Raw genomic sequence first — 288,358 nt, forward strand, 5'->3', positions numbered from 1 at the left:
CGTCCATATGGACCATGCGGCATTACAATATGCCTTATGGGTAGAGCAGCCTTCGGGGCAATTGTCCCGATGGCTCGAGGTCCTTCAGGACTATGATTTCACAACCACATATCGGAAGAGTGCTCGACACACTAATGCGGATGCGCTGTCTCGCCTGCCACCCGCCTAGGATTGCGCTTGTCTCAGGGGATCAGGGCGTTGTAAGCCGCCAGATGATAGCCCCCCCTTAAGCATTCCGATTCTTGCTGCTGCCACCGAGGACCCCTTGTCTGCGGGTCCTATTGAGCAGGGGGGAGCGGACTCCTTGCTGGGATTGTCTGTTGCGGAATGGGGGCGCCTCCAGATGGAGGACGCGTCCCTCCTCGCGTTGCGTCGTTGCGCAGGGGGTTCCATGAGGGGGGTGATGGGGGTTGATTCATTCGGGCTGCACCAGGAGCTCCTTATGCATTGGGATTGGTGGGCCCGCCGTCACAGGCTGGTGGTGCCTTCTGCTCTGCGGGGTAAGGCCGTGTGGGCTGCTCACGAGCGACTTTTGCGCCTAGGGAACCACAAGACCCTTGCCATGCTCAAGCTGGATTTCTTCTGGCCGGGCATGACAAGGGATGTGGATGACCTCCTGGGTGCCTGTTGTTGTATATGAGCCTTTTCCTAAATTGATATTAACAGTAATATTTGCGTTATATATTTTTTTTTAACAAACAAAAAAATAATCAATAAAACCCGTAAGCCAGGCACACGAAAAACGAGATGTCGATCATAAACAGACCATTAAAAAAATAAAGAAATAATAAAACTCTCGAGGCGAGGATGTTAGCAGCTATCTGTGAAGATCTCCAGATGAACAAGAGTTTGATGTGCCCTAAGGGAGGTCACGCAGAGGGAAGCCCTCCGCAAGCCAGAAACGAGGACGCCCACGGGTTAAACCATATATATTTTTTTCCTTGTCATTAAAACAACGGTTCAAATTTAAAATGCAATAACAAGAATAAGCTAAAGTTAGCGGTCCTCGCGCTCACTCCAATCAAGACCAGGCCACCAGATACATCAGTGAATTATTATCCAATAATTAATTCGTTATCAAATGATTTTCACTTTTAATACTTTTACTGTTAAAACAAAGCTTGGAGACAAAATACCGAGTCACATCAAAGGTTATCGAGAAGGAATGAGGTGAACGGGCAAACTTACGAAAGAGTTTAAACAATATCCCAAGCAACCCCGACCACCTTTGTCTCTCTCACAGCGCGGAGAAGCAGGAATTACACCTTATCACAAGGGGCCATCTGGAAAAGCCAGCCGGGTTTGATGAGGAGACACACCCCACCCCACACATGGCAACCAGGCAAACAAAGTTTTAAAGAAAATTGCAATATAACATTAATAATAACGTGTTAACCTTAAACGATATTCCATTATAGAACCTTACAGAACCAAGGGATATGGATTCCAACAATCTGGAAACAGACCTCTTAAACTCAGGATGAAAATTATTTTTCTTTCTAATAACTCCATCATATCAAAGCGAACCTCGGTAACCCGAGAGGGGTGTCAGGAGGACGTAGTTACAAACACGAGTCTTGGCGAACATGGGACCAAATGGTATTTGAGAAATATAAAGTCGAAAGTATAAAGAGATAGGTACTCCCGACCACCTTTGTCTCTCCCGAAGAGCGCGAGAGAGGAATTTCACGCCAGGGCAAACAGATCGTTATCGCAAGAGCCATCTGTACACACACACGAACTCACACACACAGACCCCGCCCCCCCCCCCCCTTTCCACTGCGCAGAGAGAATTGTCTTTGAATATAACGGTCAGTCGCATTTTCAAAAAAAGAGTGAAGTTAAGTGAAGAGTCAAGACAGATCTGCACTTCAACAGAGAGAGCACGTGCGACTCAACTCACTCAACTGAAGAAAAAGCTTGGCCAGCCGCCAACAAAGTATCAGCGAATCAGCGCTGAGAGCGCTCGAGCATCTCCACAAAGAAAGCACGTGCAACGTGGCTCAACCAGCAGCGGAAAAGCACGAGCAGCCGCCAACAACTTCAGCAAACCAGTGACCAAGCGCGTGCGACTTGAGTCATACAGCAGTGGAGGAAACCTGCTGTCAGAGAGCCGCCAACAACCTCAACAAAGAGAGCGCGTGCGACTCGGCTCACTCAGCTGAAGAAAAACTTGACCTGCCGCCCGCGAGCGCAGCGTCAGATACTACAGCAGCGGAAAGAGCGCGCACCCGCGCAGCTCATCCAGCAGTGGAGGAAACTGCTGTCAGCGAATCAGCACGGGCGCGTTCGCGCATCTTCAAGGAGAAAGAGCGTGGCCAGCAATGCCAAGCAAGAGCGTGCAACAGCTCAGACAGCAGTGGAGAGAAACTGCTATCAGCGAACCAGCACGGGCGCGTTCCCGCATCTTCAAGGAGAGGGAGCGCGCGCCACCAGCGTGCCATCAGCACCAGCATCAGCACCAGCGCGTGCCAACAGCGCGCCACCAGCGTGCCACCAGCACCAGCACCAGCGCGTGCCAACAGCGTGCCACCAGCGTGCTACAGCGCGCAACTTCGCATCACCAGGGCTGAGAGGGAAGCGGCCCCGCACTCAACACCCATCAGCGCGACGACGGCAAGCGTCGTGCTGACTCATCCAGCCAGCGGTGGACAGAAACTGGCAATCGTTCGTATGCCCCTCCCCCACACTCCCTTCTCACTCCCCCACCGCTACACAACGAACAAACATTTTTTTTTGACAAGGAAATCAACCTAGGCGTTTGCTCAACGCAAGAAATCAACAACCCTCCCATTAAACATACAAGACTCATGATAACTGCGTCAACTATTAGCTGATAACGAAAAACATCGCCACCCATTGAGTTACGTTGATGAGGCAATCAGAATTATTTCAGTCGAACGCTTTAATTGCATAATCGTTGATGAATCAATGAACGAACATCGCCGTGGTACTGTGCTGACGATTTCAAGCATAATAATTTCGCATATCAGAATGTGTTAAGGATTGGATACGAATCAAAGACCGAGTGCCGTGTTGTGTAATCATTCAAGAATACGAGTTTGCATATTATAAGGTTAAGGTTTTGATAGAATAGTTCGCTTGTTTTAAATCTCTCTCTCTCAACAACCGATCGATTGCGTTACGCGTCGGGAATTAACCACAGGTGCCGCTATCGAGGTGAAACAACGCAATCGTGATGGTATCATGTTAACGCTGTGTTGAAATTCCAACATCCCGAGATTGAGTTTTCATATTATCCAAAAATTAAAGTTAGCTAGAAAATAAAATTGATCAAAGCAGAAGGTTTGTGTGTGATTCTTCCTGAAATTCTGCGTAATATTGTTCTGCGTATGAGATCTGAATCCTGGGGACCTATCATAAGCACACTATCACCACACATAATCCATAACACACATAATTCATAATGTTCAATCGAGAGTAATCGTATCCTTATCGATAATACGGAATTAAAGAGCAGAGTCGAATCGACTCTCTCTCATTCACGCTCACAACGCCTGCGTCACTGCATATGATTAATTGCGTTATTCCAATTCATAACACAATCCTCGTCACCGAGGCTCGACCTTATAATCCATAACGACCTGCATTATCATAACCACGCCCACTCGCATAAATTAATACGATTATCTCTCGAAACAGCATAATTTATGCGCATAATTACACTGATTAACATAATTTCGGATAAATTATGCAAATATCAAATTTCATTTAATTTTCATTATTTTCATCAATTTTCATAACACCTATATATACAACACTGTACTCATTGCGCCCAACGGAAGCCACCAGCAAAGGGTGCCTGTCCGCTGATACAGTCTATCATGGTTTCTCAGGTTAATGAACTCGTCGCACTCGATATATTGGGGCCCTTCCCTGCGACCCCTCGTGGTAACAAGTACCTGCTGGTTGGCGTAGAATACTTCACTCGATGGCCTATGGCATGGCCCCTCGCCAATCAGTCAGCAGCAGCCATTGCCGAGGCCTTTGTCCAGGACTATGTCCTCGACAAGGGTGCTCCCGAACGGCTGCTGACTGACCAAGGGAAGAACTTCTCTGGCGTCCTTCTGCACGAGATGTGTGCGCTTCTTGGTACAAAAAAATCGTACTACCCCCTATCACCCGCAAATGGATTGCATGGTGGAACGCCTGCATAGGACCCTCACATCTATGTTGTGTCACCAGGTGTGTGACTCCCAGACCGATTGGGACCTTCAGATCCCCGGTATTTTAGCTGCCTATAGAATGGCTCCTCATTCGGCAACCGGCTTCTCGCCGTTCTTTCTGATGTACGGTCGCGATGTTGATCCACCTATTGCGACTCAGCTGCGAGTCTCGGAACCCAACGGGAAATGGAAATTGGCTGACCATGTTAAATTTAATATCCTAAGGTTGACCGAGGCGCGAGAAGCAGCCGCCCAAAACTCTAACTCTCGACAGAAGGCTAACGAGAGGTTGCGATCGCGCCAGTCACGTACACATGCGTGGAGACCAGGTGACAAAGCCTGGCTGCACTGCCCTCAAGTACCGTTGGCAACCTCGGCGAAATTGTTGCGGCCATGGAGGGGCCCTGTGGTGATTGTGCAGGTCATGCGGCCACAGTGTATTCGTGTCCAGTGGGGGAAACGTCGCTGGTATGTACACCCCTCGCGTCTGAAGCCGTTTGTGGTGCCGCGCGTCCCTCCACCACATTACACAGGCCGAGCATGTGATGTGTCCGCTGACTCCCGGATGGCGTCTTCGCTGCCTGCCCCTGTTACGCCACTAACTGTTCCGCCTTCAGGTGCCTCGAGAATGTCGGAGGGTTGTGCACCCGCAAGGGCGGCGCCCACCGCCGGGCCGACAGGGCCCCCCCCCCCTACGATGGACCCGCAAAACGGACTCGCGCCAAAACACGCCGGTTGTTGTGGCATTGCTTTCTTGTTGCACTTGTCTGTTCACATTGTTCTACTGACCTGTTAAGTCTTCTTGCTGCGCTGACGGGGGGAACCCAACCCACCTATACCTTTGTATAGGTGGGTTGGGTTATTTATTGAGACGTTGATTGTTATGAGGCACTCACGGTTGGGGTTTTGTTGCATTTTAATTGTTCAGTATTGTTGCAGCCGGGACGGCTGCGGGCTGCACAGGAGGGGGTGATGTAGGGGTGTTATGGGAAAGAAACACACGGTGTGGGAAGGTGAGGCACAACCACACCTTGATGGCTACAACCACGTCCGCTATGGCTCTACCCTCAGTGGGGTATTGGGTATTAAGGGCGGGGAGCCAGAGAGCTCAGGGCAGTGTGTTGGGGCCAAAAATGAAGAGCCAGGGAAGAAGGAAGGCCAGCTAGGATAGACCCTGGGACTCCTGTGACCGCTGTCCTTTTCAGGGCCGGCACGGCAAGCCAGTGGTGCGGCCCCAGAGCCCCAGAGCCGAAGTATTTTTAAGGGCCGGTCTGGTTGGTGGGGTGCCGAAATCTGTGTCTGACCAGGGCCAGATCAGATAGCCTCCTCTAGCGCCTATAGCTGGAGGAATCAGGAGCCTAGGGCTTAGGCTTGATAGCCTGGGGTTATCCCTGAATGTATATGGGTGAAGGGGCCGCTACCCCTTCCAGTGTGACCCCTTGTTCAATAAATAGTGCTGCCTCTACTCTGCCGTCTCCGTGTCCTGGGAACCCACTACAGATGCAACCTTGAAATTACTTAATATTTGGCGGGTATAAATCTCCACATGATAAGCTATCTCATTAAGCTGTCATTTGTCGCCAAGTCGTTTCTGAAATAGAGCGATATAGCTCAGTGGGCCTTACCTTGTAAAAAATGTTAAATACCTCTTATTGCGCTGCAACTTATAATTCTGTTTAATTAAAACGCTCTTTGTCCTGGGGGAAAATCCCTGCGCGATTTTCCTGCATTATTAAAAATTCCTGTGCTAGAATGCACAGAGCACAATGCTCCCTACTCTTTGGTTCTTTCGATATAGTTACGTAGGTATAAAACACAATAAATTAAATCACGACGTTTTGGGTGCAACGTAAGCATCGGTCATCAGGTGGGACAACCACAGCAAGAAACAATTGCTGAATTGGGCAAAAGGGGCTGCTGCAACAAGATGCCATATAGGCAAGATAAGGGGGGGAGGAGCCAGAGTGGAGAGACAGGGAGGGTGGAGATGCACGTAGAAAAAAATAATAATTAAAGAATAGCATACAACGTTTCCATTACAATACAAGCAAGCATCATCAGGTACAAATGAAAGAGAAAACAAACCTAGTAAACCTAGATATATACTGCAATACAACACAGAGAGTCGGCTAACATAACAGTTAACACCCTACCTGGTTGATTACGTTCTTCCAAAGATTGCTAAATTTGAGAGAGAGAAGCAAAACAAAGACACGGAGACACATAGACAGACACATATGCAGAGAGAGCTAACGCAGACACACACATAGAGAGACACAGAGTTAAGTGTGAAAAACGTAATCAACTAGGCTATGCGTTAATTGTGTGTTGTCCGACTCTCTGTGTTGCATTGCATTACATTTCCAAATTTTACTAAGTTTGTTTTTATTCATAAGGCAACAAAGATTCGTTCACGAAGCCATCCAAATATATAGACACAGACACAATTTCAACCAAGACAATGGTTTTAAACTCAGCAATCATTGGAAATATGTCATCAACCACTTTGGGTGATGACTTTATTCGTGTTTTCTTTTCCACCTCCACCATCAGCAGTGTGGGTGTGTTTAACGAGGTGCAGTGCTTTGAATGGTATAGACCTACTGCCGGTGTAGGAGACATATCCTAAATTAACATTAGCTGCCCCGACCAATCTCTAAACTTCGATTTAAAGCTTTCGTGACTGCAAGGATTCATTATTACATTAACATTAGCTGCCCCTGTCTGGAGGACAGCGCTGTCCTCCAGACAGTCTCGTCCCTTCACCTGATGAAGGCTGCTTGTGTTGTGGCCGAAACGTCGTGAGAATATTATTGTGTTATTTTATTTTATCAATTTATTATTTTATTCTCATTCTACGTGACTTTACCGAAAGAACTAAAGAAGAACAATCTCTGAACCTTTATAAACAGCTCCCTGATTGGTGTAGACCTTCTGCCGGTGTCAGAGACCTCTCCTACATTAACGTTAGCTGCCCCGCCCATCTCTAAACCTTTATAAACAGCTCTCTGATTGGTGTAGACCTACTGCCGGTGTCGGAGACCTCTCGTACATTAACATTAGCTGCCCCGCCCATCTCTAAACCTTCATAAACAGCTCTCTGATTGGTGTAGACCTACTGCCAGTGTTGGAGACCTCTCCTACATTAACGTTAGCTGCCCCGCCCATCTCTAAACCTTTATAAACAGCTCTTTGATTGGTGTAGACCTACTGCCGGTGTCGGACCCCTCTCCCACATTAACATTAGGTGCCCCGCCCATCTCTAAACCTTCATAAACAACTCTTTGATTGGTGTAGACCTACTGCTGGTGTCGGAGCCCTCTCCTACATTAACGTTAGCTGCCCCGCCCATCTCTAAACCTTTATAAACAGCTCTTTGATTGGTGTAGACCTACTGCCGGTGTCGGAGCCCTCTCCTACATTAACATTAGGTGCCCCGCCCATCTCTAAACCTTAAGAAACAACTCTTTGATTGGTGTAGACCTACTGCTGGTGTCGGAGCCCTCTCCTACATTAACGTTAGCTGCCCCGCCCATCTCTAAAACTTTATAAACTCTTTGATTGGTGTAGACCTACTGCCGGTGTCACAGACCTCTCCTACATTAACGTTAGCTGCCCCGCCCATCTCTAAACCTTTAGAAACAACTCTTTGATTGGTGTAGACCTACTGCTGGTGTTGGAGACCTCTCCTACTTTTACATTCGTTGCCTTGCCCATATCTAAACCTTTATAAACAGCTATCTGATTGGTGTAGACCTACTACCAGTGTCGGTGCTTTCTCCTACATTATAATTAGCTGCCCCGCCCATCTCTAAATCTTTATAAACAACTCTTTGATTGGTGAAGACCTACTGCTGGTGTCGGCGACCTCTCCTACATTAACATTTTAGCTGCCCCGCCCATCTCTAAACCTTTATAAACAGCTCTCTGATTGGTGTAGACCTACTGCCAGTGTCGGAGACATCTCCTACATTGACATTGGCTGCCCCGCCCATCTCTAAACCTTTATAAACTACTTGCCCTCAGAGGCTAACCTCCCTGTTCCTGATAATGACCACTTGTGTTGCGATCAAATCGTCGTGATATTTGTATTCTTTTCTAGTCACTTTCTTTTCATTTTCATTTTTATTATTTAAATGTTATTATTTTTTCTATCTGCGTGACTTTAACGAAAGAACCATAGCATCTACCTCACCAAAGGAAATGCCAAGAACAGGCCCTGGATCCACAAGAAACAAACCTGATCACGTTTTTTTTTTTGTTTTCTGCCAAAGTGACCCATTTGCTGCCAACCTGCTCTATCATAAAGTTCGCTTCTACTATACATGGACTGCTAAATAAAAAATGGAGGCGACGTGCTGGTGATGGTGAATTTGAGATGCCTTAGGAAGAGTCTACACAGTTCATCCCAATAATCAGGAGTGCTACTTTTTGCGAATGCTTCTCCACGTTGTCAAAGGGCCAAAATCTTTCTAAGACCTCAAAACAGTGGAAGAAGTTGTCTGTGATACATACATGGAAGCTTGCAATCTTCGTGGAATTCTAAAGAATGATCGGCATCTTGATAAAGCTTTGACAAACTGTTAGTTAGTCCCCTTCTCAACTGAGATTGCTGTTATGCATAATTATTCAAGTTTCCAGCCTATCTAACCCCACGGAACTCTGGAAAAAATACGAAGAAGGCATGAGTGAGGACATCCTCCAGAGAGCACAACTAGAAAATCCCAACCTTGAGGTGAACTTTTCTGATGTCATTTTTAGCCAGGCCCTCATCCTCCTTGATGATAAACTTCACTCCATTGGTGGAAAAGACCTTAAGTCTATCGGACTACCAACATGCTCCAGGGACAACCTGCATGCCCTTGCCCAAGAGATTCAACGTGAAATACCCTATGATGGTTTAGAGCTGCTTAAATTTATTGAGGAAAATGAACCAAAGCTGATGGATGCACGAAGAGAAGCCTACACAGAAATCTTGGAAGACATTGAGTCTAAAAATGGAGGCATATTTTTACTGGGAAGACCTTTGTTCTCAACCTGCTCCTGGCTAAGGTTCGCCAGAGGGAGAAAATTGCCCTGGTTATGGCATCATCAGGGATTGCGGAAACTCTGCTTACTGGAGGAAAAACTGCGCATTCCACATTCAAGCTTCTATTGGATCTGTCCCGACAAGAAAATCCTATTTGCAATATTTAAAAGGGGACTGCCCTTGCACATGTCTTGATTAATTGTGAATTAATAGTGTGGGATGAATGCACCATGTCCCACAAGGGAGCATTTGAGGCTGTCGACACAACTTTGCAGGACCTCCACGATAATTGCAGCATTATGGGTGCTGTGACTTTTCTCATGGCTGGTGACTTCCGACAAACCTTACCTGTAGTACTTCGAGGAACCAAAGATGATGAGTTAAATGCCTGCATCAAGTAATCATTCCTCTGGAGGCACGTGATGAAACTAAACTATTGACAAACATGCGTATATATCTCCATGGAGATCAAGAGGCAGGGAACTTTGCTGAAGCTCTTCTTGATATTGTAAATGGCAGTATTCTTGCTGACGGCACAGATGGACTTATCACCATGTCTAAAGGCATCCTTTTCACTTCGGAAGAGGAACTGGAGGAAAAAGTGTACCCAAACAAGCAACAATAATTTCAAGATGTTATCTGGCTATGGGAGAGGGACATGTTGGCTCCAAAAAATGATGCTGTTCACAGAATAAATTCCATGTTGTTGCAGAAATTATCTGGAGAGAACAAGTCCTACAAATATATTTACTCAGTGTCGGACCTGATGACATTTTTCACATTCAGTTGGATTATTGAATTATCTGCAGCTCCCGGGTTTTCCACCACAACTTGCAATTATAAATTGAGATATTTGTCTTGCTATTCGAAAATAGGACCCACCTAGACTATGCAATGGTATAATCATTACAGGCAATTCTAAAGGTGAACAGGTCTTTCGTCCTCACATACCTATAATCCCAAATGACACCGTCTTTGAATTTAAGAGGCTTCAATTCCCCATCCAGCTCAGCTTTGTGATGTCCATTAACAAGGTGGAAAGACAATCTTTGAAAGTGGTGGGACTAATTTGGCAACTCCATGCTTTTCTAATGGCCAGGTTTATGTTGAATGCTCTCGTGTAGGCAATGAAAAACATTTACATTACTTTGCACCAGCAGGCAAGACCAGAAACATTGATTACAAAGAGGCTCTTTGATAAGGGTGGTGCGGGTCAGCAAAAGTGACAGTTTGATTATTTTGGAGAGGCCCAATTTCGTGTTTCATTACCTAGGAGAGGCTCTTGCTTTGGTTGGGGGCGCAAATCCCCACCCACGTGAGCTGCTTGACTCCACGCCTGCTGAGGGGCAGTTCGATTGTCAGCAAGTGCTTGTTGAGCCGCGCCCATACCTCGCTGCCATGTGCGGCCTGCACATTGCTTCCTTCCCGGGTCTCCTGCCTGCACCTGCGCCTGCTGGGCACCATTTCGGCGGCCTAGCTGACGGCGGCTGTTCGTGATGGCGCTCATTCAGCTTCCTTGCCGTCCCACATCATGGCCCTATCCCCAAGTCTCCTGCCTGCCTCCGTGCCTGCCAAGTGTCCTGTCGGCTATCTGGCTGCCAGCTGTTGTTTGCAGCACCGTCCACGCTCTATTGTTCTTTCGCCTCGGATTTTACCTTCCCTACCTACCTTCTCCCCATTTCCCCCATTTTCCTATTACAAATTATATACCGTCTGTGTTTTGTGAAGTGCCTTACTACAGTACAATTACATACTATAGTAATAAATACTACAGTACAAATGAATACGTGTTTTTCTACCATTAGCCATATACTTATGACTCATCGGATTCAATAAAGACAAATGCATATCATACAAGTAAAATATGACCTTGAGTTTTGATTATAGTGTGCTGATCTTTAAAAGTTCATTGACAAATTTTGATACACCTGCTGTTATGGAGTGACTCATGCTGCCAGCTATGGCTGCAAAGTTTGGTCGTACATGCTATGTACAGGGTGTTTAAAATTGATGGACCAAATATCAAAGCAGTATCTTTCACGATGGCAACATGTTACAATTACACAAAATGATACAAACGGTTTAATGAGTTATAAAGTTTTATTAACCATTTTAAAAATGCTCTATGTCCCCTCCACCACCGGTACGCACAACATCGAGATGATAGTTTGAATTCGTCCCAAACGCCTCTCTTCTCACGTTTTCCTCTGAGGTGCGTGGTCGCCCTGTGCTCTTCCCCTTACATAAACAGCCCGTTTCCTCAAATTGTCGGTACCAACGACAAATGCTCTTTGACATTGGTGGATCAATGCCAAAACGCCGTTGAAATGCATGCTGCACCGCAATTACGGATTCAGTCTTGCTGAACTGCAGAACGCCTTGTGTTTTGCGGGGTCACCATTTTGTGAATGACTGAGGCTAGGGGTTGTTTGTGCGCTGCGAGAAGCATCGAGCGGTAATGATTTGAAACTGTATGACCTGCCTTTTCAAGTGGTAAGAGTTTAATTCATGGGCCGTTCGTGGTTGCAGTGATATAGCGATTTCAAATCAGGTCGTAATTGTTAAACACCCTGTATATCTTGATTTAAAGCTTTCGTGACTGCAGGAATTCATATTCTTGGTTCTTTCGGTAAAGTCACGTAGAAGGGAATCAATAAAAAAAGAATATCGTTTATTGTATGGTTAAGCCATGTTTGTTTGTTGAAGTACAGAGTTAGCCTGATAACTTTAATCTAAATTGTCTCATGGTTGTAATTGTCTGACTTGCATCCCACTGGGATTTTTGCACACAGCGTTGATATACGTTGATTTTTTCTAGAAGATTTTGCTGTTTTTCCCTGGTTGTTTCTGTTGCACGTCGTCACTTTAAGATGTTGTTTGTTCATGTTTTTATTTGTTGCGTTTGCACCCGAGTCAAGAGCCGCATGCCTTACAGGTATATACCTAATAAATGAAACTGAAAACTGAAGAAAGGCACTAAATAATTGTTAACTACAATAAAATACATATTTATGTTTGTCTTCTTGCGTATGGCACTTTTGGGGAGCTAAATGTCAATGTTGAGGTCTGCTGGCAATGAAAGGGTTTCAGGAGAGAGCTCATGCAGTCCTGTTATTCCTCCATTGAAGAGACGGAGACCACACTTGCTTATTATGTGGTCCATCATTTGGGTTCACAGTTCCATTGCTCTTTATTATTAGAGTTCATATTCAATTATCCTAAAGACATAAAAATTAATTCACAATAATGTTTACAAATGTAGTGAGTTATTTATGGAGACGAAGATGTTGGTGTAGAGGCAACACGGTTCATTGTTAGCTAGTACACAACTCCCCTTAACGTCCACTATCTAGGGAGGTACAACCTCCGGGCTAACGTGACCTCACACTTCGCAACTCAGCTCTTAGCCCTCCGGGAATCGGTGGCCTAGGGGAGGCTACCTGACCTGACCCAGCCAATGTACGGGTCCCAACCACTGGTCTCAGCTCAACCCGGCCCTTAGAAGGACGTCGGACTCGAGGTCCCAGGGTCCTAGCTAGGGAGGCTATCCTGACCTAACCCAGCCAAGGAACGGGTCCGACCACTGGTCCAAGCTCGATCCGGCCCTTACAAGGGCAGCGGGCTCGAGGTCCCAGGGTTCTAGCCTAGCTGGTTTTCAGTCTTCGTCTTCGTAGCATTGCCCTGAGCTGTCCCAGAGGTGCCCTTTTTATACACCTCTCAGGGGCTCCCCGCCCCGGTATCGCCCCTTCTCTGGAACCTTCCAGGGCGCTCTGGAAGCACCTCCCAACCCCACACCTGGGGTCTGGGGGGGGGGGAAGAGCCCGGCCCCTCAATGGTCCAGCTCTCCCTAACCTTCCCCAGCTCAGGCTGGCTCCCCCTATGGGGAGTTAAAACCGTCGAAAGTTGTGTCCACACACACAGACAGAGAGGCAGACAAAAATTACGTATAGGTAAGATTGGCATGTGTGTGAGTCTGTATCTTGTGTGTATGTATGTGTGAGAGTCTGTGTATCTGTTTGAGTGAGAGTCTGTAAGTAACTGTGTGAGTCTGTGAGTATCTTGTAAATGAGTATTGAGCGAGAGTCTGTGAGTATCTGTGCGAGTCTGTGAGTAACAAGTGTGTGATTCTGAGAGTATCTTGAGTATGAGTGTGAGTTTGTGAGTATCTTGTGTGTGAGTATGAGTGAGAGTCTGAGTATGAGTGAGAGTCTGTGAGTATCTTGTGCTTGACTATGAGTGAGCGTTTGTGAGTATATTGTGTGTGAGTATGAGTAAGAGTCTGTGAGTCTAGTGTGTGAGTATAAGTGAGAGTCTGTCAGTATCTTGTCTGTGAGTATGAGTGTGAGTCTGAGTATATTGTGTGAGTATGAGTGAGAGTCTGTGAGTATGAGTGAGAGTCTGTGAGTATCTTGGGCTTGACTATGAGTGAGCGTTTGAGAGTATATTGTGTGTGAGTATGAGTAAGAGTCTGTGAGTCTAGTGTGTGAGTATAAGTGAGAGTTTGTCAGTATCTTGTCTGTGAGTATGAGTGTGAGTCTGAGTATATTGTGTGTGAGTGTGAGAGTCTGTGAGACACTCACCCGCACTGGCGAGCAGCAGCAGCAGAAGGCTGAGCTTGTTTTCCGTGCGAATCTTTCTCTTAGAAAGTCGCTGAAAAATTTCGCGTCTGTTAACTGCCGCACCTTTTAAACATCCTCATCCCCCTCCTCCACCAGCTCGCTCACTCAATCACTAACCCCCGGGTCGCAACTCGCTCACGATCGCCTTCCCCCATTGCAAGGTGTTTATACACTCACTTTGATTTCAATTCCGGATCTGGGCGCTTTTCTGCAGAGAGTTGTGTAAATGTTCTTCGCCCGATCCCGCATGGGATAACTAATATTCCCCCGTATAAACTTGAACAGACTGTTGTGGTAAGTGCTGTTAGCGAGTAGCACCTATGAAGGCCGACGCTGTGGCACACGAGGGGGGCGGGTGGTCAGCACCACGCCCGACCGCCTTTGTCTCCCTATTGGCGATGTTTATACACCACACTAGGTTATCACTTGAGGCTAAGTCGACCTAGGCGAGGCCCAGGACCGGTTAAGATAATCGTCACTAGTGTTAGTTGTGAGCGGGAATCGAACACGTGGCGTTGGATTCGCAGTGAAGCTTAACGCTAACCGCTACATTACCGCTCCCATTCAGCCAAATCAAAACCGCACCAACACAGAATGTAACTGATATATAGTTGGCCAAAATATCCCCAGTCCTCCGCACATTCTGGCTCAACGCAGAAGAGTTTTCTACACTTTCATGGACTCTCAAGGGACCCCCCCAAAAAACCCCATACACGTTTTAAGCCATCCCCCACCAAAGCAACTCGGACAAAAAACGTCACGAGAATTAAAAAGTACAACCTGGCCAATGCGCCACTAGTAACAGGTGTACGTACACACTAGGGCTGACGATTAATCGATTTCAAATCGAAATTTCAATTTGAAACAATGCGATTAACAAATCGCAAAGGCTGCGATTTTTTGCGATTTTAAAAGTCCCATTACTTTCCTCATCGAATTGTTTTATTATTTTTATTATAATAACTTTAGCTATTTAACTTAACAATTGTTATATGTTTGATTGTTCCATTTCAATTAAAATGAATATGTCAAATTCATATCTCATCAATATTTATTTGAAGCTTTCGTGACTGCAGGAATCCATACTCTTTGGTTCTTTCGGTAAAGTCACGTAGGTAGAAAAATAATAAAATCAAATTAAAACAAAAAGTAATATATAACGAAGTTTCGATCGCAACATACGCGGTCGTCGTCAGGCGGAAAAAATAATCCAGCAGTGCCACAAAATAATCCAGCAGTTCCACTGCAGTTCCACTGCTGGATTATTTTTTCCGCCTGAGGACGACACCTTGTGTTGCGATCGAAACGTTGATATATTATTATTTTTATTTAAAGCTTTCGTGACTGCAGTGATTCATATTCTTGGTTCTTTCGGTAAAGTCACGTTGAAGGGAAACAATAAAATAATAAAATATATAAAACAATAAAATTATCACGACGTTTCGACTGCAACACAAGCAGTCATCATCAGGTGTGATTTTATTTTATTGTTTCCCTTCAACGTGACTTTACCGAAAGAACCAAGAATATACATAATTTTTTGTTTCATTTGATTTTATTATTTTTCTACCTACGTGACGTTACCGAAAGAACCAAAGAGTGTCATATCTCATCCTTGCATTATAATATATAGAGCAGTTCATATTTTGATGGTATCATGTGGTAATGCTCAATCACATGTTTTAAATCAATCACAGTGAATATTGAACTAAAGCTTGACTTAAACAATTTTAATCGCAAATAAAATCGCAATCGCCCGATTCCGCATGGGTTAACAAAGATCAACCAGTATAACCTTACCAAACTGCAGTGGGAAGTGCTGTTAGCGAGTAGCACCTATGAAGGCCGACACTGTGGCACACGACGGGGGGCGGGTAGTCAGCACCACGCCCTAATACACACACACAAAGCTACCTCGGTGAGAGGAATGTATGGTCGAGGGATTTAGGAGGATCTCGTAACAATAACCCCACTTCCGTGACGAATACCAGTTCAGGAGTATGACTGAACAAAAGCCATGGTGCACTGTAGCCAGTCTCAACAAAGAAAATACCTCGCATGTGATGAATGGGAATTAATTCAAAGCCTTTCACAGACTATTCTTTGGGTTTTTCGGTAAAGTCACCTAGATAGCTTCAAAGAAGATAACAAAAAAACTACGAAGCTTCGATCGCAACACAAGCGGTTGTCATCAGGAAAAGAATGATGTTTTGTTATATTTTTTTAATTTTCTTTCAAACTATCTACGTGACTTTACGAAAACCCAAAAGAATGTGAATTCCTGCAGGCACAAAAGCTTTAAGTCAAGACTTTCACAGACTGTTGGGGCAAGTGCTGTTAGCGAGCACCAAGACAACGATTGTACGACAGCCAGAGACGGTGCACGCGACTAATAACAAAGCAAGAGGGTTTATATCGTGAACTGTATGTGATGAATGAATGAATGGATATTCATCTATATATAGTATATATAATGCACACTTTTTGGGGCAAAGGTGTTTTTTTCTGTTGCTGTAATTTGTGCTTCACGGCACTGCTGACAACAGCTTATCAGCAACTACTCCGTTAACACAAAGCACCCAGTAAGTACAGCGGCTAAATTCGAATTAATACTCAGGCATGGGTATTTCATGAATTGATATTTCACGAATGGATATTCATTTATATATGAATGATTCATGAATTATTATTCGTTGGTAAATTAATATTTCAGTGCTGTTAACAGCACATCTGTTAACATCACTTGCCCCAACCGACTGTTAAGGCTATATGGAGAATCGTTGTCTTGGTGCTCGCTAACAGTGCTGATAGGAATGCACCCGAGTTGTTTTGTTTGCTGCTGGAGTTTGCGCATCGAGAAGTGGCGAAGGTGTCCACACAAAAAATAATGGGATAATTTTCATAAATGTGTTATACAGGGTGTCCATGAACAAATCCAGTATACCAACAAGAATTTTGAATAGCTGTAATAGTATTATTCGAGATGCCGACATTAATGTAATGTGATGTAATGCATGTAATAGTTTTAGATTATTGATTTGTTATTTAAAATTCAAACCGGAAGGAACCGTTGAACAATCAACGGGAACCACGGGGCGAGAGAAACACCGCTAACTCCAAATATACAGCAGCAGGCGTCAGGGTCGGGATCGAACCTACGACCTCCTGTATACCAGGCGAGGTAGTTAACATCTCCTGGCCACCGAGGCGCGCGCCCACACTCAAGCAAGGGTCGGCAACTTGCGGCCCCGGAGCCGCATGCGATGGCTCGTTGGCTTCCCCCTTGTGGGTAGATGTTTTTTTACTTAAATCTTAAACGTAATTTTACGTCAGGATGATGTATTAAATATGACAGGGAACGGGGTCACCGTGGAATGTCTTGGTTACGACAAAATGTGCAAGTCACAAACTGTAGCGTTAAAAAATAACAAAAGGGGGACAAAAACAGTAAATAAACGACAGTTTATTCCATCACTAATTGTGTTTATTTGAGCCACTATGCGTTGTTGTTGTCGTCGTCCGCTCTATACCTGCGCTGCTGTGGCTGTGTTTGTGTACAAGTGGCTCTGCGCGCGTGATGCGGCTCTCTCGAACTATTTTGGTCAAAGACACAAATAAAATAGTCTCTTCTTATTTGCATGGCTCAGTTTCCGCAGTGGAAAAGAAAAAAAACCCAACCTGGCGCCTCCTGAAACACGCCGGGCTGGCTCGGCACAGCACTGGCACAGCTCGGCTGTGCTGTGGAAGAGAGGGAATGCAGACAGATGCAGCTCACCCACCTCGTCATCCAGATGCAGCTCGCCAGTTCCTGTGGCCCACTCCGGGCTCTCCTGTGGGCTAGGAAGGGAAGCGCCCATCGAGTCACCGTAGATGTCTCTCACGCTCATCGGAGCTCCGTCACTTCTCCTCCTCCATAGCCAGGCAATAAGAACCACAGCGATGAAGGCAATAATTCCAGCTATGCGGATGGCAAAGAGATACGAATTGTCGGATATTCTAGGGTTAGAGCTTTCCTCTTTTCTTCTTCTCTGAAAGGTTGCCCAAACCCTGCACAAAATAAATCTCCAGTATCTTAGTTTGTATCGTAATGTTTAACAGACAGAGACTTTATTGACACGGCTAAGGCCCATCGAGCTAACAGCGCTCATTCAAGGATCACCTATCCCATTAACATGGCAAACGTCTTTTACCAGCCATAGAGTGAATCTGTGTTTGTTTTATTCATCCTGGAGGGAATCCGACGAGCTATGACGATGTTTTTTGTACAGATGTCCAGTAGGGGACACTGGGTAAGTAAGTTTCGAGTTACAACAACCACACACAATGCGAAACACGATAGGAGTGCAAACATTAGGAAATGTGAGCAAGTGACTAAAAACATATACAGTAAATACTAAATACCTGCCGATAAAATAATGTTGGCCTGCAGATGAAGCGATGAGATCATCTCGTACATCCATTTTTCTTTTCATTATCCCAAGAACAAGAATCGCAATAGTTGACACGGCCTTTTCCGTTGCAGCACCACCTACGTTTTGGAACAACCTTGTTTCCTCCCTTAACATCATAAATCTTCCTTCAAAAAATGTATACGTATGGTTAACCTCTTTAGTACCGTTACGCATCCAACCGTGCTAATCGGAGGTGCGTGGGAAGGACAACAAACTAACATAAAAAGCAGTTCTAAATAAATGAGTTTTAAATCTGTACGATTTCAAAGTGCATAGCTCTAGTGGCTTCTTAATGTTGGAAGGAAAAGTGTTCCAGACTGCCAGAGAAGCATCGCATCTGAAAGCACGCGATACAGTGACCACCATATTTTTAAGTGAGCATAAAAAAACATAGACAAAGATCCCCCGTATAGCCTGAACATACTGTTGGGGAAAGTGCTGTTAGTGAGCACCTATGAAGGTCTGCACGGCACACGAGGGGGTGGGTGGCCAGTACCACCTTTGTCTCCCAGTGGCGATGTTTACTACACACCGCACCTGGTACTCATTTTATTCTGAGTCGACCTCGGGTAAGCCCACAGCCGGTTCAAATAATCCTCACTGTAGCTGCTCCAAAGTTTCGTCTTTTGCCATCTCTGTCCTCATTTAAAATTGCTATATTTTTTAAACCACTACAGATTTCGTGTGAACGAAATTTTACAACACAATTGCTGTTAAGCTTTTTTTAAATCTGTAATTGTGGAATGCTTTGAGTGGCACTTTAAAAAAAATGTCTTAGCCTTATGGGCTTTCTTCAGGAAATATAATTCGATTCTGGGAGTCGACAATTGCAGAACAACAGGAGACATTGCTTATCTATTCGTAAGGCCTTTTGGCGTCATCTGGTCCAACACCAGTGGATACGAGGCTCTAAGAAAAGCCGTCTCGGGTGTGGACCAATCAAATTCAAGGACAGTGCATATTATTATCAGAGTTGTCTCTTTTGTTTGCGTTTTGACTGCTTGTGTTGCGGTTATTGCAAACATGATGCCTTGAATAAAGGTGTCAGTTTTTGTGCCAGTTAAAAGGGTAAAACCTATTACTATTCGTAACATATTCAGCCCAGATATTCTTAATCAACTTTTCCTCAGCATCACTCTCAAAAAAATATAAAACGATAAAAATATATTTTAGCAGGTAAGGCTCACTTAACGATATATGTCTTTTCGGAAGCGACCTGGCCACAAATGAATGTTCAACGAAGTGGCTTTTCAATTGGACATCTACAGCAGCCAAATACTCGAAATACATTTTGATTCTAATTTTGGAGGGAAAAACTGGAGGACCCGGACAAAAATCCACGCGAGCACAGGGAAAACATGCAAAATATACAGGGATTGCCAAGATCGGGATCGAACTTACAACCTCCTGCAGACCAAGCGAGGGAGAATAACATCTCGCCACCGCAGCACTCCGATAAATAATAGAGTGACTAACAGCTTCAATAATTTAGAACAGGGGTTCTCAACTGGAGAACACCGACAACTGGGAATACTTGAGTTGATTAATAAATACGCGAAATTATATCATACATGGGTCATTGGTGAATGACGATGTTGTATGAATCTGCCAATATAAAATAACTACGATAAAATGTAAATCCATATGGTAACCTAGAACGATATAAATACCTTTCAAGACTCATTGATCGTGAACAATTTTGTTTCCAAAAGTAACCAGCAAGATCGAACACATTACGTCAGGTTTGCAGGGCATCCGGTAATATATTTTTTATCCATTATTTTTATTTTGGCTGGCTATCGAACAAAGACAGTCACTGCATCATGCGCTTTTGGATGCGTTTCTGCGGCCGTCTGGAACGCTCTTCCTTCCGATATTAGAAGCCACTGGCGTTATGCACTTTAAAGTCTCGATTGAAAACGAATTTCTTTAGAACTGCTTTTCGTGTTTAGATCGATCTCCTGCACCCACACCTCAGATGAGCATGGCTGGCTTTGTACGGTACGAAAGAAGTTCAAAATTCACGTTGAGCTTCTTTCGAATGGTACATAGACAACTGTGCTAATCAGAGGTGCGGGGGAAGGACAACAACCTAGGGGTCTCTGTGTGTGAGTCTAAGGGTCTCTGTGTGAGTCGTGTGTGTGTGTATGTTGAACTTCTTACGCACCACCGCAAGTAGCCAACCGTGCTAATCGGAGGTGCGAGGGAAGAACAACAAACTATACATTTCTATTTCTCAGAACCATGTTGGGTCAAGCATAGGAAGGGGTGGTTACTCGGTTGAAATTCAAGTCAGCAAGGGAGGTAGAGCAGTAGCCAGCAAAAGGTTGAGAATGACCACTGACCCAGAAGACAGTGAGGGCAGATGGGATGTGTAAACTGTTGGTGGGGAGCGGTGGTGCATCAGTTAGCGTGCTGCACTATTAGACCTGGCGACCTGGGTACACATGTAGCTTTTAGGAAACAAACAATAGGAAACATCTGGAAATCCGAATTACTTTTAATTTAAGGCCCACAAATCTCGATTTTAAGTGCCTCATAAACATGTATGTGCGCTTCATTCAGAAACCATTCAAAATATAAGATTGCGGTTTTTTTTTCGTTTGGTAGAGCGTTAAATAACAAATTCAATTAAAGCGAGAACTATTTTTCTATATTTTATTGTTTTTGAGATATTTCGGATTAAAGCAGGTTTGAACTAAAAAAATCTGCATATTATGATGTTAAAATCTGGATAATTCTAAAACGGTAAAGATAGGATCTTCCATTCATAATATTAAATTCATATATTTGTGTTCTTTCTCATAAAAAAGAACATAATCTTTCAATTGAGCGGTTTCCGATGGGTACGTCTTTAAATGGAAGAATTTGAATCATGCCGCCATCAATTTTATTTTGCAAAAAAGTACACTTTTTAGAGTAGTTAATGTCTGTTCGTAGGTTAAAATTGTTCATTTTTTCATACTTGTCAACCCCTTATCAGTGCCTAGATTATTTACAGACCAAGTCAAACCTTATTGGTTACTTCGTTTCCCTTATAAATGTCAACGCCCATCCTACAAAGTCCCATCACAAGGGAGAAACGAAAACAAATTGTTTTTTTTGCCCGTACTGAAATGGGTGTACACCGTATGGACCTGAAAACTCTATTTCTCCTGTACAAGAATACGGGCAAAACGTATGGGTTGACAGGTATGCTGCAGCATTGGAGTCTATGGGAGACTTTAACATTGGCGTGCATGGGAGACTTTAAGATTGGAGTCTATGGAGACTTTAACATTGGCGTCAAAGGGAGCCTTCGACATAACTGTCAATCCCGATCAGTGCCCAATTTATTACAATCCAATTCAGATCTTATTGGTTACCCCGTATCCCTTATAAATTGCAACATTCATCTTACAAAGTGACATCACAAAGGAAAAACACTAATACATATATTTGTTGCTGTATGCCGTATGGACCTGTCAACTCAATTACCACTGTACAACAATAAGGGTAACCCGTATGGGTTGACAGTTGTTATATTTATTGAAAACTTTACCTCTTGTGTGTGAGTATGAGGGAGAGTCTGTGAGTATCTTGTGTGTGAGTATGAGTGTGAGTCTGTGAGTATCTTGTGTGTGACTCTGAGTGAGTCTGTGAGCATATTGTGTGTGAGTGTGAGTCTGTGAGTATCTTGTGTGTGAGTATGAATGTGAGTCTGTGAGTATCTTGTGTGTGAGTATGAGTGAGAGTCTGTGAGTATCTTGTGTGTGAGTATGAGAGAGAGTCTGTGAGTATCTTGTGTGTGAATATGAGTGAGAGTCTGTCAGACACTCACTCGCACTGGCGAGCAGCAGGCTGAGCATGTTTATCATGCACATCTTTCTCTCCGAAAGTCGCTGGAAGATGTCGCGTCTGTTAACTGCCGCACCTTTTAAACATCCTCCTCCTCCTCCACCAGCTCGCTAACTCACCAACCCCCGGGTCGCAACTCGCTCACGACCCCCTTCCCCCATTGCAAGGTGTTAATTCACTCACTTTGCTTTCAATTCCGGATCTGGGAACTTTTCCGCAGAGTAAAGTAAATGTTCTTTGCCCGATCCCGCATGGGTTAACAAAGATTCTTGCGGATAACCTTAAACAGACTATTGTGGTAAGTGCTGTTAGCGAGTGGCACTTATGAAGGCCGACACTGTGGCACACGAGGAGGGCGGATGGTCAGCACTACTCCCTATTGGCGATGTTCACTCACCACACTAGGTAATCACTTGAGGCTGAGTCGACCTAGGCGATGCCCAGGACCGGTTCAGATAATCGTCACTAGTGTTAGTTGTGAGCGCGAATCGAACTTGGAATCGCAGTGAAGCTTAACGCTAACCGCTACATTACCGCTCCCATTCAGCCAAATCAAAACTGCACCAACACAGAATGTAACTGGTATATAGTTGGCCAAAATATCCCCAGTCCTCCGCACATTCTGGCTCAACGCAGAAGAGTTTTCAACGCTTTCATGGACTCTCAAGTGACTTCCCCCCCAAAAAAAACCCCATCCACGTTTTAAGCCATCCTCCACTCAAGCAACTCGGACAAAAAACGTCACGAGAATTAAAAAGTACAACCTGGCCAATGCCCCACTAGCAACAGGTGTACGAACACACTCGGCCTGAACGATTAATCAATTTCAAATCGAAATCGCAATATGAAACAATGCGATTAGCAAATCGCAAAGGCTGCTGATTTTTGCGAATTGAAAAGTCCTATTACGTATTTTCCTTTTGGAATTGTTTTATTTTGTATCATTATAACTGCATTTATTTAACTTAACAATTGTTCTATGTTTGATTGTTCTATTTCAATCAAAATTAATATCTCAAATTCATATCTCATCCTTGCATTAGAATATATAGAGCAGTTCATATTTTGATGATATAATGTGGTAATGCTCAATCACATGTTTTAAATATTGATCTAAAGCTTGACTTAAACAATTTTAATCGCAAATCCAATCGCAATATCTGTCAGAAAAATCACAAGGAGATATTCTCCCCAAACCGTTCAGCACTAGTACACACACAAAGCTACCACGGTGAGAGGAATGTATGGTCGAGTGAGTAAAGATGATCTCGCAACAATAACCCCACTTCCGTGACAAATACCAGTTTAGGAGCATAAGTGAACAAAAGCAATGGTGCACTGTAGCCAAAGTCTCAACAAAGAAATTACTTTGCGTGTGATGAATGGAAATTCATTCATAGCCTTTCACAGACTATTCTTTGGGTCTTTCGGTAAAGTCACGCAGATAGGTTCAAAGAAAATAACAAAAAATGCAAAAAAATAACAAAAAACTATAACGTTTCGATTGCAACACAAGCGGTCGTCATCAGTAAAAGGATGTTGTTTTGTTATTGTTATTTTTTTAGTTATTTTCGTTGAACCTATCTACGTGACTTTACCGAAAAACCCAAAGAATATAAATTCCTGCAGTCAGGAAAGCTTTAAGTCACGACTTTCACAGACTGTTGGGACAAGTGATCTTAGCGAGCACCAAGACAACGATTCTCCGTATAGCCTTAACAGACGGTTGGGGCAAGTGATGTTAACAGAAGTGCTGTTCACAGCACTGAAATATTAATTTATGAACGAATAATCATTCATTAAACATTCATGTTTAAATGAATATCCATTCGTGAAATATTAATTCGTGAAATAACCATGCCTGAATATTCATGCGAATTTAGCCGCTGTACTTACCGGGTGCGTTGTGTTAACGGAGTAGTTGTGTGGGGGCTACCGTCCCCCGCCATCGCTGAATTGTCGGGGCCGCTGCCCACCGACTCCCCCGTTCCACTCACACCGCTACCCCCCGGCTGCTCCGTCAGGTCCAGACTAACGACCCCTAACGTCTCGCCCCCCTGTACCTCTGCCTGGGATGTAGACCGCGTTTGCATAGTTTAATTAGCGGCTCGTACGCTCCGCGCTTGCGATGCGTTACACTGTGCAACGGCGGGGTGGGGCTGTAAGCGCGCTCGCAAGTAAATCTCCGTCCCACCGGTAAACAAACAGGCGCGGCGCGTGTTTCCCTCCCACCCGCGCTCCACGTGTGCCGACAATAACAAACACGCCCCTACCCTCTGCCCGTAAACAGACCAATCGCACACGAAGGGGTTGGAGCCGGGGGACGGGCGGGCGGGGTTTCTGCCGTGCGCGCGCCGCTGATTGGGGACGATCGCTTGGCTCTGAGTTAAAGGTCCCGCTCAAACAGTCGGGCGAATACGCGCGCGCTCGGCGCTCTAACTCGCTATCTCGCGACCAGACCCGTGTGCGGGTGCGTGACCGCGGCACCGCCACCCAGGTACGCGATCGCTAAGCACTATGGTGGGCAATCGTGCGGGCACGTAAACACCCTAAGCTTCGTCTCGAGGTGCACAGCCGCGCATACACGAAGACACCCAGCGCACACTGCCCTCCACTTCACACTCCCAAAAGACCACGCAACACAGTTTTTTCCCCCCACTAGCGAATTTTATTTACCTGTGATGGTATGGTCAGTGGACGCTAATCTATCCCTCGGAGGTCTACGAGTCGATTTCCCCTACCGCTCGCCCCGCTCTCTATCCTGGATGTAAAACGGCTGAACTTACGCCTCTCTCACTCGTACTTACTTCTCCCCGATGTACTGAGCGCTGTGAGGGAATGAGGCGACGAGCCTGCCGATGCTGGAGTACGTCTCACGGACGTCTCGGATGGCTGACTCTCCTGCTCCCGGGACCGCGATGATCTTGAACCAGAAGAACCCCCTTGCTACCCCAATCCCCCTCCTTTTTATCCTACCTACAACAAAGGAATTTTTGCTCTTTCCGACCCTTGGCCTCCCGTCCAATCAGGGGCTCGGATTCTCCCGCCCTTTCGATGTCCGGATCCCAGCTCAGATGACGTCGCCGCAGTGATCTCACCGACGTCCGCTCTCTGTTCTCCCGCTACCAGTCCACTGACCCGTGCATATGTGAGGCTCCACTCGCGGTGGTTCGATGGCCCTTGCCGCGACCATGCAACTTTAATATCAGGTTGCGGCGCCGCAGTGCATGTCAGCTACAGGGGGGAAGATCGTCCAATTTCCCGGCCGCAGGAAACCATGAAGTTCGATCCCAGCCGGGTGACCTCCCCTCCTGGCTCTACGTGGGGCGTGTGTACGTTCGTGTGGGGGGGGGGGGGGGGGGGGTTGGTGATGAGGGTGCGCAGCATCGGCGTCGACATCCCCCGGTGGTGGCTTTGCGGCGGTGGGCACGACCTCGGCAGAGTGGCCCTGCTGCAGCGGCCTCACGACTGTGCAGGGGCCAAAACGCAGACGTCTGAGAAGGCACCGGCCCCGGGAGAGTGGCGGGAAATCCGCGGCATAGGTGATGGCGCCGCGGTAGTGGGCGCGGTTCCGCTGGAGCGGCTCCGCTGCGGCGGCACCACACATCCCCCCGAGGTGCCAGTCCCCGTCCCGGGTTGACTGGAGCACCTCGCCTGGGTTGCCCCTACAAGGTAGCGCCGTGGGGTCCGCGGGACTCGCCCGGCTCTCGTGGCTGGTCTCGACGGTGGTGGCTCCGTCTCTTGGGGTTCCGGCGGCGGTCTCCTTCTCCACTCCAATGGTTCCCTCCGGCCCTGGGTACCTGCAGGCTTGGAGACAAACTCGGGGGCGGTAGGGTTCAGGGGGCGCCGTCCTCGTCCCTCCTGGCTTGGACCGGGACCCCCTGGGGCCCGGGACCCCGTGGGGCCCATATACTCTGCGAGGCCCCCGGGTATCGGGGGTGTGGGGACCCCGGAGTTTTGGGGTCTTTGAACGGCGGGGTTCTCCCTCGCTGGGGCCGCCCTCCACGGTTTTAGTCGCCGAACATTAACTACCATCTCCAGGCCCCTCTCCCCCCCCTGAATCAGTACCGTCCAGGGGAAAATCTGTCGCCCCACAGTCCAGGGTCCCCGCCAGTAAGTGGTTAGCTTCCCCACCTGCCCGGCCCCGACGCGAGGGGTGTGCAGCCATACCTTAGAGCCCGCCGAGTAGAAGGGGGGCTCCATCCGGGGTTGGGCGCCCCGCTCCTGCCGCCGGTCTGCGGTCTCGCCTTGCGGGTAGGCACGGACCCTAGCTTCTCGCAGGGTCCCCATCAGGTGCTCCACGGGGCGGCTCCCTTCCTCCCATTGCGGCGGAGGGACACTGAACAGCAGATCTGTAGGCAGGCGAGACTCGCGACCAAACATCATTAGGAACGGGGTCTGTCCCGTGGAGGTGTGTACTGTGGTGGCGTCGGCGAACAGCGCATAGGGGAGGTGTTCGTCCCAGTCCCGTTGATTCGCGGCCGCCATGCGTTTAAGCTTCCCCGCTAGGGTCTGGTTCATTCTCTCTACCATCCCATTTGCCTGGGGGTGATACGCCGTAGTTCGGTCCTTCTGGATCCCGAACTCCCGGCACAGTACCTGGAATAGTTCTGCCTCGAATTCACTACCCTGGTCAGTAATGACCCGTTCGGGGATCCCGTGCTTAAGTGCGTAGTGTTCCACGAACGCTCGGGCCACTACGAGGGCTGTCTTATCAGGGATGGCTACCGCTACGGGATAGCGTGTGAAGTATTCCACCGCTACAAGAATATATCGGTTGCCCCGGTGGGATCGCGGGAATGGCCCCTGCAGGTCGATCCCGACCAACTGGTTCGTCCGGCTAACGCGGAACGGCCTCAGGGGTACCTGGTATCGCGCCGGTTTCGGCCCGCATTGCTGACACGCGCGGCAGCCCTGCACCCAGGCGGCCACGTCTTGTGCCAACTTGGGCCAGAGATACTGGCGGCGCAGGGTTTCACGAGTGCGCCGTTCTCCGTCATGGCCCCCGAGCGGGTGGTCGTGCACTAATCTCAGCAGCTGGGGTCGCATCTGGGCGGGGACGCAGATGCACCCCGGCTGGCCGGCTTCGGTTAGCTCCCGTACCACCCCGTTCTGCACGCACAATCGGGCATACAAACCACTCCAGGGCCCTGGTAGGGTGTCCTCTTTCTCCTGTAGGGCCGCCTCTACCGCCGCTAGATCTGGATCCCGCAGCTGGATCCGCCTCAGCTGCTCGTCGTCCAGGCTCGGGAAAGCACAGCCGACGTCCTCCTGGATCCGATCGGGTGGGGTTGAGCGACCCGTCGGGCCCCCTGGTGAGGGCTCCGTGTCCGCCGAGTGGTCCTCCGGGCCCCTGGTTCCTCCTACCGGGGTCTCTGTGGCACATACTGCACTGTCTCTCACCGGGGGAGGGTTAGTCTCGGTGCGCCCCTGGGGGTCCACCACCTGCCGGCAACGGCCTCCCGTGAAGCACGGGCAAGCCTCCTCCGCCCTTGTCTCGGTGCCCACCGCGGGCCGCCTCGACAGGGCGTCCGCGTTTGCGTGCGTGTGCCCAGCTCGGTACTCTATTTGCAGGTTGTACTCCTGCAGCTGCGCCAACCACCGGGCCATCTGCCCCCGCGGTTCCTTGAATGTAAGGAGAAACTGCAGGGCATAATGGTCAGTGCGTACCCGACATTTCCTGCCGTGCAAATATGGTCGGAACTGTTTACACGCGAAGACCACGGCATACAGTTCTTGACGGGTCACGCAATAATTCAGCTCAGCCCCACTCAGGGTTCGACTGGCATATGCGATGACCCGCTCCGTCCCCCCCTGCACCTGTGACAGCACCGCGCCCAGCCCGCTACTGCAGGCATCGGTGTCTAAGATAAAATCCGTGGTGAAATCGGGGAAAGTGAGGGTAGGGGTGTGGGTGAGGTGGTCTTTGAGGGTGGTGAAGGCCGTTTGGCAGGCCTCCGTCCATCGATAGGGGTTCTTAGGGGAGGTGAGTTGGGTGAGGGGGCGTGCAATCTCGCTGAATCCCTTAACAAATCGACGATAATAGGTGGCGAGTCCCAAGAATGACCTGATCTCCGTTAGATTCCTGGGCCGTGGCCATTCCACTACGGTGCGCACGTTTTCCGGATCGGTGCGCACCCCCGCCTCGCTGACTCGGTGTCCGAGGTACCCTACCTCTCGCTGCGCAATGTTGCACTTACGCGGCTTGAGCTTGAGATGGGCGGCTCGTAGTCGCTGGAACACCTCTCGCAACCTGGACCAGTGCTCGGACAGAGATCTGCTGAACACTATCACGTCGTCCAGGTAAATCAGGCACTGTTCCCACTGTAAGCCCCGCATTACCAACTCCATCAACCGCTGGAACGTCGCGGGCGCGTTAGTGAGTCCGAATGGCAGCACTCGAAACTCGAACAGCCCCATCGGGGTGGTGAACGCGGTTTTCGGCCGATCCTCCTCCGCCATCTCCACCTGCCAGTACCCGGACGCCAGATCGAGGGTGGAAAAGTACCGTGCTCCTGCGAGGCTGTCAAAGGTGTCGTCGATGCGCGGTATGGGGAAGGCGTCGCCGAGGGTGACGGCGTTCAATTTTCGGTAATCAACGCAGAATCGGGTCGACCCGTCTTTTTTTGTCACTAGTACCACTGGGGCAGACCAGGGGCTCGTCGAGGGCTGAATTATGTTATCGTGTAGCATGTCCGCGACTGCCTCCTTGATCTGGGCCCGTTCGGGCGCGCCCACCCGGTATGCGGGGAGTTTGATCGGTCGGGCTGCACCTGTGTCAATTTGGTGCTTAACAAGGTCTGTTCGGCCTACATCTGAATCGTGCTCACTGAACACGTCGGCGTACTCCCGTAACAACCCGCGCAGCTGATCGGCCTCCCCCCTAGGTAAATCTGCCCAAGGCACATGTAACGCATCATGTAGGGGAGCGATCTCGGCCCGGGGGGTTGGGCCGACCCGCCAGGCCAGATCCTGTTTCTCCCCGGAGTGGCCAGGGTCTTCTGCCCAGAGTGCAAACACCAAGTCGTTAGAGTGGTGCGCATGCAGGGGGTGTATGGTGGCTACTGCGGTGCGTCGTCGTAGCATCGCCGGGGTACTGTGTGGGTTAAACACCCGCATGAACAGTCGGCCCCCATCTGCGTTTACCAGCGTGGCTGACCCTACGACTCCGTACCGCGCTGCCAACTCTGGGTGAGGAGTTAGCATTACCTCGCCCGATGGTCGGTGTGCGGGGTCGGCGGAGGGGGTTGCCACTGGCACCAGCATCTCGGCGAGTGGCCCAATGGTGACGGCCGATACCAGCGTAGCGGCCACGGGTGTGAAGCGAGGGCGATTCGGCTCGAGTCCCAGGAACGGGATCCTCTCCCCGCTGCCCTCCACGGTGGCGCATCGCTGGCGGGGCTGCACGTTGAGCCCCAGCTTTTCCAGGAGGTCCGTACCTGCAATACACTCGTGGCACAACACACTCGAGATGTAGAATATCTGGGTGCACACCTGGTTTCCGAGACGGACCTCGAGGGAGATCCTTCCCAGCAACCCCATCCCGGCTCCGCTCGCTGTGTGCAGCGCGCAATCCGGGGCCTGCAGGCGGCTCACGTCAACCCTGAGCACGCTGCAGTGCGCGGCGCTCACAAGTGAGGCTACGGCCCCCGTGTCCAGTAGGATCCGGGTGCGCTGCCCGTTCACCTGTCCTTCCACCAGTGACGTGGCCCCCGTGATTCCTGCCACCAGCTCCCGTAGCCAGTCGCCCGTCCTCACCGCGTCCTTGGGTGTTGTGGCCGGGACCTGTGTGGGTGTCACTTGCTTACCATTATTATTATCGTCGTTTTGTTTCGGGACCTCGTTGATTGCACCCCTAGGTGGTCCACTCTCTAGGGGGCATTGGCGTTTAACCCTGACGCCTTTCTAGCGCGGGCGATCTGGGGACAGTCCCTCACCAGGTGCCCTCGCTGGTCGCACAGGTAGCATGCTCGGGGAAGGGCGGCGGCCCCCTAGGAGCCTCCCCGTCCCGCTCCCTCTTTCCCCTCCCATACGCCGCTGCCCAGACTCCGCCTCTAGTCGGGCTACCCTCCCGGCCAGCCCTCCCAACTCGGTCTGAACCGTCTCTACCGTAGTCTGCAGCGTAGTCATATGTGCCCGTACTTGGGTTACCTTGTTGTCCACTTGGGTTACTCTCTCACCCACTTGGGTTACCTTGTTGTCGATCCCCCCGATGCCCGCCTGTATCCCCGCTACCCATCCCGGGGTGATCTCGCGGGATACCGGAGGCTCTCTTTCCCGACCCCTTACCGTCCTGGCGAGCTCCTGTTCCTCCTCTTCCTCCTCGGTGGACAGACTTGCGATGGTGCGCTCCCGTCCCAGTCCTCGGAGCTGTGCGCGTTCGCTAGAAATTCTTTCACATTTGCACGCGCACTCGACAAGGGCGTTAAAGGGGAGGCGCGTACAGTTCATGTCTGGCTGCCACCACGCCGTGCGCGTTAAGTATCGCTGGATTTTCTCTGCGGCTAGCTCCTCAATCGCTTCCGTTGTGTACCCCGGGCGTGCGATCCTTGTTAGCTCACGCACATCCTCGGCATAATCGCACAGGTCCTCGCCGGTTTGGCGACGGCGTGCCTCTAAGGCCGCTTTTGCCTCCTCCTCATCGCGCGTACCGAAACGCAGATCAAGTCGGCGCATCAGCTCCTCTAGCTGTGTCTGCGCGCTTGCGGGTAGGGCTTCCACAAAATCGGCTGCCCGCCCATCCAGATTCATATTAAGTTGAAGTAGCGTCTGCACGTCCGTCCACCCATTAATTTCCTTAGCCCCTAGGACGTTGCGGGCAAATGCTTTCCACGAAGGTGTACCCCGGCCAGTGAATATATGCCTTATTTTCGCGTGGGGTAATGCGGGGGTTCGTACCGCTTCTGACGCCAATCTGTGGGGGCTACCATCCCCCGCCTTCGCTGAATTGTCGGGGCCGCTGCCCACCGACTCTCCCGTTCCACTCACACCGCTACCCCCCGGCTGCTACGTCAGGTCCAGACTAACGACCCCTAACGTCTCGCCCCCCTGTACCTCTGCCTGGGATGTAGACCGCGTTTGCATAGTTTAATTAGCGGCTCGTACGCTCCGCGCTTGCGATGCGTTACACTGTGCAAAGGCGGGGTGGGGCTGTAAGCGCGCTCGCCAGTAAATCTCCGTCCCGCCCGTAAACAAACAGGCGCGGCGCGTGTTTCCCTCCCACCCGCGCTCCACGTGTGCCGACAATAACAAACACGCCCCTACCCTCTGCCCGTAAACAGACCAATCGCACACGAAGGGGTTGGAGCCGGGGGATGGGCGGGCGGGGTTTCTGCCGTGCGCGCGCCGCTGATTGGGGACGCTCGCTTGGCTCTGAGTTAAAGGTCCCGCTCAAACAGTCGCGCGAATACGCGCGCGCTCGGCGCTCTAACTCGCTATCTCGCGACCAGACCCGTGTGCGGGTGCGTGACCACGGCACCGCCACCCAGGTACGCGATCGCTAAGCACTATGGTGGGCAATCGTGCGGGCACGTAAACACCCCACGCTTCGTCTCGAGGTGCACAGCCGCGCATACACGTAGACACCCAGTGCACACTGCCCTCCACTTCACACTCCCAAAAGACCACGCAACACAGTTTTTTCCCCCCACTAGCGAATTTTATTTACCTGTGATGGTATGGTCAGTGGATGCTAATCTATCCCTCGGAGGTCTACGAGTCGATTTCCCCTACCGCTCGCCCCGCTCTCTATCCTGGATGTAAAACGGCTGAACTTACGCCTCTCTCACTCGTACTTACTTCTCCCCGATGTACTGACCGCTGTGAGGGAATGAGGCGACGAGCCTGCCGATGCTGGAGTACGTCTCACAGACGTCTCGGATGGCTGACTCTCCTGCTCCCGGGACCGCGATGATCTTGAACCAGAAGAACCCCCTTGCTACCCCAATCCCCCTCCTTTTTATCCTACCTACAACAAAGGAATTTTTGCTCTTTCCGACACTTGGCCTCCCATCCAATCAGGGGCTCGGATTCTCCCGCCCTTTCGATGTCCGGATCCTAGCTCAGATGACGTCGCCGCAGTGATCTCACCGACGTCCGCTCTCTGTTCTCCCGCTACCAGTCCACTGACCCGTGCATGTGTGAGGCTCCACTCGCGGTGGTTCGATGGCCCTTGCCGCGACCATGCAACTTTAATATCAGGTCGTGGCGCCGCAGTGCATGTCAGCTACAGGGGGGAAGATCGCCCAATTCCCCGGCCGCAGGAAACCATGAAGTTCGATCCCACTAGGGACTTCTGGACAAAAACCTATCAGCCGGGTGACCTCCCCTCCTGGCTCTACGTGGGGCGTGTGTACGTTCGTGTGTGGGGGGGGGGGGGGGGGTGATGAGGGTGCGCAGCGTCGGCTTCGACATCCCTCGGTGGCGGCTTTGCGGCGGTGGGCACGATCTCGGTAGAGTGGCCCTGCTGCAGCGGCCTCACGACTGTGCAGGGGCCAAAACGCGGACGTCTGAGAAGGCACCGGCCCCGGGAGAGTGGCGGGAAATCCGCGGCATAGGTGATGGCGCCGCGGTAGTGGGCGCGGTTCCGCTGGAGCGGCTCTGCTTCGGCGGCACCACATACCACCTCATCCGGTCACGTGCCCCCTCGTGTTTACTCAGCTTCTTCCCTGGTATGCTCACTCAGGTGCCAGGGAGAGGCTCCGCACATACAGTACCATTCGCACGGTATTGTCGCTATACTATATTGCCATCATGAATGACACTACTTATGCATGTGTAGGGGTGCTATGGGGAATAAACACATGGCACGGGAAGGTGTGGTTCACCCACACCTTGGTGGCTACAACAACGTCCGCTAAGGCTCCAGTGGGTATAAAGTGCGGGGAGCCAGGGAGCTCGGGGCAGAGTGTGGGGCCCGAGGCTGAAGCAACCAGTGAAGAAAGAAGGCCAGCTAGGTGAGACCCTGGAACTCCTGTGACCGCTGCCCTTTTCAGGGCCGGCACAGCAAGCCAGTGGTGCGGCCCCAGAGCCCCAGAGTCAGAGTCCTTCTAAGGGCCGGTCTGGTCGGCGGGGTGCCGAGATCTGTGCCTAACCAGGGCCGGATCTGATAGCCTCCCTTAGAGCCCTACCAGGAGGAACTGGGAGCCTAGAGCTTAGGCTAGAGAGCCTGGGGTGTGTTCCTGAGTTATACGGGTGGAGGGGCCGCTACCCCTTCTAGTGTAACCCTTGTTAAGGTTTAAATAAATAGTGCTGCTTCTATTCTGCCGTCTCCGTGTCCTGGAACCCACTACACATGTGCTGGCTTTTTGTCCAGCACTCCACGTGCATATCACTTCTCGCGTTTCATCACTTGGTGGCGCTGCTCCATTGGAGAATCTGCCCTTATTGTTATTATGTATAATGGGACATTTTAAAGCGCTATTTTTCAATAACTGTGCATGGGATGGATAATTGTATTTCTATTTGTCACAATTAGAGATCAGAAAACCTCCGATTCATATAAACCATGCATAGATAATGTGTGATTAAAGAAAAAAATGTAAGTAAATGTAAAATTCCGAAATTAATACTTAATTATGTTCCTACTGTAGAAACTAAAACGTAAATAGGTGCATGGTAGTGCAGTAGTTAGCGCTGTGCACTACGAACCAGGCCACTTTGACATTGCATTACCTTTCAGATTGCAAACCTTGTTTGCACGTTGCATGCATGTTGAATAAAACTCTTGTCTTTTATTGTGAACATACAGGAGAGAGGTTCACCCTCCCAGATTTACCGCATGGTCCGACAGAGCTAAACCAAGGAGTGGAGTCCATCCTTGACCCTGACTGTGTCAACACTGGTAACATATACACCTATCTGGATTACGGGTACGTGGATGGTCTTGGCTTCAAATTACATTTCAATATAATTAGCATTTAACTTTGCAAACATTGTAAATTATTGAAATCTTACACGAGTGATATCTTGCATATTGTAATCGTAAAAAATAGTTTTAAGCAATGCATAATTACATGACATGTAGGTTTTCACGATCAATATTGTTCATAATAAAGGTATTTGGGTAAGATCCGGTAAATATAAATGTGTCGTTAACCCGCCACCACGTGACACAGCTAATTCGTTACTATTTCAGCCCACTGGTGTGTTGGAGAGTAAATCCACAACATTTACAATTTGAGTACCGTGATGTTCCACTAGTATTTACATCCAGCATCATCGGGCGATTTTGCCAGAATTCTGGCATTTATGTATAAGAATGCCATGTAACATTTCACTTAACTTTTAAAGAAAACGATGCATATACATGTATCACGCAACACGGTCTAAGATGTCTTGATGCTTGGAACTATTTATAAAAAAAAATGCATAATACCTGCTGTGACATTGATCAGAAACGTGGAGGACTTTAATGAAGAAAATGAAAAGTTAAATAATGGAAAATGTTTAGACAGACATATAGAGAGAGGATGCACAACCAAACACAGAGACACATAGGTCACAGAATACAGAAGTTAGAAATAATAATAGTAAAAACAAGGTTTTACGTAGCACAATTCGTAACAAGGCCTCAAAGCGCTTCATATAAAGCGTAAGTTATGGAGAAAGCGTGCAGTGAAACCGGTGAGATTAAGACACATGCCAGTGTAATGGACTGAAGAAGGGAATTCTACAATAGCGGAGCCTGGACAAAAAACATCTCTGTCGCCTCCCATAGAACAAAGTCTGGTCTCTATGAAATCATAACTGAGTCGTAGACCAGAATCAGCAGGTCGATTGCACATTTAGGAGCCCACTCATTCAAGGCATTGAGCGTGACGAGAAGGATAATCCTGAAGTCTATTCTGTTATTTTAGAGGGAGCCAGTGCAAGGAGGAAAGAATCGGAGTCGTATGGTTCCACAACTTGGGAATTAATTCTAGATTTGATTCTAGATTTGAAGCTTTTGTGACTGATTTGGGAATTCTAAAACTTCAAAATTAAAATTTAGAGTTCAGAATTGCAATAACAATAACTAAGCCCTTTTTTAGGGCATGAAGGGAGCGTGTATACATTGGTTTAAGACGTTCTCTCGGCTTTGATTCAATGATTACCGTGACAAATTTTATCTCTCTAGCCCATCTAGATATCATCAGAATTTAAATTAATCAATAAAATCCACTTAAAACTATCTGTGTAAAAAGTAATTCAGCCAGCACAACAAACATGTTAAGTTTCAGAGTTTCATATCTCGTTGTGCATTGCATGCGTGTTGGATCAACATGATAATTTAGCGTTTCATATTCATTGCAGTTATACCCAGGAGAACGGTCTCACGGATTCATCACCGAACATGGGAGAAGACGCCACAACCATCGACATTCCTGATTACATCAATTCCATCCCCGACAATGTATACGCAGATGTGGATGGACCTACCAAGTCACCCATATTACACATTTCCCTTTCAAGGATCAACTCGTAATTTGTTCTTGTCTACTACGAGTTTAAATTGAGCCAGACCCTTCCTAATAAAGGTTTTTTTGGAGGGGTTATAATGAATGTGACATTAACCCGCCACCACCCGACACAGCCAATTAGTAAGGTTTGTCATGTAAACAAAACGTGCCAATTAGTTACTAGTTCAGCCCACCGGTGTGTTGGGAGAGTACATTCAAATTGATATAATTTGAGTACCGTGAAATTTCGCCGGTAATTACATCTAGTATCATTTTGCCTGAATTGACACATTTATGCTTACGCGATCTAACCAAAAACAAACTCTTGATTATGAATATTGGTCATGAAAGCCTACGTGTCAAACTGAACATTACTGCTGTACTGGGTAAATGCCAATGGTCTAAGTTACCTCGTTTACAAAGCCAATTCAGGAATATAGGCTACCGTTCATATATATTTAATGTCTAGTAATCTATGCGAAGCCCTGTATTTGTTATAAATTGTGCATTTATGGGGGTTAATGTGAGTACTCGTGCACGATATATTTTACCACTAGAGGGCAGACGCGTCGCGTCTATAAAGTCTCTTAAACCAGTGGCTCTCAACTGAGGTTACGTGGCAATGTCCCAGGGGGGTAACGTATGGAGGTCATTTATAAATGTTTGAAATTATATCATACATGAGAGACATTACGTGCATACTACATTATACACTAAACTATACTACCAAACACTACACTGTACGACACCATACATTACTCTACACTACACTATATACCATACACTCCATTTCTATATACTAGACGAGACACTACACGATAAACTACATCAATGCTCCAGGGGGTACATGAGGTGATTTATATATGAGTGAAATGAAATTATAATCATACGTGATTTGGTCAATAATCATGTACGAATCTGCCAATATAAAATAACAACGAAAAACATGTAAATCCATATGGTAACCTAGAACGATATAAAATACCTTTCTTACTCACTGATCGTAAACAAAGTGGTTTACAAGGGTAACCAGCAAAGACAAACACATTACGACACGCGTGCAGAGTGTACGTTAATTTGTTATACTCACTTGCAGTTACTTATCCAGTTAGGATATACCTCACAAAATGGACAATTGGTTCAAATCTTGATGTTCATTATTCATACCATTTATTTTTCAGAGCCATGTTGAGTCAGTGCTTTTAGTGGACAACTATGAAGGCCTGTACAGGACACGAGGGTGTAGGTGACCAGCACCATGCCCAGCCGCATTTGTCTCCCCAGTAACGTTGTGGAGTTTCGATTTAAAGCTTTCGTGACTGCAAGGATTCATCTTCTTTGGTTCTTTCGGTAAAGTCACGTAGAATGAGAATAAAATAAAACAATAAAATTCTCACGACGTTTCGGCCACAACACAAGTGGCCTTCAGGTGAAAGGAACAAACCTGTCAGGACGACAGAGCTTCAATGAACGCTGTTAAGATTCGCAGCGTCTTTTAAGCTGGTTGAGAGAAGTGAGGCACCTTGACAAAGGGGTTTACATATCAAACAGGAGTATTTAGCATTGAAATAGCTGAGGGATTAGCTTATTACTGATCGCAGAAATGGCTATGTTAAAGTCAAAGCCTACACGTCCACAGAAACACCTAGTACAAATCAAACAGGAGAATTTAGCATTGAAATAGCTGAGGAATTAGCTTGTGACTGGTCACAGAAATAGCTATGTTAGTCAAAGCCTACACATCCACAGAGGCACCTAGTAGAAATCAAACAGGAGAATTTAGCATTGAAATAGCTGAGGGATTAGCTTGTGACTGGTCACAGAAGTAGCTTGTTGTCGTGGCATCTTTTGAGGAAGGTCAGCGTCTCGATGAGCTTTGACTTCTTGTCCTCGTTGTCTGTTGAAAGCTCTAACAGATAGGTGAAAGCCCTCCCCGTAGAGGTTATCAATTCTAGATTTGAAGCTATCGTGACTGCAAGGATCCATACTCTTTGGTGCTATTTGGTAAAGTCACGTCGGTAAAAAAAATATAACAAAAAATCACGACGTTAAAGGACGCGACCTGGGCTTGCTCTCTTCACTCCAACGCTCTCCTCTGGACAGTCCAGTCCCTTCACCTGATGAAGGCCACTTGTTTTGTGGCCAAAACGTTATTTTTTGTTATTTTATTTTAACCTACGTTACTACCGAATAGAACCAAAGAGTATGGATCCTTGGAGTCACGAAAGCTTGAAATCTAGAATTGTACCAGGTGCCTCTGTGGATGTGTAGGCTTTGACTTTAACATAGCTATTTCTGTGACCAGTCACAAGCTAATCTCTCAGCTATTTCAATGAAAAATGATCCTGTTTGATTTCTAATAGGTGCCTCTGTGGATGTGTAGGCTTTGACTTTAACATAGCTATTTATGTGACCAGTCACAAGCTAATCCCTCAGCTATTTCAATGCTAAATTATCCTGTTTGATTTGTACTAGGTGCTTCTGTGAATGTGTAGGCTTTGACTTTAACATAGCTACTTCTGTGACCAGTCACAAGCTAATCCCTCAGCTATTTCAATGCTAAATTCTCCTGGTTGATTTGTACTAGGTACCTCTGTGGATGTGTAGGCTTTGACTTTAACATAGCTACTTCTGTGACCAGTCACAAGCTAATCCCTCAGCTATTTCAATGCTAAATTCTCCTGTTTGATTTGTACTAGGTGCATACTATTTGGTTCTATTCGGTAAAGTCACGTAGGTAAAAATAAAATAACAAAAAATCATGACGTTTCGGCCACAACACAAGTGGCCTTCACCAGGTGAAGGGACTGGACTGTCCAGAGGACAGCGTTGGAGTGAAGAGCAAGCCCAGGTCGCGTCCTTTAAGCTTGTTGTCGTGGCATCTTTTGAGGAAGGTCAGCGTCTCGATGAGCTTTGACTTCTTGTCCCGTTGTCTGTTGAAAGCTCTAACAGATAGGTGAAAGCCCTCCCCGTAGAGGTTATCAATTCTAGATTTGAAGCTATCGTGACTGCAAGGATCCATACTCTTTGGTGCTATTTGGTAAAGTCACGTCGGTAAAAATAAAATAACAAAAAATCACGACATTAAAGGACGCGACCTGAGCTTGCTCTCTTCACTCCAACGCTGTCCTCTGGACAGTCCAGTCCCTTCACCTGATGAAGGCCACTTGTTTTGTGGCCAAAACGTTATTTTTTGTTATTTTATTTTTACCTACGTTACTACCGAATAGAACCAAAGAGTATGGATCCTTGGAGTCACGAAAGCTTGAAATCTAGAATTGTACCAGGTGCCTCTGTGGATGTGTAGGCTTTGACTTTAACATAGCTATTTCTGTGACCAGTCACAAGCTAATCTCTCAGCTATTTCAATGCAAAATTATCCTGTTTGATTTCTAATAGGTGCCTCTGTGGATGTGTAGGCTTTGACTTTAACATAGCTATTTATGTGACCAGTCACAAGCTAATCCCTCAGCTATTTCAATGCTAAATTATCCTGTTTGATTTGTACTAGGTGCTTCTGTGAATGTGTAGGCTTTGACTTTAACATAGCTACTTCTGTGACCAGTCACAAGCTAATCCCTCAGCTATTTCAATGCTAAATTCTCCTGGTTGATTTGTACTAGGTACCTCTGTGGATGTGTAGGCTTTGACTTTAACATAGCTACTTCTGTGACCAGTCACAAGCTAATCCCTCAGCTATTTCAATGCTAAATTCTCCTGTTTGATTTGTACTAGGTGCATACTATTTGGTTCTATTCGGTAAAGTCACGTAGGTAAAAATAAAATAACAAAAAATCACGACGTTTCGGCCACAACACAAGTGGCCTTCACCAGGTGAAGGGACTGGACTGTCCAGAGGACAGCGTTGGAGTGAAGAGCAAGCCCAGGTCGCGTCCTTTAAGCTTGTTGTCGTGGCATCTTTTGAGGAAGGTCAGCGTCTCGATGAGCTTTGACTTCTTGTCCCGTTGTCTGTTGAAAGCTCTAACAGATAGGTGAAAGCCCTCCCCGTAGAGGTTATCAATTCTAGATTTGAAGCTATCGTGACTGCAAGGATCCATACTCTTTGGTGCTATTTGGTAAAGTCACGTCGGTAAAAATAAAATAACAAAAAATCACGACATTAAAGGACGCGACCTGAGCTTGCTCTCTTCACTCCAACGCTGTCCTCTGGACAGTCCAGTCCCTTCACCTGATGAAGGCCACTTGTTTTGTGGCCAAAACGTGATTTTTTGTTATTTTATTTTTACCTACGTTACTACCGAATAGAACCAAAGAGTATGGATCCTTGGAGTCACGAAAGCTTAAAATCTAGAATTGTACTAAGTGCCTCTGTGAATGTGTAGGCTTTGACTTTAACATAGCTATTTCTGTGACCAGTCACAAGCTAATCCCTCAGCTATTTCAATGCTAAATTCTCCTGTTTGATTTCTACTAGGTGCCTCTGTGGATGTGTAGGCTTTGACTTTAACATAGCTATTTATGTGACCAGTCACAAGCTAATCCTTCAGCTATTTCAATGCTAAATTACCTGTTTGATTTGTACTAGGTGCCTCTGTGGATGTGTAGGCTTTGACTTTAACATAGCTATTTCTGTAACCAGTCACAAGCTAAACCCTCAGCTATTTCAATGCTAAATTCTCCTGTTTGATTTGTGCTAGGTGCCTCTGTGGATGTGTAGTCTTTGACTTTAACATAGCTATTTATGTGACCAGTCACAAGCTAATCCCTCAGCTATTTCAATGCTAAATACTCCTGTTTGATTTGTACTAGGTGCCTCTGTGGGTGTGTAGGCTTTGACTTTAACATAGCTATTTATGTGACCAGTCACAATCAAATCCCTCAGCTTTTTCAGTGCTAAATTATCCTGTTTGATTTGTACTAGGTGCTTCTGTGGATGTCTAGGCTTTGACTTTAACATAGCAATTTCTGTGACCAGTCACAAGCTAATCCCTCAGCTATTTCAATGCTAAATTCTCCTGTTTGATTTGTACTAGGTGCCTCTGTGGATGCGTAGGCTTTGACTTTAAGATAGCTACTTCTGTGACCAGTCACAAGCTAATCCCTCAGCTATTGCAATGCTAAATTCTCCTGTTTGATTTGTACTAGGTGCCTCTGTGGATGTGTAGACTTTGACTTTAACATAGCTATTTCTGTGACCAGTCACAAGCTAATCCCTCAGCTATTTCAATGCTAAATTCTCCTGTTTGATTTGTACTAGGTGCATACTCTTTGGTTCTATTCGGTAAAATCACGTAGGTAAAAATAAAATAACAAAAAATCACGACGTATCGGCCACAACACAAGTGGCCTTCATCAGGTGAAGGGACTGGACTGTCCAGAGGACAGCGTTGGAGTGAAGAGCAAGCCCAGGTCGCGTCCTTTAAGCTTGTTGTCGTGGCATCTTTTGAGGAAGGTCAGCGTCTCGATGAGCTTTGACTTCCTGTCCCGTTGTCTGTTGAAAGCTCTAACAGATAGATGAAAGCCCTCCCCGTAGAGGTTATCAATTCTAGATTTGAAGCTATCGTGACTGCAAGGATCCATACTCTTTGGTGCTATTTGGTAAAGTCACGTCGGTAAAAATAAAATAACAAAAAATCATGACGTTAAAGGACGCGACCTGGGCTTGCTGTCTTCACTCCAACGCTGTCCTCTGGACAGTCCAGTCCCTTCACCTGATGAAGGCCACTTGTTTTGTGGCCAAAACGTGATTTTTTGTTATTTTATTTTTACCTACATTACTACCGAATAGAACCAAAGAGTATGGATCCTTGGAGTCACGAAAGCTTCAAATCTAGAATTGTACTAGGTGCCTCTGTGGATGTGTAGGCTTTGACTTTAACATAGCTATTTATGTGACCAGTCACAAGCTAATTCCTCAGCTATTTCAATGCTAAATTCTCCTGTTTGATTTGTACTAGGTGCTTCTGTGAATGTGTAGGCTTTGACTTTAACATAGCCATTTCTAGGAACAGTCACAAGCTAATCCCTCAGCTATTTCAATGCTAAATTCTTCTGTTCGATTTGTACTAGGTACCTCTGTGGATGTGTAGGCTTTGACTTTAACATAGCTACTTCTGTGACCAGTCACAAGCTAATCCCTCAGCTATTTCAATGCTAAATTCTCCTGTTTGATCTGTACTAGGTGCTTTTGTGGATGTGTAGGCTTTGACTTTAACATAGCCATTTCTGTGACCAGTCACAAGCTAATTCCTCAGCTATTTCAATGCTAAATTCTCCAGTTTGATATGTTAACCCCTTTGTCAAGGTGCCTCACTTCTCTCAACCAGCTTAAAAGACGCTGCGAATCTTAACAGCGTTCGTTGAAGCTCTGTCGTCCCGACAGGTTTGTTCCTTTCACCTGAAGAAGGCCACTTGTGTTGTGGCCGAAACGTCGTGAAAATTTTATCGTGTTATTTTATTATTTTATTCTCATTCTACGTGACTTTACCGAAAGAACCAAAGAAAACGTTGTGGAGTGACTCATGCAGCCAGCTATGGCTACAGGGTTTGGTGGTACATATTGTTTATGTCGTTTATTGTGAAATTTCGGTCACAGTTCCTATGATCACTGTTACATTGCTTTTATGGCTTTATTTTGGTGATTTCGAAAACGTTTTTTGGTTTGGACATGTTTGTTGTAGTACGGAGTTAAACTGATGGCTTTAATGGAAGTTGTCTTGTGGTTGTTGTTGTTTGACTTGCATCCCACTGGGATTTTTGCACACAGCGTTGGTGTGCTTTTCTGGAAGATTTTGCTGTTTTTTCCTGGATTTTTCTGTTTGCGCATAGTCACTTTAAGATGTTTTCTTGTTCATGTTTAGTTTTTTTGTTTGTTGTGGTTGCACCTGATTCAAGAGCCGAATGACTCACAGGGCTATACCAAATAAATGAAACTGAAATGAAATGAAAACTGATATGTCATCGTACCTTATAGTCGTTTGAGGCTGAGTCTACCTTGGAGAGACCCAGAAACGGTTGATATAATCGTCACCGATGTTAGCAGTGAGCGGGAATCGAAGTTGGGTCGCCGGGTTTACAGCATGTTAACCACGACACTACCGCTCCCCAAATGCCTCAAGAATGTAAATAAATATGTAGTAAAAAATATACTTACTCATGATTGTTATATATTTCATATAATATATATTATATTTAGCCTTTTTGTCCTGCATGTCTTGAGACAGAATAGGCCACGTGCTTCTGGTCACGTGGTACGCATTGCTCCATCGAGCCACGCGACAAAGAACCGCCACGTAGTTCCCGAGCCACAACTAAACATGTCACAAGTCTAACTCGGGTAATACAGCGAGACATTCAAAGTCAATTTTAGAAAGTAATTGTGTGTTGCCTCTTCGTGATGCTCGTACAAACATCGTGGGGGCAGCCAGGGAAGTGACGGTGAGCGATTAGCTTATGGCTGTAGTTTGTATAGTTCTCACCTCTCTCTCCTGCTCTAATGTTAATTTGTTTTTACAAATTGTATTTCTATTTTTGTTTTATACACTGTATTTTCACCGTTGACCACAAACAATGTACACTGTTGATCTAAATTATAGGAGAGAATTTGTACAAAATGACTAAACATGGAAACAAATTAAAATCTTCCTGTTCAAAATCGCTCTCCCGCTAGTTATGAAAATATAACTTAAACTTATAGTATGCTATTCACAAACCAATGTACTCAAGTATGATTTGTTTTAATCAGTGCATACTACCTGCTATGACATAAAGTTCAGAAACATCGACAACAACGAAACGAAAAGGAAACTTGGAGAGACGTACGCTTAGAATTTAAATGATAAACAGAAGGAAGAACACGTGGATTCACGTAAGCACCTGTCCGTTGATTGATGCATTATTACATTCGAACTAAAAGCAAAAGTCATAACTGGTCAGTGGTTATTTCAGGGGCTTGGCTTTGGTCACCTGCCCCTCTGGTAATCTCTAATCGTTATTACCCCGATCCATTAGTCACCACAATTATTACAATTGTCATCAATCAATCGCATTTACCACCATTAATTCATCAATCATGCATTCATCCATCAAATTTACCACTAATCATTAATAGATCATCCATTCATTGTCATCAAAACTGTTCATAATCAATCATTATAGTAATAAACTGAGAGCAATGGAAATGGTAATATAAATGGTGCTGCAGTGGCGAAATGTTATCTATCTCGCCTGGTATACAAGACGTCGTGGGGTGAACCGAGTTAAAATTTCCTGCCATTGAAACAAGGGGTGAGTGTTTTAAATCCGCATACTTCTGTCCAAGCAGCAGTATAAGAATGGGAACACCACAGTTAACTGGCAGGTCATTGTGGTGGGGTAAATTGCGCGCGAGAAGAGACCAAAATTACCATTTTTAGGGCTTCTCGAGAGATCTCTCTAGTAGAGGCCTATCCGCAGCAGTGGAATAAGTAATCGAATGCAGGTCTGTACCTTTTCCTAACTAAAATATATTAGTGTTCATGTAGAAAAAAATTGTTAATGAAATACGGTCATTTTTTTTTTACCAGAAGTATTTTATTGAAAAAAACCCACCAGGGTAAGCGTGCTGTCAGATGGGGTTGGATAGTGGAACGTAGGATATAAAGCGTACCAGAATAACAACCGGCGAGGTAGGGTCCCACACGGGGTGGACGTTATGAGCAGAAGCGACATCGTGAAGACGTGATGCGTTTATAAGTGTTGTGAGGGTGCGGTGTTTGTTGTGAAGGTTCATGACTCATTGAATGATAATCGGTTAGTGTAGGTGTGTTATGCCTAGCATACAAAGACAACCGCAAATAAAGCGCGTAGACGGCGCAGGTTACAGGGATTGAGACCACAATGGGAGAGCCCATGGTATATCCTGCTGTGGAGGGAGTAGTGGTAGCAAGCTAATGAAGGGTCATAGTACTTTGTGTGAGACAGATTGTTGGAGGGCTACAGCTCCAAAAATAATGACAAGGGAAAGGAGGGGGGAGTAAAACATGTTTTATTCCACTTCCATCACAAATTACAGTAAAATACTATCCCATTAATCCAAATACATGCACAACCATATTATAGTACTAAACATTATAACCATTATGCTTCGTATATTTCAACAACTACTATATAACAAGCCCTACCATAATCCTCACCACCACCCAAACTAACCCAACCCCATGTCTGAAGGAAGAGGCGGGCTGAAATATAAATGTACGACGACACAGGAAGGGGCAGCGCCTAGAGAGCAAGTAGGAAGTTCCCAAGTAGGAAGTGGCGGGGCTAATAGGAGGAGGGGGCGGGCGGGGGGCTAAACAGGGGCGTGGTCGGGGTTCTGTAACAGGTCTGAGTGCACTCTGTGCACCACCGTGGTGCATATGGTGCAACGATGGCGAGATGTTAATTACCTCGCCTGGTATACAGGAGGTGGGTTCGATCCCGACCCTGACGCCTGCTGTATGTTAGGAGTTTGCATGTTCTCCCTGTGGTCCGTGTGTAGTGTTCTCTGGGTACGCCAGTTTGCCCTCCATTTAGAATCAACATCACCCGTTTAGAATTTTTGGCTGCTATAAATTTCCACGTGATGACAAGCCACTTAATTTAACTATCATTTGTGATAGCCAGGTCGCTTCTGAATAAGAGCTGTATATCTCAGTGGGCCTTAACTGGTAAAAAAATAATAATTGATGTGCACAATTTAGTTTATTTGAGTCACAATGTGTTGATGTTATCTGCTGTATACCTGCTGTGGCTGTTTGTGTACAAGTGGCTCTGCGCGTGTGATGCGGCTCTCGAACAATTCTGGTGAAAGACAAAACTTTAAAAAAATCTCTTTTTTGAAAGGTTGCCGATCCCTGTGGTAGCTCAACGAAGTGGCTTATCACCATGTGGACATTTACAGGAGCCAAATACTCTAAACGCATGTTGCTAAATGTGGAAGGGAGAAAACTGGAGGGCCTGGAGAAAAATCCACACTACCACGGGGAGAACATGCAAGTTCCAAATATATAGGCGTCAGGGATGGAATGGAACCCATGACCTCCTGTGTACCAGGCGAGGCAGTTAACATCCCGGTGGGGACAGTAGATAGGGGTCGGGCGGCTTCACGACGACCAAAATTTATCTTAATACCACACAATGATAAATGTCAGCCATGATTCTGCACGACGACACACAATTAGGATTTAGCTTTTTACGTTGCTGTTGGTGCTAAATGGGCCCATTGTGAGCGTGGAGTGCTCTTGCTTATAACGTCTAGCAAGCACGTGTTTAGGTGATTTAGGTCTGCTCATATATATTACACATCCATGTTTACAGTTATGTTCACTGGGAGCCTCTCATATATCCAACCTCTTTTTTTTTCCGTTCTGCATCCAGACATGACAATTTAAGCAAAATGCGATATTTAGCTTCACGGTGAAAATGTGACCAGATGTTAATTATTTCAACAATCACCATGTTTGTCACACAACTCTAGCAATCACAAAAATACAATTTATAACTTATGGAAGCATAATGAAAATACAATTGAAGATCGTGAAATTAACCATATTGTGATAATATTAAAATTCATGTAGATTAATAGAATAAGTAATGTGAATATTCCATGATTTGACAATGCAGCACGTGACTAGCTACACTGCATATCACAAATGTTGATCACATACAAAGGATATAACAAACAATATTATTGAAGCCTTTCATTTCTGAAGGATGCCTTTTTAAAAATGTTAGCACTGCAAACTTAACGGCTCTTTGGGATTTTTTTTAATTGGCAGGGATTTTCGAAATATGGGCTTGCAATTAAATAAATGTTAAATTTCTGTATGAATTTCTGTTTTGTGCATATTGAATTTATATTGTCTGCACAATGTATGGCATCCAATGACACCCAACACACTTTACACAAAACTAACTAATGCATGTATTGTGAGTAAAAGTATGGACTTTAATGTTTGCTTTGTTATTGGCTTAATTATTTTATTTAATGCAAACAAAACCAATTATTTACCAATAACAATTGTCGATTATAGCCTGCCTGAGCTGCTGCTCCTTGGGTCTGCCTTAACTGCTGCTGCCTGGTTTGCTCAGAAACACTCTTCGTTAGCAATGAGCCGAAGCTTCTGCAGGAAGCCCTCGACCATCTTTACCCGCTCCTTGAGATTTTTACCCTTCACCTGCTTGTTCAGATTATTGCCCTGCTGCTCCCTGCGTCTGCCTGAGCTGCTGAATGACTAGTCAAATTCGTGACCTGGAGCTGGCTGCCACCACAAACTCAAGCACACAGGCGAGAAGCCGTACATGAGCTCGGCCTACCTGTGCTTTTTCACTTGTGTGTTTAATTGTTGTGGATCTTTGTTATTTTAAAGATGGCAGTTCTGCTGTGTATCCTACTGCTGTCCCTCCGGGCCATATCTAGTACCAAACGCAACTCCACCACTAGGAGCCCTCGTTATTTCTCGTTCGTACTTGATGCTCCATTTGCCACTTCACCTGCTAGTGAAACAGCTTAGAGCCACTTCGACCTTCCATCATTGTATCCTTTTAAACCCCATCTCTGTCCTATTAGGGGCCGTCCATAAATTACGTCAGGCAGGCTAGTAGCTGCTCAGGCAGGCCCAGGAAACAGCAGCTCAAGCAGGCCCAATGAGCAGCAGCTCAGGCAGCCGCACGGAGCAGCAGCTCAGGCAGGCAGACGCAGGGAGCAGCAGCTCAGGTAGACCCAGGGAGCAGCAGCTCAGGCAGACGCAGGGAGTAGCAGCTCAGGCAGACAGAGGGAACAGCAGCTCGGGTAGACCCAGGAAGCATTAGCTCAGGCAGGCCCAGGAAGCAGCAGTTCAGGCAGACCCGGGGAACAGTAGCTCAGGTAGACCCAGGGAGCATTAGCTCAGGTAGACCCAGGGAGCAGTAGCTCAGGTAGACCCAGGGAGCATTAGCTCAGGTAGACCCAGGGAGCAGTAGCTCAGGTAGACCCGGGGAGGAGCAGCTCGGGTAGACCCAGGAAGCAGCAGCTCAGACAGACCCAGGGAGCAGCAGCTCAGGCAGACCCGGGGAGCAGTAGATCAGGCAGACGTCGGGAGCAGTAGATCAGGCAGACGTCGGGAGCAGCAGCTCAGGCAGGCCCAGGAAGCAGCAGTTCAGGCAGACCCGGGGAGCAGTAGATCAGGCAGACGTCGGGAGCATTAGCTCAGGTAGACCCAGGGAGCAGTAGCTCAGGTAGACACAGGGAGCAGTAGCTCAGGCAGAACGCAGGGAGCAGCAGCTCAGGTAGACCCAGGGAGCAGCAGCTCAGGCAGACCCGGGGAGCAGTAGCTCAGGTAGGCCCAGGGAGCAGTAGCTCAGGCAGACTCAGGTAGCAGCAGCTCAGGTAGACCCAGGGAGCAGTAGCTCAGGTAGACCCAGGGAGCAGTAGCTCAGGCAGACCCAGGGAGCAGTAGCTCAGGTAGACCCAGGGAGCAGTAGCTCAGGCAGACCCGGGGAGCAGCAGCTCAGGCAGACCCAGGGAACAGTAGCTCAGGCAGACCCAGGGAGCAGTAGCTCAGGCAGACCCGGGGAGCAGCAGCTCAGGCAGACCCAGGGAACAGTAGCTCAGGCAGACCCAGGGAGCAGTAGCTCAGGCAGACCCAGGGAGCAGCAGCTCAGGTAGACCCAGGGAGCAGCAGCTCAGGCAGACCCGGGGAGCAGTAGCTCAGGTAGACCCAGGGAGCAGTAGCTCAGGCAGACTCAGGTAGCAGCAGCTCAGGTAGACCCAGGGAGCAGTAGCTCAGGTAGACCCAGGGAGCAGTAGCTCAGGTAGACCCAGGGAGCAGTAGCTCAGGCAGACCCAGGGAGCAGTAGCTCAGGTAGACCCAGGGAGCAGTAGCTCAGGTAGACCCAGGGAGCAGTAGCTCAGGCAGACCCAGGGAGCAGTAGCTCAGGCAGACCCAGGGAGCAGTAGCTCAGGTAGACCCAGGGAGCAGTAGCTCAGGTAGACCCAGGGAGCAGCAGCTCAGGCAGACCCAGGGAACAGTAGCTCAGGTAGACCCAGGGAGCAGCAGCTCAGGCAGACCCAGGGAGCAGCAGCTCAAGCAGGCCCAGGGAGCAGCAGCTCAGGCAGACCCAGAGAGCAGCAGCTCAGGCTGACCCAGGGAGCAGCAGCTCGGGTAGACCCATGAAGCATTAGCTCAGGTAGACCCAGGGAACAGCTCAGGCAGACGTAGGGAGCAGCAGCTCAGGCAGACGTAGGGAGCAGCAGCTCAGACATACACTGCGTTATGGGATTGCTATTTGCATGAATGAAGCTCTATAAAAAATACTGCATGTGATAGCCACAGATCTTATGAGCTGTTATTGGAAGGCCGAGAGCATAGTATGTGCTATACGCCAACACAGTAGTGATTTGAGGAAGATCTCATCAGGCTTTCGAGAGCTTCCTCTCGTGGCGGCATGAGCCGGCAGTTGCAGGACTGCGCCTTTACCTCTGCAACATTCATGAACAGCTAGAACCACGATAACATGACAGATAATTTATCAACATTTAACAAAATTACTTATAGATTAAGGGGTGACTTATAATCTGCAATTTATGGATATCGGTAAAAATGGTTAAGTTATTAAACACCTATGAGTAAATACATTTAAAGTTTATACATTTAGGCCTACTAAGCTGGTACTAGGCGAAGCCTGCGGCAAGATAATTGATCCTCAATTTAGTTTAAAAAATATTTCTAGATTCAGAGGTGACTGATAATTTCCCATCGAAGGACCTCTGAAAATGTTTTAAGTTATTAAATACCTTAGATGGGGAACCAAATTAAAGTTTAAACCGTTATGCCTAAGGCTTGAGGTTTACTAACCTGTTTCTATGCGAATCAATTATGTTTAATTTAGTTATCGATTAAGAATGTTCCATGAGAACATTTATTGATTACTGGTGTATTAAAATTTCGATTTAAAGCTTTCGTGACTGCAAGGATTCATCTTCTTTGGTTCTTTCGGTAAAGTCACGTAGAATGAGAATAAAATAATAAATTGATAAAATAAAATAACACAATAATATTCTCACGACGTTTCGGCCACAACACAAGCGGCCTTCATGAGGTGAAGGGACGAGACTGTCTTCACCTGATGAAGGCCGCTTGTGTTGTGGCCGAAACGTCGTGAAAATATTATTGTGTTATTTTATTTTATCAATTTATTATTTTACTGGTGTGTTGATGATGGGTGATGGTGTTGGTGATGAATGGTAATCATGATGGGAGTACGCAAACCTGCCTGTTCAGACTATGTGGAAGTACCTTTCTTGGTTTCAACCAAGAAAGTACCTTTCTTGGTTGAAATAAAAAAAACAAGTGTCTCTCTGTGACTTTGAGTGCAGCGTAATGGGGATGCGCGGATCCGTTAGGCAATATCCCCTGTGTTTAGAGATCGAAATCTTTACGTAGACTGGAGGAGGAATCCGATGAGCTATGAAGCTCTTTCACAGATGCCCAGTAGGGGCACGGGGTCATCATCATCATCATCACGATCCATGGGCAGATAGCCGTGGAGTAGATGGTGATGTCCACTTGCAACATTATCATTTGTTTCCACTTTCCTCTCTGTCTTGTAGTGCCAATATACTCAAGTAGTGCCACATCATGGGAGTGTATAGTATATCGTATAGTATTGGAGTGTATCGTGCATAGTAATGTAGTGTGTAGTAGTGTATTGTAAAGCAGTGTATAGTATAGTGTCTAGTAGTGTACCTATAGTGTCATGTATCGTGTAGTGTACAGCGTAGTGTATAGCGGTGTAGTGTATAGTGTAGTGTATCGTAGTGTATAGTGTAGTGCATCATCATCACGATCCATGGGCAGATAGCCCCATTGTAGGTGTCCACTGCACATTATCGTCATGTGCTTCCACTTTCCTCTCTGTCTTGTAGTGCCAATATGCTCAAGCAGTGCCACATCTTTATGGCACCAATACCTTATGATGTCGTCGATTAACGACGAGTTACAACGACAAAATAAAAATACACGATAGGAGTGCAAAATAGAGAAAGGTGAGCAAGTCGCTATGAATACATAATGTGTATATAAATACAAATTAAAATAATGTTATTTTTGTAGGTTAGTCAGCTTAACACGTAGGCTTTCGCGACCAATATCCATAATAGAGGTTTTTGGGTTAGATCACGTAAATATATAAATGTGTCGTTTAAAAAAGGGCTCGCAAAATGCACATGCATAATGTGCGTTGCCTCAGTAATCCCCCCCCTCCCATCATTGTGCAAGAGCGCAGAAGGGTGGTCAACACATCTACGCCTCTATATAAGGAACGAAACAGTAAGACTTCTCCACAAATCTGATTAAGCTAGTTGTAATTACTGGTGAAACGTCGTACTCAGTTTGTAAATGTTGTGGCTTGACTCTCCAACATCAGTGTGCTGTGCTAGTGACGAATTGTCATGTTCTGTTTACGTGACAACCCTTACTAGTTGGCTGTGTTGGGTGGTGGCGGGTTTAAACGACACATTTATATCTTTACGCGATCTAACCCAAAAAACCTCAATTATTAATGTTATTTTTACCAGCCAAGACCCGCTGAAATATAAAGCTCTTTTTTATAAGCGACCTGGCCATCACAAATGATAGCCCAACGAAGTGGCGTATAATCGTGTGAACATTTACAACAACAGCCAAATAATCTAAACGCGTGTTTCTAAATTTCGGAGGGAAAAGCCGGATAACAAATCCACGGGGAGGGAGGGAAACGCAAACTCCAAATATTACAGTAGGTGCCAGTGTCGGGATCGAACCCACAGCCTCCTGCATACCAGGCGAGGGAGATGACATCTAGCCACCGAGGCTGCCAGGCATCACACAACACCTCTCACAGGTGCAGCCTGAATGCTGTAGCATGCAGCGGTGGCGTTGTGCTCTCCCTTCATGGATGCGTCAGACTATTGTCAAGAACTATTTTAGATTTAAAGCTTTCGTGACTGCAAGGATCCATACTCTTTGGTTCTATTCGGTAAAGTCACGTAGGTAAAAATTAAAACAACAAAAATCACGACGTTTCGGCCACAACACAAGCGGCCTTCATCAGGTGAAGGGATCAGGCTGTCTCGAGGACAGCGCTGGAGTGAAACACAGCCACGCTCAGACCGCAACCTTTAAGCTGTGTGCGAGGTAACAAGGTGCCTTGACAAAGGAATTAGCATAAAAATTAGCATTTGATTGGCCGACTTAGCATGATGAACGGTGTAGAGGTGGTGTACATGTGGGTGCACATGCCGGTTGGCGCGGGGGGGGGAGGGGGAGTTTACCTATTGATGGTGTGAAAAGGGAATTTAAGAGCTGCGAATGTTTGGGGTACCACTACTTGAAAAATATGCTGTACCATTGAAAATTAGTCTAATGTTTGGTTCGATTTAGAACATCTTTCCAATGGTTGCTTAATTTGAAACCATCTTCTCGGTTGAAATTGTGTCTGTCTTTGTAGATCTGAATTGCCTCGTGAACAAATTTCTGATAAAAACCCGTGGGTTTGCAAAGAACCTTGGTATCGGAGAAAATTATATCGTGTCACCCACAGCGTTGTAATAATGATCAGCTACGGCAAAAGAATTCGTTTTGCCGTGTTTCAAATCTGATTTGTGCCATTTCTGTGACCAGTCACAAGCTAATCACTCAGCTATTTCAATGCTAAATTCTATGCTAATTCCTTTGTCAAGGGGTGCCTCTGTGGATGTGTATGCTTTGACTTTAACATAGCCATTTCTGTGACCAGTCACAAGCTAATCACTCAGATATTTCAATGCTAAATTCTATGCTAATTCCTTTGTCAAGGCGCTTTGTTTCTTCTCACACAGCTTAAAGGTCGCGATCTGAGCGTGGCTTTGTTCGCTCCAGCGCTGTCCTCCAGACAGTCTCGTCCCTTCACCTGATGAAAGCCGCTTGTGTTGTGGTCGAAACGTCGTGAAAATTTTATTGTATCAATTTATTATTTTATTCTCATTCTACGTGACTTTACGGAAATAACCAAAGAAGATGAATCCTTGCAGTCACGAAAGCTTTAAATAGTAAATAACTATTTTTTCTTGGTATTTTGGTTACAATCTCTCGCTACGGTGGCTAGGTCTTAACTGGGTCCCTCCACACTTAGAATTATGTGTTTATAGTATTTGGTTGCTCTAAATTTCCACATTGTGATCAGCAACTTCGTTGAGCTATCATTTGTGATAGCCAGGTCGCTTCTGAAAGAGCTACATAGCTCAATGAGCTACACCTGGTAAAATAAAACAAATGTTTAAATCATCTATATCGGCCTCTGCTATATACACCTATGACACAGGGCACGCGTGATGAAGCTATAAATTGATTTGCATTTCACTCATTAAAATGCAAATCAATTCATAAAATTTTGACATGCGTTTTTCTGGCTTTTGTTGTTATTCAGTCTCTCACTGTTCAAATAAACCTACCATTACAATTATAGACTGATCATTTCTTTGTCAGTGGGCAAACGTACAAAATCAGCAGGGGATCAAATACTTTTTTCCCTCACTGTATGCTATCAAAGTGTGTTTTTTGTTTGCATTCTGACCACAAGTATTGTGGTTAATGCACGCATGATTCCTTGTGTAATAAAGCACTTCCACGACGAATCTGGACTGGCGTCTTTTATTATTAACGACGACTGCACAGCTCTGCTCTCTCTCCGGATGGCTTTCCTCTCTCTCTGTTGCCGTAACGCGCGATCTCCCTCTTCCACCGTCTCAGCGTGTCTCTCCCTCTCTCCACGCTCGCCGCTGGCTGGCAGCACGCTGGAAGGAGAGAAGGCTTCGCTGGCAGAGCCCGCCACGTGGCCGGTGGCGAGTAGAGATAGGCGATGATGTAGTCCTGACTCCAGGCTCCCCACACCGACCAAGAGTCCTCTCACTGGCTCTAGCCACGCCCCTTGTGAAACCTTCCCGATGGTTCCCGTACATACCCACAAGCTCCGCCCGTTACCTTTGGCCCAGATGGAACCCTTCCTTCTCATTGGATATTAGTTACCCAGCAGTGACTATGCAAAATCCCTCGTCGTCCTTTAGATGGTGCTCTCTCATTACACGTGAAAATAGTTTCATTTTCGTGTTTTAACATCTTAACACCTATAAGAATAGGTTTTACCCTTTTAACTGGCACAAAAACTGCCACCTTTATTCAAGGCATCATGTTTGCAATAACCACAACACAAGCAGTCAAAATGCAAACAAAAAATACAACTCTGATAATAATATGCACTGTCATATTAGGCCGCCGAATCTTTGATGCACTGTTTGCGCATCAGGTGGCCGCATCGGCCACACGCCCCCCGGTCCTGATTCGGTTGATGGTCGACCATTGGCGTTGTGGAAGGTTGAAGCTGGGAGGTTAGAAGGTAGGGTCCCGTACGAGATGTTTTATTTTTGACATCGGCCACAGTCCAGACTTGCTTATATCTCTCGCCTTCTTTTGTATTTGTGGCTGCTGTGATCCAGAAGGGGTGGCATGATGTTAGGTGAATAGGCAGCACTGGGTTTATGTCCTGATGTATCGGAAGGGACAGGTTGATGATTATTTTTTGGTACTCCTGGACGGCCGCTGTTTCATGTCGCATGACATCTTAGCCACTGTCATGCGGCGTTAAGATCCTCACAGATTCAGTCAACCCCCACACCCCCAGCACTGGGTAAAGCGGATCAGTGAATGGTTGGTGAGTTTCGTAGAGCAGCTCCATAGTGTCCGTGCGGTAAAACTCCAGGAGGCCCCTGTCCCAGTGCAAGTGAACGCCGACTCTCTGGGGAGGCTCTGTCATCAGCAGCGAGGTCTCCACCCCACCGTGACTCACTGAAAAGTGGTGGCAGTGTTTCTCCAAGCACCAGGATGCATCGCCCATTCCCAAGAAGCATGCAGCATCTTTCCCTTTCCGTGGGATGGTGCCGTACGCGACTCCGACCCGACACCAGCGAGCACCCCCCACGTCCACCTCCCAGTAGTGCTCACCCACCGAGAAGCTCTGGCAGCACAGGGCTTGTGTGAAGTGATTAAAGCGGTTTGGGTGATCGAGGCGGCCCTGTGAGTCATGGGTCACCGTCATAGTCCTGGCATCCGAGGAAATCAGTAGACGGTCATGGGCTGAGTTCATATCCAGAGTTGGTCAGCATCCAACTGTGAAGATAACATCATGATCAAATTATTAGGCGTGTTTGTATCGTGTTGTCTAAATATAACTGTGTGTCTATCTTCCATAATCCAAGTTTTTCCGGTTAGAGCGCGTAAATATATCAATGTGTCGTGAATCTCGCCACCACCCAACACAGCCAATTAGTAAGGGTTGTCACGTGAACAGATAATGCCAATTAGTCACTAGTCCAGCACACCGGTGTGTTGGAGAGCCAAGCCACAACATTTACAAACTGAGTACGACGTTTCACCAGTAATTACAACTAGCTTCATCAGGCGACAGCCAGATTTGCGGAGAAGTCCACCTGTTTTGTTCCTTATATAGAGGCGTAGATGTATAACACTTGTGCGCTCTTCTTGCGCAAAGTGTGGGGGGATTAATGAGTCAACGTACATTATCCATGCGCATTATGCGAGCCCATTTATCTTGTACTTCCTGTTCATTGTGTGTACTAAAATTGCTGTACCACCGGTAATCCCTATTGAAGTATAGTGGCCTGTATAGGCATGTATTTAAACAATGTATTAGTTGATTATTCGCTTTCACGCAGCACTAAGTCGTTAGCTAACCGAACGGTTAAATTATTTTTATTTCTTTAAATTTCGATAGATTATCTCATTAGTCTTGGCCAGTAGTAACTAGTTTTGCACAGAACTTCAACATGATCAAAATCAATTGAGTATCCTTGTTGGCACGCGTGTTCTGCTACTGCTGACAGTTGTATTTGGGAGTATTTAATATTTCAATGATGTTATGTTAGTCTCGTGCTAATCATACGTCCTGTTTGCCCAAAATAGAATTAGCCACAAGTGCAATTAATCCGGTACACACATAACGTTGATAACTTCGGTAATACATCTTTTGTACCAGATACATTTCTGTATTTTACGCATCGTACCAAATCTGACTCAGATGTATTGTTTTTCCAAACATCTGGCTAGTTTATCAGTTTTAATTACTTGGGCAGTGTCAATGCTCGTGTTATTTGATTTGGCTTTGGTAATGCCCTTTTAATTTGTGCATCATTGTAACCGTTCAATTGCAGCGCTTCTTTAACATGTTTAATTTCACTACTCAGACTATCACTATCTGACACTTTCATAGCCCGATGAATGAGCATCGTGATGAGAGCAGATGTCTGTGCAGGGTGATGGTGTGACTCTGCATTCATATAGGCGTCAGTGTGTGTTTTCTTTCGGTAAACGCTGTGTTATTTTACCATTTCAACCCTGTCCGAGCACAATATCCAGAAATGGTAGGGTTCTGTCAGCTGCCATTTCCATGGTGTGCTGGATGGATGAGTTTTGCGAGTTGAGATGATTTAGAAATTCGTTAAGTGTATCTTTGCCGTGTGGCCAGACCACCAATCTGTCATCCACATATCTAAACCAAGCAGAGGGTTTTGGTGTGCTTGAAGCTATTGCTTTTGTTTTAAAATCTTCCATGTACAAATTCGCTATCACAGGAGACAAAGGAGAGCTCATTGCTTCTCCTTCCTTTTGTTTATAGAAGTCACCTTCACACGAGAAAGAGGTGTTCTTTAGACAGTGTTCAGCTCGTAGTGGGATATCATTGGCTAAACCTGTGTTCTTTCCCAGAGTGTTGAGTGATTTAATTGACTCGTTGGCCGGAATCCTCGTGAACAGAGGTCACATCAAAACTCACGAGAATAGCATTAGGGTTAAGCTTAATATATTTAATGATATTTAGAAGATGTTCAGAGTTTTTGATGAACGAAGAGGTCCTACCAATGTAGGGCTGTTTTTAATTCATAACATATTGTGCGAATTTGTATGTGGAAGAGCCTATTGTACTAACTATGGGTTTTAATGGGACATCAGGTTTGTGAATGTTTGGTAGCCCATAACGACTTGGTGGTTTTTATGCCCTTGGTTTGATCAGATATTGCTCTTCCTTGGGAATTGATGACTTGGCAATGATTGACATTGTTTTATGTTCCAAGGTAGGTACCTTCATCGAGTAAATCTTTTGATTTTATTATCGTAATCCTCACTCGGCATCACAACAGTTGATCGGCCCTCATCAGCAGCAAGAATTTGGAAATCTTTATTTGCTCTCAATTTTCTTAAGACTTTTGCTTCACTGAAGTTAATATTTGTTTTTGACAGTTTACTGTTCTCATTAATTTTAACAACTTCATGCCTAGTCATTTCAGCTTGATTATATGTGGGAGATGTCTAATTGCCGATTCCACTTCAGAAATTATCTCTTCGACAGGGATTTACGTGGGGCAACAGAAAAGTTAAGACCTTGAGACAGGACTGAAAGCACGAGACTGAAAGAACACCAAAGGAATATTAAATACTCACAAATACAACTGTCAGCAGTAGAAGAACACGCGTGCCAACAAGGACACTCCATTTATTTTGATAACTAGCTTTTTGCCCATCCAAGAACGGGTGTATTGCAGTAAATCTGAAACTTTCAAGCGAAAAGCAGACCGCGACGTGATATTCATTGCATCCATTCGTGTGCAATTTGTAAGGCCGCGGTGACACAGACTTATTTCATTTAAAGGTTATAATCCCTTGTTCATCATGACGTCCTTTTTACTTCTATGTCTCCTTAGTGTTACGGAAATCGCGTGACGTGAGGGTTCTGCCTTTGCAGTGTGTTATAAGTTGACGCTGAGAACGGGGGAGGAGGCGCATCGCCCCCCCCCCCCCCCCCCATGTGGAGTGATGTCACCCGCTAATTATTATTAATGGAGGGGGGATGTCCATTTGGAGGGTGTCACCTGTTCATTATTTCTAATGAGGGGCGGGTCCATGCGGGGGACGTAACCTGCATTTTCACATTCACACATCATTGGTCCAAGCAATTACATCTGCTGGACTAAATAGTTACGGAACAGTTAATAGGGGCCCATGTCCTTTTTACCAGGACATACCATGGAAGTGATCTTCCTACTAGCTATCCACTTGTCTCCTGTAAGATGCACCGACCATACTTTCATAGTGGTGGCAGCCATCCATCAAAGACCCCAACACAGCAAGCTGGCACAGTGAGAAGACAGGTAGTGCATCTGCCAACCATCTCAGTCGATCAACCGTTCGCACCTCGGTCTGTCCCATGACCTCATGCCAGTGAGCCTTCGACACTTCACGTGGCCTCAAGGTGATTGGTGCAAACTTCATGGTGATGCCACCACCACTTAGTGGTGGATGGCGGTTGTTGTTTATTAATGTCTGTGTTTGTTTGTGTCACGACACTTATTTAAGGTCCGAGACTGAAGGAATTGTTTTAATGTCTGCCTGATGATGCTCATTGTAATGATTGGAGAAGCTTTGGAAGACCCTTGTTGCCACCGGTACCAACAAATCATGAAAAAAATTATTAGACTTTAGCCTTTGCCTGTAATAATATAGGTGTTAAGATGATCAAAAATAAGAATAGGTTTTACCCTCTCCGGCAATAAAACAGGAGTTGTCTTTAGATGTTCAAACACCAATTAGATACATTTTGCAAGGCATAAAGCCTACATTAACCACATACTTGTGGCAAAACATGAAAAGAAACATGCTCTAATAATTGTGTAACTGTGTAACATTGTTTTTATTTTGTTCCTGGGTAGTAAGTGTTATTTCCTAATTGCTTCTGCCTAAAAGTACAGAAAATGGCTATTATTCCCCACAAACTTTGCTTTTGTGACCAGGACAGAGATATGTAGAAATTTACCTATTTTCCAGAACATTACAGATATATTCAGTGCTGAGTAAACTTGGAGTAACTTCTAGAAGATTTTAGAACTTTCCAGTAATATAAATAGGAGTATAAATACAGGGGCCTTAAGCCCACCAGTTCAGTTTAGTTCCAGCTGCCTAAATAGATACATACCTGAATTTTTCTGAGATGGCATCAAGAGGCTGCAAGCATCTGGCAGACGCATTTTGTTATGCCTGCGGCCAATTTATCAAGACAATAGCGAAAAAGTACTCTGTGGAAGCATCTGCTAAGATGTGTGAGGCCGACAGGGCATATTTCGGCATGCCTATCGGGGATCAAGACAAACCCTGGGCACCTCATTGCACCTACGAGCAATGCAAAAACAAAAACTCTGGAAGGTAAGATGGACAATTCTGGATCGGAATTTTATGTTATAAAATTTGATAAAATTTCTAAAATTGTAAAAGTTTTTAATTTTTAATGTTTTACAATTTTCAATGTTATTGAAAAAATATTTCGTTTCTTAAAAATGTTGCGAGAATCTCTTACACATTAGTCATGGGTGAAATAAATGTATTTTTGTAGGATGGTACAGAGGGGAAAAGAGAGCCATGAAGTTTGCTATCCCAAGAATTTAGCGGGAACCCATTGACCACTCAAGCAACTGCTACTTCTGCATGGTGGGCCCTCCAAACGTCAGAATGGAAAGAATTCACCTGCTATCACATATCCGGACCTTCCTTCATCCATCAACCCGGTACCACACTGCCATGAGCTCCCCGTACCCACTCCTCCGGAGAAAGAGCAACCGTCTTTAGAAGAGAGCAGCAAGTCAGAGAGCGAGGAAGACGTTGTAGATCCAGATGACAATGTCAAAGGTGGAGCTGAGGAGAGAAACCCATACTACCCCAACCAAAAAATACCTCAACGACTTGATCAGAGATCTTGGTTTCACCAAGTCCAATGCCGAACTTTTGACGTCTAGGCTCAACCAGTGGAACTTGTTGGATGAAAGTGTGCAAGTCGCAGATTAGAGGAAGCGTCGGAAGGTGCTGATGCCACCACTGCACATCAAATTGGGCCTTATGAAACAATTTGTCAGAGCTGTAATAAAGGAGTCGGCAGCCTTCATGTACCTTCAAGACTTCTTCCCTAAGCTGTCTGAGGCAAGGTCAAAGCTGGTGTCGTCGTTGGACCACAGATAAAGAAAATCCTGGAGTGCAATGAATTATCCAAGAAGCTCACTAGTGTAGTGACATAAATGGAGTCATCAAGGTGTTTAGCACCAGCTATCATCACAAGAGTGGAGCTGTGTATCTCGGGCCTCTCTCTGGCACCAGAGTGGGTATGCCATGGAAGCCGGCACGAGGGGGCATAGTCCTGGTGACAGTGAGAGAGAGGTCGGGTGAGGACGTGACAGTCTGGGTGACCCCGAGAGGGCACGTGACCGGACGAGGTAGCAAGGGGAGCCCAAAAGGAGGGGAGAGGGAAGTAGTGGCCAGAGTCTTCAGGAAGGATCTGGAAAAGAGCGTGGCCAAGGGCGGAGCCCGGCCATGCCGCAGCCCATAAAGGCCGAGTCCATTTTTATTACTTTAGTATAAATAGATGAACAAAAAGACACAAAATCGTCCGTTTTATCATTGAAAATAGGTAAATTAAATACTTTCAATATCCAGGTCACAAAAGCAAAGTTTGTGGGGAATAATAGCAATTTTCTATAATTTTTAGGAATAAGCAATTAGGAAATAACACTTACTACCCAGGAACAAAAATTGTGTTACATAGTGTAGTATGCATTGTCTTTGAAACTGATTGGCCTACACCAGAGACAGCCTTATTTCTGGCCTTGTCTCACCACGAGTCTTAGACAAGATATTGCCAAAAGGCGAACAGTACAAAGGCATCGCAAGTATCACATCACGTATAGCTTGGGTCGAGCACTTATATCCATGGGATACCTTTTGTGCCAGTATCCAAGATAAAGAAAAAAATATTAATAGGTTTTACCCTTTCTGGAAATAAAACAGGAGGTATTAAGATGTTCTAGCACCAAATAGACAATGAATATCTCAAGGTATCAAGTCTACATTAACCTACACACACTTGTGATAAAACATACAAACAAACATGCTGTGATAATGTACGCAGTCTCTGATTCCTTGCAACAAGTGTGTCTATTTGGTTTTTGAACATCTTAACACCTCCTGTATTATTGCCGGGAAATGATAAAGCCTATTATTTAGTACGATTATTTTTATAATTTTGATACCGATAACAAAGGTTTACGTAGGTTAAATAGCTCAACCTAAGCTATTAATGCTTTAATATTGGCATTGCCTTTGTGTTGTTTTGCCTTTTGGCATTGGTCTAACACCGGTGGTGAGACAAGGCCATAGAGGATGCTGCATACATTAGGGTAAAGCATACATTAGTGTTATCAGAGCAAGTTTTTTTGGAATGTTTTACCACAATCATGAAATATGGTGAATGCAAACTTGATGATTCCTTGCAATAGGTGTTTATTTGCTGTTTGAACATCTTAACACCTCCGTGGTGAGAGAGTAACTCTTTTGCCTGATATGGAGGAGATTGTAGGTTCGATTCTGACCCTAATGCATATATATTAAGAGTTTGTATGTCCCTCTCTCCCCGTGATTGGTGGATTTTCCTCCGGGTCCTCCGGGTTTTCCTCCACATTTAGAATCAACATTGCGCGTTTACAGTATTTGAATACTGCTATAAATGTCCACATGATTAGCCATTTCTCATTGGGCTATCATTTTTGATAACCAAGTTGCTTCTGAAAAAGAGCTTTATATAGCTCAGTGGGCCTTACCTGGTAAAATGACAAAGTTTAATAATAGTATTATTCCAGGAGAGCGTACCGCCTATTTATTTTCAAAATTACCAGCGAAACGTTGGACTGAATGGTGAGATGTTGTGGATTGCTCTCCTAGCAGTAATACATTACCAAGTATTATTTTCATCACGTGACAATTTTATAATTGGCTGTGTAGGGTGGAGACGGGTTAATGACAATGTATTTTACCTACGCTGTCTCACCCAAACACCAATGATACATCGTCACATTGGTCGTGAAAGCTTTTGACATGTTCACTTTAATTAAGGTTTGAATTCAGTCCAAGTTAAATACGCAGCTTTTACTGATTTCCAGTGCTGGTTTTCGACTCCTGGTTAAGTTGCAGTAACAATCTTCTTTTTGGAGTTAACGTTTTGGCCGTTCACTGGAGCCAAGCTAACAGCAACATTGTGTACGCAGCGTGACTAACTTGTCATGATGATGTCAGCTCTGCTAAGGCCGTGCAGAGAGGCTGTGGGTTGTGCAGACGCTCCAGCTGCTTGAACTTCATGTGGAGCTGCCCTCTCCCGCAAACTAACTGGAGGTGACCTCCGCTGCACTTCAGCTATATGCCCTTCAGAAGTCTTGGGATTGGGCTGGTCTGCTGATGTAGGGTCCTCGCCTCTGAAGGTTCTGAATGCGCTCAGGAGCTCGTTTATCCGCTCCTGCAGTGGAGTTGCCATCTCGAAGTCGAGCGAAGCCCGAGACGGTGTCTCCTTCATCGGCTCACTTGCCAGGTGCACGAAGCTGCAGTGAGATGATGAGCACCGAGTATGGTGGTGATGGTGAAGCAAAGAGGATGAGAACGAGAAATTTGTAAATCACGTGTAGGTCAATAACGAGTATCCATTGCATGGGTGAGAGATCCGAACGTGACTGAGGAGGTGGACTGACCTACCTTTCCCATTGGAGAGTGTAGCCCTGTGACACAGACACACAAAACGTAAAATAAAGAATTAAAACACAACACAAATCGTCAATGCAAGGGGTGTCGATACATGCCCCTTAAAGTCTAATTCAGTGCGTGTGTGAGAGTGGTGTACAGTAATAGCACTGGCTGCTGACGGAAAGTCCGAAAGTGGTACCTGCAGTGTATGGTAGCACACACGTCAGCAGGCGACAGTATATACGGGACAAGACAACTTAGGAAGAGTTCATAAAGGGGTCCATCTGGAAGCCCAGGAACCTGCTAGTAGGTTCCAGAAGGGGGGCGTGGCCAGTGCGGAGCAAGGTCATGCTGGGAGCATAAGAGGGAGCCCGGAGCGGGAGCTCAGAGCTGCTGCTGGAACTGGATCCCCTCGCCTTGCTGCTGTTTCGCCACCATCGTCGCCACCATCTTCACCGCCATCTTCACCATCACTGGGTGCCGCTAGCTAGACAGCCTGCCAACTGTTCTAGCTAGATAGTGCCGCCGGCAATAGACGATTGTGTGTACAATATATGTCTATATAGTGTGCACAACACGTAGGGTGCGTGTAGTCCCCATTGTATGCAAGAATAATAGGAAGGTGCCTCCGTTTACAACTGTCTCCGAACTGTGTCACTACACTGGTAAGAGGTAACTAACATCAAAAGGTGAACACAGTTCGAACATAGAGTACACATACAACACACTCAGCAGATAAAACAGACATGACAAACACGACATGCATGCATACACACACCTTCATCTTTTTAGCAAAATGTATTAAAAGTCGGAGTTTTAATTTTGAAACAAGATACACAGCAAACATGAGGTCACAGGGCAGACCCAGAGTGTTGATTTGACTGACTGAGGTGACTGGCCGTGGTGAATCCTGACCACTGCTAGCAGTCATCAGCGAATCCAATAAGCTCCCATCCCACATCAGCCTCCATGTTGGGGGTGGCGACATCGCCAGCTTTGTTGCAGAGGTTCATGGTTTTAAGGCAGTGGTCACTGATTATTACCATGGATTTAATAACTACAACGATATTCTATATCTGCTGCAGTGTGATATTAAATATCGCCGGGGTGTCATACGTAAGAGAACGTCATTGTGTTCCTGGCGTCGGGGCCCAGATGTACCGCATCTAAAAATCAACCCAAAAAATCACTCAATTGGGATTAACAGAGCAATCATCTCTACCCCTGCTGGCAGCAGACGAATGCACAGGGACAGCTGCCACTGCTGGTGCCCCTCGGCTAGACAACGCAAAGCAATAATCACCCCCCCTATTGTGAAAACAAATGCCCATTACGAGGCAGGTGTTGAGTCACCTCGTGCCCACAGAGACAGTGGGCACTGGGGGTGCCCCGTTGATGTGGACTGTGATGTACAGCCCTCTGAGACACCAAGGCACACATCAAACATGCATCGTTATCATTACCTCCTTTCTAGCCCATGTCATGCCCGTTTAGCCCCCTCTATCCAAGCCAAACAGAAGCTGCTTGGACATGTGGTGGCTGGGTAACTTATTTTTCTTCTTCAGATGTTCATCTCTGAACAATGATGACTGTGGAGAACAACTAAGCAGTAGGGTTTTCCTGCACGCTGGTGGGATGGGAATCCAGTCCTAGAGCGGAAGCATCGGCCACACTGTGGCCAAGAGTTGTTCGTCGACTTGATGGGATTTGTGTTGTGCCATTGCTGCTGGTGTTGATGGCGATAGCTTTTTTCCCCCCTGTTTTCTTCAAGCCTCTTGTCCGAGTTGGCTTACAGCCTTATCTTCCACTACTTAGCGCTGGCTGACATTTCCTCCCACGTGTCCCAACATTCATATTTGCCGTCTTGACGTGACTTTTAAGGACGTCTTTGTAGCGCACAGTTTTTTGGCCACCACAGGAACACACTTTAGCCATGTTCGAGTTTACCATAAGGAAGGAACTTAAGAACATGATCTGGCATATTCAAGTTCCATGCTCTGACCATCTCAACCGAGAGCACGTAACTTTTTGCCTATCTACACTGGCAATCTCAGTTCTTGCCAGCACCTCGGTGCTCAGAATTCAGGTCTTGCCACTCGTTCCTCACGATTTGTCTCAAATGTTTCAGCTGTAAGCTCATCAGTTTGTTCAGGTGTCTGTATAGTGGCAATGTTTCTGCAGAGTAAAGTACATTGAATGAATTACCAACTGCTCTGTTAGACCTTTACTTTGGTGGACAATTTGTTACCATGCTGGGACCAAAAGCGCTTATTAAGGCTACTGAATGCCTTAGATACAGCTTTAAGGCACCATAAGATCTCCGTGTCTACAGAGTTGTTATTAGACACGGTGCTTCCCAGGTAAGTGAACGAGTTCACACATCTCTGAGAGCTTCACCATTGACAAAGATTTCTGAGTCACCATTGGTTATATTTTGTCCATTTTATTGGTTGTAACAACATCTCAGTCTTACTTGTGTTGATCTTTGGCCCAAATTGGTTTGCTGATGCAGCAAAATGGTTGGCGGTTTCTTAAATGTCACTCCGGCTGTGAGCAACTAAGGCCGTGTCATCGGAGAAAAATAAGTTCTTGGACGCACACTGTTCTCTCAATTTTGTGTTAGCACGTAGCCAAGCCAGATTAAATGGCTTGCTGTCGCTCCAGGTTCGTATATAGATATCGGCGCTAAGATTTACACTCACGCTTGTGAGCACTGCTGCAAGGAACAGAGTAAAAAGGGTGAGGGCCACCACAGATTCCCGCTTCACGGCGTAGACGATAGCTTACGAATGGGACCTGAGAGTGCCCGCCTCTTCCTTCCGCTGAGTATACAGAATACATGGCCCAGCCAACGCTGCCTTGCCTGCTGGAGGAGCTCACTGATGGAACTATGACAGCACACATAGACCCAGGCAGAGTATATTGGAAACACAGACGCACGCACATATATCGAGCATACACACATACAACAACAAAGATATCCCATATTGCCTTTAACAGACTGTTAGGGCAAGTGCTGTTAGTGAGCACCTATGAAGGCAAGCACGGCAAACAAGGGAGGGTGGGTGACCAGCATCACGGCCTTTGTCTCCCGAGTGGTGATGTTTACATATCACACCAGGTACTCATTTGAGGCTGAGTGGACTTAGCGGAGGCCCAGGACCGGTTCACATAATCGTCACTGGTGTTGGTCGTGATTCTGAATAGAACTCTGCTCGCTGGGTTTGTAGCGCAGCGCGCTAACCGCTACACTACCGCTCCCACTATACAGGTAGTCCCCGACTCATGACGGAGATGCATTATGACGACCCCATCGTAAGTCGAAAATATCATAAGTCGAAAATGGCCTAGCCCACCCAGGAGTTTTAAAGAATGGTGATAATTTAGCAAAACAGAGCAATTTACAGTACCGTACTGTATAAACTATATACGAGGTAAATTCTTAGCCTACCTATATGAACTGCAATTTCATAGAAAGTTTTTTTCAGAAAAAAATCCTATCTGCTATAAAAACTTTTAACATGCATTGAACGTATGTATCGTATCGTGGTAACTCTAAAATTAAATCGCTAAAGCTACGTTTCATACATGCATTGAACGTATCTTAACGTATTATATTCTACTGTACTCACCAAGATTCTGTCCGTCGTCTGCATACTTGAACGATGTTAGGTTGTTGATGGCTACATTAACTTAGTTGTCGGAAGAGGAGGATGGCGATGATAAAGTTACAGTATCGTACCTCGTACGCTGCTGCGTTTGCCTGCCGCGCGAAATAAAAAATATCTTACAATTTTGTCATATCGCTATCGCCATCGTAAGATCGAAATATCATTACACACAGATACACAGCTAACGTGGCTGAATGATCCAGACGCAAGTTTGTCTGCAGCTCGCGCGCGTGGCAGCACCTCGAGAAACTCCACGGGGTCCTCGGTCTCCTCCAGGCTGCGGATTCTGCCGAGCGCTTCTGTCAGGCCGCCCAGAGTCGCCCGACTCTTCTCAATCTCCCGGCAGATCCCCGAGAGCTTGAGGTCGCGCTCCTCGTCCACGGCCCGCAGCGCCGACTCCTTGTCCTCGGAGATGAGGCGCAGGAGCTCGTCGTAGCTGCCGCTCAGCCTCTCCTTTGTCTGCTCTGCTGCTGCCTGCGGTAGTGGTGATGGTGGCAGAGTTGTGAGTATCACGGCGGCTGTAAAATCGTTGATTCCTGAAAACAATGGAGACTACGTGGGTTTAATTTAACACGTAGCAGACTTTCACCGGCAATGTTGTTCTTAATAAAGTTTTGGGGGTTTATTTGTGAGTTGCACGGTGACCTACGCACCTCCACTCTGCCGGTCGAGTCCTCGAGGCTGCTCACGAACGAGGTTGCTGTTCCCTCTCTCTCACTCAGTCGATCTTTAACTGAGCTCAGCTGCCCCTGCAATGGCACCAGATCAGCTCCCGCTCAAAATTCAACCGAACCTTTCTTGATTACTCAATTGTTTAAACATCACTGTCGTTCTCAAGGGCAGAGCAGGCAGAAAAAGATGTTAAGATCTCAACGGCTGTGAAGTCAGACGAAGTGTTGTATATATGCCCTTTTCCAAAAATGTATATTAAGAGTGATTCTGCCAATATTTTGTTGTTGTAATAATTGATTGGGGTGTAGTGCGGGGATGCGAAAAGGCATCCCCCCCCTTGCCTCCTGCCTTGCCACACAAAAGGCAGCTGGAGGAAGTAGTCATAAAATGTACTTATAAAAAAACCCGGTGCAAGGGGGGGGGGGGCTAATGAGATTCTGGGGAAACCCCAACGACTTCAACGGCCAGAGAGACAACAAGAAAATGTAACACCCCGAACCATGAGGGAAGAGGGGGGGGGGGAACACAGCCGGACAAAGGTCAAAAGGACCCCCCCCCTTTCAGATGAATAATTGTGGAAGGTCGTAAAACCAGTCACTCTACTCTGAGGGGCAACTGAACAGCTGTTCCCATAGGCTGAGGGCAAATATTGGGAATTGCGGTCCCTTGTGAGGAGACGAGCCGAGGTGGAAGATTTTCAAATATAACGACGAGCAGAAACCACGCACATCAGTCTTGCTGCGGCAAGCTCCGGGGATGGGCTCCGCAATCGACCATGGATGACGAGGCTCGCAGAGTAGCGATGTGTCACCGAGTGTGAGTTTGGCGCTGACAGACGAAGCATCGCTAAAAGTTGTATTCTACATTGAGTTCCAGCTCCCACCAGCGGGAATGGAGGAGGTCGTGGGTTCGATCACGGGACGGCTCCGTCATAGTCCGCATGTACTTTGATGAGTGGGGCAGAACTTTAATGATCGCAGATATCTCCCGCAACTGGCTTTAAATCACAATACCTGTTATTGGCTGATCACAGTTAACCCACCACCCCCTCTGGTCTACACACCTGATTTTCTGAGTGACGACATCACATTTACCCACCTCTATTTAACACCGAAACAAGAGGAGGATTTATCCACAACTCTGGCTGTCGCCTGATGAGGCCGAGTTGTAATTACTGGCGAAACGTCACACGGATACTGGATTGTAAATGTTGCAGTGGGTTTACTCTCCAACACACAACCTTACTGATTGGCTGTGTCGGGTGATCGTGGCGGATTTAACGACACATTTATATTTAACAAAACAAAATAATAATAAACCTCTATGGATAACATTGGTCGCGAAAGCCGCTACTGCTACGTGCTGAATCACCTTTCACACAATATGCCCCGCTGAGACTGTATGGCTGTTACTCTTACGGAAAATTCAAGTCACCTTTGCGCTGTTGTTTTTTTACACGTTTTATCAGGGTCCTCTGGGTTTTCCCCTCCACACTAGAAAAATGGGCTAAAGAATATTTGGCTGCTGCTATTACTTTTCCACATCGTGCTAAGCGACTTGGCCGAGCTATCCATTTGTAACGGCCAAGTCGCTTCTGAAAAAGAGCTATATAGTTCAGTAATATAAAGTTATAAAAGGGCGTATTTAAGAAAAAACTACGTACACCAGAAAGCAGCTAAAACGCATCCCGGAACCCGGCCCACAACACCCAGAGACCTCTACACACAGCAGCAGTAGCCCTGTCCGGGGGGGAGGAGCACGGGGGCCCCCTCTTAAATTCCTATAGATGTAGCCACCCAGTCTTCCTCATGACCCTATTAGCTGTGTGATGTATTCTATTTTTATGCATCTGCTATGTTGATCGGGCATGTTTGTCTCCCATTACTTACTCATAACTCCTCCACGACCACCGCCGCTTAATAAACTATACCCCCGTGCGTGTGGTGCAACACAGAACACAACTTACACACGTGGTGGCGCTTTCCTCACACAAATCTGCCACTCAAAGCGCCATTATCACATTTAATAACGTAAAAAATGCGGACATTCTAAACAACGAGATACCAAAAATATATGTATTTACATATACTGCCTACAGTTTAAAATCTTTAAAAAGTACACATGGTCTCTGCCACTAACCATCTGCCAGGGTCGTCTCGCGTTCCAGCTTCACCCTGAACATATCCGAATGATCAACTTCACAGAGCCACTGCGCCTACCCCCATCAATCCTCGTCCTCTACCTCCCCCGTGTAATTCCACCTCAACAGGTAAATGTTGGACCCAGAGTTGAGGGTGATTATGGCGCGTGCAAAAGAGACGCCCCCCCCGCCCAAACGTCTCCCACCAGCTCGCGTGAACCTCGAGTCGCTGCTCGATTGGACCAGCGGTGCTGCCACTCACCCCCTTGTGTGCGCGCTCCTTCCGCACGGAGACGAGGTCATATGCTTTTCGTGCGCGTCCGTGCACTCCACGCACATCAACCGCGCGTCGGTCCTGCAGTAGAGGTCGAGGCCGTGGCCATGCCGGTCGCACCTCCTGCCCACGTTCGCCTCCTTGAACTTGTGCACGACGCTGGCTATGAAGACGTTCTTGTTGAGCCTCGGCTTGCGGTAGAAAACCTCGCGGCACTCCGGGCAGGTGAAGCCAACCTCTTCCGATTGCGCCGCAAAGTGACGCTCCACGCACGCCTTGCAGAACGTGTGGCCGCAGGGTAAACCCACGGGCATGTTGAACAACTCGAGACAGATGGAGCACGACAGGTCCCTTTCTTCACTCGATGCAGCAGCCATCGCACACGAGATGGGGGGGGGGTAATCGCACAGCCACCAGCGCTGCCAGGTCGGACTGAGGAAGATGAGGAAGTGCCTCTTCCTCTCTTGCCTCTGTATCGAAAGAACTCCGAGGGTCCGCATCACATTTGGGATGAGGTTACACTGAATGGATGTTACTGTCCGTCTAAACTTCGCCTTTAAATACAGATCTTAGATCTCTTAGGGGACCTTTTTGTGTCATTTTCAAAAAAATATGAAAAATCAGAATAGCTTGATAATAGGTTTTTCCACCTTATTTTCTGGCAACAAAACAGCTGTGTTAAGATGTTAAAACACCAAACTGAAACCTTTTACAAGAAATCATGTCTGCATTAACCGCAATGCTTGTGGTCAGAATGCAAACCAAAAAAACATACTCTGGTAGTACTGTACATGCATTGTCCCTGAAAGTGATTGGTCCACACCAGAGACAGCTTTCTTTTTGTTGCCAGTTTTCGTGACTGCAGGGATCCATACTCTTTGGTTCTTTCGGTAAAGTCACGTAGGTATAATATAATTTATTTTAGGTATAAAATAATTTATTTTATTTTATAATATTTTATTTTATAATAATTTTAAAATAATTTATTTTATTTTATACCTACGTGACTTTACCGAAAGAACCAGAGTAATAATCGGTTGTTACCATTTCTGGCAATAGAATAGGAGTTGTTTTAAGATGTTCATACACCAAATATAAACCTTTTGTAAGGTATCATCGTCTGCATTCACCACACATACATGTGGGAAACATGCAAACAAGCATGCTCTGATAATATAAGCATTGTCTGTGAAAATGACTGGCCTACACCAGAGACAGCATTCTGCATGGCCTTGTCTCACCACAAGTCTTAGACAAGAGAATGCCAAAAGGCGAACAGTTACAAACGAATCAGATCACGCATAGCTCGGGTCGAGCAGTTATATCTTTGGGACCTTAAAGTGCAAATGATGGAATAGCGAACTGTTGAAAAGTGTAGAATGAAAACGACACCATGAGTGCATTGCTCAAAACACGACCGTACTCGTACGCAGCTTCCACATCTGCTGTAACACACAAACCACACTCCTACCGGGTAAGGCCCACTGAGTTATGTAGATCTTTTTCAGACGAGACCTGGCCACAAATGATAGCTCAACGAAGTGGCTTAGGGGGCCGTCCATAAATGACGTCACGCAATTTTGGACGATTTTTGACCCCCTCCCCCCCTTCGTCACACGGCGTCACAAAAAGTCAGACCCCCCTCAAATATGACGTCACAAAGCTCTGCCCCCCCCCCTCCCCAAATAATTAAACATGCTTCAAATCTCTTTAAACTATTGTCATTGTAGTGCGTATTTAACGTGGCGCTACACTCTGATGTTGTAGGAGAAAACATAAAAAGTATAATTAAGTAGAACGTGTCGTCTATATTTAAAGTTGCGCATTTTGATGTGACGTCATATTTCTCAAACCCCCCCCACCCTTGTCACACATCGTCACAAATGTCTGACCCCCCCCCCCAGGTGCGTGACGTCATTATGGACGGCCCCTTATCGTCGTGTTGACATTCACAGCGGTAGCTGAATGCTGTAAACGCGTTCATGAAACGCGGAGGGGAGAACCGGAAGGCCCGCAGAAAAATCCACGCGACCACTGGGAGAGAGAAATACAAACTCCAAATATACAGCAGGCTTCAGGGTCGGCATCGAGCCCACGACTTTCTGTATACCAGGCGAGGTAGTTAATATCTCCTGGCCACCGTGGCGCCCACGGCTATAACACACGGACAACATTGCCTCATTAGCACCTCGCCTGGCTTGTGCATGGCTTGTGCCAGGATAGGTGCACATTGAGTGTCACGTGAAGTGTCGAAGGTTCAGTGACAAGGAGGTCACTGGACAGACCCATGTACATGGTTTGAAGGAGATGACTATATATGTGTGTGTGTGTGTTCTGGAACACATTCAAAGCTCCCCCATTATAGCCTGAAACAGACTGGGAGCAAGTGCTGTTAGCGCGCACCTATTAAGGCCACTACTGTACGGAACATTAGGAAGTGGGTGGCCAGCATCACGCCCGACCGCCTTTGTCTCCCTAGTGGCGATGTTTACACATCGAACCAGGTATTCATTTGAGGCTGAGTCGACCTAGAGCAGGCCCAGGACCGGTTTAGATAATCGTCACTGGGTGTTGTTGGCCGTGAGCGGCAATCGAACTCGGATCGTCGGCGCTAACCGCTACACTACCATTCTCGATTTGAGGCTTTCGTGACTGCAAGGATCCATACTCTTTGGTTCTATTCGGTACAGTCACGTAGGTAAAAATAAAACAACAAAAATCACGACGTTTCGGCCACAACACAAGTACCCTTCATCAGGTGAAGAAACAGGACTGTCCAGAAGACAGCGCTTGAGTGGACACTGGCAAGCATGGGCCGCGTATTTTAAGCTGTGTGGGAGGAACAGAGCGCCTTGACAAAGGAGTTAACATATGAATTAGCATGTAACTGGGGGATTGGCATGATGTTGGTGTGAGGGATTAGCACCACGGAGAGCGACGAGCATGTAACTGGGGGACTAGCATGATGGTGTGAGGGATTAGCAGCAGTTTACATATCAACAGTAAGTAAGCATGTAACTGGGGGATTAGCATGATGTTAGTATGAGGGATTAGCGCCACGGAGAATTGATTGGTCCACACCCGAGACAGCTTTCTTTCAACTTCAAGGACAGTGCATACATTATCAGAGTTGTTGTTTTTGTTTGCGTTCCGACCGCAGGTATTGTGGTCAATGTAAACATGATTCCTTGTAAAAAAGGTGTCAGTTTTGTTGCCAGATAAAAGGGTAAAAAACCAATTATCATATTTTGTTACTGGCAAATGAGGTTTCCAATGGTGTAAATGCTTAACCCCGAGCTCTCATACTCTGATGGTGCATTGCCTTTGAGTTGTGCGCCTTTTGGCGTCTTCTGGTCCAACACCATGTGAGACGAGGCTCTAAAGAAAGCTGTCTCGGGTGTGGACCAATCAACTTCAAGGACAGTGCATACATTTTCAGAGTTGTTGTTTTTTGTTTGCGTTTCGACCGCAGGTATTGTGGTCAATGTAAACACGATTCCATGTAAAAAAGGTGTCAGTTGTGTTGCCAGATAAAAGGGTAAAAAACCAATTATCATGCTAATCCCCCAGTTACATGCTTACTTACTGTTGATATGTAAACTGCTCCTAATCCCTCACACCAACATCATGCCAATCCCCCAGTTACATGCTAATTCATATGTTAACTCCTTTGTCAAGGCGCTCTGTTCCTCCCACACAGCTTAAAAGACGCGGCCCATGCTTGGCAGTGTCCACTCCAGCGCTGTCTTCGGGACAGTCCTGTTTCTTCACCTGATGAAGGCTACTTGTGTTGTGGCCGAAACGTCGTGATTTTTGTTGTTTTATTTTTATTTATTTTTTATTTTTTATCGAATAGAACCAACGAGTACTACCGTTCTCCACCACCACACAGATCCACGCACACAGACACATGATTAAGCACGTGTCGTGACATGGAATGGGTCACTATGGCCCGTAGCGCTGGTTGCTGGCAAAGAAGGGGATCAGGCAGCCTGTTAACTGTCGTGACCATTGTGTCGTTACTCCCTTTACCTGTGAAGGCTGTACTAAATAGAGTGCCTTTTATTCGTAGTGTCTCTGAATGACTCAGTACACACGTAAAATAGCCTCACTCGACCGGTTTGTAAGAATGTTGACATTTTGCAATGCAGTTAGTGGTGAACTGTCCGTGTTTGCATTGCTTTACATAAACATCTTTTAAAGAGGACTTATTTACCCTGGGAAGTCACACCGACTCTAAAGGCTCATTTTCAGCAAAATTTTGGAATATCGAGAATAAGTCTTAAAAATTCGAATAAAAACAAGTTTCAAAGTGTGTGTAATTTTCTTCAATGAATTGTGCACTTTACAGCAAACATCTAAGTAAAATAAATCTGACCTTCCCTCACATGTTTTAAACCAGTCATGGGCCTCTCACCTAGGTCGACTCAGCCTCAAATGAGTACCTGGTGTGGTGTCTGAACATCGCCACTAGGGAGACAAAGGCGGCCAGGCGTGGTGTTGGCCACCCACCCCCTCGTGTGCCAGAGTGCCGGCCTTAGAGGTGCTCGCTAACAGTACTTGCCCCAACAGTGTGTGTAGGTTATACGGGGTGGGGGGGGGGTCTTTGTGTGTTGTTGTGGTGGTCTCACTCTGAATCAGTCGAGCGGCACTGTGTTTTCATCAGCTGCGTAACGATGCGTGGAAGCTACCTGGCCTGTCGCGCCATACAAAGTTCCGGGTCTTCTCAGCCACAGTCATGCCCCCCCCTTCTCTACGCTTGAAAGATACGGAGCCCTCTAAAGGAACATCTGCGCCGGTTTGAAACACTCATGTTATCCGGCCTACGATTCATCCTGGGTTTAACCATTGTGGATTATCTTAACCGGTCCTGGGCTTCCCCTAGGTCGACTCAGCCTCAAATGAGTACCTGGTGCAGTGTGTAACTTCGCCACTGGGGAGACAAAGGCGGCAAGGCGTGGTGCTGGCCACCCACCCCCTCGTGTGCCGTTGCGGCCTTCATAGGTGCTCACGAACAGCATTTGCCCCAACAGTTTGTTAAGGCTATACGGGGGATCTTTGTCTTTAAAGATAATCATGTTGGTGATTATGGTGGTGATAGTGATAATGATGGTGATTATGATCATGGTGATTAACGCGCTCATTGAGAAGATGGTGGTCAAAATGTTGGAAATTGTAATGCTGCTAATGTTGGAAGTGATGATGGTGGTGATTATGATGATCTTCGTGTTGTTGATGACATGATGGTGTTGATGTTGGCATTAGTGGTTATATTGGTGGTGATCGTGATGATACTGATACTGGTGAAGGTTGTGGTGATGATGATGATGATTGTGGTGGTGATTATGGTCGTTTTGATTACGATCGAGGTGGTGATGGCTTTGGTAGTGATTATGATGTTGGTGATGAGAGTCATAGGGGTGATGGTGATGATGATCATTTAGTGGTGATGGTGATGATGATTATTGTGGTCTCGATGGCGCTGATGATGATGGTGATAATGACGATCTTGGTGCTAATGGTGTTGATAATGATGATGATGGTAGCAGTGGTGATTCTACAGGTGCTGATGGTGAAAGTAATGCTGCTAATGATTGTGGTGATTGTGATGGTGGTTATGTCGTTGCAATTATATATATGGCAATTGGTGTTTCTTTGTCTAGGATGTAATTTTATAATTTAAGAACGAAACAGGATTTCTTCACAACTCTGGCTAGTTACCACTTGGCTGTGTCGGGTGGTGGCGGTTTTAACAATATTTACGCGATCTAACCCAATAACCTATATTAATGGATAATATTGGTCGCGAAAGTCTACGTGTTAAACTGAATAATGACAGTAACCCATTGGAAATCAGCTTCGTTTGTCAGCAACGCATGCAACGGAATGGTATAACACACTGTTAAACCACACACACGGGAACGGGAGTTCAATGCAAGCAAGGATTTTTTTTTGCTAAAAGCCAAAATACCAGTTGTTAATTTGCAACCGGTTGTTCGGTACAACTTATAATGCTGTTACGAAGGTATTGGAATTCATAAAAAATCTAAACGATCAGGAAATGTTATGTATGTAAAAGCAATCAGCGTAAAACAATTCGATATAAATAGGTCGTATGGAGTACCTGAGCCAGTATCCAAAATGATGAAAAGAGTTTAACACGTAGGCTTTCGCGACCAATATAATTCATAATAAAGGTTTTTGGGTTAGATTGCGTTATTTATAAATGTGTCGTAACCCTCCACCACCCGACACGGCCAATCAGCAAAAAAGTGTCACGTTGACAAAAGACAAATAATTCACTACTTTAGCCCACCGGTATGTTGAAGAGTGAATCCACAACATTTACAGTTTGAGTACGACGTTTCGCTGGTAAATACATCGAGCATCATCGGGCGAATTGCCAGGCGGGAAAAAAGTATTTGATCCCCTGCTGATTTTGTACGTTTGCCCACTGACAAAGAAATGATCAGTCTACAATTTTAATGGTAGGTTTATTTGAACAGTGAGAGACAGAATAGCAACAACAAAAATCCAGAAAAACGCCTGTCAAAAATGTTATGAATTGATTTGCATTTTAATGAGGGAAATAAGTACTTGACCCCTCTGCAAAACATGACTTAGTACTTGGTGGCAAAACCCTTGTTGGCAATCACAGAGGTCAGACGTTTCTTGTAGTTGGCCAGCAGGTTTTCACACATCTCAGGAGGGATTTTGTCCCACTCCTCTTTGCAGATCTTCTCCAAGTCATTAAGGTTTCGAGGTTGACGTTTGGCAACTCGAACCTTCAGCTCCCTCCACAGATTTTCTACGGGATTAAGGTCTGGAGACTGGCTTAGCCACTCCAGGACCTTAATGTGCTTCTTCTTGAGCCACTCCTTTGTTGCCTTGGCCGTGTGTTTTGGGTCATTGTCATGCTGGAATACCCATCCACGACCCATTTTCAATGCCCTGGCTGAGGGAAGGAGGTTCTCACCTAAGATTTGACGGTACATGGCCCCGTCCATCGTCCCTTTGATGCGGTGAAGTTGTCCTGTCCCCTTATCAGAAAAACACCACCAAAGCATAATGTTTCCACCTCCATGTTTGACGGTGGGGGTGGTGTTCTTGGGGTCATAAGCAGCATTCCTCCTCCAAACACGGCGAGTTGAGTTGATGCCAAATAGCTCCATTTTGGTCTCATCTGACCACAACACTTTCACCCAGTTGTCCTCTGAATCATTCAAATGTTCATTGGCAAACTTCAGACGGGCATGTATATGTGCTTTCTTGAGCAGGGGGACCTTGTGGGCGCTGCAAGATTTCAGTCCTTCCTGGCGTAGTGTGCTACCAATTGTTTTATTGGTGGCTATGGTCTCAGCTGCCTTGAGATCATTGACAAGATCCTCCCGTGTAGTTCTGGGCTGATTCCTCACCGTTCTCATGATCATTGCAACTCCACGAGGTGAGATCTTGCATGGAGCCCCAGGCCGAGGGAGATTGACAGTTCTTTTGTGTTTTTTCCATTTGCGAATAATCACACCAACTGTTGTCACCTTCTCACCAAGCTGCTTGGCAATGGTCTTGTAGCCCATTCCAGTCTTGTGTAGGTCTACAATCTTGTCCCTGACATCCTTGGAGAGCTCTTTGGTCTTGGCCATGGTGGAGAGTTTGGAATCTGATTGATTGATTGCTTCTGTGGACAGGTGTCTTTTATATAGGTAACAAGCTGAGATTAGCACTCCCTTTAAGAGTGTGCTCCTAATCTCAGCTCGTTACCTGTATAAAAGACGCCTGGGAGCCAGACATATTTCTGATTGAAAGGGGGTCAAATACTTATTTCCCTCATTAAAATGAAAATCAATTTATAACATTTTTGACATGCGTTTTTCTGGATTTTGTTGTTATTCTGTCTCTCACTGTTCAAATAAACCTACCATTACAATTATAGACTGATCATTTCTTTGTCAGTGGGCAAATGTACAAAATCAGCAGGGGATGAAATACTTTTTTCCCTCACTGTATACTCCCTGGCGTGGCCAGGCCCCACCTCCAGCCACACCTCCTTCTAGAACCTTCCAGCAGGTTCCCGGAGTTTCCCGACTAACCCTGCCTTTTATCTCTAACCTAGTTACGCCCCCCTTCTAGTTGGTTATTATATAACGCACCCATTCTCGTGATTATCCCTCCTGGTCAACAGATGGCACCCTATCATTACACAAATATCAGATCACTTATATCTCGTGTCAAGCAGTTATGTCTGTGGGATACCTTTTTGCCAATATCTGAAAATTACGAAATAAGTATCTATGTGGAGTTTGAACATGTTAACCCACCTGTTTTATTGCCAGAAAAGGGTAAACAGCTATTCTTATTGTGCATCAGTTGTGATACTTTTATTAAAGAGTGGAATTTCACACCAGCCCGGTATCCTTAGTCGCAGTGTGACGTGCGTCTGATAGTCTATTAACAGTTTCAAAATTTCGCACACCATTTGGATCAAAATAATTTAATGTAGCTGCTGCTCTGACATATACGTACGGTGTGAAAAAAGTTCAACGTACATACGTACCATTGCTCCACTCAAACGGGCAAACCAACCCATGGCTCGGGAAGCTGGAGGCAAACGTCACTTCTGTGTACGACTTTCAGAATCAGAATTTTAATTTTGCCTGGAGGAATCCGATGAGCTATGAAGCTCTTTGGCAGCCTTCCCCCGCGAAATAAGATTAACATACATTTCTACAGGCCAATCCGTTTCAAGGACAATGCATACATTATTATCAAAGCATATGTGTCTGCATCTTTTACCACAAGCATGTTTGGTTAATGTAGACTTAATGATGCCTCATTAAAGGTTTCAATCTGGTGTTTGAACATCTTAACATTGTTATTGGTGGAAAAGGGTAAAGCCAATTCTTTTTTTCCTATCATTAATGATTACGTTGTTTTGTCTGTACAAACATGTTTTTCAACCATTTTAAGAGTCATGTGTCCTACCTATGTGGCACAGATCTATCCCAATCAATAGAGGTGACTGTATGGGGACTGAAGCCTCCCACGGCCTTAAGGCATCAACATGCTCTCCTTCAAACCTTCAATATAGCTCAGATGGTTATTTTGTTAATTGGAAGAACCACGAACCGCCCACCAAGAAACAGTGGTCTAGTACGCTACTAACACATGTTGGTCGTATGGAGTACCTGAGCCATAAGCTTAAGGGAAAGGAGGGGGAATTTGAGGCAAGATGGTCACTTTGGGGGTGATTCCGCGCAGGCTCCATTTGGCAGCTTTGTCGCTGATTTTTCTCATTATTTTAGCCAGAGGGAAGTTGTGGCTTATTCTGGCGATGTGGTCAGTGGTACAGTGGAGCACAAGAAGCTGCTTCTCGATGAGAGACGATGGTGTGTTGGCTGATGGCCATGTTGTGGATGGTGGACATCCCACTCTATGACTTTCTGGTCGTGGTCACCTGACACTCTCCTCCTGATGTTAGCGGGCGCTATGCCAGATAGTGCATATAGGCAGGGAACAGGGGTGGCTCTCAGGTACCCTGTAATGATTCTACACGCATCATTTAGAGCAGTGTCGACATGTTTACTGTGTGTTGAGTGTCCCCAGGTGGAGAATTCATATTCAGCCACAGAGATACAAAGTGCGAAGGCGGCGGTGCGTAGATGGATGTGCTCCCCACTTTGAATGTACGAGCTTTTGCAGAATGTTGTTTCATGTATTGACCTTGGCTTTAGTATTTAAAGTGTGCTTTTTTGAAGCTGAATATACGATCCAGTGTTACCCAGAGGTACACCTGGTTACTCTGGCGTTCGAGGCTCGTCCTCCAGTGCCCTCTCCAAGATTTTCTCTGTGTCAGCATAGATAAACCGATGACATTCAGCAGGAAGCGGCTGATCGTTGGTCTAGATATTGAATTAAAGTCAGGCGAGCACACTGCCTTGTGGTAAGCCATTCTTTTGGGAACGATATCAACTTTTCGACCCGTTTAGTTCCACGTAGAAGCATCTGTTCTCTAGGAGACTATGAATGGTCTGGCTAAGATCTAGGTCGTCTGTCATGAGGTACAGTTTGTGGATCAAGATGCGGTGTTGAACAGTATTATATGCAGCTGATAAATGAACGCTGCGCTGGTGATCAAATTTTGTTGGAAGTCATCTTCGATGTGCTGTGTTAGGCTTAGAAGTTGGCCTGCACAGGATCGGCCGGGTCTGAAGTACAATTGGTCTCGTGAGATCTACCAGGGGTAAAATTCGTTGCAGAAGAATTCGTAGCGTTTGTAAGTGATGCTAAGGAGGGAGATTGGTCTATTGCGTTTTGGTGATGAAAGGTCTTTCCCTGGTTTGGGCAGAGCTATGACTCTTGCCTTCCTCAAGTGCCATTTCCTCTCCCTTAATTAAATACTCACCTTGCCCCTATCAGTGGCCCCCAGTCTTGTTTGGGGCAGTGGGCCTGTTTCCCCTCTTTCTACCGCCTGCTTTCTATCACCGGGTTAGCTCATGTGGACGGTTCAAGCACATGCTACAATGTGATGTCAAGGGGCCCCGTTATGGTTTTGTTAAAAAAAGTCACGTGTCTTAAGAATAGTGCCACTTTCCCAGTTTATTGGTGATAAAGGGCTCTCTGAATGGTATTTCTTTCAAATTCTTGTAATCACACGCCCTGGCAGGGATCGATGACCGGTGTGTGGCAGCGCATCGAAGGCAAGTTCACCCTGCATCAGATCGACTCTGGACGAGAACGAGAAGGCGGCTCTGGCTCATTTCGCTGACAAGGAGCGCGAGCTACCGTCCCCACATTGAGAAGAGCATCGACCCACCGCCAGCGCGAGATCAGCGAGCTTCCTGCACGCAGCCACTCGCATGTGCACCCTGGTTAGGCAGAGACACTCGCACACCTTCCTGCAGGTGAGCAGTGCATCCCCAGCGCCTACATTTGTCACAGAGCCCTCAGCAGCAGCAACATTAGCATCAGAGGGGCTCGCGGGTCACTCGGTGAGGGACCGATGCCTTGCTGTTCACCCGGCACAGAGGGATAGCTCGCAGCTTTACTCCAGCTGAGCGTTGTCCCCATGATTAATTAAACAATGAGGGTCAATCTAATAGCCACGCACAGAGTCCAGGGAAGGGAATAATCAGTGCAATAGCATGGCCCGCGGATGAATGATCGATGTGTTGGATCATGATTGGCTGTGTGTACACACGTGCCAACCTGATAAGTTGATTGAACATGCCTCCCTCACTGCGGGGGTGCGCATGATGGATTCCATGAGCTATGCAGGGTGAGAAGATCATGAGCTGCTGATGACTGCCTTAGACTGCTGTATAGAGGCAGAATTGTAGAGACAGTGAAGCTGTTATTATTTGCGACCCTATTAGGATATTCATGACCAGAATCCCTCCATGGAAGCCCATATTGCTTGAGTCTATGTCACGGATAATTCGAATCATCGATGAGAGATGTAAATCACTGCGGGTATGCCCGTGAGACAGAGACAAAGCTGCTGGGGACGATCCCATTTACCGTGGCTATTAGGATGGATAATTGGAGTAATCCGCAAGTAGTTGGAAATTACTAATTGTAGTTATTACATGAATAATAATATTCAATTGGTAAATTCCTCCTAACAGTCCTGTTCATTCGTGGCCTCCCACCACAAACGATTATTGAAGGTTGATGGATGGACTTATGGTGATTATGATGATGATTGATGGTGACAATTCCATACTCAGAAGTAATACATATCTGCCCCCTAGAGTTAGTGTTAGGCCCCTTGGGTTCATTATCCAAGGCTTGGCGTAATTCATTAGTCCTGGATCCCAAAGTGTGAACACGACTGATGGGAATTAATTAAGGTCGTATCACAGTCACAGAGTAACGCATCTCTTCCTCTCCCATAGGGATACCTGGAGGAGGCTCGCAGGTACAGACACATACCCCTCACGGAGCCATACACGACGTAGTGCTGTGTGTGATTATGCTGTGTGTGACGATGATGTGCGTGGAGCGTGGACTGTGTGTAATGGTGCTGTGTGTAATGAGTGGGCTGTGTGTGATGATGCTGTGTGTGACGATGCTGTGCGTGGAGCGTGGATTGTGTAATGGTGCTGTGTGTAATTGGTGCTGTGTGTGATGAGTGGGCTGTGAGTAATGATGCTGTGTGTGGAGCATGGACTGTGTAATGGTGCTGTGTGTAGTGAGTGGGCTGAGTGATTATGCTATGTGATGATGATATGTGCTGATGAAGCAGTTTGATGATACTATTTGATGATGATAATGATGATATATGTAATGTGTAATAATGATGCTATTTGTAATGTTGCATGATGATGATGCTGTGTGTGATACTACGTGATGCTGTGATGATCGGGTTTGTGTGTTCCAATGATCCTCAGAGCTATGTCGCCTGGAGTCTTGTACTCCTGGTAGGATCTCCCTTGGTGAAAAGGTCTGGAGGGGAGATTCCAGACAAATAACGATCCACTCTTCATTCTCTCTGTATCTGTCTTTGTATCTATATCGTGTTCCCGCTGCCTTGTGGGTAAGGCTGGGAAGACAAAGGCTAGGGGAGCACACCCTGAGATTAAAGCAACATGCTGGTGGCGCACGAAAGGTGGTCCTCCGATAGGCTGGAGCTCCGGGTAGCCTCCTAGAACTGTGGAAGAGTGCCAGTCGTCCTGGGTTCTCCCTTTGCCACTGGATTCCACCCTCTCGCAGTGAAGAGGTGCTGTTGGGACTTGCACACCCCCATCGGCACTATAAATATACTGTTTGCACAGGTATCCACTTCTGCCTCCGTGAATCCAGCATCTGGAAAAAAATGACAAAAGTCTGGCGGCGTTGGGTGTTGTGTCGACGGGAGCAGGTACACAGTCAATCAACAACCCCACATGGTGATAAGTCAATCAACAACCCCACATCAGACATATTTCGTCAGTGATGACGAGCATTAAGGAGGGAGGTGCAGTCTATCATCCATGCCCTGCAGAACGAGTGTCGGTGACGAAATACAATCCTATGCCGACAAAAACTATATGCACAACTTTTATGATGCAGTGAAATCCATCTACAGCCCAAGAAACTGCTCTGTCTCTCCCCTGAAATCGGTTGATGGCCTGACCCTCATCAAGGATGAGAAAAGGATCAAATAGAGATGGGCTGAACATTTCGAAGCCCTTCTCAACCAACCCTCCCCTGCAGACCACTCTGTTCTGGATGATCTACCAGACCGCCCCACTATCCAAGACTTGGATCTCTCACCGACCTTCGCAGAGGTTCAGTCAGAAGTAAAGTCTTTGAAAAACAACAAGACCCCAGGTCCTGACAGCATCTCTGCGGAGATCTTCAAACAAGGAGGTTACCTTTGCATTTAAGCACTACACCTCTTCATCACTCAAGTTTGGCAGCATGAAATCATCCCCCAGCAATGGCGGGATGCAAACATCATCACCATCTATAAAGGCAATGGTGATAAGTCAATGGAATTTCACTACTGGCTGTTTCTGGCAATGTCCTTGCCAAAGTAATGCTCCACAGACTGGTGCAGAGCATCACAGATGTGTGGTTTCAAGCGGAACAGGAGCACTGTAGACATGATTTTCACTTCACGACAGCTCCAGGAGAAGTGTCGGGAGCAGCACCAGGACTTAATTGATTTGTCAAAGGACTTCGACACAGTTAACAGTTAGTTTCTGTGGGACGTTTTCCTGAAGTTTGGCTGCCCAAGAAACTTTGTCAATATCCTGCGTCAATTTCATGAGGGGACGATGGCATGGGTGACCAGATGAGGCCAGGAGTCCGAGCCTTTCAAAGTGCTCACCAGTGTACGCCAGGGATGCGTCCTTGCTCCGGTACTCTTCAAATCTTCCTCCTGTGTGTCACCACGCTACTTTAGAAGATTATTGAGGATAGTGGTGTTGCAGTGGACTTCAAGATGGCTGGCAACCTTTTTAACATCAGGAGGCTCCGAGCAGTCATGAAAATACCATCCAAATCTGTCATCGAGCTGCAGTATGCTGATGACTGCGCGCTCATGGCCCACACACCAGAGACCCAGCAAGCTACCCTTGCAGCTGTTGCAAGTGTGTATGGCAGATTGGGTATCTCGATGAACATCACGAAGACTGAAGTAGTATGCCAGTGGGCATCTCATAATCTACCTTATCCCCACCCACCTTCACCGTCTTAGAGGATTTAACTATTGTGAGTGGTTTCTCAAAGTACCTGGGCAGCTTTCTGTCTGGCGACTGCAGCATTGAAAGGTAAGTACAAAACCAAGTAAAGCAGGCATCATCCTCTTTTGGCAGGCTCAGAAAAAGGGTATTCCAGAACAAGGACCTCAGCTTACATCCTTAAACATCTGCTTACCAGGCAGTGGTAATCACAACACCCCTTTACAGCTGCGAGACGTGGACGTTGTACAGTCACCACATCAGGATGCTTGAGACCTCCCATTTAGGTGTTTTCAATGCATCCTAGGGATAACCTGGCGTGACCGAGTACCCCATACTGAGACACTCTGCAAAACCAACTGCATCAGTATGGAGACTACGATCATCCAGCACCAACTCCGCTGGCTTGGTCACGTCATTAGGATGTCAAAGGAGCGTCTTCCACATAAGGGCCTGGATGGCCAGCTGCACCGAGGCCACTGCTCTATAGGAGTCCAGAAAAGGCGCTACAAGGACCAACTGAAGATGGCCATGAGAATGTGCAGCCTGAACCCTACCCAGCTGGAGGACACTGCTGCAGAACGCTCCATCAGCTCTGTCAGCAAGGAGTGTCGAAGCTCGAAGAGGACCGAAGTGAGCTACGGAAGAAGAATCGTCTTAAGACATATGAAGCCAGAACCATACCTAGACCTCCAATCAGCGACTTCACCTGCTCTGTCTGTAGCAGACGCTGTGGGTCACACAAACTCCCACAAATAGAGGCAGAGGAGGAAGGTCGTCATCGGATACGATGGACAACCCTGAAGAAGAAGATGCTGTTATGATGATGCTACGTGTGATGCTGTGTGATGATGCTATGTTATTCTGTGTGATGATGCTATGTGTGATGCTGTGTGATCATGCTATGTGTGATTTTGTGTAATGCTGTGTGATGATATGTGCGATGATGTGTGATGCTGTGTGATGCTGATGCTATGTGTGATGCTGTGTAATAGTGACAATGATATGTGATGCTGTGATGATGCTAGGTGTGATGTGTATTCTTTCCAAATTATTTTCACAGGAGAGAGAAGCCACAGCAATTTTTACCTCCAGCGCCCGCTTCACCAGACGCAACAACTATCCTGACTGTCGAAAGAGTAATGGGCAGACTCCTGACACTCTTTTGTGAGTTAATTAAAACTGACACAATGTGAGAGTGTGTGTTTTTGAGTGAGTATCTGTGTGTTCGTATGTGCTCGCTAACAGCACTTGCCTCAACAGTTTGTTAAGGCTATATGGGGGATCCTTTGTCTTTGTGTCTGTGAGTGAGTGAGCGATAGTGTAGTGGTTCGCCTGCTGTGCTACGAATCTGGCCACCGGATTTCGATTCCTGCTCATGATCAACACCAGTGACGATTGTCTGAACCAGTCCTGGGCCTCCCATAGGTGTACTCAGCCTCAAATGAGTACATGGTGCGGTATATAAACATCCCCACGAGGGAGACAAAGGCGGCCGGGAGTGGTGCTGGCCACCCACCCCCTTGTCTGCCATGCCAAGCTTCATACATCTACACGCTAACAGCACTTTGCCCAGACAATCTATATGGGGTATCTTTCTCTTTGGTTCAAGGTGTTAGCGTTTGTGGTAGTAATGGTGATGATTGTGGTAATGGTGTCTGTGGTCATGACGATGATCGTGGTGATAGTGTTGAAACTAAACCTGAACGTTTTTTTTTTAACCAGGTAAGGTCCAGTGAGATATATAGACATTGTTTTCAGAAGTGACCAGGCCACAAATGATAGCAGCCAAATTCTCTAAAACACAAGTTTCTAAATGTGGAGGGAAAATGTGGAGGACTCGGAGAAAAATCCATGCAACGATGAAGAGAGCATGCAAACTCCATATGTACAGGCGTCAGGGTCTGGATCGAACCAACTACCTCCTGTATACCAGGTGAGGTACATAAAATTTCACCACCGTGGCACCACCATGACGTTGTTCATAGTGATGAGGATAATGTTGATGGTTCTGGTGATGTTAAACATTGCGACTGGGAAGAGAAAGGTGGCTGGGCGTAGGGCTGACCACCTACCCCTTCGTGTGCTGTGCTGGCCTTCATAGGTGCTCACTAACAGCACTTGCTCTAAGAGTCTGTTAAAGGCCATAGGGGGGTCTTTGATCATTATTAATATGATGGTAATAATGATGGTGGTGATAGTGGTCAGAATGGTAGACCGCTGATGGTGTATGATTGCGATGATGGGAATGCTGGTGATGGTGATCATGGTGATTATGATAATGATGGCAATAACAGTGATAATTTAATAATAATAATTTACTTAATCATCCAGAACCACCACACTGAGTCGCCTGACTGTTTCTCGGAGAGTGATGCTACTTTTTTTGGGATTAAGATTATTTTAGCTATGTGACTCTGTGACGACTCAATACCCCTGATATAAAAAAGATAGCAGGACCTGACTATATTTCGCACTTGGTGATCAAAATATATATTGTGGTCAAGTATAGTGCCAAGGCTTTTTAGATTACTAGAAAAATGCATCCTGGAGTCTGCAACCACCACACCTGATCCTCCCGTGATTTTTTTTTGCTTGCGCCTGAGTGCCAACCAGCAGAAACTCCGATTTTTCTGTATTAAGCAGTATTTATTTCGTGCAAACCACACGTGTGTAGTGGCATAGGACGTCACTACTGTATAGGCCCGTACGAGGACTGGGGGTGCCTGGGGGGTACACGTGGTGGAGGACCCGGACCTTCCCAGAGGTGGGGGGAAGGGAGGCATGGCCTGGGCGGAGCCGGCTACGCCAGAGCGGTTATAAGGGGGGCGTGAAGGCAGGGCGGGGCTGTTCAACCCCGGAGTGAAGACGACATCATCGATCCTCAAGTCCCTGGGTCATCGTCTGGGACCAGGCAGCCCATTGCCTGCCTGGGTCACGCTGTATAGTGTTCCAGAGTGTTAGTGAGTTGAGGAAGGTGATCACCACCTTATGTACCGTGTTATATTCCTTACCGTTCTAATAAATAGTGTTGCCTCCGAATTGGGTGTGTGTGCACCTAATTCGAACCCACTACATTTGGTGTCAGAAGTTGCGGAAAAATAAATATTGCTAAGTGTTATCCTAAGGTAGTAAAATTAGCACGCAAATAAAAACTCACCTGGACGCCTTCGTACGACGAGGACGGCGTGACGACCATCCTTTGGACAGCCCCGGGGATGGCAGCCCCGGTGACAGACAGAGAGAGAGATGGCGCTGCACGTGGAGTGGCGGGACTGGCATCGCACCGCTGCTTCGCCACCATCGGGAACGGAGCGCCGGAGCCGCGGGGAGAGAACGCCGTAATCGCTGCGGGGGCTGGCAGGGGATGCCCAGAGGGCATGCGGGCACAGCGGTGGGGCCGCCATTCCGGCAGCTGGCGGGGGCGCTGTTCCCGCCAAAACGCCGTTCCCGCCGACGTCAACACCTGTGGTGGTGGAGCCCCACACGTTCGAGTGGCGGCGCCCCGTCTTCTGCTCGAGCGCGGGTGGCGGCTGCAGTCGCAAGAGGAGTCCGTGTTGGCGTGCAAGATTCTTCGGGGCATCCCGGCGCTCCACCCTGCCGGCCTCCGCTCTTCACAGCTTGCCAGGCGAGGCGTGACGCGACACTCACCGGCCCCTGTTGACACCTCTGACACCTCATCCATCTTGCGTGCGCCGGGTTGTGAGTTCGTGTTATTTTTTTATTGTTTTCCCGCTGGCCTGCGGGGCGTCCAATTGCTATTTAATAACTTTCCTCTGTCCGTGACGTTCGTGTCGGGTGTCTGCGTGTTACATTATTGGTTAATTACAGCATCGGGATTGTTATCTTAAGGAGCCAGTTGATTCATTCGGCTACGTGGGGGGTCTCGTGCTCCGTTAAGATCCAGTGAATTGCCGGGTTAATGAATTGTTGCCACTTTGGTTGCCATTGTGGAGTCACGAATTGTTTTTGGGTATACAGTATGGAGCTTCGCTCGTGAATGTTGTCAATGTGTGACTTTGCGAAACTTTGCTTGTGAGTGTTAATGTATGGTTTGTATGGAGCTTTGTTCGTGATTGTTAATGTATAGCTTGTGCTGTGATTGTTAACGATGTATGGACTGTATGGAGCATTGCTCGAGATGGTTGGCTTCATGCGGACTGCATATGCTGCATGTACTGTATTACTTAATCTGCCGATTCTTGGGGTTTGTGTATAGTTTTTTGGCTCTAAAATTTCGAATGCCTGAATCCCATGATTAATATTGAAGGGGATTTTCAAATGACAGGTTCAGTGTGTTACGTACTCACTGGTTGGTTCCTATCTGTTGTTGCTCGATACATGAAAAAAATAAGTTTTTTATGCGAGGATGCCCCTTAGGTTCTATGTAGATCAAGGGTGCTTGGGGCTGTAAATTGCCGCCACATTGCGTTGCTCTCTCAACTCGGTTGGTACAGCTGCATGCTGCAATGCGAGTCTCTGAGATGTGTACGGATACGGGATGTGAGGTGTATTGTTGTGACCATTGGGTATTCGGGATCGTCACAAATTGTGCGTACCTGTTCGACTTTGGATAAATTCAGTGGGGGATCCTAATTCTTATTGTATGTGTTGTGATGGTGTTAAATTGTGTGGGGGATGACTGCCTTGGGTTTTGGCTCTGACGTCATTGGCATGGAGCATTTAAATTGCAATGGTGACATGCTGCCAGTGATTTGGAATTGTGGTGCTGGCTGTCGAATATCTTGGGGCGCAGATGCTGACCAGGATGGCCCAGTGAGTGTTGCGTGTCTAAAACGAGAGTTGTGGTCCCATCATGCTATGGCTGATGGCTTGACCTGACAGCCCGGAGATTGAGACACTCCGTGGCATGTCTAGCCTAGTGGGCAGTTCGCTCACATGGCTCGGAGAGTGTGGTCCCGTCATGCTATGGCTAATGGCTTGACCTGACGGCCCGGAGATCGAGACACTCCGAGGTGCGTTTAAACAGTGGGCTGGAGATTCGTAGTGTTCGGGTGTAGTTGTCCCGTTACGTTGGGACTGTATCCCTCAGTTGTTAGGGTGCATGTTGTGCAGTGAGTGAGCGATGGGTCTTCTCAGCTCGGTCAGTACAGCTATATGCTGCGACGCGAGTCTTGGAGAGAGACTGGGTTATAATTCCCCCGATACGGCCGACGCGTGGGCGTCGGAAAGGCGGGAGATGCTACCGAGTGGCATGAAATGTCTGGGTTGGCCTTCAAGGGAGGGCTGCTAAGTTGTGCGAGCATGGGAAACCATGCGTGCAGCCGCCATTTTATGCGAGCCCGGAAAACCGTAGAGATGCGGTTCACGCGTGGAGCCGCCATTTTGTAGGAGCGCGTGAGGCCGCGGAGATGCGGATCACGTGTACGACCAAAATTTCGGCCAATTTTCACGCCGAAATATTTTCTTTAACTAAAATGCAGATCCTGGGGGCGTCCCTGAAGCGCAACTTCTTCGCCCCGGGACATGGGTTGGCTCTAACGCATGACGTCTCGACCCGGGATGTCGGAAGACGTCCACATTGGGGTGTGGGGGTGCGTGAGTACTAGGTAGTTCGTCTATCCTCGCTCTATCACCACCTAGTGGATGGAACGGTAGCTGGGGGTTGGGGAACCCTGCCATCCGTGTTGTATGGGTGAAGGTGTACATATTGGGTTTCGTCGCCATGTTGGTTGTGCATCCAACGCGTCTGAATTTGTTGTTATTTTTTTTCTCTTCTCTCGCGCCGGCCGGAATCCCCTCATCCCCACTACCCAGGGGCCGGGTGACTGTCGTGTCCGACGAGCCGAGGCGAATTTTCGTGGAGTGATGCCTCAGGAGGGTTTGTGTTTCTCGTCACAGGAGGCAGTATCTACCTGGCACCTTGGAGTCGCCGGTTGTGCCGACCGGTTGTGGACTGGGGGGGAGGGAGTGGAGCATGCGTCAGCTACTCCTGCTCCTCCTGTTCTTGACTCCTGGGGAGGGGCCGTGCCCTTTGGCCCACTTCTGGTTCCCCTGGGGGGCCTGGCCACATGGACTCGTGGAAGACTGGCTGCTCTACATGGCTCTCGCATGCCTTGCTCATTGCCTACGCCGTCGTTCCGATGGCCACACTCACATGTCGGTGCATGCGTGATTCTCACACGGGGAGGCTGTGCTGGAGAGCAAGCGGGTTAGCCAGTTTTCATGTATATTTGGTGTTGTTAATTCCCCGTTTTCCATGCGTTCCCCCCCTTTAACCCTCGTCGATTCTTTGTATATGAGGTGATGTATTTGTTATTGGTCGCCAGTTATTTATTGATGTTACTGGTTCGGAGGCACACCTATTCGATGTTTCACAGTTGTGTTACAGCCAGGACGGCTGTGTGTTTATACAGGGGAGGGTGATGTAGTGACATAGGACGTCACTACTGTATAGGCCCGTACGATGACTGGGGGTGCCTGGGGGGTCACATGGTGGAGGACCCGGACCTTCCCAGAAGTGGGGGAAAGGAGGGGTGGCCTGGGCAGAGCCGGCCACGCCAGAGCGGTTTTAAGGGGGGTGTGAAGGCAGAGCGGGGCTGTTCAACCCCGGAGTGAAGACGACATCATCGATCCTCAAGTCCCGGGTCATCGTCTGGGACCAGGCAGCCCGTTGCCTGCCTGGGTCACGCTGTATAGTGTTCCAGAGTGTTAGCGAGTTGAGGAAGGTGGTCACCATCTTATGTACAGTGTTATATTACTTACCGTTCTAACAAATAGTGTTGCCTCCAAGCTGGGTGTGTGTGCATCTAATTCGAACCCACTACACGTGTACCGCTCGTGTTGCAATCTTAGAGGTCACCGAGGCTCTCCACATCTAACTTTGACCTCACTGCGGTGTATAATTGTGTATCATCAGCATATTGATGGAACTTGATGTTACGTGGTCAGATGACATCAGCAAATAGAGAGACGTATATTCTTTCAGTCTTTCGGTAAAGCAACGTAGATAGAAAATAAAATAAAAAGAATAACAATTTCACGACATTTCGATAGCAATACAAGCAATTGTCTGCAGGTGAAAAAAGAGGGGGATTATTTTTTCTATTAATGTGGCTTTACCGAAAAACTCAAAGAATATGAATTCCTGCAGTCACGAAAGCTTTAAGTCAAGAGAGACGTATGTTGAAAATAGTAAGGGCCCGAGCGTGAACCCCTGTAGCATACCAACTAGGCACGGTATAGGCGATGACTGTTCGTCACCCAGCATGACGACCTGTGATCGACCATGTAGGTATAATTCAATCCACCCCAGTGCCATACCCAATACACCGAACATTGAACTTAGCCACCCGATGAGTATCTCATGGTTGATGGTGTTGAAGGCGACTGAGAGATCAGGGCCAACCAATGCTGCAGCGCACCGGTCATCCATGAGCTTGTAGAGGTCATCAGTGATCTTAAATAGAGCCATCTCTGTGCTGTGGAACTTCCGGTATGCCAACTGAAACAGATTGAATCTGCCTGTTGCAATAATGTGGGGAAGTAACCGCTTCAGACAAAGGTACTCTATGAACTTTTAAATCGTACTTAGGTTTGAGATTGAGCGATATTTAGTGGGGTCGCTAAGATTCAAGCCCGTTTTTATTTCAGCAGTGTTATCTGCACCATTTTGAACTGGTCTCGAAAACAGTCCTCACTGAACAAAATATTTTACAGTTGGACAATCAGCGGCACAAGCACGTCCGAGCATGATTTGAGAATCAACGTGTGGATGTAGTCGAGCAGCGATGTCTTATTTGGCAGCCGTGCAAAGAATATCAACACCTCTGCCACAGACGTTGGTGCCAGGGTCTCATGTTTTGCATTACGTCAAGATTTATCAAACTCAGATGGCAGACTAGGAGAATGCATTGCCTTCAATTTAGAAACTGCCAGATTAACCATCACTATTTTATTGGAGAAAGATTACACAAGTACTATGCATGGTCTCGGTTGACTAGTAAATGGGTGGTTGAAGTGCAGCAGATCGTTCATGACGCACCACAAAGCCGACTCAATAACGTGTAGAGCATAGAATGATCTGCAAGACTCAATAATGAGTCAGTTGGCAGCTTTGCAGGCGCCTCAGTGAGTCACAGAGTATCATTAGTGATCGCCTCTGGTGACAGCCAATTATTGCATCCTTTACCCATTCTCTTTGCACTTCTTCGGATGGGTACAGGTTCGTCAAGAACGGCAGTGATGTCAATACAAAAAAGTTGGACAGCCGACAAAATATCCAATCATAGATCAACTATATTTCGAGAAAATAGGTGTGCCGTTGCTGTTTGGGCTTGTCTTTGGCCATGTATGGTCTTGTGGAACCTGAATCTAGGTATAATATATCGATTATGTTTATTATCGATTCGACTGCCATGTTCAAATGTCTGCATTCTGCGACTGAGGATGCATACAAAACAATAGTATTCTGATGTCCGAATTTATGTTATTATTTCATCGAAGGTTAATCACTGTATGGATTAATTGGAAAGCGATCCATGGACAAGTAATCCCATCGGTTATTATTGGGTCACGTGAACTGCCTACATTTTGCAATTGGTTAATATCTGCATGATTGGTAATTCGGTTATAGTTAGTTTTTTGATCGCATCGGTCTGTTTAGTGTTACTTTTTGGGGTGGAAGGTGTCGATTTTCCTTCATCCTGAGTGACATAGGCCTGTGTGCCTCATGGCCAGCTCCTGGGTGCCATCTTGGCATGGAAGAAGTCAACCACGTCGGCCGAGTTTAGTTAGACTGTCACAAGATATGTGAGTTAGATAAGTAAATTTTTGTGTAACTAGGCGAACTTTCAAGTTAATGGGGCCCAGACCATGTTTAAAAATGCTAAGAGCACTGAGTGTCATTAGAGTTGTGTAACAAACAAACAAATCTAGCCTGAATTGTTACTTTGAATTGGTATAGTGAGAATCCGCACCTTCTCCATATGGATAGTTGATGCCAGGGAATTTGTACAGATGCTACGATAATTGGGTTTGAAAAGAGTATAGAGTACTTACCTGCACAAATGGAGACATGTGTGAGCATGTGGACTGCGGAGCCGACGAGCAACATGCCTCCCTATTGGCTGAAAGAGCGAACCTACGAATAATCTCACTTGCCATTGGTGGAGGGAGACGAATGACATCAGACATACCTCCCAACGCAGAACGTGAGATGTCGGAAGGTGTGCGCAGCAAATGGGAGATGAGGAGAGGTATGACGAGGGACGGGAGAAGAGTAGTGATTGCATAGAGAGAAACATGAGAGAGAGCGGGAAAAGAGAATTCAAGAGGATCGGAGAGGGCTCGTGGCGCTTTTGATGGTGAAAGTTCAGGTGAACGCACGCTGCAGAAGATAAAATCTTCTTACACCTTTTCAACAAACAACTTGACGGAGTCGTTACAGTGGTAGCAGCGGTGGGATCGACTACAAGATGTCTCATGCTGGTCGAGAAAGGAACCCCACTGAGACTCCAGGAGAAGATGGGTAGGCATCGGCAAGGTAAGGTAAAAAGCAACGAGCCTACCTTTACCCTACCTTTTACCCTTACCCCATACAGCTTACCCGATTACAGGGTAATTACTGGGGTACTACACATGAAAAAGGTTTATAACAGGTAAATGCGAGGTAGAGCGCTTTATTCATCTACATATATAAAAGGGAAATTTGTGAATATGTGTGTCTGTTCGAAATGTTTAGCATACTTCCCAACATGCAACAAACTTGAAGTTTGGCATGTTGGCAGCTTCCAGACTGTACACAATGCAAAAAGTATTAAAATAGACTTGTATTTTTTGGGGGTGGGGGAGGGGGCGCAATAATGGATATATTTTGCAGGGCAAGTGAGCGGTGACGTCACATGTGATGTCACCCGCATGCGGCAGCGTTACACTGCTGATGTCACGCATCCCCCCCATCCTCCGCGTAGGCCGTGTATTAATCCAAGACAAGAATCCAAGTCTCGGGCGAAGCGGGGTAGTAAAGCTAGTACAGAATACTCTCAATGATTCCAATTTTAAATGGAGGCCACGGACTGCCACGGAGCTTTTAGCGAGTGGTAAACAAGGTATTTAACGGGTAATACTTCGCGCTACCTTTATCCTCCTGGGTAATTCTTCCATGCTACCTTTACCCTACCCTTTACTTTACCCCTTGGCATGTCGACACCTTTACCTTTTACCCGGTAAAAGGGGTAAATTACCTTACCTTGCCGAGGCCTAAGGATGGGGTAGCGGCTACCCCAAGCACCCCGGGCTGAAATGGCCTGGAAAGCCGACCATTAAGAAGCCCGTTGGCGGCCACGTGTTACAAAGGGGCAGAGCTGACGCAGAAAGCCGAAGAAAGAAAGATGCTGGAAACAGAAGGACCACAGACGACTGGGGGATGGAGACGAATGGAAAAGCGAATGGATCGCCTCACAGGCGCCGTCTTTCTGCTACTACAATTAATTTCGGAGGGAACCGGTCAAGCCAGGGGACTGCCTCTGGATAGCTGAGGGACAGAGACAGGTAGATGCGACCAAAAGTACCACCTCCAGGTTTGCCGGTGGAACCACGTCCTTGGGCACTCCTTCAAACAGCCAGTCACAGTAGGTGAATATACCTGTGGAAGAAGAGAGGGAGTCACAACGATAGTCACAGAGGATGGGCAGACAAGGACGAAGAAGAGAGGCAAGTAGGAGACAGCCATCTCCAAGTGAAGAATATGGAGACCATGGACGGAGGGCCCGGAACCACAAGCTGGGTCCCGTGAAGCAGTTTACGGCGGCGGGAGGTGACTGGGGTGCCTTTGTACGGTGATTGAAAGCGTCCTACAAGAACCTGAACTGGTCAGAGGTGGAGGCACTGAAGGCCCTACCCACAGTCCTCCATGACGACGCCTTGACCATCTTCTCAACGATTCCAGAGCCAAGAAAATCCACACTTATGGATGCTTATAGGAATATGGCCGAGGTCTTTGACCCGCCATCCAGTGTGAAGCGCTGGTTCCAGAACCGATCACGGAAAGAGTTGGAGTGACCCTTAGCATATTGCAGTGCACTCCTTTCTCTTGCCCAAACTACCTTCCCCCAACTGGACGATGCAGCTTGGGACTCGTTGGTAGGAGAGAGACTGCTGGCACTGACTCAAGAGATGGAGATAGTTCTTTCAATAGTGCCAGAGGAGCAAACGTCGCTTTGGATGGCGAAGTGTATAATGATCCAGGAGGTTATGACGAAGCCAACATGAGTGATTGTAGGCATAGGAGAGGTGGAAGAGTGGGCCAGTAGTCCACCACATGAGGAACCACCGTGAACCAGATCCTCCATAACGTCTGATCCAGCCTCAATGACGACGTTGGGAGCAACCATGGAGAGAATGGTAGTGGCTATTCAGGAATTAACAGGTTCCAACCACGGGACAGGACCGAGATTGCGGGGGTAGATACCCAGGGAGAGATCACAAGAACAACATTCAACCAACCTGGAATAATCTGCAACCGGTGGGGAAAGAAGGGACACATCACAAGATGCAGAGATGAACCACTACCCCCCACGGTGAGTCGTGACACCACAGACAACCAGGCAGATTACGCACACCCCACATGCATCTGTCATCCACCACCCCCATCACATCACCAAAGCACCTCACGTCCCCAGTCAGGAGAGCTGTCGGTCACTTCACAGGGCACATGGCCTGAGTCCAGTACAAAGTGACATCTAGCGGGACAAGTTGTAGAAGTGGCGACAGGGACATCAGTATTGGTGGGCACAGTAGGAGGAAACAGATTATGTATTTTAATTGACACATTTTAGTTGACACGGGGGCATCGGTAACCTTAATTTCAATTATGGTTTTTGGCATGCTGGCAGTACGAGATCGGTAATTAGACCCCGTGCAGTCAATTTGTAGCCGGGAATGGGGGAAGCATGGGAATTGTAGGACAAGTAAATACAGTAATTTGTATTGGTGAGTTATGTGTTACGGGCCCGGTTCTCGTCTCTTCCACATTCGCTGTTCCCCGCCTACTGGGGACTGATTATTTAAACTAGATGCCCCTCAAGATCCTCACGGATTAAGGTTGTGTAGGAATACCGTCTGGTGGTCGGCTGTATATTTGAGGCCAGGAGGGGAGACCAGCGGGGTGCTCTTTGTGCAGGCTCTTGTCAGAGAGTCTGTCACTATTCCGTCAGCAGCACAGAATCTGGTTCCCTCTTTGATATCGAAACAATTTTGTTACAACTCAGCCAGATTCCCCTATTTTGGTAACTGGTGGCCGGGGTGGCAAGTCACCATTCATTGCCAGGGGTGGATACAGTCCTCTGTCGCCACCAAGACCTATTTCTACAAGTGCTAAACACAACCGACACACCAGTTGTCCTTCAGGAAGGGACGGTGCTGGTGCATGTCACACAAATGCAAACGTTGGCACCACACGAGGATGCCAAATTGGTTGCCAAGGTGACAGAAATGGACGTATCACTAGACTCATGGATGGAAGCCATCTGAATGCAGAACCTGGAGTTATCCAAGATGCAGAAATAAAAACGAACTGACTTGCTGAGGGAGTTCCAGGACGTATTCAGATCACATTCATACGTGTTATGCATGGCCAATTCACTTGAATTCTTGTAGGGTGTGGCCAGCGGAAAGATTACATGTTCAGCAGGTGGTGAAATAAAGGTTTCAGGCAGACATCATCTCTCCATCAACAAGTTCCTGGCGAGCATCTGTTGTGTTCGTGAAGAAACCAGATGGCTCATTACGTTTTTGTGTTGACTTCCGCCGCCTGAATAAGGTGACTGGCCAATGCATATCCCTTGCCGTGCATTGACGACTCTTTGGGCGTGGTAGCAGGAGCAAAATTCTTCTCAACTTTGGATGTCGTCAGGGTTTTTGCAAATGCCCTTGGATGATAGTGCTAAATTAAAGGCAGTGTTCAGAACACCCCAGGGACTTTACCAATTTAACAGATTACCCATGGGGTTACCTACAGTGACGGCGACGTTTCAGAGACTTATGGAATTGGTGCTAGCAGGACTACAATGGGCAAAATGTCTTCTATATTTGGATCACATCATTGTTTTTGGTTCCTCCTTCGAGGAGCACTTAGATAGACAGAGACAGGTCTTCCTTAGAGTGTGTGCTGCCCACCTTAAGCTCAAACCATTCAATTGTCACTTAGTGCAGTCGTTCGTGTGTTATTTGGGACATGTTGTTAGTGCCGCAGGAGTTGCTACAGATCCAGAGAAAACACTTTGCGTCAGGAAATGGCTGACACCCACTTCATTTTCCGAGGTTAGATTTGTTGGCTTTGTATCATATTACCGCCGCTTTGTGCCACAGTTTGCGAGCATTTCCAAGCCCCTGCATGCACTGCCAAAAACCAGAGGTTTCACTGGGGGGAAGCCGAGAAGGCCTTCCCTACCTTGCATGATCAGTTGACCAAGGCTCTGCCTCTAGCATACCCTGATTTTTATCTGCAGTTCATTATTGACACTGATGCCAGTGATGTAGGCATCAGGGGTTTTTGTCCCAATTGCAGAATGGTGTAGAGGTGGTCATAGCCTGCAGCAGTCACATGCTATCTCCAGCCGAGCAATACTATTGGGTAATCCACAGGGAGCTACTGGCGGTTGTCCACTTTGTACAGCAGTTCAGGCCATATGTCTATGGACGACTGTTCACGGTACGCACAGACCATGCAGCACTTCAACATCCTTTACATGTAAACCATCCAACGGATCAGGTCGCTTGCTGGATGTAACGACTCCAGGAGTTCAAGTAAAAAATTGTGCACCGGAAATGCTTGCGACACAATAATACTAAAGCACTATCATGACTGCCACCATTGGAATGCTGCTCATATGATTCAGGGGCGGCTCGTTGTAGACAGCAGTCCCCCGGCACTTCTGTGGTTGCAACGGTGCAGTCTATTGGAGATGGTTACGGTATGGCTCCAACAGACTGTCACCTGGTACTTACAAGGGAATAATGGATCACTCTACAATCGGCTGACAGCTCCTTGCAAGCGCTACGCGATCGAGCAGAGGCGAACACACGACAAGGAGAGGTGTTATCAGAGCCACACTTCATTGTGTGGCAAGGATTGTTGATGTATTGGGATAGCAAGGCTCAGAGGCATTGTTTTGTATCAGAAGCTCTGCATCAACAACTATTCCACGAAATCCACATTAACCGCTTGGTACATCTGGGTCACCGAAAGATACTCTTAACCTTGAAACAGAACTACTATTAGCCGGACATGTTGGCAGATGTGCAGAAATGGGTAGTGGAATGCTTGGAGTGCATTCGCCAGAAACCACCCGCTCAACCTGTACGACCACCCTTGCGGTCCATTAAAGTAAAACGGTTAAACAAGCTTGTTGCATTGGATATATTGGGCCTATTTCCACGCACCACAAAGGGGACAAATATTTGTTATCTGGTGTGGAATATGCTATCCACTGGCCTATTGTGTGGCCCTTATCCGATCAGACTGCTGCTACGATTGCAGAAGCCTTTATTTTATCCAGGGGTATGTGTTGGATAAGGGAGCACCGGAACGGCTCCTTACAGACTAAGGGAAAATATTCCTCCAAACTACTGCAGGACATTTGTAACATACTGGATACCAAGAAGGTCAGAACGTCCTCTTACATCTTTAAATGGATGGCATGGTAGAAAGACTGAATCGCACCTTGTCCAGTATGTTATGTTGTTTCAGATGGCCAAAAAGATTCGGACATGCATCTACAAGGGATACTGGTGGCTTACCGCCTGGCTACACATGCATCCATGGGGATCAATTAGTCCTACTTCCAAGTCGGTCTCTTGGCTGGCTGCTCTTAGCCTGCCCTTGCAGAGACTTCAGGAGGCTCGTATGGCTGCTCTTGTGTCATTCAAATTAACCGACTAAATTATACTGATCTTGATTTGAAGCATTCGTGACTGCAGGAATCCATACTCTTTGGTTCTTTCGATAAAGTCACGTAGGTAGAAATAAAATAAATCACGATGTTTTGGACGCAACACGAGCGTCCGTCATCAGTGGTGGTACAGCATATTCTCTGATGACAGACGCTTGTGTTGCGTCCGAAACGTTGTGATTTATTTAATGTTTCTATCTACGTGACTTTACAAAAAAACCAGAGTATGGTCAGACACATGTGTGAGCATTATGTGGACCGTGGAGTCGACGAGCAACATGGCTCCCTGTTGGCTGAAAGAGCACACCTACGAATAAGCTCACGCCATTGATGGAGGGAGACGAATGACGTCAGACATACCTCCCGACGTGGAAGCAAGTCGGTCTCTTGGTCGCAAGGTGCCCGCAGCAAATGGGAGATGAGAAGAAGTATGACGAGGGATGGGAGGAGAGCAGTGATTGGATGGAGAGAAATGGGAGAGAAAGCAGGAAAAGAGAGAAAGAGAAGAGGATTGGAGAGGGTTGGGGAGCTTTTTATGATGAAGGTTGTCGTGAACACACGCTGCAGAAGATAATCAAATATTTTCACACCTTTTCAACAACCAATGTGTCGGAGTCGTTACAAGAGTATCATTCAAGCAACGGGATAACCAATTATTACGTCAGAATATACCATATTATCCCCTCCATTTGCATTTGTTAAAAAATGTATCATTAACTCCTTTCCAATCTTTACAAGGTGAAATTACTTACCTGTCCACGTTTTTCCCTTAGAAAAGGAACCAGATTAACTTTCTCCCAATCTTGAAAAGGTAAATTACTTAGTCATGCACATTTTCTCCTGGGATTGGGAGCCATTTTAACACTTTCCAGATTGACGAGATGAATGTATAACTTGTCTGCATTTTTTTCTCCATAATGGCAAGCAGATTAACTATTGTCTGCTTAAGAAGGTTTTGTTTAACTCTAACGGGCTCTTCAGGCTCTTAGGTGAAGTAACAATTAGTGGAACATAGACCAAATTACTGACATTGACACCACCACAGTAAAGTTTATGGTGTCCATGTCTTCTATAGCTTGCTGTGCATTTTAATGGATTGGTTTGTATTTGCACACCGTTTTCCGAAACTGTATGAGAAATACCGGAAGGTAAGGAATCTAAACAACGAGTGGTCTGTCCCCTGCCATCTTCACAACCACAATGGTGGTGACGTCGGTGGGAGAAGTCACGTACGACTCCCAGTTCAATGATGGTTGAATAAGTCGCATAGTGAAGTGGAGCATTCAGTGAACTGCTGCACAGCGCCATCAATATCGCTCGGGTGAAGGACTGGAGCGAGCGAGAACCCGGGTTCGGGTGCATGCCAACGACCCCTGCACCGTCCCTTCTTGTGAAGTAAAAGCATTGAGTCATCAATACGCATACAGACATTGATGACGCCGTGGCAGCACCAACATCGCAAGAGGAAGCCGCAGCTGGATGCCCCAAGATCGTGGATGGATTGGAAACGCACCCCGGAGGCATAGCATGCAACTCCAAAAACTCGTGACAGCCTGGCTGGACTGCACGAGAGAGGAGCAAACCGTGTCGGGAGTCCTTTCCGGGTGGCGTTTCCAGAGACCCCGTGGTTGTGAAGCCTCCGCATACGGTAGCATGATTGATGAGCAGGCCGAGGAAAGAGGCCCCACCTCCGTCCCACCTGTTGTGCAGCCCTCCGCAGATTCTCACCAGCGAGCACCGATGGTGAGGCTCAGACCACAAGCCGGCGATGTCTCCGGAAAGACAAAGACGGCCGGGCAAAGCAGTGAGCACTCCATGGTCACACGCGTAGGGCAGCCCCCTACAGACACTCACCAGTGACCAACTGTAGAGGCAGCAGGAGGGCCGTGCTGCAAACGCTGAGATGTCCCGGTAGCCACAGGTGGAAAGCACGAACTGGGTTGGAGGAGGCGACACGGAACGCCAACATCGAGTCGAGCCTATGTGAGCCAAGTCGTGATCCCAGGATGGAGTAGGGAGCATGGAGCGACGGCTGGGAGAGGGGCCAGTGCGCCCCGCAGGGTTGGGCCCGGAAGGCGATGGCGGTGGAAAACACGGACGACCAGAATGAAGGAGATACCGAGAAAATAATAAAAAAACATTTTTTAAGTAATGTCTTCATAACTTTAGGAAGAAGGAAAAAAGAGGAACTAAAAAAGCAAGATGAAGACAGGTTAAAAGAGGGGGGAATGTGGTGGGGTAACATGGTGGGGAGAACTATGGAGAGAGTGAGAAATTGGCTGCTGCCTGCATTGAGTGGGGCGAACTGCTGAGGGAGGGTGGACCAAAGGATGGGTTCTGCAGGATTGTTTTAATGCCCTGATGGTCCCGCTCTTCAAGGCGAACCACACAGACTGTATCAACTGCAGGGTCATATCCCCCAAAGTGCCGTGAAAGGTCCTGGTAACGATTATTACTCATCTGCAACGCAACGCGAAGTCTATGTGAGCAGGGTGGGGGAATTGGTAGGCCGACTCCACCCCAGGCCTTGCCGGGACAGCAGATGCTGGCCTGTGGGCAGCTTCTGCCTCTGCCAGGCCCTCGTGCGCCATCATTGTTAACCTCCACTAGCAACTCCTCCAGGGACAAATCGTGCAACCTTCTACCACGCTGCCAAGCCTAGCTGTAAATTCGACGAGCCCGCCTTTGGTGAATCTCCATCTCTTCCTCAGTGTCGTTCTCGTTTCCTATACGAGAACAGACTTTCCTCCGAGGAATGCCCTGCTGGAGGGTACTTAACCCCCTCCTCCGAGTGTACCGGTGTGCACCACTGGTTCGTCATCTCACACCCTGCCTTGGAAACCACTCCGCACCTCACGACCTCACCCAGGGGTTGATAATCCACCCCCCTGCTTCATTGAGTCAGAGGCGTCCGTGCGATCATGGATTTAAGTGTGTCTCTATGTAGGTGGATATCTCTATACGTACATAGGTGTGTCTGTGATTGTATGTACCTATATGTAACCAGCAACTTAGTTTCCTACTCGCAAACATTCGATGCTTCACGTGGCATCAAGGTGCACCCAGCCTGACACAAGGGTCCAGGTTCCATCGCCATTACTTTGCGGTGAATGGCAACTGTGGTTGCTATGTATATATATCTACGTACCATTATTCGTGGATGGGTATGTATGTGTAGTGTTGTGGATTCTGGAGACGTCGGAGATGGATCTTGGAGGCAACACTTTATTAAAACAATACTCGGCAGTACAGTCCCGGCACACTCAGGGCAACGGCCCTTCTATAACCACTGCCTGGGGAGGTACTGCCTCCGGGCTAACGTGCCCTAACACGGGACCTCAACTCTGGGTCCTCCAGCTATGGGTGGCTAGGAGAGGCCACTTTAACCTGAACCCAACCTAGCCAGGGTGCGGGTTCCGACCACTGGCCCACTCGGACCTGGCCCTCACAAGGACGTCGGGCTGGGGGTTCCCAGGGTCTCACCACTGAGCCACACAGAGTCCCGCCCTTACAACGGCAGCGGGGTTAGGGGTCCCAGGGCCCTATCTAGTTGGTCTTCTTGCCTTTGTCTTTGACTGGCCCCAGACCCTTCCAGGAGTCCGGCTTTTATACCCAGCACCGGTGCATCATCCCTGGCTCCGCCTACCTTCTAGAGAGTTCCAGAGGGGGCTCCGGGGGATCCCAGGACACCCCGCGGCCCCCTCCTACTGGGAGGGGTCCCGGGGGATCCTAGAACACGCCACAGCCCCCTCCTGCTCTGGGGCTAGGGATATGCGACTGCCCCTGCTGGACTGTGTCTGCCCCTACAGGTAAGTGTACATAGCCCATTTACGTCGCTACATGTGTATCTCTCTACAGGGGTGGTGTGAACACAATCTAAGTACGGCCCCTCGCACCACACCCGCGGCAAATCTGCACTTTCCCTGCATTTCTGCAACCTCTGGCAGTGCGGAGCATGGTTATATCGGGCAGTGTCTGGTTTCTTCTGATAAGAGGACGAACTGCTTTGTTCGGGATACAAACTACTCGGCGGCAGCCCCTCCACGTGCGGCATGAGCACGGCCTAAAGTAGGCCCCCCGCGCCATGCAGACACCCCCCAATAACCCCTCCACCCGAGGTCACGCGGCCTTCCCACGGTTCAGGGAGACGGTTCCTCGGAATGAAACCCCTGTGCAAGGTTCGCTGGCAGCAGGGAATGTTTTGTAAACTGATGGCCTCCCATTTGGGCCGAGCCCTCTCATATAGTTAGCTAGCTGCCTAAATCAGCAGTCACTTGCACACCCAAAATGCACCAGCAACAATATGAAGAGCAAGACAACACAGCCTGTATAACATTTAATCTCTCACTTTGGGTATGGGTGGGCATAGAGGAACTTTCTGGGGTGAATCGACCTGGTGTGCACGGTACAGTGGCAGTAGAACCCAGAAGGTGAGTGTTCTTGCGGAAACTCAACGCCTTCCCATTCGTCGATACACTATGGGCGCTAGTTCACTAATTCGCTACCGATCGGGGAGGGGCAAAACAGAATTCACCAGCACCAATCATGTGACCCAGACTACCCCATTCCACCCCACCCCGCCTCCCTCAACCACCCGTTAAATGTTAATCAACTTTTCATTACTTGGCCTAAAAACCTTTTATCCGAGGTGTGGGGAATAGCAGTCCTAGCATTACCAGAGATAGTGAGAGAGAAAGAGATGTAGAGAGAGTGATCCATAAACATCTCCCACATTCAGCTTGCCCCTCCCTAGCCAACACAGGGCCTTCTAGACCAAGGTCAATTTGTCCCCTGTCGTACTCGTGTACCCATTTACTTTTCCATGACTACGATAGCAACTATGGGTATGTGCTGATGTTAATATGCTACAGCTGGACTCCCCTGGGGTGCCTGCCCTGCCCACGTTAGCAAGTAATGTGCAGGTTTCAGCGTATAACCTCAAGTGATTTATGGCTCCAAATAAAACGAGAGGCAGTTCATTTGCATAAGGTTCCACATTATTTTGCTGCGTTACAAACCCAGAAAACCGAGTTCGATTCCCACTCATGGCCAACGCCAGTGACGATTATCTGAACCGGTCCTGGACCTCACCTAGGTCGACTTAGCTTCAAATGTGTACCTAGTGTAGTGTGTAACATCACCACTAGGGAGATAGACACAGCAGAGTGTGGTGTTGGCCACCCACCCCCTAGTGTATTGTGCCGGTTGTCATAGCAATACAATAAATCTGTCGTTGTGACCATGTGGGTTGGTGTATTTGTTGACATCTGCATGCGCGTGTGTGTTCAGGTTGGCCTTTTTTCTCAAGGCGACGGGGTACTGCGGGGGGGGGGGGGCGAAGGCTCCATCTACATCAGGGGTGGGGAACCTTTTTTCTGCCAAGGGCCATTTGGATATTTATAACATAATTCGCGGGCCATGCAAAATTATCAACTTAAAAATTAGCCTGTTATATTTGGTCAAACATTTAATTAACTTACCCCTTATATGATGGTTGGAACTGCTTCTCTTTGGCGAGGCGTGTGATGTTAGCTGGTACTGATGATGTTGCTACTCGCAACTGCTTTCCAGGTTTGCTCCTAGATTTATTGAATTTCGAGTTCCGGCTTCGGTCGCCTTGGCCGGGCCACACCAAATGATTTTGCGGGCCTTATACGGCCATCGGGCCGGACGTTCCCCACCCCTGCTCTACATGAATAAAAACAAGGATAAGAATCGCCTCTATCATTCTCTACCCAATTGTCTAAAACTTCACTGGTATTGGTGTAGGATTGGTCGAGATTATTAAGACAGTGCTGTGTGCGCTGTGTGTTCTGTGATCCCTACTAGCATATGTAACTGCATACTCAACACAAATAAACTTATATTTTTATCTGCTATATATTTAATTAATAACTATAATTCGAACTTATAATGCAGGAATCTGATGAGCTATGAAGCTCTTTCATGGATGTCCAAAAGGGTCGGGTCAACAAGTTACAACAAAAAATACACGATATGTGTCCAGAATATGAGGTAAGCAACACGATAGTACAAAATATGTAAATGACTAAACGAAATAAATAAACATCAATGATTAACCACATCTGTCAGAGGTTTACCTATAATTGTCGCATTTATCACTGGACTTGGGCCCTTGCGACCATCCCTGACATGACATGACTATGTAACTAAATATGAACACTTAAATGTCAACAACTCAGAGTCACAACTTTATTTTATTTTTATATTTTTAAACTACTATATATGGTATAAAAATGTTATCTCTCACTGTAGTATAGAATTGTCCATGTTCATGTGTATGAGTGTTAATGTGATGATTGCGCGTTGGGTGGCAGATTTGTGCCAGAAAAGGTGCCACGTGTTTAAGCAAATAACTTGGCATAAATGTTTTCTATTTTAATGCATTGAATGGAATATTTGATTTCCTCCACTGTACTATGTTGGTGTTTTCCCTTAGGTACGACCTACACTGAACATATGAACATGTAATATTTGTTCCAGGAGAGTTGTGATCTATTAATTTTCTATCTACCTGACTTTACCGAAAGAACCAAAGAGTATGTATTCATGCAGTCACGAAAGCTTCAAATCAAGATTAATGCAAACAGTTTTGCTCATATTATCCGCACTTACCAATAATGATAAGTTTCTGCAGTTCCATTGTGACCTCGATTAAAAATCCAAACTCACGTCAATTGATGAAAAAAAATAATCTACATAGGGACCCCGTTATTAGCAAATGTGCGCTGTACTTATCGAACACGTTAACCGAAATGTAAAATCAAATAAACCAAAGACGTCAATCTAACTATCCCTAGAACAAGAGATTGAATGTCACAAAGCCTTTGCAGCACCAACTTTATGAATAACCATGTTTCTTCCTTTAACATCATAAATCTTCCTTTAAAATATCCTCAAGCAGAAAATTAGTGCTTCATACAACAGCATTTGCAAATATGACTTATAACTTTGATCCTTACCCTGTATCGATATTGCAATATTAATATGCAGTGTAATTGAGGGACTGTGTTGTTGTTGTCTTGGTGTGGTCTGGGACTGTTATTGTTTTGCTGCCTTGTTGCAAGATTGCACTTGGTGTTTAAATAATATAAAAAAAACTTTTTTAAAAACACGCTATAATGAAATGTACCATTATAGTAATGGAAGAACTCCACGACTCCAGGAAGTGGCCCCGAAGCTTGCCATAACGTAAGGGACCGTGGAGTTGAGCGTGGACAATTAGACCCAAGCCGAAACATAACATATAAAAAAGAATGTTGAAAAATATGTTTTTTAATGATAGAATATACAGTAGTATTGTCATCAGTATGACATAAGTATACCAAGTTGCAGTCGATACCACATTGGGAAGTGGGTTAAAATTGAGTTACAAGATTTGAGGATACAACAGCAACAGAGTGAGTTAATAGAAAGCGTGTAAAAAATAAAATATTTAAAATTGCTTTTTTTTAAAACACGCTTTAATGAAATGTACCGTACTCGTAATGGCAGAACTCCACGACTCCAAGAAGTGGCCCCGCAGCTTGCCATAGCGTAATGGACCGTGGTGATTTACAGCCAACGTGAGTTGAGCGTGGACAATTAGACCCGTAAAAAAAGACCGTTTAAAAAAATTCATTTTTAAATTGTTATGATAGAATATAGTATTGTCATCAGTATGACATACCCATACCAAGTTTGCAGTCGATACGACATTGGGAAGACGGTTGAAATTGAGTTACAAGATTTGAGGATACATCAGAGTTAAATAAAAGCGTGTAAAATGTTTAAAAATATATTTACATTTTTTATGATAGAATATGGTCTTGTCATCAGTATGACATAAGTATACCACGTTTTCAGTCGATAGCACATTGGGAAGTCGGTAAAAGTTTAGTTACAAGATTTTTTAAAAATAACAGACGGAATGAGTTAAATAAAAGCGTGTAAAATAATCAGGAATGTACTGTATGTACTTATGCAATTTGTACTAATATATTTTTATCAACATTTATTAAGTTTTTAGTGACTTGCTTACCTTTTCTCTATCTTGCACTCATAACGCCTTATGTATTGTTTAGTGATGTAACTCGCTGACCCCCGTGCCCCTACTCTGGACATCTGTGAAAAAGAGCTTTATAGCTCATCGGATTCCTTCGGGATAAATAACGAGTCTGGTTCCGATGCTGATCTTAAAACTATCCTTTAACTTTTAGAATGTAACAATCATCCACATTTATGACCAATCACATTAAGAAATTTCAAGGACAGTGCATATTATTATCAGAGTTGTCTTTTTTGTTTGAATTTTGACTGCTTGTGTTGTGGTTATTGCAAACATGATGCCTTGAATAAAGGTGTCAGTTTGTGTGCCAGTTAAAAGGGTAAAACCTATTCCCACAACTGTTAACTCTATCACCAACAGTAATTCAGAATACCGAAACCTTAGCTGGGAGGATTTCGTTGCGTGGATAATTATTTAAATGAACTCTATTCTCTGTTTAAACACAATAGTTTAAAAATATAGAAAATGGTATCATCTGAAAGATAAATTTACTTACCGTATCTCTCACCCAAATCGATGGCGTTCAAGTAATTGCTTTTAAATTGCAAACATGTCCTTGCAGCGTTTAGTTGGTGGCTCACTGTATTTTAAATTAATAAAATTTTAGATTTGCCCAACCATGGCGAGCTGGCTGAAAAACGTCATTCATGTATTTAGCAAATGCTTTTACACGTGAATGCCATATTTGCAAGACAAAATAAATAAATATGCTTTCAATGTTATATTGCGTGTGAGTGGACGTCAGCCCACGTAGCCACAGAGCCGCGTGACAGCCTCCTCCTCCAGCCCGTGTAGGGCAACAAACAGTCCGCCTGGCATGCCATGACTGACTCCACAGCCAGAGACCATGGTGCGCAACGGTCTCCTGGTCGTCACTTAGTATGATGCTCCATCGATGTTCGGAAGCGCACACACTCTGGCCTGATGACACCGGAAGCAGTTCAACTGAACCCACAAGCGCCTTGGGAGGTCGAAAAACGTAATAAACTAAACTAATTCATAGAGACTCAGAGATACATAGCAACTCATAGAGACACAAAGACACTGGGTGAAAAGTGGACTAAGTGTTGCTCAATCCTGGCCAGCTGTCTCAACAAACCTAATAAATAAACGTTCCCTAGAAGGGTGACTGTAACGGTGTGGACGACCCAAGGTGACCGGAGTTACATGAGGTAAGGGGGGGTGAGCGGTTATGGGGGAAAATCCCCTAAAATCCCCGACCTCTGGAAGCAACGGCACCAATCTGGCCTTGACTGGGGGGGGGACATGAATTGGCCAGTCGGGGCAGGTCAATTGGCGTGGGGTGAGGGGCAGTCGATGGGGCTATGCGTGATTGGTGCCAAGTGTGGTCAACAAAAAATCACTTAATTTAAACGAATTCTCGAGGTTCCGATTGGAGGACGCTGCACGTGCCAAGTTGATTGACAGGGGCTGAGGGTCGAGAGACGGAGGCATGGCACCTAGTAACAGGCAGCTGGTTGGCTGCTAGGGGACAGACAGAGAGAGGCAGCAACGGAGTGATTAAATTTGGGTATTTAGGTGAGGGCTACCCGTGTACGGGGCCATGGTGTGTGCGGCCTTCACCGGATGCGGTCAGCGTTCATCGGGGGCGCGCTGTGTGTTTGGGATTCGCCAAGGCGGTCGGCGTTCACCTGGGGTGGGGTTGACGATCGACACTCACCATAACAAAGGGACTCGGGGAGAAGACCAGCTACTACTGCTTGGCAGGCAGCTCGGTGACCAAGACAGCATCTGCGTTGAGTTGTTCAACGTGTGGTTGGAGTCACCAGCTAAGTCCAGAGACTGTCGTCGTGTGGAGTCACTCGGAACGCTCTCGAGAGCATAAACTTCATGACCAAGGCTGCAGCCATGTCGAGTTGCTCAAAGTGCTGTTGATGGTGCAAACCAAGTCCCGATAATGCCGCTGCGTTTAAATTTTGGAGCGCTATTGATGCCGCCAGCCAAGTCCTGATTCTGCCGTTGTGTATCCAGGACTTTTGCTGTGTTGTTTCATCACCAAAGAGTGAATCGTGCGTAAGGGTTGGTACGAAGTCGTCGCATTTTCTTTATCTGTTTAGTCCCCATGGTGTTCAGTGATTGCCAAGACGTGGGTACCCTCTGAAGATGTGTGCTGTTACCGTTGAAGAGTGTGCTATACTTGTTTGTCAGGAAATGATCATCCGTCAAAGTTAGTTCGTGTCCTTCTGCATAGTGCATCAATTGTGTATAATGAATAAAAAAATACTCTTCGGTTTTTTCGGTAAAGTCACGTAGGTAGAAATAAAATAAAATAAATCACGACATTTTGGGGCAACACAAGCCTCCATCATCAGGCGAGAAATGGGGAGACACCGTCTCGAGCAAGGGTTTATATACGTTTGCTTGTGCCTAAACGTCGGTTTAGACGGGTTAGCAAGTTAAAGGGAATATGTAAATAAGTTATTAGCATGTGGATGTAAAGAAGTTATTAGCATGTGGAGCCAAGTGATGAGCTTCCGTTTTGTGCCTAAACGTCGGTTTAGATGGGTTAGCAAGTTAAAGGGAATATGTAAATAAGTTATTAGCATGTGGATGTAAAGAAGTTATTAGCATGTGGAGCCAAGTAATGAGCTTCCGTCTTGTGCCTAAACGTCGGTTTAGACGGGTTAGCAAGTTAAAGAGAATATGTAAAGAAGTTATTAGCATGTGGATGTAAATAAGTTATTAGAAAGGTTCGTAAATGGGATGTTACCGTTCGTGGGCTCGATGAAGTCACGAAGGAACTGAGCAAAGGCAGCCGTGTTGTCGACTGCGGAGGAGCAGAAGCAGCGATTTCTGCTGTAGCAGCAGTGCTGTCTGCTGGCCTGTGAGAGGATCACAGCGAGTTCGGACAAACCTGGTTAACGACAAACTTACGCAAGTACGGGTTTGTAAAACGTTTCAGAAGGCCAAGAGCATAGGCATATGCTTGTACACAAGTTATACGTTTGAGAAGGATTACAGAAGCATGTGGAGAGGCTCGTAAGATAGAGAGAATATGTATAACGAGCTTTGGGAAAGAGAGTCGCATGTTAACGTTAATGAACTCGGTAAAGTAATGCAGGTAGACTGACCGCAAGGGCGGCCGAGTTGTCTACTGCGGAGGAGCAGAAGCAACCGCGCTTGTCTGCTGGAGCGACAGTGCTATCTGCTGGGCTGTGAGAGGATCACAGTGAGTCCGAACCAACCTGGTTAATTGTTGGATATATGAGCCTTTTCCAAAATTGATATTAATATTTGCCGATAGATATATAGGTTAGTGGTTATCTGAGAGATCTCCAGATGGACAAGCCTGTTTGATGTGACACTAGGTCGGGGTCACCAAGAGGGGAGGGAAAATTCCAAGCCAAGAGTTCGTCCCCTTTTCCGTCAGCCGCAGACATAGTGACGCCAGAGAGTTAAAAAAATGCCTCTTATTTTGCTATTAAACAACGGTTAAAAAGTTCAAAATTCAACAACCAGAATAAGCTAACATTATCGACCCTCACACCCACTCCAATTAAAAACCAGGCCATAATCTACATCAGTGAATCATTACCCATTTATTAATTCGATACCAAATGATTTTCACCTTTAATACTCTTACTGTTAAATCACAAATCTTGGGGACAGGAAATGCAGAGTTACATCAAGGGTTATCGAGAAGGAATGAGGCGAACGGGCAAACTTACGAAACGAGTTTAAACAATATTCCAAGAGACTCCTGGCCGTCTTTGTCTTCCCGCAGCGCGGGAGAGAAAGGAATTTCACACCAGAGCAAGGGAATTATTATCGTGCAGGCCATCTGCACACCCGATGCGTGGAACTTAATAAAGGCACCCCACCCCACCCTACTACCGCGGGCGGGCAAGTAATTAACAGCGAAGCCCGGTCACAAAACATAGGTTCTTACATAAATTTAATGAACGTTATTCACTGTAAACTATATTCCGTTTATATAACCTTGCAAATACCAAGGAATACGAATTCCCAGGATCAAGAAACATACCTCTTAACCCAGGATATCGGAAATAAAATGATATAAATGATAAGCATACACACGGAATGACGAAATTAATAAAAACTGAGGAAGGGCCAGGATAACGGGGTGAATCACAACCTTGTTAAACATTAAACCAAATGATATTTGAGCGACGTTAAACCGAAGGGCTAGCCAGAGAGAGAGCCTCCTGGCCGTCTTTGTCTTCCCGCAGCACGTGATAAGAATATGCATACGCTCAAGAGAGCATCATCTCCTCGTGGAAATAAAACCAAATACCTTGAGTCACAGACAGAATCATAACTGCAAGTGGTACGATTCCAAACCGTGATAGAATAAATGTAACTTTAAAAGCCTTAACGCCCTTTGTGCGTAGAGAAAAGGTCGCACGGGAGGGCCGACCGGACGCACACACACACCCCCCACTGCGCAGAGCGGAGATTTTTTTTTCGAATATAACAGTTCAACCATCTTCTCGAAAACCAGTTCAACAAGGAACAGCGAGTTCAACAAGGCACGACCAGTCGCAGGAGACGGCGACCATCGATTCGGAAGAAGACATCAAGTCAGCTTTGAGGCATGGCCTCGAGACATTAGCAATGGGTACTGTGTCTCGCAGAGAAGGGGGGCGAGGAGGTGCTCTGTGCTGAGTTCGGCATGGGCAGACAGAGTATCGCTGAAAGTTTTATTCTACATCGAGTGCCAGCTCCCAGCTGCAGCGCGACCATCAGAAGATCAGCCATCATTGACGCACCAAGCAATAGTGTCTGCTGCCAGCGGCTAAGCGTGTGCCGACTTGGCCATCCAGCAGTGGAGAGAACCTGCTGTCAGCGAACCAGCACGAGCGCCGATCGCGCATCTCCACAGAGAGAGCGCGAGCGGCGCAGCTACTACAGCAGTGGAGAGAGCCTGCTGTCAGCGAACCAGCACGAGCGCGATCGCACATCTTCAAGGAGAGGGAGCGTGCCGGCGCAGCTCATCCAGCAGTGAAAGGAGCCTCAGCCGCCTGCGGGCCAACTGAGCGCGTTCGAGCAGCACCAGGAGAGGGCAGCATGCCGGCGAGCTCATCACCCGGCGGCGTGAGACACGCCGAGCGAGAGGGAACCGCCGTTGTTCGTATGCCCATCCCCCACCTTCACAAACCCGCGACGCTTACGTCGTCTGCTCACACAAGAATTTACCAAAAGAACAATCTAATGAACCTACACACTAAGACTAATTAACCATCAGCTGGCCATGAAGGCATCACAGATTGGGTGATAACAATCTGTCGGTTATAAGTACAATAATTATTTTTTTTTTATAAAAAATGTTGTTCTTCGTTTTGTGATTGTACTTCTAATCGCATAAATTACCCATAGATTCATCAATACGAATTAATTCTTGACACCTTCACCACGGAGCTATGATCACGGGGAGAAATTGTGTTAAACCGGTTTCCTTATACAATCTTGTACACGAATTAATGGATCTCCCGTGAGATGGCACGTCCCGCCGCACACCTTACTCCAAGCCATCTCTTTAATTATACAATCTGCTGATGAATATATGAACGCATATTTGTGCCTTTAGGAATAATAGTTTTATTGCTTTTCGTATGAATACCGTCGCATAATATTAAGGACTTTATTCATATTTTCCATATGCTCGTGTTACACTGCATAATAACCAACTGCTCCGTGACCCAAAGTGAAACAACGTGATAAGAATTGCCTTGAAGGTCTATGAATGGATGCAGTACTGTGTGAGCAATTTTTAAGTATATTATAAAGTTAAGGTTTTTGTTTAGAATAGCGAATGCATGTTTTTTTTAACGACTCTCTCGCCAACTGAGCTCGTGTTACGCGGGGGAATGAATAAATGTGCCGTTGTCAAAGTGAAACCATGCAGTCGTTGATACTGTATTGATACTGTGTTGAAATTCCAAGATTGAGAGTTGCATCTTATAGAGTTAAAATTTAGTTAGAAATAAAATTGATTAACGCAGAAGTGTTGTGTGTTCTTTCCTGAAATTTATGCATAAGAACTGTATTCTGCGCTGAGATCTGAACTTGGAGACTTGGCATAAACACACTAATACACCCAGTGAATGTTAAAGCGAGAATAATTGTATTATACCGATCGATAATACGAAGTTAAACAACGAAGCCAAGTTGACTCTGGCATGCTCACAGCACCTGCATAACTGCATACGATTAATTGCATTATCCCGATTGATAACCGACCCTCGTCAACGAGGCGGGGCCTGGTTATCATAACGGTACACATTAGCATAATCGCACGCACTCACTTAAAGAAATACGAGTATCTCGATTTAGCATAATTTATGCACAAAATTACAGGAGTTAACATAATTTAGGATAATTATGTAATTTTCAAAATTTCATTTAATTTTTATTATTTTCATCAAATTTTCATAACCTACATATACAACATAATGACATCCTTCCAGTGGTTATTCAGCTTATACCCATATTTTCGGTTGAAGTTGTCTCTATGTTTATAGATATGGATGGCTTCATGGACAAATCTTTGATGGTAGCCTGAAGGTTTGCAGAGTACCTTGGGCTCGGAAAATACAATATCGTGCGAGCCCACCGTGTTGTAACAATGGTCGGCAATGGCGGAGGTGTTGGTTCTGCCGTGTTCCAGATCTGCCTTGTGTTTGCGAACCCGGTCCGAGATATGTCGTTTCGTTTCTGCAATGTAACACCCACCACAGGTACAACTCAGTTTGTAGACTCCAGGACATTGTAGGTCAGGAATGACTGCCTTCACCGATGGGATCAGATCACCAATTTTGTGTACTGTATTGAATCGGACCTGGATCCTGTGTTTGTTTAATATTTTGGAGATATTTTTGGTAACACCTGCTATGTATGGTAAAGTGATGGTTTTGATTGGATTCTCAGATGGTTGTTTCTCCGTGGTTGGATAAACAGCATTTCACCAATGGTAGCAAATGTTTTCATGGAGAAACTTGAAACAGATGCCATCCAGACATCCCACCCTATGTCCTTCCTTGTGGAAGAGATACGTTGATGACACTTTCGTCATCTGGCCACATGGCCTGCCAGCACTGAACCAATTTGTCATCCACATCAATGCCATACACCCATCCATCAAATTCACCATGGAAGTGGAGAAGGATGGCAAGCTACCATTCTTGAATGTTCTGATTGAAAAGATACCTGATGGCTCGTTGGGACATTCGGTCTACAGGAAAGCCACCCATATGGATTTCTATCTTAAGCCCTCCCACCATCACCCGGCCCAGAAGAATTCCCTCATCAAAACACTACACCATAGGGCCCACTGCATCTCCGACCAACACCACCTATCCAGTGATCTGGAGCACGCACACCAGGCCCTCAGGATGAATGGATACTCGGACCACACTATTCGAAATGCTGTTTCTCCAACCACGGAGAAACAACCATCTGAGAATCCAATCAAACCATCACTTTACCATACATAGCAGGTGTTACCAAGAATATCTCCAAAATCTTAAACAAACATGGGATTCAGGTCCGATTCAATACAGTACACAAAATCCGTGACTTGATCCCATCGGTGAAGGAGGTAATTCCTGACCTACAATACCCTGTAGTCTACAAACTAAGTTGTACCTGCGGCAGTAGTTACATTGGGGAAACGAAACGACATATCTCGGACCGGGTTCGCGAACACAAGGCAGATCTGAAACACGGCAGAACCAACACCTCGGCTGTTGCCGACCATTGTTACAACACGGTGGGCTCGCATGATAACGTTTTTTTTTTCTGAGACCAAGGTACTCTGCAAACCTTCAGGCTACCATCAAAGATTTGTCCATGAAGCCATCCAGATCTATAAATTTAGAGGCAACTTCAACCGAGAAGATGGGAATAAGCTGAATAACCACTGGAAGGACGTCATTAATCAGGTTGGCCCGAACTCACTATGATCCTCACAGCCCAGCAGACAGCACTGTGGCTCCAGCAGACAACGCGGTTGCTTCTGCTCCTCCGCAGTAGACAACTCGGCCGCCCTTGCGGTCAGTCTACCTGCATTACTTTACCGAGTTCATTAACCTTAACATGCGACTCTCTTTCCCAAAGCTCGTTATACATACCATTTGGTTCTTTCGGTACAGTCACGTAGGTATAAAATAAAATAAATCACGTTTCGATCGCAATAGAAGCGGTCGTCCTCAGGCAGAAAAAATATAATCCAGCAGTGGAACTGCTGAACAAGCGAGAGAGCAGTTACAACAAGGTTATATATGTGGCGATGGGCCTCTCAACATGCTATTAACTTATTTAATCCTTCTCAAACGTATCACTTGTGTACAAGCATATGCCTATGCTCTTGGCCTTCTCAAACGTTTTACAAACCTGTACTTGCATAAGTTTGTCGTTAACCAGGTTTGTCCGAACTCGCTGTGATCCTCTCACAGGCCAGCAGACAGCACTGCTGCTACAGCAGAAATCGCAGCTGCTTCTGCTTCTCCGCAGTGGACAACACGGCTGCCTTTGCTCAGTTTCTGCGTGACTTCATCGAGCCCACGAATGTTAACATCCCCTTTACGAACCTTTCTAATAACTTCTTTACATCCGTATGCTAATAACTTATTTACATATTCCCTTAAAACTTGTTAATCCGTCTAGACCGACGTTTAGGCACAAGCAAACATATATAAACCCTTTCTCGAGATGGTGTCTCCCCATTTATCACCTGATGACGGAGGCTTGTGTTGCCCCCGAAACGTCGTGATTTATTTTATTCTATTTCTACCTACGTGACTTTACCAATAGAACCGAAGAGTATGGATTCCTGCAGCCACGAAAGCTTCAAATCTAGATTGAATAAAAAAAATAGTTTATAAATTCCAAATCTTGTTAAGATTCTCTGTATTCCGGATTGAATTGTCTATCTTTCTGTTACCGTTAAAGGACGTTTAAAAGTCCGCATTGGTGTCCTATATTAAGGGGATTGCATGGGATAGAAAATGGAGCCCAAATTCTCTCTCTCCCTTATTGATAAAAAAGAGCAACCCTCACAGTGACAGACCACTGCCTCATATACGAGGCAGCAACGCTTATAGTTGTGCACAGATGTATTCAATAATCCATTGCAGCACCGCTATCACCTGGCCACCTAGCAAACCAAGTTAATTCATTGCTATGTTTAGAATTTAACATATAGGGTATTATATTTAAAACATTAATAGAAAACAGGAAAGGAACAGATTGATACTTTTTTTAAACATCCTTTATTCCCAAAATACTTAAATTACAGCGTTGTAATTCTCAACATCTGCATATGCCCATAATACAATCTAATATTGCAATCACGTAATATATTAATATAAAAGTTTATATTGTCAGCTTCAGAATACATGAATTTATTCAACCGTTTCGTCAAATATAAGGGTTCCTTAATTGTGATGTAAAATAGGGATCTAAGTTCAAACTGTAATGCAGGACTTGCAATTTAGTCTAACATATATGTATGACCATTCATGCGAAGAAGAGGTGGGGCTTCAATAGAGGAACGGAAAGGAGGTTAAGGAGGGGGACTGCTCACGTACAGGGGCAGTGTTGAGTCAATGGGCGAGGATGTCCCTGAATTCTTCAAAGCTTTAACCCAAGGATATGTTAGCCCTTCCTTACATCAGTGGTGGGGATATGTTATCTCCCTCTCCTGGTATGCGGGAGGTCTTGGGTTTAGTCCCAACCATAACGCCTATATATTTGGAGTTTACATGTTCTTCCTGTGATCGCATGGATTTTTTCTGGGACCTCTGGTTTTTTACTTCACAATGAGTAACATGCGTTTACAGTATTTGGCTGCTACTAAACATTTCCACATGATAAGCTCCTTTCTTGAGCTATCATTTGAAAAAGAGCAGTGGGCTTTGCCTTGTAAATAAAATAGGTGTTTTTTGTGTTTTTATGTTAATTGAGGAGGCGTGTCTAATATCTGCTCAACAACTACCACCGATTGGCTGACTGTATCGGCCAATCCCAAGCCTCGGCTGTATTGAATGAGGATGGCACGTTCTCTCCGCAGTTCCCTGAGTCCAGCAGACACCTGGGTGAGATGCCAAAAGCACACGTGTGCTCTCTCCGGAGAGGAGATGCTCTGCCCAGTGTCGGATTTAGGTAAAAGCTAATAAAGCTACAGCATAGGGTCTGGCATTATGAGAGGCCTCTATAAAAAAAGAATTAGAAAACTTAGAAGTTATACGTAATATGTTGAACAATAAACGATATAGGGAAAATTACTCTAAAACGTTATTTTCATTCCGATATAACAAAATTAAGCAGGCATTCCTCGATTTACAAACCCTACGCCGACATAGCTTAGAGTCCCAGCAATGTCATAATCCGGCCCTGGCTATGCCGCTCACGAAGTTGCAATGTTTACCTGGGAGGAAAATTATAAACCAAGGGCAACATCCCAATTTTCATGAAAGTTGTTAAAGATGGTAATGTAGCATAAATCGATTTATCCGACTGCACCTGTCCACTCTCACATTTTTCATGAACTTCCGCTCACTGACAATGTAACAATATGATCACATTTATATCACAATATCTCAAAAATACCCAGTTCCCCTTAAACAAATCTGGCATATTTGATAAATTCCATACCATATAATGTATTATATTTAGTTGAGCAATTATATTTATTCGATTAAAATGTAATTTGCATTAAAGGATAACATAAAAAAAAATGAAAGAATCAAACTAGATTATTTTTTTACGTACGCATGATAACGTACTAATAAAAAATGTAACCAGTCTGTAGAAATATGAATAGCTCGGGTTGAGCAGTTATATCTATAGAACCCTTTTTGCCGGTATCAACATGTTTGCATATTTAACCACAATAACTTAACACCTCCTGAATTATTGCCAGAAAGGGTAAAGCATATTTTTTGCACAATTTTGATGCAGGCAAAAAAAGGGTCCCATAGATAAATGTGATGCTAGTTTGATGTTAATTTTGTCTTTTGTTTTCTTCCATACTGTACACTGCTAATTTGTTCTGTGGGATTCTAGGCCCGAGATTAGTTTAATGAAGCCTAAGAATTTCCAAACCCTTGCGAAGACGCGCAGATCTACGTCATTGGTCTCACACCGCGCCAGACGATTACCAATGCCCGTCACGTACCACAGGCCATCCGCCCCTTGACACATCAAGATTTGGGTATCTTTATCCTGAAATACAAGAGGACAGAATTAATTCAACTTTTGTTTTATTCCAAAACACATGCAGCCACGCTTCAAATTAGTATTTGGCCATTCAGACAAAATGTGTTGAAACAAAAATTATATCTATGGAATCCAATTTTACCTGTAACAAAAAGATGAAACAACAGGCTTTACCTTTTCCGTAAAAAAAACACGGTGTTAAGATGTTCAAACACCAAACCCAGACCTGCAAGGCTTCAAGTCTGCATTAACCACAAATCATGTTTGTAGGAAAACGTTCAAACGAATGCTGTTTGCAGATATAATTGCTCAACCGGACCTATTCGTGTTCTGATATTTGCATTGCCTTTGTGCTGTTCACCTTTTACCGTTGTTCTCTGGTCTAACACTGGGGAGACAGGGCCATAAAGGAGGCTGTCTCTGGTGTAGGCCAATCCGTTTCAAAGAGAATGCATACATTATTATTAAAGCATGTTCGATTGCATGTTTTACAACAAGCATGTGTGGTTAATGCATACTGGATGTGGATAAAAGGAGGACCATTCAGTGGTAGTTCTATGAATATTGTTATGTCCACTGCCTCGGGGCTGTATACGGTAGATGAGCAACTTCCCAATGCTCGTTTCAGCAATAAATCACTTTGAATTTGTATACAGTATATCTAATTTCCAATGTAATTGTATATTTATACAGCGCCTTCACTGAAAGCGCTTGATGCAGCCTACAAAGCGGTGACAGAACGGAGTTGACAGGGGGCGTGCTACGAGTGTTGAGGAATGAGTGACAGCAGCGATAGAGGGGTACTCACAGGGGATCATGAATGGGGCTATAGGGGAGGGAAGGGAAGGAGAGGGGCGAGGGGAGGGAAGAGAATGGGCTGTGGAAAAGAGGTAGTGAGGCTTTGATAGAGGAACAGAAGGAGGTTAAGGAGGTGGACTGTTTCATGTACAGGGGCAGTAGTGAGTATATAGGTAGTCTTGATTTGAAGCTTTCGTATTTTATTTTATATCTGCGTGACTTTACCGAAAGAACCAAAGAATCTATATAGGTTAGTGTTGAGTCTATGGGCAGTGTTGATTCTATGGGCAGTGTTAAAACCATAAACTATTTTTATTTGAAAACTATAAACTATGTTTTTATTTTACCAGGTATGTAGCTCTTCTTCAGAAACAGCCTGGCCACAAATGAGAGCTCAACAAAGTGGCTTGTGGAAAGCAGCCAAATAATCTAAATGCGAAAAATTTTGATTTAAAACTTTCGTGACTACAGGAATTCATATTCTTGTTTTTTTCGGTAAAGTTACATAGATATATAAAATAATAAAACCCACGACGATTTGATCGCAACACAAGCGGTCTTCATCAGGCTTGTGTTGCGATCGAAACGTGTTTTTTGCATTTATTTTTATTTAACAGTTAAATCCAATTTAATTATTTATTTTATTTTATATCTACGTGACTTTACCAAAAGAATCAAGAATATACTCTAAATGCGTGTTTCTAAATGTAGAGGGAAAATCCACGATACCACGGGGAGAACATTCAAACTTCAAATATTCAGGTGTCAGGATTGGGATCGAACCCACATCCTCCTGCACGCCAGGCGAGCTTGTTAAAATCTTGCCACCGTGCAAAATGTTAACTATCTAGCATTGTAACATTATCAGCACTACCCATCGTTAACATATTGCCACCATCTCGATATGGGCAGTGCTGCTTAATGTACAAGGGAAGTTGAATCCAGTGGAGGGGTATAAAGAGGGGAAACGACCGATTGGGCACAGGGAAAAGGAGTGACAGAAGATTGGGAACACAGAGGACGAGAAGGGACATGTAAGGAGATGAGAAACGCAAGACAAGGTGGAGCAAAGCTATGACTAGATTAAAAGACTAGTGTAGCCGTTGTATTCTTACCTGTAATTAATCACGTATAATTGTACACTCTGCAGCACATATATGGGAACCGAAGAAAGCTTTTTGTATAGCTACGGGTAGCCAAATGCGTTTAAAGAAAATATAAGTGAATGCAAATGGTGATCAGCGATTGGACCCCGACTCCCATCGTGCACAGCAGCGTCCGGGGCATGCCCCCAATTTAGATTTTCGCGGACTTCGTACTGGTGAGCTGCATATTACATGAGCTCCAATTTTAAATAACTGTTAATTTTATATTACTTTAATGTCAATCGACTGACAGGAACTCACTAATGTCAATTGACTGTTGTTTAGTTATCGGTGGTAATGAAGGTATGCACAATTATCACTGATATACATTTTGCTTTCAAAATATAAAATAATAATAATTGTGTCTAGAATATTAAGACTGGCGCTCAATCCCATTAACATATGAATTCAGCTACAGTGTTGTGAAGACTTTGAAATAAAGTTTGCCCAATTCACAAACCCCTGGTGCTCAGCTGTTGTAGAGTTGGCCACTTCTCCGGAGTACAAAACACAATGCAGATGACCTACTCATTGTCTCCAAACTGTATTTTTATTATTGCTATCTATTTAGCCTACCTGTCCCCTTCGCAAGGATTAACGATAGGAGAGGGACAGGGTGGACCAGCTACACTAGCGTCAGGTGTTTGAAAAGACAGCGGAAAAGTAAAGGTGGAATGACCAAAATTAGCAACCACTCACCCCAAGCCAAAATGCAGCATAAAAATGCAGTTTCAAATTGGCCGAAAGAGGCCTCCATGGTGATTTGTCAGGAGGCAGACTTTTAAAGGGATTGGAGGAATACAATTTGAACGGGATTAGGCAGAAAACAGAGAGGATCCATTATAGAGGAAGATCAGGGATTGGCTCAGGGAAAAACAGTGACAGACGGTTCCAGAAAGGGGGCTCGAGGAGAATAAAAGGGAAGAGCACGAGGAGTGGGGATGTTCAAAGGAAGTTACACGCTTAAGGAAAAAAACGAAACCTAGGGTCCCGTATTGTGGCTGTGTCCCAAAAAATTGGCTCGTATTACATCATCGTCAGTCGTTACAAAGGGAGGCCAGTGGAGTTGAAGGAGCAGAGGCCATGTGTGAGAATTAAAGTTTAGATTTAAAATAACCCGTGCCAAAATAATACAAATATTGCATCTTTGCACAAAATGTAAATATCGGTATACATCGCCATAATGTTTCATCCTATCACCTACCACACATGTTGCAGACTCCGTGCAGATCATCCGACTGGTGATGCCGCTGTTGTTGTACTGGAAAGATTTGCACTCATTCGTGTCGATGATGCTGAAGGGTGCAATCTGTCTGCCTGAGGCTAAACAACCAGTACACACAGACACATCATGAATAAGTAAAAAAAAATACAATGTTACTGTGTTCACCAGGTGAAGTCCACAGTGCTATTTGCTTTTTTCAGAAGTGACCTGGCTACACGTGATGATAGCTCATCGAAGCGGCTTATATCAGCACGTGGGAATTTATAGTAGCAGCTAAATAATGTAAAGGCATTTTGATTCGAAATGTGGAGGTGGCATCCGGATTAAAAAACATGCGACCACCACAGGGAGAGAGAACGTGCAGACTCAAAATATGGAAAGTCCTCCATTAACTTGTTGTGTTAATACACCGCATTTTATCTATAAATGCAGTTCTCCAATTAGGGAAGAGTTTTCCATACAATGCGGAATGCGCACCGTTATAACACTGAACGTGCACCATTATAACCCGGTTTTTGAGCGGTTGATGACGAACTATTTTCTTGAATGTGTGGCTGAGCGATAGTGATACGGTACGTGCAATGATACAGAAACAGTGGCACCGTACCCTCGGTTATTTGTCCTGCCATTTCACTGTGTGGTGTGTGGTACATCTCGCCGAACTTTATCGTTACATTATTCATAGGCAAATGTTTTCGCTTAGCACGTTTTTTGGGAAACGTAGCGCTTTTTAGGAACGTATCCACTACCACGTTAAACGAGGACTTGCTATCATGCTGTAAATGCGTGAACAACACTTACTTTTGTAAAGGTAGCAGTATTTTCCCGGATAAGGTACCGGTTCAGAAAAATATGGCAAACATGCTGGCTTTAGATGCTCCGATGGCTGTATGGTTTGACTTAACTCCACCACAGCTACGTCGTAGTCAGGGAGGGAGACATTGTACTTTGGGTGTAAAAATACATTGGCCACTGGAATATTCCCAACCCAGTTCCAATTCGATCCCCACCAATAGATGGCAATTAATTGCCACCAATTCACTCTCCACTCATAAGTTGGTCGGCTGAAAATCACACGCACATGAATAAAGATTATATTAACTTAAATTTTGTATTCAAATACTGTATATTCATCTCGTGGTATATGAAGCACAGACTACACGTTCTGATGTTGTATCTAAATCGTCTACAGTGATTCCATTTGGAGGCATAAGCTCATATCAATCATAAAATATTACTATTTTAAATAAATTTTATGAGAAATAATGTATATTTGCCTGTAAATTAGTAGGACTACATGTCGAGTAAAAAAAATGCAAAGGTGAAGCTCTGCTATTAATCGCTCACGCCACTGTTGGCAATATGACCTCCACGAAACACTCTACCCCACCACAGGCAATCTACCGATGCATTCATACGACCAACCAACCAACAGCATGGAGGGAGGTTGATTGCCAGATTGCACCTCAGATAGGGCTCATGAATAACGTGGCACTCCGTAATAATATTTAATTGGCACACTCGCAAACTCTTATTCTACATTGTACATTATCAAGAATTACATCACACATCAAAAAGCATGATGTTAACACTTGGATTTTTCAAAGCCAATTTTATGATTTCTTCATGACTTACTTTTAAACGTATGTTAACACATTAATCTCTCATTGCTGTGTCCCACCTTATCTTGCTTCTCCCATCATGTCCCCTCTCGTGCTCTTCTTTCACAATTTTATGTCAATCTCTATCTCTCCTTCTCCCTGTGCCCAATCTAATTTCCAATCTTTCTCCTTCCTTGCACCCCTCCACTGGAATCAATTTGCCCTATACATTAAGCAGCATTGCCCATACAGCCAACACTGACCAAAGACCCAACACTGCCCATAGACTCCACACTGCCCCTGTACATTAAGCAGCCCCCTCCTTAGCCTCCTTCTATTCCTCTCTTAAAGCCTCTCCTCTATTGCCCATTCCCTTCCTCTTCCCTCCCCTCGCTCCTCCACTTCATCTCGTCCCTCCCAGAAAGCCCTTTCAGCTCCTCGAAATAGATACTTGATCATTCAGTTGTTTTTACATGTCTACATTATCCAGTGGCAAACAACATTGTACACATTTGGAATATATCACTCGTAAAAAGAGCAAAATACATAGCAGATAAAACTTCTTTAAAATTACATTCTAATTTATTATAGTCATGTTAGTTGGAAATGTATTCATTGTGTTATGGGGAACCTCGTTCAAATCATTGGCTGTACGAGACAAACCAGTATTGTCTAGTATCACTATTTACATTTAACTATGGGACCCTTTTTGCCGGTATCAAGATGATGAAAAATAATCGGCTTTACCCTTTCTGGCAATAATACAGGAGGAGTTGTGTTAAGATATTCAAACACTAAAAATAGATCTATTGCAAGTCAGTATTCACCACACATGCTTGTAGTAAAACATGCAAACAAACATGGTTTGACAATAATGTATGCATTGCCCTTGAAACTAATTGGTCTATACCAGAGATAGCCTCCTTTATGGCCTTGTCTATGCACAGGTGTTAGACGAGAGCATGCCAAAAGGTGAACAACACAAAGGCAACACAAATATCAAAGCATTAATAGATTGGGTTGAGCAGTTATATCTATGGGACCCTTTTTAGGTGTATATTTGGTGTTTGAAGATCTAAACAGTGCATTATTGCTGGTAACGGTAACGCCTATTATTTCTTTCATTATTTTGACACTGGCAAAAAGGATCCCACAGATATAAATGAGTTAATTTGAATTATACATATTCAATGTTGAGGTATTTTTGTGTTACTAAATAGTTACTATGAAGCCGTCATTAATATCCTTATTTAAACATTGATCGTAATAATTATTTTTATTCATTATTTTTAATCATAACTCAATGTTTCTCTGGCATTTATCGATCGTTAAGTGCTATCAAGATTGGCCATTTTACAAAACGAGCTGATTAGATTTATTTTAAGTTAGTGTTATTTATGAATGTGTTTAGATTCTGTTTTCTTTATAATCTATATGAAGTTGTTCACTAATAATTTTACAGAAGATATTGTCAATTAAATGCACATTTTAATTGCACCACACATTACATGAACACTGTACAGACACATATAGCATACGCGAAACTCACTTGTACACGCAGTTTGCTGCAACCAGTATCCATCGACTTCCAATGAACACAGCAGCGCAAGAGGAATAACCATACATGTTCTGCAGTTGAACCGTGTTATCTGCTGTTATCCCACAAGGTGCAGGGACTAAAAAAGAATGTAAAAAGAATGTGGAAAATGATAAAAGACTCATCCAAATAAAAAAAAGCTTTTCAACAATAGAAGTCGTCTTATCCGCGGTGATGTGGGGAATAAACATTGCGGATCGTATTTATTATCCTCAAAGTTATGCCTGACCCCATTCATATTTACTCCACTCATCTTTAACAACAAAACAACTCGCAGAATGTATATAATACAAAATTATGTATTGATGAACTGCACTTATCTTTGAAGAAATGTGAATCATACGAGTAGTGACGATTTTACGAAAATCAATGACAGGGATAACAGCCGGTCAAGTTAAACAAATAACTCGTGTTGCTGCCTTTTTCATGGACCAAACCCAAACATATTTCTCAGTCAGCTATAGAATCCTGTAATAAAAGTTCAATGAAATTCCACAACATCTCGGCACGAATCAATTCCTGCCACCGAATACAGATGTAAACTACCAGACTGGGTCAGGTGGAAATCCTATGAATAATCATAATCTGTGGATAATTGGATGCATTTACTCGCTAACTCCACTTATTCACACACTCAAAAATCATGAATTCCAAAGTGGCCTCTGCGTGTGTGATACATGCAGCTTGTGTGCATATTTGTGAAATCGTGCACACAGTACACTATTCCAGTGCACGTGCGCTGTACAATCAATTGTCCTTTTAAATACTCATGAGTCATCCATGGAATTGCGTCCATGGATGACCTATGAGCACCCCTTCCCCACTGTCTATGCAATTACATATGCAAAGTGCCCTGACCATACACATCCGTTGAGATGTTATCAGGGAATGAAGAGGGATTACATGTCGATTATTTAGCACTAGCTTTTCTGCCCGTCTAAGGACGGGTGTATATTGCAGTAAATCTGAAATATTCAATAGAAAAATTGTTCAGCTTATGATTATTAATGAGGGAGGGGGGGGGGGGGTTGCCCCATGTGGAGTGATGTCACCCGCTAATGGTTATTGGGGAGGGGTGCGGCATGTGGAGTGACGTCACCCACTCATGATTATTAATGAGGGGAGGAGTACGTGACCTTGTGCGTTAGTGTACATTTACACGCGGGCATGAATATAAATGAAGGGGGGGAGGGGGCTCTTTTGCAGTGACGTCACGCACGGATGTAGCACTGTGCTGCGTAGATTTACGTCACTTTCTGGAAAGAAACGTCATATTTGAAGCGACTTTGCGTAATAAATTATTTAATACAGCTCGACCTTCCTCTGCGTTAGCATAAAAATCCACCCACTCATAAATATTAATGAGATGGGGCCTAATGTGGAGTGACGTCACGCGGGGGGTGGGCCTCATTTGGAGTGACGTCACGCGCGGGAAGGACATTTCTGGGTGATTATAGTAGGTAATTTCAATGGACATTTGAAGAACACAGGGAGCTCTATCACCTGTTTCGTTCATGGGTTTTAAAATGTCCATTTGAATACAAATGATGAGGATGGCAGGAATCTGCTTGTAACGAAAAAAGCGGAATCTGTTGAGCAATTGGAGAACAGAAAGCAAACGGGTAACTGCGGATAAAAAGTAAAAATAGGGTGCAGATGACCCAATAGGTTATATGGATAATTAGACCTGCGGTTTTTTGGGTTGTTAAGAGAAGCCTAACTGGATTGCAATGCATTTCAAATGAATATTCAAGTAAGAAGTGGTAATACACCTAAACATTGTAAAATGTATAGTGTATTTAATGTGTATTTGTTACACGTACTGACAGTGTGTACTGTGGCATGTACTCACCTTCTGAACGTCTTGTTACTTTAATGGAGCTATAGCTTACGATGAAGCCTCGACCTGTGGTGAAATTGAAAGTTTAACAACACCACGTTATTTGGCATTTTCGGATTGACTTCATCCCAGCATTACAGCTCTTAAGTCCAATCAGAATCATCAATATTCTGACAAACAATCTCACAGTTTTAGATGCAATTTCCCACCGCCGTTCTGATTGGCTGGAGGCCACGTTCCCGTCTAGCACGCGAGGTGGTCAGTGCAGGGTGCTGATTAGCTGGATGGGGAGCAGGGCACTTTCACTCGCCTAATGCAATGGAAATCTTTGTCCTGTACAGCAGGAGTCTTGTTACATTCTTAAAAGTAGCCGCAATGGTGATAACAGGAAAACGCAGAGTTTGGTTCACGGTTCGCAATATGACACCCACCCCTCCTTAAGTTTTATTTTGACCTACATCAGCGCAAACATTAAATGTGAAGCATTTTGAATGTATAATTATGATGAATATGTTCTAGTGTTGAATATAACTTGTACAGCAAATGTGTAGAGGAGTAGTGAGTGATGTCGCGGGGAGTGACGTCGGGGAGACCTTGGGGGACAGTGACGTCATGTCCCAAGGGGGTATTTACGGGCCAGTATTTGGCTGATCCTGCTCGCTATCGAGCTTACGAGCATTGTTACACGTTGAAGGTGGGAGATGTTGATTGTGGGGATATCGTGCGCCGGGGTTGTTGGGTTGACCGATTGTTTTTTTTCATGTGTATATATTGTACAGTTGGGTTGAGTTATTTATTGTTGCCTTGTTATGTTGTTGGAGCACACTTGTTGTTTGTTATGTCGGTTGGTTGCTTTGAAGGGAGTTAGCAGCCGGGACGGCTGGAAGCTACGTAGGGGGGGGGGGGGTGATGTAGTGACTGTGATTGTTACGGTATGGTGCCGGGACTTGCGGCGTCACAGCCGGTGATGTTGTTATTGCGGGCAGCCCGGGTTGCGTGCTGCAGTACCAACACAAGCGGTGGTTGGGTGAGTGCGGGTGAGCGTGAAGGCACCGCGAGCAGCGTGCGGTGCCGTCTCCCAGTGAGGAAGCGAGAGCGGGCGTCAGCCAGCCATGGTTACTCTGGGCATGACACTCTGGCTGACCTGTTGTCACCTGACCGGACGATACTGGAGGGGGGCCACCGGTGGACGGGGGCCTGGAAGGTGGGCGGGGCTAAAGGCGGAGCCAGCCCCAGCCCAGGGGCATATAATGAGATCTCCGTGAGGAGCTCGGGGTTCTTCAAGTGTTGGTGTTCGAAGATCCACGTCAGGGAGAAGAAGCCTCTAGCCACGCGGTCCGGGACCCAGCTTGTGGTCCGGGCCGGAATAGCGAACCGTGTCTAGTTCTGCCGTAGCGTGGCTAGATGGGCATTCGAGACCCGAGCGTAGGTTATGTTATGTTGGCTCTGTTGTGTTAAATAAATAGTGTGGCTCCCAAGTTAACGTCTGTGACTCAGTTGGACTCACTACAGGTGTATTGCAGCAAGCAAAAAGCAGACCACAACGTCATATTCACTGCATCCATTCGTGTGCAATTTGTAAGGACACGGTGACCCAGACTTATTTCATTTAAAGGTTATAATCCCTTGTTCATCATGACGTCCTTTTTACTTCTATGTCGCAATAGCGTTACGTAGATCACGTGACGTGAGGGTTCTGCCTTTGTAGTGAGGGTTGTAAGTTGACGCTGAGGAGGGGGCAGGAGGCGCCTTGCCCCCCACCATGTGGAGTGACGCCACCCACTAATTATTATTAATGTAGGAGGGTATCCATTTGGAGTACATCATCTGGTTATGATTATTAATGAGGGGGGCTGTTTGATGTGGAGTGACATCACCTGCTCATAATTATTAATGAGGCGGGCTGTTCGATGTGGAGTGACGTCACCTGCACATGATTATTAATGAGGGGCGGGGGGGTTCTCCATGCGGAGTGACGTCACCCACTCATGATTATTAATGAGGGTCGGGTCAATGTGGAGGGCGTAAACTGTTCATAATTATTAATGAGGGGGGGCTGGTCGACGTGGAGTGACATCACGAGCGTTAAGGACAGACATTCCTGGGTGACTATAGTAGGTATAACAACGTAATTGGAATATTATACAGTAGTCGCTGGGTTAACGTTTTTAATCCGTTCCACGAAAAGTGATATTCATCAAAATAACTGTTAGGAATTGCCAGTTAAAACCATGAATCTGTCTTCGAAGACAGCTCTAATCCTCTCAAAAATGGTGAAGCTATCTACAGACTCGCCTCGATTTTCTTCTTCCGATCCATATCATTAGCAGTCTTTACATTTCTACAATAATAGCCCTACATTTGAATATCCTGGTAGAGGAATCCTTCACATTGGAAGCTTTAATATTGCCCTTATTTTTGCAAAATTGTAAAAATGGTGGCTCAAAGCAAAACTCACTCATAATTGCACTGTTTTTACCCCTTTTTCATGATTATCAATACTGACCTGCTTTGTTTTGAAGGAAATTACTTTATTACCTCTTTTCTTTTCTAAATTCGATTTAAGAGACATTGCAATCACTATTAATTCCCTTATAATTTGAAAATTAAGTAAAACATCACTGAGCCTGCAAGAGAGCTATTTCCATTGCCAAGACAAAACGTAAACAAAGCCAGTCGAGGTCTAAACGCTCATAAATGGCTTTTGCTGATTGGCTAAGGCATGCTCAGCCCACTTACAAGCGCTCCGATTGGCCGAAATTAGCGCGTGCATAACGTAAACATACCGTTAATCAAAATATTAACATAACTCAAAACCATGGGGTCCCTATGGGAGGTGAAACGTCAACCGAAAAATAAAAACTGATGACGGCTGTGGCATTATCTCACTCTTCAGTGCCCCCTATGTAACACGGCACTAATAGAGTCCAGTTTGTCACTGTGGTGCGACATCTCAGACCGTGCAACATTGTAAACGACTGCCCAATAACATCTTTCAATGGCGAACTGAAACAAATACACATGGATACTTCTGAAGTAGTTGAATAGATATCAAATCTCGACATCAATTTGTAATCTGTTGCAATCTCCAAAAATGCCATACGAAAGAAGAACTGTGCCGATAGCCGTTCCACAGTAATTTGCCAACTGTGCCCTGTTCTGTGTGGCTTCCATAACCTTGGGCCATTACTCTATCTCTCAGTCCCCATCAACAGATTAACAATAATCCCACATGCAGTCACTAATAATTACAAGAGTAAAATTAAACATGTTTTTATTAAATCAGATCGCTACTACGTTAAGAAAACATTCGTCAAAATTAGAAGGAAACCTCAGTTCACTTTGCTCGCCATTTAATCGCACTTACCATCTAATGGTCCTCTTGCCTTTAACACCAAGGAGATGACCTGTTTGGTGGACTTGATGTGTTGGCCGACAGCAGCTCCCCCGCAGAGCACAGCCAGGGAATTGCCTTCACTCACCAGTCCATCCCAAACCTCGAGGCGTTCAAGTACGCACGAGTTGCTCTCTTGCAAGCTGTATAATGAAACGGAAAGGTTAGAGTTCTATCCGCATTTTTTAAAAACTAATTTGAAACAAACATTTTTTTTTTATTTTACCAGGTAAGGCCCACTGGGCTATGTACCTCTTTTTCAGAAGCGACCTGGCCACAAATGATATTCAACGAAGTGGCTTATAATGTGGCAATTTATAACAGCCAAATACTCTGAGCACGTTTCCAAATTTGGAGGGAAAAACCGGAGGACCCAGAGAAAAATCCATGCCACCACGGGGAGAAAATACAAACTCCAAATATACAGGATTCATGGTCCCGATCAAACCCCCGACCTCCTGCATACAAGGCGTGGTAGTTAACAAACCCGCCACCGCATAACCTTATATGGCTTTCTCATGTCGCTGCTAGCTAGTATTAAAAATCTAAACATGATTTCGTATTTACATCAATAGGGTTGCCACCTCTTGCATAAATCAATCCTAGAAATATTGTTCAGTCTACATAGGTCTATTAAAACATTTCAGAATATTCAATTAAGTTCAATAACTCATTTTTATCAAAATTGCCGAATTTTATGAATACTACAATTGGTAACTTACAATTTTCCAGAACAGAACCGCTCTGACTGTTACTGATTGCAACGGGTACTGTAATTAACATGTTTATCATTAGGGTCAAGTGCATAAAAATACATGTAACGCGGGGTTACGTTCCTTGAATATTCCGTGTTGGGCGAAACCGCGTTCAACAAATAATAGACCTCATGGGAAAAATCGGATTGGGGTCCTTGGTCCGAAATACATGCTCGCTACCCTGTAATCCACGAATTTTTCAACTTACGAAACCTCCACGGTTTGCAAGTATGTCTAAAATGTACAGGGGCAAACTCCTGAAATCCGTGATTTGATAGTGATCGAGATAAAACATGCCGTGTATAGTGTATTGTAGTGTGGATGTGTGGTGTGTTTTATGTTTCAAACAATATTTTCTTACCTTATGTTCTCAAATTTAATTTTTATTACATTTGGAGACATGGATTGTATTACAAATGTATAAGTCAAAGACGTGTTATCTAGGGTAAAATTATTAGATAATATGACTCCATCATGTCCTGAAAGAGTAATTGTCTTCTCCACAGGAACTTTAAAGAAAGATAAATAAAAAGTATATGTTATACATTTAAAGAGTTTAAAATAATATGAAATGCATCAGAGAAAAATCATTGCATTTACGAGTGTTGGTCATTCTTTGATAACTAATGGAAGTGTAGCGTTTCACGTACTTTAAACAAGACAGCTGCATTCGCCAGCATGGAATGTTTCACTAATTTTAAATGTTCAATAAGTTGACTTAGTTTCCCTATTTGAGTCTCGGGCATTGCAACTATACTCCCTACTCGTTTGGCTTAGGCAACTTTGTTGTCACCCCAATGGTGACCCCCCCCCCCCATGAATGTGATGTATTTTTTACCGTGCATTGTTCATTGCATGTTGGTACACTGCAGTGCGTATGTGAACTGGGCATGAGAAACATCTCGAGGTCACGAGCACAATGCAGGGATATTTGAAGGTGGAATTTTCTGTTGACAGAAACTTTCCATGGAACGTATTCCACTCAATTAACAAACTCCAAGTTCAAGGACGCAGCACTGAGCATCATTATCATTGGTGTTTAAAAGCTAGTAGCTTTTTTGTTCCTGATTTTAATTTTCAAAGTGCAGCTCTATCTTGAAAACTCATTACTCCTGTGTCAATAATCTGTCTCTACACACAAAAGTGATTTTCTTCATACATCACAATTCTTCTCTGCTCATGCAATGTTGCTTAACTATGACCATACATCTGTAGTGGATTCGAATTAGGTGCACACACAACTTCTTGGGAGGCAACACTTATGTATTAATGAACACAACAGTTAACTCTTACATTACGCATAGAGTGGTGACCACCGACTTACTCTAGCTAACACACACTTCTCAGATACTCTAGGGAGGTACAGCCTCCTGTCTTGGCGGGACTTACTTACACGTCTACCGCTATCCTAGAGTCCTCCGGCTGGGACCTACACATGGATCTCTTCTTGGCGTCTTCACGATGCATCTTCATTCTTGATACGGGCAGCCTCGAACCTCGTGAGGAGGCTGCTTATATGGGCCTCGGCGTGCCCGGGCCCCGCCCCGGCCACGCCTCCATTCGAGAACCCTCTCGAAGCCCCCCCTGCTGTCCACGTGCCCCCCGAGGTGCCCCCTAGGCCCCCGGCCCCCACTGGGGTCCAGTCACATGTCCAGCCGGGGTCACAGAGAGTACCACGACCTCTTACCACCCTCGTGGCCTCCCGAGTCCAGAACGTCATTCCTACCTCCAGCCGGGATGACGTCATGTGTGTGTGTAGACCCGCGTGGTCGTGACACTTCCCCGCATAGTGACGTCACACGCGTGTGTGTGTACACAGTAGTGATGCTACCATCACTACACTTCTGCTCCCTTAGCCTCGATGTATCGATGGTTCTGGCTGTGCAATGGGCTTTGTGTCTCACTAGTGCGACCACCGTTGCGGTGGTACTCTTGCGTGGACTCGCTTGTCTCTCACAGCGCAGTTTGCAGCGCCGCAGCTTGGGTTACACTTAGACATGACATTAACTTACTAATCCCCCTAATCTCCCTGCCTAACCTCTAGTGCTAATCTCCCATTAACACTGTTGTTGTGCGAATATACGGGGATGATACTCTTATGCGGCGACGGATGCTCATTTCATGCTAATCTCTCTCCCTAATCTCTCTTGCCCTAATCTCCCCTATTAACACAACTGACGTGCTTGCCTCCGGGGATGGAATTCCTTTCCAGCTCAGACCCTGCTTGCTTGCCCATCGCCACGTAAATAACCTCTTGTTGTAACAGCTCTCTCGTTGGTTCAGCAGTTCCACTGCTGGATTATTTTTTCTGCCTGAGGACGACCGCTTGTGTTGCGATCGAAACGTCGTGATATATTATTTTAAATTTTATTTTATTTTTCTACCTACGTGACTTTACCGAAAGAACCAAAGAGTATGGATTCCTGCAGTCACAAAAGCTTCAAATCAAGATTATGACCACTACTTTATCATGGGTACGTTTTTTTACTCTGATCATGTTTTCTACATGTGTTCTTAAATCAACTATGCATGTAGTAATGAATCGTTTTGTAAAATTCGAAGTGAACTTAAATCCCTCACATGCTCCCAGTCTTCTCTTCCACACTTCCTTTCTACATCCCTCATACGTTAATAATAATACTAACTCAAATTTGTAAGGCGCATTCCATTAGTAGATACTATGGAAAGCAGGAAATAAATAGAACCTGCAGAGTAAATAGCCATAACTCGGGGGGTAAAACCCAGTTTTAAGAGGTGAGTTTTCAAGACAGACTTAAATATAGCAAACGATTCAGATTGTCTCATTAATTATCAAATGCAAAGCGTTCCAAAGCTTGGGAGCTTCACTGGCAAAAGCCCGATCACCCCAGAAAATGGGCCTTGACCTCAGAATCCTGAGAAGACGATCTGAAGATCACAGAGACCTCGTTGGAGAATGAAAATGGATCAGTTCCTGTAAATATAGCGGGACTAACCCATTGGATACCTTGTAGGTCAGCAGTAGCACTTTATAGTCCACTCTTAGCCAGGAGAGAGTCCCACCCCTGACCTTTCTTATAAAATATCTAATATATTTTACGAGGTTTTAATGGCATGCACACATTTATCATTTTGCATAAACCTTCAATTACTGTGGTTGAGTCAAATGGAATTATTTTCTAACTTTCAAACATGAATCACCACTCTACTCTTTGGTTATTTCGGTAAAGTCACGTAGGTAGAAAAATAAATGTTAAAAATGTAAATAAAAAATAATACATCACGACGTTTTGATCGCAACACAAGCGGTCGTCCTCAGGCGAAAAAAATATACAGTAGCAGAACTGCTGGACCAGGAATAAAATAGCGAGAGCCGTTACAACAAGGGGTTATATATGTTTGAGTTAATGGGGAGATTATGGAGAGATTAGGGAGAAAGATTAGCAATACAAAGTTAATGAGCTTCCGTCGCTGCATAAGAACACCATAACGACTCGGGAGAGAGAGAATATGGAGAGAGTGATTAGGGAGAGATATTAGCGTGTCAAAGTTAATGAGCTTCCGTCACCGCATAAGAACACCGTGGCCGTACATGTGCACAGGAGCAGTGTTAATGGGATGTTAATGGGAGATTATGGAAATTAGTTCGGCGTGGGCCGCTGCGCTGTGGGAGGAAAGGGTGTAAAGGGCCATGGTCGCCGTGCCAGTGAGACATACAGCCCATAGAACAACAAGAGCCATCGATATATCGAGGCTAAGGGATAAAAGTGCCCATGTTAGTGATACCCCAGCCCGTTAAGGTTTCAATATTCAATCTTTAGTAGCAAGTGTATGTTTAGCTTCGTGTGTGCATCACAATAGTGCATATTTGCCTTTTACTCACCTGCACAGATCAAAGAAGCTGCAGTTGTATCATCACAAAGTATGTCATTCCAATAGCAATTGAGTAAGGTTGTTGCAGTTTTGGGGCAAGATACACGTTGTGAAAAAACTGAGCTAGATTCAGGACCAAACTTGGTTGTGTTTCCAACAAACGATGCACTTCCGCACTGAAGAGACTTGCACATTACATCTGCATCCTGGTAATCCAACACTGAGCTACAAATTCCACGCCAGTCTCCGTTCCTATAGACTTCCAACCGACCCTGACAGCGACTGTCGCCTCCCAGTAGTCGAATGCCAGCAGCTGCAAGAAAAAAAAGAAGTAATATTTAAAAAAAAAATTTAAACACGCTTTATTAAAATGTACCGTACGAGTAATGGAAGAACTCCATGACTCCAGGAAGTGGCCCCGAAGCTTGCCATAACGTAAGGGACCATGGACAATTAGACCCAAGCCGAAACATAACATGTAAAAAATAATGTTGAAAAATATATATTTTTATTTTGTATGATAGAATATAGTATTGTCATCAGTAGGACATAGGTATACCAAGTTTGCTGTCGATACCACATTGGGAAGTGGGTTAAAATTGAGTTTCAAGATTTGAGGATACGACAACAACAGACAGTGAGTTAATAGAAAGCATGTAATAAAAAGATTGTTTAAAATTATATTTTTTGATAGAATATAGTATTGTCATCAGTAAGGCGTAACTAAACGAAGTCTGCAGTCGATACCACATTGGGGAGTGGGTAAAAAATTGAGTTACAAGATTTCAGAATACGACATCAACAACACAGTGAGTTAAATAAAAGCGTGTAAAATAAAACAACGTTCATTATCTCAGGAACAATACACAAAGTCCTTGCTTAACGCGGGGGTTGCGCTCCTGAAAATTTCCACATAAAGCAAATTCGCAAAAGAAACCTGTTGCAAGGAAATGCAGTGTAGGTTTGAACAGAAACGGGTTTTTTTCGTTTTATAAATATCCAGAGAACTGGAGAATGAGCTTTGCATTTCGTTAGTAAAATTAAGCAATGCTTATAAATTGTGTTTAAACATAATTACTGAACACGATAAGGGCTTGTTTTGTATAATAGGACTGAAGATTGTGTTTATTTAGGGTTTGTAATGTTGCCATATGGAATTATGGTGAAGGTGGGGGGAGGGTGCCGTTCCAACCCATAATTGTAATATTGATGTTTTTATTTGACAGTACACTGTTTTACGTGTTAATTTTAAAATGTGCTCGGTTTATATAGAATTTCAATAAATATGCTATGTGTGACATATTTTAATATAAAGTGAGTGTGAGATATATGACAAGTAAAGATAAGGGAGCGAGATGATGCGATGCACACAAAGATGCTGCCGGAACAAAGAATGAGGAAGAGGAAGGCATGCTGCGTATCACAGCACGCATCACTACTACAGCACCAGTACTATAGTACCAACTTCCAGCATCACTGAACGTTGCCAACACCCACACCGTTCAGCAGAGTAGTCCGTCACATGCTAGACTCACGTAATAGTGAGTAGTCCATCATGCGCTAGACTCGCGTTATAGCGAGTAGTCTGTCAGGCACTAGAATCGCGTTACAGCGAGCGTGGTGCACGTTGAGCGTAAAATGTAGACTTGCGAAGTGTGAACACGTTGCTACCTCCGCGATTGGTCCGATTCACGCTCCGTCTCACGAAATTATTGCATATTTTATGTTTGTGATTGCGTATTACCGTTTTGTGCCTAAATATCATATACTAATATTGCGTGCCACTCAGTGATATACATTTTTTCAGAAATATTTTTTTATTATAAATTAAGTATGACCCTGAGTGTATGAGCAAGTGATGGTGATGGCAGTGCATCATCATCACTATCAAAGATAAATCAAATTTAATTGACTGTACTTTTCTTAATTAAATGTCTTCAATGGCACTAAAATGTTCTTTATTTAGTGTGCTGTGTTCATTGGTTAATTTTAGTGAAAGTAACAAATTACATTTCTTAGGTTCACTCGCGACCTCGGTCCCCCTCACCCTATTGTCCCCATAAGGGCTTAAGTTTACCAACCGCGAATTTACCAAACGCAAGGGTTTTCAGGAACCTAACCCTTGTCAAAGGTTTACTTTACTTACCTAAGGAGTCCTTTTTGCCGGTATCAAGATGATGAAAAAAGAATATGCTTTACCCTTTGTTCTCTGATCTAACACCATTGAGGCAAGGCTATAGAGGAGAAGGCTGTCTGGTGTAGAGCAATCCGTTTCACGGACAATGCATACATTATAAAAGCTTGTTGATTACAGGTTTTTACCACAAGGATGTGTGGTCAATGGAGACTTGATGCCTTGTGATAATAAGTGTCTATTCGGTGTTATAACATCTTAAACACATCCTGTATCCGGAAAGGGTAAAGCATATTCCTTTTCCATCATCTTCAGACTGGAAAAAGGGTCCCATAGATAAATACATTAATAATGGTGTGTTTTACTACACTTTTTTTAATAAAACAGCATGTCCATTCAACAATGGTTCCTCTGAGTTAACATTATCCTGGCATGATAGTATTGCATGAACACATTATTATGCAATAATTATATCAATCAATCTGTATTATATGAAAAAAAAGTTACAGATCAGATCCATGGAACATTATTTTCAATAGAAAATGAACCATGTGATTGGCTATACCTAAATTGTGCCCCCATCATCTTGTGGAATCCACATATTGATTACCATAGCTGCCCTGTACTCTTCGCTGATATTGTAGTGAGAGAAGATCTGCATTTATTCACATTTATGAAACCTTATATCCTAGGTATGGAGTTAAACTGAATTCGCTGATGGAGCCTGTTGGTGGTGACTATTGCACGTGGCCTTAAACCTAGCACTGGAGGCAGTGAGGGTTGGTAGATCACCACACAAATTATGTGAAATACCCTTCCAGTGGGTGTTGAGGAGGTGCCATATTCTGGCTCGTCATGAGGCTTAAGAGGAAGTGTGGACTAATCTCAAACTGTTCCAAGCATATAGGATAGAGTGTTGCCTCCTCACACACGTGGGTTTTTACTTGGTGCTACAGTTTGCTACAACATGTATAAATTGGCTGAAACATCTTAATATGTGGATTGCAATGAGTTATGTAATGCACTTGCATTAGTTACATGTGTAGTGTAATAACGCTGACTGCTGACGGAAAAGTGGTACTGAAAGCAGAGGGCAGTATACACGTCAGCAGAGGGAGTATATACAGTGACGAGCAGAACTAAAAAGAAGCTCAGGAAGGGGCCCATCTGGAAGCCCGGGAACCTGCTAGTAGGTTTCAGAAAGGGGGCATGGTGAGGGCGGAGCGAGGCCACACCGGGAGGATAAAATGGTGCCTGGGGCGAGAGCTCGGGGCTGTTGCTGGAAATGGATCCCCTTGCTGTGTCGCTGTTCGTCACCTTCGTCGCTACCATCTTAACCATCCTTAGACGCCGCTAGCTAGACAGCCTGCCAACTGTACAAGCTAGATAGTGCTGTTGAATTAGACGGATGTGTGACTAGTGTGTAAGCATGTAGAGCGCTTGTAATTCACTGAAGTGTGAGAATAAAGAAGGTGCCTTAACGATCCCTGTCTCCGAAGTGCGTCATTACACATGTAAACTTCCAACATTGTATTCGCATTATTATTATGATATCACCTGAAAAACACCGCCAAGTAATACAAAGGTAAACCACCTCAAGTTTCCTTCCCTGGCTAAGGCCATAAAACCCCATTGCAAGGTATAGAGGGGCCGTGAATCAAGTGTGGATGGAGGGAGATTGAAGCAAGAGACCGGCCCCATGAGCACAGAACCTGACAACAATAGGACATGAAAACTGTTTACCTGAACAAACAACGCCATCATTTCCATACAGCGTGCGAAAATACTTGTTTGCTGGAGTCAGAGTACAGTCTGCAAGACTCTGCGCCATGCTACTGCAATAGGCATTCCATGTCTGACGCTGCCATAGACCACGTTGGCTGATGGTTCTAATACGACTTCCACATTGCAACTCTCCACACACATCCCCGTAGTATCCATACAACGTGCCCCAGGAGCCGTTGTTAAACACTTCCACGCGGCCTTGGCATTGCAACTCACGGTCCACCAGACGCACTTTTCCATCTGAAATATAAAAGTTTCATGAAAAACCTTCGTGTTAATTTTGAAAAGTCAAAGTGATCTTTTGATAAATGTAGCATTGAGGTGGTGTTCATCCGTTTACAGCTATGAGCCAGTGATGTAAATTCCTCTCTACTATGGTGAGGATGAGTCCATCCTCAGGACTACTGTTGAATTCCTCAGAAGCGATACTCATATCAACCTAACCCTGGAGGCATTCCCAGTTGAGTCAACACCAAACCAGGATGTAAGCTTACAGTCTTTACATTTTGAGCCACTCATCCTATTGATGAGCTTCCCGGTTTGTTCTGTTCATCTCAGACGTGCATCAAATATGGGCATTTAAATACAATACATTGTTGTGTTTCCACTTACGAACCGTTCAATTTACGAATGGGTATCAGCAACGAAGTGGAGGATTGCCCCGTATCGGAGTATATCTTATCTTATATAGAGTTATATATAGTGGCTTAATGGTAGTGTAGTTATGGTGACAATTCAGATAGGTGGGAGTAGTTAAAGACGGTTGGAGCAGTGATAGGTGTTTATGGTAGTGATAGGAGGTTGGGTAGTGGTTAGGGGAATGATAAGGGGTTGGGGTAGTAATTGGGGTTGGGGTAAGGGGTAATGATATGGGTTGGGGTAGGGCCTGGGCATAGCTGGGGGGCGGGCGCACGGAGTAGCAGGAGAATGGACAGGGTCAGCTGATGCAGTCCACTAATTCCAAGTACAGTAATTCCTCATTTAACACAGATGCGCTCTTGACAAGTTCCACCTTAAGCAAACACATTAAGTGAGGTATATACGTTACATGGTATCATACGTCAAAGATTCGAGATTGAAATCACATTTTCACTATAAAATCAGCCCGCAGACATACCATGACAATTCTGAGATATAATTTGTGTACTGAATTCCGCACACTGCAATTTTAACTTATATACGTTTAACACGTAGGCTTTCACGACCAATATTATTCATAATAAAGGTTTCTGGGTTAGATCGCGTTATTTATAAATGTGTCGTAACCCTCCACACCCGACACGACCAACAGTAAAAAATGTGTCAGGTTTACAAAGGACAAATAGTTTAGTACTTTAGCCCACCGGTGTGTTGAAGAGTGAATGCACAACATTTACAATTTGAGTACGGCGTTTCGATGGTAATTACGATTTTAAATTTTTTTACTTAGTTTCACAGCGAAAAAAACAAAACAAAGATCGAGGGGCCGCCCCCTCCCGTGCGCCGCGGAGGCCCCACCCGGCCACCGACCCATCCGCGAGACCGGAATCACCCCCGACACAGCACTGGGGCACATCTGTGCATGGAGGGGCTACCTCCCCTCCAGCCACGCACGACCTCGCCCCCGGGCACCAGTAAAGCCCCCCCCCCATCCCAGGCCGCCCTAACCCACCCTGGGCAGTGGCCACTTCCACTTTTCCCGTGCGGCTTCGTGTCCCAGCCTCACCCGATCCACCTCCACCACCCTCTCCAACAAACTCCTTGCCACGTAGCATGTTTCCAAAGGGGACATCTGGGACCCCTCCAGTTCCTTCTTGCGCGCCTTCCATAAGGCCTCCTTTGTTGCGCCTATTATGGCCCACGCCCGGTCCCTGTCCTCCCCTCCCACTCCCCGCAATTCCCCCCACATGATGTCCCATGTTGTCACCTTCGACGGGGCGAACCGGGCCAACAACGGTTCACTCCGCCTCCACACCTCCTGGGCAAAGGGGCATGCCACCATCACATGTACCGCGCTCTCATCCCCGTTGCAGCCCCTCGGGCATTTGGGGGTGCGTGCCATTTGGCGGGTGTACATGAAGCCCCTCGTCTCCAGTTTGTCCCGGACCGCCAGCCAGGATAGGTCCCTCTGTTCTTTTGTGAGTGCAGTCGACGACGTGTTCCTCCAAATTTGCCGGTGTACCGCCTTCCTCACACCTGGCACCTCCTCACAGGCCTCCCCTTTCTCCGCCTCGGCCCGCACCTCTCTGGGGCTCCACCGGCCCCCCCACCGGTTCAGGCCGTGCTGCCCTATGTAGTCCCCCACCACGTCACTCAACCAACCCCCCCGGCCAGTCCAAGGGTGTGCTCCTCTCAGCCTGGGTCATCCCGAGGCCCTGCAGGCGCCATATCAGGTGATACCTCATGTAGCATGCCGCCTTGCCTCGCGGCTCTGCAGAGAACAGTCTCATTGCATTACACACAAAGATCGAGATCAGGGTGCACTCCACATTTGGGGCGCCCCTCCCCCTGTTCCCAACCTGCATGCACAGTATGGCCCTCCTCACCCTCTCCATCCCTCCCCCCCAGATAAATCCGAATAGCGTCGATGTCAAGGCCTTGACCTCCCTCCTACCAGGTGGGAATACTTGCACCAGGTAGTTTAGCGTTGGCAGTATCTCCACCTTCACCACCATGATCCTCCCAGCCACCGTGAGCCGCCTCCCTGCCCACTTACCCAAACGTCCCTTCGCCTTCCTTATCCTTTTCTCCCAGTTATGCTCCGCCGATCTATCCCTACAGAAGGTCACCCCCAGCACCGTGATCTCTTCCGTCTGCAGTCTCAACTCCGGTAGCCGACCCTCGAACAACCTCGAGTCCCCAAAGGCCGTCAGTTCGCTCTTCATTGTGTTGCTCTTCAAGCCAGAAGGCCGCACAGAACTGCCCTGTCTCCTCCATACCTCTCCACACCGACGCAACGTCCCTGCACAGCACGGCCACGTCGTCCATATACAAAGTCGCTTTCCCTTGTTCCTTGTTGCCCGGGATTGTCACCCCCCTAATCCTTTGGTTATCCCTTATTGTCTGCGCTAGAGGTTCCATGCTCATGACGAACAAGACCAAGGACATCGGGCACCCCTGCCGCACCCCGGACCCTACATGAATCACCCTCGAGCGTTCCCCGTTTATCAAAAGCCTAGCCCTGAGTCCACCATAGAGCCGTGCCACTCACTCCACCAGGGGCCCACTCATTCCCATTCTCTCCATCACCGCCAGCATATACTCATGCGAAAGACGGTCAAAGGCTTTGTCCAAGTCCAAACTCAGAATCCCCAGCGGGCACCGCCTCTCTCTTTCCCCTTCTATAGCCTCCCTCAGCACCACCAGGGAGTCCGCGATCCTCCTCCCCGGGACCGCGCACGTCTGATCCGGCTCTACCACCCCCCCCCCCCCCACCACCTTCCCTAATCGCGCCGCAACTATCCTCGCTAAAATCTTGTAGTCCGTGTTTAGGAGTGTAACTGGGCGCCAGCTTCCCAAGTCCTTGCGATCCCCCTTCCCTTTATAAATCAGCGTAACTAAACCCTCCTGCATATCGTCCGGCACCCGGCCCTCCTCTAAAGTCTCCCTACAGATTTGCAGCATGTCCTCCTTCAGGAGCTCCCAGAACTTGACGTAGAACTCCGCTGGATACCATCCGGGCCCGGGGTTCTATTTCTATTCAGCCCCTTTACCGCCCCTTCCACTTCTCCCTGCCGTATCTTCTCCCCCAGCGGCTCCAGGCTCCCAATCCTCCTCCCCAGTGCCCCCAGCAGCTCCTCCCGCTTCCCCCATCTGTCCCTTTTCTCCCGTACAGCTCCCTATAGAAATCCTCCGCTATGCTCATCATCCCTGCCGTCGTCGTCTGCCTGCCCCTGGTAGGGCTTACCAATTCCCTAATTGCGTTATCCCCCTCCCTACCTGCTTTGAAGAAAAACCTCGTTCACTTATTTCCTTCCTCCGTTGCCCTAACCCTCGCCCTGTACACTAGCTGTCTAGCCCTCCTCTCCAACACTGAGGCTATCCTCCCTTTCAATTCCTCTATCCTTTCCCCCATTGGGAAGCCTAGCTCAAGCAACCTGTACATCCTCTCCAGCCTGACGTTCCACTGCCTCAACTCCCTGTTCACTCCCCTCCTCCTGCTATGATACTGGAAAAGCGCTTTCACCCTGCCCTTCATCTGGCCCCACCATTGCACCCTCATGGGAAAACAGTCCTGCAAGGTCCTCCAGTCGTTGTATTTTTGCACAAAGTCCCCCACCACTTTCTGGTCCTCCAATAGGCCCACGTTCATTTTCCACATCCCTTTCCCTCTCCTCGCCCCACCTGGGATCGCGAGCCCTGCCATGACCATTTTGTGGTCCGAGAGGGGGAAGGGCTCCACCCCTGCACTTTCCACTTCTACTATGGCAGAGGTGAAGATAAAATCTATCCGCGACTGCGCTCCCCCGCTTTTGTCCGACCATGTGTACCCGGGCCTTACACCATGCACCCTCCTGAAAGCGTCTATCATGCGAAGGTCCGCCATCAGTTCTCTCAGCTTTCTGGAGGAAGAGTCCAGTTTCCTCCTCCCCTTTGGCGACACCAGGTCCGTTAAGTATAACGGGCAATTGAAGTCTCCCCCTACGATGACTTGTCGCCTAGTAGCCAGTAGGGTTGCTAAGCTCTCTCACAACTCTACCTTTTCCATGCATCGTACAGGGGCGTACACATTCACCAGCCACAACTCCACGCCTTGGTAGGACATGTCCACACAAAGGAGTCGGCCCGGGATCGTCTCTTGGGTTCCCTCCACCCTCATTTCCCTCCTGCCCAGGAGGGTAACTACCCCAGTGCACCGATTCCCGTTACTACCCGACCATAAGTAGTGGCCGTCCCAGTCTTCAAGCAGTTCTTCCGAGCCCAGGGTGTACGGTAGGTGGCACTCTTGATGGAAGGTCACGTCCCTTCTGTAAGCCTTTAACAGCTGCATAATTGCTCCCCTCCTTCCCTTCCCCTTCATTCCTCTCACGTTTATGAATGCCGCCGAGAGGTCCATGCCGGAGTGTACTTTAGTCCGTCTCCGACTCCGTTGCACGCTCCCCGCAACCGTCCTTGTCCGCCTTCTCTCGCACTTTCTTCCTCCCCCTCAACCTCTGGGGCTTCCCCCGGTTCAACCGCCCCCCTTCTTCTGTCCTCCTCCACCCAGACTCCTCCGTGTCCGGTGAGGAGCCTGAAGGATCCGTGTCATGCTGGGGACCAGCCCCCTTTAGGGCTCTGTCCAGTTTCCTCTTCCTCCCCGTTGTTTCCTCCCACGCCCCTTCAGATCCTTCCTCCACCCGTTGCTCCCTCTCGCCCTCCTCCTCGCCCATTGCCTCCGCCCAGTCCACCACGGGAATTCCTGGGGTATCTCCCTCGCCTTCCCTCCCCTCCTCCCCCTGCTCCCCCTCCTCCCGGTCCAGTAATGTTGTAGCTTCCCCCTCCGCAGGTCTCCCTCCCTCTCCCCCCCGGGGGGTGGTTCTGCCGCCTCTCCTTCCTCCTCCCCCACAAGCTCCCGGTCCGATCCCCGTCTGGTCGCCTCCTCCACCGCTTCCCCCTCCCATCCACCTTGATACGCCCGCACCTTGTTGGCGTATGATTCCGGGCAGTCCCTATACAGGTGCCCTCTGCTACCGCAGAGGTTGCATTGGGCCGGCTCCCTGCACTCCTCCACCGTGTGATCCGGCGCCTTGCACCTGTAGCAGATTCTTGCCTCACATGCTGCCGCCAGGTGCCCCCTTCCCCCACACATCCTACACAGTTTAGGCTGGCCTGCGTATACCACGTACCCCCTGTTCCCCCCAATGTTTAAGGCGCTCGGGATATGATTCAGCACCCCCCCCCCCCTCCATCTTCAGGTGCACCCTCCATTGCCTGGCCCCGGTCCATATCCCCACAGAGTCTTGCACCCTCTTGCAGTTAGATAATAGCACGCAGTGCTGTCTCAATCACATCTCCACGTCCTGGTCATGCAGTGCCTCATTATACAAGAAGACAGTCACAACCTTTGTTTCCAGATCCGACAGCAGCTGCGTCCTCATGGATGCCAGAGGCTTCTTCCCCGCCTTCTCCTCGAAGCGGGTGAGGAAGTTCTGCAGCAGGAGGCTCGAAGTAAAGCTCACGTCGAAAGCCCTCTCCCCCGGCAGAGCAATCAAACAGTACAGGTCCGCCACCTCAACCCGCAGCATTCCGAGCTTCACCGACCTCACGAAGGTCGCTCTATCAATCATCACCTCCTCCCCCACGTCGTCCTTCAACTCCACCCTGACGCAGTTGTGTCTGCTGGCGTGCGTTGGTGTCCAGCCCGCCCCTGCTCCACTGCGCCACCTCCCCGCTCTTTCACTAGGTCTCCCCGCCCCCACCGGACCAGCGTCCGCTGTCATCTTCCTCCTCTGTTCCTCCCGTGGCCCCCGGCTTGATAGGATCCCTCCTGCTTCGTCCCCCGTGTTCTGTTCGGGGACGCTCCTTCCCCGGCCTCCCGGCGCTTCCCCTCATCCTCTTCGCTCCTCCTCCCCCGCCCCCTCCGGTCCATCCACCATCCCTGCATCTTTCCCTCGCTGGACCTCCCCCGTCACCTCCCCCACCCCAGGCGGACCCGTGCTGTCCCTCCGGTCACTCTCGGCCCCACGGGCATCCTCCATGGTCCTTGGCGCACGCCGCGTCCCCGTCTCCTTCCCTGCCGTCTTCATTCGCTCGTTGCGGTCAAATCACCTCCCCCGCAGCGCGTGTGGCACCCCCACCCTCCGGCAGCAAGGCCACCCCCGGCCGTCCGGCCTGGGGCCCTCGCAAACCCCGGGGTGGCTGTGAAATCCACGGGATGTCGACGTGTGCCGCTGTGGCACTTTAGGAAGAACGAGAACGGGTTTCGCTGGTAAATACATCCAGCATCATCGGGCAATTCGCCAGAATGGTAAAGCCCTCACTTGCTCCCGGTCTTAAATAGAGCAGCAGGGTGACGTCATCATTTAACTAATTCAGGTTCAGTGATTTGAGGCAGAGGGGGGTATTGTAATTATATAATCGATTGGTAATCAGTCAATGGCTATGATTAGTAATGCGTTGTAGATTAGTAATTAGTTGTAATCTGTGTTATTGTGATTATGTGCTACGTTAGTAATCAGTTAATTAGTGTTTCCTCCATAAGGAATTGTAATATGTATTATGGAAGCGTATAATTAAATAATACATATTACATTGGTGCGTGTTCAGTGTTGTGCAAAGTGTTCCCGAATTGAAGAACCACATTGTAGCAAAAGAGCATTATAGTTTGAACACTACGCATTTAGCGAGGACTTATCATATGCTACCTAAAGAAACTCAAAGGAGTTTGAGCTTCAATTGTCAAAAATCTTGTTGGGTGGTAGAGGGTTAATGGCAATATTGTTTACATAATAGACCACAACTACGTGGCTATGGGCTCAATCCAAAAATAAATGTGAATAATTGTATAGGCTGCGAAAACCTAAGTTTTAGATTGACTATCAATCTCAACCAACTGACGTGTTTTAAAAATATGTATCTCTATAGCATCATACTCTTTGGTTCTTTCAGTAAAGTCACGTAGGTATAAAATAAAATAAATCATGACGTTTCGGGTGCAACACAAGCGTCTATCATCAGGTGGAAAAGCATGGTCTGCTGCTGATGCAGACTGAAATGGGTGTAGCTTAAGGGTTATAAAGAAGTGGCCAGGGCTAGTGATGTTAATGTGAGAAATTAGCATGTAACTGTAAGATAGGAGAGCGAAATCCTCGACGAGGGCACGGAAGTGGCTATGTTAATATGAGAGATTAGCATGATGTTAACATGAGAAATTAGCATGTAAAAGTAAAGTCACGTAGAAGGGAAACAATAAAATAATAAAAATATAAAACAACTTCCACCGAGAGGATGGGTACAAACTGAGCAATCATTGGAAGAACGTTATTAACCAGGTAAAGTCTTAACTGACTGTGATGTTTCCATCCAACCTGCATATGTCAGCTGTTATTCGACTATCTGTGTCTCTCTATGCCTCTCTCTTAGATCTCTCATGCTCACATGTCCGTTGCATTGCACTCTCATGCCTTCGGATTGCACTCTCATGCTCACATGTCTTTTGGATTGCACTCTCATACTCACAGGCCCTTCGGATTACACCCGTTGGGTTGCACTCCCTTGTCGAGGAGGCCACTCTTTTTCTCCTTTTATACAGTTGCATGCTAATTTCTCACATTAACATCATGCTAATCTCTCATATTAACATAGCCACTTCCGTGCCCTCTAATTTCTCACATTAACATCATGCTAATCCCTCAAATTAATATAGCCACTTCCGTGCCCTCGTCTCGGAGGCCACTCTCCTAACTTACTTTTACATGATAATTTCTCACATTAACAGCACTAGCCCCAGCCACTTCTTTATAACCTTTGAGCTACACCCATTTCATACAATTTAAAACAGTCTGCCTTAGAAGCAGACCATGCTTTCCTACCTGATGATGGACGCTTGTGTTGCACCCGAAACGGCGTGATTTATTTATTTTATACCTACGTGACTTTACCGAAAGAACCAAAGAGTATGGATTGCTGCAGTCACGAAAGCTTCAAATCTATAGCATCATTCAGTAACCTCAAAGGCAATCAATGTTGCACTGACACCAGCAGTACGTATGACTTTTATTAACGAATTATTTGTATCTTCTTTACCAAAATGTATGAGTTTAAGTAGCTGCAATTGCTTGTTTTAAGTATGATCACTATAGATGGATGAGATGGTTGTTATCTTCATACTCCATTCACCAACGTAATAATAATTACAATACAATTGTAGTGACCTTCTCTGGTGAGGACGAGTCTATCTTTAAGACAACCACTCTTGAATTCCCCAAAAGGTATCTCTATTTACAGATAGAGTGGATATCCATTGCATATGCTATAAAAAAGGCAATTGTCCATAATGTCACCTATCACACAGGCAATTTTCGACTTATGAATGGGTTATATACCTGAGACCTGTTGTTAAGTAATTTGTTTGAATATCGGAACTAAGTATTGAATTGTACATACGGTCAGACATGAGGGTCACAAAGAGATAAAAAGTGCAATAATGGCACAAAAAGCACACGATGTTAGATGTGCAAAAATAGTGCCGAATGGTTCACTGTCATTGTGCATCATGCCTGATGCTGGGGCTCGTTACATCTCGCGGAGGATTGCTCCACCAAACAAAATTGTTCCACAGCTCAGTTCGCAAATCGGATGGTTGAAAATTAAATCGTATTGTGGTTCGTTCGTAAGTGCGGATGTTCATAAGTTGTATGTTCGTATCTTGGGGACTGCCTGTATATTTCCATTATAAGCTGCTGCGTTATTCAGACTCTGTGCCAATTTTTCCTATTACTGGCAACCAGTGTGCTTACTCTTTATTGTACTTCAGTATTTTCATGTTTTACATAAAACATTTTCTACAGAGGTGTCCATGTGGCTTAAAGGAGGTGGTATTGCTGAGGTCTTGGGTTCAAATTTACATTGCTGCTTGTAATTAAACTAAGTTTTGTAAAATTCTAAGTCTGAGAATTTGATGTCAGTTTTGTTTGTAATACGGCGAACATACCTCTGTAGCAGGGTGGGTAGGTAAGGTCTGCTTCGTACTTAGTGGAACAAACATAACTTTAAGGTATCTCAGAAGTAAAACGACTCCCATTTGATACGTTTGGCAGGTGATATTCATCTCCAAACATTTAAATCTGGTGTCGTCATGAAGTGTGTACTCCTGTGCTAACTAAAAGCATTGTCTTTTTAATGAGGGGAAGATCAAGACCAGCCCCTTTCCAATTTAAGATTATTTCTTGTAATCCTCTAGCACATAAATAAAAATCGATATCTATATTGTAATCAGAAATAGAAGAATTGTGCTACTAAATAATTTGGAACATCAATATGAATACATCTGATATGACCAAAAGTCCCGTCCTGCATATATAGTCACAATAGATTGTAAAAGCACTGTAGTGTCAATGGAATATCACTTGAATATTTCGATGGCATACGACATTATCTTAAGGAACTTACTTGTTGATGTAGTTACAAACAAATAATTGTCGGCAGTCCCAGCAGCTGATTAAGAGAAAAACAGACATTTTTTTTAGCATTTTTAGAGAATGCAACATAACATACATTTGTAATAAACATTTGGTATCATATATGGCTAGACATCAATTCATAATCATACAATAACCGCACTTTCAATTATTGCCTCTGGGAAGGATAAATCTATCCCTAGAGATAAAAAAATGAATGAACGATTCCAAGATTATGAAAAAAATTAATAGGGTTTAGCCTTTCTAGCAAGAATACACGAGGGGTTAAGGAGTTCAAACACCAAATAGACACCGATTACAAGGCATCGTCAAGTCTGGAGTAACCACAGATGGTTGGGGTAAAACATTGCCTTTGTGCGCTTTGCCTTTTGACATTTTTTTCTGGTCTAACACTGGAAAGACAAGGTCACAGAGGAAGCTGTCTCTGCATACAATGCATACATTATTGTGAATGCATGTTTGTTTGCACGTTTTTCCACGAACATTTGTGATTGATGCATACTTGATGCCATGCAACAGGTGTCTATTCGGTGTTTGAACATCTTAAGACCTCCTGTATTATAGCCGGAAAGGGTATCGCCGATTCTTTTTCATCATAAGTTCGAAACCAAATGTCACGCTTGTTTACGTGTGTGCAATTATTGGTGATTGTGCTGAGACCAACAGCTTGCTAGATTTGACAACCTGGATTAATCACGGGTAGCTGCTCAGATTTCATCCAGGTTAGTGCTCTCACCTCCAAGCCACCCTTAGCCATACCAGTGACACTGACTTAAAAAAATAATCTGTATATATAATCACACCCCTGTTTGTTTGTAAAATGTGTTAAAACTTTATACAAATCCGCATTTTTATAGCTACGGGCACAACTCTGGTATAGTTGTAATGCTCGTTGCGTCAGGTTTGCAACCAAGACAAAATAATCTACGATCTTGTGTTGCCGAGTAATAAAAAACACAGCAGAACACATTTAACCTCCCACACATTTCCCACACTACTGCCCTACTGCTCTACTTTTTCAACTCCACCGGCTCCCTGTCTACCATCGCTGTCCATTAACATTTCTCACTCTGGGTCCATTAACCCCTCCATTGTCTTTCCCCACCTCATCTCGCTTATCTCATCCCTCGCTACTCTTGTCCCATCCCGTCATCTACACTCCTAAGTCTCCACCATCCCCCTCTCTGTACCTCCCTCGCCCTGCGCCCAGTCTCACTCTCTCGTCCCGGTTCCCTTCTCGCTAACCTTCACTGAACCAACTCCCATTGCAGCACATACAGTAATCATCTTCACTATAACAACAATCTGCAGCTTTCATTCCTGCCTTAGAACAGCCCCCATCTCTTCTCCCCTAGCCCTGCTACTGCCTGCCAGCGCCCCCCAGCCACGACTAGGTCTACCCCTTTCGCCACCATTACACCTATCATTACGCCAACCTCTACCACTACCCCTACCCTAATCACTTCCCCTACCCATATCACTATTCCTATTCCTTTCACCACCATTAACCCTACCACTACCCTAACCCCTATCACTCGCCCTATCTCTATCACCACCCTTACCCCTATCCCTACTCCTATTCCTTTCACTACCATTACCCCTACCAATACCCCAACCCCTATCACTACCCCGATCACCACCCCTACCCCTATCAATAATTATATTCCTTTCACCACCATTACCCCGACCACTTCCCCATCCCTTTTCACTACCCCAACCCCTATCACCATCCCTATAACTACCCCAGCCCTTATGACTACCCCTACCCCTATCACCACACTTACCTCTATCACTACCCCAGTCCTTATCACGACCCCCACCCCTATCACCACCCCTATAACTACCCCAGCCCCTATGACTACTCCTACCCCTATCACCACACTTACCTCTATCACTACCCCAGTCCTTATCACTACCCCAACCCCTATCACCACCCCTATAACTTCCCCAAACCCTATGACTACCCTTACCCCTATCACCACACTTACCTCTATCACTACCCCAGTCCTTATCACTACCCCTATCACCACCCTTACCCCTATCACCACAAATACCCCAATTAGCACCCTGATTTCTATCACTACCCCAGTCATTATCACTACCAAAACCCCTATCACCACTCTACCCCTATCTACCCCTGTCACTACCTCTGTCACTATCTCAACACCTCCTTCATCATTCCCACCTGTCCGCCTGTCACCATAACTATACCACCACTTTTACTAACCCACTTTATTTTGACCACTATCTTATGCATAAGTGTATAATTATTGTAAAACACCTTGAATTAAGGCACGATGTGAATCAATGTAACATGTTGACTACAGAATTAAAAATCCCACGAAACTAAGTAGCTTATATGCACTACTAAATCAAATGTATAGCTTCCGGAAGCTCGGGGCAACCGCCAGGCTCGTGACAGGCGTCACTCGCAATGGCTTCCCGAGCAACGGCGTCCTTAGCAACAACTGGGCCTGCAGGAAGCCATGGCTGATTGGATTGAGGTAAGAATGAGAAATAAAGACATCATAAAATGTGTAAATAACGCGTGAATGATATGATGAGTAAATAAAGGCTGCACGAGTAAATGAAGAAATGAGAGGATTGAGCGAGCGAATGAGTGACTGAATAAGGTGTAATGTATTCGTGTGGTGAAGTGGTGTAGGTGTGTGGTGTAGTGCAGTGATGTGGAGTGTAGTTTGGTGTAGTTGAGGGTGAACAGTAATTTAGTCGTGTGGCGTAGTCGTGTACAGCAGTGGTGTAGTGTGCACTGTAACGTTGTGCAGGAGTGTGGTGTATTTATGTCGTGCTGTGGTGAAATGGCATCGTAGTTTTCAGGAGTGGTGTAGGGTGTACTGTAATGGTGTAGTAATTCATGCAGTGGTATGGTGAAATGGTATAATTGTGTAGAGTGGTGTTGTTTGTGTGCGTGTGTAAACGATTAAACTGGCGAGTGCTGGGTGATGTCTGCTGAGTTTCAAGAACGTCGTGTGTTTGGTGAGTGTCTATCTAGTGGTGACATCTCATGTGTCGTGAGGGGCAGGTGGATAACTTGTGTCATGGGAGTGGTGAGGTGTCTGGTGAGGGTCAGATGCCAGTTGAGTGGTGGGTGACTGGCAATGGTGTCAGGTGAGTGGTGAGTATCGTGTGGCAATGTCAGGTGGTGAGTAGCGTCTGGTGATTGTTGGCGCAGACAATGGTGGAAAAAACAGTAAATCGAAAAGAGTTGAGAGTAGGGGACAACCATTGGCGAAGATAACGCAGTCTGTAGCACAGTCTACCCTCTAGTAAGATATATAAATCCATTACCGATAAAAATATAAAACCAATCGTATAGGCTTACCTTCACAAATTATGGCAGCGGTCTGGTCATGGCTACACATGTTTGTTCCGAAACTAAGACTGTTGGCTATTGTGTTTGATATGGAATACAAGTTATTTGGGAAAATGGTTCCATTTCCTTGTCCAAATGTCGACAGGTTACCATACACAAGGCTCCAACCACAGCCAAGGAGACGGCAAATGCCGTCTGCAATGTCTCTGTTTAGAGTGGAGCTGCATAGCTCGCCCCAAATGCCATTCTTGTAGACTTCCATCCGGCCCTCACAGCGGTTGTTGCCACCAACCAGACGAAGCCCTGCAGCTGCAGGTCAAAATAAAAGCCACTCTGAAACATGAGCATTATACATCCGACAAGACTCATTTATGAAGTGTTTTATCACTCTAAATCTCTAGATATCTCTGAGTCTCTATGCTATGAGTATCTAAGTATCTATATGAGTCTCTATGTATATCTATAATCCTCACTAAGTGTTACTAACCTAAAATTAACACGAACACATTTAAGAATTAAATAAAGAGAAAAGCAACATATGCTATTAAAAGGAATAATTAAAATCACATTGTATATCATAAATGGTCCTCATACAATTCGGAGCACTTGTTCCAGTGCCCAACCATTATCATGTAATTTTAAAAAATGTGAGCCACCAACTGAAAACTAAGGAAAAATGTTTCACATCAGCACAGTTCTGGATAAAAATAGTATGGCAATCAATGGAAAGGGGAACCTCCCACGCTCCCCTTAACACAGTGGTCATTCGACCTATCTTTAGAAAGTCCTCAGTTGGTAAGACATACTTTATAACTAAAGACCAGTCTCGAACCTGCCCTTTGTGAGTAAAGTTATTAAGATGGTGGTTGCACAGCAACTGGATGATCATTGGTCAATCAAAACATCTATGGTCTTCTCCAGTCCCGATTTTGACAGAGGAGCATCATCGAGACAGTCCTTGTTAGGGTGGTTAATGATAACCTAAAAGCGAAAGATTGCAACACTCGCTTCATCTTTGTCCTCCTTCATCACTTCATGGCATTTGATGCTTTGGACCTCGGTGCACTATTGGAGCACCTGCAGTTCTGCTCAGTATGGTCATTTTCTCAAGTGGTTTTCACCTTACCTCAAAAGTAGGGCACAGAGAGTAACCTCTTAAACATATTCCACCACACTGAGTGCAGAACGTGGTGCAGTAACTACTCAAAGTGTGGGTAGGTTTTCAACTATGCTGACACTGGGATGGCTGCCATAATTGAGGATTGTCTCATGGTCTGAACATGCAATAATTAGAGATGCATGCACGGTAGTAATTTAGGTGGAACTGAGCTACAAAAGGCTTGACTTGCACGTGTAGGGAAGTCCAGTATCACTCAGTGGCAGAATTAACACATTGCCTGTGAGTTGTGTGGACGAGCTCCCGGACCAGGCTGGAGCTTGTTGACTGCCACCGAGTAGATCCGTGAGAACTAAGCAGTTCACAGCTCATCAGCTGCGGTGCCTAAGTTGTTGCTGCTAGTTTCTGCAGCGGGGCGATTTTTACTTTGGTATTTTAACGGATGTGTTGCTTGAAGTTCTGGCTTCTGTCCATCATAACTCCTAGATATATTGTTGTGGAGTCATAGCTCACTGGGCTACCGACGAATACATCATGGGAGGCATCTTCTGCATTATTTTTTCAGGTGGAACGTGCTTTTTTGAAAGGATTTGATTGGAGTCTCCAGCGACAGAAGCATGGCTCCAATAAAATGATGAGCTACAAAATATTTTTTTTGTTTATATTTACGCGAAAAACCTTTATTATGGATCCTATTGGTTGTGAAAGCCGACATGTTAAACTGTTAGAGTAATGGAAATTTTCTTGAGGTTTGTGCCCTGTGCAGCAAGGGCTATGCCATCTCCAAATATGAACTTGTGAGATGATGTACATGGCAGGTCACATATATATTAGCGTCGGTGCTAGTATCGAGCATTTATTTCCCCTGTGGCTGTGTTCACCAATGAGGTGTTCAGCCTGTTGTCTTGGCTATGAGCAATGCCACCACAGCAGCAAATGGGGACTCTGGGCAGGAAATTGCCAAACAACAGGGAGTGAGGTGTAGGAAGCTTCAAGGTCCCAGGCTTTTGTAGGCTCGACTCCATCAATGGGAGACGAGGAATGGTGGTGGTGGCTTACGGCCCCACGAAATATGAACATAAGTGGAGAGATGCAGGCAAGGTTGATGAGTCCGATGCCTTCTATGGCATCCCGTCACAGGTGCTAGCTAAAGTAACCCCGCGGGAAAGAGTCATGTTGGGTGACTTTAATGCCCGTGTGGGTCATGACGCTGGAACCTGGGCTGAAATAATTGGAAGGCAGGGGCCAGATCAGCTCAATAACAACAGTAGGAGGCGCTATACTTCTGTACAGCCCATGGGCTTGTAATTAACTAAACGCAGTTCTGGCATCGGCACCATCCACATTATGGATGTACACCAGGACCTACCGTGGAGCTGATTTGCCCAATGTTCATTAGCTTATCATGTGTAAAATACGTCTTCTATTCTTCCGTCGTCGTAATCGCTTGCAGCTGGGGTTGGTATCGTTTTCCTCCCACCCCCTCATGATGTCAAAGGGAAATGGGTGAGGTTTAGGAATGTGACTCATGCAGCTGCAATGGCTATTTTGGGGACGCAGTCCAAACCTCCCCTTAGACCATGACTGACAAAGGAGGTGTTCTGTTTAGCTGAGAAAAAGTGACAGGCTCACTCCAACCATCTCCTGCATGCCACGTCTGAAAATTAGGCTTACCGCAGCCTTCACTAAGAGGTTTGGAGAACCATGCGGCCTTGCAAGGATGAGCGCTGGTTATGAGTTTTCGAGGAGATGGAATCTGCCTCAGTAGCCTGTGATCACAAATTACTCTTTAATTCTATCAAAAAAGTAAGTTATAGCTCCATACCTATCACCGTCCTTAGGGGAAATAATGGTGATCCGATCTCTCACTCCAAGGAACAGGTTTGCAGATTTACTGAGCATTTCCGTGAGATTTTGGGGGAAGAGAAATCCCTCAGCCCAGAAATCATCATGGGGCAAGGTGAGGATGACCCTGCTGGGACGGCTATGCTTCAAATATTGGAAGAAGTGGTCGCCCCCTTTGAGTGGCTGACTGAGGTGCCATCTGTTGAGGAAGTACGGAAGCCCATCCAGAGCCTGAGACAAGAAAAAGTGCTGGGCAGAGATTATCTCCCATGCGAACTGCCCAGGGAGGGTGGTGCTTATGTGCAGAATGTACTTTGTGATATCAATACAACAATATGGACCACTGAACGAGTTCCACACAATTTGAAGGATGCCCGGGTGGTCCCGCTGTTTAAGAAGGGGGACCGCACAGATTGTAACAACTACAGGCAAATTTTCCTCCTCAGTATCCTACGAAAGCTCCTGGCAAGGATTATTCAACATTGCCTTGCCAGGCTCGTTGTGGAGAGGCTTGCAGAGCCCTAATGTGGGTTCAGGCTAAGGTGGTCCTGCACAGATGCCATATTCTGTCCGCCTGCTACATCAGAAATGTATGGAAATTCAACAGGACCTACATCTCTGCTTTATTGACCTGGTTAAGGCCTATGATACTATAAATAGGCCACAGCTCTGGGTTGTTCTTCATGCTTTCGAAGTCCCTGATTCGATGCTCACAATCACCAAGGACCTTAATGATGGTGGGAAGACCCCGATAAAGCTACGTGCCTGGGAGTTAGAGCCCTTCGTTGTTCACGTTGGGGTGTGACAGGGATGTCACCTGGCTCCTAGATTATTTAAAATGTTTCGACCACGTAGTTCAGGAAACCATCCATGGCTCTACCTGAGGAATTTCCATCTGGTACAGATACAATGGGAGGCTGATCCATGCCCATGTGCAGTTGAGGGATGGCTTCCTATTGGTTAAGCATGTTATGTTTGCTGATCATCTGGTGATTCCTGCTCACTCAGAGGAGTTGTAAGTGCTGCTGCTTAACCAGGAGCATGCTTATATGAGGATGGGCATTACCATCAGCCCCACCAAAGCTAAGCCCCTGCCTGGGTATTTTGTGACATCAAACACGCCACCCCCTCAACTCTCCATTAGTGATAAGGCATTTGTGAAGAGAAGTGGAAATTTCCATATCTGGGCAGTGTACTTAAGACCAGCTCTAGTATGATAGCAGAGGTCTCACTCCAGATCAGTCGAGCAGCATTATCTTTCTTTGGCTGCATAATGCTGCGTGAAAGCTACCTGGTCTGTCAATCCATACGAAGGTTCGGGTTTTCTCGGCCACAATAATGCCCTCCCTTCTCTATATTTGCAAAATGTGGACCCCCCCTCATGGAAGATCTATGTCAGTTAAAACGATTCAAGTTTGCCTGCCTATGATGCATTCTGACTTTGACCAGGCTGGATTGTGTGAGCTCACAAATCCTTGAAAGATCTGGACAGTCCCATCAGCGAGCTCCTCCAACAGGAAACGCTGTATTGGTTGGGGTATGTAGTCCTCATGCATGCCCAAACAGCTTTTCTTTTGCAGGATAGGGGGGGGATAAATGGGCGTAGCATGGGTTAGGAAAATATTTATTGATGTCGTACAAGAGGATGTGGAGCTGAGTGGACTTGCCACTGACTGGTACCAGCAATGTCAAAATCGGCCTCTGTGGAGGAGGCTCGTGAAGGATGCTGCTGGGTAGTTGGAGGCAGTCGCCCTCCAACAATGGAGGGCCGAGTAGGGGGCACAGGTGGTGCAAGCACCAGTCATTGGTCAGTCAATCCATAGCACCTGGGTCTGTCCCATTACCTCCTGCCAGCGACCCTTCGACATTTCACGTGGTCTTAAAGTGCACATAGTATGGCAAAAGCACCATTGATGATATCACTGCCACGTAGTGGCGAATGGCGATAGTTGATGTTGGTTTTCATCCTGAGAGTACGTTTGCTGAACATCGCGTCGAGTAGGTGAGCAGCAGAATGGCATCTGATGATTTTGACCAACTTCAGCAGTAGGCCATGACGCCAAACACTGTCACAGGCATCAGAAGAGGCATTAATCATTGCTTCGCTGGGTTTCTATTGACGCTGGAAACCAGCTGCAATTATGGTGATATAAATGCAATGATTTGTTCGCAGCAGCTATGGCGTGTTCCAAAACTGGCTCGTTTGAGAGGCAGATGGGGGAAATTTTGGCAAGGATGGCATGTTCCATTAGCTTGGAAGTTGAGAATAGGGATATTGGTCCGGTAGTTGGAGGCGGTCTTGTGACTTTCCAGTTCCAGAATGGTGATGGATTTGGCTTGCTTTCATGCTTTCAGGATATTGCCTGCCCTGTGTATGACAGTACATAAGTTTGCGAGCCAAGGTTGGCCATATAGTCGCAGATTATTTAGAAACTCAGGACACAGACCATCATATTTCAGTACCGTGTTGGATTTTGTGGCCCTGAGAGCTTCTTCCACATTCACGGCTTGGATAGATCTGTTGCTTGCGGTAGTTGGTTCAAGGTGAAGGGAAGTTACTTCTGGACCGCTTATTTGCTGAACATTTCCATTGGTGTATTTGAGCAGGATTACAGCGTGTGGAAAGCCACATAATTCACTATATATTTGCTGGTATATGCACCTGAGGAGCTGCCAGGCTTTATGGCCGGAGTGAGTGAAGTACAAGTCTGATGTCTTCCCAGTGTTTCATTCAAGTTCATAAACTCCAGCAGTGTGATTCAATTATCAAGTCATCAGTTCTGATGAACACTGTCAAAAGTTATTCTGGTTGCCAACATGGCATGTAACTTTTCTGAGGCCCCTCGAGATTTCGTTTTTTGCGGCAGATGTCAGATTTTTTTTACAAATCTACGTCAAGCTTTGGCCCCAGGTTCTTCAATTAGTCTTCCACTTTTTTGTGTAGCCAGCCCAGTTGGCCTTCCAAAGGTACCAATGTGGTGGCTGTGGTTTTTAGGTGTATGTTGAACTTATTTCACACCGTACATAGCTAACCGTGCTAATCGGAAAGGCGGAGTTATGACCGGTATCAGGAATCCACTGTTCAGGACTGCCGATTTTAGTTGGCTCTTCGAAAAATTGCCTATAATTGTTCGTGAAGAAATTAGTGGCTGTCCATTTTTGTCCTCCTTTAAGATGATGCATTCGTTTTGGGTTAGAGTCCCTTTTTTTCTACCCGGCTGAGAGCAAAATGTGCCTGCCTATTTAGAGATTTGTTTATAAGGAATGTGTATCGTGCCATTTAACCGAGTAGGCCCATTGTGTGTGGTGGCTATTGTAGCCATCCACATCTATAGCCGGGTGAGTGGCTGCTGGTAGATGTGGTGATAGCCATTTCTTTTTGGGGTTTATATTTACATTGATAATCATCACCTGAACAACTGATTATCGTCAATATATCATCACTTGTGGTGGACCTTAGATCTTAGGCCTTGCCTGGTGAAGGTGGCGATACCATGTTTAGGGTGGGAGATGGCAGCAGCAACAAAGAGTTTCAACTATTTCTTCTGTAACTCACCACCTGTGTACTATCCTCAACTTGTGTCTTCTGTAAGGCGACTGTTTGTTGTTATTTTATAGGATGCATCACTGTGACCTCTATGCCATGGCTGGGAAAATGTCATTGGATGTGAGAAGACATTTTCACTGCAGGGCAATTTTCATTCATGAGGATATTGGTGTTATTAACAATGGACCATCCTAAATATCTGTGACACAAGTCTGATTGGCTATTAAGACTTCCCAGATATCCTACACAGTTTGGATCAAAAACATTAATGTAATTGTTACCGCAAAATATGATAATAAAAAAACATTAATGTAATTGTTACCGCAAAATATGATAATTGTTTTTTTACCCTTTTATCTGGCAACAAAACTGACACCTTTTTTACAAGGAGTCATGTTTGCATTGACCACAATACCTGCGGTCGGAATGCAAACAAAAAACATAACTCTGATAATGTATGCACTGTCCTTGAAAATAAAAAAGGTGTCAGTTTTGTTGCCAGATAAAAGGGTAAAAAAACAATTATCATATTTTGCTACTGGCAAAGGAGGTTCCAATGGTGTTACCGCAAAGTTTTGGAACCACCCTGTTTCGTCTCTTGGCATCTAAATTCTGCATTCCCTGTCCTTATTTAAGTTGACTATTAAAATCATTCAAATTTAAGTGTGAATGTAATTTGTAATAGTTATTACTATTGTAAAGTTTGTTTCTTTTTAAAATCTGTAATTGTAGAATACTTTACTGTTACCTGCTGGCCGAGTTGCCATTGAAAAAAATACTTCTTAGCTCAATGGGCTTTACTCAGGAAATAACCTTCTGATTATGATTATTTTCCCTTCGATTAATCGCCAGGAAGTCAAATCTCTAATGAGCATATCTGGCCAAAATAGAGTTGGGTTTTTTTTGGGTTAGATTGCGTAAATATATAAATGTGTCATTAAAACCCGCCACCACCCAGCACAGCCAACTAGCAAGGGTTGTCACGTAAACATAACATGCCAATTCGTAACTAGTACAGCACACTGGTGTGTTGGAGAGCCAAGCCACAACATTTACAATCTGAGTGCGACGTTTCGCCAGTAATTACAACTAGCTTCATCAGGCAACAGCCAGATTTGTGGAGAAGTCTACCTGTTTCGTTCCTTATATAGAGGCGTAGATGTGATGACCACCCTTCTGTGCTCTTGCCCAAAGTAGGGGGGGGGGATTAATGAATCGACGCACATTATGCATGCACATTATATGAGCCCTTTGATTTTGTACTTCCTGTCTATTAAAATAGCCGTACCAACGGTAATCCCTATTTATATATTTACACAATCTAACCCCTCCAAAAAACCTCTCATGGATGATATTGGTCGCGAAAGCCTATGTGTTCAACTGAGCATATCGGGACTGGAAATAGTAATGTCCAATTCACGAAGATGACGGTTTTAATTGTGTATAAAGGTTACATTATTTAATTTATTTCATTGCGCGACAAGTTGTTGTAGGAAGGCCTTCATCCAACAGTATAGTTAAAATGAGCTGTATTATTATATTATTATTTTGCAAAATACACTTGAGGGGAAAATCATACCATGGCAAACAAAGAAATAAAATGTCCCTTTCATTTCTTTAGTTATGAATGTGCCATTTCACAAAAACGACACATTAGCACCAATCTTCCCTCTAAATTTCAACACAGTTTATTTGGAAAATATATTTTTTGAAGCTACGTGGATAGAGGCTGTGGGAATCGAGAGCAGCACAGCGAATGAGTGCTCGTACCAGTACATGAAACACCAGCTGCCCCCTTGTTTGTGCAGATGTAGGAACTTGCTGGATACATCTGGCAATCGGTGATCGATTTCTCTGAGCCACCACACGAGGCTTGCTGTGACGTTCCCTGACCAATGCCAAAATAATATTGGTCGTTCGTGTAGGAGGCAACCTCTACATTGCTGCCACACTCCAATTGCTGGCACACAACTTCACTTTCAAACACATTCCAGTTGTCTCTGCAAAATGTGGTCACGGAACCATTGTTGTATACTTCCACCCTTCCCTGACACATTAACTCTTGATCCACCAGCTGCACTCTTCCATCTGGAAAACAACGATATAGAAACTTTAAATAGATTTGTGAGAATAACAACCGTCATAAATTTACCACATATCATTCTACAGATAGCATGTGTATATATGGTACGTGTTATATACATACAATATATACTCATAGTATGGTAAGCCATCGCTTAACGCACGTTTACAATGCATTTTCGCAATAATGTTCTTCCATGAGGGAACGTGCACGCCATCATAACGCAGAACGCGCACCTTTAGAACGCAGTTTCTGAACGGTCGACAACTACTTTTTTGAGCTGTGCAGCTGAGCAGTACAGTGATTCAGTTTACGAAATAATACTTACATTTTATAGAGTCATTCATGCTAATAGCATTCCATGACGCTGATACAGTAATGTAGTAACGGCGCACCCTACTCGGTTATTAGTTCCGCTATCTCACTGCGTGGTTTTCGAAGTAGTATCATCGTATCTCACCAAACTTCATCGTTACTACATTATTTATAGGGAAATAACTTTCGCTTCATGCGTTTTTCGCTTATCGCAGTACCTTTCAGGAACGCATCTACTACTAGCGTGTTACATGGGGGCTTACTGTATATGTATACACTGTATACGTGCTCTATGGATATGACCATATCCTCCATTACGCATATAGAATATTCATTAATATTAGAAGAGATCAAATGACCAACAAATTAGACACGAAACAATTACACGAGCAAGGCTTGATATCAAAACATTTGGACCGTAAAGTAACCTAAACTATACAAAGTTCTCACATTTGCCCAGATAAACTGCAAAGGAAGATTCTGTTAACAAGTACATTACCACAATTGTATACAACAGACCACATGTCGTACCATCAATCAAATGTAAAACAATTATAATTTAGAATGTTATGCTGTATTTCTATTGATTAAATAAACAATGACACATGCTAGACATTTAATGATAAATTAACTATTACATTATTTTTAAAACCAAACCGACAAGCCCGTATAAAGGTTTAACTGTTTGGAGATGCATAAATAGCACAATTAAGAAAAAATATAAGGATAAGTATTAGATATCTTCATCAACCTGCATTTTCCAGCATGTGGGGAGTATGGTCGCATCACTTGAATTAATTATCATAGTTGTTTTTGTGCAACGCGGGCAATTAAGCTACAATAAGTGATGGGTAAAGCATAAGCAAGCCTGCCTAATAGGTTCAACCAAATATATTATTTGAAGGGGCCCACATTCTACAACCAAAATACTCTATACGGGTGCTTTTTGCCTTTATGCATGCATAATATTGATATGTACAAGCGACCTTTGCACCTACGACCTAATTGGTTCCTGGATGACGGTCGTAAGTCGTAACCCTTATTTCCCATAGGCGCAATGTAATGAATTGGGGTTCCGTTCCTGTACACCCATTAAACACCATACAAATTTCGAAATTGACCACGAAAATAAATGAAAATAATGCTAACAAATATTCGCTCTATGCGCAGCTGGTGACTGATTGTCTATACTGTACATACACATACGGCGGAAGACAAAAGCAGCGCCATCACGCGACGAGTCTGCGCATGATAAGCGCACACTCGCCTGCCATGCTGCCACCAACGCCAATCGACTCGGCGTCGGTAGCAGTCATTAGGCGGTCGTTTTTACGAATTTTGGTCGCTACTGTGGGGGTTTTACTATAAGAAAGGTCGAAAAAGGGGGGGGGTGTCGCAAGTCGAGCCATCGTAATTCGGGGGTCACCTGGTGATAACTCTAACAATATGAAACAATGATAATAGGTTTTTATCCCCTTTTTCAGGCAACAAAAACAACCTTTTACAAGGAATCATGGCTGCATTAACCACAATACTTGTGGTCAGAATAAAAAAATATATACTCTGATAATATATAAATTGTCTTTGAAACTGATTGGTCCACACCAGAGACAGCTTTCTTTTGAGCCTCATTCTGACCACAAGTAGTGTGGTTCGTGCAGACATGATTCCTTGTAAAAGGTTTTTTTTTTTCAGAAAAAAGGAGAAAAAACCTACTCTCATATTTTGGTACTTGCAAATGAGGTCCCAAGATGTAGTCTGCAACAATAATGGGTTATATGGTGTTGTTGCTAAAATAAAATGTATGTGGCATGGTAAGAATAAAAAATATAGACAATCCTTGCCTTGGCTTTGAGTTATGACCAAATTCTGGCTTGTAGGTTCAGCAGCTGTCAAGAAAACACAACACATTTGTGAGATTCATTAAAGGATGACCCCAAAACCCCTTTTTAAACCAATATGTTTAGCCAATTCCAGTTACACGTATTTTTGTTTAGCCGTGGTGTAACGGTTAGCATGCAATGCTACGAACCCGAGGACCTGAGGTTGATTCCCGCTCACGGCCAACACCAGTAATTATTAGTTGAACCAGTTCTGGGCCTTCCCTAGGTCGACTCAGCCTCAAATAAGTATCTGATGCAATATGTAAACATCGCGACTAGGTAGACATAGGCAACCGGGTGTAGTGCTGGTCACGCACCCCCTTGTGTGCCGTGCCGGCTATCATAGGTGGGCACTAACAGCACTTGCCCCACGAGCCTGCTAAGGCTGCAAATAGGATCTTTGTCTTAGCTTTTTAGCTATGTAATAAAATCGGATATTACAGAGGAAACATGCAGAACAGGGGCAGAACATAGAAACTCCACAAAGGCACCGAAGTCGGGAGTCGAACCCGAAGCCCGCTTCCTTTAAGGCATATTTTACCACAACACCACTCTATTTCCTTAAAAAATCAAATGCTCAACTCAAAACACTTTACATCACAACTCATACATTCGGAGGGGACCTCCCGTGTCAGTTGGCATTATATAGCAAAATGCAATTCAGCACCGACCTACAAGTAGGCATTAGGCTGCAGGTATGGGGTGACATTGCTCTATGTAATCTCAATTGAGTAGTTTGCAGTGTAAGGTTTTAAATTTGGCAAATTTAGACCAGCTCTTTTGTGACAATGTTTTTTTTTCAATTAGTATATTCCATGTCTCTTTGCAGGAGTTATAAAATATCCACAGACCTATTTTATTGTCAAGCGGGTGCATTTGGTACTTACCTTCGCAAACAACGCCAGCGGTTTCCACATTGCTGCAACTATGTATTCCCGTCTGAAGGCAATCAAATATGGAATTTGGAAATGTTCCACACGTTATGCTGTCTGATATGATTGTCGCGGATGTATTCTCAAACTGGGTCAAGTTCCCATGAGACAAACTCCATCCACAGCCCAGAAGACGGCAGATCGTATCTGCGCCGTGAGTGTCCAACGCCGAACTGCACACTCCACTCCACACAGAGTTCCTGAAGACTTCTATCTGTCCCTCACAACGGTTCCTGCCACTCACCAGACGAAGCCCCGCAGCTGTGGATAGGAAAATTGTTCAGTAAAATTACAATGTGATCTGGACTTATACAACTTTTGAATGCCATCAGTATCATCAGTATAATTTAGTCGGTTAATTCGGTCTCGACTTAAAGCTTTCATGACTGCAGAAATTAATATTCTTTGGGTATTTCGGTAAAGTCACTATCTACGTGACTTTACTGAAAGACCCAAATAATAGAATTCAGTCTCTTTTATTTAAACAGGAGATGCAATAAAACATGATTGCCAAATTTGCCAGGATAATCTGGGTTAAATATAGATAATACCATATTTGACTTGCCACTGCACGTAACTGTTTTTTTCTGGTTCCTCTTGCTCCCATGTGTTTTGTATTTTTCAATTCGCGTGTCTTTATGCCACTGTTAGGCTAACATGTATAGCTTACTTTCATCTGTACCTAACTTTACATGGCTCCTTTTACTCTTGTATTATATTTGCACTTTTTTTGATTGGTGTTTTTACGAACAATAAATACAGTATCTCAATTTAACACGTATACTTTCGTGACCAATATTATTCATATTTGTTTTGGATTGGATCACGTAAATATAACCAGACCTTCATGCACACTACAGTTCCTGCACACAACACCGTCAATTTAATGCCTCTTCATGTAATATTCCATCACTGTGACTAATGCAACCAATAACACGTACTGCATAATTTCATATTAACACATTAACGCCCCTAGATTGTTCATACTTGTAGGCGCACAGTGATGACAGGAAGACTTCACAATTCTGCTTATTGTTGTAATCATCAAACGTTGTTAACTCAATACTCTTTGGTTCTATTGGGTAAAGTCACGTAGGGAAAAAATAAAATAACAAAAATCACGACGTTTCGGCCACAACACAAGCGGCCTTCATCAGGTGAAGGGACGAGACTGTCTGGAGGACAGCGCTGGAGTGAAAAAAGCCACGCTCAGATCACGACCTTTAAGCTGTGTGAGAAGAAACAAAGCGCCTTGACAAATGAATTAGCATATTAGCATACAATTCCTTTGTCAAGGCGCTTTGTTTCTTCTCACACAGCTTAAAGGTCGTGATCTGAGCGTGGCTTTTTTCACTCCAGCGCTGTCCTCCAGACAGTCTCGTCCCTTCACCTGATAAAGGCCGCTTGTGTTGTGGCAGAAACTTCGTGATTTTTGTTATTTTATTTTTTACCTACGTGACTTTACCCAATAGAACCAAAGAGTATGGATCCTTGCGGTCACGAAAGCTTTAAATCTAGAGTTGTTAACTCAAGTTGTATAGGAGGAGGGGCTCACCCCACTCCTCACCCTCTTCCTCTGGGCCACAGATGCAACACTTTCCCCTTCTCCATTCACTGCAGGCTTCGGGTCCAATTTAAGGCAACACTTTTATTTAACAAGACTAATGTACAGGGTCCCTAACACAAAGGGGTAACGGCCCCTTACACTTGCTACCTGGGGAGGTATGGCCTCCGGGCTATCGTGCCTCCTCACACTGGAGACCACTCTGCACTCAGCCCTCCGGCTAGGGGCCCTAGGGGAGGCCATCCTGACCCGACCCAGCCAAGGTCCTCGGGTCCCGGCCACTGGCTCACTCAGTCTCGGCCCTTACAAGGACGTCGGGTCTGGGGGTACCCAGGGTCCGACCACTGTCCCACCTCAGTCCCGGCCCTTAGAAGGACAGCGGGTCTGGGGGTCCCAGGATCCTACTCTAAGCCAGGTGTTCAGTCTTCGGCTTGAGGAACACTGCCGAACCTGGGTCAGGGGTCCGGCTTTTATACACGTGCCAGGGTCCCCATCCCCCTAGCCACGTCTCCCTTCCAGAGAGTTCCAGAGGGACCTGGAATCTTCCCCCAGCCCCCCTCTTGGGGTCTGGGGAACCTTGGTGTCCCACACATCACCCCCTACTAGTGGATGTCTGCTAGTGCAGGTAAGTACCCCGTTTATCGCGTTACATCATCCACCCCCCCCCCCCCCCCTTGTAGCAACCAGCCGTCCCGACTGTCAATTAACAATAAAAACTCTGAACAATAAAAAAAAACTCCCATTAAGTGTGCCTCATTAACGAGAGAGTGCGAGCAATAACACAAGAACGGTCCCATATAAATTCCCAAGCCCCCATTATACAAATATACACTATTAACATATCTACAACCGAACGCACGAACGACCGTGAGCCATCCCAGGTGAACAATCGGCCGACGGTGAGACAAGGCAGTCGGGCACACAAATGAATTGCCGAACGGACATGAGATGAGTGTGTGGTGTGGAGTCCGTGAGAATGGAGGAGTATGAGTCAAGAAAATCTCTTCGTTCTTGATTGAGTCCGCATCGCTGCGTTAGATCCCCAAAAATAGGAACCGTTTGTAGGGCCGGTGGCAGTGCGGGCGGGTGCTCAGCAGCAGGAGCAGCCGGCGTGGGTGGATGCGACGGCGTCACTCCTGTGACATCAGAGGGCGCACCCCTGGTGCATGGCTCGGCTCGTCAGTCACACCACGCTCCCAGCCCCCGTGTAGTGTGGGTGTAGTGTGTGGTGTTATGAAGGGTTTGAGGCGCGACGGGTGAACATACCAGCGGTGCCTACTGAACTGGATCTGCACACATTGCGGCCTGACAACACGAACGATCTCGACGACGCCCCTCCATGGTTTCAACAGCTTTGGCGAGGTCGCCAGCGGTACCTGGGGGCAGTGGAGCCAAGCCCTGTCCCCTGCCACCCAAACATGACTGGATGTGCGAAGGCCCCGCAGGCGTTCGTTGGCGAATTGACACGACCCGGAATTGTGCTTCGCGGCCTCCCGTCCATCAACCAACTTTTGCACATTGACCCGGACATGGTCGGCAACCTTTGATTTAGGTCCGGGCGTCCCGACGCTCATCTGCACGTCCATGGGGGGGTTGACCTCGCGCCCATACATCAAGTAAAACGGCGAGAACCCCGTCGCCGCATGAGGTGCCACCCGATACGCGGCCAGTACTCCGGGGATCTGAAGGACCCAATCTACCTGTGATTCGCATACCTGATGGCTCAGCATAGAGCTGAGCGTTCGGTGGAGGCACTCGACCATACCATCCGTCTGAGGATGGTATGGCGAGGTGCAAAACTTATGTGTGCTGAGCAGGTAGCACACGTCCCGCAACAAGGTAGATGAGAAGTGTTTCCCTTGGTCGGTGAGAAGTGTTTCCCTTCAGGAGCACCCGTGTCCAGGACGTAGCCCAGGAGAAAAGCCTCCGTAATGGTTGTTGCCGAATGGTTGGGGAAAGGCTAGGTCATGGGCCACCGTGTCAAAACTTTCAACCCCAACCAGCAGTTACTTATTACCCCTAGGAGTGGTGGTAAATGGGCCCAAAATGGCCAGCGCCACCAACTCATTTACGCGGGACACATGAATAGATTGCAATGGCGGGTGGGATGGTTTGACAGGGGATTTTCTCCGTGCACACTGGAAGCAGCTCTGGTTCAAATCAGCAACATTGCTTGCCATGCCCAGCCAGAAGTAATCCAATTGTAGCATGGCAAGTGTCTTCTGCACCCCAAGATGCAGAAGTCACTCATGTGCAGCCCATACCACCCTCCCCCACAGGGAAGTTGGCACCACCAATTTGTGGGAGCGCGAGCAAGCGTCCCAATGCATGAGGAGCCCATCACGCATTTCAAAGGAAGCGGGCCCCCCCCAACCCGTACCCCCGCGTGAGCCACAGGCACGTCGACAAAATTTAAGGAGGGACCCGTCTTCCAGCTGAAGACGTCCCCACTCGTCGAAGGTAAAGTCCAACAGGGCATCGTGTGGGACAGACGCTGCGCGAGCAAAATATGGGGCAGCATCGACATCAGCCGTGGCTGCAAGGCTCGGAGGCGAACCGTCCGATGTCAACTTGCAACGCCCCAAACCCGTGAAGCAAGCACATCAGCCAGCGGGCGGCAATCGCGATAACGCATCGGCGTTGGCATGTCGGACACCCTTACGGTAAGTGATGGTAAACGTACAGTGCTGGAGGACCGCTAGCCAGCATGACAGTTGTCCAGGAGCGTGGTTAACACGCAACGCGTACTGGAGCACCACGTGATCGGAACGCACCATGAAATGTCGCCCGTAGAGGTAAGGCCTATACTGTTGGATGAAGAATTGGCAACAGTTCACTAAGGGTGACATAGTATCGTTGCTCTGCGTGAGACAAGACCCGGCTGCCATACGCAACGACACGCTCGACACCATCGACGACCTGGGACAACACCCCTCCAATCCCGGTGTTACTAGCGTCTGTGTCGAGGATGAACAGCGCGGAAAAATATGGGCATTGCAGGGGAGGGGCGTTCACCAGGCCGTCACGGAGGGAGTCGAATGCAGCTTGTTCCGCTGTACCCCACTGAAATTTCGCACCGTTGGCTGACAGGGCATGATCGGGCTTTGCAATTGAAGCAAAACTGGCCACGAAACGTCGGTTAATAAGAGGCAAAACCAATGAAGCTCCGCACATCCCCGACGGAAGTGGGGGTTCGCCATGTGCGGACGCAATTTGTTTTCTCCGGATCCGTGGCAATGCCGGAATGACTGACAATGTGACTGAGGTAGCAGACCGAGTCCCACAGAAGATGACAATTCTGGCGCTTAAATTTCAAATTTGCAGCCCACATTTTAATGAAAACGGCCCTCAGCCGGTCGAGATGGTCGTCGAAAGTTCGGCTGAAGACAATGACATCGTCCAGATAGACAAGGCATGAGTCATGTCATTAACGGCCAACCGGATATGCTCCTTTTTGGTGGGACTCAGCCAAAAAAGATTTTGGTGAATGGGAGCCGCGTCTTCCGTATCAATGTGGTGGCTAAGCAATTTAGTACACCCAATGTCGAATTTGCCATGACTGAAAATGTCGGAAAACTCCCGTTTCCCTCGTTCTAAAGCGGTCAGGTTTTCACCGGCGGAACAGAGTGCATCAATCCACTGTTCATCACGGTCCGGGCGCAGGTGCGAATGAGACATGTCACTGACATGTCTCGACCGGATCCCCCGGGGGCACCGGTGCCGCGTGAGCGAGCACCGTCCCCTTTGGGATGACGGTCGTTCGCGAACCTGCGCTCAGGACTTGGATGAAGAGTGTAACATCCCCCAAACAAAGCGTCTGAGCCCCAACCAAGTCCAAACCCCTTACTGTGATGTGAGACAGTCGCATCAAAACACCGTCCGCCGCGGCGACTGATGCAATGGGTTTTTTCAACCGAAGAGGCACCAACATTTGAGATCCCGGCAGAACACGCACTGTCTGGGATGCTAATGCCAGGACCATCGTGCAGGCCGTGCGCAAGCGAATGGGTGAGGGTAGGAACGTCATGCGTTGGTCGGAGGGGAGCTCAATGCAGCCCTGGTAAAAAAGGCATTTTACCCAGGAAGTCCGTACTCAAAAGGCACGGAACGGCGAGGGTGGAGGAGAATAACACAGGACCTTGCAACCTGACATCCCCAATACAAATTTGGGCATTGATACGTCCAATTATACCCAAAGAACCCCAAATAGCGGCAAAACAAGGCACGTCAACAGGCTGCAAGGAGCGACATTTATCGGGCAGAATGTTGTGTATGAGGTCCGAAATAATGGTTGCTGACGCACCCGTGTCAACCAATATTCGGACATCGACCCCTCAATCGAGCCGACAATGGCAGAAGATTCCTGCGCGGCAGCCACGACTCTATGGGCTAACTCGGTCCACTGACCAGGGCCAAGCGCCCAAACCCCGTTATGACCCCCTGGCTTCCCTGCCACCCGACGCATGATGTGTTGCATGGTGGAGTGTGCGAGTCTCGTGTGGGGGCCGAGAACGTGAGGTGCCACGATTTGCCTGAGTCCGTCGCGAAGGTGAAGGCGAGCACGGTGCCGAGGAGCGTGGACCAGAGACACGGCGGCGAGGAGCGCGGCATCCCGAGGACACATGTTCTCGCAGGCCACAGTTGTAGCAAGTGATGGACGCTCCGTCTCGGCGTGGAGGCGTCCGTCCCCACTGGCGGGAATCCTTTTGGCGATGGCAATCGTTGGATCACCAATTCTGCGCCGAAGAGAACACGAAGACCTGGTCCTGGTGACGTTCCCCCTCGGGGTTGCCGGCGTTGATCAACGCACCAAGTGCGCCTGAATGCACCGTGCAGCGCACAGGGAGAAAAAATTGTCGTTCACTGCCGGCATCATGATGGGCAACTCCCGTGCCAGGCTGAGGAGCTTCTCCAACACCAGCGCATCGATCCCTTCGTAATCAACGTGCGGGAACGTGGCTCGGGCCAGGGACAGCAGCGCACTGCGGAAGGATAAGGGAGATTCGGACTCACCCTTCCTTCTGTTGTTAAAGTGATGGCGTGATTCCGACAGCGGTTCGTATATCGCCTGCATGTGGAGGAGCGCCTGTTGCAGTGTAGAGCGGTCCCCACTCGGTATGGTGATGAGCGTGGCGAGGGCGCCGTTGTCCAATGCCGCTGGAAGCACCCAGAGCGCCTCCCCCTCGGACCATCCGGCCATCTCGCAGTGCGAGAGGAAGCGGCGTTAGAAGGCCGCCCAATCGCCGTCCGCAACCGGAAATGCCTTCAGCGCCGGCAGGCGCTGTTGGACGGTCAGCGATTGTCCCCCGGGCAGTGGGGGGTCTTCTGGCTTGGCGCTTACTGTAGCTCCGGTGGCTAAGATGTCGGCCTCCTATGGCCGTCGCGCCATCAATGACGTTACGCAATCCGGTTGGTTCCCGCCGGGTCTGGCAGTGACGCGCGTCCCGTCTTGCATTGCGCGCCCGGCGGAAGCGTCCCTCACCATGGCGGGAAATTAGAAAATTTTGGCGGGATCCTCAGCAGCGGGGGCGGCGGTGTCCGTTGCCCGCTGTGCTGCGATTTCCACCCTGGCCCCGGCCTCCTCGCGGTGAATGTCGCTGAGGATGGTGGCCGTGGCCTGAAGCAGCTCTGCAAGCGGAGGTGCACCTCTTGCAGCTAGCTGCGTGGTGACGGGGAGACGGCGGGTGGCGGGCCGGGCAGTTGCCCGGCCGGCAGCACTTCGCTGTCCCCAGCCGGGATCGCCGGACCCACGGTCGCCTGGTCGTCGTCTTCCTCCGGGCTCCTGGCACGGTTCTTGCATTTTGTGTCCATGGCTACTTCTGTCACCATATGTAGTGAGCCCAAGGACGAGAGAGAACCGGTAGTTGAGGCGACACTTTTATTTAACAACACTAATGTACAGGGTCCCTAACACAAATGGGGTAATGGCCTCTTACACCCGCTACCTGGGGAGGTATGGCCTCTGGGCTATCGTGCCTCCTCACACTGGAGACCACTCTGCACTCAGCCCTCCAGCTAGGGGCCCTAGGGGAGGCTATCCTGACCCGACTCAGCCAAGGTCCTCGGGTCCCGGCCACTGGCCCACTCAGTCCGAGCCCTTACAAGGACATCGGATCTGGGGGTACCCAGGGTCTGACTACTGTCCCACCTCAGTCCCGGCCCTTTGAAGGACAGCGGGTCTGGCGGTCCCAGGGTCACACTCTAAGCCCGATCTTCAGTCTTCGGCTTGAGGAACACTGCCGAACCCGGGTCAGGGGTCTGGCTTTTATTCACCTGCCAGGGACCCAACGCCCCTGGCCACGCCTCCCTTCCAGAGTTCCAGAGGGACCTGGAATCTCCCCCCAGCCCCCCTCTTGGGGTCTGGGGAACCTTGGTGGCCCACACATCACACCCTACTGGTGGATGTCTGCTAGTGCAGGTAAATACCCCGATTATCGCGTTACATATGCATTGACCTCGAAACTGAATAGCCTACACCAGAGACATCCTCCTCTATGGCCTTGTCTGTGCCCCGGTGATAGACTAGAAAAAAATGCAAAAATGTGAACAGCACTAAGACAATGCAAATATCAAAGCATTAATAGCTCTTTTTGAGATATTAGATAACATTGACTTCAAACAAAATGTATTACTGGAGAAAAAATATTGACAAACAGCAAACCTGTGCACTGAACACCAGCATCGGATCTCGTAGTACAAGTGTTTGCATTTCCTTTGGTCAGTGTGCAGTTGAAGAGAGACTCTTCCAATGAACCACACGTGGCTGTCCACTTCGGGCTTGGGCCTTGGCCATAGTTGACCTGGTTATCGACAGCGTGTCCACATTGCATTTGTCGACACACAACATCGGCTCCATATGAACTCCAGGCAAAGTCACAAAGCGAACCCCAAGATCCATTGTTAAATATTTCCACTCGGCCTCTGCAAGTCATTTCACGATCCACCAGCCGAATGGTTCCATCTGGAGAACACAATGTCACATGTAAAAAATTGGTTATATCAGTATAAAAAAGTGCTGGGTATATCAATACACATTTTGGTTCATTAGCAATATGTAAATATGAGACACAAATTAAGTATATCTGATGTGTTTTAAACAAATGAAATGTCTAAATAGTTAGCTTTACAATTTAACCAATAATTATAGTTGAACTTACTTTCAGATCCAGTAATTATCAGTTGAGGGTTTGCAGTTTCTGAACCTGAAAAATTGTATCACATATTAATTAATGTTCTTGTAACAATCACAAATGGGATTTTACTACATTTCAAACAAGAAATCGAATGCAGACTAGATACTTTAACCTGACCCAATAATCAGCCACATGTACATACATTATAAGCTGCATAGATATTGCACAGACAAGAAAATGTTATGAATTGTATTTAGTTTCATTTCAATTATGTATCCAGGTCAAACAAGACCTAAGTAAGGGCAGATGGTGGGATACGGCTAAGGCAGATTTTGGAAGTAAAGTGTCTACTGTAGGACAGCTGCAGAATCTGGCGTAGGGAAGAACGCATAGACAAGATTTGGTGGCATCCACAGCTTTGGCCATGGTGACATTTTGATCTCGTGTAAGTAGGGGGGGCACTGCTGATGTTGGTACGTTCGGCCTACCCAGTGACAGAACTGACAAATCAAGTTTCCTCTATCGCACACATACACACACAACATGCTAACGGGTGGAGGAGTTGCTCCGCAACTCAGCCAAAGGCAGCTTGGCACTACATGTTAAGCAATTGTGATGAAAATTATAATGCTGATGAAGATAGTAATTAGCATTATGGTGACCATTATGACTTTATAATGTACACGTTTCCCTCGCTCTATGCGGATTTGGTTTGAGCGATTTCGCGTATATGCGGCTAATCTATTTTGACCCAAAATTAGCTCTTATGCAGTTTGAATTCACTCATATGTCGCTACGCGGTCGTAAGTGAGACAACATTGTGTGTGTACTTTATGTGCTACTTGGCAGGCTGCTGTCTCCTGCAGTGTATTTTGGGTTGGGTAACTGTGCAGTCTATGCTATGCAATTTTGCTTTGGGTACACTTTTTTGGAATGCGTCTACCGCATAAAGTGAGAGAAACCTGCATTGTAATTGCTGTAAAATAGTGCTATGTAATGCATGCATTTTTAATTATGAAGGTTATATATTCAATATTGTACGAGAAAAATGTAATAAGTTGTGTATTTAAATGCTCTAAACAAGTGTTATATAACGTTAATGGTGCTGCAAAAAAATGAGAGATAACGAGAAAAAGTACGAGAGTGGCCATGACATTGAGACCAAACAATGACTTCTTGAAATTAATCACGAACCGTGAATTGTGACATCATGGCACTGCTTGAATCATTCATCACAATATGTAAATTACTAAAATCAATATCTACCTGTAGAAGAAACCAAATCGAAAAATGTATGTTTACCAAGTTTACCAAGTTCAAATCAAGTTTACCAGTTGTTTCCGATACAATATTCATGTAAATTCAAGGATAACATACCCTGGCATATTACTGCGGCGGTTTGAAGTTGGTTGCAATTATTTGTCCCAGACTGCAAGCAGCTAAATATTTCATTCGTAGTTGACGAACAATCTAAATTATCAGACAACACTGTTCCAGCTCCAACGCCAAACTGTGACATGACTCCATGGGCTACACTCCAACCACAGCCGAGCAGACGACAAATCACGTCTGCATCTTGAGTGTTGACAGTTGAATTACAGATTTCATTCCAAACACCATTTCTCGAAATTGCCACCCTGCCCTCGCAGCGATTTGTTCCACCCACCAGACGGAGTCCTTTAGCTGAAATAGACATGAAATGTTACGTAATTCAACACTTCAGTTCAAGTGTTCCTCCTGACCACTTTGTGTGGACTCACAAGCCGATGTGGAATCACCCCCCACACAGTCTCTTAAAAAAAGGCTATAGGGCACACAGTCTCTTAAAAAAGGCTATAGGGCACACATTCTCTAAGGGCTCATACAATGGAACAGGACTGATGCCTGAACTGAGTAGACCTGCTACCCCAGCCATTGCTCGGGAGCCTTGTCATCTTCCTCCACTCGGCAAACCCGGCTCCCAGTGCCCCAAACCCTCTTTGGGGCCATCCGTATGTATGCAAAAATCTGTCAAACCTTGACCCCTACCCCCCTCCCTGTACGAATCCTACAGAACGGCCGATATTTAATCCACGCAGAAATGATCAATGATTCATAATATGAACATGTTTAAGAAAACAGATAGTCCACCGCTGCTTGCATTATTATCGAGGCTTTACCCTCCCCCCCGTTTCGTATGTGTACGCACATTGTCAGTAGACCCCCCATAGGCAAGCGTACGTATTTGGGTTTACACCCTCCCCCCTCAATGTGTACGTACTAAATGGATGGCCCCTTTCTGCCCGTTCTTCAATAACGTTTCCTGAACCCCGCCTTTCTTCCAGAACCTTCCCTGCTCACCCCCCACTCTCATACCCTGCCCCATGACAACTCCCACCACTCTCCTAGCTCTGCTCTTCTTATCGAACCCTCCACAACCTCCACGATCTTCTGCACTGGCGCAGTTCAGGTGAATCACTGGTCACTACTCACAGGATTGGGTTAAATACTTTTCAAGTTATTAACCAAGCAAAGTCGTAACTTGCTGTGGTGCGTCCATTCTTCCCTGCCGTTTGGTTGTTATCTCCGACTCTCTGAGTTGCATTGCCCTATTAGGTGCCTCTGCATTAACGGGCTGGGGTCTCACTAACATGGCCACCTCTGCTCCCTTAGCCTCGATGTATCGATGGTTCTGGCTGTGTGATGGGCTGTGTGTCTCACTGGCGCGACCACCGTTGCGGTGGTTCTCTTGCGTGGACGTGCTTGCCTCTCACAGCGCAGTTGGCAGCGCCGCAGCTTGTGTTACACATAGACATGACATTAACTTGCTAATCCCCCTAATCTCTCTCCCTAATCTCCCCCATTAACACAACTGACGTGCTTGCGTCCGGGAATGGAATTCCTTTGCAGCTCTGACCCCGCCTGCTTGCCCTTCGCCACGTATTTAACCTCTTGTTGTAACAGCTCTCTCGCTGGTTCAGCAGTTACACTGCTGGATTATTTTTTTCCGGACGACCGCTTGTGTTGCGATCGAAACGTCGTGATATATTATTTATTTTATTTTTCTACCTACGTGACTTTACCAAAATACCCAGAGCATGGATTCCTGCAGTCACGAAAGTTTTAAATGAAGATTTATTTTTTAGATAAGACAATTCAGTTTTATATTTTAGTGACAAATGATAGTTTGTGAATTTTTAAAGCATCTCCATTTTTAATTAGTTAAATCAGTTGTAATATTGGTTCTCAAAGTAATACAATGTTTATGTATGTTACAGGTGTGTCGTGCTTAACGAACAATTTTAATTTAGCCCATATTCGCAAAACGAGCACGTTTTAACGTAACGAGCAGAGATTCTGATTCTGGAGACCGATCGATCAAATGCATCCCATGGCGGCAGGGGGCAAAACGCGGCCTGCAGTTGTTTGTTTACCAGTCTCCTGTGGTATGCTGCCTCAGAGCGTGATTCACTGTGTCGGGAAGGGGGCCTTGTGGTGGCACTCTAATGGGTGGGTGGTAGAGCAGCGGAGCAACGGCTCGCGTGCGGCGCTACGAACCCGGCGACACGAGTTCGATTCCCGCTCACGGCCAAAACCGGTGTTGAGCATCTGAATCGGTCCTGGACCTCCCCTAGGACTCAGACTCAAATGAGTACCTGATGCGGTGTGTAAACATTGGCACTAGGGAGACAAATGCGGCCGGGCATAGTGATGGCCAACCACCCCCACGTGTACCATACCGGCCTTCAGAGACGCTCCCTAATAGCACTTGCCCCAGCAATCTGTGAAGGGGGATCTTGCACTCTGGTCCATCATGCATGGTAAGTGTTAAAGGTGATGTTTTATTACTTTATTTAAACATACAGTAATTTATATTTCTCACGTTAAAAAGGTAGTTCAAGATTTTAACATTTTGGGGGTCAAACTTATTTCAGCTTTGAACATAAGAGTCAATGGGAAAACAATGATCGTTAATCTATTTTTGCTTACCAAGACATTTTCTCGGAACGTATCTCGCTCGTTAAGCAAGACATGCATATATTTAATTTTCTTCGTAGTAGCAGCCCAACACGTGCATCATTTTCATAATTGTGCAAAAGTATACTTCACGTGTGATTTGGTGGTCTGGAAAATACATACCTGTGCAAATAGTGTATTGAAATCCTTGCTGTATGCAGTCATACTTATTTATTGGTGCCACAGTGCATTCTGAAGCATTCTCTGCAGCAACATCGCACTGAACACTCAAGATGGGCGTCGGTAGCGGAGTGTTTTGAGATGTGGACCAGATTTGATATCCACATCCCAATTCACGGCAGGCAATGTTTCCCAAGTAATCCCTGACCCCGCATGGAGTCCCCCATTGGCCATTGGTAAATATCTCCACACGGCCTTGACATTCCATTTCACGGTCAGCCAGACGGATTATATCACCTAAATAAACAGGTGTAAATTTGTCATCACATAAACAATTACGTATGAAACATACAATAGTTTATAAGGATGTTATTATATCTGTCCATACAATGCGTTTGATATAATGAAGATTATACCATTAGTCCCCAAAACACGGATTGCCACCATTACCTGACCACCTTCATCCCCCAACAAGACTGACTGTCCTAGTAGCAGACCTATGAGATCTTCACTCAAAACTGCTCTAGAGGAGTTGTACACCCCTAGCTGCCACTGCTATTCAGTGGCCTAAAATAAATAAAAATGTTTCGCTCCAGATGACCGATGCAAAGTATGATCTGTGTTTTGATTTAGTGTGCTGATCTTAAAGGTGCACTGAAAAAGTTTGATACTCCTTCTGATGCTCCTGCTGTTGCAGAATGACTCTTGCAGCCAGCTATGGCTACAGGTTTTGATGGTACGTTTTGTTTATGTAGTTTATTGTGAAATTTTGGTCAGTTCCTATGATCACTGTTGCATTGCTTTTATGGGTTTATTTTGGTAATTTCTAAAAGTTTTTTGGGTTGGCCATGTTTGTTGTAGTACGGAGTAAGAATGATAGCTTTAATCAAAATTGTCTTATGGCTGTTGTTGTTGTTTGACTTGCAACCCACTGGGATTTTTGCACACAGCGTTGGTGTACGGTGCTTTTTCTGGAAAATTTTTGCTGTTCTTTCCTGGAATTTTCTGTTTGCACATAGTCACTTTAAGATGTTTTCTTGTTCATGTTTTGTTTGTTGTGGTTGCACCCGATTCAAGAGCTGAATGGGTCACAGGGCTATACCAAATAAATGAAACTGAAATATGTGGCTCAGGCTCAAATTGACAATCCACAATGTAAAATAACATAAACATGTGTTACCTGAAAGATGGAGTCGTTTTCAGAATTACTGTATTTGCAGCTATGCGTGTAAAACGTGTCTAGCATTGTTTGAGTTCTGACAATAATATTTTCTTTTCAAGCAAAGATGCTTGAGAGTCTTGTAGGTGTGACAAGCTGCTAGATGAGGGTTCCCATACCAGGCTGGTACTCGGTGAGACAAAATGTGCACCCTTCAACCCAGCACGGTCACCCCCTCCCCCATGTACTTACTTGTCGAGGTAGTTGTGATCATTGGATAGTTTTGATTCCCTGCAGCTGATGGGGTGGGGGGGGGATAACAAAGTTTGTATTTTCGAACAGGCAAATCGCAACATAAATTAACATAGTTGATTTCACAGACAATATTAGGATAAAAAATTTATTTTATGTTGGGCCACATTGATCTGACCAAATCTGCGTAGTTAAGATCGTGCAGCACCTGACACAGCCAAACGCAGCCTGTGGATGTTGCCAAATCGCAAATAGTTGAATTAAAAAGGCACGAAAGTTGAATTGGTATACAAATAATATATCGTGAATCAGAATTTCGCAAAAGAAAAATATGCGAAAGAAGAGGTTTGACTTTTGTGTGGAGAGCCTCTCCTGAACATTAGGAGAGTGGGCCAAAGTACTCTCCATGTGTCCATTATCTTTACGCGTTCTATTACTCCACAGTGCCTGTTGCACATATCAGAGTTGCAATCTCGATTTAACCAGTTGGATGGCTGGGTTGAGCTATTCATTATAGAGACCTGCACCAGGCCGTTGCTAGATGTCTGCCCTCTTCTGTTAGCCCCTCTCCATTCTGTCCCTTTGTTTTTGGGAAAAAGTGGTCTAATTCTGTTTTTAACTCCCACTACCATGAAATCTGGCTTGCTATAAAGTAGCGAGGGATGATGGGTAGTGGGTGGGGACAGTAACCCCAAAAAATACTTCTCTGTATCACGTTCATGATTCTGTGGGATAATGAAAAATAGACCTAATATCTCCATATTGTGAATACTCGCAATGCCTACTAAAACCGAGTTGTAACCAGGAACAAAACCTCCTTTTGAGAAATTTAGAAAAAATACTTGTAAATATTTAATAGAACTCTGTAAGAAAATGTATACAACAGGACAATGACATTTACAAGTACCGTATTTTCCCGCATATAGTCCGCATATGCATATAACCCGCAGACGCATATACCCCGCAAAAATAGCAGTTTTGTGTAAAACAAATTTCAGATAGCCCGCACCTCCATATACCCCGCATGCATTAATATCTTTAACGTCGTTATCGCAGCTTAATTCCATCATATAAATACGAAGCTTACATTTGTAATACATTCCACTATCAATTGTTAACATTAAAATCATAACGTGCACAAAGAAAACAAACTAACCGGAAACGAGTGAACTTAAAACAGTAAATAAGTAACAAAAGTAAAAATACAATAAATAAGTAACACATAACTGGTAGATAAGTAAGTACAGTGTTAGCACTGGTAGATTGATGCACTGCGCAGACAATAGCAGCACTACGGTAACGCCGTTGCTTCACCCCCAACCCCCCAGCTCTCTCTCCCCCCCCAGCTCATCCGTCACTCCACAGACCTTGCTCTGCCCCACCCCCCAACCCCCCACCTCTCCCTCCTGCGCCCACTTCAAACATTGTCGTTTAATTGTACGAACAATTCGAATAATTTAAAACGTGATAACATGTGCAATTTTAGTGTGAGTGGTTTATTCACCAGTACTTTAGTCAAAGGTAAGTATTGCATAGTGGATAGTCCTACCATTAAAAAATTCAACGAGTTATGACATGTCACACGTATTAAACATTTTGGGATAGCCCACACCTCCGTATACCCCGCAGGGTCTTGTTTTGTTTGTAAAAAGTGGTATACCCCACGGGTTATATTGGGTGAAAATACGTTACTTTCAATTATCAAAACCCAAAACAACTCATTGCTCACCTTCACAAATGATGGCAGCTGTCTGGAAATGGTTACAATCATTGGTTCCATGTAAAAGGTTCTCGTATATCCTGTTGCCAGCTATGTTTAAGGTATCAGGGAAAATGGTTCCATTTCCTTGTCCAAATGCCGACAGGTTTCCATAGGCAAGACTCCAGCCACAGCCAAGGAGATGGCAAATGCTGTCTCCGATGGCCCTGTTCAAAGTGGAGCTGCATAGCTCGCCCCACATTCCATTCTTTTGGACTTCCATCCGGCCCTCACAGCGGTTGTTTCCCCCAACCAGACGAAGCCCTGCAGCTGCAGGTCAAAATAAAAGCCATTGCGAAACATGACGCATGAGTACATAATACAAAGCGTAATGAATTATCTCAGGAATATATTTACAGCCAGTAGTCACTTCCTGTGTCAATTTAGTTTGACTATTTACCTTTCTTATCTTATTTTATCATAATCCATAATGAGCAAATCATGACACAGGTATTAAAATGCAAACTCTAGAAACACAATTGTAGTTGTGATTATATTTTTTTAAACCAGTGATTCAATTTAAAACAGTAAGCTGTTGAATATAAAGCCACTGAATGTCAAGACTGTAAAATAAATCGCAATAAAAAGTATAAACTATAACATGAATATATAAAATGGAAGACCCAATAAAAAAATTATTTTAGATTTAACACAATTAAAGAAATACATATCTACGGGACCTTTTGCCTTGGAATAGGTGTATGTTTGGTGTTTTCACATTTTTACATCTCCTGTATTATTGCCGGAAAGAATAAAGCACATTCTTAACTTCACGTCTAAAAAACTGCCATAACATATTCGGGAAAAAATACTAAAAACTGAGTGCAAATTGAGAATATATGATTTTGAGGCTTCTGCAAATCAATCTAAGACACGTTACTATATATTGCTCCACTTTGTTGTCCACTTTAACGGGGCTTATTCTAACTTTTAGGCAGATATTGTTGCATATTTCGTGAATTAAAACCTGGCATCCCGAGTGATGGGCTCCAGGTTTTTAAAACACCTCAGGTGTTGCTCAACACCGGTGTACATTAAGTGCAGTGGTGTTGAGCTGTCACCACTGGGCTCTTGTAGAAGCTGTACAGACTATGAGCAGTGCAGAACAGGGTTTGCCACTTTCTATGGCTCTAACCGGAACCATAAGCCACCACTGCAAACGATATAATCGTGTGTGTGTGTCACCCTGGGTTTCATTCAGTTAGAATATATGTTAAAGGCATACCTGAGCATGAAACATAGCTCTTCATTGGATCTCCATTGTAACCACTGCAGTATCGGTTTTCCTGCGATAGTGTACACTGTGACAGGGAATTCTCTAATCCCGTGCATGAAGCGACCAATGCAGTGTTATATCCTTCCACGTTGGCATAATTGTAGGGGTATGATTGGCCACAACCCAACTCCTGGCACAAAGCATAGCTAATGTATGGGTAATAGAAGCATACACTCTCCCATGTGCCATTCTGAAGTATCTCCACTCGGCCCTGGCAGTTGTACAGCCCATCGACCAGACGCAGGGTCGCATCTGTGAGAAAGAAAAACAATTCACGCGTTATTAGTTCCTCGTTAACAATTCGGATATGCGTAATAATGAAACCTCACAATTGAAATACATATTCTATGGCTCTTTCGGTAAAGTCACGTAGATAGAAAAATAATAGCAATAAAAAGAAAAAATAAAGTGAATACAAAATAATAAAATATCACGACGTTTCGATCACAACACAAGCGGTCGTCATCAGGAACAGGGAGGTAAGCCTCTGAGGGCAAGCTGTTTATAAAGGTTTAGAGATTGGTCAGGGCAGCTAATGTTAATGTAGGAGAGGTCTCCGACACAGCCAGTAGGTCTACACCAATCAAAGCATTGCACCTCGCTCCACACACCCACACTACTGACGGTGGAAGTCGAAATAGATGGCAAGATACCTTTTTTGGATGTCCTAATTAAAAAGAGACCTGATGGTTCAATGAGCCACTCTGTCTACAGGAAAGCTACCCATACGGATGCTTATCTGAAACCGGATTCCCACCACCATCCATCACAGAAGAATTCTCTCATCAAGACTCTGTATCATAGAGCCCAATGCATATCCGACCAGGAACACATAAGCAGTGAACTCAAGCACGTACACCAAGCTCTTAGGGCTAATGGTTACTCCGACTGTACAATCCACAAAGCTATCACTCAAACCATGAAGAAGAACCCTCTTGAGGAGCCTTTCAAAACCATCACTTTACCCTACATTGCTGGGATCACAAAAAAGATCTCCAAAATCTTGAATAAACACAAGATCCAGGTCCGTTTCAACACATTAAATAAAATCCGTGATCTGGTTCCGTCTGTAAAGGATGTGATTCCGGACATACAATACCCTGGTGTCTACAGACTAAGTTGCCTCTGTGGTAGTAGTTACATTGGAGAAACCAAACGCCATGTCTCGGACCGCATTCGTGAACATAAAGCAGACCTTAAACACGGTAGGACCAACACCTCGGCCGTAGCAGATCATTGTTCTAATTCAGTAGGCTCACATGCCATTGACTTTTCCAAGACGGAGGTTCTTTGTAAGCCATCTGGCTTCCATGAGAGATTCGTTCATGAGGCTATCCACATATACAAGCACAGAGACAATTTCAACCGAGAAGATGGATTCTATCTTAGCAATCATTGGAAAGATTTGATAAATCATTTCAGTTCTTGATTGATTGTTCACGCTTACAGTGGCTTTCAGACAGCATACATTATAAAAAATTTCGTCTCCCCCCTCCTCTTTTCAAAAAAAAATAGATGGACTAGTCCTGGGAAAACTGCCAATCGCTGCGCGTGACGCCAACGTTTTTTTTATATAAATAAATAAATGTGCCGTTTAAAAATAAATTTATGCAAACCGACACACCTGATGATGACCGTTTGAGTTATGGTCGAAACGTCGTGAGAATTTTTTATTGTTTTATATATATTTTGTTATTTTGTTGTTTCTCTTCAACGTGACTTTACCGAAAAAACTAAGAATATGAATTACTGCAGTCATGAAAGCTTTAAATCAAAAGAAAACACAAATCAAGTCATGACCCAAAGTGGTTGATGACATCTTTCCAATGATTGCTGAGTTTAAAACCGTCGTCTCGGTTGAAATTGTGTCTGTATATATGGATGGCTTCACGAACAAATCTGTTGATAGCCAGTCGGCTTTCAAAGTACCATCGTCTTATAGAAATCCATTTAATGTGAGATAGCCGCATTAAAGTAATGATCAGCCATGGCAAAAATATTAGTCCTGCCGTGTTTCAGATCTGCCTTATGTTCACGAACACGGTCTGAGACATGTAGTTTGGCTTCCCCAATGTAACTGCTGCAGATACAGCTTAGTAGATGCCGGGATATTGCATGTCAGGAATCTTGTCCTTCAAGGATGGGATCAGTTCACGAATTTCATGCACTGTGTTAAATCGGACCTGGATCTTGTGTTGATGACGACCACTTGTGTTGCGATCGAAACGTCGTGATATTTTATAAAAATTGTATTCACTTTATTTTCATTTTTATTATTTTATTGTTATTATGTTTCTATCTACATGACTTTACCGAAAGAACCATAGAATATGAATTCTTGCAGTCACGAAAGTTTTAAGTCAAATTTTTAAATCTCACAATGGAAATTGCATGCACGTATAACTGAACAGTTGTTAAAGAGTTTGGGAAACAATACATGACACTAAATAGGTTATAATAACCTAATGGTGTCATTATCAGGCAAGATCAACTGACTGTTGGGTGAATATTATTGATTGCTACCCGAGATGGTCCCATGACGCCACAATCCATTACACCCACTCATCAGCTGATCTCATCGCTGCCATCTTTGCAGTGATCATCGTCTAGGAAGTATTCCTGGAGCTGACGTTCTGGGCGCCACTGTGGCGAGATGTTATCTCCCTTGCCTGGCATGTGAGTTCTATCCCGACTTTGATGCCTGTATATTTGGAGTCTGCATGTTCTCTCTTTCCCGGTGGTTGTGTGGATCTTTCTCCATGTCCTCCATATTTACACATTTATTTCGAGTATTTGGCTGCTATACATTTCCACAAGATAAGCCACTTTGCCGAGTTATAATTTGTGGCCAGGTCGCTTCTGAAAAATAACTACAGCTCAGTTGGCTTTATCTGGTAAAAAAAGTGTGTTTTCGTTCAACAGACTTGCCCCATGGCCATCAACTCATCTGGCCTTTATGCGTACTGCTGAAGCACTTTTACGTTGCTAAACAGTCAGACCTCGCTTAGTACTCAAAATGCTTTCCTAGAGAATTGAGCACTAATGGAATCGGCGTTATAAGGGGTCATCATACCATTGTGTATATGAGGATGTATTCCCAACTGCCTTCTTTGTTACTCGATTTGGTGCTTTCGTGACTGCAGGAATTAAGCTTTGTTTTTTTCGGTAAAGTCACGTAGAAATAAGAACAAAAATTACATAATATACGACGTTTCGATTGCAACACAAGCAATCATCATCAGGTAGAGGAAACACATAACCGAAGATATATATACAATCTTTGAAATAGTGTATTCAACCAGACCATGCGTTAATTGTGTTTTAACCGACCGTCTGTGTTGCTTTACATAGTTTCCAAATTTTGCTAAACCCTGTTTGATTTAGTGTGATGCTCTGTCTCTCTGTATCCCCTGGTATATCTGTGCAATTCCCTCTACTTAAAGTCTGTATATATCTGCGGTTATGTGTTTCCTCTACCTGATGATGATTGCTTGTGTTGCAATCGAAACGTCGTATATTATGTAATTTTATTTTTTCTTATTTCTACGTGACTTTACCGAAAAAAACAAAGATGCCTTCTTTCTTACTTATATATGATAAAAAATATATATAAGGGCTTCATTGGGGTATCGGTAATCATGCAACTAATAATACTGATGGTAAACATGATATCATGAATGTAATGTTAGTGCAAAACACTTACTTGATGAGTTGGTTATTTTCCATGGGTAAACAGTAGATGCTGAGGAAGCAAAAATACATGTACATCGATTTACTTACTTATTACAAAAGGCAGTTAAAACACATGGAACAATTGTAAACACATTAATACCTAACCATATCAATATAACATTATTATAATTACATCGGTAAATTAATGTGATTCTAAATATGTGTAGTGGATTCAACTGAGTCGCAGAATACTCTTTGGAGGCAACACATTTATTAATACCAACACACTTAACACAAAGGGGTAACTGCCCCTTTACCAGATAACAACCCTGTGGTGGTGGACCACCAGGCTAACTACACTAGTTTCACTGGGAGTAGCTACAACGGATTGAACCCCAGCTTGAGTCCAGGTCCACGTGTTGATGACTTCTTCTTGGACGTAGAACGTAGATCTTTAGATGAAAACAGCAACGCAGAACGCCGGTCCCTCTCGGGGATCTGGTTTAAATGCTTGCTGGCCGTGGCTGGTTCTGCCCGTGGCCACGACCACCTTCTCGAACCCTCTAGCAGGATCTCGAAGCGGCACCTGACCACCCCAGCCCCCACTTGGGGCTCCTGTGTAGATCTTACCCGTCACACGCCTTCCAGAGTCAACCAGAGTGGCATGGCCTGGGGTAACCTCATTTCATACTCTTTGGTTCTTTCAGTAAAGTCACGTAGAAGGGAAATCATAAAATAATAAAGTATTTTATTTGTATTTTATTGTTTTATTTTTATTATTTTTATTTCCCTTCTACGTGACTTCACCGAAAGAACCAAGAAGATGAATCCCTGCAGTCACGAAAGCTTTAAATCGAAATAAATGTATTATTATTTTTTCCACCTACGTGACTTTACCGAAAGAACCAAAGAGTATGGATCCTTGCAGTCACGAAAACTTCAATTCTAGAATAACCTCATTTCATGGCTGACACACTCACACACCATCCTGTAGGAATCAGCACTGCACGCCACGTGTGGTGCTACTGAGCACTATGACCCAGCGCTCACCGAGCCCCGTCTCGGGCTGGTATTACACCCACATATACGAGGTGTCCGCCTTGCCTCGCTGGAGCCGGCATTACCCAGTGACATCCACGATGTCACTACATACGTGATATCCGTTATGTAAGTGCATTACATGCCGTGCCTCTCTGGAGCCGGCCCCACACTGACTTCCGCGATGTTACTACATATGGATAAGGTGTATTACATATGTAGTGACATACAACGTCACTACTGTGTCGGGACTGTATGAGCGTAGGGACATATGACGTCACTACCGTGTTGGCTCGGTATGGGGGCTGTAGGCGGGTGTCACGGGGGTCATATCAGGCCGTGACACTCTGCGTGAACCCAACAGGACACGTGCCCAGATAAAGGGGGGCTAGGGGCCCCAGCGGGGAGCTCGGTGGTCACGTGGTTAGGGGACCAGACCTTCCTGAAGGATCGAGAAGGGGGGCGGTTATAAGCGGGGCGTGAACAGAGAGCGGGGCGGTTCAACTTCAGGATGAAGACACCATCAACGGTCTTGGAAGTCTCCGACCTTCGTCCGTGACCAGGCAGCCTGTCCATTATATTCGTGTATCTTCTTATGTGAAGGGGCCTATGAGGTCCTGAAAGTCTTCTTAAATTACACTTCCTGATGGTCACATCAACTTAGAATCTAGGCAGTGGTGGCGCATGTCTGTCAACCAGCCCAATGGAGTCAAAGATTGGGAGATCATGCAAATGATTTCAAACTCCATCCCCTTGCATCTTCCTTCAAATAATATCTTCCACCCAAAACTATAAACCTATGGACTATCTGCCCATGGATCTTCATGATGATGAGAATATTAGTGCTGGATACAACCACATTGGCCAATGTATTTCTAGCTTTGATCTTAACCTGTGTATTTGTAGTGGGTTTAACTGAGTCGCACACTTAGACTCGGAGAAAGCGCATTTATTACTTCAACACAACGGGGTAACTTTCCCCCTTTACACGACAACAACCTAGGGTGGTGACCACCCTGGCTAACTACACAGGTTACAAGGTAACTATAAACTTCTGGCCAGGACCAACAGCATACTTCCCGGGTCCACGTGCTGGAGGACTTCGAGATTGGAGATTGTATACGAAGGGTTTTTTTTCCCCGGGACGGACACCCCAGCTCCCTCTCGGGACTCAGCTTATATTTTTCTCCGGCGTGAATGACTCCGTGCCTGGCCACGCACCTTTTCCAGAACTTTTACGAAGAACCTCGGTTCCATCACGTGACCCTCACAGCCCCCCCTCGGGGGCCCCTCTGTCATTCTAACCGGTCACGTGTCCTCCCGGGTCAACTAGGCTGTCATGGCCTTACCTAACATTCCCTTCAGGTCGACACACACCGTGCCCTCCAGGGCCGGTACTGCACTTACAGCATGGTGACATCCAGCGATGTCACTACATACACACCGTGCCCTTCTAGGAACAGTACTGAATCTACAGCATGATGACATCCAGCGATGTCACTACATGTGTTGAGGGACTGTGAGTTGTCTTGGTGTGGTCTGGGGCTGTTTTTTTCCCTAATCCATGCCCAGCATGCATTTATCAATTAAAAATCACCAGGAATTGATGTGCTTATATAATTTGAACTTAATATATTTTTTATCGTGACTTGCTGGCCTTTACTCTATTTTGCACTGCTATCGTTTTTTGTATTATGTTATTGTAACTTATTGATTTACCCCTACTGGACCTCTGCTCACTTTTCTTTATTCCTTTCTGCCTATGTCCCCCCCCCCCCTCTTCGGTGTAGTTGCATTTGATGCTGATGACATTCGGGCTCTGCCTCCGCCCACACAGCTTGATAGGCGCGTTCTTTGCATTCCTCTCTGCCTGTGTTCCCAGCCCCGCTCCGGAGGTGATGCTGGGGACGTAAAGACTCATGTTTTTACTCCGCCCACACAGCTTAATAAACGCGGTCCATACATGATGGCGTCCATTCGAGCTCTGTCTTCCGTCCAGACCTGTCTCTTCACCTGAATAAGGCTACTTGTGTTGTGGCCAAAACGTCGTGAGAATTTTTATTGTCTTATTTTGTTTTATTGTTTGATTCTCATTCTACGTGACTTTAACCAAGAAGATGAATCCTTGCAGTCACGAAAGCTTTAAATCGAAAGAGCTCCATAGTTTATTAGATTCCTCCTGCAGTCTAAATAAAGATTCTCATTTTAATTCGAGGTTCTATATCCTGTCTGGAAGGGAGAATGCAGTACAGCAATCATGAACTCTACCTGTCCAATCTCCACGAAGCACCTTAACCCTTTCCCATTCACAGACGTCTAAGTTGCAGGGTGGGTTCCATTCACCGCTGAATATTGGAACATGCAATCTGTTCAGCGTTAATTTTATTTAGAGAGGCATAGCGCCATTTTTTTTTAAAAACACCGCAAAAACTGTACCGACACGACCGCACTCTGTGATAGCTGACACCAAATGGTACCACACGCCCTTCCACATGACCCTGTGGGAGCCTTGGTATCGATAAAGTTATTTCATTTTCGTGATTCTTCCAATTTCTTTTCGATGACGTATGTACGCGGGGACGTACATCATCGGAATGGGAAAGGGTTAATGAGCACACCAAATGAAATCTCCTTAGCAGATTGAAGGAAAATTAACTCTTTCCCCTGTTTAAACATAAAATGTTATTTAATCCAAATTTTAAGTTTCATTTTTGTTATTTTAATCATTTTAATAGTAAATATTGTGTTTCTCTTAATTGTGATTTTTGAATTTCTTTTTGGTTTTAATGTTAGGTTAGTCACACAGAATTCGTCTGTGCTATTGTTCAGTTTCCTGGGTAAAACGTGGGCTAAGTTTTGCCAATCCTAGTCAGGTGACCCAACAACTTAATAAAATAAACTCACATAGAGACTCATAGAGATAGATAAAGCTATATAAAGACTAATGGAGATACAGATATACTCATGGAGAAACATAGAATCATAAATATGTAGTGACTGGGAATGTCACTGTGTGGTGCCGGGCCTGTGAGGCCACGGCGGATGTTATGTTGTCATGTGTAGCTCGGTTACTGGGCGTAGTACCAGCCCTAGCGGTGCTTGGGTGAGCGCTGGTTAGCGCGGGGACACCATGCACAGTGTGCAGTGCGGACTCCCGGTGAGGGAGCGAAAGAGAGTGTCAGCCAGCAGGGTTACGTTGGGGCATGATACGCTGGTTGACCTGCCGACACGTGACCGGATGATATTGGAGGAGGGCCACGGGTGGACGGGGGCCGCTGGGCGGTCATGTGGTATAAAAGAGCTCTCGGGAGCCTTGATAAAAGAGCTCGAGAGATCGAAAAGGTGGGCGGAGCGAGAGGCAGAGCCAGCCCCAGCCCAGGCCGATATAACGGGGGCCCCATGAGGGGCCCGGGATTCTTGTCTGTTGGTGAGAGAAGATTCATGTCGGGTTGAAGAAGCCTCTAGCCATGCGGTCCGGGACCCAGCTTGTGGTCCAGACCGGGATAGCGGAACCGTGTCTAGTTCTGCCGTAGCTTGGTAGATGGGCGTTCAACACCTGAGTGTAGGTTACATTATGTTGTGTTGGTGTTAATGTAAATAAGATGGCGCCGATGATGGCAGCCTCGGCCGGGTTGGTGCGCCCTGTTTTGTCCAGTTTTGTCTTGTTTTGCTTGATCACCTGTGCTGGTGAGAGAGGCCTGCTGTTTAGCGCACCCGTGCTGGTGAGAGAGGCCTGCTGTTCAGCGCACCCGTGCTGGTGAGAGGGGCCTGCTGTTCAGCACACCCGTGCTGGTGAGAGAGGCCTGGTGTTCAGCACACCCGTGCTGGTGAGGGAGGCCTGGTGTTCAGCACACCCGTGCTGGTGAGAGGGGCCTGCTGTTCAGCACACCCGTGCTGGTGAGAGGGGCCTGCTGTGAGGGGACTGCTGTTCAGCACACCCGTGCTGGTGAGAGAGGCCTGCTGTTCAGTACACCCGTGCTGGTGAGAGGGGCCTGCTGTGAGGGGACTGCTGTTCAGCACACCCGTGCTGGTGAGAGAGGCCTGCTGTTCAGTACACCCGTGCTGGTGAGAGGGGCCTGCTGTTTAGCGCACCCGTGCTGGTGAGAGGGGCCTGCTGTTCAGCACACCCGTGCTGGTGAGAGGGGCCTGCTGTTCAGCACACCCGTGCTGGTGAGAGGGGCCTGCTGTTCAGCACACCCGTGCTGGTGAGAGGGGCCTGCTGTTCAGCACACCCGTGCTGGTGAGAGAGGCCTGCTGTTTAGCGCACCCGTGCTGGTGAGAGGGGCCTGCTGTTCAGCACACCCGTGCTGGTGAGGGAGGCCTGGTGTTCAGCACACCCGTGCTGGTGAGAGGGGCCTGCTGTTCAGCACACCCGTGCTGGTGAGAGGAGCCTGCTGTGAGGGGACTGCTGTTCAGCACACCCGTGCTGGTGAGAAAGGCCTGCTGTTCAGTACACCCGTGCTGGTGAGAGGGGCCTGCTGTGAGGGGACTGCTGTTCAGCACACCCGTGCTGGTGAGAGAGGCCTGCTGTTCAGTACACCCGTGCTGGTGAGAGGGGCCTGCTGTTTAGCGCACTCGTGCTGGTGAGAGGGGCCTGCTGTTCAGCACACCCGTGCTGGTGAGAGGGGCCTGCTGTTCAGCACACCCGTGCTGGTGAGAGGGGCCTGCTGTGAGGGGACTGCTGTTCAGCACACCCGTGCTAGTGAGAGAGGCCTGCTGTTCAGTACACCCGTGCTGGTGAGAGGGGCTTGCTGTGAGGGGACTGCTGTTCAGCACACCCGTGCTAGTGAGAGAGGCCTGCTGTTCAGTACACCCGTGCTGGTGAGAGGGGCCTGCTGTTTAGCACACCCGTGCTGGTGAGAGGGGCCTGCTGTTCAGCACACCCGTGCTGGTGAGAGAGGCCTGCTGTTCAGCACACCCGTGCTGGTGAGAGAGGCCTGCTGTTCATCACACCCGTGCTGGTGAGAGGGGCCTGCTGTTCAGCACACCTGTGCTGGTGAGAGGGGCCTGCTGTTCATCACAGTACTGGTGAAAGGGGCCTGCTGTTCAGCACACCTGTGCTGGTGAGAGGGGCCAACTGTTCATCACACCAGTGCTGGTGAGTGAGGCCTGCTGTTCAGCACACCCTTGCTGGTGAGAAGATGGCGCCGATGATGGTAGCCTCAGCCGGTCAGTGCGCCCTGTTTTGTCTTGTTTTGTCTGTTAATTTAGTGTTTTTTGCCAAGATTTTCGGAGTCCCCTAACAAGAGACGAACTTTTAAATATCAGGGAAACAACTCCTGGGGATTTAATTCCTACTTTTCTGCTTCCAGCGGCAGAATTAGTGGGCATTCTAGTCAATGCCATGCTAGGCTTTGCTCAAGCAGCGAAACGCCACCCAAGGGGTAAACGGTCGGGGGCTCTCGTACGGCTACGCAGACGCGGGATCCGAACAGTGCTTCCGAGCTTTTTCCTCTCCAACGTACGTTCACTGTGCAACAAAATGGATGAACTTCAGCTACTGATGGTGAAAAACAGAGACTTTCTTTCATCTTCTGTTTTGTGCTTCACGGAGACATGGCTGTGTGATTTGATTCCGGACACTGCGCTACAACTAGCAGGATTCCATCTTGTAAGATCGGATCGTGACATAGCACTCTCCGGCAAGACGAAAGGCGGTGGTATTTGTTTTTACATTAACAGTGGCTGGTGTATAGATGTCACAGTGATTCTGCAACATTGTTCTCTGCTCCTTGAATCAATTTTTATAACCTGTAAACCTTTCTACTCTCCTCGCGAGTTCGCATCGCTCATTTTGGTCGGAGTTTATTTGCCGCCGTGTCCTCAGGTTAAAGAGGCCCAACGCATGCTCGCCGACCAGATTCTGAGTGTGGAGCGAGCAAATCCAGATTCGTTGGTTATCGTACTTGGCGACTTTAACAAAGGTAATCTCAGCCCCGAACTCCCCAAATACATACAATTAACTAAATGCCCAACCAGAGAAGAGAACACTCTGGATCACTGCTACACTACAGTCAGTAGAGCCTACCACGCCATGCCATGGTCCACCTGATTCCTGCATACAGGCAGAAACTAAAACTCTGTAAACCTGCTGTGAGGACATCTAAACAGTGGACCAGTGAGGCTGTGGAAGATTTGCGGGCATGCCTGGACTGTACTGACTGGGATATGTTCACGACTGCTACCAATAGTCTGGATGAACTCACAGAGGCTGTGACGTCCTACATCAGCTTCTGTGAGGACTGCTGTATCCCAACACGTACCAGGGTGAACTGCAACAACAAGCCCTGGTTCTCAGCAAAGCTCAGAAGGTTGAGGTTTGAGAAGGAGGAAGCGGTTAGGAGTGGGGATAGAGACAGATTCAAGGAGTCGAAGAACATGTTTAGCAAGGCGGTGAGAGAGGCTAAATGACTGTACTCAGAGAGACTAAAACACTAGTTCTCTGCTAACGACTCTGCTTCTTATTCATATTCTTAGCTCTTTCGGTAAAGTCATGTTGAAGGGAAACAATAAAATAATAAAATATATATAAAACAATAATGTCTGGAGAGGGCTCAGGCAGACCACCAACTACAAACCCAGAGCCCCCCACACCACTAACGACTCCCGCCTAGCCAACGACCTGAACGAGTTCTACTGCAGATTTGAAAGGCAATTGGACTGTCTTGAACTACCCCTTCCCACCCAAGAGGCCCCATCCCCCACCCATACTACAGAGACGACTCTCTCCTTTCAGGAGGGAGAAGTTAATAGACTTTTCAAGAGGCAGAATCCACGTAAAGCAGCTGGGCCGGACTCTGTCTCTCCAGCTACCCTCAGGCACTGCGCTGACCAGCTATCACCGGTGTTCACCAACATCTTTATCACCTCCCTGGAGACATGCCATGTACCAGCCTGTCTCAAGTCCTCCACCATCATCCCTGTGCCCAAAAAGCTAAGGCCAACAGGACTAAATGATTATAGACCGGTCGCCTTTACATCTGTGGTAATGAAGTCTTTAGAGCGCCTGGTCCTGGAACACCTCAAAGCCATCACAGACCCTCTCCTGGACCCCCTTCAGTTTGCCTACAGAGCCAACAGGTCTGTGGATGATGCAGTTAACATGGCCCTCCACTTCACCCTACAGCATCTGGACTCCCCAGCATCCTACACCAGGATCCTGTTTGTGGACTTCAGCTCTGCCTTCAACACCATCATCCCTGCCCTGCTTCAGGACAAGCTCTTCCAGCTGAATGTGCCCTACTCCACCTGCAGGTGGATCACAGACTTCCTGTCTGACAGGAAGCAGTGTGTTAAGCTGGGAACAGAAGTCTCTGACTCCAGGTCCATCAGCACCGGAACTCCTCAGGGCTGCGTCCTTTCCCCACTGCTCTTCTCCCTGTATACCAACAGCTGCACTGCCAATCATCACTCCGTCAAACTCTTGAAGTTTGCGGACGACAACACCCTCATTGGGCTGATCTCTGGTGGGGATGAGTCTGACTCGAGGTGGGAAGCTGACAACTTGGTGACCTGGTGTAGCCAGAACAACTTAGATCTAAATGCTCTAAAGACAGTTGAGATGGTTGTGGACTTCAGGAAGAATACAGCCCCACTCACCCCGATCACCCTGTGCGACTCCCCAGTCAAAATTGCAGAGTCCTTCCGCTTCCTGGACACTATTCTCTCCCGGGACCTCAAGTTGGGACTGAACATCAGCTCCCTCACCAAGAGAGCACAACAGAGGATGTACTTCCTACGGCAGCTGAAGAAATTCAAGCTGCCAAAGACAATGATGGTGCAATTCTATACAGCAATAATTGAATCCATCCTCACCTCCTCCATAACCGTCTGGTACGCTGCTGCCACTGCCAAGGACAAGAGCAGACTGCAGCATATCATCCACACCGCTGAAAAGGTGATTGCCTGCAATCTACCATCCCTCGAGGAGCTGCACACCACGAGGACCATGAGGCAAGTGAGGAAGATTGTGGCCGATTCCTCCCACCCTGGACACTCTCTGTTTCAGCTACTCCCCTCCGGCAGAAGGCTGCGGTCCATCAGGACCAAAACCTCACGCCACAAAAACAGTTTATTCCCATCCGCTGCTGGCCTCTTGAAAAAGGCCAAGGGCTTACACTGACTTTAACATTTTATCTACAAAATGACACCTTGCCAATATTAACGATGTTACCCTATTTTTTATTTATTTTTAGATTGTATCTTATAGCTATTTTATATTCGATTTTATATACTTTAGCCCTTTGGTGTTAGTTAGACTTTGAACCCTTATTATAGTAAGACTTGTTTGCCACTTATTTAAGATTTTATATTCCTATATGTTGAATGTATGCACCATCCTGCCAAAGTAAATTCCGTGTCTGTGTGAACTTTCATGGCGAATAAAATCCTTTCCGATTCTGAAAAGGTGTTGCTCCCAAGAGAACGTCTGTGACTCAGTTGGACTCACTACAACTGGTGTCGGAAGTGTGCCAACTTGCTAAACTATAGCTAGCGTTAGACAAGTCATGTCTACATGTCGCAGAGTTCGGGTACGAGCATCGGATGATGAAGACTAAGAGGAGCTGATTCCACCCACGGCCGTCGAAGAAGAAGCGGAGGCACTGCCAGCGGAGCAGAGCAGTTGGAGCGCATGGTGCCTCGCCGTCGTTGGAGGCGCTCGTCAGGTATGCGCACGGTCGTCTTGCTGACCTCCTTCAAGCAGCGTGCTCGATTCTCGCCCAAATGTGTTCCCTGTCCACGACAGTGAAGGAGGGTGCAGCGGAGTTGGCCGGACAGAGCGACTCGACCACCATTTCACTGAAGGCAGGAACGCCATCGATGTAGCCCGCGCTCGCGACCGCCATTTTACCACCGGTGTGGAGCACGGAGCCCGCCAAGCTTGAAGCGGGAGCGTCCTCGTCACATCCAATTGCTCCGCCGTCGACTGCCCTTCATTAGATAATTTGTTGCCACCAGCAGCGACTGGGTGGCGTTTAAGTGGCGATTTCTCACCAATGCCGACTTGGCAGGATGGACGGAGGCAGACGTGCTAAAGGCGCTGCCCGCCGCCCTCGATAACGACGCCTTGGCGGCGTTCCTTGCCATCCCGCCGTCCGAGAGATCCACCCTTACGCAGGCGTCTGACCAGATGGCCGCTGTTTTCGAGCCTCTGCTGAACACCCACCAGAAGTTCGCCATAAGACGTAAAGGGGATGGCGAGTTGGCTCTCGCTTTCCGCAGTACGCTCTTGGCGAGGGCCAAGGCCGTGTTCTCTAAAATGGACCACGATGGCCTTGATGCCTTTGTCCTCGAGAAGATGTTGGGAGTCGAAGGACCTCCATAATTTTTCGAATTAAAGCTTTCATGACTGCAGGGATTAATCTTCTTGGTTCTTTCGGTAAATTCACGTAGAGTGGAAGTAAAATAATAAAAATAAAACGTAATAAAATAAGATTATCACGACGTTTCGGCCACAAAACAAGTAGCCTTCAGGTGAATAAACAGGGCTGTCCAGAAGACAGCGCTAGAGTGAACATTGTCAAGCCTGGACCGCGTCTTTTTAAGCTGTGTGGGCAGAATTAACATATGAATTAGCATGTTACCAGCAGCAGCACCCCCGGATCGGGGGAGGGTGGCGGCAGGTACACAGAAAAAAACGGAAAGAATAAAGGAATGGAACTTTCTACAAACAAACTAAGGGCACCCCAATGGGCTCCCCCCTATCTCTGGTTGTAGCCAACGTGTTCATGGAAAAATTTGAAACTGACGCCATCCAGACTGCCACTCTACGCCCGACCTCATGAAAGAGGTACGTGGATGACACTTTTGTCATCTGGCCACATGGCCGACCTGCTCTGGACCAAGTCCTCGACCAGATCAATTCCACACACCCAGCCATCAGATTTACCATGGAGGCTGAAAAAGATGGCAAGTTACCCTTTTTGGATGTCTTAATTAAAAGGAGACCTGATGGTTCAATGAGCCACTCTGTCTACAGGAAAGCTACCCATACAGATGCTTACTTGAAACCGGATTCCCACCACCATCCATCCCAGAAGAACTCCCTCATCAAGACTCTATACCATAGAGCATTTCCGACCAGAAACACATTTCCAGTGAACCCAAGCACGTACACCAAGCTCTCAAGGCTAATGGTTATTCCGACTACACAATCCGTAAAGCCATCACTCCAGTCACGAAGAAGGATCCTCTTGAGGAGTCATTCAAAACCATCACCTTACCCTACATTACTGGGGTCACAAAAAATATCTCCAAAATCCTGAATAAACACAAGATCCAGGTCCGATTCAACACAGTACATAAAATCCGTGATCTGGCTCCGTCTGTAAAAGATGTGGTCCCAGACATACAGTACCCGGGCGTTTACAAACTAAGTTGCCTCTGTGGTAGCAGCTACATCGGACAAACCAAACGACATATCTCGGACCGCATCCGTGAACATGAAGCAGACTTGAAGCATGGTAGGATGAACTCCTCAGCCGTGGCAGATCACTGTTATAACTCAGTGGGCTCACATGACATTGACTTCTCCAAGACGGAGGTTCTCTGCAAGCCATCCGGCTACCATGAGAGATTTGTTCATGAGGCCATCCACATATACAAACAGAGATAATTTCAACCGAGAAGATGGATTCTGGCTTAGTAACCATTGGAAAGATGTTATAAACCATTTTGGTTCTTAATTGATTGTATTTTACAGTGACCGTCAAACCGAAGTCCATTTGTTGGCACTGCCTCTTAATACCTTTCACACGACGGTCAATGGTATAGTTTATAGCATGTGGTATAATAATACATAATATAACATCGTAATGTTTAACACATATCATATGGCAATATATAGTATCGTAATTGTATAGTGAATATACAGCAGTGTGGCATATAGTGGGGTTGATAAAATAAGACAGTGTAAAGTTACAAGTTTAATATTTTATAGTCTAAAGTATAGGGCAGTGTAGAGTAATGCATTGTATAATTCAAAGGTGATTTTTGTCTATGGATATGATATTATACCATGTAGTTTAGATTGGAAGGTATAATATTACATTGTGTAGTAGTCCAGTTTATAGCATAGTTATTAACGCAATACAGGACAGAGCAGCGCACCTATACTATCCCCGTTTTTTCTTTTCCTTTTTTCTGCGTACCTGCCGCCACCCTCCCCCGATCCGGGGGTGCTGCTGCTGGTAACATGCTAATTCATGTTAATTCCACCCACACAGCTTAAAAAGGCGCGGTCCAGGCTTGACAATGTTCACTCAAGCACTGTCTTCTGGACAGTCCTGTTTATTCACCTGAAGAAGGCTACTTGTTTTGTGGCCGAAACGTCGTGAGAATCTTATTTTGTTATGTTTTATTTTTATTGTTTTATTTTTATTATTTTATTTCCATTCTACGTGACTTTACCGATAGAACCAAGAAGACGACCTCCATACTGTACTCCCCACCCTTTTGAGCCACCATATTGACACAGGCAATGCCGCCCCGATTCTACAGAATCCTTACCGCCTGAGCCCGGCCGAAAAGGAACATGTTCATGCGGCGGTTGATGAGATGTTGGCTGGAGACATCTCGCCATCCACCAGCCCATGGGGTGCTCTGATCGAACGATGGCAGTTTGCAGTTTTGTGTTGATTTCCGCAAGCTTAACAAGGTTTCCATTGTGGATGCATACCCCTTGCCTCGTATGGATGATTCGTTGGACGCTTTGGCAGGCGTGCAGTTCTGTTCCACCCTTGACCTCCTGTTGGGCTTTTGGCAGCTGCCGCTTGACGAGGCTTCAAAACCCAAAACGGCTTTTAGGACACCTCAAGGGTTGTTTGAGTTTAACCGGCTTCTGATGGGGCTCTACTCCACACCAGCCACCTTTCAGCATCTAATGGAGCTGGTTTTAGCAGACCTCCAGTGGGATTCGTGCCTAATATATGTGGACGACATTGTCTTCGTTCGCACGTTTGATGAGCATTTGGATCACCTGCGGGCTGTTTTCATTAAGATGCATGCGGCCTACCTGAAATTCAAGCCCCAGAAATATCACCTACTCCAAAAATCAGTTCGATACTTGCACCATATAGTTAGCAAAACAGGCATCACAACAGATCCAGAGAAAACTGCTTGCATTCGGACGTGGCCGACCCCCACCTCGGCCAGTGAGGTGAGCAGTTTTATCGGCTTTTCCTCTTACTAGTGCCAATTCGTTGCGGGATTCGCATCTATTGCAAAACCTCTCCATGCATTGACAGCTAAGAGCCAAACATTTCATTGGGGGGAGGAGGAGGAAGCTGCATTCCGCTCCATTTGTGCTGGGCTGGTTAACGCCCCTCCCCTGCGTTATCCCGACTTTTCGCTGCCATTCGTGTTGGACACGGACACCAGTAATACCAGCATTGGAGCGGTGTTATTCCAAGCTGTCAATAGTGTGGAGCATGTGGTTGCGTATGGGAGCAGGGTGCTGTCTTCTGCTGAGCAGCGGTACTTCGTAACGCGCCGGGAACTATTGGCCATTGTGGTTATTGTGCAGCAAAATCGGCCCTACTTGTATGGTAGATATTTCGAGGTGAGCTCCGATCATGTGGCGCTCCAATACGCGCTGCGTGTGGATCAGCCCTCAGATCAGTTGTCATGCTGGCTTGAAATCCTGCAGGATTTTTCGTTCAAAGTTACGTATCGTAAAGGTTCTCACCATACGAACGCCGACGCCCCATTGCGATTGCCCCCGGGTGGGGAGTGTCCTTGTTTTTTGAGTTTCGGTCGTTGTAGACTGGCCGAGTTGACCTCCCCCTCCCCTCTCGTTGTGTCCGCCGCAGACACGATGGATAGGTCGGGCAATCTCCCTGCCGCACGTGATGCGGTTATCGGGTTGAATGGCGAAGTGTGGGGACGCCTGCAGGTGGAGGATGCGTCTCTCCTTAAGTTGCGCCGGCGTGTCAGAGAGACCGCCGGTAACACGGCTCCACGGGGTGTCACCATGTTTGTCCTGCGGGGCAGGCTGCTCATGTACTGGGATGGTGGGTTGCGCCGTTATGCTATTGTTGTCCCTACCGCCCTGCGTGGCGAGGTTGTGTGGGCCGTGCATAAACGGTTGTTACATCTCGAGGTGCAAAAGACGCTGGCCGCGCTTAGATTGGATTTTTACTGGCCGGCCATGGCCTCCGACGTCAAAAATTTGCTTAAGGGATGCATAAAATGTGCCCGGCGGAAGCCGCCAGCGAGATCCAGGTGTTCTCCGCTGCAATCAGTTCAGGTGTCACGTATTAACGAAATTGTTGCCATCTATATTCTCGGGCCATTTCCTACTTTCGCACAAGGGAAAAAATACTTGCTGGTGGGCGGTGAGTATTTCTCACACTGGCCTATGGCCTGGCCGCTCCCGAATCAATTGGCTGTGACTATTACCGAGGCGTTCTTCAATGGTTATGTTTTGGATAAGGGTGCCCCCCGAGCGCCTCTTGACACATCAGGGTAAACTGCTGCATGAGGTTTGTGATTTGCTGGGGACAAAAAAGGTACGCACGTCACCGTACTAACCGGAAAAGGATGGTATGGTCGAACGCCTATACCGGACTCTGACCTCAATGGTGAGTCACCTGGTAGGCGAGTCACAGGTCGATTGAGAATTGCATATTCCTGCGGTTCTCGCAGCTTATAGGATGACCCCCCATACGTCCACCGGCTACTCTCCCTTCTTTCTGATGTATGGGAGGGAGTATGATCCTCCAAATGACGTACAGTTACAAGCTGCACCCACCGTGAACGTGTCCAAAATATCAGATTCAGTTCGCTTCACTCTTGCAAAACTTTCCGAAACGCAGGAGGCTGCCAGTGTTAACTCCTGGGCCAGACAGTTGGCCAACGAGTGGCTCCAAGGAGCCCGTGTTTCCCTGTGCGATTGGTCTCCGGGGGACAGGGCCTGGTTACATTGTCCCCAGGTGCCGGTGGGCACATCTCCCAAACTGCTGTAACCATGGAGAGGGCCGGTTGATGTGATTTGGGTCGTGCGTCTGCAATGTGTCCAGATTCGGTTTGGTAAGCGGAGTTGGTTTGTGCACCGCTCTCGTCTTAAACCGTTTATCACGCCGTGTGAGTTTGTTTCATCTCCATATCGCAGGGGCCAAGTGTCGGGTGTGCCCGACGAGCTGGGGCATGCGTCTGCTGACGCTGGTCCTCAGCAGAGGGTCTCTGTTGTGCCCCCCAGGCGCTGCGTGATTGATGCCTCGCACGCGGCCTCTCGTGTCGGCCTCGCGTGCTCGGGACGTGGAGGACCCGACGACCCGGCCTACTGCTCTTCATGAGGAGCCGGCTTCATCGGGTCGATTTGTTATTCCCCCCGGGCCTTCCAGTGCAGACGAGCCCAACCCACCTGGAGGCCCGGCATCACGGACTCGCTCAAAGACTCGATTCGCATGATCCCCACACATTGCACACTCCCACGCCGTCATGGGTTGTCGTGCTCGCATGGGTCATGGCGAGTATTTGGCTGATCTTGCTCGCCATCGAGCTCACGGGCGTTGTTAAATGTTGTGGGTGGGAGATGTTGACTGTGGGGACCTTGTACGACACGCTCGTTGGGTTGTTAGTTGTTCACTGTTGTGTTTTTTTCCCTATTCCCCTTTTTATCTCGGTGTAAATTTGTACAGTTGGGTTTCGGTGTTTATTGCACTGTTATGTTTTTGTTGGAGCACACTTCGCTTTTGTTCTTTATATGTGTGCGTCGGTTGCTTACTTGTGGGGGAGTTGGCAGCCGGGACGGCTGGATGCTACGGAGGGGGGGAGGGTGATGTAGTGACTGGGAATGTCACTGTGTGGTGCCGGGCTTGCGAGGCCACGGCGGATGTTATGTTGTAATTATGTGTAGCGCGGTTACTGGGCGTAGTACCACCCCTAGCAGTGCTTGGGTGAGCACTGGTTAGCGCGGGGACAACATGTACAGTGTGCGGTGCGGGCTCCCGGTGAGGCAGTGAGACAGAGTGTCAGCCAGCAGGGTTACGTTGGGGCATGATACGCTGGTTGACCTGCCGACCCGTGACCAGATGATATTGGAGAGAGGCCACCGATGGACGGGGGCCGCTGGGCGGTCACGTGGCATAGAAGAGCTCTCGGGAGCCTTCGGGAAAGAGCTCAACAGATCGAGAAGGTGGGCGGGGCAAGAGGCGGAACCAGCCCCAGCCCGGGCCGATATAACGGGGGCCATGAGGGGCCCGGGGTTCTTGTCTGTTCATGAGAGAAGATCCACGTCGGGTTGAAGAAGCCTCTAGCCATGCGGTCCGGGACCCAGATTGTGGTCCGGACCGGGATAGCGGGACCGTGTCTAGTTCTGCTGTAGCATGGTAGATGGGCGTTCAACACCCGAGTGTAGGTTACATTATGTTGTGTTGGTGTTATTTAAATATAAGGTGTTGCTCCCAAGATAACGTCTGCGACTCAGTTTGACTCACTACAAATATAGCACCTCATAGAGATACAGATCATCGATTATCTGGTGGCGTGGGGGGGGGGGGAAGAGGTGCTGGATTTTCAAAAATGCTGGATAATCACAAATTATGTAGATAGACAAAAAATAAATATCCTACTCTAAAAAGTTACCTCTTTACTGTACCATAATTACCACTCCAATCTCGAAGATTCTGAATGGAGTGATATATGTAGTATACGCTCTTGTTTCAATTTTTTTGACAATTGCCAGACTGATGCAGCCTTTAGACTGGTGCTCCAGTGAAAGTCGAATAACTTTTTGCTGGATCGCACTGTATATTTTAAGTTTGTATTTGTTATTATGCATGAAAAAATTATATGCGTTCAGCATTGTCATTGTTTAAGTTTAACACGTAGTCATTCGCGACCAGTATCATCCATAATTGAGTTTTTTTGGGTTAGATTGCGTAAATATATAATTGTGTCGTTAAAACCCGCCACCACCCGACAGCCAACAAGTAAGGGTTGTCACCTAAACAGAACATGCCAATTCATTACTAGCAAGTTACAAATTGGCATGTTCTGTTTACGTGACAACCCTTACTAGTTGGCTGTGTCGGGTGGTGGCGGGTTTTAATGACACATTTATATATTTACACGATATAACCCCAAAAAAAACTCTATTATGGATTGTTTAAGTTGTTGTATGTAGTTTTTAATGTACTGTATAAAATATTTGCCACTGAAATCAGGCATAGCTACTTGTTTGTCAGACACACTGTGCCGATCGCTGGAGCTGTTTAGCGGTTTCGCCGAATCGGCCTGGGACCGCAGGATAATGTTGGAAGCCACATATAATTGTGCGGCACATAATCGATTATCTACTATACATATAAATAGAGTGACTCATAGAGATACATAGAGACTGGGTGAAAAGTGGGCGTGGTTTTTCCAATCCTGGTCAGCTGGCTCAACAACGTAATTAATAAATAATATCTTGATTTGAAGCTTTCGTGACTGCAGGAATCCACTCTTTCCCACCTGAGGACAGACGCTTGTGTTGCACCTGAAACGTCGTCATTTATTTTATTTTATACCTACGTGACTTTACCAAAATAACCAAAGAGTAATACATATTATGTTTGGAATAAAGTGTTTCCCCCTTGCACGCGTGAGTTTTCTCTGTGTTTTTCGGTTTTTCTCCCACGTGTAAACACTCATTCATTGGCCAATAACACCTACATACATAGATGACCACAAAGGCAGCTACCATTCCACTCACATGTAGCGCCTTGCACTTTCAAGTCATTCCCTCTCTCTCTCTTTGGGAGTAGGTAAATATTGTGTACGGTCCAAGTTGAAATTATTATAACTTATTGATATTCATTAAAATCACCGTTGTAGTTATCAACGTTATAATCTGCATCGTCATCAGTGTTTTACGAAGCACTTGGCCATCGAAAAAAAGGGGGCCACACAAATTGTGGCATTTTTGTCCGTGGTCTACATCTCTATTCGGTGACATCTCCAAACAGTAGTGCATTCGCCGCTTGCTGCAGATGTCTGCAGTTTGAATCCGGCAGGATGGCCTGGTTAATACTCTGGGTGTATTAACCATTAAATGTGTCCTCTGCTTTATTATGGAAGTAAAAAAAAAACATTAAAATCATGTTTTTTTGTGCTGGTGTCAGTCAATTTGACAAATTTGAGAAATGACCACAATTTGCTCAACTGGGATAACACATAGCAAACATTGGACCTCCTGATAGAACCAATGCCCACTTGCACGCTGGTGCTGGATCACCGCGTGCCACACAGGGACAGCTGCCACTCATTGTTCTGTTAGAATGTTTGAGATGAGATGTAATATAGGTCGCTACCTCCAACACTACCTCTATCACTACCCCAACCCCTATCCATAGAAGTGGAAATACTATTAGTTCAAGATTAGGTTATTGTTTTCCACGTGCTACCTCCCCCCCGTATGAGGCATGATGATGATTGTTTTACTTAAACATTTTAAAGTATTTTTTTCTAGAGCTTGAATGTGTTTATAAACCAAGCTCAATGTAAAATGAGGAGTGAAATTGTACTTACTCATTGATTCAGATGTAGTTGAAGTTGCGAAGGCTGAAAGAGAATCAAATAAATAATAATTTGGTCACTGGGATTAGTAAAGTCTGGTTTCTTGAGCAGCAGGTTTAAATGGTTTGGTTATGCACATAATTCGTTTCTGAGACCTGTTCGTAAGTAGAACAGTTCGTAAATCAGAACACAATAATGCACTGTATTTAAATTCCCATATGGTTTGTGATTATAAAATGTGTTCCAGTTCAACAAAAAGGAAAGCATTGTTAAACTCATAATTGAACATTTGCATGTAACACTGTAAAAAAAATGCTTTATAGTAAATGCAATTTAAAATAAACATTAATTGAAAAAAATATTTTATCTCAGTTCCTGATGCTAGCTGGTAGTCGGAAGGGGGGGGGGCAACGAATTGCCACAATTACGCACACACACGGAGCACACGCCAATACCCGCCATTCGCTAAGTGAAGGTAATGTCACCACGGCACCTGTGCCAGGCCAGGTGCACTTTGAGGCCACGTGAAGTGTGTGGTATATATATGCCTTTTTCCAAAAAAATATATTAAGAATGATTCTGCCTATTGTTTTTATACGTTTGATCTGGATGTAGAGCTGGTGCAAGGAAGTAGCCATAAAAATGTAATTAAAAAAAAACCCGGTGCAAGGGGCGGGGGGGGGCTAATGAGATTCAGGAGAAATCTCTACCGAGCTTCAAAGGCCGCCATAAAACACGTACAAACAGCAGGGGCCACGGATCACCTCGGACGGCGAGGGCAGCAGGTACGGGGAACATTGCAACTGGTGATATTTGTTTTTTCAACAGTAAAAAGTCGAAGCTTAGCTACATCGTCAAACTCAGGATATCAAAATATAACTTGAATACGAAGCACGGATCCCTGATGATACAGACGGGGATCAAAGGTAAATAAAACCCTCGGAATACCTGTGGTAACTATGGTATAACACAAATATTGGTGAAGCATAAGCTAAATAATAATCCTCTTTGGTTATTTCGGTAAAGTAACGTAGAAATAAATTCAATCAAATAAATACTAATCGTGAAGTTTTAGACCTAGGGTCATGCAGAAGAAATACAACGCGGAACAGGTCAATCACACACGACCAAGATACTGATTTCCATAGGATCAGAGCCTCCCCAACCGCCTTTGTCTTCCAGTAGTAAATCGTGATGCAGGGGGGGGGGGGGGGCGCCTCCCCTTAATATATCAAATACCACGCTGTAAACATTGCTGAAAACACTACTCAGAACGTACTTTGAGTCACTTGCAGAGTCAAAACTGCGGAAAGTGGTACGGTACCAAGCTGTAAGAGGTAAAATATGTTTAACTTCCAACCGGTGCACAAGAGAACACGACTTCAAAGGCCACAACGCCCCTCTTTGTGAGAGACAACAATAACATGTTACACTCCCAACCGTGAGGGAAGAGGGGGGGGGAACGCAGCCGGACAAGGGCCAAAAGGACCACCCCCCTTCCAGATTAATTATTGTGAAAGGTCGCAAAATCAGTCGCTCTACTCTGAGGGGCAACTGAACAGCTGTTCCCACAGGCTGAGAGCAAATCAAAGGAATTCCGGTCCCCTGTGAGGAGACGAGCCGAAGTGGGAGATTTTGGAATATGCCAATGAGCAGAAACCACGCACATCAGTCTTGCTGCGACAAGCTCCGGGGGTGGGCTCCGCAATCGACCATGGATGACGAGGCTCGCAGAGTAGCGATGTGTCACCGAGTGTGAGTTTGGCGCTGACAGACGAAGCATCGCTAAAAGTTGTATTCTACATCGAGTTCCAGCTCCCACCAGCGGGTGCAGCAAGAGAGAAAGAGAGAGAAAGAGTGACGAGCAACGACAACCAATCAACCCGGAGAAAGGGCGGAAAGCGCCAAGTATCGACCAAGCGAGCATCGCACAGGACCAGCAGCAGCAGCAGCGGCTAACGACTACCCACGAGCATGTGGATTCGGAAGCCGAGCACACTCCTGCAAAGGTCGAGTCTACGAGGATCAACCGTGCCTGTTGCAAGGGAGTGAGCGTGGCCAGCGCAACCAAGAAAGAGTGTCAGTGCTGGCGACCAGTGAACGAGCTGCGAGCGCAATCATGCACCGTCAAATACGAGCATTGTGCCGACTCAACAATTGTCCAGCAGCAAAAAAACCTGGAGCCGCCGCCAAGAGAGAGAGAGCGCCGTGTGTATGACACGCCCACACACACACGACTCACCGCCTGGCAGGGAACCACTTAACTCAAAGAGTGGAGCACGAAAACAATACACACACACAACGCACACATTTGGGCTAATAAGATTGCTCCGAAATGTATCTTTGTGTTTCAAAATGATTAACATATGAAGGGGGTGCGTTAAATATTAGCTGATCATGAAAAGCATTGCTGCCCATTGCGTTTCGTGAATACGTCGTTTGGAAGTATATTAGTCATTCGTTTTCGTTAATTGCATAACTGTACCAATGAATTCATTGATGAAACTAACCATTTATAAACATCTATGTTACGAATCTACACACTCATAGGGATACTATTGTGTTGAAATATTTATTTTGATCACAATCTTGCCCGCAAATTAATTGAAGCCCTTAGCCAATTGATAAGCATTTGTTAGACAAGCAGGCACACTGCCGATACACCATTGTTCCAAGGCATTTCGTTAATTGCATAATCTTACCAATTAATTAGTTCAGGTCTACTTTTGCCTTAGGCACATGTTTGTTTATTACTGTTCGTATGAATATTGTCACATTAATTTTAAGGACTTTTTCCTATCGCCGTGTATGCTCGCTTTACTCTGAGGAATTAAACGCAATCATTGAGGGTTAATTGTACGGATCAATGAGGAGAACCCCTCCAGGAGTACTGTGTTGACAATTCTTAGCATAAATGTTCGCATATTAGTGTTTTTAGATATTAAAGTTGCTTAACACAGAAGAGTCTGAGTGGTGCCTTCCTAAGTTAATGCATAATAATCTTAATTATAAGAACTGTATCCTGTGGTGAGATTTTAATTTTGACACCTGACATAAACACACTAAAACATAATCAGTAAAAGTTAAAGCGAGAATCATTGCATTATCACGATTGGTAATACAACCCGAGACAACGAAGCCAAGCCTAATTATAATAATTGCATACATTAGTATAATTACATACACTTGAATAACTTAATATAGTTACACACACCTTCATTTTATGATCACAATTGGTAACACCCCTAGACAACGAAGCAGAACCGAATTGGCATAAATGCATTATTTGCATAATAACATAAATTAGCATAATCTCGGAAACTTACACATTTTTTTATTTAAAATTTATTTTTTATTCTTTTTCAATACCTAATATATACAACAAGTGTCAATGGCTCGCTGACAGGAGGTCTCGGGACAGACCAGATGGCATGGGTTTGCTGACTAAGTTGACTAGTAGATGCATAAGAAAAGGAAATATACGGAGGCATAAAGACCAATAAAGAGACAGACAAATCTTGCCCGAATAGGCTTAACAAACGCTTGGGGCAAGCACTGTTATAGTGAGCACCGAATGAAGGCCGGAACATCACACAAGGGGGTGTGTAGCCAGCACCACGCCTAGTCGCCTGTCTCCCTCTATCCACCCAAACAAAAGCTGTTCAGGCATGCGGGCTACATGACACAGCCAATCCACCCTTGCCTGCTGGAGGAGTTCACCGATGGGTCTTTGCCCAGATCTTTCAAGGATATGTGAGTTCCTCAAACAAACGAGCCTGGTTAAACCCAGGATGGATCGTAGGCAGGCCAGCCTAAATGTTTCTAACTGGCGAAGATGTTCCATTAGGGGGGGAGTCCACGTTTTACAAGCATAGAGAAGGGAGGGCATGATCATCTGCGAGAAGACCCGAAGCTTCGTGTGGAGCAACAGACCAAATAGCTTCCACACAGCGTTACGCAGCCGATGAAAAGATAATGCCAATCTGCTGATTCGGAGTGAATCTCTGCTGTGAAACCGGAGCCGGTCATGATCACAATGCCCAGGTATGGAGAACTCAATCACGAATTGGGAGTTGCAGAAGTGGAATGCCTGATGGTACAAAATACCCAGGCAGGAGCTTAGTTTTGGTGGGGCTAATGATAAGGTCCCACTTCTTAGTGGCACACTCCAGGTGTAGCAGCAGCGCCTCCAACTCCTTATCTGAGTGAGAAGCAATCACCAGATTATTGGCTTACAGCTTCCGACACCTCACCATCATGCTCCCATGCCCCCTTTATTATTTTGTTCAGAAGAAGAGCCACTCCCTGTTGTTTGGTAGGTTCCTACCCCGAGTAGAGGACTGTCCACCCCTCACGGTGGCAGGAGCCAAAGCCAGTCTACCGGACCTCCTGAATCACGCAGAGATCCAGGCAGTACCGGTCCAGCTCCTGACAGAGAAGTGGCAGCCTCTCCTTCACAGTGAGCGTTCAAACATTCCACGTGGCCATCTGCAGTGACTTTTTGCTGTTTCTGGAAGAACCCCGAGGGGAAGGATTCTCCTGGTGCCGCCAAATGGGGTTTGGCAAGGAGACATCATAGACGGCTGTCCCCCCGGGGTCTCTGGCACAAGTTTAGCTGGATACTGTTTTAATGGTATAGTGGTAATTAATTGAATGTGGAGGGGTTACCAGCCCCTTGCACTGCACCTGGACCTGGTGTGTAGACACCAGGTCCTAGAGAAACTGGTTCGTAAGTACGGGCGTTCGTAAGTCGATGACTGTATTTTATTTTACCAGGCCCACTGAGGTGTAGAACTCTTTGTCAAAAGTAACTTGGTCACAAATTATAGCTCAACGAAATGGTTTGTCACCTAGACATTTATAGCAGCAGCCAAATACTTAAAAAGCATGATGCTAAATGTGGAGGGAAAGAAACCAGAGGACCTGGAGAAAAATTCACACCACCACGGGCAAAAAGACATGAAGTATCCAAAAATGCAGGCGTTAGTTCAAGACCGTACCCACCAACGCGTGTATACCAGGCGAGGGAGATAACATATCCTAGCCATCGTGGTGAATAGCTGACACACCTCTGGGAGCACTAAAAGTTGAATACGCACCACTGCTATTTATTTATTATCTTAATTTGTTGTGGCATTGAGCGAAAGTGTACTAACTTGTTGATTTAGTTGGAGACTCTGTTGTAGTTGAAGTTGTGAAGGCTGAAAGATATACAGTGAGGGAAAACACTATTTGATCCCCTGCTGATTTTGTACGTTTGCCCACTGACAAATAAATGATCAGTCTATAATTTTAATGGTAGGTTTATTTGAACAGTGAGAGACAAAATAACAACAACAAAAATCCAGAAAAACGCATGTCAAAAATGTTATAAATTGATTTGCATTTTAATGAGGGAAATAAGTATTTGACCCCCTCTCAAATCAGAAAGATTTCTGGCTCCCAGGTGTATTTTATATAGGTAACGAGCTGAGATTAGGAGCACACTCTTAAAGGGAGTGCTCCTAATCTCAGCTTGTTACCTGTATAAAAGACACCTGTCCACAGAAGCAATCAATCAGATTCCAAACTCTCCACTATGGCCAAGACCAAAAAGCTCTCCAAGGATGTCAAGGACACGATTGTAGACCTACACCAGGCTGGAATGGGCTACAAGACCATTGCCAAGCAGCTTGGTGAGAAGGTGACAACAGTTGGTGCGATAATGCGCAAATGGAAGAAAAACGAAAGAACTGTCAATCCCCCTCGGCCTGGGGCTCCATGCAAGATCCCACTTCGTGGAGTTGCAATGATCATGAGAACGGTGAGGAATCAGCCCAGAACTACACGGGAGAATCCTGTCATTGATCTGAAGGCAGCTGGGACCATAGTCACCAAGAAAAAAATTGTAACACTACGCCGTGAAGGACTGAAATCCTGCACCGCCTGCAAGGTCCCCCTGCTCAAGAACGCCCATATACATGCCCGTCTGAAGTTTGCCAATAAATATCTGCATGATTCAGAGGACAACTGGATGAAAGTGCTGTGGTCAGATGAGACCAAAATGGAGCCTTTTGGCATCAACTCAACTCGCCGTGTTTGGAGGAGGAGGAGGAGGAATGCTGCCTATGACTCCAAGAACACCATCCCCACCGTCAAACATGGAGGTGGAAACATTATGCTTTGGGGGTGTTTTTCTGCTAAGAGGACAGGACAACTTCACCACATCAAAGGGACGATGGACAGGGCCATATACCGTCAAAATCTTGGGTGAGAACCTCCTTCCCTCAGCCAGGGCATTGAAAATGGGTCGTGGATGGGTATTCCAGCATGACAATTACCCAAAACACATGGCCAAGGCAACAAAGGAGTGGCTCAAGAAGAAGCACATTAAGGTCCTGGAGTGGCCTAGCCAGGTCTCCAGACCTTAATCCCATAGAAAATCTGTGGAGGGAGCTGAAGGTTCGAGTTGCCAAACGTCAGCCTCGAAACCTTAATGACTTGGAGAAGATCTGCAAAGAGGGGTGGGACAAAATCCCTCCTGAGATGTGTGCAAACCTGGTGGCCAACTACAAGAAACTTCTGACCTCTGTGATTGCCACCAAGTACTAAGTCATGTTTTGCAGAGGGGTCAATTACTTATTTCCCTCATTAAAATGCAAATCAATTCATAACATTTTTGACATGCGTTTTTCTGGATTTTTGTTGTTGTTATTCTGTCTCTCACTGTTCAAATAAACCTACCATTAAAATTATAGACATCATTTATTTGTCAGTGGCCAAACGTACAAAATCAGCAGGGGATCAAATACTTTTTTCCCTCACTGTATAATCAAATGAACCCGAATTACATTTGTGTATTTTATTATATGAAGATCCAAGGAAGTCCTGAAATTCATCTTAATTCAATCATACTCTACTAAGGAAGCAATGTCATTGAGGACACTTGGTGCATTCTCACTGGGATAGGTCAGTAGGCAGGAGCAGAGCAAGGGCAATGTGTTCCAGAAGCTTGAAAAGGGTGGAGAGGGCTGGTTGTGGATCGATAATTTGCTGGGTCATTGGCATTATTGAGAGAGAGGAGGAGGAGGACACGATGCCAGCTAAGACTGGGAGATCCATGTGTGAATAAACAAAGCCCTTCTCCATGTTGAGCGTCTGTGTTCCTTCTTGGACTAGTATAGCACACTGGTCTGTTGTTTACGTGACAAACCTTACTAATTGGCTGTGTCAGGTGATGGCGGGTTCAACAACACATTTCTATTTACACGGTCTATCCAAAAAACATTATGGATAATATTGGTCGCGAAAGCCTACGTGTTCTCCTGGAGGATATCTGCCTGCCTGCGCTGCTGCTCCCTGGATTTGCCCGAGTTGCTGCTCCCTGGATCTGCCGAGTTGCTGCTCCCTGGATCTGCTCGAGTTGCTGCTCCCTGGATCTGCCGAGTTGCTGCTCCCTGGATCTGCCCAAGCTGCTGCTCCCTGGATCTGCCCAAGCTGCTGCTCCCTGGATCTGCCCGAGTTGCTGCTCCCTGGATCTGCCCGAGTTGCTGCTCCCTGGATCTGCCCGAGCTGCTGCTCCCTGGATCTGCTCGAGCTGCTGCTCCCTGGATCTGACCGAGTTGCTGCTCCCTGGATCTGCCGAGTTGCTGCTCACTGGATCTGCCTGAGCTGCACCTTGACTCAAACCCAGTTAATCTTATCTCTTGAGTGATGCTTCAGTCTAAACCACTATCTGATTTTCCTACCACCACACCTACCTGTCTAGGCCTTTGAGTTTGCTGTGCTCTACAACCAGCTTGTCTTGTTTAACCTAAGCTCGTCTCATCACCTGATATGGGCTACTCAGTTCAATACCTTAGGAGCCTCCATCCCCTTTCCCCTGATGAATTTCGGGTGAACTGGTGGATGGAGGAGCCCTGTATGGAGGTTGGAATATGGGAGCCAGTGACGACTGATGGTTCCAACTCACTGTTTACTCATAAGATCTCCGTAATCTCACGTCTGCATTGAACCCTCAGATTCAGATTCCCATCTGGTGCCCATCCCCATCGGCCTAGGATTATAATTAATATTCCTAACCAACTTTCCATTGAGCTACAAAATAGAGGCATCAGTGGTAAGAAGGAGCCTGTACTGAAGTTCATGCTTACGAATGCTAGGTCAGTCATGCAATGGGCCCCTTTAGTACGTGACATGATTGCTATAGGCTGCCCCCACCTAGCTTTTATTACTCAAACCTGGTATCGACCTGGAGTCAACCTTTGGCTGATTTAGTCCCAGATGGTTAATCAAGATTGAATATTCCCAGACCAGGTAAAACGAGAGGTGGCGGGATGGCCGTGATCTTTCAGACTGGCCTCATCTGTGCCATGTTCCCTGGTCCCAAAGTTGGGTAATTTGAATACATAATCGTGCGTTGTTCCCTGAATGCGAATGAGGGCCTGTATTTCACTCTTGTTTAAAGGCCACGTAGAAGCAAAGGTGATTTTACGTCTCAGCTGGCTGAGGTTATCTCTCCCTTGTTCCTGGAATTACCTCGCACATTGTCCTGGGAGATTTCAACACATGGATGACCCATCTGACGGTTTGGCTACAGACTGTTTGGATATTTTCTAAGTTTATTCAGGGCCCAACCCATGACAACGGCCACACGATTGACATGGTATTCACCAAGGGGTATCAGTTGGGGCCATTACATTTTCGTCCGCACTCTGGACTGATCACGGGGTGAGTCATGCTGAGATCAAGGGTCTCCCCACCCCACTCTGACGGTCTGGGGGAATTTAGGGAGGCTAGCTTCAGCCCCAAAGGCTAAATACCCCTGGATTTAATGACGCCAATATGGCATCATGAAATCCATATATTGTGGGTTTAATCTCCAACACACCGTCGTGCTAAACGAGTAACGAATTGGCACGTTTTGTTTACGTGTCAAACCTTATAAATTGGCTGTCGGGTGATGGCAGGTTTAACAACATTTATACTTAAGCGATCTAACCAAAAAAAACCTCTTATGGAGCACAAGCAATGTCACCAGAGTTAATAGCAACATAATTATATTTGTGAACTGTATAAACATTTACATTCCCATGCATCACCTACAGAATCAAATCTTTATTTAGACTGGAAAAATATCATGAACTATAAAGCTCTTTTTCACATGCTTCAATATAATAATCACAGATATCGTTTTTTCTGACAAAATTATGTGTTTAATTGGTGGTTAAAATAATATAAAAGACAATTTCGGTTGCTGGGCTGGAAAATGTAATCGAATATTATGACCTGATGACTCGAGTGATTTCAGCCTCAGATAACCCCCTAGTCGTAAAAATAAAACAGACCCAAACAGTCAAAAGGGGATGATGCAATGGAAGACCGGAGCAGAGGAGTAAACCAAACCTCGTTCCTAAATGGAAGGGGTGAAGTGTATTTTGTAAAGTACGTGACTTTACCGAATAGAACCAAAGAGTATGGATCCTTGCAGTCACGAAAGCTTCAAATCTAGAATTGTATTTTGTAACACAAGCCCAGTGTTAAACAATCAGTTCAGGTAATTGCCTGGGTGACGATTTTGCACGTGGGGAAAAAAACATTTTCAATGCACACTGCCAGTGTTTCTTGTGCGCCTTGTCAAGCAAGGGCTGAATAAGCCATATTCAAATCTAAGGAACCCATTTTGCCTGTATCAATATTATGAAAAAATAGGTTTTACCCAGTTCTGCAAGAATACGGGAGTTGTATTATCACGAAGCATCAATTCTGCATGAACTACACAATACTGGTGGTAAAACATGAAAACGAATGTACTGTGATAATAATAATGTATGCGTTGACCTTGAAACTGACTGGCCTACACCAGAGACAACCTCCTCTATGGTCTAGTCTCTGCACCGGTGTTAGAACAGAGAGCAACGCAAAAAAGGCGAATGGCACAAGGCAATGCAAATATAAAACCTTAACTCGCTCTGGTTGGCAGTTTAATTTACGGGAAACTTTTTGTCGGTATCAAAGTGATGAAACACGAATTGGATGTATGCTTTGCGGCAATAATACAGGTTTTAAGATGTTCAAACACCAATTAGACACCCATTCCATTGCATCGAGTCTGCATTAACCATACTACTCTGTGGGGGATTGTGTGACTTTAGAAAAAAATGGTGATGAGGGAAGCTTAAGAATAAATAAAAACTGACATCTTGAACATAATCATTGTCTGTTGGATATCTTCCCGTAAAACATCCGTGAAGGATTATGAACTAAAATATTTTAAGAATAGGTTTTTCCCCTTTTTTCTGGCAACAAAACTGAAACCTTTTACAATCATGTCTGCATTAACCACAATATTTGTGGTCAGAATGCAAAAAAACACCCTGATAATATATGTGTAGTGTTGTAAATAAAGGCGGACGATTTCTTGCCTTCTGTCAGGGCCACTTTATTACAGTTCGTTACATAACACTTGTTAGCCAAGTCGAGGATTCGCCGCCCGTGGCTCGTTCACTCCCTCACTCGCCGCGTCCTTATCCTATTCCCTACTCTCCTTGCCTATCCTATTCTCTACTCCCGCCGTTTCTCCCCTCCCGGCTGCCGTGTCTCGCAGACATGATTCCTTGTTAAAGTTTCAGTTTTGTTGCCAGAAAAAAGGGGAAAACCCTATTCTTATATTTTGGTACTGGCAAAGGAGGCCTCATGATAAAATATTTTATTTTACTAGGTAAGGCCCACTGAGCTATTAGCTCCTTTTTTCAGAAATGATCTTGCCACAAATGACAGCTCAAAGAAGTAGCTTAGCATCGTGTGGAAATTTATAGCAGACATTATTTAAGCAGTTGTTTGTAAACCTGGGTGGAAAAACAGGAGGACCCGGAGAAAATACACACGACCACAGGGAGAGCATGCAAACTCAAATTATACAGCAGGCATCAGGGTTGGGACTTCCTGCATATCAGGCGAGGGAGATAGCATCTCGTCACCTTGAGATGTTTTTGTGAAAATTGGTATGTTTGGCCAATGCCATTTACGTTGCTATTCATTTGTAATGGGAGGAAATCACAGACCCCATAAAAGGGGCTCAAGTTGTAATTCAAAGCCACGCACTCCTTGGTGTTACAACTGTACGTATCATAGCACAGCACAAACCGTTGCCCATCGCGGGTCTGGTTACATTCTTGAAAATAGTCGCAGTCAGCAAATCCGCGCTCTACAAACTCAAAAGCAACGAATAGGAAAACTCGAGTTTGGTTGACGGTTACGAATGACACCCACCCCATCCTGTTGTTTGAAGTTACCATACATCAGGGGTGTCAAACATATGGCCCATGGGCCAGACCCAACCCCCGAAGCCCATTCCTCCAACGCGCCACGTGTTTGAATTTTTACGAGCTATTATACATTTTTGTTTTAAAGCCTCTCTCTAAATTCAACTCTCTTTTCCCACGCATTCTAACCCCACCTCTCGATGCCCTCGCCCAGACATCGACCCCCACCTCTCCTCTCCCTTTCCCCCACTGCCCCCACCCGGTTCACCCGCGCATGCGCAGATCTCCACGGCCATTTTATCTGGGTGATAGACATCCGCGGTAGTGCAACCCCCCCCCACAACCACCACTGTGTGCCCTGAAATCAGAGGCAGTTCCTCACATTGCATCTATAGACGCAACCCCTACCAATACAACGAGCATCCTTATCACTCCAGCGGCAAAATATCCCCGTTTCAACTTGAGATTCAAATTCTAAATCAGAATGCACGGGTAAAGAGATTTAACACGTAGGCTTTCGAGACCAATATCATCCATGAGAGGTTTTTGGGTTAAATCGCGTAAATATATAAATGTGTCATTAAAACCCACCACCAACCGACACAGCCAACTAGTAAAGGTTGTCACTAGTGTAGAGGAGTATTTGCGGACATGATGTCATGCTCGCCTCTGGGGGCGATGGCGTCACGGGAAGTGACGTCGTACGCGCCTGGGGGCAGGATGTCGTCATGTCCCGCAGAGATATATAAGGGAAAGCCGTGACATAAACGGGGTCGTAGTTGGAGTCAAAGGTCGGAGTAGGGTGGAACGAGGAGCCAGGGGCAAGGGGGTATGACTAGGGGAGAGCACAGCGCCAGGGCTGGAAGTGGCTGCGCTCCTTGGTCAGCCGTGTTGGATGAACTCACGGCCGGTGCAGAGGAGGCAGCATAGGGCAGCCGGCTGTGTCGGGAAGTAGTGGGACCTAGCCCAGGACCCCTAACCCCTGGGAAGAATATTAATTACTGCAGTCACGAAAGCTTTAAATCTAAATTTAACCCTGGGAAGTTGTTCCCCCGTGCGTATTGTTAATTACTATAATAAACATACGGCGAAAGCCCTTAACCCTTCACGTCGTCTCCGAGTGCGTCCTAGGAACTTCTCTACAACTGGTGTCAGTGTGCCTGCGCTGCCGCCGCCATGTCGAGATCGGGCGCGCGGTGCAAGAACTTACCGCCGCTATGAGAGGAGGACGAAGACGGCGTGGAGGAGGCTCCAGCAGCGACCCTGGGGTACGGGGCCCCAGTGACGGCCCTCGGGGAGGAGACCCGGACGGAGCGGGAGGAGACGGCGGATGGCGGTGCCAGTGCACCGCCGCCGGGGGCGGAGAGCGCCCTCGCGGGGCAGCTGCAGCTGATCCTCCAGTAGATGACACTGCTCCACACCGCTATTTCCGAGGTGGGAGCACGGTTGCAGCCACACCGGCCCTTACTTGGAAGGGGAGCGGCGGATTCCCGCCATTCTTGATTCTGGCGCCATATTTCCAACGGGTGTGCCGTGGGAGATGGCCGCCATTTTGGCTGCGATGTGGCCAACGGTGGCCATGTTTGCTGGGGCACCGCAAGCGGCCGCCATTCCGGCTGCGACGCCGCAAACGGCGGCCATTGTTGCTACGATGCCGCAAGTCCGCGCCATGGACGCTGCGACGCCGCGCATCTTCACCGGCGCAGCCGGGGTTCCGCTGCACGCCGCGCCTGTGGGACCAGCCGCCGGCGACGACGCAGCTACACACCACGCAGCGCCCGCCGGGGGGGCCCCAGGTACGTCCGCGGGGGACATCCTCGCCGCTCCGCCGGGGTGGGCAGCGGCCGCCACCACTGCTCCGCATGTCGCCCCAGCCCCGTAACTCGCCGCGCTGTCAGAGCTTGCCGCGGATGCCGTCGCGGCTCCGCACTTCACCGTGTCGCCGGAGGCCGCCGCTGCCGTTGCCGCGGCTCCGCACCTCGCCGCGCAGGCGGGGTGGGCCGCGGGTGCCACAGCGCCTCCGCATTACGCCGCCGCGTCTACGGCGTAGCCCACGGGGGCCGCAACGCCAACGCTCCTCGCCGCGTCACCGGAGGTTGCTGCTGCCGCGGCTCCACACCTCGCCACGCATGCGGGAGTGGCCATGGGGCCCGCCGTGGCTCCGCACGCGGACGCGGCCATGGGGCTGGCCATTGGCGATGCCGAGGCTCCGTGCCTCGCCGCGTCTTCAAGGTGGGTCGCGGGCGCTAATGCGCCCCCGCATCACCTGTGGGCTGGCCCGCGGCTGCGCCTCCGCACCTCGCCGTGTCCACGGCGTGTCCCACGGAGGGGCCGCAACGCCGCCGCCACAAGCCGCGTCACCGGAGGTTGCCACCGCTTTTGCCGCGGCTTCCCACCTCGCCGTACAGGCGGAGTGGGCCACGGGAGCCACGGCACCGCCGCATTATCAAGCCGCGTTATCGGGGTGGGCCACGGGGGCCGCAATGCAACCATCCTTCGCCGCGTCTCTGGTGTGGCCTGCGGGGGTCGCGGGGTCTCCACACCTCGCCGCGAGGCCACGTGCTGCGCCGGTTGCCCCACGTCGCGCCGTTCGTTGTGAAGGGGGGCAATTGGTTGGCCTTCCAGGACTGGTTCGATGCAGCGTACATGTCGGTCGGTTGGCCCATGGAGGAGGCTTTGCGGGCCCTGCCGACCTGCTTGGACGAGAGGGCGCTGCAGGCCTTTAAGTCGATCCTACTGGCCGATAAGGCTACACGTCCGGGGGCATACAAACAAATGGCCAACGTATTCGAGCCGCCATCAAGTGCGCCTCTGAAGTTCTCGCTGCGGTGGTGGAAGGAGGGGGAAATCGCCGTTGGCCTTCCGCTGCTTGCTCCTGGCCCTGGCACAGGCCGCGTACCCAGACGTGGTGGGCAGGCCGCTGGACTCAATGGCCCTGGAGAAGATGCTTGACCTGGCACGGGAGTTGGGGATCGCGGTGTCGATCAACAACGATCACCAGATCACGTCTTTGGCGGTGGCCGAGAACATTCAGGCATACCTCTCCCTCCGCCAACAGCCCCGGATGGCGGCGTGCATGGGGGCCCCGGCACCGGAAGGGGGCGTCTCTCAGGAAATGGACACCCTTGCAGCCCTGGCAATGCATGATAGTCGCGGGATGCTGCCACGGTGGCCTGCTTCCACTGTGGCCAGCAGGGCCACATTGAGCTGGGCTGCCGGAATGCCCCGGGAGCCTTCGGCAAGCCAACTCTGGCCCCTCACGGTCCCTCGTCAGCATCGGGCCCCGGACCCCAGGCGACTCACGACGCATCACCCGCACGGCCGCTACCCTTGCCTCATGCATCTAGCAGGGCTAGGGCCAATCATCGTGGGGTTGTGCTTGAGGTATTGGGTGCACCATCGTTGTAACTCGCTGGGTGGCCCAGACAGACCCGCCATTGGGACGCGCTTGCGTACCGGATGGTGGCGGTGACTGCCGGCTCCTCAGCGGTGGCAGGATGCGTGCAAGTTCACCTCTTGGTGGATACGGGGGCGTCTGCCACCATTATTTCGGAGGCCATCTTCGAGCTGCTACCCCACAGCGTGGGTCCGTTAAGGCCGGTTCGCGGGGCTTGTGTCGCCGCGAACGGCGGCAGTTTGGGCATCTTGGGCCACATTATAGCGTCGGTTCGGGTTGACGAGATTGAGTTGGCTGGGCCTATTTTGATCTCCAAGACCTTGGCAGTCACATGCCTCTTGGGGACTGACTTGTCTAGAATGCCCATTCGAATTCTCGTTGACCAGGGCTGTGTAGAAATGCCATCAGGAAGGCGGTTGCATTTCCTGCAATCGCCTACCGTTCTGTCTCCCTTGGTCGCTAGTGTGCGGGCCCTGAATAAAGCGGCAGTTACAGTGCCGCCGGCCTCGCAAATCCTGCTACCCCTTAGGTTGCTCAGGCCCCTCAAGATGGGCTCCATGGAGATGGGTATTCTTCTGTCTCCATCGAGTTATTTCTCAAGGACGAAGGGGTTGGTGGACACCTTTACAGCCGTGTCGGGGGGGGCCAGGACCTTTTTTTGCAGGTCCTCAATTCGGGGCCCGCACCGGTCGTAGTCCCGCCCGGCGCCGTCCTAGCGCACGCGACCCCGGCTCCTCCACCTGAGGGCGCTGCCCCAGATGGCGGGGTCATGGCGGGTGTGATGCGCGCGGGGGATTCTCACGCATCGTGGATCGCCACGTTGTGCAACAAGAATGACTCGTTGTCCCCCGAGGAACATCAGTGACTCCGCGAACTCATCTAGAGGTTCACCGATGTGTTTAGCCAAAGTAAATTCGATCTGGGATGCACTACACTTTAGGAACACCACATAGATATGGGCGACTCGGCCCCTATTCACCTGAATTCCCACCGCTTTAGCCCGGCGGAAAAAGAGCATGTCCGCTCAGCTGTCGATGAGATGTTAGCGGCGGACATTATCTCCCCATCCATCAGCCCCCATTGTGCTAATCAAAAAACGGGACGGGAGTCTCTGGTTCTGCATCGATTTCCGTAAATTGAACAAGATCTCGGTGGCTGACGCGTATCCATTGCCTCACATGGACGATTCCCTGGATGCCCTCTCAGGCACGCGGTTCTTTTCTACTCTAGATTTGCTCTCTGGCTTCTGGCAGTTGCCACTGGACGAGGCCTCTAGACCCAAGACAGCGTTCCGCACGCCCCAGGTGTTGTTCAAATTCAATCGGCTACCTATGGGTCTTCATTCGGCTCCAGCCACCTTCCAGCGTCTCATGGAGATGGTCTTGGCGGGGCTGCAGTAGGAGTCTTGTTTAATTTACTTGGACGATGAGCACTTGCAGCATCTTGAGTCAGTGTTCGTCAAAGTGATTGCTGCGGGATTGAAATTTAAACCCCAGAAAAGTAATTTGCTAAAACCATCGGTGAAGTATTTGGGACACATTGTTAGTGCATCAGGTGTCGCCACAGACCCGGAGAAAACGGCTTGTGTCTGGACATGGCCGACTCCCACATCTGTCGTGGAGGTGCGTAGCTTCGTCGGCTTCGCATCGTACTATCGTCAGTTTGTCCGAGATTTTGCGATAATTGTGAAGCCGCTGCACGCGCTTTCCGCCAAAGGCCAAAGATTCCACTGGGGTGTGGAGGAGGAGGCTGCTTTTGCGGCGCTTCACATGGCCTTGGTGGATGCGCCCCTCTTGGAGTACCCAGATTTTTCAAAACCCTTCCTTCTCGACACCGACGCCAGTGACATGGGCATTGGGGTGGTCCTGGCTCAGGTGGTCGACAGGGTTGACAGGGTGGTGGACGCCAGTGACATGGGCATTGGGGTGGTCCTGGCTCAGGTGGTCGACAGGGTTGACAGGGTGGTGGCCTATGGCAGTCGCGTTCTGTCCCCGACAGAACAGCTTATATTGTGTGACCCGGAGGGAGCTGTTGGCCATAGTTTGTTTTTGTCCAACTGTATAGGCCCTACTTGTACGGCAGACGGTTTATGGTCCGAACCGGGTCAGCTGTCCTGCTGGCTCGAGGTGCTCCAGGATTACTCCTTTGACGTAATCCACAGGAAGGGGGCACAGCATCGAAATGCGGACGGTTTATCCCGATTGCCGGCAGGCGGTGGGTATGCTTGCACCCTAGGCTTTAGCTGTTGCAAGGACCCAGGGGATGCCACGGCCCAGTTGGTCGTGTTGACCAAGGCGGCCACTCCCCCAGGTGTGGTGGTGCCCGCAGATTTCGGCCTGGGACTCCCCCGGGAGGTATGATCCAGCTTGCAGATGGAGCATTCTTCTCTGCTGAAGCTATGACGCCGCGTTGGGCATAAGGCCCGGAGTTCAGCTTCGTCAGCTGCCCCAGCGATCGCCGTGCATGACGGACTCCTCATGCGTTGGGATGCCCAATTGGAATGCTATTGCGTGGTTGTGCCCACTAGCCTGCGTGGTAAATTATCCCGAGCCATTCACGAGAAGCTTATGCACCTTGGCTACCACAAGACGTTATTGACCCTTAAGCGGGACTATTATTGGCCGGGTGTTGAGGGTGCCGTGGCACTGTTTGTAAAGGGTTGCCACGACTCCGCGTGGAGGAAGGCCCCAGTTGTCCAGGACCGGGCCATGCTGCAGTCCATCCAGGTTTCTCGCGTTAATGAGCTCGTGGCGCTCGACATTTTGGGCCCATTCCCTGCATCCCAATGGGGCCATAAATACCTCTTGGTGGGTGTTGAGTACCTCACACTTTGGCCTGTGGCATGGCCTTTGCTTGATGTTGGACAAGGGGTGCGCCGGAACAATTGTTAACTGACCATGGGCGGAATTTCTTGTCTAGGTTGCTCAATGAGGTGTGTGACCTCCTTGGCACCAAGAAAATCCGCACCTCGCCCTACCACCCCCAATCGGACGGGATGGTAGAGCGCTTGAACTGCACCCTTACGTCCATGCCGTGCCACCACGTGAACATGTCCCAGTCAGACTGGGACCTGTTCGTCCCGGGGGTCTTGGTGGCGTATCGGTTGGCTCCTTATGCCTCAACGGGATTTTCGCCTTTTTATTTGATGTACGGTAGGGAGCCGGAGCCTCCGGTGCACGTCCATATGGACGTCAGGTCCTCCAGGAAGGGGTCAGCGGTGCCGGTCCCTTTGACCAACTGCGCGATGGATGGCAGGCTGCTGCCGAGAATTCCACCAGCCGGCAAGCAGCTAATAAGTGGTTGCCCAAACACCAGGCAGCTGGCCTCCCGTCGTGGGTAGCAGGCAAAAAAGTGTGTCTGCATTGTCCCCAGGTCCCTGTTAGTACATCTGCCAAATTGCGTCACCCTTGGCAGGGCCCCGTTGGGGTCGTGGAGGTCCGCCGGCCGCAGTGCATCCGGATTTGGTTCGGTCGCCAGCAGTGGATAGTGCACCCGTCCCGGCTCAAACGTTATGTTCCATCTACCCTGGGGGATCCACCCCCAACTCCTGAGCGGCCGGCGGGTGACGGCATTGGTGGCCGTTCATCGGGCCCCAGCCCCGGCGCCCGTTCGGTGCTGCCGGGCGGATGAGGCCTGCGGACTCTGTTTTTTTTGTTTGTTCTTGTTATGGTTGTTGTGCCTGTGGCATCGTGCTGCCCTAACGTTGGGTTCCATTCTAGCAGCCGGTTTTTCCTTCAGGCACAGACATTTTGTTCAGTGGTTCGGCATCCGGTCCGGAATTGGGCCCGCTTCCATCCATCATGGTTGCAGCCGGGTCGGCTGTTTCTTTTCGCGGGGGGGGGGGGGGGGGGGTAATGTAAAGGAGTAGTTGCAGACATGATGTCACGCTCGCCTCCGGGGGCGATGGTGTCACGGGAAGTGATGTCGTCATGTCCCGCAGGGATATATAAGGAGAGCCCGTGACATAAACAGGGACATAGTTGGAGTCAAGTCAAGGTGGGAGTAGGGTAGAACGGGGAGCCAGGGGCAAGGGGGTAGGACTAGGGGAGAGCACAGCGCCAGGGCTGGAAGTGGCCGTGTTGGATGAACCCACGGCCGGCGCAGAGGAGGCAGCAGAGGGCAGCCGGCTGTGTCGGGAAGTAGTGGGACCTAGCCTGGGACCCCTAACCCCTGGAAAGTTGTTCCCCCGTGTGTATTGTTAATTACTATGAGCTTACTGCGAAAGCCCTCAACCCTTCATGTCGTCTCCGAGTGCATCCTGAGAACTTCTCTACACTAGTACAGCACACCGGTGTGTTGGAGAGCCAAGCCACAACATTTACAATCTGAGTACGATGTTTTGCCAATTAGAACTAGCTTCATCAGGCGACAGCCGAATTTGTGGAGAAGTCTTACTGTTTCCTTCCTTATATAGAGGCGTAGATGTGGTGACCACACTTCTGCGCCCTTGCACAATGTGGGGGGTGGGGGGGTTACTGAGGCAACGTACATTATGCATGTGCTTTGTTCGAGCCCTTTGAACTTGTCCTTCCTGTCGATTGTGTTTATTAAAATAGTCCTACCAACTTTAATCCCTAATGAAGTATACTACCCTTTGTAGGCAAGTATTTAAATAATGCATTATTTGATGATTCTCTTCCACGCAGCACTAAGGCGGTAGCTATCTGAATGGTTAAAGTTATTTTGATTTATTTCAAATTCGATAGATTCTCTAATTAGTCTTGGGCAGTAGCAGCTAGTTTTGGACAAAACTTCAACAGTATGCAAATCAATTGAGTGTCCTTGTTGGCACGTGTGTTCTGCTACTGCTGACAGTTGTACACACAGAGAGAGAGAAAACAAATGTGCATCCTCCCCGTAGAGGTGGTTCAAATTTGGAGAACGTTAATCAACCAGGCTATGCGTTAACTGTGTGTTAGCCAACTCTCTGCGTTGCATTGCATTACATTTCCAAAGATTTGTTAAGTTTGTTTTCTCAAACTACCTATTTCTCTCTCTAAAATTTACCAGGCTCTACAAGACTTGCTGGGTCTTTGTCCCCCTGCCGCCGCGGGGTGGATTTCCACACAGCTCACTCATTGACATGCTAATTTCTCTGCTCCAGCAGACCTGCCTCTCTCTCTGCCCCCCCACTCTCTATTAAAGACTACGACACATAGGCATTGGGTCTCTGTGTGTCTACGTTGTGTCTTTCTCTGTGTCTGTGTTTTCTCTCTCTGCTTGTGTGTCTGACCGTGTGTCTCCGTATCTGTGTTTTGTCTCTCTACCTGATGACGACTGCTTGTGTTGCAATCGAAACGTCGTAGTTATTTAATTTAACACCTCCTGTTGCATTATCGCCGGAAAGGGTAAAGCCTGTTCTTTGTGTGTTTGCAATGCTCTTGCGCAGGTTTTCTATTATCCAGATGCATTTTCATACACACTTGCGACAGAAACTTATCCTGCCCCCCTTAAAGTTTTGTATCTATATACTAGTCTATAGCCTGTCCAAGCAATGATGGAGCCAGGATTTTATTTTCAGGTAGGGGGGGCAACCCCTCCAGCAATGAAAAATGATAGGAGTTGTTAGTAAGGACTTGTCCCTTGCTTTTTATTCAATGCATGTGCGGCGATGATGCAGCCATCGATCGAGAGTTGATTTCGAACCGTGTGTGATCAGCATCGCGCTTGCTGAAGGCGAGTGCCTTCAGGGAAGTCGTACTGTATACGCAACTGCGCACAATTCTGAGTCACTTATAACTGCTTTGCCGTTACCTATTGTCATATCATCGCATAGAGTTCCTGGCACGTAATATGCTACACAGTGGCAGTGGGGGTTGCAAAATGCAATTTATTACTAACAAACCCCAATGATCCGATCGAAATTAGGCACGTGCCACCGCCCACTGGCTCCGCCAGTGCATCCAAGGATGGTGGTATTGCAGTAAATCTGAAAGATTCAAGCGAAAAGCAGACCGCGACATATTCATTACATCCATTAGTGTGCAATTTGTAACGGCGCGGTGACAGACTTATTTCATTTAAAGGTTATAATCCCTTGTTAATCAAGATGTCCTTTTTACTTCTATGTCTCAATAGCGTTACGGAGATTGCGTGACGTGAGAGTTCTGCCTTTGTAGTGAGGGTTATAAGTTGATGCCGAGGAGGGGGGAGGAGGCACCTCGCCCCCCCATGTGGAGTGACGCTATTTGCCAATTATTATTAATGGTGGGGGGGTTCTTCATGTTAAGTGACGTCACCCGCTCATGATTATTAATGAGGGGCGGGTCCATGTGCAGAACATAGCCTACTTCAGCAGTTTTTTTCTTGCTGTAGTTGTCTCACCTGATGACGATTGCTTGTGTTGTGATCGAAACGTCGTGATATATTATTTTTCTATCTACGTGACTTTACCGAAAAAATCAAAAAGTATGGATTCCTGCAGTCACGAAAGCTTCAAATCAAAATTAGGATGTAACCTGTTCATGATTATTAATGAGGGAGGCTGGTCGACGTGGAGTGACGTCACGCACTTTACACACTGACATACTTGAGTAAACTTGGTTCGAAGCTTTCGTGACTGCAGGAAATAATCTTTGGTTCTTCCGGTAAAGTCACGTATAAATAAGAAAATTATGTTATTCCATTATTTCTTATTTATACGTGACTTTACCGAAAGAACCAAAGATTAATACTTGAGTAACTATAGTAGTAAATAAACTGTATTCAATATTGTACAAGTCAGTGAACCATGTTTTGTGATTGATGCTCTATAAAAAAAAATCCGGGCATCATACGGTTCACATTTGGAATATGATGACCGTCAAGGATATTGACCTGTCAAATCTAAACAGATAAGCAGACGATACCTCCTTCCCATCTCTGACCCTATTTACATTCTGCAAAACGATGCTATCATAGTTTTTCACCACACTAGGACTCGTATCCAATAGACAGGGTCCTTGTAAATACGCACCAGACATCGGTTCAATCGAAGCCCAGCTCTGCTGATGAGACACTGATTGTTGAAACCGGCCTAGAGTTATTTGCTTATGTTGAACCAATGCTGCTGAAGGCATACACTGCCACAAGGCCACGTGGAAGGAGGCAGTGTCTAACTTAGATATTTTGTTACTTATATACTTACTCTTTGGTTATTTCGGTAAAGTCACGTAGGTAGACTTTACCGAAAGAACCAAAGCGTATTGATTCCTGCAGACACACAAAAAAGCGAATGATCATTTCGTATCGTCATTTAGTACACTATTGTAAATGTCCCAACATGCTGAACGTCTGCAGCAAAACGAGGTAACTTACGTGAATATGTTGTCGTGATCTGCGCGTCACCTACACAAAAAATACGAATATTAATCTTTAATAAAATACTTTCGTGTTGATTGCAATTATAAGTATACTCGCTATGCCTAATTGCAATGCGTTATAGAGACTGCGTGAAAGTAATGTTTTTTTGTTTGTTTAGTTTGTTTAACTTGTAAGCGTAATTCGCAAGTCACATACCCGTGTGGGCTGTGAGTAAACTCCACAGCAGAAGATGCGGAAAACGCCACCCCGCTGCCATGTCCGCCGCTCAAGCTCAACACCTCAAACTGCGCTCTGTACAAATACCAGAATATTTGTGTCGACTGGAGGAGGAAGGAGGTAGGGAGGGGGAGGGAAGAGGAGGGAGGGTGGGGTAGGGAGGAGGAGGGAGGGGAAGGGTGGGGAGGGAGGAGGAGAGAGGGGAAAGGAGGAGAGAGGGTGGGGGAGGAAGAGGAGGGGGGAGGAGGAATCCGATGAGCTATGAAGCTCTTTTTCACGGATATCCGGTAGGGGGCGGGTCAGTAAAGTTACAAACATTTCAACGATAGAAGTGCAAAATCGACAAAAGCGAGTCGCTAAAAATAAATTAAAATATAAATAACGTAAGAGCAACTTGAAGTGCAGCATGCAATACATATCTTGGGGGGGGGGGGGGAAACAACTTTTATATTTAAAAAAATCGTCTAATCTTCCAGGAATATTTAGCGTTTATATATGACTCGCGGTAAGTACCCACACACACATTGAAACACATGGACTTACACGCACACACACATCGACTTTAGAAACACACACATACATAGACTGACACATGTATTGACCTACACACACATATGGACTTACAAAGACACACGGACTTACACACATGGACCGACGCGCACACATATGGACGTACACAGACACATATGGACGTACACAGACACATATCGACGTACACAGACACATATCGACGTACACACACATGGACTGTCATACACATAGACACATTGCCGTACATAGACTCACACATGCACTTAGAGCCACGCACACACACACACACGTACACACAACAACCGCCATTTGCCACGAAGTGGCGTTGACGTCACGACGATGCTTGTGCCAGGCTATGTGCACCTTGTGGTCACGTGAAGTGTCATTCGCCCGCTGGCCGGAGGTCACGGGGCAGACGCAGGTGCCACGGGTCGACTGACTGAGATCACTGGCTGATGCACCACCTGTGGCCTCTACTGTGCCAACCTGCTGTGCTTTAGTCACCCGGCGCTCCGCTCGTTGTTCTGAGAGTCGCTCCTCCGCCCTCCGTTGTTGTTGGAGGGCGACTGTCTCCAACTGCCCAGTAGCGTCCTTCATGTGCCTCCTCCACAGAGGCCGATCTTGACACCGCTGGTACCAGTCATTGACAAGTCAACTCAGCTCCAGATCCTCCTGTTGCACATCACTTCATCTTCTCTAGCCCGTGCCGCGGCCGTTTAGCCCCCTCGATCCGGCGGAACAAAAGCTGTTCACGCATGAAGTGGCTGGGCATGCGGGCTACATGGCCCAGGCAACGCAGGCTTGCCTGCCGTGGGAGGTCACCAATGGGACTTAGTCCAGATCTGTCAAGGATTTGTGAGCTTAGCACACAATCCAGCCTAGTTAAACCCAGGATGGATCGTAGGCAGGCCAGACTAAATGTTTTTCACCGGCGAAGATGTTCCATTAAGGGGGTCCAAGTTTCGCAAGCATAGAGAAGGGAGGGAATGACCGTGCGCGAGAAGACCTGGAGGTTCGTGCGGAGTGAGAGAGCAGGTAGCTTCCACACAGTGTAACGCAGCCAATGAAAAGATAATGCCGCTCGACTGATTCGGAGTGAGACTCTGCTGTGAAACCGGAGCCGGTCATGAGCACACTGACCAGGAATGGGAAACTCCCCACTTTCTCCACAACTGCCCCATCACTAATTGTAAGTTGTGGGGGTGGATTGGCCGATGGTACAAAATAGCCAGGCAGCTGCTTAGTTTTGGTGGGGCTGATGGTAAGGCTCAACCTTAGTGGCAAGCTCCAGGTTCAGCAGCAGCGCGTCCAACTCCTCTTCTGAGTGAGTATAAATTAGCAGATCGGCATACGTACGTGCTTGACCAATAGGGAGCCATCCCTTGACCGCACCCGGGCATCGATCAGCCCCCCTTTGTATCTGTACCAGACGGGAATTCTTCCGGTACAGCCATTGAAGGCTTAACGAACTACGTGGTCCAAATATATGTAAAATAATGTTGGAGCCAGAGGACATCCCTGTCGCACCCCAAGGTGTAGAGGGCATGGCTCTGACTGACGGCCATGTAGTTTGACGCGGGGCCGCTCACCATCATGAAGGTCCTTAAGGATCGTGAGCAGTGGGTCAGGGACTCGGAAAGCACGAAGAACAACCCAGAGGCCAGGCCTACTGATGGTATCATAGGCCTTGACCAGGTCAATAAAGCACATACTAAGACGCACACATGGACCTACAGACACGCAAAGAAATGGACTAACACTGACTAACATGGAGGCATGCACACACAGCGACTAACACATGCACATGGACTGACACACACACACATATCGACTCACACAAACACATCGACTTACACACACACAGAAACTCAGACACACGCATTGACTTACACACATATCGAGTGAAACGCACACATGTATGGACTTACATATGTATCGCCTTGGATTCACTCGGACGACAATCGCCTTTCTTCCACTTACTTTTATTTCCATCGTTCCACACACACACACTTTATAATTTCTCCTCTCCGCGCTCCGCCAACTCGAACACTCGAATTACCCTCAGCACCGTCTGCTCATACTCCTTGTCTCCACACACAGTCTCTTCTTCTCTCACCGCACACACAGTGGTTCTATCTCGATCTCCTCACACACAGTGACTCGTCTATCTCTTCACACACAGGGACTTGTCTATCGCTAACTCTCCCTGTGTAGTGATTGTAGAATCACTACTGTGTACACACGCACAAGCGTGACGTCACTGTGCGGGGGAGCGTCATGACCACGCGGGTCTACACACACGCATGACGTCATCCCGGCTGGAGGCGGGAATGACGTCAGGGCCGGTTCTGGGCTCCGGGAGGCCACGAGGGTGGTGTGAGGCCGTGGCACTCTCTGTGACCCCGGCTGGACACGTGACTGGACCCCAGTGGGGGCTGGGGGCCTAGGGGGCACCTCGGAGGGCACGTGGACAGCAGGGGGGCTTCGAGAGGGTTCTCGAAGGGAGGCGTGGCCGGGGTGGGGCCCGGGCACGCCGAAGCCCATATAAGCAGCCTCCTCACGAGGTTCGAGGCTGCCCGTATCAAGAACGAAGATGCATCGTGAAGACGCCAAGAGGAGTCAAGCTTCCAGTCAGCGGACCTGGCAGTAGCCACCTGGCTGGGTCACGCTAGAGTATTTGATAAGTATGTGTTAGCTAGAGTAGGTTGGTGGTCACCACCTTATGTGCAGTGTTATATTACTTACCGTTCTAATAAATCAGCGTTGCCTCCCAAGGAGTCGTGTGTGCACCTAATTCGAACCCACTACATTTGGTGTCAGAAGTTGCGGAAAAATAAATAACGTTAGGTGTTATCCTAGTCAGTATAATATGTGCACGATTACTACAACTTACCTGCTCACTTTCACACGACGAGGAGGCGAGACGATCATCTTCGGGGCAGCCCCGGGGTTCTGCAGCCTCGGTGAAGGAGGGAGATGGCGCTGCAGGCAGGGCAGCAGCACGCACATCACGTCGCTGCTTCGCCGCCATCGAGAGAGAGAGCGACGGAGCTGGAGGAGAGAGGACGCCGCCGCCGCTGCTGCGGGTGCCTGGGCGGGAAATTCGCGCGCGCATGGTGCACGCGCGGCCGCCATCTTGGCGGGCGGTCGGGACGCGGTTCCCGCCAAAACGCCGCTCCCGCCATTCTCAACGCCTGTGGAGGGAGATCTTGGGCCGTCTTGGTGGCATCCTGTGCTCACCATCCAAGAGTCTTCAGGTTCCACAGTGCAGCCTCCGTTCCTCACGGCCTCTCAGGCGAGTCGTGACACAATGCACCCGGCCCTAAAAACACACTTCACCCATCTTGCGTGCGCCGGGTTGCGATTAGGTGTTTTTTTTACTCGCTGGGTTGCGAAGCGTGTTAGTTGGGTTGGGTGCGTGGTAGATTGACGCGGCGCCCGTGCGTGTGTCTGCTTTGTAACAGTGTTAAGTACGGCGTCGGGATTGTTATCTTAAGGAGCCAGTTAATTATTAATTCGGCTATGTGGGGGGTCTCGGGCTCCGTTAAGATCCAGTGAATTGCCGGGTTAATGATTTGTTGACACTTTGTTTGATTGCCGTTGCGGAGTCGCGATTGTTTTTGGATATACAGTATGGCGCTTCGCTCGTGAATGTTGTCAATGTGTGACTGCGAAACTTTGCTTGTGAGTGTTAACAATGTATGCTTTGTATGGAGCTTTGTTCGTGATTGTTAATATATAGCTTGTGCCACATTTGTTAAGGAAGTGTTGATTGTATGGGATTTTTCTCGAGATCACGATGTGTGGACTGTGTGTACTGCATAGACCGTCTCTCTGCACTGATACGGGTTGTGACGTACATTGTTGTGATCCTTGTTGCGGATCGTTAAATTGTGATGGTGACATGGTGCCAGTGATTTGGATTGTGCTGCTGGCTGTGGCTAATCTGGGCCCAAGATCCTGACCAGACTGCCCCCCTGTCATTGTTGCGTGTTGACACGAGTGTGGTCCCGTCATGGTGTGGCTGACGGCTTGACCTGACAGCCCGGAGATTGAGACACTCCGTGGCGTGTCTATCCTAGTGGGCAGTTCGCTCACATGGCTCGGAGAGTGTGGTCCCGTCATGCTGTGGCTGATGGCTTGACCTGGCGGCCCGGAGATCGAGACACTCTGAGGCGCGTCTGAGACAGTGAGCCAGAGGCTCAGGGAGCTTGTGGTGAGTTGCTCGCTCAGCTCGGTTGGTACAGCTAAATGCTGCAATGCGAGGCTTGGAGAGAGGGGTTGGTGTGTCCTCTCAACCCGGTTGGGACAGCTGATTGCTGCAATGCGAGTCCTGGAGAGAGGTGTTCTTGTGTCTTCTCAGCTCGGTCGGAACAGCTATATGCTGCGATGCGAGTCTTGGAGAGAGACTGGGTTATAATTCCCCCGATACGGCCGACACGTGCGCGTCGGAAAGGCGGGGGGTGCTAGCGAGTGGCATGAGATGTCTGGGTTGGCCTTCAAGGGAGGGCTTCTGAGTTGTGCGAGCGCGGGAAACGCGCGTGGGGCCGCCAATTTGTGCGAGCGCGGTAAACCGCAGGGGATGCGGCCGCCATTTTGTACGTGCATGGGTATTTGTGTGAACCATTTCTGGGCAAGAGCAGGCATTTTTTTTTGTCACGTCGATTTAACATTTTTTTACAAAAAATGTAGATACTGAGGCAACGCTGAAGTGCGACTTCTTTGCCCAGTACACGGGTCAACCTGGAAGCATGACTTCCTTGACCCGGGATGTTGTACAACATCCAACGGTTGTACCTTTGGTTGCAGCATACTGGCTCGACCTTGAAGAGTGACTTCCTTGAGCCAGTACATGGGTCGACCCTGAAGTGCGACTTCGTGACCTGGGACGTAGGGAGACGTCCGGAATGTTAAGTGGTGTTTGTAGGTGGGTGTTAGACTTTTGGTCTTCGCCCTATTGCCACCTGTGGGGTGGAACGGTAACAGGGCGGTGTGAGACCCTGCCATCTATGGGGTGGTTGTGTGGTTTTGGTTTGATTTACCGGTGTTGGTTGTGCATCCAACGCGTCGGAATCTATGTATTTTTGTTTTTATTTCTTCCGCCGGGTGGAATACGATCATCTCCACTTCCCTGGGCCGGGTGGCTGTCGTGTCCGACGAGCTGAGGCGTGGGCTTGTGGTGCTGTGCCTCAGGAGGTGGTTTCTTCTTGTCACAGGATTCCTGCACCTGCCGCCCTTGGAGTCGCCGGTTATGCTGACTGGATGTGGACTTGAAGGGGAGAGTGGAGCGCCCGTACGTCACTCCTGCTCATCCTGTTGCCCAACTCCTGGGGAGGGGCCGTGCCCTTTTTGGGCCTTTTTCAAGTTCCCCCAGGACCTCCAGGGAGAGCGTGCTCGCCTCCCCTGGAGGCTCGGCCACGCGAATTCGTTTGAAGACTGGCCGCTGTCCATGACTCTCACACCTTGTTGATTGCCTACACCGTTGTCAAGCAGCCACATTCATATGTCGGTGCATGCGTACAAATTCACACGGATTGGCTGTGCTAAGGGATAAGTGGGTTGACCAGTTCTTTTGGTGTACATGTTGTTGGTTCCCCTCATTCCATACATTCTTCCCTTCCCCTCCTCTCGGTGTGTGTACATATGTTTCTCGGGGTGATTATTGTCGGTCGCCGGTTGTTTGTTGACGTTGTTGTTGGAGGCACACTGTTTTTTTTCTGTATTGTCACAGCCGAGACGGCTGTTTTTTTTACATGGGGGAGGGTGATGTAGTGATTGTAGAATCACTACTGTGTACACACGCACAAGCGTGACGTCACTATGCGGGGGAGCGTTATGACCACGCTGGTCTACACACACGCATGACGTCATCCCGGCTGGAGGCGGGAATGACGTCAGGGCCAGTTCTGGGCTCCGGGAGGCCACGAGGGTGGTGTGAGGCCGTGGCACTCTCTGTGACCCCGGCTGGACACGTGACTGGACCCCAGTGGGGGCTGGGGGCCTAGGGGGCACCTCGGAGGGCACGTGGACAGCAGGGGGGCTTCGAGAGGGTTCTCGAAGGGAGGCGTGGCCGGGGTGGGGCCCGGGCACGCCGAGGCCCATATAAGCAGCCTCCTCACGAGGTTCGAGGCTGCCCGTATCAAGAACGAAGATGCATCGTGAAGACGCCAAGAGGAGTCAAGCCTCCAGTCAGCGGACCTGGCAGTAGCCACCTGGCTGGGTCACGCTAGAGTATTTGATAAGTATGTGTTAGCTAGAGTAGGTTGGTGGTCACCACCTTATGTGCAGTGTTATATTACTTACCGTTCTAATAAATCAGCGTTGCCTCCCAAGGAGTCGTGTGTGCACCTAATTCGAACCCACTACACCTGTACCTACCTATACCGTAATCTCCACTCTGCTAACGCTAACTCTCACTATCGCTATTTATTATCCTCTGGGTTCGGCTCTCAATCTATTTCCCACTAACACTTACCGGCTTCCACTCTTCGCATCTCTCTCTACCCGCTGCTGTCTCCACTTCTCGCCAACTCCCCCGCCGTCCAAATCACCTCGGGTTTTTATCCCCTTTCCAATCAGCCTTAATTAATTGCCACGTGCCTCGCTGGCATTTTCCCACCAGCTCCGCACCTGTCCAACGGCCCAGACTCCGTGACGCCGCCACTTAACGCTAACAGCCTCTCGACCAATCACAGCCCTCGTCCCTTGACTCCCTTAATTACTTTGGCTTGTTTACGCCACCTGTGACTTCATCACCTGCCCGACCTTACACACTGTTTGTATGTACTGTATATGGCCAATTTACCCATCTGTATTTTCTACTCCACTACACATACACATGGACGTACACACACACATTGACTGACACAGATAGACACACAAACGCCCATAGACCTACACACTGACATGGAGGCATGCACACACATCGACTAACACACACACAGCGATTGATACACACACATGGACTAACACGCAGACTTGCACTGACACACACATACACACATGGACGTACACACACACACACACATCGGGCGTTGTCCGTACTAAAAAAGACAGACACACACATGGACTTACACACAGACGCATGGACCTACACGCACACACATATGGACTCAAACACACACACATGGACGTGCACAGCAATCCCCGATGATGGCACAGCTATCAGCATCGCAGTACTACGTATCAGTAAATAGGGGGATGTGAGCAATCGAAACAATAGAAATGCATAGAAGAAATAAGCTGAAAAAAGTGTACAAACAGCAGCAAGTAAATTTTTTTTTCAAATTTTCTTGTTGTGGTTTCAAATTTTCTTGCTGTGGTTTTCACACCTGATGATGATTGCTTGTGTTGCAGTCGAAATGTCGTGAGAATTTTATTCTTTTATATTTTTATTATTTTGTTGTTTCCCTTCTATGTGACTTTACCGAAAGAACCAAGAATATGAATCCCTGCAGTCACGAAAGCTTTAAATCATAAAATAATACTACAATAATGCTATCTAAGCACTGTAATAATATTAACATCTACAGACTTGATAGCAGTAACTGCACGCATCGTGTTGGGGGGGCGAAGAGGACATCACACTGTGAAGAAATATCCGCAGTGTTATGTGTGAATGTATTGCATGTTAAACGCGTAAAATAAAATGTCCCCCGTGAGCTGGACCGAACGCGCATCACTTGGCAGGGTCCCCCCCCCACGCAATTGGCGTGAATTGGTATAGCATAATCGCACTAAATCGCTAATTTTACTAATTTAAAGGTGATGGACGTGAAAAAGGAATAGCCTATTCCCACCGCGGGGCTTAGGGCATGCTGGCTGGCAAAAAAATTTCGACAAAGCCCACCGTTAGAGAGCCAAATCCCCCGCAAGCGCCAGTGCGAGGAGACTTTTATATATAAGAAGAATGATACATCACTGACCCGAGTGGTAAATTATTGTTTAAATGAATCCCACGACTTGGCAAATGTAGAGCAATGCTCACCTCTCCTCACATGCTGTGAGTCACAATGGAACGCCTGTTCACAATGTCCCCTTTTTAAAGAAAAATACAGACAGGTTACAACAAAATAGAGTTACACCCGAAACCAGGTTGATCCAGAATGGGTGTTTCTCAACAATGTAAACACCATAAACTGATAAAGAACAAGCACGCACAGCGAACGTGCTCATACCACGGACGCATGCCCATAGAGTGCTGGTGGGGTAGTATCAATGTCATGTACCATGAACTCCATGGTGTTTGCACCATTGGTATTTGAATGCAAATTCTTTACTCAAGGGCAAAATACAAACTTGCAACTTCATAAAGCTCAATTCTTCAGTGTTAAGATGTTCAAACACCGAATTGACACGCATGACAAGGCATCATCAATTCTGCATTAGCCACACATCATCACACTTGTAAAACATGCAAACGAACGTGATTCAATAATCATGTCGTTGAAACCAATTTGGCTACACCAGAGACAAGCTCCTTTATGGCCTTCTCTCATCACCACTGTTAGACTCGAGAACAACGCCAAAAAGCCAACATTAGAGGGCCAATGCAAATGTGAGAGCATTAATAGCTCGGGTCGAGCAGTTATATCTGTAGAGGTGTTATTCCGCACTTCCCATGTTGTCAGCGGGGGGCGGAAGAGTGACTACGCCAATGTTAAAGGACTATGGCCAAAGGGGCCAACGGTGATCTCTGGGATAACGGATCCTGGGACACAATCCCCAAACCCCGGAAGGGGGGATTGGGGGATAACGTCACCCTTCCAGGACCTGGTGGAAGGTTCTGGAAGGAAGGCGTGGCCAGGGCGGAGCAAGTCCCGGACCTGTATATAAGTCGGTCCTTTGAACGATAGAGTCAGTCACCTCCAAGCTGAAGACTGAAGACCTGGGATGAAGATAGGACCCTGGACGCCAAGCTCTGCCGTCCTTCTAAGGGCCAGAGCTCAGTGAGGCCAGTGGTCAGGGGAAGATAGGACACTGGAAGATAGGAACCTGGACCCCAAGCTCCGTCGTCCTTCTAAGGGCCGGAGCTGAGTGAGGCCAGCGGCCAAGACCCGAAGACCCTGGCATGGTTGGGTCAGCATACCCTCCCCTAGGGCCCCTAGCCAGAGAATGGGGAATTAGCGGGGTGCCAGTGTTAGGCCCGTGTTGTCCGGAGGCCATACCTCCCCAGGTATCAGGTGAAGGGGCCGCTACCCCTTGTGTTAGGGACCCTGTAAGAAGTAGAGTGTTAAATAAATATTGTGTGGTGCCTCAACTGGTGTCTCCCCTTGTTTATGACCCGCTACAACTGATGTCAGAAGTGGACAAATTATGGAAACCAGGAGTAAAATTCGTACCTTGAGCCCGGGCGAAAACGTCGTTGGCTCAGCTGCTGCAACGGCATTCGCTACGGAGGATGGCGGAGCTGTACCCCCGCTCAGCTAACGCCCCAGCTGGCGGACAGCTCGCCGGCGCCGGGAGGGGCGGTCCGAGCTGCACACTCCCCCTCGCTGAACTGCTCCATGCCACGGCCTCCATCCTGGAGAAGATAAATTGCGGGGGTGCAGCAGTGGAGGTGGTGGACGGAGTGGGGATGCCATCAACGGCCATTCCCGCCGGCGAGCCGGCCGAACAATTTGAAAATGCAGCCATTGGAGGCAGAGTTACTGCCAGAACCAGAAGTCGGCTGCATCATGTGGGCAGCCTGGACCAACCGGAGAACGCCACGCCATCGGCAGCGGACATACGCGGGGCTGACCAACCAGCAGCCGCGCGTCATTAGCAGAGTGACCGGCTGGGGAGGACGCCATTATGCCAGTGGTTGGGAAGAAACAAGTGGACGCTGGGCTGCTCAACACGGGATGGGCGCCATTTTTCCAGCAGCGCCTGCCCGTCCTTAAAGAGTTTGTGGCGGCGGGGGGCAACTGGGGAGCGTTCCACTGACGCTTCCTTGCACACCAGGAAATGGCGGCCTGGACCAAGGCAGAGGTGCTGCGTGCGCTCCTGGCCACCTTGGACAATGACGCTCTCGCAGCCTTCATCACCATCCCCAAGGCGGAGCGGGCGACTATGCACTCGGCGCTCCATCGCATGTCGCAAATCTACAGGCCCCCATCGGACAGTCGCCATCGCTTTGAGGAATGTCGGCGGGGAAAGTCGGAGTCGCCACTCGCTTTCGCAGTGCCTTGCTTTCCATGGCGAGGGCTGCCTTTCCTTGTATGGACAACGAGGCCATTGACGCCCTCATCCTCCAGAAGCTGTTGGCGTTGGCCTGCGAACTTGGTTTCATCATCCAAGCTGCGGACGACGACGACATGTCTTCACTGCGCGCCGCCAAGGCCATCCACGGGCATCTGCTGTTCCTCCGTGACTCCGGAATCTCCACCTGCGCATCGACTTTGGAGTCCTCCTGCACGACTGATGACGACTGCACCTTCGCTGCGGGACGACCACCTGCCTGGAGGTCGGCTGACCACCCACGGCACCGGGACGACCACCAGCGTCGACGGATCTCTCCGCGGTGGGACGTCACGTGCTTCAATTTCGGTCTGCGTGGCCACATATCCGCTGACTGCCAGGCACCTCGACACTGCACCTCTGACCCTCGGGCACCATCGACGGCACGGAAGACACAGGCGAGTCACGGCACCTCACCTGTTTGGCCCCTGCATTCACCGTGCACACTTCACTGCGCCGCGACGCGTGTTCACCGGGTGTCGGACGACGTGCGACGGGACTGCAGCGGGTTTTGCAGGGAACTCTGACCTGGTCAGTGGTAGGAGTTAACCCATAGGGTTGTCGCTGTGACCGCGGGATCCTCGGTGGTCATGGGTTCCATAGAGGGTGTCGAATTTCGCGTGATGATCGACATAGACGCGTCGGCCACTATCATTTCAGATTTGATTGATAATATTTTTCCCACTCGGTGTCGACCCCGGAAACCGGTTTCCATCCAGTGCTACGCTGCTAACGGGGACTCGCTTGGATCAATTCAGCAAATTCGGGCGCAAATTTCGATTGGAGACATTGAATTGGCCGGCCCTATTTTGGTCACTTCATCCCTCACCGTGCCTTGTCTATTGGGAACAGACTTTCTCGCTAAAATGCCCATTCAGATCCTAATTGACAGGGAATGTAATGAGCTCCCTTCTGGGCGAAATATGGCGTTTCTGCCTTCCCCTACACTGTTACGCACGGCCTGCGTCACGGTGCAGGAGCTGGCTGCCCGTACGGTGCAAATTCCGCCAGGCACCAAGATGTTGGTGCCACCCCGCTTGCAGAAACCGCTTGACCCGGGGACGTCGGAAAATGGGGTTTTGTTGGGCCCTCTAACACCGCGATAAGGGGTCTCAAGCTTGTTGCCGCCCAGACCTTGGTGGCTAGTGACCAGGACCCGTTCATCCAGGTCCTGAATGCCGGGTTGCGCATGACCGTTGTCTCCCAGGGGACTGTGTTCGCTCATGCGATGCCAGCACCCCTGGGCGGCACTTTGTTTCCTCTCTGTGTGAGAGGAAACAAAGTGCCTTAGAGTCGCGGCATCTCTTCAGAAAGGTGAGAGACTCGATTAGTTGAGCCTTCTTATCCCGGAGTCTGTTGAATGATTTTAAGGATGTGTGGAATCCCTCCCCGTAGAGGCGGTTAGAAGGGATGCCGCGACTCTAAGGCGCTGTTTCCTCTCACACAGCTTAAAGGTCGTGATCTGAACGTGGCTCTTTCACTCCAGCGCTGTCCTACCAGACAGTCTCGTCCCTTCACCTGATGAAGGCCGCTTGTGTTGTGGCCGAAGCGTCGTGAGAATATTATTGTGTTATTTTATTTTATCAATTTATTATTTTATTCTCATTCTACGTGACTTTACCGAAAGAACCAAAGAAGATGAATCATTGCAGTCACGGAAGCTTTAAATCGAAATGTAACCGCCTCTACGGGGAGGGATTCCACACATCCTTAAGATCATTCAACAGACTCCGGGATAAGAAGGTTCAACTAATCGAGTCTCTCACCTTTCTGAAGAGATGCCGCGACTTTAAGGCACTTTGTTTCCTCTCACACAGCTTAAAGGTCGTGATCTGAACGTGGCTCTTTCACTCCAGCGCTGTCCTACCAGACAGTCTCGTCCCTTCACCTGATGAAGGCCGCTTGTGTTGTGGCCAAAACGTCGTGAGAATATTATTGTGTTATTTTATTTTATCAATTTATTATTTTATTCTCATTCTACGTGACTTTACCGAAAGAACCAAAGAAGATGAATAATTGCAGTCACGAAAGCTTTAAATCGAAATTTAACCGCCTCTACGGGAAGGGATTCCACACATCCTTAAGATCATTCAACAGACTCCGGGATAAGAAGGCTCAACTAATCGAGTCTCTCACCTTTCTGAAGAGATGCCGCGACTCTAAGGCGCTTTGTTTCCTCTCACACAGCTTAAAGGTCGTGATCTGAACGTGGCTCTTTCACTCCAGCGCTGTCCTACCAGACAGTCTCGTCCCTTCACCTGATGAAGGCCGCTTGTGTTGTGGCCGAAACGTCGTGAGAATATTATTGTGTTATTTTATTTTATTAATTTATTATTTTATTCTCATTCTACGTGACTTTACCGAAAGAACCAAAGAAGAAAAAAACTTTAATTTCTAATCAAAAACATAATACTCTAATATGCAAACTCTTATACCTCCAAAACCAAGGTGCTATGCTTCTCACCGGGACTAAAGCAGAAAGTTATTTTTCCCCAATTACATTCCTTGAATAATTATCAAATAGAGCAAGTCAAGATCTATAAGTATCTTGGGGTCATCCTGGATTAAAAACTTAGTTTTGAAGATCACATTGATTATATTGGTAAAAAGACAAAATAAAAATTGGTTTTCTGTATCGACACAAGCACTGATTCCCCCCAATGTTCCGTTTGGAATTGATAAAAGCTACCATACTGCCTCTACTTGACTACTGCGACATCGTGTATAAATATGCCCCAAGTACTGTACTGAAGAAGCTTGATTCCATCTATCACTCGGCCTTAAGATTTGCATTGAAATGCCCATATAGGACTCACCACTGTGATCTCTACATTGGGTCAAACTTACTACCTACTGGATCTCCTCTCTGTTTCAAAGAACAAATTTGACCTCAGGTCTTCGCTCATTTACCAGCTTCACATTGCCTATTGCCATACAAAAATTGGAGGAAGGGCCTTTGCTATTGATGCCCCCAGGGTCTGGAATGCTATTGCCAATAAACTGCAACTTGAATCACTACCTATGAGATCTTCACTCAAAACTGCTTTAGAGGAGTTGTACACCCCTAGCTGCCACTGCTATTCAGTGGCCTAAAATATGGCTCTAGATTTTGGTGTTACAATTTATTTATGTAGTTTATTGTTAAAAATTCGGTCACAGTCCCTATGATCACTGTTACATTGCATTTATGGCTTTTATTTTGGTGATTTCGAAAACATTTTTTTGTTTTGGCCATGTTTTTGTTTATTGTAGTACGGAGTTAGACTGATGGCCTTAATCTTAGTTGTCTTGTGGTTGTTGTTGTTATTTAACTTGCATCCCACTGGGATTTTTGCACACAGCGTTGGTGTACGGTGCTATTTCAGGAATATTTTGATGTTTTTTTTCCTGGATTTTTCTGTTTGCACAGTCACATAATCACTTTAAGATGTTTTCTTGTTCATGTTTTTGTTTGTTGCGGTTGCACCCGATTCAAGAGCCGAATGGCTCACAGGGCTATACCAAATAAATGAACTATGAACTAACTATGAACTATCAACACAGAACTCCTGGAGATGTTCTCCTCATTGATCCGTACAATTAACTCTCAATGAATACATTGTTCAACTGGGTAACAGAACAATCGATTAATTCCTCAGAGTAATGCGAGCATATACGGCGAAAGGACAAAAGTCCTTCAAATGAATGTAACAATATTCATACAAACAGTAATGAAGGAACATGTTCCTAAAGCAAGGGTAGTTATCCATTAATTCATTGGCAAGATTATGCAATTAACGAAAATGAATGACTAAAATACTTCTAACAATCGTATTCATGTAACTCGGAGGGCAGCAATGCATTTCACGATCAGTTGATATTTATCGCACCACCTTGGAATGGCAACCCTTCTTGAAAGACAAAGATAACTTTTGGAACAATCTTATTAGTCCCGATATGCGTGTTGTGTGCGTATTTTCTTTGACCAATTCGTTGCGTAAAGCAGACGCCGGGCAATGCGTTGTAGTGTGTGAGTGTGGGCGTGTCATGCAAACAGCTTCCTCGCTCTCTTTGAGGCAGCCGCAGTTTCTGTCCACTGCTAGATGAAAGCGTCGGCACGATGCTCGCCGTCGGCGGTGCGCAATGATTCCGTCGTCAGATAGCGCCCGCAGCTAGTCCGCTGGTCGCCGTTCCTCACTCTTGTCTTGGTTCTCAGCTGGTGCTGGTCGGTGTGAGTCGAACCCACGGCGCCCTCGCCGGCGCTCTCCTCTTCCTCACGGGTGGCTGGTCAGGCTCTTTCCCCTGCTGGATGAGCCGAGTCGGCAGATCGCTTGTCTGCTGGCAGCTGACACCCTTGCTCGGTAGCGCTGGTGGCGCTGCTGCGCGCTCTCTCCGGCTCCGTGCTCTCTGGCGATGCCCGATTGCACGTGCAGCTGGTTCTCTGTGATGCTGGTTGGGTCGATGCTTGGCGCTTTCCGCCCTTTCTCCCGGTTGATTGCTTGTCATTGCTCGCCACTCTATCTCTCTCCTTGATCGTGCTAATGCCGGGTGGGAGCTGACACTCAGTGTAGAATAACTTGAGCGATACTTCTTCTGTCAGCGCCGAACTCGTGTTCGGTGACACATCGCTACTCGGCAAGCCTCGCCATCTTTGGTTTATTGCAGAGTCCCACCCCGGAGCTTGCTGCTTGCAGAACTCAACTCTTTGCGTTGACTTCGTAGACTCGTAGCTTCTGCTGCTGCAGCTCGTTGACGATGTGCCAGTCACGGGGGGCAGGTTCTCGGTGCCTGCCGATCGCAGCTGCTCGTGGGAGCTGGCACTCACTCTCAAAACTTGTAAATTGTATTCGCACACTTCTTACACAACTCTGATAGCTTAGTACAATATAACTTATCGCAATCCTTGCCTCTGCAAGCGACTCAAAACATCTAGATAAATGTAGAATGAAACTTTCAGCGATACTCTGTTGGTCCATGCCGAACTCAGCACCGAGCATCACCTCGCCTCTCTTCTCTGCGAGACACGACACCCATTGCTAATGTCGAGGCCATGCCCCGGAGCCTGCCCGTCGCAGTACTCTCCATCGCTTGTCGTAGCACTACACTTGCATGATCTGTGTCGTTGGTTATATCTGAAATTCTCTCCACTCTCTCCGCGTCTCTTGCGAGATAGAAAAAGAAAACAGATGCCCTCTGTCACCGTCCTGCTCCCGTGGCAGCCGCCTGGTCCCCCCCCCCCTTTTTGACCTTTGACTGACTGTTTTCGATCACCATGTTTGCTAAATTGAGGGGAGGCACTCCCCCTTCATATGTATGTATTACTATCATGTGTTGTGTCACATTGTTGGGAGACAAAGGCGGCTGGGGAGGCTCTGATTCCATGAAATACATATTATCTGGTCTTGTGTGTTTGACCTATTTTTCTTGTATCTATTTTGAGTTACCCCCGGTCGAATATCTCGTGGTTATTATTTGGTTTATGTTTAACCAAGATTCGTAATGCTCCTCGTTGTTACCACCACTATTCCGTGGGTTTTGCTATGCTTTGTTCTCAGTCCGTGTCGCCAGGGATCGGTGTTTTATTCTCAAGTTATACTTCGATATCCGGAGGTTGGAGGTATAGCTTAGTTTGGACTTGAGCTTTCGTGACTGCAGGAGCTCATGTAGATAGAAAGATACAATAAGAAATAAAATAAGGGATACTGCAGTCTATAATGTTGACTTATTCTTATAGCCAAGCTTCAAACAAAAGAAGGTTTTTGGAAGGCGCCCATGGAGATTATTGGAAATAGGTGGCCGGAAGGCACTGTAAGAATTCAATTAAGGACACACATTTTACGGTAAAGTGGGGGGAGGGACACTGTCCGATAGGGTTGGGGCTGAGCAAGTATATAAGGGGGAGTGAGTCCTGTTGTATATATAAGCCTTTTCCAAAATTAAGATTAACAATAATTTTTGCCGTTATATATGTCTTTTTTTGTGACAAAATTAATGAATGAAAAACGTAAGCCAGTCACACAGAAAACCAAATGCCCATCGTAACAGGGCCATTAAATCAGAAAATCCAGGAGATGAGTAATAAACAACAATAAAACCAGTCAAAGAAAGAGGGTTGCCCCCTCCCCCCCCTAGGATCGTATGGCTTGTGGAATGCCACACACATGCACGTACACACACACACAGGCCACGCCCCCCCCTCCCCCTTGACTGCGCGGAGCGGAGAATTTTTTTTTTATATATAACGGTCCAACCATCATTTCAAAAGTTCAGTCAAGACAGATCAACAGTTCAAGAAGTTCGACAAGGCACGAGCTGTCGCAGCGAACGGCCGGCTCCAAGGAGCGCGAGTCTCGCTGAGTAGCGAGGATCGCTGAGTCACGATGTATCAACGAAAGTGAGTTCGGGCTGAGGAACGAAGTATCACTCAAAACGTATTCCTACATCAAGTGCCAGCCATCCAGCAGCGGAAAAGCAGAGCGTCCAGCGCAAACAAACAAAAGAGTCAACGAACCAGCGGCCAAGCGTGGTGCCGACTCAGCTACTACAGCAGTGAAGAAAGCCTGCTGCTGCCAACGAATCAGCTGAGAGCGCTCGGACATCTCAACAGAGAGAGCGCGTGCGACTTGGCTCATCCAGCAGCGGACCAGCAAGAGTGTCAGCGCCAGCGCGCGCTACAGCGCGCCACTGTTCGTGCCACCAACGCCACTGTTGGGGCCACCAGCGCCACCACTGCGCGCCACTTCAGAGTGCGCCACCAGTGCCAGCGCGCGCTACAGCGCGCCACCAGCGCCACTGTTCGTGCCACCAACGCCAATGTTCGCGCCACCAGCGCCACTTCGCGCCACCGCGCGCCACCAGTGCTGAGAGCGTTCGAGCAGCACCAGGAGAGGGCAGCGTGCCCGCATTCAACACCCATCATCGCGCGACGACGGGGAGCATCGTGCCGACTCTTCCAGCCAGCTGTGGACATAAACTGTGACAGCCTGTTCGTATGCCCCCTCCTCCACACTCTCACCCTCACACCCCCACCGCTCCGCAGGGAACAAACACATTTTTGACACAGGAGATGCCAACCTCGGCGTCTGCTTTACGCAAAGAATTGAACCAGTGATAAAGTAGACACACGATACACGTATCGGGATAATCAAGAAGGGTTGCCACTCCAAGGTGGTGCATTAAAAATCAATTGATAACGAAAAACACAGCTGCCATTTAGTTACGTGGATAAGGTCATTTAGAAGCAAATCAGTCGTATGTTTTTTTTCAATGGCATAATCTTGCCAACGAATCCATTAACGCACATTTGTGCCTTTAGGAATAATAATTGTTTGATTGTTTTTCGTATGAATACCGTCGCATAATTTTAAGGACTTCATTCATATTTCTCATATGTTCGTGTTGCATTGCATAAGAATTAATTGCCGATACCCAAAGTGAAACAACGTGATAAGAATTGACGGGAAGGTCTATGAATGGATGTGGTACTGGGTGGGCAATTTTCAAATACGAATTTGCATATTATAAGGTTAAGGTTTTTGTTAGGATAGTATATGCATGTTCTTAGCATCTCTCTCTCTCACCAACTGCTCACGCTATGCGGGGGGGAATGAATCAAAGTGAAACAACGCAATCGTGATGGTTACCGTGTTAATGCTGTGTTGAAATTCTGAGATTGAGAGTTCTCATATTATCCAAAATTAAAGTTTAGCTAGAGAATAAAATTGATTAAAGCAGAAGGGTTGTGTGTGATTATTTCTGAAATTCCGCAAAAAAATTGTTCTGCGATTGAGATCTGAACCTGGTGGACCTATCATAAGCACACGAACACACATAATCAATGAATGTTAAAGCGAGAATAATCGTATCCTTATTGATAATACGGAGTTAAACAATGAAGTCAATTTGACTCTCTCATTCACGCTCACAACACCTGCATAACTGCATACGATTAATTGCATTGTTCCAATTGATAACCAACCTTCGTCACCGAGGCTGGGCCCGATTATCATAACGACCTGCATTATCATAACGACACCCACTCGCATAAAATAATACGATTATCTCTCGAATTAGCATAATTTATATGCATAATTACACCAATTAACATAATTTCGGATAAATTGTGCAAATTTCAAATTTCATTATATTTTTATTATTTTCAACAAATTTTCATAACTCACATATACAACAGTCCGCAGTCAGGATGCTTGCTTGGGGACTAATCAAAGACCAGGATTGGACGACATTGGGGTCGACTGTTTAAGATAAACTTAATGGAAACCATTGGGGCTGACTGTTCCAGAATCAACTTGGTGGAAACCATCGGGACTGACTGTTCGGGAACCCACTTAGTGGAAACCATCGGGGCTGAAGACAGCCATAGCAATTACGAGTGTGGCAGTTGTTACACTCGGACTGTATAAAAGTTCGGAAAAATAAAGCTTTACTCCCCTGAAAATGGATGTCTCCAAGGAGCTTCTGTATATTTGTAAGATGCACCTGCAATTCTTCCACTCCGATGATGGATGCCTATATAGGAACCCTTTGAAACCCACGGTAACCTGGTCTCAGCTTGCTGAGGATAGTTGCAAGCAGGAATTTCCACATCGCTTGCACCTGTGGTAGGCATGCATGTATGTTGAAATTATTTTCGAGCGTATGTAGCCAACCATCGGAGGTGCGGGGGAAGGAAAACAAACTAGACACAAAGAACAGTTAAAAAAAGTTTGCATTCCAAATTTAAAAGTGCATAGCTCCAATGGCTTCCTAATATGGAAAGCAAGAGCGTTCGAGATGGCTGCAGAAGCACATCTTAAAGTGCGTGATACAGTGACCATATTTGATCGATGACCAGCCAAAAGCCGCTTCTGCGGAGATGACCGGAGTTCACGTGATGGTTTATGTTCCTTGACGAGATCAGCAAATTATTGAAGTTAATTTGTGGCAAGCACTTTGTGTATAATGAGTGCGACCCCGCCCCCTTCACCAGAGCCTGAGGCGCGCTCCCGGGGCGCTCCCGGGGTGCACTCACAGCAGCGGCTGGTGGGACCGTTTGTGAGGGCGCCGAGGGAGCCGACGGAGCCGGGGGGGCCGGGGGGGGCCGGCGGAGCCAGGGGGGGCCGACGGAGCCAGGGGGGGGCCGACGGAGGTGGGGGCGGGGCCGACGGAGCCAGGGGGGGGCCGACGGAGCTAGGGAGGGGCCGACGGTGTCGGGGGGGGGGCGACGGAGTCGGGGGGGCGATGGAGCCGGGGGGGGGCCGACGGAGCTGGGGGGGGGGGCGACAGAGCCGGGAGGGGGCCGACGGAGCCAGGGAGGGGCGACGGAGCCGGGGGGGGGGGCGACGGAGCTGGGGGGGGGGGCGACAGAGCCAGGGGGGGGGTGACGGAGCTGGGGGAGGCCGACGGAGCCAGGGAGGGGCGACGGAGCTGGGGGGGGCCGACGGTCTCGGGGGGGGGGGCGACAGAGCCGGGGGGGGGGCGACGGAGCCGGGGGGGGGGCGACGGAGCCAGGGAGGGGCGACGGAGCCAGGGGGGGGGCGACGGAGCTAGGGGGGTGGCGGAGCTGGGGGGGGTGACAGAGCTGGAGGGGGGGCCGACGGAGCTGGGGGGGGGCGATGGAGCCCGGCCCGGGGGGGGGCCGACGGAGCCAGCGGGGGGGCGATGGAGCCGGGGGGGGGCGACGGAGCCTGCGGGGGGGCGATGGAGCCGGGGTGGGGGCGACGGAGCTGGGGGGGGGGGGGCGACGGAGCTGGGGGGGGCCGACGGTGTTGGGGGGGGGCGACAGAGCCGGGGGGGGGGCGACGGAGCTGGGGGGGGGGCGACGGAGCTGGGGGGGGCCGACGGAGTCAGGGGGGGGCGGGGCGACGGCGCAAGCAGAGGGAGCCGGCACTGACTCACACTCACACATCATACACTGACTCACTCACACATCATGCACTGACTCACTCACACCATACACTGACTCACACTCACATCATACACTGACTCACTCACACACCATGCAATGACTCACTCACACATCATACACTGGCTCACTCATCATACACTGACTCACTCACACATCATACACTGACTCACTCACACCATACACTGACTCACACTCACATCATACACTGACTCACTCACACATCATACACTGACTCACTCATCATACACTGACTCACACTCACATCATACACTGACTCACTCACACATCATACACTGACTCACTCATCATACACTGACTCACTCACACATCATACACTGACTCACTCACACATCATACACTGGCTCACTCACACATCATACACTGGCTCACTCACACATCATACACTGGCTCACACATCATACACTGACTCACTCACACATCATACACTGACTCACTCACACATCATACACTGGCTCACTCACACATCATACACTGGCTCACTCACACATAATACACTGGCTCACACATCATACACTGACTCACTCACACATCATACACTGACTCACTCACACATCATACACTGACTCACTCACACATCATACACTGGCTCACTCACACATCATACACTGGCTCACTCACACATCATACACTGACTCACTCACACATCATACACTCGCACAACCACTGACCCATTCACTCATCATACACAGGTTCACTTATTGTTTGCTGGCTCACTCGCACATCATACACTGACTCACTCATCATGCGCTGACTAACACATCGTGCGCTGACTCACACATCATACACTCACTCACACTGCCACTGACTCGCTCACACATCATACACTCGCTCACACATCATTCACTGACTCACTCTTCATACGCTGACTCGCACATCATACGCTGACGCGCACATCATACACTCACTCACGCTGCTGCTGACTCACTCACACATCATACACTGGGAGTGTCGTGCTGCCAGCTATGGCTGCAGTTATTTTGTCGTACGTGTTATGTATATCGTTTATTGTTAAATTTAAAATCACAGTTCCTATGATTACTGTTGTTACATTGTTTTTACAGCTTTATTTTGGTGATTCGAAAACATATGGTTAATCTAAATTGTCTTATGGTTGTTGTTGTTGGCTTGCACCACATTGATTTTAACACAGCGTTTTAACATGTTTTTTTGTGTGGAATATTTGCTGGTTTATTCCAGGATGTTTCTGTTACGCATTGTCGCTTTAAGATGTTCTGTGTTCAAATTTTGTTTGTTGCGGTTGCACCCGACTTAAGAGCCGCATGGCTCACAGGGCTATACCTAATAAATGAAACTTGAAACTATTTGTTCAGGAACCGGAAGCCAATGCAACTCAGCGAGTACTGGACGGACATAGTTGAATTTTACAGTACCCGTTAAGATACGTGCCAGATAATTTTGTACACGCTGCTGCTTTATAATGTTTTATTTCCGGAAGACCCATAGAGTATCTTTCATTCATTTTTTATTTATTTACATTTCCTTTTTTTATTACTTCTGAAATGAACAGTTGTTATTCTAATTATGTTATATTGCACATTGAGATCCTAGGATGGAATGCGTATTATAAATATTAATGAATTATTATTCGTGCTGAGTTGCAATAATCGAGCCTTATCGATACTATGCTACACACCACCGTGTTGGTTATGTCATGACTCAGTAGTGGTCAAATGTGTCGTAGAGCCCTGAAAACAATTTCAGGACTTGACTATATGTTGCACGTAGTGAGGGGAAATGGGTGATTTTCAGGATGGTGGCTTATGCAGCTGCAATAGTTCCATTGGGTATGCAGTCCAGACTTCGCCAGAGACCCTGGCTGAAAGAGGTGTCCCAGCTGAATGAGAGAAAGCGACATGCCCACTCCCATCGTCTACAACATCCAACATTGGAGAATGAGGAGGCTTATCACAGCCTTCGCTCGGAGGTTTGGACAGCCATGTGACGCTGCAAGGATGAATGGTTATTGATGAGATGGAATCTGCCTCAGTGGCTGCAATCACAAATCACTCCTTAATTCCATCCACAAGGTTACTTTCAGCGCCTTACCTATTACCATCCTTTAGGGAAACAACGGTTATCCGATCTCTGACCCCCAGAAACAGGTCTGCAGGTTTGCAGAGCATTTTTATGAGGTCTTGGGAGAGAGGAATTCCCTGAGCCCAGATAACATCATGGGGCGAGGCGGGAATGATCCTGCTGGGGCTGCGGTGCCTCAAATATTGGCAGAAGTAGCTACCCCTTCCTTATAAGTGGTTGGCTGAGGTACCATCTGTAGATGAAGTACAAAGGGCAATCTAGAGTCTGAGACCAGGAAAAACGCCAGGCAGGATGATCTTTCAAGCAAAATGCTGGAGGGTGGCGTCTGTATACAGGTTGCCCTACATGACATCATCACAATTTACTGTACTACAGGGCGGGTTATGCAGGATTGGAATGATAACCTGGTGGTCCCCCTCTTTAAAATTGTAACAACTACAGGGGCATTGTTCTGGGAAAGGTCCTGGCAAGGATTATTCAACATCGTCTTGCCAGGCACGCTGAAGGAGAGGCTTGCGAAGCCCCAATGTTTCAGGCTTGAGCGGTCCTGCACGGATGCCATAATCTCTGTCCATCTGCTACAGCAGAGGTGTAGGGCATTCCAACAACATCTACATTCATAATATAGGTTATTGGGTTAGATCGCGTAAATATATAAATGTGTCGTTAAAACCCGCCACTACCTGACACAGCCAACTAGTAAGGGTTGTTACGTACACAGAACATGCCAATTCGTCACTAGTACAGCATACCGGCGTGTTGGAGAGCCCAGGCACAACATTTACAAACTGAGTACGACGTTTCTCCATTAATTACAACTAGCTTCATTCAGTGGCAGCCAGATTCGTTCGTTATATAGAGGCGTTGATGTGTTGACCACCCTTCTGCGCTCTTGCACAATGTGGGGGGGGGGGGGGGGGCAACTCAGTCTGGACTCCTAAATTGCACAGGCCGTGGCGAGGGCCTGTGGAGCTGATGGAAGTTCGCCATCCTCAGTGCGTGCGCATCCGGGCGGGATCCCGTTGTTAGTTCGTCCATACATCCTGGTTAAAACCCTTCTTTTCCCCGCGTGTCGGTTCATCATCTCCAAAGATTGGCATGCCGGGGTCCGATGTGTCTGACTCGCTTAACCAGTTGCTGGTTGATCTCCCGAAGGGCTCTGTTTTGCCGCCCACAGCCGCCCAGGGCCTGAGGACATCTGTTGCTGACAGCTCCACGCGAGCCGGCCCCATGGAGGACACGCCCGCCGCTGCGCCGTCAGTGCCTTCCCTCTCACGGCGTCAGAGCTGGCGGGGCCGCACGGCAACATTGGGGATGGTCCGGCATCGCGGACCCATTCCAAGTCCGACCAATTTTGTTAAAATCTGGTGTTACTCGGTCATGCGGCGTTCTTCATTTTCGTTATGCTTGTTGCGTTGTTGTGCTTGTCATGTTCTTCGTTCGTTATGCTTGTGTGTTGTTGCATTCGTCTTTATCCTCCGAATTGCTCTCCATTGCCTGGCCTTACCTTTTCCTAGTCGGGACGGCTTGGTTTTTTTCTCCCGGGGGGGGGGGGGGTGATGTAATGAGAGAGCACACTGATGGGTGACGGAAGGCTGCATAGGCGTTGCCTCATCAGCGATAGCCAATCAGGGCTATGGGTTCCATCTGGGCCGAAGTTCACGGGCGGAGCTCGGGGGGGTATGCGGGAACCATCGGGAAGGTTCTGAGGGGGGCGTGATTAAAGGCGGGGCTTTGCTCCGCCAGGAGAGATATAAGGGGAGGCGAGAGGGGGGCTCGGGAGCCTGGGTCCGGACTGCGTCTTCTCCGCCTCGTCAGCCACCGACCACGTGGCAGCCTCGAGGACAGCGAGCGAGTGGTCTCTGACACCATGCCTCCTTTCAACAGCTTTTGTTACGTATGTTTTTCCCCTGGCGAGGGCGAGAGAAGCCACGCGCGGGTGGAGAAGCAGCGAGCGTGTGCCACGGCGTGGAAGAGAGACAGACCATCTGGGAAGAGGGTATAAAACCGAGCAGTCACAACTAATAAAGAGAGACGCAAGTTACAACACGTGGTGTAAGTCGTTTATTACACATATACTGCAAGGCTGCAGTAACGGTATAGAGCAATGCAATGGGTTAATGTGAAGGTGCATTCATGAATCTGTGTACCGCAAGGGATTTAATGCTGGTTCCTTGGGGTGGCCTTCATCCACCAGTTGGTGCACTACATGGCGAGATGTTATCTTCCTAGCCTTGTATGCAGGAGGTTGTGGGTTAAATCTCGACCCTGACACCTGTTGTATATTTGGAGTTTCAATGTCTCTCTCTTCGTGGTTGTGTGGATTTTCCTCCGGGGTTTCCCCTCCACATTTAGAATCAACATACATTTAGGTGATTTGGGTGCTACGATATATTCCCACATGTGATAAGCCACTTCGTTGAGCTGTCATTTGTTGCCAGGTCGCTTCTGATAAAGAGCTAATAGCTCAGTGAGCTTTGCCTGGTAAATAACATAATTTTAAATATTTTAGTTTTTAGTTGCTATATCAGATAATATTTGGAATTAGCTGTGGATAGGGGAAAAACATACGTAACAAAAGCTGTTGAAAGGAGGTATGTGTCAATATATGAAAGCATGAGGAAGTTATGCTTGCGAGTTGAAACAAGGTGGCTTTGATACGGTTGAGGAGATTTAATAATGTACACTGCAGGGCTCACATTTCCTGCGCTTAAACTCTCAAATTAAACCCAAACCAGCAGGTCAAAAACTGTACGTGTGGACATTTTCTCATTTTACTAAATGTCCACGTAGTCTGTTTATAATATTTTGTTCTGTTGTCTGTGGGACCTTTTTGCCATAAGTGTGTTCTGATACTTCCATTGTCTTTGTCCTGTTCCCCTTTTGGCGTTCTCTGGTCGAACACTGGTGGTGAGACAAGGCTGAGCCAAGCGAAAAGATATTAGCACCAGCCAGGGATTATATATCAACTTCTTTTACACCGTAAATAGCCAACCATGCTAATTGGACGTGCAGGCGAAGGAGAACAAAGTAAACACATAAATCAGTTCTAAAATATTTTGTGCTGGTATTTCCAATAAAAAATGCCACACACTATAACAAAGTTGTTAGTCAAAAATGTGCACGATTGTGAAATGTAAAACAACAATTCGCAAATTGATTTTACATTGGACTTCATTTACTGACTAGAATTGTGAACCAAATGTAATATCCAATATATTTGTATATTTATATGACTCCTTCACTCAAGGCGCTTGACAGCTTACGATGCAGTGACAGGCGGCATGCTACAAGGATTGAGGAATGAGTGACAGCAGCGATAGAGGGGTACTCAGAGGGGATCATGAATGGGGCTATAGGAGAGAGAAGCGAAGGAGCGGAGGGGCGTGGGGAGGGAATAGGTAGTGGAGAAGAGGTAGTGAGGCTTTTAGAAAAGAACAGAAGGAGGTTAAGGAGGGGAACTGTTTCATGTACACGGGCAGTGGTGAGTCTATGGGCAATGTTGAGTCAATGGACTGTGTTGAGTGTATAGGCAGTCTTGAATCTTTGGTTAGTGTTGAGTCTTTGGTTAGTGTTGAGTCTATGGCCAATGTTTGGTCTATGAGGAGTGTTGAGTCTATGGGCTGTGCTGCTTAATGTACAAGGGAAGCTGATTTCAGTGGAGGTGCGAGGTGTGAGAAACACCAAAAACGCGACTGGGCACAGGGAGAAGGAGGGACAGAGAATTGTTTAAAATCAATTTAGTACTCTAGACAAATACACTTTTAAAATGGAATTCAAATTAAATATACTGCAATGTATAATTCAAATTACATTGAGCTCCATATGAGTAGTCGTCAGGAACAATACAAGATTAAGTGATGTTTGCACAACAACGCCATAGCGCACATAGATCACTGTTATAAGAATACAGGAGGTGTTAAGATGTTCAAGTTCCTTGTCTTCTTCTTTCGTTTGGCTAACGTAGATGCAGAGCTAAACTATTTCACATTCAGAAGACCGCGTCAGGAGTAGCAGAGTGTATCACTGTGATGTCTCCTTCGTATTTGTGAATCAGACATCACGTCGTTATATGTTCGGTCTGTTCTGGATGACCACAGTTACACACTGGAGAGTTTTTAATTTTCCATTTGTGCATCAGGTATCCGCATCTACTGCCATGGTTTATGCGGATGTGATTTAGGGTGGACCATAAGATTCGTGCAAGACCAAGCCCATGTATCCTCTGCGTTGGGTCTTTCACAACGTGGTGTTTGTGAGTTTTTTGGAACTCCATTTAGCTCTCCAAGCTTCATTGGGGTTGAACTGGCACCGTTGAAGGTTAAGCACATGGGTCCAAAATAACTTGTGTGGCTTCAAGGGATGACGAGGGACGTTAGAGAGGTCCTGATGAATGGGAAGGTGATTGTTTTCCTCAATTCAGAGGACTTTCCGGAGGGTTGCATGCAGCGTTGCGGCGAATGGGTGGGGGGGGGGAGATGTGGTGAAAGTATAGGCAGCTAGGGTGTTGGCGTCGACTTGAGGGTTCCAGTAATACAGTGTTCAGTTGGACATAAACAAGTCGAATGTGACTACTTCTGGTCCATACTGGTGCAAATAATTCGGATACAGAATACATGAGGGCCATCGTTGATATCCATGTTACTGGTGCTGATGCTCCCCAGCTTATGCTGGCCAGTTTCTGGACTAGGTTGACCCTTATTTTGGTCTTGGCGGCGACATTTTTCAGGTGGTCACTCTGAGATATGTTAGAGTGGGATCGTGTTGCACAGTGTTGTCACAGGTTACTTTCAGAGTGTGATTGTCGCTCCTGTTATCAAGATGAAATGCAGTGATTGTTGTTTTGTGGGGATTTGGCTTAAACCTCCATTTTCAGGTTAATTCCCCCATGGTGTTTAGGTCTTGGTTCAGAGTAGATTGAATGTCGTTGAAAGTGGCTGCTTGCGTTGCCAAGCCAAGGTTCTCCGCATACACAAATTAGCGTTACCCAGTTGGAAGCATGTTGGTTGTGTAGAGGTGTTAACTACGCGCTGTTGCATAACCTGCATTGCCAACAGGGCAGTGCAGCATTACCCCTGGGTACAACGGTTGGGGTCAGTCGAGGTGAAACGGATCGTGGCCAGGGTTTGGTGCGAACTAATCAGACGGTTCCACGTGGGAATGTATGATTGGTTCTACCTGATCACGAAGGGGTATAAGACGGGTGACCCAACGGACCTCGGGGAGTTCTCTCCCTGCACGAAGATAGAAGACTGGACTGAAGCCTAGCTAGGACCCTGGACCAGCCTTTCAGCCCTTCTAAGGGCTAAGGCTCGGCATACCCAGTGGTCAGGACCCACCGGGCCAGCGGTGGGTCAGATAGCCTCCCCTAGGTCCTAGCCGGAGGACTAGGATAGCGGTAGACGTGTGAGTCCCGCCAAGTCCGGAGGTTGTACCTCCTTAGGTATCAAGGAGGTTAGCGGTAGACGTGTGAGTCCCGCCAGGTCCGGAGGCTGTACCTCCCTAGGGTATCGGGTGAGGGGACCGAATATCCCTCTGTGTGTGTTAAGCATTGTATAAGGAAATACTACAATAAACAGTGTGCCTCCTAAAGAAGTCTGCTCGCCCTTACAACACTACAACTGGTGTCAGAAGTGGGGTTAGAAATGGAAACCAGAAGTTCAGCCCACGCGCGGAGCCAGAACGAAGATAACGCTGTCTCACCTGCAAGCACCGCCAGCTCCGCTGAAAACGCTGCCGCGTTGACGGCCGCCCAGCCACCGGTTGAGCAGCCGGTCGCTCCCCCTGCCATGGGGGACGGACTCAGGGCAGCACAAGGCCGTCTCGCTCAACTCCTACACGCCGCGGCCTCCATTATCGAAGAGATCAACTTGGAGGTCGCAGGCAGGCCGAGTCAACCGCCAGCAGACGTTCCCGCCATTGGCCGGGGCAGACATTTTGATTTTCCCGCCGGGGAACCATGTGATCCCGCTGGAAGTGGAAGCCAGGGGCATCCTGGGAACGCGGGGGGCCAATCACAACCCGCAACGTCATCAGCACGCGACGCTGCGAATTCAAGTTCCTCAGCGGACGCCGCGTCATCACTGTACCGACACGGTACAGTAGACTCTATCGGCCGGGAAATCGCCGATCTCCGGCTCGAGACGGTGCAAGCTGAAGGGGAGACGACGTCCGCCCTCCAACAACGCCTGCCCATCTTCCGAGAATTCACATCTGAAGGGGGCGACTGGGCGGCGTTCCAGCGTCGCTTCCTGAGCCACCAAGAGATGGTGGGCTGGTCGGACGCACAGGCGCTCCGAGCGCTACCGGCCACTTTGGATGACGACGCTCTCGCCTCACTCCTCACCATCCCCAGGCACCAAAGGACGACTCTTAATCGGCCCTCCGACGGATGTCCGACGTGTACGGGCCTCCATCCGACGTCCGCAGCCGATTTTACGACAGGCGATGCCGCCCTAAAGAGTCTCCGTTGGAATTCCGGACCTCTCTACTGGCGATGGCAAGAGCGGGTTACCCTCGCATGGACGACGAGGCCATCGATGCCATCGTTCTCCAGAAGATGCTGGAGCTGGCGTGCGAGCTGCGCATCGTCATCCAAGCAGTGGACGACGACAGTATGTGCTCGCTACGAGCCGCTCGGTGCATCCACGCACATCTGCTGCTCCACACGGAATCAACCATCGCCACCTCGGCTTCGACGTCGGAGCCTGCCAGCAGGGACGCCGAGTTCTCCCCCGACCGGGCCTTCATGGCGACCAGGTCAACGGGCCGGCGATCGTCCGACCATGCTGGTCGCCGCAACGACCAGCAGCGGGGACGGCCTTCTCCACGCGGCGACGTGACGTGCTTCAACTGTGGCCGACGAGGCCACATCTTCTCTGACTGCCGTGCGCCTCGACGACGCCCCTCCGCATCCCGGGGCCAGGACTACAGGACGTCCACGGCATCGCGGCAAAACCAGGCAAGTCACAACGCCTCTCACGCTCGGCCCTCATTCACACCATACACACTGCAACGCACCATAAGAAGGGCTCGCGATTCGGCGTGTGATGGGGGGTATTCTGGCGTTTGTTCGCGGCCACTCAGACCTGGGCAGTGGTCTGAGTTGGCCCATAGGGTAGTCGCGGCGACGGCAGGTTCGTCCGTGGTTGTCGGATCAATCGAGGGTGTGGAATTTCGCGTGTTGGTCGATACTGGTGCATCGGCTACGATCATTTCGGATTTGATTTACAATATACTGCCCGTACGATGCCGCCCCTTGGAACGGGTTTCTATCCCGTGTTTCGCCGCTAATGGCAGTTCACTGGGCATTATTGGGCAAATTGGGGCGCAAATTTCGATTGGAGACATTAAATTGGCAGGGCCTATTTTGGTCTCTTCTTCCCTCGCCGTGCCGTGTTTGTTAGGCACTGATTTCCTCGCGAAAATGCCTATTAAGATCCTTTTAGATCAAGGCTGCATCGAACTCCCGTCGGGTCGATGGATGGCGTTCTTGCCCACAGCCTCACATCCGCGCATGGCTAGTGCCTCGGTGCAGGCGTTTGTCGCGAGCACAGTCCGCATTCCGCCAGGGACACAAATGCTCTTGCCCTTGCAACTTAAAAAACCGCTAGCCCCGGAGGCCTCGGCACATGGCATTTTGCTGGGGCCTTCAAACGCAGCTGCTAAGGGGTTAGATTTGGTGGCTGCACAGACCCTCATAGCAGCCGACAGGGAGCCGTTCTTGCAGGATTTGAATGTCGGATTGTCCACAACCGTCATTCCGCAAGGAACTGTGCTCGCTCACGCGACCCCGGTGCCGTTGGGGACCGGAGTCGCGGGACATGTGCATGACACGCCGCAGGTCCCACCTCCTTCCGAATCGGATGAGAGATGGTTGGACGCGCTCTGCACAGACACGGGTGATCTGTCTCATTCGCAGCGAATTAAATTGCGCGCTCTTCTGCGAGAATTTTCCGATGTCTTCAGTAAATCTAAATTTGATATTGGCTGCACCAAGCTGCTGCGTCACCACATTGATACTGGTGACGCTGCCCCGATTCGACAAAACCCGTTTCGGCTTAGCCCGGCGGAGAAACAGCATGTTAAATCGGCTGTGGATGACATGCTGGAGGCTGATATAATTTCTCCCTCCACTAGTCCCTGGGGTGCTCCAATAGTGCTGGTCAAAAAGCACGATGGCAGTCTCCGTTTTCGCGTTGATTTTCGGCGCCTAAATAAAATCTCGGTAGCGGACGCCTACCCTCTCCCTCGTATGGACGAGTCATTGGATGCCCTGGCAGGGGTGCACTATTTCTCCACCTTGGACCTTCTGTCGGGGTTTTGGCAACTCCCCCTCGACGAATCGTCAAAACCTAAGACTGCTTTTCGGACACCACAGGGCCTTTTCGAGTTTAATAGATTGCCCATGGGTCTCCACTCGGCCCCAGTGACGTTCCAGAGGCTCATGGAGCTGGTCCTCGCTGGGCTCCAGTGGGACTCATGTCTCATTTATCTTGACGACGTCATCGTCTTTAGCCGCACGTTCGGCGAACACATCGAACGGTTGCGTGCTGTCTTCTTGAAAATGCGGGCCGCTAACTTGAAATTCAAGCCGCAGAAGTGTCACCTTCTGCGTGAGTCTGTGCGCTATCTGGGCCACATAGTTAGCCGCTCGGGCATCTCTACCGACCCTGAAAAAACCAAATGTGTTCAACATTGGCCGACCCCTACATCTGCGGGCGATGTTCGTAGTTTTATTGGTTTTGCGTCGTACTACCGCCGGTTTGTTGCTGGCTTCGCGACGATTGCCAAGCCGCTCCACGCCCTTACGTCAAAAGGGGTGGCGTTTCATTGGGAGGACGCAGAACAGGCTGCGTTCGACTCCTTGCGGAACGCGCTCGTGACGGCACCGTCCCTTGCGTACCCTGATTTTTCCGTGCCATTCGTGTTGGACACCGACGCTAGCAATACGGGGATTGGGGGTGTTCTGTCCTAAAAAGTTGATGGCATTGAAAGGGTTGTTGCCTATGGTAGCAGAGTCTTGTCTCTTGCTGAACAAAGATACTGTGTGACCAGACGTGAGCTGCTGGCCATTGTTTTTTTTATTCAGCAATACAGGCCGTACCTGTATGGTCAGCATTTTACCGTGCGATCTTATCATTCGGCTTTACAGTACGCTCTGCGGGTTGACCAACCGTCCGGGCAGCTTTCTCGGTGGCTCGAAGTCCTTCAGGACTACGATTTCAATGTCACTTACCGTAGGGGTGCACAACACACGAATGCCGATGCGTTGTCTCGCCTCCCGCCGGCTCAAAAATGTGCGTGTTTTTTGGGCTCGGGCCGTTGTAAGCCGCCACTGCCTGCGCAGGTCGCGCCTCTCACAACGGTGTCAGCCGCACTTCCCGCCGCCTCAGCGCCGATGTTGTATCATGCAGATCCAATGGCCAGTGACGATTTGCTGGGGCTAACTTTGGCCGAATGGGGTCGGCACCAGAGCGAGGACATGTCGTTATTGAGGTTGCGTCGCCACGCGAATAATGCGGTTCCAAGACAGGGCAAATTTAATTCATTTGTCATGAAGCACGGCTTGTTGATGCATTGGGATGCTGACTCGTGTCAACATAAAATCGTCGTGCCATCCGCCTTGCGATGCAAGGCCGTTTGGGCGGTGCATGAGCGTTTATTGCACCTGGGTGTTCATAAGACCATTGGGTTGTTGCGGTTGCAATTTTTCTGGCCGGGCATGCTGCGCGACGTCACTGACATTTTGCTGGGATGCACCCATTGTGCGCAACGTAAACCGCCGGCTAAACTGGCATGTCCACCCCTGCAACCCATTTCGGTCTCTCGTATAAATGAGTTGGTGGCTCTCGATATTTTGGGCCCTTTTCCTACTACGCCACGGGGTAATAAGTACCTTCTGGTTGGGGTAGAGTATTTTACACGGTGGCCTATGGCCTGGGCCCTCCCCAACCAGTCGGCGGCGGCCGTTGTGGACGCCTTTGTTCAGGGCTACGTCCTGGACAAGGGCGCACCAGAACGGTTGCTGACCGATCAGGGAAGAAATTTTTCGGGAGCCTTGCTGAATGATGTGTGCCGCCTGTTGGGCACTAAGAAAGTGCGCACTTCGCCCTACCATCCCCAGACCGATGGCATGGTGGAGCGCCTTCATAGAACTCTCACCACTATGTTATGCCATCAGGTCGATGAATCCCACCTCAATTGGGACTTGCAGGTTCCGGGGGTCCTCGCCGCATACCGTATGGCACCTCACGCGGCGACGGGATTTTCCCCGTTCTTTCTAATGTATGGCAGGGATGCCTTTCCTCCCGCCGACGTTCGGCTGGAAATCGAACAGCCACCGCAAAAGTCAAAGCTCGTTGACCACTTGCGATTCAACCTCCGTAAGTTGGCCGAGGCACGGGAGGCCGCCATTGAAAATTCGGCTTCCCGCCAACGGGCGAATTTGCGACTGCGGGACCCTCGGTTGTACACGCATCGGTGGGCACCGAGAGACAGGGCATGGCTCCACTGCCCCCAGGTGCCGGTGTCCACATCGGCCAAACTCCTCAGACCATGGCGAGGCCCGGTTGAGGTAGTGGAAGTCCTGCGTCCCCAATGTGTTAAAATTAGCTGGGGACGGCGTCGCTGGTGCGTTCACCCCTCTCGGTTAAAACCCTTTGTCACGCCACGCGTCCCTCCACAACACACACGACACGGGGGCCGAGTGTGCGATGCGTCCGACGAGCCGGATGTTGCCCCATTGGTGCCTAACCCACAGCGCAGGCATGTCATTCCTCCTGCAGATGACGCGGGAGTGACAGCTCCATGCAGGCCACGTTCGGCCTCAATGGACCGTGGAGCAGCAGGTGTCCCCGTGGAGATGCCTAAAGGCCCACCGGATGCTCTGGCTCATCCTCCTCCTTCCCTTGTGCCGCCGACAAAGCCTGCAATCCCCTACGATGGTCCCGCGAAACACACGCGCGCGAAATCTCGCCGGTTGTTATAATGTTTTTTTGGCATGTCTAGTGCCTTGTACATACGTTATGTTGTTAAGGGGGGTATTTATAGGGGTTTTATTGTTCTTGTTCTTGTTGTTCGTGAGGCACACTCACAATTATTCTACCGTTGGTAATTTCGGAGTTTCCCATTGTTGCAGCCGGGACGGCTGGAGCTTCCGAAGGAGGGGGTTATGTAGAGGTGTTAACTACGCGCTGTTGCGTAACCTGCATTGCCACCAGGGCAGTGCAGCATTACCCCTGGGTACAACGGTTGGGGTCAGTCGAGGTGAAACGGATCGTGGCCAGGGTTTGGTGCGAACCAATCAGACGGTTCCACGTGGGAATGTATGATTGGTTCTACCTGGCCACGAAGGGGTATAAGACGGGTGACCCAACGGACCTCGGGGAGTTCTCTCCCTGCACGAAGATAGAAGATTGGGCTGAAGCCTAGCTAGGACCCTGGACCAGCCATTCAGCCCTTCTAAGGGCTAAGGCTCGGCATACCCAGTGGTCAGGACCCACCAGGCCAGCGGTGGGTCAGATAGCCTCCCCTAGGTCCTAGCCGGAGGACTAGGATAGCGGTAGACGTGTGAGTCCCGCCAAGTCCGGAGGTTGTACCTCCTTAGGCATCAAGGAGGTTAGCGGTAGACGTGTGAGTCCCGCCAGGTCCGGAGGCTGTACCTCCTTAGGTATCAAGGAGGTTAGCGGTAGACGTGTGAGTCCCGCCAGGTCCGGAGGCTGTACCTCCCTAGGGTATCGGGTGAGGGGACCGAATATCCCTCTGTGTGTGTTAAGCATTGTATAAGGAAATAATACAATAAACAGTGTGCCTCCTAAAGAAGTCTGCTCGTCCTTACAACACTACAGTTGTGTAGGGGTGCTAAGGGGAATAAACACACGGTGTGGGAAGGTGTGGCACACCCACACCTTGGTGGCTACAACCACGTCCGCTATGGCTCCACCCTCAGTGGGTACAAAGGGCGGGGAGCCAGAGAGCTCGGGGCAGTGTGTTGGGGCCAAGACTGAAGCGCCAGTGAAGAAGGAAGGCCGGCTAGGATAGACCCTGGGACTCCTGTGACCGCTACCCTTTTCAGGGCCGGCACAGCAAGCCAGTGCGGCCCCAGAGCCCCAGAGCCAGAGTCCTTTTAAGGGTCGGTCTGGTGGGTGGGGTGCCGAGATCTGTGTCTGACCAGGGCCAGATCAGATAGCCTCCTCTAGCGCCTATAGCCGGAGGAATCGGGAGCCTAGAGCTTAGGCTAGATAGCCTGGGGTTATTCCTGAGTATATACGGGTGAAGGGGCCGCTACCCCTTCCAGTGTGACCCCCTTGTTCAATAAATAGTGCTGCCTCTACTCTGCCATCTCCGTGTCCTGGAACCCACTACAACTGGTGTCAGAAGTGGTCTTAAGATGGACACAAGGTGGACGAACCGATCGCAGGAACCTCAGGAGGAGGACGACTCAGCTGGGATAGCGCCAGAGGGCTTGGCCAATGATCCCGGGATGCCACAGATGCCCCAACAGCTGCCGCAGTTGGAGGAGTGGCCGCTGATGGGGGACGGGTTGCGGTCGGCTCACTCTCGTCTGGCTGAGCTGCTGTACGCCGCAGCTTCCACACTGGAGGAGATTAACCGCGCGGGGCTGCGGGCGCCAATGCGACAGGGCGAAGAACGCCGATCAACGGCCGTTCCCGCCGACACAGCCGCAGGATTTTGGAATTGCCGCCATGACAGTGTCCACCACAGCGATTGGAGGGTTACAGCACCACGTGGACACCGGGGGACAATCACCGGTTGTGACGTCATCACCGACGGACGCTCACTGCCAGAACCAATCGGCGGGCGCAACGTCATCACCTGAGCGACCGCCGATGGGAATCCCCAGCACCTGTCGGAGACGGAGCCGTCATTTCAACAACGCCTGCAAGTGTTTAAGGAATTTGTATCCGACGGAGGCGACTGGGGGGCCTTTGAGCGTCGCTTCCTCGCTCATCAGGAGATGTCCGGCTGGACGGACAACGAGGCGCTGCATGCACTGCCAGCCACGCTGGACGATGACGTCCTCGCCACGCTCATCACGGCTCTCAAGTCGGCGCGCACTATGCTGCAGTCGGCGCTCCGAGTCCTCGCCATGGTCTACGGGCCACCATCGGACTGTCGCCAACTGTTCCACGAGCGGTGCAGGGGCCAGAAAGAATCGCCGCTGGCGTATCGCACGACTCTCCTGGCCCTTGCAAAAGCGGCTTTCCCGCGTATGGACGGCGAAGGGGTGGACGCTATGGTGACGGAGAAACTCCTGGCATTAGCCCAGGAGCTACAGATCGTCATCGTCGCAGCGGACAACGTGGACATGTGTTCCTTGTGGGCAGCAAGGCACATACACACGCATCTGCTATCACAGCGCCGACCACCTCTCGTCCCCAATGGTGCAGCTGCGGTGTGTGCTGGGACGCCGACCATCCCCTCCTCCGAGGAGGTCTTCGCGGCGGGTCGCCAGGCGGAGAGGAGATCCGGAGGGAGGCCGGCTCGGGCAACATCGGATCGCCAGGAGCACCCTAAAGCACTCATCACCTGCTACAACTGTGGCCGCAAGGGCCACAGTAGCAGCAGGATGCCGGGCGCCGCGACAACGACCCCCGGGACCCCGGCCGGACAGCGCTCCAGCCTACAAACCTCCGCATCAAAACCCGGCAAGTCGCAGCACCCCACATGCTCGGCCTGTGCACACATCTGTCCCTACCTCGCGCGCTTCGATGTACGGACCTCGGGGTGTGACCGTCGGTTTGTCGGGTTGCAGCGGGGTCGAGAGGGCGCTCGGGCCGGGGCAGTGGACTGAATTGGCTCACCGAGTTGTTGCTGCGTCGGCGGGTTCGTCCATGGTCGCGGGTCGCATTGACGGGGTTGAGGTGCATATCCTCGTCGATACGGTAGCTTCGGCAACTATTGTATCGGATTTGATTTATAATATCCTGCCCATTCAAAGCCGCCCCTTGCTGCCAGTCACCGTTCCGTGTTACGCAGCAAACGGGGGTTCGTTGTGTATCATAGGCCAAATCCAGGCACAAATTTGCATTGGCGATATCAAACTATCCGGACCGATATTAGTCTCATCCTCGCTGGCGGTTCCATGCTTGTTGGGGATGGACTTTTTGGCCAAAATGCCGATTAAAATTGTAATTGATCAGGGATGCATCGAGCTTCCTTCGGGCCGACGTGTAACGTTCCTGCCCTCCCCCGTCACCTCAAGTGCGCATGCGCAACGATACAGACGTTCGTCACTCGTACGGTGCGTGTACCACCCGGCGCGCAAATGGTTGTGCCTCTTCGGTTGCGTCGGCCTTTCGCGCCCGGTGTTCCGGACCAGGGTATTCTGTTAGGGCCCTCGAGGGCTGGGGAAAACGGACTGGATCTGGTGGCCACTCAAACGATTGTTAAGGGGAGCGATGACCCGTTTATCCTGGTCCTTAACGTTGGAGTGCAGACGGCCGTTATTCCTCAGGGGACCGTGCTTGCACACGCGACGCCGGTACCCGTGGTAGAAACGGTTATGGGTAATGTGGGGACCGATCCTCTGACTCAACCACATTCTGGGGATAGACGCACTATGTTCAGGAACGAGCCATCTATCCGACTCCCAGCGTGCCGGCTTACGCACCCTTCTGACTGAATTCTCCGACGTCTTTAGTAAGATTTCGATTTAAAGCTTTCATGACTGCAATGATTAATCTTCTTTGGTTCTTTCGGTAAAGTCACGTAAAATGAGAATAAAATAATAAATTGATAAAATAAAATAACACAATAATATTCTCACGACGTTTCGGCCACAACACAAGCGGCCTTCATCAGGTGAAGGGACGAGACTGTCTGGTAGGACAGCGCTGGTAAACACATATATGATATTGGGTGCACGAAGTTGTTGCGACACCACATCGACATGGGTGACCATGCCCCGGTACGCCAGAATCTTTTTCGGTTAAGTCCTGCCGAAAAGGATCATGTCAAATTGGCGGTGGATAACATGTTGGCTGCAGAGATTATATCTCCTTCCACCAGCCCATGGGGAGCACCCATAGTGCTTGTCAAAAACCACGATGGGTCCTTGAGATTCTGTGTGGATTTTCGCCGCCTTAATAAAATCTCGGTGGCCGATGCGTATTCACTTCCCCGGATGGACGAATCTCTGGATGCTCTGGCAGGTGCACGTTTTTTTTCTACATTGGACTTGTCCGGATTCTGGCAGCTTCCATTGGATGATGAATCCAAGCCAAAGACTGCGTTTCGTATACCACACGGCCTATTCTAATTTAACCGGTTACCTATGGGATTACACTCTGCTCTGGCGACATTTCAGTGCCTTATGGAACTGGTTTTGGCTGGCTTACAATGGGACGTTTGTCTGATCTATCTGGACGATGTAATCATGTTCAACAAAACGTTTGACGAACACTTTTTTCGGTTGCGCGCCGTGTTCCTCAAAATGCGCGCTGCAAATTTGAAATTTAAATCACAAAAGTGCCACCTGCTCTGAGAATCCGTATGCTATTTGGGGCACATCGTCAGCCACTCGGGCATATCCACCGATCCCGCAAAGATGCAGTGTGTCAGCTCCTGGCCGACCCCCACCTCGGTGGCTGAGGTCAGGAGTTTCATTGGATTTGCATCTTATTACCGGCGGTTTTTTGCGGACTTCGGGACCGTTGCTAAGCCCTTACATGCTCTGACGGCAAAGGGAGTGAAATTTCACTGGGGCCAGGACGAGGAGGTCGCTTTCCGTTCCCTTCGCGACGCTCTCGTGCGGGCCCCACCATTGCACTACCCCGATTTTTCAGAACCCTTCCTGCTCGATACGGACACCAGCAATACGAGTATTGGGGGTGTGCTCTCACAGGTGATCGGTGGTGTGGAGCGCGTCGTGGCTTATGGCAGTAGGGTTTTGTCTCCGGCGGAACAGAGATACTGTGTCACGCGTTGGGAGCTGTTGGCCATTGTATTTTTTATACAACAGTATCACCCATACCTGTACGGATGGCATTTTACCATCCGTACGGACCATGCGGCATTACAATATGCCTTGCAGGTAGAGCAGCCTTCGGGGCAATTGTCCTGATGGCTCGAGATCCTTCAGGATTATGATTTCACAACCACATATCGGAAGGGTGCTCGGCACACTAATGCGGGATGCGCTGTCTCGCCTGCCACCCGCCTCAGATTGCGCTTGTCTCAGGGGATCGGGGCGTTGTAAGCCGCCAGATGATAGGCCCCCCTTAAACGTTCCAATTCTTGCTGCTACCACCGAAGACCCCTTGCTTGCGGGTCCTGTCGAGCAGGGGGGAGCGGACTCCTTGCTGGGATTGTCTGTTGCGGAATGGGGGCGCCTCCACATGGAGGACGCGTCCCTCCTCGCGTTGCGTCGTCGCACAGGGGGTTCCATGAGGGGGGTGGCGGGGGTTAATTCATTTGGGCTGCACCAGGAGCTCCTTATGCATTGGGATGGGAGGGCCCGCCGTCACAGGCTGGTGGTGCCTTCCACTCTGCGATGTAATGCCGTGTGGGCTGCTCACGAGCGACTTTTGCACCTAGGGACCCACAAGACCCTTGCCATGCTCCAGCTGGATTTCTTCTGGCTGGGCATGGCAAGGGATGTGGATGTCCTCCTGGGTGCATGTACTCAGTGCGCCCAATGGAAGCCACTAGCAAAGGGCGCCTGCCCGCCGATACAGTCTATCACGGTTTCTCGGGTTAATGAACTCGTCGCACTCGATATATTGGGGCTCTTCCCTGCGACCCCTAGGGGTAACAAGTACCTGCTGGATGGCGTGGAATATTTCACTCGATGGCCTATGGCATGGCCCCTCGCCAATCAGTCAGCAGCAGCCATTGCGGAGGCCTTTGTCCAGGGCTATGTCCTCGACAAAGGTGCTCCTGAACGGCTGCTGACTGACCAAGGGAAGAACTTCTCTGGCGTCCTTCTGCAGGAGGTGTGTGCGCTTCTTGGTACAAAAAAAATTCGCACTTCCCCCTATCACCCGCAAACGGATGGCACGGTGGAGCGCCTGCATAGGACCCTCACATCTATGTTGTTTCACCAGGTGTGTGACTCCCAGACCGATTGGTACCTTCAGATCCCGGGTGTTTTAGCTGCCTATAGAATGGCTTTTCACGCGGCAACCGGCTTCTTGCCGTTCTTTCTGATGTACGGTCGCGATGTTGATCCACCTATTGCGACTCAGCTGCGCATCTCTGAACCCAACAGGAAATCGAAATTGGCCAACCATGTTAAATTTAATATCCTAAGGTTGACCGAGGCGCGAGAGGCAGCCGCCCAAAACTCTAACTCTCGACAGAAGGGTAACGAGAGGTTGCGATCGCGCCAGTCATGCACACGTGTGGAAACCTGGTGACAAAGCCTGGCTGCGCTGCCCTCAAGTGCCGTTGGCAACCTCGGCGAAATTGTCGCGGCCTTGGAGGGGCCCTGTGGTGATTGTGCAGGTTATGCAGCCACAGTGTATTCGTATCCAGTGGGGGAAACGTCGCTGGTATGTACACCCCTCGCATCAGAAGCCGTTTGTGCCGCCGCGCGTCCCTCCACCACATTACACGGGCCGAGCATGTGATGTGTCCGCTGACTCCCGGACGGCGTCTTCGCCACCTGCCCCTGATGCGTCGCTAACTGTTCCGCCTTCAGGTGCCTCGATATCGACGGCTTCCTGAGCGCCTGCGCCACCTGGTGGGGACGGAGATTGCACTCCCAGGATGTCAGAGGGTTGTGCACCCGTACGGGCGCTGCCCACCGCCGGGCCAACTGGGCCCCCCCCCCTACGATGGACCTGCAAAACGGACCCGTGCCAAAACGCGCCGGTTGTTGTGACACTGCTTTCTTGTTGCACTTGTTTGTTCACGTTGTTTTGCTCACCTGTTAAGTCTTCTTGCTGCGCTGACGGGGGGGATCCGGTTGAATGCGGAAAAGGGGGGGGGGGAATATATGTTTTATATAGTGTACCTTTGTATAGGTGAGTTGGGTTATTTATTGGGGCATTCATTGTTATGAGGCACGCACGGTTGGGGTTTTGTTGCATTTTTATTGTTCAGTATTTTTGCAGCCGGGACGGCTGTGGGGTGCATGGGAGGGGGTGATGTAGGGGTGCTATGGGGAATAAACACACGGTGTGGGAAGGTGTGGCACACCCACACCTTGGTGGCTACAACCACGTCCGCTATGGCTCCACCCTAAGTGGGTACAAAGGGCGGGGAGCCAGAGAGTTCGGGGCAGTGTGTTGGGGCCAAGACTGAAGCGCCAGTGAAGAAGGAAGGCCGGCTAGGATAGACCCTGGGACTCCTGTGACCGCTGCCCTTTTCAGGGCCGGCACAGCAAGCCAGTGGTGCGGCCCCAGAGCCCCAGAGCCGGAGTCCTTTTAAGGGCCGGTCTGGTGGGTGGGGTGCCGAGATCTGTGTCTGACCAAGGCCAGATCAGATAGCCTCCTCTAGCGCCTATAGCCGGAGGAATCGGGAACCTAGAGCTTAGGCTAGATAGCCTGGGGTTATTCCTGAGTATATACGGGTGAAGGGGCCGCTACCCCCTCCAGTGTGACCCCCTTGTTCAATAAATAGTGCTGCCTCTACTCTGCCGTCTCCGTGTCCTGGAACCCACTACAGTTGTATAGGCATTGAAGACCGTTGGCGTGAGTACTGAACCTTGTGGCAATCCGTTGTTAATGAACCAGGGTGAGCTGGCTTTGGTCCACCTATTGCTCAGAATTGTCAATATAAGGCGTATTGTTTGGAGGCAAGTAATGATCCTTGCGAGCTTCAACATCAAGCCTTTAATCCAGACTGTGTCGTAGGCCAATGACAAGTCCACAAAGGCTGCGCCAGTCTTGGATTTCTTCTGGAATCTGGCCTCAATGTGTGTCACAAGGGCTAATACTTGATCACAGCGGCTGGGTCCAGGCCGGAATCACTGCACTTGTTCTTCAGGGATCACGGAGTCGAGGGGGATTATTCTCTGGACAATGATGCGTTCCAGGAGTTTATCGGTCATGCACAGGAGTGATATCGGCTTATAGCCTCCTAGGTCGTCGGTTGGCTTGCCTGTTTGGGTATTGCAATGACCATTGCGTCCCGCCATGCTTTTGGGATGCATTCGGCTTTCATGGTTTTGGTGTATTGGTTTTGCCAGCCATTGGAGTCCCTTATGGCCTCAGTAATGGAGGAATTCTGGGGGGATACCATCTCTGCCAGCAGCCTTCCCTGTCTTCATTTCAGCCAGACCCTCCCTCACTTATTCTGTGCTGATGGCAGTGGAGTCTTGTGGAGAAATTGAGGCCAATTTCTGTTGTAATTGGCGATGGATTTCTTGCTGGATGTTATTATTGAGTGGTCCTTTTGTGTTATCCACTCATTTGGAGGCTATAGAGTTGAGCAGGACTCTTTGGGTCCGGTATTCTGTTGGATTAACAGCATCCAGGCGTTGTAGTAGGACCCATGTATGGCGACTGGAGTATGTAAAGTCCAGGCCTTCGACGCACTCAATGAACCACTGATGTCTAGCTGAGCCTAAATTATCTAGTTGCAGGGCCTTTCCAACCAGTAGGCTGCCCGACTGATTGTACTGTTGGAGCAGGTCCTGGGTCATTTTCATCCAGTAGTGAGTGGATTCTTTCCAGAAGCCTCGGGGGATGCTGTTCTTAGCTGCAGTAAAAAAGACCAACAGAACGGTGATAACATTCCGATGTCATGCGAATTCGACTCGCCACTCTTTATACAGCCTACTTATAGTGGTCCCAGTCAGCTTTGACCAGGTTTCACCTTGGTAATAATTTTAACAGAATCACGGGGAGTTGGATGCCGATTTGGGGTAATGATGGGCATATGTTGACTTTTGGGGAAGCTTGGGAGTATTTTGCAGAATTCTTGAAGTGTGCACCCACTTTGATCTTAGGACACGATGGTGATGTCCAGGATTTAGTCTAGTTGCTAGAGAGGAGAGTGGAAAATTGCTTGCTGCTTGGGATCGAAAACCGGGTATAGATATTTGGTGGATATCAAGTCAGTGAGGTATTCGCCATCGGCCTGAGCTACTGCATAGTCGCACAGAGTATGGTGGCTATTAAAGTCACCAATATATAGGGCTGGGTTTGGTGCATTTGGGTGGCTGGCCTTGGTCATTTTGAATTTGGGCCTGGTACACATTGGTGATGTGCAACTTCCCTATCTTGATTCTGGTGGTGTATGTGAATTCTTTTTCAGTTGGTGGGAAGGCATATAACTCGGTGATGGTGTTTTTCACGTGTATATGGCCAAGCCATATGTCAGGTGGTAATGGCCCGCCGTGAGGTTGTGTCCATGGATGTGGTAGCGACTGGTATGTAGGTCACCCAAGACGTGGGTTTTTTGGAGCATCAGGACATTAATGTTATGGGTTTGCATTATGTTTGCGAGATACTCGCACTTCGCCTGGGAGAGTCCCTCAAAGTTCAAATGGAGGATCCTTGTCCCTGGGCCTAACTGGCGCATTGTTTGGCCATGAACAAGGCTATTGGCGGTGCTTGTATTGTTGCTCTGAAAACCAGGAGATCGATGATCGATGTTTGGTCGCCCCAATGATGGCATTTGTCGTAATTTCTCATTTAACAGAGTGGGCCGTGTGAACGCTGCCATCTTCCACTCCAAATGCCCTGTGATAGATAATGGGTGTGTATTTGGTGTTTGAAACATCTTAACACCTCCTAGATTATTATCTGCAAGGATAACGTTTATTGTCACTGCAGTTTTCGATATCGTCCATGATAACACTATATAACGCAATTTTTGTTCCTGGGTAGTAAGTGTTATTTCGTAATTGCTTATGCCTAAAACGTATAGAAAATGGCTATTATTCCCCAAAAACGTTGCTTTTGTGACCAGAACAGTGATATTTTGACATTTACCTATTTTCAATGAGAAAACGGGTGAAGCTGTATCTTTTCGTTCACATAAAGTCAGAAAAAACAACATATGAATCTAAATTTTACACTAAAGTAATACAAAAATTACTACAAAAGATTTAGAAGTGAGTAGTTTTTCGAAATTTACATTTATACTGTAAATCACTTTCATGAATAAGCCCCCAAATGTAGTCTCCCATCATGTTCTCGTTATACTGTCCTTGGTAGCGGCATTCAAAGTCCAGTATATCCTGGTGGAAGCGCTCGCCCTGCTCCTCCGAGTATGCTCCCATATTCTCCTTGAATTTATCAAGATAATAATCAAGGATATGGACTTTGAGGGACATCCTATAGCCCATTGTGCCGTAGTTCTTCACCGGAGTCTCAACCAGCTCAACATAGTTTTCGACCTTGTGATTGCCCAGGAAGCCAAGAACCACTGCATCAAAGCTGTTCCAAGCCGCTTTCTCCTTACTAGTGAGCTTCTTGGGGAATGCATTGCACTCTAGGATCTTCTTTATCTGTGGTCCGACGAAGACACCGGCTTTGCCTCAGACAGCTTAGGGAAGAAGTCTTGAAGGTACTTGAAGGCTGCCGACTCCTTATCTACAGCTCTGACAAATTGTTTCATAAGGCACAATTTAATGTGCAGTGGTGGCATCAGCACTTTCCGGAGGTCCACCAGTGGCTCCCACTTGACGTTGTTCCTCCACCCACAAAGAACTCGGTCCGCTGTGGCAGTCCCGCCTGTGGTAGTGCGCCTTGGTGTCCCTGCTGTCTCAAAGGCAAAGATAGCAGAGAAACTTGGTAAAACTGCCTTGGAGACCCATCAGGAATGTCACCATTTTGAAGTCTCCGATTACCTCTCAGCCGTACTCATCATACTTCAAGGCATCCAGCAAGGTCTTGATGCTGTTGTAATCCTCTTTGAGGTGCACCAAGTGAGCCAGGGGAAGAGACGGGTACTTGTTACCATTATAGAGCAGCACAGCTTTGAGGCTCCTGGATGAGCTGTCAATGAAGAGGCGCCACTAATTCTGGTTACAGGCGATTCCAATTGCCTCGAACAGACTGGTCACATTGTGGCATAAGCAGAGCCCATCTTGACGGGTGAAGAAGCTGCAAAAAGTTTGATGACGCTGCCTCTGATCTGCAACTTCCACACTTAAGTCCAACAAGTTCCACTGCTTGAGCTTAGATGTCAAAGGCTCAGCATTGGACTTGGTGAGACCAAGATATCTGATCAAGTCGTTGGGGTCTTTTTGGTTGGGGTAGTATGGGTTTCTCTCCTCAGCTCCATCTCTATAATTGTCATCTGGATCTACAACGTCTTCCTCGCTCTCTGACTTGCTGCTCTCTTCTAAAGACGGCTGCTCTCTCTCCGGAGGAGTGGGTACGGGGAGCTCATGGCATTGTGGCACCGGGGTGATGGATGAAGGAAGGTCTGGATACGTGATAGCAGGTGCATTCTTTCCAGTCAGACGTTTGGAAGGGTCCATCATGCAGAAGTTGCAGTTGCTTGAGTGGTCAGTGGGTTCCCGCCAAATTATTGGGATAGCAAACTTCATGGCTCTCTTTTCCCCTCTTTACCATCCTACAAAAATAAATTGATTTCACCCGTGACTAATGTGTAAGAGATTCTCTCAACATTTTTCACACGTGATATATTTTTTCAATTACATTGAAAATTGTAAAGCATTTTAAAATTAAAAACTTTAACAATTAAAAAAATGTTAACAAATTTTATAACATAAAATTCCGAGCAAGAATTGTCCATCTTACCTTCCAAAGTTTTTTTTTGCATTGCTCGCAGATTTGTCTTGATCCCCGACAGGCATGCCGAAATTTTCGTTGTAGGCTTCACACATCTTAGCAGATGCTTCCACAGAGTACTTTTTCGCTCTTGTCTTCATAAATTGGCCGCAGACATAGCAAAATCCATCTGCCGGATGCTTGCAGCCTATTTTTTTTGGTTCATTCGGGAAAGTCACGTAGATAGAAAAAAAAAATCACAACACAAACGGTCGTCATCAGGAAAAGGGGGTTAGCCTCTCAAGGCAAACTGTTTATAAAGGTTTGGATATGGGCGTAGCCCAAATGTATCAGAAGCACCAGCAGCATGAGAGGGGCAGCAATGCCAACGCAGCAGCAATGCCAATGCAGCAGAAATGCCAATGCAGCAGCAATGCCAATTCAGCAGCAATGCCAATGCAGCAGCAATGCCAATGCAGCAGCAATGCCAATGCAGCAGCAATGCCAATGCAGCAGCAATGCCAATGCAGCAAAGTGCCGCCATAAAAATCACTGCACCACGCTCCACGCACCACACTGCTGACGGTGGAGGTTGTTTGACAAGAAAACACAAGTCAAGTCATGACTTAAAGTGTCTGATGACATCTTTCCAATGATTGCTGAGTTTATAACCATCCTCTGGGTTGAAATTGTGTCTTTGTCTGTATATATGAATGGCTTCATGGACGAATATTTGTTGATAGCCAGTTTTGTGTGAGCCAGCTGCATAAAAATAATGATCAGCCACGGCAGCAGTATTGATCATACCGTGTTTCAAATCTGCCTCATGGTCATGAACACGGTCCGAGACATGTCGCTTAGTTTCCCCAATGTAACTGCTGCCACAGATACAGCTTAGTTTGCAGGTGCCGGGATATTGTATGTCAGGAATCTTGTCCTTCACAGATGGAATCAGATCAATAATTTTATGTATTGTGTTAAATCGGACCTGGATCTTGTGTTTGTTCATAAATTTGGAAATATTTTTGGTTACCCCTGCTATGTATGGCAAGGTGATGGTTTTGATTGTATCCTCAAATGGCCCGTTCCTCACGGTTGGGGTGATGGCTTTGCGGATTGTGTAGTCAGAATATCCATTCGCCTTGAGAGCTTGGTGTACGTGTTTGAGTTCACTGGTTAGGTGTTCATGGTCGGAGATACATGGAGCTCTATGGTGTAGCGTTTTGATGAGGGAATTATTCTGGGATGGATGGTGGTGGGAATCAGGTTTTAGGTAGGCGTCAGTATGGGTTATTTTTCTGTAGACAGAATGGCTCATTGAGCCAAAGAGGCTGCTTGTAGCCTCTTGATGCCATCTCAGAAAAATGCAGATACGTATCCACTTAGGCAGTTCGAACTAAATTGAACTGGTGGGCTTAAGGCACCTGTATTTATACTACTATTTATATTACTGGAAAGTTCTAGAATGTTCTAGAAGTTACTTCAAGTTTACTCAGCACTGAATCTATCTGGAATGTTCTGGAAAATCGGTAAATTTCAAAATATCGCTGTCCTGGTCACAAAAGCAAAGTTTGTGGGGAATCAATCTTGATTTAAAGCTTTCGTGACTGCAGAAATGTGTGGAGAATAATAGCCATTTTCTATACTTTAGAGGCATAAGCAAATAGGAAATAACACTGACTACCCAGGAACAATAAAAAAATGTTACACAGTGTAAACAAGATATTCCAGTTCCTCATTTTAGAAAGCACTTTCATCAGTGTGCCATGCAAAGCAAAGCCCACCACGAGTGTGGGCGATGCGAATCGGTTCCCCTCACCTACCTTCCCCATCATCCCTCCTCTCCCCATCACCCCCTCATATCCCCAACACCTCCCATCCTCTCCCCCATACACCCTCTCCTCTCCCCATCACCCCCTCCTCTCCTCTCTCCATTACCCCGCCGCTACCCATCACTCCCTCCCCTCCTCTCCCTATCACCCCCTCCCCTCGTCTCCCCATCAGCCCCTCCCTCCTCTCTCCATCACCCCCTCCCCTCCTCTCCCCATCACCCCCTCCCCTCCTCTCCCCATCACCCCCTCCCCTCCTCTCTCCATCATCCTCCTCTCTCCATCATCCCCCTCTCCCCATCACCCCCTTCCCTCCTCTCTCCATCACCCCCCTCTCCCCATCACTCCCTCCTCTCCCCATCAGCCCCTCCCCTCCTCTCTCCATCACCCCCTCCCCTCCCCGTCCCTTCACCCCGTCCCTTCACCCACTCCCTTCCTCTCCCCATTATTCCCCTCCCCTCCATCTCCCCATCACCCCCTCCCCGCCTTTCCCCATCACTCCCTCCCCTCCTCTCCACATCACCCCCGCCCCCTCCCCATCACCCCACCTCCATTTCCCCATTACCCCCTCCCTGCCTGTCCCCATCAGCCCCTCCCCTCCTCTCCCCATCACCCCCTCCCCTCTTCTCCCCATCAGCCCCTCCCCTCCACTCCCCATCACCCCCTCCCCTCCTCTCTCCATCACCCCCCTCTCCCCATCACTCCCTCCTCACCCCATCAGCCCCTCCCCTCCTCTCCCCATCACCCCCTCCCCTCCCCTCCACCCCCACCCCCTCCCCTCCCCTCCCCTCCACCCCCACTCCCTCCCCTCCACCCCCTCCCCTCCACCCCCTCCCCTCCCTCCACCCCCTCCCCTCCACCCCCTCCCCTCCCCTCCACCCCCTCCCCTCCACCCCCTCCACCCCCTCCACTCCCTCCCCTCCACCCCCTCCACCCTCTCCCCTCCACCCCCTCCACCCTCTCCCCTCCACCCCCTCCACCCTCTCCCCTCCACCCCCTCCACCCCCTCCCCTCCACTCCCCTCCACCCCCCTCCACCCCCTCCACCCCCTCCACCCCCTCCCCTCCACCCCCTCCCCTCCACCCCCTCCCCTCCCCTCCACCCCCTCCCCTCCACCCCCTCCACCCCCTCCACTCCCTCCCCTCCACCCCCTCCACCCTCTCCCCTCCACCCCCTCCACCCCCTCCACCCCCTCCCCTCCACCCCCTCCACCCCCTCCCCTCCACTCCCCTCCACTCCCCTCCACTCCCCTCCACCCCCCTCCACCCCCTCCACCCCCTCCCCTCCACCCCCTCCACCCCTCCACTCCCTCCCCTCCACCCCCTCCACCCTCTCCCCTCCACCCCCTCCACCCTCTCCCCTCCACCCCCTCCCCTCCACTCCCCTCCACCCCCTCCCCTCCACTCCCCTCCACCCCCTCCCCTCCACCCCCTCCCCTCCACCCCCTCCCCTCCACCCCCTCCACCCCCTCCCCTCCACCCCCTCCCCTCCCCTCCACCCCCTCCCCTCCACCCCCTCCACCCCCTCCACTCCCTCCCCCTCCACCCCCTCCACCCTCTCCCCTCCACCCCCTCCACCCTCTCCCCTCCACCCCCTCCACCCTCTCCCCTCCACCCCCTCCACCCCCTCCCCTCCACTCCCCTCCACCCCCCTCCACCCCCTCCACCCCCTCCACCCCCTCCCCTCCACCCCCTCCCCTCCACCCCCTCCCCTCCCCTCCACCCCCCTCCCCTCCACCCCCTCCACCCCCTCCACTCCCTCCCCTCCACCCCCTCCACCCTCTCCCCTCCACCCCCTCCACCCCCTCCACCCCCTCCCCTCCACCCCCTCCACCCCCTCCCCTCCACTCCCCTCCACTCCCCTCCACCCCCCTCCACCCCCTCCACCCCCTCCACCCCCTCCCCTCCACCCCCTCCACCCCCTCCACTCCCTCCCCTCCACCCCCTCCACCCTCTCCCCTCCACCCCCTCCACCCTCTCCCCTCCACCCCCTCCCCTCCACTCCCCTCCACCCCCTCCCCTCCACTCCCCTCCACCCCCTCCCCTCCACCCCCTCCCCTCCACCCCCTCCCCTCCACCCCCTCCCCTCCACCCCCTCCCCTCCACCCCCTCCCCTCCACCCCCTCCCCTCCACCCCCTCCCCTCCACCCCCTCCACCCCCTCCCCTCCACCCCCTCCACCCCCTCCCCTCCACCCCCTCCACCCCCTCCAACCCCTCCACCCCCTCCCCTCCACCCCGTTCCACCCCCTCCCCTCCACCCCGTTCCACCCCCTCCCCTCCACCCCGTTCCACCCCCTCCCCTCCACCCCCTCCCTCCCCTCCCTGTCCCTTCACCCCCTCCTCTCCCCATCACTCCCTCCCCTCCTCTCCCCATCACCCCTCCCCTCCTCTCCCCATCACCCCCTCCCCTTTTATCCCCATCACCCCCTCCCTTTTTATCCCCATCACCCCCTCGTCTCCCCATCAGCCCCTCCCCTCGTCTCCCTATCACCCCCACTCCTCTCTCCATCACGTCCTCCTCTCCCTATCACCCCTCCCCATCCCTTTCCATAACCCTCCCCACCTCTTACCATCACCCATCACCTGCTCGCCTCCTCTCCCCCTCCTGTCCCCATCACCCCCTCCCTTCCTCTCCCCATCACTCCCCTCCCCCATCTCCCCATCACCCCCTCCCCGCCTTTCCCCATCACTCCCTCCTCTCCACATCACCCCCCCCTCCCCTCTCCATCACCCCCCTCCCCTCCCCATCACCCCACCTACATTTCCCCATTACCCCCTCCCCTCCTCTCCCCATTACACCCTCCTTTTTCACCACTCCCCCCCATCTTTGTCTCCCCATTCCCCCCATCTTACTTTATTTTTATTATTTTTGAGCAACCTGCCCAGGATTGGGTAACACTTAACCCACTTTTTATCCAGTACCAATGCGTCTCTCTGAATATGAGTGTTTTCGTGAGTATGTATCTCTATGAGTCCCTGTGTACTGTATATATGCATCTGTATGTATCTCTGTGAGTCTATATATATATATCTCGATTAGCCTCTGTCTATCGTTATGCATCTATATGTATCTCGATTAGTCTCTACATGTCTTTATATCTCTATGAGTATCTGTGTAGCTATATGAGTCTCTATGAGTCTATGTATCTCTATTAGTCTATAAAGATGTTCCCGATGGATATCGCACCAAATTATCACACCGAAATAAATAAATGGTATGCACCACGTGATTAATGTATCCTAACTCTGCATAATTGACTCATTTGGGATCACACAGAGCCTCCTCATCCACGACTGCGAAAATTTAGCAGGACTCTCTTGAAAATAAGTCTTGAGATTCTGGGCAAACAAGCTAAACAACAATAATGAATATGTTTGAGGCCAGGTGCGAAAAGGATAGCGCGACGCAGCCGGGCAGGGGATTGAGAGGGAGCGAGCAGCGCAACTGCCGCCGCTGATCATGCTGTCCCAGTTTTGGTTCGTATCCCCAGTCTCTCCGTATCCCCATTCTGCCCGCATCCCCATTCCGTCCATATCCACATTCCGCCCATATCTCCATTCTCTCCGTATCAACCATTGTCCCCCAATCCCCATTCTCCGCCCATTCCCATGCGCTCGAGTTGTTTTCTTCAGGAATATCGGCGCCTCGTGCGCACCACGCTAGCCGTGATGGGTCCCAGCCACTGCGGCACCGAGGGTCACCTCTGGGGATCCTCGAGGGAATAGGAGTCGGGTGCCTGTAGGGGCTGTCCGAAGGGTGGTGTGGGTGGGGGGGTCGTTAAGAAATGAATGGCTCCGTGCAGGCACGAAGACCACCTCCGTTTCATACTCTCGGGAAAGCCCGCCCCCCCCCGCTCACGTGGCAGAGAATCGCGGCCACGTGGGACCACGCTGCATTTGAGTATTTACCGGGGGAAGTCCAGCCGGCGGCTGGTCTGGAAGCTCGGGAGACGGGGGGGGGGGGGGGGAGAGAGGGGGGTGGGTGCACAGGAAAGGGGGCAGGAAGTCGGTGGCCGTAGGGCATGGGCAGGGGCCCCCAGTAAGGAGCACACGGATCCCTGGGGCGAGCGCTGCCATGTGGTGGTGGGGGGAAGAGAAAGTGCGGAAGTCACATTGAAACAAATTTCACATTGTTCAAATATGGTGGGATCGCAGAGAGTAGGAGGATATGAAGGGGGAGGAGCTCTCCCCCCCCACCCGCTGCACCGCCACCCCAAACACCCTGGGCTGCGAGGTCGTGATGTGCGCGACCACGGTACCATGTTCATTCCACAGTGGAGGGATAAAGAAGAGAAGGCTGGGCGTCCGGCAACGTCACTCATTGGTCCACTGCCACGCATTTATCACGCGGTGTGTTCAAAATTCGGATAAGAGTGAGGGAAAACTAAAGAAAAAGAGGAAGAGAAAAAAAGAGGCTAAAGAAAGAGGGATTGGGGAACCGCATGGCAGCCTCCCGTTCCACTCTGCCACCTGATGAGTGCAGACTGCCCGGGGACTGCCGTCGTAGACGCAGGTTGCCCTCTGCCGCACAGAGCCGGAAGGTCGCCGTCTCCAGCGTGATTTGTCCGGCATCAAGAAATCCAACCGCCTCCCCCTGATATGGATTCACAGCTTTGCAGGATAGAGCAGCTGGGAGCCGCACCCCATTTCTCCCACCCAGATCCCTATGTAGGGGCAGGAGGAGGTTCCTCATTTCGGCATCCACCGTGGTAAGGTCTGGAGTGATGAAAGCGCGGCTGCCTTTCAGAAGGGTGCCCTTAAATTTTTGCTACCCTAGCTGCCTTCAGAGCCTCCAAGGTGCCCTGGTGGATTGTAAACGGGATCAGAAGGGGACGGGGTCTCAACATTATTCGTCTCCTTCAAGTCCCTCCCGGTAAGCCTGTACAATCTCCTCTGGCTTAACAAGCAGCGTTCCAGGAGAATCAGGGCCTCTCAGAGCTTTGGACAGATGTAGTCAAATGTAGGATAAAGTGCCCTGTGCCCTGAGGAGCGTTGCCCTCGACCCCTGCTGGGAGACTGTACATCCTCAGTTGACATCTTAGCATCCAGTCCATTGTACGCCTCAAGCTCCAGTAGCCTAGTTTTGTCGGTCTTCATTGCACCGCTGCGCTCTTCTTGCAAAGTCTAAAGGGTCCAAATAGCTGCCTCGTGCCTCTTCACCCTCCCGCAAACCTCATCCAACCTCTGGTTGAGAACGCGAAGGAGGGAAACATTCTCAGGAGAGCAGCTTGTAGGAGTTCTTGTGTTTCTTCCACTGGAGCCTCCAGTCTCGACTTTACTGGGGAGGCCAGTGGATAAGAAGCTGTGGCTTTTTTCCCAAGGGGAGCTCTATCTTCCATTTAGCACGCAGACACGAGGGCGGGGGAACCCCTTGGCCTAGCCACGAAGTCAGGCTCGAGCTACGTATTAAAGGCCCGAGGCCTAAGGAGCCTGTGGTTTGAACAAGGAAGTTGAAGAAAAAAAAAACGGCTTTCCGAGGCCCTTCTCTAAATGCCCAAGGCTAGGGAGTAAAATAATAAAACTATCAAACAGGTGTAATAAGTGGCTCCGTCACGGCAGAACTTTACTTAATATTTATGAAAGGTTCTTGCATAGTCACGACTCCTCTCGTTCCCGCGGATGCCGTTGTTGCTCTCTGGCGTGACTGTGCTTGCCCCGCGCCACGTGGCGCTCACCCCGCTCTCAACCGCATCGCTGACTGGCGGCGCGCTGGGGAGTGGCTGAGCGGCTGGAGGTCGAGCTGCCATGTGGCTGGTGGAGATGGTGGGGCAGCAGCAACGGGGAGCTCCTCTTCGATCTTCAACCACCGACCCCGTGTCTTCTGCTACCCCTTGCTTATATTTGCTTTTGCAAAGCTAAACCCCGCTTCTGGCGATGCCCCTCTAGGAACCTTCAAGAACGTTCCAGAGGCTTCCATGCTAACTCCACCCATTAACCTTCCCCCCAGATAGAACCCTACTACTGATAAGGCGTGGATTGTATGACAGTATGTAAAGTGTAACCCCTCAATTATGCAGGAGATGGCGCTCGCTTATTACACAGGTAAGCACGTGAATTGTTGGGTTAAAAAGGGACATTTTCTGAAGTAGGGGTAGGAGTGGTTCGTTCAAATTTTCTTCCACACTCTCTCTTTCTTTCACTATTCAATGTTACTCCCCCAACATGTCTGCTCTCCAAATTTGTCCTCCATATACTTATACTAAATCCCCTGCAAAATTGGAGGCTCACCTGTTTATATAACTGAACATAAGTTAGAAAGCCGCTACTAATAGGCTGAATGGATTTAATGGATTGAATGCCACATTACTTCCACCGTTTCGCAAGCACATCACAGACACCTGCCTGTCAAATATCGAGTGGACTATAAGATCCTGCTGCTGACCTACAAGGCATTCAGTGGGTTAGCCCCACAATATTTACAGGAACTGATTCATATTTACTCTCCAACAAGGTCCCTGAGATCTTCGGATCGCCTTGTTCTAAGTTACTCCGAGGTCAAGGGTGATCGGGCTGTTTTCAGTGCAGCTCCCAGGCTTTGGAACACCTTGCCTTTGCTAACAAGACAATGACAGTCCGAAGTTCTGTTTATTACATATGAAATGAGCTACTTCCGAGACAAGTCGTGTAGAGGTCTTCTTCTTATTTATTCTCACACTGGGCACAACACAGGCCTATACATATATACACGTCTCCTCTCACTGGGCACAACACTGAGTAATATATATACCTCTCTACTTTAGCTACGTGTTGTATATATAGGCCTTTTTTAAAAAATTGATGTTAAAAATAATTCTGCCAATATTTTTTAAAAATAATAATCGATAAAAAAACACCCTCAAACCCGCTACCTCCCACAAGCACCAAGCATCTGGAGGTCATAAAAGGCCATTAAATAATAAACTCTGGGGCAAAGGGAGGTTAACGACGATCTGAAAAATCTCCAGATTGTCAAAGGACCACATGCCATGATGTTTTGGATAGTTCACAAACAAATATCCAGAATCACTGGCACGGACGCAGAGCACAGGGCAAACGGACATTATAACTGATATATTTTTTATGGTAAAGTTCGAAGCTTGGATATAAGAATAAGTCGCTATTATAGACTGCAGTATTCCTTATTTTATTTCTTATTGCATCTTTATATCTACGTAACTTCACCAAATGAACCAAAGTACATGAGCTCCTGCAATCACGAAAGCTTAAGTCCAAACTAAGTTATATCTAAAGCCTCGGGATATCAAAATATAACTCTATAATAAAACACCGATCCCTGGTGACACAGACTTATAACAAAGCTTGGCAAACCCTTGGAATAATGGCGGTAACAACGAGGGCCATTACGAATCTTGGTTAAACATAAACCAAATAATAACGAGATATTTGACCGAGGGTAACTCATAAGAGATACAAGAAAATAGGTCAAAACACAAGACCAGATAATACGTATTCCATGAAATCAGAGCCTCCCCGGCCACCTTTGTATTCCAACAATTTGACACAAACACATGGTAGCCAAAAAATACGTATGAAGGGTGCTCCCCCCCCCCCCCCTTCTAGCAGACACCACGAAGAGAGGGGTTGGGAATGCAAACAAAAACATAAACTATCAAAGGTCAAAAAGGGGGGGGGGGGCAGCCAGGCCGCTGCGGCCACGGGAGGAGAACGGTGACAGAGGGCATCTGTTTTTTTTTTCTCTCGCAAGAGATGCGGAGAAAGGAGAGATAATTTTACATTTACGCATGGACACAGATCCTGCAAGTTGAGTGCTGCGAACGACAAAGAGTACTGCAACGAGCAGGCTCTGGGGCATGGCCTCGACATTAGCAATGGGTGCTGTGTCTCGCAGAGAAGAGGGGCGAGGTGATGTTAGGTGCTGAGCTCGGCAAGGGACAGCTCAGAAAAGGACAGTTCGGCGAGCGACAGAAGAGGGCGGTGAGCGGCAAGCTCCGGGGTGGGACTCTGCAATCAACCAGGGATGGGGAGACCTGTCGAGTAGCGAGGTGTCACCGAACACGAGTTCAGCGCTGACAGAAGAATTATCGCTCAAAGTCATTCTACCCTGAGTGCCAGCTCCCACAAGCAGCTACAGCCGAGCAATAGAATAACGAGCAATCAACTGGGAGAAAAGGGGGATAGCGCCAAGCATCGACCCAGCCAGCATCGCAGAGCACTAGCTGCACACGCAATCGAGCATCGCCAAAGAGCACGGAGCCGGAGAGAGCGCGCAGCAGCGCCACCAGAAATACCAAGCAAGGGTGTCAGCTGCCAGCCGAACAAGCATTGTGCCGACTCGGCTCATCCAGCAGGGAAAAGAGCCTGACCAGCCGCCCATGAGGAAGAGCAGAGCGCCAGCGAGAGCGCCGTGGGTTAGACCCACACTCCCACCAGCGTCACCAAGCAAGGGTGCCCGCTGCCAGCGGACAAGCTGCGGGCGCTATCTGACGACGGGATCATCGCGCACCGACGGCGAGCGTCGTGCTGACTCTGCCACCCAGCTGTGGACAGAAACTATGGCAGCCCATGTGAAAGAGGGAGTGCCAAGCTGTCCGTATGATACACACACCCTCACACCCTCACCGCTCCGCAGGGAACAAACACATTTTAGATACAAGGGATGCCCAACCTCGGCGTCTGCTTAACGCAAAGAATTGATCAAGAAGACAAATAACACCCACACTCAACACATATACGAACTCAAATAAATAAGAAGACTCATGATACGTGCGTCAAGTATCAACTGATAACGAAGAACACGGCGGCCATTGGGTTACGGGGAAACGGTCGTTTAGAAGTATTTTTAGTAGTTATTGTTCTTTTATTTGTCTAGTGGAGTATGAAGGTGTGTTGTGGAAACTGCGCGATTGCATGATCATACGGACAGTGTGGGTTTATCTGGGGTCAGCCTATAGAGAAGGTGTAAACAGTGTAGGTCGTCTTAGAACAGCCAGGTGCAAAGGCTGAAATGATGAGGTAACGGTTGGGCCAATTAAGACAGAGGATCAGCAACGGCGGTGATTGGCTGTGGCTTATGTCAAGGGCGAGGAGGCGTTGGAATGTCTGGAGAAGGAGAGGTGTTTGAGGACTCGAAGCATGCAGAGTTAAGACAGCAAGCCCAGGTCGCGTCCTTTAAGCTGTGTGGGAGGAAACAAAAAACGCCTTGACAAAGGAATTAGCATAAAATGATGTACTGGACTGGCACGGTGGGGGGGGGGGGGGGGGAGTTTACATAATGTTGGTGTGAAGGGAAATAAGCTGCTGTGAAAGTTTGGAATACCACTACTTGAATAAATATACTGTACCATTGAAAATTAGTTTAATGTTTGGTTTTATTTAGAACATCTTTCCAATGATTGCTTAATTTGAAACCATCCTCTCGGTTGAAATTGTGTCTGTGTTTGTAAATCTGAATTGCCTCGTGGACAAATCTCTGATAAAAACCCGTGGGTTTGCAGAGAACCTTGGTATCGGAGAAAATTATATCGTGATCACCCACAGCGTTGTAACAGTGATCAGCTACGGCAGAATAATTTGTTCTGCCGTTTTTCAAATCTGATTTGTGCTCGCGAATTCGGTCAGAGACATGTCGTTTCGTCTCCCCGATATAGCAGTCACCACAGGTGCAGCTCAGTTTGTAAATCCCGGGGTACTGTAAGTCAGGAATGACATCCTTCACGGATGCGATCAGGTCACGGATTTTGTGTACTGTATTGAACCGGACCAGGATCTTGTGTTTGTTTAGAATTTTGGAGATCTTTTTAGTAACGCCTGCTATATATGGTAGTGTGATGGTTTTGACCAGAGTATCAAGTGGTTGTTTCTGTATGGAGGGAGAAACAGCTTGGCGGATGGTACGGTCAGAGTATCCGTTTCTCTTGAGGGCCAGGTGTACATGTTTTAATTCACTGGTCAGGTGGTGTTGGTCCGAAATGCAATGTGCCCTGTGGTATAACGTTTTGATGAGATCATTATTTTGAGCTGGATGGTGTTGGGATTCAGGTTTCAAGTAGGAATATGTGTGTGGGTGGGTTTCCTGTAGACAGAATGCCCCAGTGAGCCATCAAGTCTCCTCTCAAACAGAACATCCAAGAATGGTAGCTTGCCATCTTTCTCCACTTCCATGGTGAATTTGATGGCAGGATATCTAGAATTGATGTGGTGTAGGAAAAGGTTCAAAGCTGGGAGGCCATGTGGCCAAATGACGAAAGTGTCATCCACATATCTCTTCCACAGGGAAGGTCTGAGGGTGGAAGTCTGGATGGCGTCTGATTCAAATTTCTCCATGAAAACATTGGCTATCACTTGTGATAAGGGAGAACCCATGGGGGTACCCTCATTTTGTTTGTAGAAGGTGCCATTCCAAGTAAAGTAGGTATTGGTGAGGCAGTGTTTAATCAGCGCAGGTGTATCGGGGTCTAGTCCATGTTGTAATAAATTTTCAATGATTTCAATGGTGTCAGGTACTGGGACCTTGGTGAACAGGGAGACCACATCGAAGATGACAAGGATATCGTCAGGGGACAGTACAACAAGTTCCTGACTTACAGTACCCCGGGGTTTACAAACTGAGCTGCACCTGTGGTGACTGGTATATCGGGGAGACGAAACGACATGTCTCTGACCGAATTCGCGAGCACAAATCAGATTTGAAACACGGCAGAACGAATTCTTCTGCCGTAGCTGATCACTGTTACAACGCTGTGGGTGATCACGATATAGTTTTCTCCAATACAAAGGTTCTCTGCAAACCCACGGGTTTTTATCAGAGATTGGTCCACGAGGCAATTCAGATTTACAAACACAGACATAATTTCAATCGAGGATGGTTTCAAATTAAGCAATAATTGGAAAGATGTTCTAAATCAAACCAAACATTAAACTAATTTTCAATGGTACAGTATATTTATTCAAGTAGTGGTATTCCAAACTTCCACAGCAGCTTATTTCCCTTCACAACAACATTATGTAAACTCCCCCAACCCACCGTGCCGGTCCAGTACATCATTTTATGCTAATTCCTTTGTCAAGGCGTTTTTTATTTCCTCCCACACAGCTTAAAGGACGCGACCTGGGCTTGCTGTCTTCACTCCAACGCTGTCCTCTGGACAGTCCAGTCCCTTCACCTGATGAAGGCCACTTGTGTTGTGGCCGAAACGTCGTGATTTTTTGTTATTTTATTTTTACCTACGTGACTTTACCGAATAGAACCAAAGAGTATGGATCCTTGCAGTCACGAAAGCTTCAAATCTAAAATTACATTGGATAATTATGCATTTTTTCAATTTCATTTAATTTGTATTATTTTAATTAAATTTTCAAGACCCGGCATATACAACATACGGACAGCCGACCTCTCTACATAGTCCCATCGCCTACATCCAACCACCCAGCTGGCTGACTAGTGTGATGATGACGGCGATGGGAGCCGTGCAGAGGATCTTCCATGCGGCCGAACGACAGTGAGAGATGACGGCAAGCAGCAGTCATCTCTCACTGTCCATCCCCCTTATATACCTCTCGGCTTGGCCAGGCCCCGCCTCTGGCCACGCCCCCTTCCAGAACCTTCGAGCAGGTTCCTGGAGCTTCTCGGCTAACCCCACCTTTTTTTCTTTAACCCAGATACGCCCGCCTTCTGATTAGTTGTTACATAACCTTGCCCATAGCCGTGATTACCCCTCCAGGCCGCCAGGTGGCACCCTGTCATTACATATGTGTAAAGACAGGGTGCCACCTGTCGGCCTGAAAGGGTAATCGTGGTTATGGGCATGTTACATAATGTCTAATTATGAGGGGGGCGTACTATGTCACTACATCAGTTTCAATGTATGAAAAATAAGAATAGATTTTTACCCTTTCTGGAAATAAAACAGGACTTGTGTTCAGATGTTCAAACACCAAATAGATACCTTTTGCACGGAATCAAGTCTGCATTAACCACATGTACTTGTGGTGAACATGCAAACAAAAATGCTCTGATAATATACTGTATTTGCATTGTCTTTGAAACTGATTGGCATACACCAGAGACAGGTCTGACACTGGTGAGACAAGGCCATAGAGAAGGCTGTTTCTGGTGATGGCCAAACAGTTTAAAAGACAATCACTTTACAACAGATAATCCTTCATGCAATTCAGCAAAAAAACAGATGTTCTTCCGCTTAGGTAAAAAACTTATTGGCCAATCCAGCTGACAGCTCAACCGTGAGAATAAACTACAACTATTCGAGTATATGCTTGAAAAATACAGTTTCAAATATCTCTTTGATTTGGTGCTGAAGTGCATTTATAACAATTTATAAAGTGCAGCAGGCATGAAATGTGAATTAAGTTTGTAGTCCTTCCCTGCACCTCCAACTAGCATGGTCAGCTACGTACGGTGCAAAATAAGTTCAAGATACATACAAATGCCTCATTCATCTGCCTCATCACTCTTTTGGTGCGTTTAAAGAATTAGAGTCACTTGTGCCAACAGGCAGATAGACAGATATCATGATTACAATACTTTTATGATAAATCTCATTGTGGATCATACATAACAAACACGAAAATACAGGAAAACAATTTCGAATGTACACGGAGCAGCAAAAACAATCAGAAAAACAGTCAATATGTCGATGATTAAGAATAGGTTTTACCCTTTCTGGCAATAAAGCACGAGGTGTATTAAGGGGCCGTCCATAAATGACATCACACACCTAGGGGGGGAGGGGGGTCAGACATTTGTGACGATGTGTGACTAGGGGGGGAGGGTTGAGAAATGTGACGTCACATCAAAATGCACAACTTTAAATAAATATAAATAGAATTGTTATAACAACACAAATTTTGATAAATTTTTGATTATTGAAATTTACTAAGGTCACCTTTTATTTATTCCATGAAGGAGCATTTTGCTTCTCCATGTGAGAATGGAGAAGCTGTGGTGCCACAGCAGCGAAGCCGCTCCGTCGGAGCCGTGCCTGCAACTGTGATACCGCAGCAGCGAAGCCGTCCTGCCGACGCCGTGGCCGCGACACCGCCACCTCCGAGCAACGGGGCCGACGCTGCTCTTCCCTTGCCACCCCCCACATGAACACACACACACCCCCACATAGAGCCCCGAGGGGAGGTCATCTGGCCAACAGGTTTTCACCCAGAAGCCCTCTCATGGGACCAATCTTCACGGTTTCCTGCGACCAGGGAATTGGGCGATCTCCCCCGAGGCTAACTCGCACCGCGGCGCCGTGACTTGGGTTGTAATTACATGGTCACGACGGGGCTGCTGAGCCACCGCGGGTAGAAAACACAGGCAGGTGGGGGGGGGGGCGGGCGGAGTCACGAACGGCGGGAAAACAGAGCCGGTCCACTGATTGGTAGGACAAATGTGCTTGTGTAGAGGGTAAAATGCGGACGTCTGAGAGAGCACCGGCCCGGGGAGAGTGGCGGGAAATCCGAGCCACCTGATTTGGCCGGGAAGGCCAGCGGACCATCGCCGAATTATCTTTGATGTAGAGAATAATAAAAGGCGAGAGAAGGTAGGGATAGGAAGGTTGCGTTCTTCTCGAGTCGGGGGATCGGAGTAGTCACCGTGCTAGCCACTGGATCGTCCGTGAGACGAGTCTCAGCGCAGCCAGGCCCCGTTCCCAGCGAGGACTTCGTGCAGCCTCGCCTCTCCACGGATTCCCGCACATCCGAGCCGAATCTCGGGAGTTGGATTCTAAGGGGACGAGGTAGATTGGGTTTAGACCATCGAGAAATAGGTTAGACCTGCCCTGCTGACTCATACTGATTTGGGTGATAGTAGCGCGCGGACACACCAGGAATAAATCGTTAGTGATAAATAAACCTTGTCATGTGGTTTCTGCGAGTGTGGAATGGGCGCATGGTGGTGTGAGTCCGCTCATCGTGGTACGGGGATTTGAGCGCAGGTAACTCTGTGGAGGCGGTCGATGTGTGCGCACCTGACCGGGGTTCCTGTGTCGTTATACGCTGTGTTTGCGCGCGAGTGTGTATTTACCCATGTGTTTGCGCTCCCCCCTGCGTGTAACTCGCGGTTAGTGTGTGCGTGTGGTGCGCGGCGGCGGACTCGTACAGGGGCACGTGAGATTATTCATGTGCCCTTGTGTTTAACGTGTGCGTGAGGTAGACGGGCGGCGTACACGCGAGATTATCCATACAGCCTTTGTTTAGCATGTGCCCGCGGTGAGCAATGGTGGACTCGCCTGGGTACATGTGGGATTATTCATACAGCCCTTTAAATAATCTCCGAGACAACCCCCCAATCGGCTACGCTTGTAAGAGTGACATCCCTGCCCTCTGACCCCCGACCCCCCCGTCCCGCACGTGCGATTGGTGTATCGCCCTACGACCGACTCCGAATCCCCGCCCCACAGCCCTTTAAACAATCTCCATTGCCCGCCCTCGGTGGCAACGCGTCTGCGAAGGACGCCATTGCCCTCTGACCCCTGACTCCCGGTTCAGCGCGTGTGAGTGGTGCGCGGGGTTGTGTGAACGGATATGTCGCGTTTGAGTGGCTGAGAAGCAACGGATTGATTCCAGGCAGCCGTGCGCCAGCCCCGAGCTATGCCCCCCAAACAGGACCCGCAGACCCGAGGGGCTGCGGCGCGTGGAGGGGAGCCAGGGAGCGGCAGCTCTCTCTCCACGGGCGAGGAGTTGATAGTGGCGGCTCTCACACGAGCGAGGAGTCCGGAGCCTGCAGCCCTTCTGAGATCAACCCTCCCCCGGAGGGGGAGTCGGAGGCCTGCGTCGCCCACAAATTATACATTTTGTAATTGTTTTGAATGATTGTTATGAAACATTTAGATTTTAACTATTCTACCAGGGCTTTTCATTCTGTGGAATGAATGTGATTGTTATAATTGTACTCTCCCTTTTGCTTCGTTCTACTACAAATTTTCAAGTATTTTTTTCTAGTTATAATTACTGTTTATACTTTATATTATAAGAGAAATTAAATATAATATTCTGAACATCTGTAGTTTTAGTTAGACGTTGAATATTTTCAAGTGAATTTTATGCAAAATTTCAGCTTTCCAACGCCTCCTTTTTAATACGTTTTTTTCCGACAACATCAGAGTGCAGCGCCACATTAAATACCCACTACAATGACAATATTTTAAAGTTATTTGAAGCATGTTTTATTTTCAAAATGGAAATATGGTTTGGGGGGGCAGAGCTTTGTGACGTCATATTTGAGGGGGGTCTGACTTTTTGTGATGCCGTGTGACGAGGGGGGGAGGGGGGTCAAAAATCGGCCAAAATCACGTGACGTCATTTATGGACGGCCTATGTGTGTGTCTCTCTTTTTTTTTTCCTGTTCAAATGTGTTATTTTTTTTTCAGAGGACAAAATGTGCACGCGGTGAAAATGGAAATGCAGCTTTTTAACCACAACAGCGCCGGCCACGTGCGGAGTCTTCACTGACATGGCACGGGGATCCGGCGGGTTGAACAAGAGGGAGCCCCACGGCTACGGCATGCGCGAGAGGACAATGCCAGGTGGGGTGGCCGTTGCTCAGTCGTCTGGGGTGGCCTTGTGATGATGGATGATGACCGTGGGGTCCTGGGCAGGCATGATGGACCAGGGCCCGTCTCCGTGGTCCCGCATCAAGCGATGAGCTTTGGCTTCGATGGCATAATGGTCGGACTTCTCCATCTCCTTGGCGATGAGGTGCATGTCCTTCTCGTAGTTCTTCTCCGGGGGATCCAATACGTGCTTCACGATCCACCACATGATGGGGTGCTTATGGTACTCGTAGTTTTCAGGGATGTAACCCTCTGGGGTCTCAGCCAGCTTCGCCTCTCCAACGAACACATTGATGTACGTTGTGATGATAGCAACGGGCACACCAGTCAGGGCTAAGTAGAATATCGTGAGATTTAACCTCGATGTAAAACAACCGCTTGTTGCTGCTGCTGTAGCGCACGTGGCCAGCCGGGACGTGGCCGAGCAGCCACCTCAGGAGCGAGGTGGCGGAGGCCGCTGACGCGGAGGAGGCGGAGGAGGCGGAGGAGGCGGCGACGGTGAAAAGAGACGAGGAAGAAGCGCCACCGCAGGGCGGCCCGCAACACTCAGCGCTGCCATCGCGACCTTCCTCCTGCCTCTTTGTGTCTGTGTTATCTCTCTCTGCTTATGTCTGTCATTGTGTCTGCATGTCTGTGTTTTGTCTCTCTCTCTCAAATGTATCAATCTTTGGAAGAACGTAATCAACCAGGTAGGGTGTTGACTGTTATGTTAGCTGACTCTCTGTGTTGTATTTCATTATATTTCTAAGTTTACTAGGTTTGTTTTCTCTTTCATTTGTACCTGATGATTATTGCTTGTGTTGCAATCGAAATGTCGTATACGATTATTTAATTTATTTTTTCTTTATGTGATTTTACCAAAAGAACCAAAGAGTGGCCCCTAAGATGTTCAAAGACCAAAATAAATACCTTTTGCAAGGCATCAAGTCTGCATTAACCTACACACCCTTGTGGCAACACATACACGTGAACATGCTTTGATATATCCATGTAAAATCAAATGTATTATTTGCCCCAAGTATGCAATCTACAAGAGGGCATAGTTTATTGTACTGTTTTCCTTGAATAACTGCACAGCAAAAAATAAACATCTCATCACAATATCCATTACTGATCTGCTGTTTGCAAAAAATCGCATTGTCTCTATGAACTACACTACAACAACTGGCAACCAGGGATGCGGCTCCAGCTGTTGTTTTAAAATGTAACGTCTCAGGCATTTGCAGTGTGTTAAGAAGGCCTGGACCGTCTTGCCGGACAATACGCAGTAGCAGAGTATCTCCTGCAGACACACACACTGTTTTGCGATGGTCATCAAAGCATCATTTAACTCCTCAGATTTGGTCGTGTGAATCTCCAACTTTGTCAGAGTCTTGGCAAAGTTCAGGGCAGTGAATTCCAACTGCTGCACGAGGTACGTGAACGTTTTGAAGCGCAGAGTGCTCACCGGGATCTCGGGCTTCAGGATTTCATTCATCCT

The 288,358-nt window shown here is 47.5% G+C and overlaps 3 protein-coding genes and 2 long non-coding RNA genes across 6 annotated transcripts in view; 1 reads left to right on the forward strand and 4 right to left on the reverse strand.

Annotated features, from left to right (window-relative positions):
* Positions 1-52,755: 52,755 nt before the first annotated feature.
* LOC142907633 (uncharacterized) lies at positions 52,756-62,454 on the reverse strand. The gene is made up of 3 exons (XR_012931145.1): positions 62,163-62,454; positions 61,695-62,011; positions 52,756-54,701 (listed from the first exon to the last, which is right to left on the reverse strand). It is a non-coding gene; the product is annotated as an uncharacterized LOC142907633 (long non-coding RNA).
* A 3,754-nt stretch (positions 62,455-66,208) lies between these two features.
* On the reverse strand, positions 66,209-69,288 carry LOC142905322 (E3 ubiquitin-protein ligase TRIM65-like). Its single transcript, XM_076057189.1, has 3 exons — positions 68,896-69,288; positions 66,475-66,570; positions 66,209-66,295 (listed from the first exon to the last, which is right to left on the reverse strand). The coding sequence occupies exons 1-2, from the start codon at positions 69,282-69,284 to the stop codon at positions 66,561-66,563; spliced, it is 399 nt and encodes a 132-aa protein (XP_075913304.1). The 5' UTR covers positions 69,285-69,288; the 3' UTR covers positions 66,209-66,295; positions 66,475-66,560.
* Positions 66,247-84,265, forward strand: LOC142907631 (uncharacterized). Its single transcript, XR_012931142.1, has 4 exons — positions 66,247-66,323; positions 79,568-79,805; positions 80,799-80,821; positions 84,133-84,265. It is a non-coding gene; the product is annotated as an uncharacterized LOC142907631 (long non-coding RNA).
* Positions 84,266-115,999: 31,734 nt separating this feature from the next.
* LOC116958570 (scavenger receptor cysteine-rich domain-containing protein DMBT1-like) lies at positions 116,000-231,220 on the reverse strand. Its single transcript, XM_032981276.2, has 26 exons — positions 231,160-231,220; positions 224,133-224,257; positions 223,932-223,961; positions 202,008-202,040; positions 183,490-183,528; positions 179,736-180,038; positions 178,481-178,780; positions 176,752-176,796; positions 175,344-175,637; positions 172,602-172,907; positions 171,249-171,293; positions 170,753-171,052; positions 162,483-162,788; positions 161,557-161,601; positions 159,085-159,402; positions 150,815-151,114; positions 147,443-147,487; positions 137,333-137,614; positions 133,466-133,768; positions 129,965-130,112; positions 128,822-128,991; positions 125,467-125,520; positions 123,567-123,693; positions 121,218-121,480; positions 120,396-120,514; positions 116,000-117,254 (listed from the first exon to the last, which is right to left on the reverse strand). The coding sequence occupies exons 2-26, from the start codon at positions 224,191-224,193 to the stop codon at positions 117,072-117,074; spliced, it is 4,419 nt and encodes a 1,472-aa protein (XP_032837167.2). The 5' UTR covers positions 224,194-224,257; positions 231,160-231,220; the 3' UTR covers positions 116,000-117,071.
* A 56,661-nt stretch (positions 231,221-287,881) lies between these two features.
* The window catches only part of LOC116958582 (F-box/LRR-repeat protein 8-like), a 9,876-nt gene continuing 9,399 nt past the window's right edge, over positions 287,882-288,358 (reverse strand). For both annotated transcript variants that reach the window (XM_032981300.2, XM_032981299.2), the window contains exon 3: positions 287,882-288,358. This exon is cut by the window's right edge and continues 664 nt beyond it. In XM_032981300.2, coding sequence (XP_032837191.2) covers positions 288,029-288,358 — 330 coding nt within the window. In that variant the 3' untranslated portion in view covers positions 287,882-288,028.

Source organism: Petromyzon marinus, chromosome 80 (genome assembly GCF_048934315.1).
Source record: "Petromyzon marinus isolate PM22_M1 ecotype Great Lakes invasive population chromosome 80, UKy_Petmar_22M1.pri1.0, whole genome shotgun sequence".
Lineage (NCBI taxonomy): Eukaryota > Metazoa > Chordata > Hyperoartia > Petromyzontiformes > Petromyzontidae > Petromyzon > Petromyzon marinus.

Excerpts from the sequence above, each read along its gene's own strand:
- LOC142905322 (XM_076057189.1), bottom strand. The coding sequence starts at position 69,284 with ATGGCTGCTGCATCGAGTGAAGAAAGGGACCTGTCGTGCTCCATCTGT.
- LOC116958570 (XM_032981276.2), bottom strand. The coding sequence starts at position 224,193 with ATGGCAGCGGGGTGGCGTTTTCCGCATCTTCTGCTGTGGAGTTTACTC. Across the intron at positions 172,908-175,343 it reads TCAATACACTATTTGCACAG|CTAAAGGACTCCGTCTGGTG; the intron begins GTATGTATTTTC and ends TGTCTATTTCAG. Across the intron at positions 151,115-159,084 it reads AGCTGGTGTTTCATGTACTG|CTGCAGGGCTTCGTCTGGTT; the intron begins GTACGAGCACTC and ends TTTGACCTGCAG.